This window comes from Tetranychus urticae, chromosome 1 (assembly GCF_039701765.1).
Source record: "Tetranychus urticae isolate SD_2017Ah chromosome 1, NJAU_TeUrti_SD_1.0, whole genome shotgun sequence".
Taxonomy (NCBI): domain Eukaryota; kingdom Metazoa; phylum Arthropoda; class Arachnida; order Trombidiformes; family Tetranychidae; genus Tetranychus; species Tetranychus urticae.
This window is the reverse complement of record NC_142958.1, coordinates 16,147,076-16,352,272: the sequence shown is the minus strand read 5'-3', so window position 1 is coordinate 16,352,272 and position 205,197 is coordinate 16,147,076. Positions and strand designations below refer to the sequence as shown.

General features: G+C 32.5%; 25 protein-coding genes and 6 long non-coding RNA genes across 39 annotated transcripts; 20 read left to right on the top strand and 11 right to left on the bottom strand.

The window, feature by feature from the left end:
- The first annotated feature begins 872 nt into the window (after positions 1-872).
- On the top strand, positions 873-3,737 carry LOC107372224 (uncharacterized). The gene is made up of 4 exons (XM_015940419.3): positions 873-2,650; positions 2,835-2,924; positions 2,984-3,073; positions 3,242-3,737. Exons 1-4 carry the CDS (start codon positions 1,640-1,642, stop codon positions 3,323-3,325), a joined length of 1,275 nt encoding a protein of 424 aa, XP_015795905.3. The 5' UTR covers positions 873-1,639; the 3' UTR covers positions 3,326-3,737.
- Positions 3,738-4,339: 602 nt separating this feature from the next.
- LOC112538525 (uncharacterized) lies at positions 4,340-9,833 on the top strand. Its single transcript, XM_089266086.1, has 7 exons — positions 4,340-5,601; positions 5,681-5,752; positions 5,829-5,925; positions 8,040-9,037; positions 9,117-9,188; positions 9,263-9,352; positions 9,418-9,833. The coding sequence occupies exons 1-7, from the start codon at positions 4,501-4,503 to the stop codon at positions 9,484-9,486; spliced, it is 2,499 nt and encodes an 832-aa protein (XP_089122212.1). The 5' UTR covers positions 4,340-4,500; the 3' UTR covers positions 9,487-9,833.
- A 55,626-nt stretch (positions 9,834-65,459) lies between these two features.
- LOC107359172 (locomotion-related protein Hikaru genki) lies at positions 65,460-101,998 on the top strand. The gene is made up of 10 exons (XM_015925644.3): positions 65,460-65,813; positions 66,001-66,276; positions 67,250-67,386; positions 67,529-67,652; positions 69,405-69,564; positions 81,785-81,933; positions 95,287-95,463; positions 95,882-96,058; positions 100,060-100,230; positions 101,235-101,998. The coding sequence occupies exons 1-10, from the start codon at positions 65,771-65,773 to the stop codon at positions 101,435-101,437; spliced, it is 1,617 nt and encodes a 538-aa protein (XP_015781130.2). The 5' UTR covers positions 65,460-65,770; the 3' UTR covers positions 101,438-101,998.
- Positions 101,513-102,669, bottom strand: LOC107359173 (very long chain fatty acid elongase 7). Its single transcript, XM_015925645.3, has one exon. It carries the CDS (start codon positions 102,505-102,507, stop codon positions 101,689-101,691), a length of 819 nt encoding a protein of 272 aa, XP_015781131.1. The 5' UTR covers positions 102,508-102,669; the 3' UTR covers positions 101,513-101,688.
- A 158-nt stretch (positions 102,670-102,827) lies between these two features.
- LOC149094668 (uncharacterized) lies at positions 102,828-104,427 on the top strand. Its single transcript, XR_016198166.1, has 2 exons — positions 102,828-103,312; positions 103,617-104,427. It is a non-coding gene; the product is annotated as an uncharacterized LOC149094668 (long non-coding RNA).
- Positions 104,428-106,527: 2,100 nt separating this feature from the next.
- On the top strand, positions 106,528-107,946 carry LOC149094667 (glucose dehydrogenase [FAD, quinone]-like). The gene is made up of 4 exons (XM_089266747.1): positions 106,528-106,751; positions 106,887-107,077; positions 107,143-107,721; positions 107,789-107,946. The coding sequence occupies exons 1-4, from the start codon at positions 106,744-106,746 to the stop codon at positions 107,890-107,892; spliced, it is 882 nt and encodes a 293-aa protein (XP_089122873.1). The 5' UTR covers positions 106,528-106,743; the 3' UTR covers positions 107,893-107,946.
- A 3,053-nt stretch (positions 107,947-110,999) lies between these two features.
- On the top strand, positions 111,000-114,019 carry LOC149094666 (uncharacterized). Its single transcript, XR_016198157.1, has 3 exons — positions 111,000-112,779; positions 112,933-113,343; positions 113,407-114,019. It is a non-coding gene; the product is annotated as an uncharacterized LOC149094666 (long non-coding RNA).
- A 4,862-nt stretch (positions 114,020-118,881) lies between these two features.
- On the top strand, positions 118,882-120,351 carry LOC107359167 (uncharacterized). Its single transcript, XM_015925629.2, has one exon. It carries the CDS (start codon positions 119,032-119,034, stop codon positions 119,674-119,676), a length of 645 nt encoding a protein of 214 aa, XP_015781115.2. The 5' UTR covers positions 118,882-119,031; the 3' UTR covers positions 119,677-120,351.
- A 328-nt stretch (positions 120,352-120,679) lies between these two features.
- Positions 120,680-122,586, bottom strand: LOC107359165 (glutathione S-transferase Mu 1). Its single transcript, XM_015925628.3, has 2 exons — positions 122,455-122,586; positions 120,680-121,486 (listed from the first exon to the last, which is right to left on the bottom strand). The coding sequence occupies exons 1-2, from the start codon at positions 122,488-122,490 to the stop codon at positions 120,848-120,850; spliced, it is 675 nt and encodes a 224-aa protein (XP_015781114.2). The 5' UTR covers positions 122,491-122,586; the 3' UTR covers positions 120,680-120,847.
- Positions 122,587-123,435: 849 nt separating this feature from the next.
- On the top strand, positions 123,436-124,732 carry LOC107359207 (uncharacterized). Its single transcript, XR_001568039.3, has 2 exons — positions 123,436-123,521; positions 123,870-124,732. It is a non-coding gene; the product is annotated as an uncharacterized LOC107359207 (long non-coding RNA).
- A 1,017-nt stretch (positions 124,733-125,749) lies between these two features.
- LOC107359206 (bestrophin-1-like) lies at positions 125,750-132,327 on the top strand. Its single transcript, XM_015925679.3, has 4 exons — positions 125,750-126,882; positions 127,244-127,378; positions 127,580-127,901; positions 130,052-132,327. Exons 1-4 carry the CDS (start codon positions 126,704-126,706, stop codon positions 131,738-131,740), a joined length of 2,325 nt encoding a protein of 774 aa, XP_015781165.2. The 5' UTR covers positions 125,750-126,703; the 3' UTR covers positions 131,741-132,327.
- A 432-nt stretch (positions 132,328-132,759) lies between these two features.
- Spec2 (CDC42 small effector protein Spec2) lies at positions 132,760-140,545 on the bottom strand. 4 transcript variants are annotated; one of them, XM_089266722.1, is made up of 5 exons: positions 140,128-140,545; positions 135,624-135,747; positions 135,104-135,499; positions 134,903-134,992; positions 132,760-134,502 (listed from the first exon to the last, which is right to left on the bottom strand). In XM_089266722.1, exons 3-5 carry the CDS (start codon positions 135,158-135,160, stop codon positions 134,431-134,433), a joined length of 219 nt encoding a protein of 72 aa, XP_089122848.1. In that variant the 5' UTR covers positions 135,161-135,499; positions 135,624-135,747; positions 140,128-140,545; the 3' UTR covers positions 132,760-134,430. The 4 variants fall into 4 exon arrangements, with proteins under 4 accessions (XP_089122848.1, XP_089122841.1, XP_015781155.1 ...); XM_089266715.1 differs by having other exon boundaries at positions 134,903-134,995; positions 140,128-140,541; XM_015925669.2 differs by lacking the exon at positions 140,128-140,545 and adding an exon at positions 135,912-136,212 and having other exon boundaries at positions 134,903-134,995.
- Positions 140,546-140,792: 247 nt separating this feature from the next.
- On the bottom strand, positions 140,793-146,560 carry LOC107359344 (uncharacterized). 2 transcript variants are annotated; one of them, XR_003084060.2, is made up of 5 exons: positions 145,846-146,560; positions 143,194-143,392; positions 142,495-142,712; positions 141,602-141,817; positions 140,793-141,512 (listed from the first exon to the last, which is right to left on the bottom strand). It is a non-coding gene; the product is annotated as an uncharacterized LOC107359344 (long non-coding RNA). The 2 variants fall into 2 exon arrangements; XR_001568078.3 differs by lacking the exon at positions 145,846-146,560 and adding an exon at positions 143,492-143,815.
- LOC107359345 (uncharacterized) lies at positions 143,985-145,629 on the top strand. Of its 3 annotated transcripts, XR_016198150.1 has the most exons (4): positions 143,985-144,109; positions 144,174-144,301; positions 145,261-145,329; positions 145,450-145,629. It is a non-coding gene; the product is annotated as an uncharacterized LOC107359345 (long non-coding RNA). The 3 variants fall into 3 exon arrangements; XR_016198148.1 differs by having other exon boundaries at positions 144,089-144,301; XR_001568080.3 differs by lacking the exons at positions 143,985-144,109; positions 145,261-145,329; positions 145,450-145,629 and adding an exon at positions 144,806-144,947 and having other exon boundaries at positions 144,161-144,301.
- A 288-nt stretch (positions 146,561-146,848) lies between the features above and the next one.
- Positions 146,849-155,682, bottom strand: LOC107372091 (uncharacterized). Its single transcript, XM_015940240.3, has 5 exons — positions 155,600-155,682; positions 155,403-155,450; positions 155,168-155,313; positions 147,564-154,652; positions 146,849-147,467 (listed from the first exon to the last, which is right to left on the bottom strand). The coding sequence occupies exons 1-5, from the start codon at positions 155,649-155,651 to the stop codon at positions 147,054-147,056; spliced, it is 7,749 nt and encodes a 2,582-aa protein (XP_015795726.2). The 5' UTR covers positions 155,652-155,682; the 3' UTR covers positions 146,849-147,053.
- A 3,099-nt stretch (positions 155,683-158,781) lies between these two features.
- Positions 158,782-161,015, top strand: LOC107371965 (rho GTPase-activating protein 19). The gene is made up of 3 exons (XM_015940114.3): positions 158,782-159,144; positions 159,316-159,387; positions 159,531-161,015. The coding sequence occupies exons 1-3, from the start codon at positions 158,913-158,915 to the stop codon at positions 160,616-160,618; spliced, it is 1,392 nt and encodes a 463-aa protein (XP_015795600.2). The 5' UTR covers positions 158,782-158,912; the 3' UTR covers positions 160,619-161,015.
- On the bottom strand, positions 160,998-163,715 carry LOC107371962 (glucose dehydrogenase [FAD, quinone]). The gene is made up of 6 exons (XM_015940110.3): positions 163,324-163,715; positions 163,041-163,243; positions 162,719-162,911; positions 162,068-162,646; positions 161,265-162,000; positions 160,998-161,179 (listed from the first exon to the last, which is right to left on the bottom strand). Exons 1-5 carry the CDS (start codon positions 163,469-163,471, stop codon positions 161,267-161,269), a joined length of 1,857 nt encoding a protein of 618 aa, XP_015795596.2. The 5' UTR covers positions 163,472-163,715; the 3' UTR covers positions 160,998-161,179; positions 161,265-161,266.
- A 448-nt stretch (positions 163,716-164,163) lies between these two features.
- LOC107371977 (inosine triphosphate pyrophosphatase) lies at positions 164,164-164,923 on the bottom strand. Its single transcript, XM_015940127.3, has 2 exons — positions 164,797-164,923; positions 164,164-164,702 (listed from the first exon to the last, which is right to left on the bottom strand). The coding sequence occupies exons 1-2, from the start codon at positions 164,890-164,892 to the stop codon at positions 164,220-164,222; spliced, it is 579 nt and encodes a 192-aa protein (XP_015795613.2). The 5' UTR covers positions 164,893-164,923; the 3' UTR covers positions 164,164-164,219.
- A 683-nt stretch (positions 164,924-165,606) lies between these two features.
- nesd (SHC binding and spindle associated nessun dorma) lies at positions 165,607-168,044 on the top strand. Its single transcript, XM_015940113.3, has 3 exons — positions 165,607-165,758; positions 165,886-166,805; positions 166,865-168,044. Exons 1-3 carry the CDS (start codon positions 165,689-165,691, stop codon positions 167,348-167,350), a joined length of 1,476 nt encoding a protein of 491 aa, XP_015795599.2. The 5' UTR covers positions 165,607-165,688; the 3' UTR covers positions 167,351-168,044.
- Positions 167,416-170,235, bottom strand: LOC149094665 (uncharacterized). Its single transcript, XM_089266570.1, has one exon. It carries the CDS (start codon positions 170,097-170,099, stop codon positions 168,228-168,230), a length of 1,872 nt encoding a protein of 623 aa, XP_089122696.1. The 5' UTR covers positions 170,100-170,235; the 3' UTR covers positions 167,416-168,227.
- An 859-nt stretch (positions 170,236-171,094) lies between these two features.
- Ifrd1 (Interferon-related developmental regulator 1) lies at positions 171,095-173,796 on the top strand. Its single transcript, XM_015940117.3, has 3 exons — positions 171,095-171,529; positions 171,643-172,528; positions 173,011-173,796. Exons 1-3 carry the CDS (start codon positions 171,273-171,275, stop codon positions 173,092-173,094), a joined length of 1,227 nt encoding a protein of 408 aa, XP_015795603.2. The 5' UTR covers positions 171,095-171,272; the 3' UTR covers positions 173,095-173,796.
- Positions 173,229-175,707, bottom strand: LOC107371974 (clotting factor G beta subunit-like). Its single transcript, XM_015940124.3, has 2 exons — positions 175,571-175,707; positions 173,229-175,433 (listed from the first exon to the last, which is right to left on the bottom strand). The coding sequence occupies exons 1-2, from the start codon at positions 175,641-175,643 to the stop codon at positions 174,658-174,660; spliced, it is 849 nt and encodes a 282-aa protein (XP_015795610.2). The 5' UTR covers positions 175,644-175,707; the 3' UTR covers positions 173,229-174,657.
- A 167-nt stretch (positions 175,708-175,874) lies between these two features.
- On the top strand, positions 175,875-178,875 carry LOC107371966 (uncharacterized). 2 transcript variants are annotated; one of them, XM_089266623.1, is made up of 4 exons: positions 175,875-176,539; positions 176,615-177,078; positions 177,193-177,484; positions 177,555-178,875. In XM_089266623.1, exons 3-4 carry the CDS (start codon positions 177,325-177,327, stop codon positions 178,634-178,636), a joined length of 1,242 nt encoding a protein of 413 aa, XP_089122749.1. In that variant the 5' UTR covers positions 175,875-176,539; positions 176,615-177,078; positions 177,193-177,324; the 3' UTR covers positions 178,637-178,875. The 2 variants fall into 2 exon arrangements, with proteins under 2 accessions (XP_089122749.1, XP_089122738.1); XM_089266612.1 differs by having other exon boundaries at positions 176,197-177,484.
- Positions 178,876-178,926: 51 nt separating this feature from the next.
- LOC107371975 (methylthioribulose-1-phosphate dehydratase) lies at positions 178,927-180,075 on the top strand. The gene has a single exon (XM_015940125.3). It carries the CDS (start codon positions 179,266-179,268, stop codon positions 179,944-179,946), a length of 681 nt encoding a protein of 226 aa, XP_015795611.1. The 5' UTR covers positions 178,927-179,265; the 3' UTR covers positions 179,947-180,075.
- Positions 180,076-180,179: 104 nt separating this feature from the next.
- mRpL43 (mitochondrial ribosomal protein L43) lies at positions 180,180-181,378 on the bottom strand. Its single transcript, XM_015940126.2, has 2 exons — positions 181,137-181,378; positions 180,180-181,033 (listed from the first exon to the last, which is right to left on the bottom strand). Exons 1-2 carry the CDS (start codon positions 181,262-181,264, stop codon positions 180,547-180,549), a joined length of 615 nt encoding a protein of 204 aa, XP_015795612.2. The 5' UTR covers positions 181,265-181,378; the 3' UTR covers positions 180,180-180,546.
- Positions 181,379-182,104: 726 nt separating this feature from the next.
- Positions 182,105-185,579, bottom strand: LOC112538543 (uncharacterized). Its single transcript, XR_016198153.1, has 6 exons — positions 185,481-185,579; positions 185,094-185,369; positions 184,717-185,022; positions 183,917-184,576; positions 183,696-183,857; positions 182,105-183,624 (listed from the first exon to the last, which is right to left on the bottom strand). It is a non-coding gene; the product is annotated as an uncharacterized LOC112538543 (long non-coding RNA).
- LOC112538542 (uncharacterized) lies at positions 182,313-182,871 on the top strand. Its single transcript, XM_025160205.2, has 2 exons — positions 182,313-182,494; positions 182,577-182,871. Exons 1-2 carry the CDS (start codon positions 182,313-182,315, stop codon positions 182,869-182,871), a joined length of 477 nt encoding a protein of 158 aa, XP_025015973.2.
- On the top strand, positions 183,274-185,157 carry LOC107371972 (protein trapped in endoderm-1-like). The gene is made up of 3 exons (XM_025160204.2): positions 183,274-183,599; positions 183,974-184,390; positions 184,707-185,157. Exons 1-3 carry the CDS (start codon positions 183,274-183,276, stop codon positions 184,882-184,884), a joined length of 921 nt encoding a protein of 306 aa, XP_025015972.2. The 3' UTR covers positions 184,885-185,157.
- Positions 185,580-191,939: 6,360 nt separating the features above from the next.
- On the top strand, positions 191,940-193,941 carry LOC107371973 (alpha/beta hydrolase domain-containing protein 17B). Its single transcript, XM_015940123.3, has 2 exons — positions 191,940-192,733; positions 193,092-193,941. The coding sequence occupies exons 1-2, from the start codon at positions 192,087-192,089 to the stop codon at positions 193,315-193,317; spliced, it is 873 nt and encodes a 290-aa protein (XP_015795609.1). The 5' UTR covers positions 191,940-192,086; the 3' UTR covers positions 193,318-193,941.
- Positions 193,942-195,201: 1,260 nt separating this feature from the next.
- Positions 195,202-196,287, top strand: LOC107371949 (smad nuclear-interacting protein 1-like). The gene has a single exon (XM_015940096.2). It carries the CDS (start codon positions 195,383-195,385, stop codon positions 195,881-195,883), a length of 501 nt encoding a protein of 166 aa, XP_015795582.1. The 5' UTR covers positions 195,202-195,382; the 3' UTR covers positions 195,884-196,287.
- A 146-nt stretch (positions 196,288-196,433) lies between these two features.
- Positions 196,434-198,411, top strand: LOC107371969 (actin 403). Of its 2 annotated transcripts, none has more exons than XM_089266646.1 (2): positions 196,434-196,509; positions 196,770-198,411. In XM_089266646.1, the coding sequence occupies exon 2, from the start codon at positions 196,797-196,799 to the stop codon at positions 197,925-197,927; it is 1,131 nt and encodes a 376-aa protein (XP_089122772.1). In that variant the 5' UTR covers positions 196,434-196,509; positions 196,770-196,796; the 3' UTR covers positions 197,928-198,411. The 2 variants fall into 2 exon arrangements, with proteins under 2 accessions (XP_089122772.1, XP_015795605.1); XM_015940119.2 differs by having other exon boundaries at positions 196,767-198,411.
- Positions 198,412-205,197: the final 6,786 nt, after the last annotated feature.

The window sequence follows — 205,197 nt, the reverse complement described above, 5'->3', positions numbered from 1 at the left end:
TTTCCAATTTTACTTTTTCTTTTTTTCTTTCGTCAACTTCTTCCTTTCCCATGTAATAATGGTAACATACCTTTTTCCCTTTTCACTCTTTTTCCTGTTACAATGGAAACAGAAACTGGTTGGCAAAAATCAGAAAAGTTCAGCAATATTTAAATTCAGATAAACTTTGATTCCTTAAACAAACAAAAGTCTTGCTCTTTTCTTGCCTTTACCAGTTGCCAAGTTGCTCTTTCCCGGTTCAATTACTCTTTATATGCTCAGTGATGAAGGTTTTGCTGTAGACAGAGAAGAGGTTTAGGTTAAGTGATTTTACTTGAGGATTTATAATGTCAAACTTGTCATCAAATTGACGTTTCAACTTGCATTTCCTTGCGATTCCCTTTTCAGCATATCATTCCAACTCTAAATGATGATAATAATATCATTTTTTGCTCCTTCTTCTTATTCAAGATTCTGTGCTATCATTAAACGTTAACAGATTGGTGATTATAAAAAGAGATAGAAAAAGATATTTTGTTCTTTTTCTTCCTCTTCCCTTCCTGTGATTCTCTTCAATTCTGTGAGTTTGCATGTTCATTTGCTACTTTAGTTTTCTCTCAATGTTGAACAACTTTTTTTCTTTCTTTGGTGGAGAAAAAAAAAGTTTCATGATGCTTGGATAATGAATGCTGAATCACTTTGTTTTGTGTTTTTTTCCCTTTACTCTTCAATTAGGAGTTGACTTTATCAACATTAAAATTGATAAATGCTCACAACCGATTCAATATTCAAGTTTGAGTCAATTTTTTTTTGGGTGTTGCATGTGATCAAATGAAGTGATTAGTTGGAGTGTGAAAATGTTGAGTTGATTGGATTGTCTTATCAGCTTCAATGAGCATTCCATGGTAATGATGAGATTCAGCGGAAAAATGATGAACAATTGGATGAGAAAAGTAAAGGTGAAACAATGGATGATAATGGTTTGAGGGAAGAGGAGAAACTCTTTTTTTTTGAATAAAAGTTGTTACTTGTTAACATTATTTGAAAACTGGGATAAGAAGGGAAGAAGGCAGACAAAAGGAATGAAGACGAAAATTGCTCAAAAGCAAATTGAAAATTGATGAACAAAAATGTGATTGACGGATATTGATTGAAGAATGGAATGAGCGAGTTTGATGTTCTCTGACAATACTTCATGAGAAGAGTATTGAAATTCAAAATCGATGATAACCTGAAGAGGAATTTGGAATTTTTTTGTCAAACATTGAAAGGGAAAGAAGGTGAAAAGGCCAAATGGATAATTTATTGAATTTATTTGAGCAAAGGTTTTGTCAAATAATTATAATGAAATTGATATTCAATTGATTGTCTGAACAAGTCTTGATTCATTGTTTAAAATTAAACCAACAAAATTGCAAAATTCTTGGATCGATGAAAAAAGTTAGGAACTGAGTTCATTTTTTGATCTCTTTCAATGGAAGATTTTTCATTTCATCGATTAATTTGGATACGCAGATAAAGTTTTGCCAAACTTTAAATCATTAAAAGTCGAGAGTCTGACGAAGAGGAAAAAGTTTAAACAATATTTATTTTCTAGATCAACTTTGAATTCGAATGAAATGAGTTTATCTGACTGATTGAGATTCACCGAGTTTCCTTGATGAGTAAATTTTGGAAATTGATTGATAACAAGTGTCAACCTGATGACTTGGTCAGGCTTTTCGATAAACTTGAAGAAGTCAGTAAATCGACTTGGATCTGTCTCAATGGTTATTCCCAGTCAAGGAAGGTTGATGGAGTTAAAATTTATGGAAACTTTTTTCTGTGTTTCTACTGCCTTTTGACTTGCCTTCGTTTTCTGACAATCGCACTCGTCCAATATGAAAGTGTTAGAATTGTTTTGGGTGACACTTTTATCGGTCACTCGGAACACATGCTACTCAACATCATGTGCTTTGGAACATCTGCTATTTTAGTGAGCGTCAAAACTGCCATAACTTATGGAGAGTTTCGTTCTCGGCTGCAAATATTGCAATTTTTTTCTCACCTTCGATCAGTTAAGTTTTCAACTTTCCATTCGAAACAAGTGAATGATCAAAAATTCCGTCGACTGATCTTCCTGCTTGGTCGAAGCTTGCACACTTTCATTTACATTGCTTGCAGCAGCATCGCTATAATTCACATACAAGCCATGATCAGGAATCCGCAAATTTCACGAGAAATTTTTCTTTTCCAATTGATTTGGCTTCCTTGGGCTAATGGCACCTTTTATCTTGCGGGCTTGGCAGTTTATTGGTTTTTCATTCACGTTGTCATTTTCATTTCGTTTTCCGTTCAATTGATGGACTCGGCGATTGATGCAACTCGAGAGTTGAATCGTGAAATGATGACAAATGAACATGAAAGGAAAGTTATCGAAAGAAAATTGTACCAACTTTACAAATCTCAAAATGACCACTACAATCAGATTGACTTGTTTCTCGACAACTTTTCATCGTCTACTTTCTTAAGCTTCTTTATGGGCTCTTTTTTCGCCGATTTATCCTTTTTCTGTGGCAATTATGTTGGAACGGGAAATTTTGTCATTGATTTTGTCTTGATGTTTCTCGGCACAATTATAATAGCAAACATATTACAGTATGCGCTCTTTGCTTCTGGTTCATCCAAAAAGGTGAGAGTTAAAGTTTTATTGAAAAGATTCACCGAAGCTTAAAGTCATCTTATACCAGAATGATTTGACTAGAGATGCATGACTTGAAATACAGTAGTTACGCATCGAATTTAAATTTTTCTTGAGTTTCAACTAATTAAATGATTCATTTATTTACTGCTTGTAATTAATGACTTTCTCTTAGATTGAAAACTTTCGCAAGATGATCTATCATATATTACGGACGTCATCCAATTATCACGCAATGTCATTAAGTTTGAAAATTAAAATTAAGGTGATTTATTTCATCGATTTAGCGTACAGAAACTTACTTCAAATTCAATTGTTTTACAGTTGTTGACAACCTTGGAGCGAATGTCGATAAAAAAGATTGGATTCTACGTTGGAACTCTATTTTGTATGGATAAATATTATTGTGTCATTGTAAGTAATGCAAATTGAACAGAAAGTACGAAGGATAATGCCGAGTTTCTGCATGCAAAAGCTAACAATTAAGAAGCAAATAAACCAAAGTATTCCCGACAAGAACCTTTATGTTTACGGGAGCCAATCTCGAATAGTACTCATTTTTCCCTTTTCTTTAATCTCAAGTTTCTATTAGAAAACATCAGTCTATACTTGCTATTTGTGTCTAACATCACCAAAAATCAACCTGCAAACCTTGAAATGGACTGACTCTGTGCATGGATGATGTTTCGTTTGTTTTTTAGTCGGGGATATCAACGACTATCGCGGTATATCTAGAACTTTTGGACAACGCATTTTTATAACATTTGATGAACAAAAAACCATTTTGCAAAACAACGGTATTCATCGATTACAAAGATCATGAAGATTTCACTGTAAACTTGAATTATGCTACTTTTCCTATTCTTTTAAACTTTTCAATTGATGACAATTAAAACAAATAATATTATTACCAATCAGTCTTGAAAATTTGATGAACTAATAGCTTTTCTTGATCATTAATAGAAGTCAATTTTGCTGAAATCAAATTATGATCGTGATGAATCTCATCATTTAATTCATCATAAGATTTAATAGATCGTAAATTTGCCCATTTTGTAGAAATAACTGTTTTTCAATAAAAAGCAAAAATATTTTTGATTTAAGGAAGTAAATAAAATATTATTCTATTTTTTGAAATATAACTTGCTTTCAAATCTCTACCTCAAAGTATCCAAAGGGATAATTGTAACTGAATCTATGATTCGTATAAAATAACATAAAACGCACTAAATTGCTCAATACCAACTTTTAGCTTTTATTTCGTTTTGAAAAATTCATTTACGATGTCTGTCACCAAGTGTGCATTGAGCATCCAATAAAACTATTAAACTAGTGAGTTGTATGATGTTCAATTTCATTGTTATGTCCTTGCAGTGACTTTATGCAACTACGGACAAAAAAACTTGAAACTATCGACATTGATTCCAATTTAAATTGTTTAAATGAAATGAAGTCTGCAATATTTTGCAAGGTTAGTTATTTCAAATGTTAACATTGTATTATAATTGTTTTGATGACTCCTAGATAATCGATTAAGTTTCATCAAAAGCCATTGTTCTTCATTAGCTTAATTACAATTACAATGAGTTTTGATTGATCGCCAAATGATGGAAGTTATAATAATGATTTATTCGAATTTGGATTTGCGTGAATCAAATTTACAATAATCATTACCACTTTTCTTGAGTTTCACTTGTTTTGCATTTCGTTGAGTAACATTTGAAATTCAAAACAATGAGATGATATTGAGCTTAACTTTTAATAACTAAAGATATTGAATTTTGTGCAAGTTGACTTCAAGTTGCGAAAGTCGCTAGAAAGTATCGTTGATTGTACTAAAAATGCGAATGGAATACGAAAATCGAAGGAAATACTTTGTTCCCAAAAAAGTAAATTTTGTCCCACCGTTAAACTCACCGTCATCTTTTCTTGAAAAACTACTCGACTCTATTGATCGACTGTCAGTGCCAAGTAAATTAGTAAAACTGATTGACCATCTTGAAAGGTCAAGTATCGCTTCATGGATCTGCATCAATGGTTATTCTCAGCAGAGCAAACCAGCTCGGTCTAAACTGATTGTCAATATTTGTCTTTGTCTTTGGTGCTATGCAAATGCCCTTCGACATCTAATCATTGCGTTTGTCCAAGATGAGAACTTACGCATTCTATTGGGTGACAGTTTCATTGGTTATCCAGCATACTCACTGCTCAACATAATCTTTTCAGGAGCAGCATTTCTTTTGGGCAGCATTAAAACTGCTCTTGTTTACTCTGAATCTCAATCTCGAATGCAAATTCTGAATGTCTTTGGCTCATTGCGAGACAAGAGTTTTGATCGTTCCATCTGGGGAATGACAAAAAACTGTGATCTCAAATTTCGAAGATTAACCTGTCTAACAAGCTACAGCTTGGATATATTCATAGTAACAGCTGTCGGTTCAACAATCACGATGCAAATTCAAGCAATGGTGTTAAACCCGTCAATAAGCGTACGAACCTTTCTCATCCAACTCGCCTGGCTACCTGTGAGCAATATAGCAGTTTATTTTTCCGGTTTAGCTGCTTATTGGTTTTTTGTTCACACAATCATTTTTGTTTCGCTTTCCATTCAATCGACCAGTTCAGCCATCATTCGAGTTGACAAGCTAATCAAATCTGTGAAAGTCAGCTATTCACATTCTGTGACAATGAATGTTATCCAAAGATTGATTCAAATGCAAAACGCTCACTACAATACGATAGCGATATTAAATGACAACTTTGGTCTCTCAGTTTTCATCTCATTCTTTGTTGGGTCACTTTTTGCCGATTTAGCCTTCTTCTGTGGTACTTATGTTAGCACTAAAAACATTTTACTCGATCTTTTACTCTCTTTTATTGGTTTCATTACTATCGGAACAATAACTCAATACAACCTTTTCGCCTCGGGTTCATTTAAAAAGGTTTGTTGAAACACTTAGTTTCCTGTGTTCATTAATTTGTTCAATTCAAACTTTTTTCCTTTGTTCGCTTTGACTGCAGATTGAAAAGTTTAGAAAAGCAATTTACAGATTATCAGTCAATATTCCATTCGATTTGAAAACGAGATTCAAGGTAAAGAATTCTTATGGTGCATAAACTTTGATATTTCAATCAACACTTTCTTTCTTATCATACTCTTCACATTCAGCTCATTACAACATTGGAACGAATGTCAACGTACAAGATTGGATTCTATATTGGCAATATATTCTGCATCGATGATTATCATTGTTTCATTGTAAGTTGTAAAATGCCTAAAATCTATCAATTAGTTGCATGACAAAATTTTCTCTCCACTTTCAGTTTCTCCTGGAAAATATCAGTTTATATCTTCTTTTAATTGCAAATATTTCCAAAGCAACAAATTGACACGGAAAAAGTTGCTTCAACGAATGTCCAACTCGAGAAAGAAATAAAAGATATTTTGAACGCAAATTTTTAAATTGGTTGGTGAATATTCAATACTGAAAACTCATTTTAGTCTACAGAGATGGATGTCTGCTTAAAATTCAGTTAATAAAATTTTCCTAGAAAGATAGCTTCTTGCCAACATGGTATAACCATGTAATAAACAACGAGATAATGAATAAGATAGAATGATTCATGAAGATAGCGAAAGTGAAAGAATGAAAATATTGCAGGCCTTTACAGTGCATAAGAGTAACATGCCGCTATTCTGCAACTAATTTGAACTCGTTTTGATTTTATTCTTTACGGGGTGTTAAGAAAGTTCGTGTGAGGGTGAAATACATGTACTCATATTATCCCTTAACTCATAACAAAATCAATAGATTGGTCAAAGGATAGTATTTCTAGGCGACACTATTCTCAAAACACCAAGGTTCAAAGTTTTTGGCCAAAATCAAGAGAACTGGCATTAAATTGAAGAAAGCTTCCGATCGTTAATGTTCACCATACATTTATATCGACAAAAATGAGTTGCAAATCTCTAGTCTTTACGGTTGCAGAATGCGCCTGGTTAAACTGAAAGTTAAAGGGATATTTTACAGAAAACAAAAACTTTATTCCACAAAATGAGTGCATTTTCGAGTCCACTAACAGAGGTTACCTCAAGAAAATGATTTTGATGAAAAATCTGGTCACACAACTGTACAAAAGGCGATCCAAGTTCCAACTTTGATTTTCTCCAAAATTGTGGATCGGAGTTTTTTAATAGCAGCAATAGGATTAGTTTTTATGCCCCTACAAACCCACAAAGTAACCCTTAACCCGAAATGTAAACTTTTCGCGCATACTCATTTATCGGTAAAAAAATGAGTTTTAGCTCATTCTCAATTATCCTTGCTAAAATTCAGAAAATCAAGCTCCCTGAAATAAATGCATTTTTATAGTTTACCAGCAAAAGTTACATAAGTAAATTAATTGGTGCGATACTCAAACTCTATGCGTGACAGAGCCTGACTGAGCCGTTGTTCGACTTTGAGTCATGATAAGGATAACTAATTCTATGGTAGCCAGATTATGGTGTTGTTCATTGGGAATGATCAGATTCCATCAGATGATGGCCGAAAGGTCAACGCACCTTTCTGTGGTGAACAGTTTCAACGAGTTGACTAAAAATTACCAGCCATCATGCCAAGAGCGGTCGATAGAGATTTTCATCAAACCCTGTCAAACAAACAAGAATTTGTATTCCATCAATGCCATTTTAAAATTTTCAAAATAAATGGTTCTGCACTTATTAGCGTTCGACGTAAGGAAATTCCTCCATAGAGAACAAGGAAACTCTGTACGAAAGCTTGCAAATAACTCAACCTACAAAATTGATATGCTTAATCGATCAAGAAAAATCACTTTGTGACTCCTGAAATTCAAAATTTCACTGAAGATATCTCTGTGAATACAGAAACAGTGACAATCAATATGAATCTTCAAAATAAAGTAACGAAATTGCTGACAAAAAATGCTCAAATGAGAGTCTTCGACTCTTGGAGGTCATTAGAAGTATGATAATCAATATAATCATTATAATCAATTATATTAAATAGTCCTAAATTACCGATTAAGTTTCATGAAAACCATTGTATCACGCACGAATTTGAATTTGCGTAAATCAAAATTACAATATCTTTCTCACTTATCTTGAGTTGGGTTTCTCTTTGAAACTCTTTGTTGAAAAACTTTGTTTCTCTCTGTTGTTTGAAACAATATAAATTTTAAATAAATGAAATAATCAAAACCGTATGCAAGAAGGTGATGAACAGTTTCGTGAAGTGTACAAAAAAAAGAATGGGACACAAAGGTCGAAGGAAATATTTTTGTTGCAAAAAAGTAAATTTCAATCCAAATTTTGTCTCATCATTAAACTCATCGTCATCTTTTCTTCAAAAAATTCTAGACTCTATTGATCGACTATCTGAACCAAGTAAATTAGTTAAACTGATTGACCATCTTGAAAGGTCAAGTATAGTAAAATGGATCTGCATCAATGGTTATTCTCAAACGAACAAACCAGCTTGGTCTAAATTAATTTTCAATATTTTCCTTTGTCTTTGGTGCTATGCAAATTCCCTTCGACATCTTATCATTGCATTTGTCCAAGACGAGAGCTTACGCATTCTATTAGGTGACAGTTTCATCGGTTATTCAACATACGCACTGCTCAACATAATCTTTGCAGGAGCAGCATTTCTTATGGGCAGCATAAAAACTGCCCTTGTATACTCTGAATCTCAATCCCGAATGAAAATTTTGAATGTCTTTGGTCGTTTGCGAGACAAGAGTTTTGATCGTTCCATTTGGGGAATGACAAAAAACTGTGATCTCAAGTTTCGCCGATTAACCTGTCTAACAAGCTTTAGCTTGGACATATTCATAGTAATAGCTGTCGGCTCAGTAGTTATCATACAAGTTCAAGCAATGATTTTAAGTGCGTCAATAAGTGTACGAACCTTCGTTATCCAACTTGCCTGGTTATCCATAAGCAATATTGCCGTTTACTTTTCCGGTTTAGCTGCTTATTGGTTTTTTGTTCACACAATCATTTTCATCTCTCTCTCCATTCAATCGTCCAGTTCAGCTATCATTCGAGTTGACAAGCTAATCAAATCACTGAAAGTCAACTATTCACACTCTTCGACAATGACTGTTATCCAAAGATTGATTCAAATGCAAAATGCTCACTACAATACGATAGCAATTTTGAATAACAACTTTGGTCTTTCGGTTTTCATCGCATTTTTTGTTGGTTCCCTTTATGCTGATTTACTCTTCTTCTGCGGCACTTATGTCAGAACTAGAAATATTTTACTTGATTTTTTACTCTTTTTCACTGGTTTCATTACTATCGGAACAATAACTCAATACAACCTTTTCGCCTCGGGTTCATTTAAAAAGGTTTGTTGAAACACTTAGTTTCCTGTGTTCATTAATTTGTTCAATTCAAACTTTTTTCCTTTGTTCGCTTTTAATGCAGATTGAAAAGTTTAGAAAAGCAATTTACAGATTATCAGTCAATATTTCATTCGATTTAGAAACCAGATTAAAGGTAAAACAATTTCCCGTTACAATCAACCTCGATATTTTCAATCAACTGTTTCTCATCATACTCTTCACATTCAGCTCATTACAACATTGGAACGAATGTCAACGTACAAGATTGGATTCTATATTGGCAATATATTCTGCATCGATGATTATCATTGTTTCATTGTAAGTTGTAAAATTCCAAAAATCTATCAATTAGTTGCATGACAAAATTTTCTCTCCACTTTCAGTTTCTCCTGGAAAATATCAGTTTATATCTTCTTTTAATTACAACCATTTCCAAAGCGACAACAAATTGACTCTGAAACGATGCTTCAACAAATGATGGATAGCTTATGATGAACAACTTTTGCAAGATGACCCATTATATAACTTGTGTGCTCATCATTTACGCCTTTTCGCAATCATAACTCATGAATGTTGATACTAGGGGCCTAATATTCGAACCATTAGCTTCCGTCGATTGACAATGAATTCAAACATCAACTTCAAGATTCTAGGTTTTACCTGTAAATAACACTTTGAAGAGAAAACCTGAGAGCGCAAACTTTTTTCGATTGGTTGGTGAATATTCAATACTGAAAACTCATTTTGGTCAACACAGATGCTTAAAATTCAGTTAATCAATTTTTCTGACTTCTTGCCAATATGGTATAAACATGTAAAAAACTCCGATTAAACAACCATTAGATAATGAAGATAGAATTCATTCACGGAGATAGATCAAGAAAAATATCGCCTAATAATAAAAAACCTTATGATGTGTTCGAAGAGTATTCATTGTTCAATGAATTAGCTCAGATTTTCTTGAATAAGCAGCATAACCACCATCGCCCATAACAAATTCTATTGATTGGTCAAATAATGATCTTTTCAGGGGGTTTTCCGTTCTCGACATATCGAAATTTAAAGTTTTTAGACTGCTGCACCAATGACTAAATCAAAAGAACTGGCGATAAATTGAAAATAGTTTCCGATTGTTGATGTTCACCATAAATTTTATCGACGAAATGAATTTTATATCTCTAGTTATTACGGTAAAAGAATGTGCCTGGTTTCACTGAAAATCAAAATGATCTGATTGATCATCAAAGTTACATCGAGTTTTAGCTCATTCTCAATTATACTTTCTAAAAGTCAGAAAATTACGCGGTCCGAATTAAATGCACTTTTATTAATAGTTTACCGGCAAAAGTTACACGAGTATTAAATTAATGGGTTTGATACTAAAATCTATGCGTGCAATGACCGAAAATCAGCAGTCATGCCAAGAGCGGTCGATAGAGATATTCATCAAGCAATATCAAACAAAATTTTCTTTCCATAAATCCAAGTTCGAAAACTCTCAAAAAATGGTTCTTGAGTTATTAGCGTTCAAAGTTAGGGAGTTCCTCCATAGAGAACAATGAAACTCGGTACGAAAGCTTGCAAATAACTGAGCCTACAAAAGTGATATGTTTAATCGATCAAACAAAATCACTTTGTGACTCCTGACATTCAAAGTTTCACTTAAGATATCTCTGTGAGCACAGAAACAGTGACAATCAATATGAATCTTCAAAATAAAGTAACGAAATTGCTGACAAAAAATGCTCAAATGAGAGTCTTCGACTCTTGGAGGTCATTAGAGGTATGATAATCAATATAATCATTATAATCAATCAACTTAAATACGCCTAAATCACCGATTAAGTTTTATAAAAAACCATTATATCACGCACAGTATGCTGCAGGTTACAATAATGATTTAACTGAATTTGAATTTGCGTAAATCAAAATAACAATATCTTTCTCACTTATTTTGAGTTGTGCTTGTCTTTGTGTAATTGAAACAATGTGTGGTTTGAGTAAATAAAATAATTAAATCTTATGTAAGCTCACAACAGATGGTGATGAACAGAATCATCAAGTGTAAAAAAATAATAATGGGACACAAAGTTCGGTGGAAATATTTTTTTTGCAAAAAAGTGAATTTCAATTCAAATTTCATCTCATTATTAAATTTACCATCTTTTCTTGAAAAACTACTCGATTCTATTGATCGACTATCTGAGCCGAGTAAATTAGTTAAACTGATTGACCATCTTGAAAGGTCAAGTACCGTAAAATGGATCTGCATCAATGGTTATTCTCAGCAGAACAAACCAGCTCGGTCTAAACTGATTATCAACATTTTCCTTTGTCTTTGGTGCTATGCAAATGCCCTTCGACATCTAATCATTGCGTTTGTCCAAGACGAGAACTTACGCATTCTATTAGGTGACAGTTTCATCGGTTATCCAGCATACTCACTGCTCAACATAATCTTTTCTGGAGCAGCATTTCTTTTGGGCAGCATTAAAACTGCTCTTGTTTACTCTGAGTCCCAATCTCGAATGCAAATTCTGAATGTCTTTGGCTCATTGCGAGACAAGAGTTTTGATCGTTCCATCTGGGGAATGACAAAAAACTGTGATCTAAAATTTCGAAGATTAACTTGTCTAACAAGCTACAGCTTGGACATATTCATAGTAATAGCTGTCGGAGCATCAACTGCTATGCAAATTCAAGCAATGATTCTAAATCCGTCAATAAGCGTACGAACCTTCCTTATCCAACTCGCCTGGCTACCCGTGAGCAATATTGCCGTTTACTTTTCCGGTTTAGCAGCTTATTGGTTTTTTGTTCACACAATCATTTTTATTTCTCTTTCCATTCAATCCTCCAGTTCAGCCATCATTCGAGTTGACAGGCTAATCAAATCTGTGAAAGTCAACTATTCACACTCTTCGACAATGACTGTTATCCAAAGATTGATTCAAATGCAAAACGCTCACTATAATACGATAGCGATATTAAATAACAACTTTGGTCTCTCAGTTTTCATCTCATTTTTTGTTGGGTCACTTTTTGCCGATTTACTCTTCTTCTGTGGTACTTATGTCAGAACTAAAAACATTTTAGTCGATTTTTTACTCTTCTTCATTGGTTTCATGACTATCGGAACAATAACTCAATACAACCTTTTTGCCTCGGGTTCATTTAAAAAGGTTTGTTGAAACACTTAGTTTCATGAGTTTATTGATCATATAATAATACAACCATTAATAATAAATAATTTGTTCAATTAAACTTTTTCCCTCTTTTGGTCGCTTTGACTGAAGATTGAAAAATTTAGAAAAGCCATTTACAGATTATCAGTTAATATTCCATTCGATTTGAAAACTAGACTCAAGGTAAAACATTCTTATGGTGCAATTAACTACAGTATTTTTAATCAAGTCTGTTTCATCATACTCTTCAAATTCAGCTACTTACTACATTGGAACGAATGTCGACGCGCAAGATTGGATTCTTTATTGGCAATATATTTTGCATAGACGATTATTATTGTTTCATTGTGAGTCCAAAAATGCCTAAAATCTATTATTTTCATGACAAAATTTTCTCTCAACTTTCAGTTTCTCCTGGAAAATATCAGTTTATATCTTCTTTTAATTACATTCATTTCCAAAGCGATAACAAATTGACTCTGAAATGATGCTTCAACGAATGTTAAAACTCGAGAAAATAAACTAGAAATATTTTGAACGAAAATTTTTTCAAATTCTCAATTTTATTCATTTCTATCAAATCAAATTACAAATGCAAATCGAAACCAGTTGCAATATGAACTCAAAGAATTCAAAGTTTCCTGGAAACCTTTAGTTTGATTAAACACTTGCAAAGCCATCAACTTTAATAAACTTTCATCTCTTGGTTCATCATGTTATCATGTTTGTCTTGATCATTTAAATTTGTTGAACAAAACAACTTATGACAGAGAAATGAAAGGAAAAAAATAACCATCAATTTACTGAATAATGTTACATGTTGTTAGAAAAGCGTTGTTCATGATCAACTGGGAATCGTTGATATTGGCAACATTATCATTTTCATAATCAGCAGAGAAAAGCTGAGTGTCGAAAAAGAAGAAAAGGAAAAATTCATGATTGTTAATCAGAATGAATCACTTGAATATCAATTGATGATATATCAACCACATAATTTATTTTTGCCTTTTCTTTTCTTCTTTTCTCCATCTTCTCATTATCATCTTTCCTCTCTTCCCTCAACTTGTAAAACTTTACTTTGCGCTTCATGGTTCAATGTTTCATGATATTCATTTTGACAAATTGAAACAAACAGCAAATAATATTCCTTTACAGTCATCAGAAAAGATTTGTAAGTCAACATCATTTATCAAATATTAATTTACTATTTTTACCAATGAAAAGGCGAAGAGAAAATTTTCTTCATGTAAACTTTTCATCTCATTCTGATCTCAATCCATGTTAATCTTTTTCCCAATTATTATCCAACCTTGTTCCGTCTGTTGAATAGCAATTTCATCAACTTGCGCCTCTCGGATTATCTCAACATTTCCTTGTCAGGTTGACCGAAAAATGATGATGAGAGAAAAAAATTCATGATAACTTTTTTTTTCTTCGAAAAAAAGATTCCATTCATGATGGAAATGTCAAATGTTAATACTTTAGTTTCCGGTTGGTAAATGTCGTGTTGAAAGGCAAAAAGCAAAGTTTATTTGCTGGAAAAAAAAGTTGATGGAAAAGGGAATGTTTTGTGTTGAGGAGAAGAAAAAAATTTGTTATTGCATTTTAACTCGACCTTGTTTTTGCACTGTTCAACTTTTCATGTTGCTTTTGACTCGAATCAGATTCTAATGCTTGTTTATTACGATAATAATGGGTTCCGGTTTGGCTGTTTATCAGCATTGTGATTGGGATCTAAACTCATTGGGATATCCACAAGTAAATGTACAAACATGTTGAAAGAAAAGATTAAATGGAAGAAGAGAAGAGAGGAAAATCCATGAAGACTGAAACCCAAATTAATGAACAAGAGATGATGTTGATTAAGTTGTAGATGGTTCGAATGATAATGGAATTGATATGGTAGAAAATGTTTGTCTTTTTCTTTTTTTTCTCTTCTTCTTCTTCTTCTCTTTGATTGCATGATTTAAGAAGATGAAGATAGAGATGAAGATGATGATATTAAAGATGGAAAAATGAAATATTGAAGTTGGATGAAAATGAAAGTTGGAATGAAATGGTGAAAGGAAAAAGTTTGAACTCTTTCTTTTACTGGTTGAAATGAATAGGGAATGTTGAAGTGAAATACCATTGATCCGAGAAATGAATCTGATCAGGAATGAAATTGAAAAAAAGGAAGAGTAAAGATTCGTTGCAATCACAGATAATCACAACTTTCTGTAACCTTTTTTTTCTTCTTCTTTTTCTTCTTCTTCTTCTTTGCTAGTTTAATGATGAAAATTGTTTCATCTTCATCTACTTTTCTCATCATCACCTTGAACCAACTCAATTTTGTTTCTCTTTTACTGCTCATCAAAATAGTTTATTGCATTTTACCTCATTCAACCAGTTTCTAATTGCAATCCATTTCAACCTTTTGACTTACTCTTTGGTCGCTCATCTTTTCTTGTCTCGAAACTTAAACTGAAACATGAGCAACCTTTCATTTTTCATTAACTCAGAGACTTTATCTCATTCAATCAAATAGACGCCCAGAATTTCAAAACTCCTTCGTCATGTCATCACAATTTGACGCCTGAATTCATCAACTCAGTTATTGAGTGAGATTCTTGTCTAGTTTCATCAGACTATTCAATCTCCACTATTTATCCATATTATTTTAAATTGCATTTCATCATTCAGTTTCTTCTCTGATGCAAGATGAAATGGAAAACCGAAAAATTCTAAAAGTTGAATCAGATGCAAGTTCAATTTGACGCATAAGCACTTTTCTGACCAAGAAACTTGACTTATTCGGTTACTGAACAAGATTAAGTTTGGTTCATTGAAAGATCGATTAAGTCTGCCTCAATTATAAAGACAATGCTTCTGAAGACTTAAGCTTAAATTAGTAAATTTCGAGCGTTTTTTATCTGCAAATCTTTTTAAAAACAAGGAATTTACCAATTTTATCGACAATTATCTGTGATTTGTTAGAATTTTGAAATTCTTTTGCTTGATTTCTGGTATCATAATGATATTGAATAAAATATGATTGGTTAACTCCCAGTTAAGTTGGAGTGAAAGTCGCAGAGTGAGAATCAGAATTGATTTTTTAGGTTTCTATTTATATTGCAAACCAAGTAAGTGAAAGTTTAATTATCTTCTTGCAATTTTCTTCTTTACAACATTGATTAGCATGTTTCATTGTAACGAATTTTTGTCGATTATTGGTTGCGATTGCCGAAAATGACCCAGAAAAGAGTTTGGAATTTTCGTTGCTCAGGCTGACATATTCATTTCTCGTGGTTCACTAACAGTGTATTTAAAAGGTTCGAAGTGAAAGGTGCATAAGAGAGATTCGTGATTGTAATAATCTGTCATGAAAAGAAAATTAAACTCGCTCAGAATATTACACCCGAACGTGATCTAATTTCAATTGAATTGAGCTGTTTACTGGTTAAAGCTTATCGAATGTAATCTGGATCTGGAAAGGAAACAAGTCTTCATCGAGTGATGATTGAAATAAACATGGTGATGAATATTGACTTGTGCACAGAAAAAGGTTACATATCGATTTTCAGTGATAAGATAAGCTCGACTTCAATCATTCTTAACAATTTTGGCTTTCAACTGAAAATGTAAAGACTAATAAAATTGAGTTTTTTTTCCTTGTTCTCTTTTGCCCTTTTCTTTTCACTGTTTTCCATCCAATTGTCAATTTGAATTAAAAGGAAAGCGAAAGAAACTTTGGTAACGATTGAATTGGAAACGAGGAATCTGAAGATGAGAAGAAGAGTTTCTCACTCGATTCAGTTTGACAAATAGTAAAATTGTAATGAAACAAACATTGAACAAGATTGAAAGTAGAAAAGAGTTTAAATTTGAAAATCAAATTTTTGATTGCAATAAAGGAAACCAACAATCATTGAACTGTTTTCTTTCTCGGTGCACAAGAGAAGGAAAAAAAGTTCAATTCTTACCTTTTTTACCCTTTTCCTCGTTTCCATTTCCTTTCATAATATTGTTTCAATTTTCAGAGTTTATTTTTTTCTTCTTCTCATTCCCTTCACCTTTCAGCTTTACAATTGATTTAACTTTTATCATGAGTTATCCTTCATCATTCCCTGTTTATATGCACAAGAGTGTTTGTGCTTGCATTGGATTGGAATGAAAATGGAATGAAATTTTTGGTAAAAGCTCAAAAGGTAAATCTTGTTGCAATCTTGTTGACTTTTGTTTCGGCTTGAACTGTTAACATTGGCTTTAAAGTCAACTCGATAATTTTAAAGTAAACAGAAAACATTTCGTTGCAAAAATAAGATGAAAATTCATTTTTCTGTTCAATTTGATTAAACACAAATTAGTTTATCTTATTTGTTTTCACCAGAAAAGTTACTTTTTTTGTGACAACTTTTTTGTTCCCTGTAACTTGCTTGCTCATCACTCCAATAGTTTTTACAAACCAGTGAATTGAAATGTACATCAATTTTTTGCTATCTTTTTGGGTTAACGTTTGTGGTTGCGCATAATTATTGTTATCGTTTGTCAGCATTTTGTTTCGCTTTGTTTGTGTCTTCTGTCAGTTTCATCGGTTGATAAATTGCTGGTTATTGTGAGAAAATTTAATAATCACAAGTGAAAATCGATACATCACTGTTTACTTGCATTATTTGATAACACTTATTGGCTGTCAATCAATTATTCCAACAATCAAATAAGATTTCAATGGAAGAATAAAATTGTTGAAATTTTCATGTTGAATTACTATTGCCATCTATGGTTCTGCAGATGAATCAATGTGAGTTAAAGTATTGCCATCTGTTGAAGGTGATTGGTAATGATTCAGATTATCGATTTAAATGTTGACTGTTTTAACAACAATTCAAATGAACATTTACTTTTTTTTAAGATTGAGTAACTGTCGAGTGAAATGCTTTGATAGATGAAATATCAAACTCGTTCAATCCTGTTGACCAGCTTTGTGATATTGTGATGAACATCAATCATAATCAATTAGCGAAATAGCAAAACTTTTGTTTTACTCGTTCAAACGCAGATACCGTAAGCTGTTGAAGTGCGTCAATTTTCATCAACTTGCAATCGATCAATCAGATTGAAGCTCTTGAACAATTTGATCGAATCTGATTTTGGGAAATGAAAAAAGCTAAGAATGTGAGAAAAAATGTTCTGTTGGTGTGTCACAATATAATAAATAATGAATGAACAATAACAATGAAATAAATCACCAATAAATCAACTGCAATCTCGTTAAACTAGAATAGTGTGAAATCGACTTTTTATTTTCTCAACAATCTCAACAGTCAGGTATAACTCAATTTGAACACATTTTTGAATTGACCACAGTGCCATGGAAAATTCATGGACAAGTTTCAGTTCATTAAACGAACTCAAACTATTTTGCCATCCATTCGAATAATTTTTTTCTAATGATCCAATAAAGATTTTCCTTTTTTTCTATTTTCACATTTTCCTCAGGTGACCTAAACCTTGAATTATAATACATTGTAATATGTTAAACATCGAGAAAATGCTAGCATTTTACATTATATTTAGGAAATGGTCTCAATTCTGAGGTTCAATAAGGGCAAACTATTTACTCACAACTTGATTTAACAAAGTCTTTTCTGGCCTTTTCTTTCCTGCAGTCACTTGAAACGTCAAACATGCTTTTGCTTGATTCTCTTCCTTAATCACTTTTCTATCATCACACCAGGTCGACTCTTTTTGCTTCTCAGTCTTGAATGTGAATTTCCTGAAACCTTTTACTAAAAGCAAAGACCTGTTCAAGTAAACTTCAGAACCTCAATGTTTGATTTAGTTGCTAATTTCATCATTTGGCCTTTTCCTCCTTTCGATTTTCCCTAGCAATTTGATTCTCTTTGATATGTTTGATGAGATGTGATCATCTTTCTGTTTAATCACGAAACGTAAGTATGAAATGTTTATCTAACGTGAGACAAAATCGTTGTTTTGTGATCATTATCATGACAACCTTAATCAAAAAATTAGCAGACGAGTTGAAAGATGTTCAACTGTTGATCAATCATGAAACATTTGCTAACATTAGTTTAACTCTGACTTTTAGACCCTTTCTGGTTGATTAAAGTGTCTCTAAAAGGTAATGGCTGAACCTTAACTAATGAGTCTGATCTCGATTCACATAAAGATTCACTAACATGAGATTGCAGCAATTATCTTCACTGTTTAACAAATTACCTCTTCGATCATCTTCAACGTGATCTTTGTGATCCTGTAATGGACATTGACTAAAATCTCCTGAATATTTAGCTCACCCATAATCGAAGTACCTCAAATTTTGTATTTTCACGGCAGTCATATTGAACAGACTACACCAAAATTTTCAGATACTTTTGAATTGTGTAAGAATTCAGATAATTTCAGAAGTCTTGTTACATGAGAAACTATTGTGGACAACTCGTTGATTCATCTTAAAACAATTAATCAGTTTATTTTCATGTTTCAAATTTTGAAATGGATTTACATACTGGTTTCCGAATCACGCAAACAAAGAGGAATCGCTTTCGTTTTTTGCACTCTACCACGATCCATATGATCGAAGCCACTTACTCACTTAGTATTAATAATAAGAATAGCTTCTATAAACAAAAAAGAATCAAGTAATAATTTTACTTTTCAATAATTCAACTTGAACAGTTGATTGCTACATTGTATGCAATGTTGTAAAATCGGGTTTCTCGTTTAGATTTCATATCAATAATAATTTCTGAATAAAAGATTCTTCAGTAAATATTTACTAATAATGAATTGTATTCAAAAAGTAGATTTCTTACCTTCTTTTGGGTGTTTTACTTTTCTTTTTCGGAGCATGAGTGACCATAATCAATACACAAATCAAAGTTAGGTGAAAAATGAAAGTACTGATTCTAATTAATTGCATCTCTTTTCAGACAGTTAATAAGCTAGTGGCTTGAAACTCTTTTTAACATCAACTATATTATTCTGTCGGATCAGTTCTTTTTTGTTCATCTTCAAATTAATGGGATTATTCATTGTTATTTATTCTTCTGTCCTACTTAAATATCAATATTGACGCTGCATGAAATGTGAGTCACTTGTTATTGAGTTGCAAAGATGTATCCAGCTGCAGGAGGGAAATGAATGTAAAATTTTGAAAGGTTGAAAGAATGTCACAATTTTCAAGTCAACATAAAACTATACGGATCAATTATAACATCGATGCCGAACATTTCGCAAGGAATAATCAATTTTTTGAATAAAACAACTTTAAGGAGTTAGAGAAGAATGTTTTTAGAACGACCGCAACATTGCAACAGCAAAAATAAACACTCGTATTCAAATTTAAAGTTTTTACTGTTTCTGGTTGCACCATTGTCCAGATTTATCATTTTAATATCATTTGTACACAGTTATGATTATGATAATTTAACGAATAACCAAAAAAATTAACAATATAACAAAACAGAAAAAACAGTTTTTGTTTGTTCACCTATTCGGAAGTTGCAAATCGTATGATCAAATGATGAATCTGCGATCTATTATTTTTAACTCTAGCATAAAACGCTTTAAACAGATGCTTTATTCAGATGGAATTGTAAATAAGCTAGTCAAACAAACGACTCATGAAAATCAGTATAAATGAATTTACTTCAATGCAGAATCATTCTTTTAAGCATCAGTTTATTCACTAATTTTAGATAACAATTTGTTGATAGAAACATTACAGTATATTAATTGAAAAATGCAATTCTTCAGTAATTTGTCGTTGGTCTTTTTCATATCTATGATTGCTATGTTCAACATTACGTCAGCACAGTTTGCTGCAAGTGGTTTCAATGCTAGATTCGATTTTAATTTAGGTAGAGGAGGAGCTTCAGCTAACGCTGCAGCTAAAGCTGGTGCAGGTAACGGTGTTCCAATTGGTGGTGCTGACATACGTTTTGTGTTAACATCTACGGTGAGACCTACAATCACCACTACCAGACGCGATGCTAGGTTTGACTGATATGAGTTTGTTGTGGCTCAAACTGGAATTTGTAGCCAATTTATAAAATGATTAGTTGCGCGCTATAAGTTTTTCTTCAAATAAGTTTATATGATGTAATTCATTTATTTGGTTCCGATAAATTTGGAAAATTCGAATTACGAAAGAAATAAATTTTACATGGAATGACTTAAATATTTGAATACTTTATTGAGAAAATAGCGCGATCGTGATGAATGAGTTCTCTGCTGCAAGATCCGATTTCTACAGCTCTCTTCCATGGCCATTCACTTTCGTTACAAAATTCGTTGCCTCGAAATAAACATTAATTTTCAGTTAGGCTGTATGTCAATGGCAAATGAACTTTTAACACTTCGCTTTAACTTCGAGATCGACTTATGGAAAAAGAAAAAAGAAGGGTCGTCAGAATTTTTCAATTTTTATCTTTTCGAGTCAAAATTCTCAAAACATTTTTGCCTTTTATTAATAGTCAAAAATGGAAGCTATTTTTATTGAATGATTTTTATTTTATTTGGGATCATTTTTGATTTAAATATTCTGATAGGGTGAAAGCAAAACGAATATGCTTTGAACATTTATTTTCGTGGAGTAAAGTAAGCAAAGTTCTACATGAATGTTGAGTTTAATAGTATTTTTGCAGTTTCATATGCTCATTTTACATCTTATTTTTCATCTAGTTCAATATCTTCGCAGCTAAGATCCAAAAAAGATACCAATAAACGGATTTCATAATGCATGCAAAATCGGATAATTATATCACTCGAGTTAATGCAAGTTATGATCGATTGAATTGAAAATACATAAAGAAAGCAACAAACAATATTCAAATTCTTGTGCAATACAAATCACGGAATAGAATGAATGGCAGATATGAGAGATGCTACGATTTCAGTGAAAATACATTGTGAGGTGTTGAACAATCACTGAAAATTCTTATTTTATTATTTTTAACACAATAGATGCATATTATTTTCTTTTCTCATCTTTGATATTTCAACTATTAATAAATTGTCATTCTTTAGCTAACACAATGAAACAGTTCTCACTTCAATGCAAAATAAAATAACAAATAACCTTTAAGCAATGATGAAAAAGCACAAAAAACTTCATCAAGGTTATCTTCAGATGAGAAAAACTTCTACTCGGTTTGAAGAGAAAAATGTAAGTTTCACGAATTTATTAGTTCATTGTAAAGGATTCAACATTCATCAGTCATTGGATGTTTGGCGTTACTTTGGCGTCAGAAATAACAAGAAACATAAGACATGAAAAGATTTTAATATTGATAATTGAACGATTTCATTCGAATTTGAATTTATAATATTCAATTGATGAAATTGAATGAAATTTTACTTAGAAACCGAACTGGAAACAATCAGTTATATCGTTTCTCATCGGAACATCAAGCAAAGTTGAATCGAAATGTTGATGCTCTTTAGATGCATGGCTCAAATAAAAAGTCAAGGTTTGGTTAAAACTGCCAGGCTGTAGCATTCATCGCCTTTTTTGATTCTCAATCTTTGATAATTCAACTGATTTACTGAGAAAAAAATCAATTTACACAGAAACTTAAGATGCTGAATTGCAACATTCATTTTTTTCTTCTTTTTATACGATGTCCATTCCAACATTTTAACCAATAAAACTTTATTTTACTTTTCTTTTTTCAATAGTCACATTGGTTTGTTGCTCTCGCTCAATTGATTGTTTCATTTTTTGCAATGATATTTATTTCTTAGAAATATCCATTGCTCAACTGTTTTTTAACCCTCACTTGATGAATAGCCAAAAGGTTCTCATGGCAGACTTGCTGCAAGTTAAAAAAAATGATAAACCAAGCAATGCCAGTCAAAACTTTCTAAACTACCTGTATTTAAGTTGAGATTGATTAAAAGGACATCACTTAAAGTTGCATTTGTGTCCCTTTTAAATTAATAACTCAAAAAAATACTCTAAAATTGTTATGAAACGAAAACTCTACAACTTACTCCGAAAAAAATCTAGAAGAAAAAAGTTGTCGCCTTAAATTGCTTCATGAAAGCATCGAAATAAACTCGAACTCGTTATGCTGCCATTTTGCGAAACATAAAAAGCATGAAGTAACATTTAAGCAACTGTCAATGGAATCAAAATTCAACATTTGCAACAAATAGTAAGTCAGGTCTCTCATTTTTTGCAATTTTTTACCCTTTAGAGTTAAGATCCGATTTAATTAGACGCTAAAGTCCATGTTAAATCCCATAGAAAAAAATTTAAATCCTCATAATGAAATAACTTTTAGCATTCTTATACATTTTTGACAGAATTCAATCAAATTTAGTGATTTTTTAGACGCAATAACCAGCCATGGATTTGGATGCAATAATAACAATGAATTCTGAACAGTCATCAAAGTTTCGAAAAATATTTCCAATTGTAAAAAGTTATTCAAAAATACATCAATTACGATTATCACGAACTTGATTGATATTGAATAAAAAATGAATCATGAAAAGTGTTTCTCTTTGTCGATTTAAGGAAAAGAGTAAAAAAAGTTTGACTGTTTTGATAAACCAAAAAGCAAGAATAACAGCGTGAGGTTGATCGGAATTGAATTGAAATTGATTAAATATCAATTTATGATATAATGGATGTGATGTTCAATTGGGTGAAAAGTAATTGTCAATTCAAAGTATTCTTACACTTGTTTCACCATAATAATTGATTGGTTAGTAAACGTTGACTCCAACTCTAGTCTATTGATTTTATTGTCAAGGTAAATGGCAAACTAGGATTAAGTGACAAAATGAAAAACAAGTAGAGTGCAAGTTATCTGGATAGTGAATGATAAACATGAAGCAAGGAGTGTAAGGAAAAAAAGAGATTGAGCAAAAAGAGGGAAAAGTTGCAAGTGATAAGCAAAGTACAAGAGCACATCAGGACAAAAATGGTACAATGTAAATCACAACAAGAGCAAAGACAAAAAGGTGTAACAGAAAGAAAAGAAGGTCTAAAAAAGAAAAATGTTAGTCAATTTATGTGGATTCAACTCTTTAACTAACTCCTTGTAGATTACAAAATGTGATAAAAATGTCATGAGTAATTATTCTCTGGAATAAAGTCAAACTGATTCAGACAGTTTGGCCATTTGTCGACACCATTCACTGTCTACTTTTAAATCCATAAATAAAACTTTAATCATTTCCTATTTGACCATTTAATATTTACCTTTACAGCAATCATTAGAGTCCTTAAAGAATCGTTAAAGAAGCTTGTTAACTTTGCAACAATTTCAACCAATAGTTAGACATTGTTCTGTGTCTAAATGAACTTGAACATTTTCCCATCAATAATCTATTTTCATCTCAATACTCTCGATTGCTTGTAATAATATTAATGGTGAAAGGTGAAGAGAGGCTGGGAAGGAAAAGCAAGAAAATGAAAACGAAAATATAAACAAAGTATTGCAACGAAGTAAAGATGTCAGTTGAAGAGAAACAAATGAAAAATAGATTTGATGGAAACTCAACTGTTGATTGCAAATCGATATCAACTGTTCGTTGGGCAAAGAGACTTCATTTCTCACCATCTTAAACCCTTCAATACAGTCTACACTCTAGTCTATCAGCCTCCTTTTTTCATCTACTTTTTTTTCCTTCAAACACAACACAATCTTTACTCTACCTTTAATGCGTTAAAATGCCTTTTTTCGTCTCTCATCTTCATGTTTATCTTTTCTCATGTTAACCTTATCTTCATCTTCATCATCATTCCTTCACAGTTAACTTGCTGTTAATAAATCACCTTTACCCAATAGGTGAGCTTTATTTATCTTCTTGCTCAACGTTTCAATGTAATCAACTTTATCATTCCCAGGCACATTCCCCTTGGATTCACAATAATTTTACAGACTTTAAATTTAAACCTGATCCGAGTCCAAGTGTACAAGTGTCAGCTCTTTCTTGCGCTTTTTCCTCACTTTCATTCCCTTTTATCGTTTTTTTGTGTCTTGTCTCATCTTCATTAAGATTCGTGAAGGTAATGTTGGGAAAAGCGAAGCAAGAAAAGGATGAAGAAGACAACGTCTTTCTCTTGCTTTTCTTTTCTCTGTAAACTTTTTTTCTTCCTCTCTCATCTTCTCTAATAACAATACCATGTATCATATATATTTATATATTATAAATACACTTTATAAATGTACTTTTATTTTTCTAGACTTCATGGTGAGACTCGGAGACATGGTGTAACTTGATACACTTTGAGTCTTTTCATTAAAAAACAATAGGAATCTGAGTTGATGAAAAAACAGCGAAAAGTAAAAGGCGAAAAAAGCAAAAACATAATAGGAAAGTAAAAGTAAACAGTAAATGTCATTTTTTATCGTTCTGTGTAATGATATAAGAAGCCAATAAATTGGATTATTTTTACAGGCTTATGAGTTGTTCAATCAATTATCAAAAGTGAAGTTAATCTGCTACTTCGAAGTATAAGACTATTCGGCTAATGTGTAAGATGTTAAATTCGAATTATTTCACAACCATATCGTGAATTGCAGTCGAAAAAAGGCATGAAATGGAGGAACTGTTGTATATTGCAATATATTGAATGTATTATGAAATGGAAATCTTGGTGTCAGATAACTCTGATTTTGTGAGATTAACCGATGTAAATCTATTGGGATATTCAGCGTAAATTTTGTTTAACGTCTAATTAATCCAAAAAGCTTCTTTAAAATCGAGTTTCTTTAAAACCATTTTTATTGGCGGAAAATTTTCGCGGACGATATCTCCATCAATTATTATATTCGCGTTTTTCTTATTTCTCTATTTATTTGCGATCGCAACGAACGGTTAATGCTATAGACCTATGATTTGCAACATGGGCTTCCGCAGATTGAAACATTGTGAGTTCAAACGCTCAAGGTCAATGAAAATCATTCCGTTATTTACCTTCTGAATGACATTTTAAAGTCATTTCTGATAAAGCAAAATTTTCCGTTTGGTTATGTTTGTTTATGTGCGTTTTTTCTCCAAATCGTCTGATTGACATAACGGTGTGGTGAAACTCTTATATCTTTCTTCTATGAGTTATGAGTATAAAAAATTACCTCCTAATGTCATTTAGAGGTCCAAAAATGGAATCACATCCATTGACCTTCAGGGTTTGAACTTGCAATTCTTCAACCTGCGAAAGCTCATGGTTCAAATCCCAAGTATATGATTCACATTGAATGGTCACATGCAAATATGTCAAAAAATGTATTAATCTAGTTAAGAAAATGACATACTAATTTTTTCAGCGATCAACTAATAAATGCTCCTTTGTAATAACATTCGAGTAACTTATAAGGTTTGATAATGAGTGACCAAATTCAGAGTTCTGTTGTACAAATGACAAAAACTAAATACGCAGCATAGTTCAAATACTTTTTTCATACAATGATAAATGAGCTTTTTAATCACTACAGGGCTATTCAGCTATCTTTACCGATGTTAAGCGGCTATATCTTGGCCTGTGATTGACCTAGAGACTACAGAATTTTTACACGCAAATTTCTCCAACATTCATTTGTCATATTTCAAGGTCAAGGTCATCCAAGGTCATTTTTCAAGGAAGATAAAGACAAAAGTGTTATAGGGTGTCAATAATGGATAATGATTTTTCAGAGATTTCAGGTATTCATTTGTTGAATTAATAAGTTTTTTATGATTGTGTATCAGTCATTTATGTGTATTTATGATGTTATTGTGTGCATAGAAATTGAAGGATCCGAAGATGGTCTTGGAAGCGAGGACAATAAAAACGGTAATGGTACATCGTTATACTGATAATGATAATTTACTGTATATTCATTTATGTTATAGAATGTATATCTAATCCGAATAATGTTTGTATTTTTTAGAATTTTTAGATTCTGGTTTTTACGATGGTGTTGAACATACAACGAAAGAAGGTACGTTTTGGTTCTTTTCATTTGATTTAAATTTAATTTAAATATTCTCGTTTTATTTCAGATCTGTCCAAATAGCGGATAAAGATCCACAAGATTTTAATCAACAGAAAATTGAGAATGAAGTAAATCTAGACAAAAAGGTTTAGTATTTTTCATTTATATTTATATATATGCATCATTTTTATTTCAGGTTGATATATTTAGTCGTAGGCAGCAATATTTTGTAAGAAGTTTACATGTTCCCATAAATGTTTCTGAGCTTGACGAGGCTGATAAATATGAAAGCATATGCTTGTTTGGCAAACTAATACAAAATTATGTCTTTCGTGAGGATGGTAAAAAATATAATTACTTTCGTTTAAAGGTTTTTGGGTCTATCAAGTATTTGACTTTATACTTCAAATATTATCAGAAAGTGGAACAAAGATATCTACAAATGTAGGTATGTATGTACAATTTAAGATCTAAATGATTTACTAATATTTATTTATTCTAGATGAAGGATTTGGAACAATTGAAAAACAAAATTATTTTTATTGGTGGCAGTTTGTTCCAAGATAAAGACGTTGAATTTATATATATGGTACCGGATTTTATTGTTAAAGGTATTGAACAATCAGCTTACGAACACTATATTAACCGTTTAAGATTACGTGTGCCTGATTGAATTTAAATGTGAATAAGTATCAAAGAGATATTGACAGAGCAACGAAATTTCACCAACATGCTCATTTGACCTTGAAAATTATGACTTGACCTTAGTTTGACCTCTAAAGTTGCTTGGAGCGATTTCCGAAAAATGACCTTGACCTTGAAATATGACAAATGAATGTCGACGAAATTCGCGTGTAAAAATTCTGTAGTGTCTAGGTTAATCACAGGCCAAGATATAGCCGTTTAACATCGGTAATTCATTAATGCAGGGCTATCCAGCTAGCTGACCGATGTTAAACGGTTATTGTTCTGCTCCTGAGTGTTCTTGAAGCCTGAGATTTTTTACGGGCTTTACGGATATTCGTTTATTATATTTCAAGGTCAAGGTCATTTTTTGCAATTGCTCAGACCGATATTCGAGGTCAAACTAAGGTTGCATCATAATTTCCAATAACTAGTAATTTCAAGTAACACCATCAAAAGATGCGAGGGCTCAAGGTCACGCAGGAGAAAAATAACATGCCATAAACATCAGTGTAGATAGCTAAATGGCATTGTAGTTGATCAATGCAAAATCGATTTTCTTTTGTGAAAGTAAAAGTATTCTCAAAACTGTTTAATCAATTTTCATGGACAAAGGATTTACACTTAACATTGGATTAATTTGATGAATATGTTGCGATATTACCATTGAACAAGAAAATGTTCAGATAGATATGGTTATTATTAACAATACAAGATGAATTGAAATGTGCGAGATAATAAGCTATCTTTGAGAAAATTTCTTTTTCTTTCATTGTAAAAGCTATTCATTGTTAAATAAACATTTGATACGGACGAAAAGTATTCATTTGGCCTAATAGACGTTATTTGCTAGGTCTACGAATACCCTGATGATGATCTCGAGTTTACTATTAATGCGGCTGGTGGCGTCACTAGACACGGAAATTTCTACCCTCCAATATACCCGAATCTATAACAACAGATGATTTAGAGATCACCATACAGATTCCGGTAAGTGATCAGTTTTCAGGCTCTTATCGGAATCAGCTATAGACGTTGAAAGTTGAAAATTTTGAATCTCAAAAGACACCTTGCGCCAAACGCTTCATTTCCACAGTTCATCACGCTCTCCAATCATAGCTACTCTTGGCAAAGATAAAAACTGCTACCATTGAAGATGAACCTTAACAAAAGCGAACCTCTATCTAGAGGTAATTTTTTACCTTCTTTATTATTAGGCATATGGCTGATTTTTTTCTGTCAGAAGAGTCCGTGATGCTGGAATAAACATTTCCATAAAGTCTGGAATCTGCGAATCTGGGCTGCACATATGGCTGCCTTTTTCTTGATGTATGCATTAGAAGATTTAATAAGGCAATCAACTTCACCAGCAAGATCTCTGCTAATTTCTGTGAAGCATATTCTCCCTAAAGCACACAATGCAAGTCCTACCACATATTGAATTTGACTGTTGAGGTCATTTTCCTAGGGAGTTAGCTACTAAAAGGTGAACATTTTGTCTTTCATCTAACAGAAGCATGGCTCCCAAATAACTAATTCGTTTATCAGCGAATAAAGGACAAAAAAATTAAAATATCGTTAATGATTTCGATCGACCATTGAACACTGTAGAAAGCATTCACGAAAAATGACTTGAGCAACCTTTCAATCAAAATCAACTGGTTCTTCTTTTCGAAGAGCTTCTCTGCTTGACTTTCGACTTTCGATAATTAAAAGTTAGTCAGTCATGACAAAAACGGGATTAAAACAATAAAAGACGTCAAAAAGTGATGTTCAAATGTTGTTAATGCAAATTCTCACTTTTATTTCGGAGGCACTTTGTAACTCCACCGGAAATCATGCATATTTACCCTTTGTGCATAACCTAGCATAACCGAATCATCACTTTGAAACTTTATTGTTTACCTGAGTTTACATGCAAAAAATCAAAGTGAAAATAATTAATTTTGTATTACATTTGTGTATGAGGGTGAAAATCGGCATGTTACAATTCCCTTTGTGAAGAAGTAAATTTTGATTCCACACTTTAGAACTGACAATATTATTCTTGTCATTCTTCTCCTCTTATTATTTACTCAAATCCTGACCATTGGGAAATCAAAGAAAGATTAACAGATATTTTTGTTTGACAAAAAAGCATCTAAAATAAAATTACATGTGCTAATATCAATCAGAATTACAATCAATTTTAAGCAACAAATTTACAACTCATGAGAGGAAGAAAAGATTCTGAGTTCTGAAACGAGAAAACTTCTAACTCTCCACAATTGGCAACAGTGGAAATTCATTTTCCCATTTCAATTGAAATATTCATGGAATCATCTGCTCACGGAATAAGAAAAAAATTTGGATTCAAATTTTGTGACATTTTGAGCTTTCATGTCTTTTTGAAGTTCTCATATTTATTATACAAAATCTTTTGAGCCATCATTTTCACCTCTATTCTCCTTTTGACTTTTCATGTGCTCTTTATCATCCATTCAAATCACATGATTCGATTTTACCCTGCATTCTGAAGTAAAAAGTTCAAGTATGAAATAGAAGGTTGAACAAGAGGAATAAAAAAAATCATTTTCAAGACCCTTTCAAAATACTTTATCTATTTTTAAGAGTCTTGTCATTTAACCTGAAGGCTTTTACAATGACAATTCACATGAATGCCATTCACTGGGAGGACAAACAACAAAAAGTGAAATTATTTTTTCCACAAAACTGGACATTTTCTTGACTTTTATCGATTTTGACTAGACAATGTTGTGACCTTTGAGGTTGTCTGAGAAGCGCTAAAGTGATGCAAAAGTTGTTTGTTAGTGTTTCAAGCTTAAACCTAAATCAATCAATAATCCGTGTTTAGGAATGCTCGTTTGATGTTGCAATTTAAGACTGAATTAAGTAGCTTATTCATCAACAGGCAAATGACAGTTAGTGATTATGATAAGTGAAGAGAAAAGCTCAAGATAAAGTTCCCAGTATGAGTGTTTATCATCCAACAAGATTATCATCATTTCAATATTATTAAACAACTCATTTCTTCTTTGATTAATGATTGATATTGACAATCTTGTTGCCAGTTCAGGTGAATATTTCATGTTGGAAATTTTTTGCCTTCTATTGAAGCCTCAGAGTTTTGCTTAAAATACTTGAGAGGAAAATAGTTCTTGAACTTGAAGCACATTATTCGAGAAGAAAACGAAACATTTCAACATTTTCTTTTCACTCAATTCTCTGACTCACTCAGTTGACCAATGGCTAAACTAGACTCTCTAATGAATTGTGGTCATGAATCTGATGCTTAATGCCAACACGATTCAAAATTCTTTGTCTTTTCTTTTCAAGATTATTTCTCTATTCTGTAGGAAAGTTCTGTATTACATGTTAATACATTATTTACTCAATTTGCTCAAGAATTTTTCCACACTTTTCTTGCAATGGAATTGATAGAGATGAAGATATGAACAGAGAATAAAGAAAAAAGAACTTATGAAAAGAATAAGTTCTGTTGATATTCCCTTCCAAGTTGCCTGGAGGAAAATTTTCAAGTCTTGAGGCAATTCTTTTCTCTCAGTCTTTTGTGTTTCCATCTGATGAGCATTTTAAATTCAATTCAATATTCAAAGATAAAAATAATAAAGAACATTTGTCTTGCAGGATTCATTGCTTTACATCATTTTTCGTCAACGAAATTGTCAACTGTGAAAATGAAAACGTGAAAAAAGCTTACGGCTTAAACTCGGCATCCAGAGAAATTCATTTAAATTATTCAATTGAATTGAATTTAATGTAAACATCATTATGATCCAATGAAATAATGTCAACTCTACATGCGCTCAATTTTCATCAAAACTCATTCATTAATGAAGAAAATTCACATTCTTCATGAAATTCACTCATCCATATTGTCCATGGAATTTGATTTTACCTCTCTTCCCTCTTCATCAAACTCTTAATACATATTTGAAACTGTCGAGGGAACAAAAAAGTTGCACACAATTTTTGCCTTGAACTGAATTACAGATAATTAGTTTACTTACCTTTTAACCAACAGAGGAAATGAGCAAATGAATGGAAAAGGTGAAAATCACTGGAAATTGTGTTAGTCAATTATCCTGTTTGTCCTTAGACACTAGGAGCAGTAGTCAATCATGATAACCTTGTCATGATCTTGAATTGTCAAGAAACTTTGGATGGAAAAGTTTTTCGCTTTTTTTCGTGTCGCTGAGGAAAAATGTTTACCAAACTTTTCCTCTCGTCAAATCATTAAATGAACATTGAAATGATTTTGGCACATTTGGTACACTCTTTCAAGTGTACAATTGAATGAAAAGCAAAAGTGTCAACAAGTTGATTCTATCAATGTTGACATGTAAAATGTTGAACATTCGGGTGATTCGAGAAAAAACATTCCTCTCATCAACTGAAAGGATAAAGTAAATGAAACTAAAAAGAGCAATGCAAAGGATAGTAAAGCTATTTAGGTCACAAGGTCAACACGAGTTTATTACCTTTGATTGTAAAGGATATGATAGGTAAAGTGTCATCATTTACTTGGTTAAATGTTTTCCAATCGCGCAACCAAACTCGAACATTTACATTTTCTCTCAATTTTTGCCTCGTCTTTTGAACTGAAACAAAAGACAAAGTTCTCTATGGAATTGACCATGAAACAATTTTCTCTTTACCATCATTTTTCATTAAAGAAAATGAAAAATGCGAAAAAATGGTTTTCTTCCCATGACAAGATTCGGTGATAAATTACCAATATGATGGTTTTATAAAGACGAGTGTTTCGAAATTAATGTTCGATGTTCAGTAATCATGCTGATTAACACTGCCTCGAGCATAGTTGATGAGAAGAACCTTTCTGGATGAAAATCGATTTTTTGGCTTGGAAGCAACATTTCATCTTGATCATGTTATGCAGTTATTAAAATTGTAATGATCATGTTTTGATTCAATTATTTCAATACTATTCACTATGGAAACTTGATTATTCAAAAAGAATGGAATTTTCTCTTTTTTTCTACACTCTATCATTTTCTCTGGCAACAATCTGCACTCTAATTTGCCTTTAGCCATGGTTCGTTCACATTCATTGATTAGGTTGAGCTGTTTTTTTGCTCTTCTCCTCATTCTGCTATTATTAACTTGTAGCTTTCATGTGAATGAAAAACCGTTTACAGTTAACTCTTCAGTTGATCGGTAAGCTTAACTATATTCAACCAATTGCGATACTCCAGGCTATTCTTTGAATCAAATTCACCTTCTGTTTGCTTTTATGATAACATGAAAAGCTCAGGTAACATACTTTTAACAAGAAAACAGTAAAAGTGCTGAATTAAAAGGTGAAAAGTTGAAAGGAAAGAAAGGTAAAGTTGTAAAAAAGAGAAAAATTTTCAAAAGTAAATATTGTCAACAAAGATGTAAAAGGAAAAAGAAAGCGACTCTTGATGATTTTTCATCGAGATAACTAGTTGTGCCTATTGTCGAGTATTATGCCTTTTATGCAAATAAATGTTGATGTAAAGTTTTGAAAATGACATAACAAGAGATGATATTGATTGATATTGACTTTTATTGGATCGTATGAATGAAGAACTGGTAAAGTTGAGGGAATTGCCAACGAAAGTAAAATGTTTATTTCCAATCATCTGAATAAATTTTGATTTGAAATGAAGACCAAGAAAAAAAGAGAAGCCAAAGCAAATTGGAATCCTGTTTATTTTTATAAATAGTTTAATGCCTTTTCAAGTAAACATTTTCCAACATGAAACTTGGACAGATTTGTTTTTATTGAGTAACAATATTCTGAAACATTAATCTCAACTTTCCATCGACTCACAGTCGACTATCAATTGATTCAATTTGTCAATAATACAGGATCAATACATCAACTTTACGCTTGTTGACACGAAGAGTAGAAACGTTTTTCTACTTTTAAACCAAAAACTAAACTCTTTTCAATTTAACATTTGGTTGACTTGCAGAGTCATTTTGCTAACTAAAATGAAATACTTTAGTCAAATGGATGCTTTCAACAGAAGCAAATGAAGAGCAAACTTTTATCTGGAAACCTTGAGCTCAAACCGTTTCAAGTAACTTGCACTTGACAAGTTAATCATATAACTATTAAAGTGAATATAATGATGAGTATTAGCCATTGCCTGAGGTTGAAACATGAGTTGGTCTAAGTGGACAATTTGCAGATAAAATGTAACCTCACTTTTATGTAACACAATAAAAGTTATGAAATTAATGTCAATTTGGTTTCAGGAATAAAGTGGAAAGCAAATGAAACAAAATGTTGATCCCATGTAATTGGATGAGTTGAACAAATGAATGATTAAAAATGTTTATTTTTCTCCAATTCAAATTCACATTTATATCTAATTATCCTGAGCAAAGACTCGTATTGAACCATTAACTGTTTAACCATTGTAACTTTGTGCCTTATTACAAAAGCCAACAACATCATTTAACTGACTTGTAAACTTGAGTGAAACAAATGACTCAGTCTGTATATAAATAATCATGTAACCAATTATCATCAAAATTAATTTAATAAAAAACACTGAAAAAGAACTGAAGGCGAACAAAAAAGCAGAACAAAAAAAAGTGAACACAAAATGGTTAAATGTTTATTCGTGTAATTTTACCAGATTAGGAATAAAGGGAAGAGAAGAGGAGAAGAGAAAATGAATTTTCTGAACAAATAAGGTAATAACAATTAGAACAGAAGCGAGAATTTTCCCTCAAAATTAATCACCACATTTATTGATGCTAATTAGGAGATAAACAGAGGGAATCTTGATTACTCTTGATGGATGAACAGCAATTTCAAATCAATTGGAATGTTGACTCCAACATTAAATTCATTTGTAAAACTCTATCAACTACTTATTTCAGTTGCTTCAGCATTTTGATTCTTCTTGTGAACAATTTATTCTGAAACTATTGTAGTTCATGGAAAATGAGATTTTTCTTGATCATTTTTGTTCATTTCAAATGAAACCTTTGAAGAGATTAACGAAGAAAAATGAAATCTTTGTTCGATATTTTCATGTGTTTACATGGAATTCAATGGGAAAAGTTGATTTGCTGTAACATGAAGTAACAAGCCTAATTTAGGATGAAATTGTGAATGAAAGATTCTTATCGAAATCAAAAGTGTTGAAAAGTTAATGTGAGAAAAGTCATTTTGTAAGCTTGAAATAATTACTTTGACAGGGGAAAAATCGTTAGAATGAAACTTTTTCCTTTTCTTTCAAGTATTAAATGGTTAAATTGTTCAATCTATTTTTATTATTATCACGATGTTAGCCTTAACTTTCCAACTCCATCAAACCTCACAGGGAAAGTTTCTGAAATTAAACTGATAAAGAAAATTATTCTTTTAATAAAAGTAATAATTAAAATCAACGTTCAACATTTGTTTTCTCGGTTCAACTCGATTAAGTGAAGTTGGTCATTAGTGAGCCTTCAACTTTTAAAAGGCAATAATTTAATTTCTTTCATCAACTTTTTAATTCATTTATTCATTCATTTTGTTCAATTTTCCCAAAAAAACTATGTTTTAATTGCATTGGAAGAACTGGAAAAGGTGCAAAAAAAAGTAAATTCACAGAAATACTGAGTAACTGAAAATGAAATTTTGATCTATTTTCCCATGAAAGGCACAAAATTAGAATTTTCGCAATCGAAAGTAAAAATTTAGAAAAGAAAATTTTCTTTTGATTCTTCTGATTGACTCAATACTTCAATAATCATGAAGTGAACAAAGTGGTTGAAACAGATACATTTACATTGGAATGGCACTTAAAAATATTTACTATTCAAGATCAACTCGAGTTGCAAGTCTTGAGTCTTGAGTTGGTAAAGAATGGAAAAAGTTGATCGAGTTGGTGACTTTCAAGGTTTGGACGAAGAGTTTAGTAAAAAATATTTTTCTGGTTAAGTCAAGTGTTAAACTTTTATGCACAATGAAGGTTACGTTACCTTGCAATCTTTTTTACCTTCCCTTCGAGTTTGATCTTAAATGCTAATTTAAACCATTTTAACCTTATAATCAAAATCCAATTGCATAATAGTACCTCATTTAAACTCATCAATCAACTTTTATCTGTAAAAAAGGTTAATGATAATCACAATTTGAACATGATTTTATTATTCAATCAGACTGGGAGGGTAAAATATCTATGGGTTTAACCTTTAATAATGATTATTCTTTTCCAGTTTTTTCTTTCTTCTTTCACTTTTTTCCCGTCAAACTATTCAACATAATAAAATAATTTTCTCTTCATTTCAACTTTTTCTTCTTTTCCATTTTTTTGATGTTCACTCTATCAAACTAAATTATCTCAATTTCAATCCCTGACCTAATAATCTGTAATAATTTCAACTTTATATCAAAAATGGCAACTCTTATGCCAACCATCTTAGCATCTGATTATTCACATTTCAAAATGTTTTGAAATTCAGATCATTTAAAGATCACAGAATCTCTTTTAAACTGAATCAACCCTTTTCCGTCAAACTGATTGATTGCTTTGATTTCTTCAAGAAAAACTTCTTTAACCCAAAGATTCGATAATTTTCCTCATTTTACTTGAAACTTCGCTTCGAATCAAAACTCCGACCCAGCTTTGGAATTTATCAAACATGAAAGTTCTGTATGCAAGTTTAATCGAACTTCTTTGTTTCGAAAGAGAAAAAGTTCTATTAATCTCAATTGTTGTACATAATGAATAGATTGTATGGAAAAGACTCATGAACCTCGCAAGATTCAGTGTAAATAATTGGGTGAAAAAAGAGATTATAATTAGTTTCCATAGTTATTAACATTCTACTCGAGTTTAGTTTCCATATTGTAAGTTAATTGTTTTACGATGTTAATGAAGCTAATCAATGATAATAAATTTAAATGTTGCTCACTAATTGTTCAATTTGCTTCCCTATTCAAAGCCCAGTAAACGATTGATTCAAGTCTAAAAAGTAGAATTTTCAAGTTCTATTCATTGAAACAAAAAAATTTCCTCATTCCATGTTCAATAGTAATCATAAAGTGTCGATTGCATGAATAAATTTCAAGTATTAAACTTTTTTTGTTAACCAAATTGTATTCACTTAGAAAGTGTAAATAACTCGACTGTTAGTTTTTTTCAGGTAAACATTTCTTTCTACTTTGCTCATTATCTTTCACCATTCAACTCGATCTATTCTTAGGTTTTTTATTCAGACCTTCCAGTGATGATTGCTATCTTGAACAACCGTGAGCTGTTTGGAAGGGTAAAAGTGTGCAAAATGAAATTATGAAAGAAATGATGCAGAGTTGGAATAGTTCATTAGTAAATTAACTTGATGCTTTTTTTACTCGTAATCATGTAGATTCATGTGTGTTTTATTCTTATAACCATATTCAATGATTAACAGGGCATCAAATCTAATAGATTTGTTGATGATAATGATTATGATAATGATGGTTATAGTGAAGCGAGAAAAGACATTTTTTGCATGTTCTTTTCTCGCTTCATATTGTGCTCATAAATCAGAAAATAAGTCAAACCATTCATCAATTGAATGAACGTCTGAAAAAAATTGACACACAATTGATTGAATGTCGTTTTTTTCAAGCAACCTCAGTAACATAATGATCTCATTGAGATTATCTTTACATTTACTGAGCCTTTCGAATCAATTAAGTTTCAATATTGCAATGAAAACTGACATGCAAGCCAATATTTATTGATAAAAAGTGGCGGACTTCTTATCGCGTGTTCACCAAACTAGAGTCAGGATCAAATGAAGGTTCATAAAACAAAAACAAGGGCTTCAAAATTAAAGAATGTGAAATGAAAAGAGTATTCTTCATGTATTGTTCGAAAAATCCAATTGTACCATTCAATTGTGAGGAAATTTTGCTCTGAATTTAGGCTGTATTGAAGCGCGAAACTCGGTATGGATAGATAAGAAATGAAGCTAAGAAATGAAAGAGGCATTTCAAGCCATATTTTCTTATACATTAGCAGTCGTCAGTTATATCTACTCTTATGAGTGTTTGTCAAAAGATTAATTTTTAGTTGCTGTATTTTTATTTCTGCCCTAACAAGTTAGCCAAGCTTTATATCCGATTTTGGTGTCTGATGCCTCATCCAGAGCTAAAGGTGCAGAATACTTCACTGACTTTATCAAGGACCTTGAAAATGACCTTAAGAAGTCGTTTGGAGGTCAAATGAATGAATAACCTTAAATGGCCTTGAAACTTAAAGAGTATTGCCCTTGAATGCTAAAAGCCATACAGTCCAAATATAAAAGACCTAACATGGTTGGTTATCACTTATCCATGCTTAATTATTACTTTATTATACTCAAAGGACTTCGAGAAGCAGAGTCGTCAACTCTGTGCCCAGAGCAAACGGACACAGTCTCCAATGGTAAACAAATCAACTTCGTTCCCTATCGTGGTGGCCAAGGTTCTGGAAACTCAATTTCTAGGTTAAATAATGGGAAAAAACCAAAGTCAACATCAGGGAAGTAACGCATGTAACTTTGAAAAACTAAAAATTATCTTGATCCAAAAAACAAGTTGGTTTATTGTTTTCGTTTTTATTTGTAATGAAAAAGATCTTGGTCATACAGTCATAAACGGCCTCAATCAAATGGTTACACTACTCCAGGTTATTCAACTCCTCGATATCAAACTAGCACGAGCTACCCTATTGATGGAGATCATCGAACCACTTCAAATTATTTCTCATCATCTAATCGGGCAACACCAAGTTATTCAACTTCCTTCCGACCAACACAAAATTACATTGACTCACCAGTACGATCAAGTACCGGGCGTTTTTTCATTTTACGCCTGTTTGCAGGCATAACTCAGGAACGGTTGCTGCTAAACACCTCAGATTTCACCATTAGCTTAAGGAGATTGACGAACCATAAGTACGGACACTCAAGGTCATAAAAGCGCAAACCGCTATTTGACCTCTAATTGACATGTAAAGGTCATTTTCTGATAGAGCAAATTTTTTCAGATGGTTTGATGTTAGTTGCAAGATATATCTTCAATCTCCGTAAGCTAATGGTGTAAGTCTGAGGTGTGTAGCAGCAACCGTTCCGGAGCTATGCCTGCAAACAGGCGTAAAATGAAAAAAAACGCCCGGTACATCTCTCTATCAACTGATGGCCAACTATCACACACTGTCCTGTTACGATGCTTCTTTCAACCAATGGCCTTTTTCATCATCGTGACCCTCAGATTTTTTTCACTTTTAACGACATGGCATCGAAGACTAACTTGTCCATCCAATTTTAAATTCTAGCTTGACACAATTGGTAGACGGTGCCTTGAAAGCCAGGTAGTACACGCAATGAAAATTTATAACCATAACATCTACTGTAGCTCAAACCATTTGGAAGAAAATATTCTGATAAGCTATTGAATCGAATCCTAAGCCTGAATTTGATTTTCTTTTTTTCAAGGAAAAATTTCATATTTTCATCAGCATTTTAATTAGCGGGTTAATATTTAAATGGTATTATAACAATCATGCAAGAGTTGAAATTCAATGTTGAAATGGAATTGAATTACTTGCAATCAAGTTTCTGAATGTAAATGTGAATAAGATTTACACGATAAATATCACTCAGAATTTTTGACTACAGTAAATGCAATAACTTTGGTAGTCTTTAAATCAATGAACCTGAAAGTCATCGATAAGATTTATTTTTCCTGTAACTGTTATCGAAATTGAATGTTGATAATGCAATGATTGATTAAAGAATCGAATCGATCAACAAGTCACTTCTTCTTTTTCATTCCTTTTCCACTTTCTCTTATTCAAATGAACTTACATTACAAATTGACGGACAAGTTTGATATTAGCCTCTTATATTGTCATGAAGGCATGTTGCCAGGTTTCTCACTTCATTTCAAGTAGACTGAATTTTTTCTCTCTTCTTTATATTCTTTTCCTCAAATGAAAATAACGAGTAAATTGATAAACATTATGGTTATCATTGGACTCTGACAAGCGTCAACTTGAATATCATGATAGAACACAAATGATTATCAAGTTTTGGTAACACAATTTTTCGGTTGTCATGGTTTGTCAAGTAAATGAGAATCGTTATCATTCATCAAATTTGATATCATTGGAGTTGCTATCCAATTAATATATTAACTAAAGTAAGAGAAAAAGCTATTTCTTTTCAAATTTTTTCTTCATTTTTGTCTCTTCTTCTCTTGTAATTAAAAACTGATAGATTTGGGTTACAAAAATGGCAATTGTTCAGCAATTGCTACAGACTATCCGTGACATGATTGAGAATCCAGTCTGTCAATTAGAAATTAAAGGTAATTATTTTATGACAATAGTTACTCCCACTTTAATTATTATTTTCTTGTTATTATTTTTTCATCTCACAATAATTTGTTCTGTCAATTATACCATTTTCTTTACTTCTATTCAACTGATAGCTTTGACTGAATTTCATTCATTAATTGACTGTCTACAGTTTTGTGTTTCGCATGTGAAAGGGAGGCAACAATATCAACTGGGAGTGAATCATATCAGTTGAGAGCAGTGGATAGCATTTGATGCTAAAAGATTCTCAAGGAATGCTTTATTGACCAAAAGTAACTCTTTATCTTATTTTGTTTTTTCTTTTACTTCTTGCCTCTCTTCCAATTTTGCTCACAAGTTTAGAAATTGAGATGAAAGAATTGAACAAGAAAATGTTGATGAGACAAAATGATACAGATAAACATGGGAAACGTGAAAAATATTTCTAATGTGATGAGAGTAAAGGAAAACAAGACAGAGATAAAATGATACTCTGGTATATTCAGGGAAAATTTGTTGGTCTATCTCATAACCTTGAGTTGGTTCAAACAATGAAAGCCAACATTTACTTTTATGCCTTTCAATCAACAAAACTCATTGTTTTACATTTTCATATTATTCAAGTTTCCTCACAAAATCAAGGACAAGTCAAAAGTTTACTCCAAAAAGAAACAATGTTTATCCATAAAAAAACATTAAGCATTCGTAAGCATGCAAAAGTGTTGCAAAGGAAATTTTTTGTTGGTTTCTTTTTATCGTCTTTTCACTCCACAGCAAATATCCCCAAATATGGTCAGTAATATTTCATCGAAACGCCCAGTGCTTGGAATATTGAAGGACCAATTGAAAATGGAAAAAAGTAAAAAATGAAAGTATTCCAATATTCCTTCTCCAAATGATTTGAATTGAGATTGGGTCAACTCTTTTCTTCGGAATAATGTGTCCAAAACTTTACCCATCACACCTTGAGTATGAAATGCAAATGAATGGTTGACAAAACTGAATGATTGGAAAAAGTTTAGACCCTTCATCAATTGAATATTGAAATGTGAACTTTTGCTTCTCTTGCAAGTAATTCACCCACAGTTCAGACCTGTAGAATCACGCAAAGTATTCATGGATTGAAAAATGGCTCTTATTTGTGTCAGCAAATTCCTATGAGAACTGGCAGACAGTTGAAAGGAATAAATAATAATATGAATAACATGGAAGGAGGAAGCTATTAGAAAGGAAAAGCGAAAAGACTTGGGAAACTAATAACTTGACAATTGTAACTGGAATGGTGTAAAGAATCAATTGTTACAAATGTTTCTCTTTTCCAATGTTTAATTCATTTTTCACTTTCAATCATTCACGTGTTTCCCTTTTACTGACGCCAACATGAATCACTTTACTTTTTTTTATTGAATTTCGCCTGAAAAAAGTACATTTAATTGATTGAAAAATGTTTACTGCAAATTAAAGTGAAAACAAAATTCATTCTTCAACTTTTAACTGTAAAGTAAATTAAATTGTTGAATGAATAAAGAAAAAGGTTTAGATTGAATTTACTTTTGTCGTGAATGAATAAATAATGAAAACTAGCTACATTGAGATGTTAGCATGTTTTTCATCTTCAATTGTCAACAAGTTTAAAGTAGCTGTTGATGAAAGTTTTGAAAGAAAAGCTTTTGTTGAAGGCAAAGAGAAAAGTTTTCTTAATTCATTTGAGAATTTATCAAAGCACATAAATTTTATTTCAACTTATTCTGTTGAATTGAAAAATTTTCTGATTAAATTAGGTCAACTTTGCTGGAGCAAGCCAATGAGCAACAATGAGCAAATAGTAAGTAACTTTAGAGCATTTATCAATTTGAATTCTCAACGGTAAAGTTCATGCATCGAAATGTTGACACGATTCAAGTCCATTTTATGAAACAATTGAATGAACTTTGCTTAAAGTTACTCAAACAAGATTGCATTAGTTTTTCAAAGTAAGATCCAGTCCAAATCACTAAATCTGGACGAGTAGATACAGATTTAGGGTCGAAACAGACTGAAGCAATGAAAACGATTGATATGAATGAGTCTGTAACTTGATTATCGTAGATCCATCCGTTCGCTTGATGAGTTATGAATCACCTCAGGTTATCACACACAAAAAGACAGTTTATTTGAAAACGTTCAAGGCCCTCGATTCTAATTGTTTCATGGCTCATTTATAAAGGTTGCTTGACGTCTTAAATATCCGAATAATCTGGAAGCGTAACTCTTTTCTGTCTGGATTAGCTCCATCGAGAATCGATGGCATACATGCATCACCATCAAACAACCTGAAATAATACTGATTTGTTAAAACATTGAGCAATTCACTCGATATGGGATATGTTAAATTTTGCATTGTACTTGAATATGATATGAATTTTTTTTAAAGTGATTTATTTTAGGTTAAAATTAATTCTTTGCTTCAATTTTATGGAATCAGCACAAAATTCTAGTTTGTGGTTTACTGATATTGTAATTTGATGCGTGAGGATAAGTTACCCTTCAATAAACAAGATCGCCTTTAAATTCTAAGGAATTGGTGTCGCACAAAGGTCTGAATACGAGTTATAAACATGGAAATCATAAACTGAACGCTAAAGGTCATTCAAGGTCACTACGTTATTTGACGCTATCTCTTCTCACCAAACTTAAAAATTCTCAACCAGAAAATTACCTCGAAATGTCATTTAGAGGTTAAATATGAGAGTGAGCTTGCACGAAAAAGAAAATGCATGCGGATCAGATAATGGGAATGTTCATCGACCATTCAACTATTTCGTTGAGACAAGCAGCGGGGTTGGGTCATCACCAATGTCAATATTGAGAACTTTCAAGGTTAAAAATCTTATTCATACAAAGCAAAGACGTCTAAGCAACTATTGTTAATCCATGTTGATGCAAGATTCAGTTTTTGGCAAAGCTACTGCAAATGCTTCGACTGCAGATTTTCGCAATAGACAATATGGTTTTCCGATGAGAAAATTTTTACATAAACTACTCGAATTAATCGACAAAATAATCGAGGTGGTTATCAAGGAAACCTGAGAACCCCAGGCAACGTGTTCTTTTGATATTATGCATTCAATTTTAGTCTACCTGAGATGGCAAAATAGTCAAATCAATCGTAATCCGCTTGATTTCAACAAGACGGGGCAACTTCACACTGTACAAATGAAATACTCGCCTTGTTAAACCGTTATTATGATACTCGCCTTATTAGCCGTCGCAGTGAGCTTAGATTGAACCAAAACATACTCGATCTTAATTTTTAGATTTTTCTTTAATGATACATTGATAATAAGGTGTTATCAGCACAATAAAAACATTGACTCTATTAAGGAGTTTAATTATTCATTAAACAAAAACTATGCCTTCGCAATTTTTGTTGCATAATAATCGTTTTTTTATTTTTCTACCTGTTTGTGTAGATAACGCAGGAACGATTGCTGCTACACACTTAGGACACAAAGTATAAGTATCTTCAGATCGTTCCTTAGTTCGAACTCTCAAGGTTATTAAAGGTCACTCCGTTATTTCACCAATTAATAACCTTTGAAGGTCATCATAAGAGAGTGCCAATTTTTCAGTTTGATTGATGATTGTTATGTGTTAATAACTCATGCCGGCCAAAAGATAAAAATGTTTCTATACCGTTTAGCTAATGAATCGTTTCAAGTTAAAATCTTCCATCTATCTAACAAGTTGGGGTTCCAACTTGTAACCAAACATCAACAAATCAGAAAAATTTCGCACTACCAGCGTATGACCTTCAAATGTCATTTATAGATTAAATAATGGAGTAAGCCTCAATGACCTTGAGTGCGCAAACTTATAGTGCTTGAATCTGTAGAAGCTTATGGTTTTAATCTGAAGTTTTCAGCATAAACTGAGTAAGAAACACAAACAGGTAGGAAAAATAAGGGAAACGCGCAATAAAATTGAAAACTTTAGAAAACGCATCGACGAATATCGATAAGTTAAAGGTGATTACCTTCTTCACCTCTTGTAAATTTATAATCGATTCATCGGTAAAGGTATTGTTTACATTTTGCGTCTTGTTCAGCTACTTTTCTCCTAAGTCACATTCTTATCTTTTTCGTCGTCATCATTGCTGTTATTAAAGAAAGATGATTTAAACCCACCGCGCGTTACACCCATTACTAAATAACCAAGTATATTGAAAAATACTATGAAAAATATTAAAAGAATCAAATTTTTTATTCACTTTAAAGGATAGGTATAATGAAATTTTTCCTCATTCATTAAAAAGGTTGGCAAACTGAAATAAAATTGAATTGCAATGATGTTGTCCTGCATTGTCTTTTCAATTCACTTTTATATTCATTGTTTTTCACTTCCCTTTCTTACTTTCGTCATTCGATTACCAACTAATAATAAATACAATTTAAATTGTAACTATTTTAAACCTTCCAATTATTTCTTCTCAAACCAAACATTTCTTCATTAGTATCATTGAAATTCAATGGATTAAATGCTTAAAACTAAACTCGATTCAATTTCCTTCTATTCCTTCAAAGGAAACAAAAAATGAATCGACTAATTGTACTAATTCAACCATCATTAATGTAATTGAGAAGGTAAAAAGTTTTGATGGAAAAACGAGAAAATTTCAAAGTAAATAGAATCTCTTTTTCATTGCAAGTTTAAATTTTCAGCTGGAATTAGATTAACCATTCAGCATCCAATTTAACTATAAAGTAAAGAAGAGAAAAGATAAAAGGCTCAAAACTCTTTCCATTCAATTCATTTGTGCTGAAACAGTTTTAATTTAATGATATTTTTACTGTTGATAAAACTTTTAAAGATACGATATTTACAATAAATTGTTGACTCACAAGCTTAGTTAATCTGTAACTTGTCATTGTTTTCAATTCAATATGAATGAATGTTTTCAAGTGAACAAAAAGAGCGGTTAAGATGAGCGGAAAGGTAACAAAGTTTGAATGGAGGTAAAAAAAGAAGAGAAAAAGTAAAAGGAAAAAAAAGATAAAGATGAACATGAAAAGAATTAGAACAACAAAGATGGCAATTTTTTCTCGAGCAAACAGTCAGCAAACAATAAAAAAACGAAGAAAAAAAGAAAACTGTTTTTTCTCTATTAACAATGTTCATTTGCTCTTTTCATTTCTCAGGTAAACTTTCCACTTTCACGGGTTGAATCAATGGATTCATTTTGATTCTCTTGAACCTCTTTGACTTGTCAATCGATCGATATCATTGAAAAGTTGAATAAACAGAATGTTTATTTTCTCGAAAAAAGAAATGTTTCAAATCGAATGCTCGGTATAAAATTCATAACTCATGAATGGAACAAGAAAAGGTAAACTTTTTTCTTGCTCTATTTTTCATTCTCTTATTTTCATTTATCCCTTTTCGTTTTCCATCTACTTATTCATTTATACATTAAAAGATGATGTTGAACATTTGAAAATTGAAGAAAATCAAAATGTCTTAAGAATCATGTAAATATGTTTCATCAGGAAAAAGGCGAATTATTTCATGTGAGATTCTCTTGCATCTTTTTTCTTCTATTTATATGCATTATTCAATGAAAAGTAAAAGAGAAAATCAAAATTTTGGTTAAAAAAAGAAAAATTGATTCATTTTCATGGTAAAGAGAAAATCTTTGCCAATCCAAGTTTAATTAACTTAAACGATGTTTATTAATAAAAATATGATTTTCCATGGAAAAGAGAAAATCATCAATTTCGAAGTTTTGCGAAAAAATCAGTTTTGCAAATCAGTTTCAAAAGATGACTCGAGGAAAAAGGAACCTTTCAAAGAGAAACAAAGTTTTTCATTTCATTCTGTTTCATGTTGAAACTAAAAGTATTCACGATAAAGGTTGCGCTCATTTTTCACCCACATTAATGCATCCAGATAATGATAAAGTCTATTGGTTTTCATCATCATTTTGCCTTCAAATGCTCCGATATAATACATCAAAAAATTTGACGATATTAACCATTATTCACATTTTTACTTTTGTTTGTAAAAATATTTTTCTCTCTTCATTCCATATTTTGGAAAATCTTTTTTGTTGAAATATCATTCGATGCACTTGAACTTTATCACTTTACAGTAAATAAGAAATCAAAGTGGAATCTCTCTCTGAATGGAAATCCATTTTAATGTGAGCAAATGTTTTTATTTGCATCGAAAATTTTTCTCCTCAAAATAGAAGTGAATAATATGATTGAAAAAAGTTTTCATTCTTTGCGTATTTTCAGCTATGAGGAGAGATTCATCAATAACTTTTGATTGAAATTTTCATGCAATTTTGTAATTCAATTGAGAAAAGAAAGAGCAACGACTTTAATGCTTTTCCCAGTTTATGTAAACATTCAAATTCATTTAACTTTTTGATTGATTTCAATGGAAGGCTCAAGTTTCTTTTTTTCGCCCATTTTCTTTTCTTTTTTCTTCTCACCTTTTTTTCCCTTCTTTGATCACTTTTCAGCATCATTATCAAAATGGTAAACGGAAACGAGCATTATCATTGCCGGAACATGGGATTGATCAGAGTTGGTGGAATAAATTGATTTGGCAAAGAGAGAGAGGTTAAGGTGAAATTGAGAGTAACAATGAATTAGATATTCATATTGAGCGAATTGAATTGAATGGATGAAACAAAAGAAAAGTCAATGCTTGCCTGTAAATAATTGAAATTGGGTGTTGACCTTGAAACCGGAAATGAGAGAATAACGGAAAGACTTTGATGTGATTACAGATGAAAAGGTGAACAAGAATGGCAAGAGATTGGAAAGGTTAAATGTTTTGCCAGGGAAGACAATTGATGATCATGATCATGATTACTTCTGTGATTTTACTCTTCAACTTTAGGTGAGCCTGAATTTGTCAGCCTTTTGAATAAGAAATGAACATTTTCTTTTTTTTCTTTTTCTTTTTCCTCTTCACCATTTTCCTTCTCATCACAGAGCCAAAAGTTGAACTACAAATTGTTTATTCCAAATGTTTTTTGCTTCTCTCTTTTACCTTTTCCCTCTGAATCTGGAAACAATTTCCATAAGCAAAGAGCTGCCAATTAATGGTAAAACTAATCACGGTAAAGTATTCAACTCACAAAAGTTGGAAAGTGTTGAGTCCAATTGAGGGAGATAATGATGGAGAAGGAGGAGGAAGAAAAAATATCATCTCGAAAACAGAAAAAGAGTGAAATTCTCGAGAGATCAATAAACAGCTAACCGCAATTCATTTTGAATTTACCAGGTTCCACTCATTGAATAACTTTGTTAGACTCTAACCTGGCTAATCAACACTAAAGGAAATTTGGTTTCGAGTTGAGATCGATTCTCAACTGTAACTTCGATACATTAGTTGATGTTGGTTCAAACTGTAAAGTTGAATTTCGATAGACATTATCCACTTGAAAAAAACGATTCATTCATCAGTCGATAAATATGGGAAAATGGTTTGTTGGATGAAGTTCTAGAGTAATTGAGATCGAGTGTGAATCAAGGAGCAGATGAAGAGGCATCTTGGAAGTTGATTCAGATTAAACAACTTCACCAAGAGTTGAGTTTAATGAGGGCAATGAAGTTTAAACTTTAATTTAGATTCATTGGTTGGTTGAGTTAATGAAAATGGATCATATCTATAGTTAATGGAAATGGAGTCGAGAAAAATCCTCAGGTCATTTAGAGAGAAAAAGTCAATTTCAACATGTTTTACTCTTCGAAAGGTCAAACAAGGTTGGTCGAGACATTTTGCTGAAACAATTTCAAGGAATAAGAAACTGTTTGAGTTGAATAGAGTTCAATTGAAGAGGAAAATGGATGAATTTGTAAAGGATGCAGGAATGGAGATTAAGTTGAGGTTAGTTGAGTCGATAAAAAAGTGAGTTCAATTTAAAATTTAAAGTTGAATCGAATGTTCAAAGTGATTTTGTCACAGTTTACTAAATTATTTATACTGAAACATTATCATGAAACTAAACATTCTGCAACAGAATCTGAGACTAAATCAAAAAAGAAAAAAAGTAGAAAAGAAAAATGTTTTGCTGGAAATTGCAATAAAATTTCAATATTTTTATGTGAATACAACTAGAGGTTGGCAAATTTTCATCACAAAACAAGATTATCTCAAGTCATTCTCAAGAATTTTGAGCTTTCTGAGACAAAGAAAATTAAAAACTTTAAAATCTTTTCTGAAGAAATTTTTATCGATTAATTGACTCGATTTACAAGATGTTCAATTGCAAGCGTTATTGCATTAATTGTGGCCTTGGCTCGACTTGCAATAGTTTCTTGAGGCTCAATTTATTTTATTCAACTTTGTATCTTTTGGATTTGCCCGAAAAGCAAAATTCTAGTTCAAAGAAATTGTTCTTTTGATCATATTTCAACTGGAAAAATTCGATTATTCAATTATGCCAAGAGAGTGCAATTATTTTATTGAATAACCAATAGTTGAAGGTTTCAAAAATATTGATCAATGGTGAAAGGAAAAGAAATGTTATTCAAATATTATGAACACTCGAATTATACTTTACGTTATTCAGCAACAACCTTGATTGAACTTTCGTTTCTCTACTCTTTCCATTCAAGAAACTCTTATCTTTATTGAACTTATCAAATTACCAGATCACGATCTGTACTAGTAATAGAAGGAGAAAATCTGTTTTTTTTGCTGTTTTTTGAAACAACGTGAACTTGATTCAGAATCTGAAAAGGAAATTTTCTTTTACAACAAAAGTTGGAAAACGAGAAAACTATCCAAACCAAGGAAGTGAATGCAATTTCATATTCAATTGAGTTAAATTTGCAAAACCTTGAAGTAGAGTAAAACTGAGCAAAACGCAATAATCTGATCCAGTAGAGATCTTAATGAGTTTACTCTTTGATAAACGAGCTAAAAGTTATTGAAATTCATCAGAATCTGAATGCTCTAAAATCCAAAGTTTAATCCATGTCTCGCAGCATTGCTCAAGTATCCGATGAACTTGAAATTTCAGAGAAAAAAAATTCTAATATCGATCAGTCTCAAGTTTTCATACTTGAACTCATTGCATTCCAGTGTTTAATGTAAATAACTTTGAAAAGTTTTTGAAGAGCTCATGTAATAAAAGTTGAATAAAAACATTTTGAATACATTTATCGAATGAGCAGGAATCGATAAAAAAAGTTAACATTCAACTTATTGACAAGAAATGAATGGTTAAAAGAATAGTTAAATGGTAAAAGTCATGAAAAACAAACAAATTCCCTGCTGTCAGGATATTATTCTGTCAATTGGTAAACTAAACAATATCAATGTCAATTGGAAAAGTGATGAGAGAAAAATGACAAAAAATAGAATTCTCTCATCTTGAACATTATTGAACGGTTAAAGAGTAAAATTATAACCACAGAAATGAATAAATTGTTTCCAGGGAAACATGAAAAGATGGAAAATAATTTCGAAGAAAAATTGAAATCACTGTTGGAAATTCATTTGATTTCAAGTTTCATGGGTTGAATTCGTTGCTCTTCTTTACATGATTCGCTTTTCAATTAAAAAATTGTTCAATCTTCTGGAAAATTGTTTGCCTTTTTCACCCAAAAAACTTATTCTCAACTTTTCTGATTCAAATTTTTTTCTCTTTCAATTTTCTTGGTTGCTCAAATCATGGACGTCTCATTGAATGATAATGAAAAAATGATGTGAAACTCAAACTTTCCTCAAGCTGATGAAATTTGGTGGAAAATTTTTCATCAAGAAACTTTGAATTTCTCTCTTTCTTTTCTTCTTTTTCCATGGACGGTTCAGTTGATTTTATTAAGATATGATGAATCTTTTCCACAGTTTATAATGAAAGAATGGAAAAAAGATTTTCATCATTTCGTTAACAAGTTGAGATTTTTTGGTTTAAATCAAAATTCTTGGCTAATACTTGATGTGCTTCATTTGTTGCTTGATAATTGGCTGATAACTATACAGAGTCTGTGAAATTTCCAGAATTTTTCATTCGATTCGATGCAGAACACGGACTCATTTCGCAATTTTACTTTTCACTCTTGGCTTGAATTGATTAATTCAAGATTCGAAGTTACTGAATTAAAGAAGAAAAATGTTTCTATTTACACCATTTATCAATAAAACAAGTATGAACGCATGAACTTGATTAACTCAACTTTTCCCTTTCATATGTAAAACTGTGAATCTCAAGATTAATAGTTTCCATGGTTACTATTTCAATGATGTTCATCAGTGCGTTTAAAGTTTTTATATCTTTATTCATTTTGCTCATCATCTTCATAACCTTTATTATTTGCTGTTTATTTCAACTTATTCACGTTTCAAAACGCTTCTGTATCAGCCTGTGTTGGCTTGTTAATGAATTGGGAATAAAAAGAGTTGCATCGATTCAGATGAAACTGAGAAGGAAGAGGCAACAAATATCGCAAGCTATGAACCTTGACTTGAGAAAATATAAAAATGTCGAGTAATGCTGGCAAGAAACGAAGACTCAATATTTATTTGCATTTTTTAAACAAATTATATTATCAATCACCGCGAAACTAGGGATTCGTCTGCTTATCAGCTCTTCTTAGCTCACTCATGCATTTATTTAAAACTTTGGATTGTTTATCGAATGGTGAAATAGGTAGAAAACTAGATTTCACAAGTAAATTGCTCCTGTAAAGCGAATTCAATGAAAATGAATCAATATATTTCATGATGCGAGTTTTAGTCTGTAATTTTTCCTTATAGAATTTAATATTCAATTTTTCTTTGTTATCTTTGATAAATATATTTTTGTATTTCATTGTGTTTTCTTGTTATTGTTACTTTTCTAGGTCACTCATTTATTCGATCTTCAACTGCATTCCAAAGGTCATTTTTCTTATGCAAGTATCTTTTATACAATAGATGCTCTTTGTTGAACATTGAATGAATTGCATAACGAGGAGTAAATACGTGCTCTAACATTATGAAAAACCCAAACTCTCAAACAACTTGGATGATGCGAGTAGTCGGTTTGAAGTAGTAGCAATCGATTTAGAAACCCATGGATTTGTCGAAATTCAATGTTTGTTATTTAGGTACATTTCAGACAAGTACTTTCGCAACTTCTGCGAAGGGAGTATTTAGCATATTCTGAAGGAATATCTGAGTTTTTCAAGTGAATAGAATCAGTTTTATAGTATCTGAAAAAAATTGACAAAAAGTGAGCTTCGGAAGGCCATTTTCAATACCTCGATCACTTGAATAATTGTGCATTCACCCAATGCCATTGATTTAGCTTCTAATGCTGGTACTGGAGAAGAGGACCACTAAATTATTGAAAGAATGTCACATAATCTGATCGAGCTGTTGAAGTGCAGAAGCTCTGAGAATTTAAACACTGAAACTCACAAGGGAAGTATCCCAAACGCTACGATAGGAATTGAATGAAACTCAGTTATTTCTTTTTGTCTCTTTGAATGTTTATTAACCTGAAATTCTTTGAGGTTGCAAATTATCGGTTGATGAGAAAATTGGGTACAAAGTTAGAGAAGACTATGATAATGGGGAATTACAATGAAATGTTTAAAGCAATAGGGTTGTTTACAATGTGAACAAACGATGAAACATTGATTGTCACAATCATCAATAACACATGGGTCGTTAAAATTAGAGAAATTGATCTCCAATACGCTTTGAAAGCTGGAAACTTGCTCTTCCACTGTGTAACCTGGACGTTGCCAAGCGTAAACAAGCATCGGTCTGTATACCGGAGATGATAGCTGATTATGAGCAATGGCATTCATCTTGATGATGAACTCTCTATCTCTCAATTTTTCTTCAGCTTCGTCATTAGATAATGAACTGCGAGTATAATCAGAGAATCTTCTCATCAGTATTTTATATTGGCGGAAGAAATATACGTCCAAAGGTTGCACGTATTTGGTTGTCTTTGGCGGAATCGTCTTTATTACTAAGTCTTTATCATCAATATTTTCAGTGAAAATGGTTTGATCCGATTGACCAGTGAAAGAGTCTTGTAATAAAAGATTTCGATCAGAGAGTTCAGGGCCAAGAATGTTTTTTGCGAAGTTTATTAAATTTTTCCTTTCCATCTTGCCACTTCTGCTGGCATCTGCAACTATTGCTGGAAACGTTCTGGTTGCTGCATTAACTTTCTGCTGAACCTGTGGCCCAAATTTACCTGTAGGCTCTTGGAGACAGATATAAAGTCTTTTCGATAAGAAGCCAGATTTTCTTATGAAGAGCTGCACTGTGTAAGAGTGAGTTGTTGAAGATTGATTTTGTACTCTTGCAAGAGTTTCTTTCTCACCTCTTACTGACAAAGTTCTGTTACCAGTCATCTCGTACTCAACCTTTGTTTGATCGGTATTGAGAACAACTCAATCTGTGAAGCCATTTTCTGCAGTAAATGCATTAATGTCATTCACAAATTCTTTTGCTCTTTGTAAGATTTCTGCCTCACTAGTAACTTCACGTCTTGTTAAAAACTTTGTTATTTTGCGGCTCACAATATTATTGGCCTTTTTGAATCTATTCAAAAAAGAAGCAGACACTTTGAATCCCTCCAAACCAACAGCAGTTGCTTGTTGTCTAGCCCATCCTGAATATTCCAATAATGAATGATGTTCCCATTGCGTCTGTGCTCGGCAAATTTTGATTGGCAATAATCTTTTACGCTTTGGACTTTAGCTCGTCTTGTACCACCTGACCTTTGTGATTCAATCACATCTTGAATGAAACTCTTTGACTTATTGAATTTTTTAGCAGCTTGTCCATATGAATGATCTTTGGTAAACTCTACTATTTTCTTGATTTTCTCTGCACTAACTACAAGATCAGCAGGCCTTTTATTATGAGAATCATCTGCTGGTTCATCGCGATGTTTCCTCACTAGTTGTAGTTTCTTGAGATGAAGATGATATTTCCATTGGTTCAGCACTTTGTGATGTACTTGCAACAGGTTGAACTAGTGTACACTCATCGTCACTGTCGGCATCATCTCCGTAGTCCAAGCAATACTCCTCTTCGACCAAGAGTCTTTGTTCTGACTTGGCTTTGAGTTGAGCGTACATGGAGTCAGCAAAAAGTGACTCTTCAATTGTTGGTGTGGTTAATTCGAGTTCGGGAGATGCATTTTGAAACTTTTGTTTACACAAAAATAGAACATTGAGTGGATTAAAATCCATATTTGATGAAAAAACAGGTGAAAAAAGATGAAAATTTGACGGTAAAAGTGACTAAATTTTGATAAGTGAAACGCTTTTTTTTCTTGAAAGAAAAATTTGCAACCTTTAAGCGAGCGCCCTCTAGGGTTTTAGGATTAGCCTAATTCAATGGCATATTTTTTACCAAGATCTGATCGTAGCGTTTGGGATACTTCCCTTGTCAGAAAGAAAAATTATTTTCTTTTTCTTTTTCTTCATTTTGATTTTAATCGAGCTTGAGGGGCTCCCTATCCTATCTGAAACTCAGCGAATAAACTTGTGGATCGAATCTGGGATCTGTAGCATGCACCGCTCTTGAGTTATGGCCACAAACAGGGAGAAAAACAAAAACAACGGCCAAACAAAGAATCCTGAGTACTAATACATTTTTCCGAATTGCTAGCTCTCGACTCCGTACTAGCGTAGCAAAATAGCAATTATGTGCCTTGAATAAGTTGCGCAATCGAAAGTTTTCTCGAAACTCGAACGGCACTGAAACACTCGTATCTTTCATCAACATGATGGTAGTTTTAAAGAATGACCTTGAAATGTCATTAGGCTGAATATACCTGTGACCTTCAATCAAATTTACATCACTCTTTGTGGATTGAATGCAATTGTATTAAACTATTATTTTGTTTAACAGAAAATTGAACAACCGCAGATAATATCAACAGTTTACATCAAGAAACTACACAAATCCAAATTACATCTGCTAATTTCTTATCAATCCAGATTAGTTCATTTTTTCATAGATAACTCTTTCTGTTCATACATATCTAAATCATAATTCGGATACTTTATTAATTGATCACGACGTAGATCTTTTAACCAACTGCCGATTCAAAGTTAGTTAAAATATAAGAAAACTTACTTGAAACTCGAACCTTAAGCTTATTCAGTTGACAATAAGAGCTTATAATTCAAACTTTATATCAGTAGCATTAGTTACGACCACAAACAGGCAAAATGAAGAAGACGCGGACGAGATGCAAATGCGTATTGAAATTACTTTCTAACACTTTAAAAGAGATTCTTTAAAAAGGGCATGAAATTCAATTTTTGAACTCATGTCTTTCTTTCATCGCCTGAAGATGCCAGTTTAAGCTGATCAAAGATTTCAGTTTATCAGCTATCTGTCAACAATAATTTACATGATAATGTGAAATTGTAAATTCATAGAATACATGATGAATTTCACGATAATTGGATTATTAATGGTAAAGTTATTATGTTTAGGGTGTGACGATCCTTGTTCTGGTCCTACATCATTACTTATCTACGATGTTTTGCACAGTCAATTGTGCAACACGATAATGATGATAACTGTTAAACATTTCATTTTTATTTCAAGAAACATACTTCACAATTAATTATCTGAGAATGAGAAAGGAGCAAAGAAAAAATCTGTCACTAATGATGTTACTTGAAATGGTTAAGTTTGTTAACTTTTATCCAATAAAAAGATACAAATTTTTCTTTTAAAATTCATGTTCTTGCAACAGAAAAAGCAAGGTGAGAAAAGTTAATCTTTAAAGTAACTAATAACATTTCTGTAAAATTCACAAGTCTTGCTTTTCCTCATTAAACCAATTATCCAACTCTCATCATTACCATTTTCATCTCTCAATCTAACAGCCTTCAATTCATTCCCAGTTCCCGAGAGCTTTAAATCAGCATCTTCATACAATTCCCTTTTTTCATACTTGTTTCAACTAAAACTAAACTCGATTGGAAATGAAACAATGATAAACTTCTGAAGTTAATCAAGTCATTTCAATTTGCTCATTAAATAAGAAAGTTTAAGTAAACCGGCAAACTAACTCTCTTCACTCCCAGCCAAACATGTAAGATAAAGTCTTTAATCAAAGAAGAAAAGATAGATTCAGTTGAACATTCCAAGCAAATGAAATGTTGAATAGAAAAGTAACTTTTAAAATGCTCATCGATTTGAACAAAACTGACTATTCATCGACTTTCCACTTGACATTTCCATTGAACTTGTTGCAGCTCAAATTGAATTATCAACTATGAACGTTAATCTGTTTAAGAAACAAAGAAATCTTTAAAGTTTTAATCTTCCATCATTTGCACAAATTAATCTTCAATCAATCGATTGAATCCATAAATGTTTACAGTCAAACTGTACAAGAGTTTAGTCAACGATTTCCAATAAAATGGTCGAATCAGTTGATGACTCAAATTTTTTGTGCTTCTTCTGTTTTGTTGCAATTCGTCAATATTTATTAATACTTTTATTTTCTTATACTTTAGTTATTCTGAGCATGCAAACAACTGGATTCGAGTCACAATTTGATTTGATTAAAGTTTCAATTTTGCTCAACAAAATACTCAAAGTTGGAAAAGCATTTTGAAATTTTTACTTTAAATGAATTTCAAAGTATTATTAATATACTTTTCACCAACAATTGGTTCTATTTTGAATTGTTCATTTCATTCCATTTAATCTGTCAAGATAAAACATTTAAATTTGAACAAATAAAATGTATAACAAAAAAGGGTTTTTTCCTTGTGAATATAAAGTTTGAATAATTTCATCAATTTTTTACTTTGCATTCCAAACTTTTCTGTTATATTTTTATATCAACATTTTATATGTTCATTGACTTGGTTTAAAGGTAAAAATGGAATTGTGATCAATGAAAAATTTTCCTCTTTTTTTACGATTATCGTTATTGCACTTTCCTTCGTTGGCATTAATATCTTGAACCATTATTATCATTAGCCATTATTATTACCATTATAATGGCACAATATAATTGTACAACCATAATTACCTCAAACAGTATTAATAAATTGAATAAATATAACTATCAATTGAATCCTTGATTCACATTCAAATGCCAATTGGAATACATTTTTGGAAAGATTTTCCCATTCAGAAGTTTATTCACCATGAAATGTAATAAAAAATGGCAACATTCGGGTTGCTTTTTTTCGTGTGAAAAGTCAATCCTTATTGATTGGAATAATTGGTTCGTATGTTTCCAACTTTTAGCGAAACAAGCAATTTAGAAGTTCAGAGATTGAATTTGTTGATTGTTTGAGACAATTTTTTTGTTGTGAAATGAGATTTGGTCATGTTATTCAATGATTGAAATGATTCAGTTTCAATCGGAACATGGCATTTTTCGTTTTCTTTTCTCTGTCGACACTTTCTGTCAAGTTTCAGGCTCATGATTGAATGGGAAAAGGGACACTATTTGATAGGTTCAGATAATTGATGGTAAATTGAAACAATTTGTAGAAGTTTGAAAAAAAAGAAAATCAAAGTTTCCATTGCAATATATCATGTTGAGGTCTTTGCTTGATTATCGGCTTTTATCTTTTCAAAGATAAATGTCTTAAGTAAAGAATGGTGATTCATTGGGAAACTAGACTGAAATGTTCAATTTCACTCGAACTCGGATTAACCTTGAAAGATTCAACAGATTTTTAACAAACAAAATAGTAAACAAAAGGAAAATATTTGAAGCAGAAGAGAAAATTTCAGGATAATAAATTGAGTCAATTTCGTTGAAGAGAAAGTAACTTTTCAAGAGTAAAAAAGCAAAGAAAAAAAGTTTATTTTGTATTCTTTGCATCGAAACCTGAATAATTTTTCACATTCTTTTTGAGCTCATTTCTTTGAAACATGTAGAGAAACAAGTTACAAATAAAATTGTTGCAAAGCATGTGAACAACGAATTTAGAATTTTCACAAACTTTTGAAAAAAAACTAAAAGCAATGCAACGAAATTCATCATCTAAATTGATGTGAAAACATGAGATTCAGGGCATGAAAAGCAATAGGAAAAAATCGAAAAAATCAATTTTCATTGAATCGACAAATTAACTTGCAATGACGCCAATCATTGAATTTTTTACCTCATGATGATCATGTCCAGACTATTGGAATGAGACAGGAAAAAGAATTGCTCATTGGAATATTCACTTTTTCCTTTCTAATGAGGAAAAATGTTCTCCACTCGCCTTTTCTCTATTGACAAGAATACTAATTATATAATTTATATACGATAATCAACTTGTCCAAGGTATATTAGAATAAAGAAAAGGAAAGAGAAACGAACAAAAAAGTCATTATCAACGCCCAAAAAGCAGAACTTTTACCTTCAACTGTTTCATCTCAATCTCTAATCTTTTTCTTCGTCATGAATTATTAGATTGAAGATATTGAAAGTGAGAGCCAAAAAAAGGTTTATAATTAGTCAAGGATTGATCAATGGTGTGCATCGTCAATGAATCCTATTAATAGGATAAAGCATTGAAAAGCAAGACAACATCACAACACTTGTCCTATCAAAAAGCATCACCTTTAGTCTACTCTTACCATAAACAAAAGAATCGAAGTTTTCTGCACAAAATTCCCATTATCTTCATGATCTAATCTTGATTTTTCATTGCACCTTGGTTTCATTGTTAGTTCATCTATCGTTCAACGATCCAACTCTTTGCTCTTCATTTTTTTTCGTCACATTTTTTCACTTTCGCTCAACGTGAAAAAATTTGAATCTTTTGCAAAAAAGAGCAAAATGCTAATAACGATTATCATCTGGCTGATGTGCTCATGCTGAACAAGAGTAAAAAGAACTTGTATTGAAAAAAATTTGCTTCTAATGCTAGTCTTTTTTGCTTTTCTCTTTGAGAAAAAGATTGTCAAAGGGTTGAGACTCTATTCTTGGTTGATGAGTTGAAACTGTAATTTACTCTGATAACCAAAGAAAAGGCTGAACAGATAAAAGTTTGGTTCAAAAGTAATCTCTACTGTAACCTTGTTGTTCCTATCAATCATAGGCATCAAGTTTTTTCCATCTCTTTGAGACTCAACTTTGTGTTCAACAATATTCAGATGAGATTAAAAATAATGTGAACAAAAATCAAGGGAAATTGTTTGTCTCATTCATTCGATTGAAAGTGATCAAGATGAAACTGCTTTTAATATTTAACCTGCTTGCCAGCCATTTTACACAACATTAACCCATTTCATTCAACTTTGTTAACTTCAAGTTACCTTTCAAGAGGTTTTGACAAAAGTTGTGCAAGTTGTTAGTTTGATGAAACTTTAAAAATGATGGAATCTGAATAAAAAGGAAAATGACCCAATTAATTTTCTTTACATTAGTTGAACATTCAATCATGATGGCAGATGCAAGTGTTGTTACCACTTTAAACCTCATCAATTGGTAACACATTTGGACAACTTCATGGTTCAACATTCGATGTGCTATCATTAAAGCGATAATCTTGTGCCATTTTGTTCTCCTTTTCACATGGGATAAATGTTTCTTTTTCATGATTATCTCTCATCATTACCATCAACCCTGTATCGATATTATTATTAATAATGGTGCGTTCATCATTATTATCATTGATGGTATCAGTGACGTTACATTTGTTCCATTTACCTTTAATGATGAATTCATGAGGCGAGAAAAAAGAAGAACCAGAAAAATGTGAGATGAAAAGAGAGGGAATCAGAAGAGGTAAGGTTTAACGTTTTGGACATGAACAAGTTCATCTCAACAAAGTTTCGGTTCAATAACAGAAAACTCTTTCACTTGATGTTTCTCTACAGAAAAAGGCAAAAATTTGTGTTCAAATTACTCATTTAGTGGTAAATGAATGGATAGAGTTTGAAGAAGAAACATTTAGAAGAAAAATGATGAGGATAAAAAAAGATGCTCAACGATTGTAATGATAAGATTGATTTTCCGTTTGTTTGATTGCAAGGTTGGGAGGTAAAACTGGGAGGTAAAAATAGCTCAAGATTAAGATTAGTATGAAGTGATGCAAGGAAATTAGAAGAGAGTAAAAATTATCGAAACTGTTAGAGCAAATTCTGATTCTACCAAGACTGGGATGGAGTGAAAACGTGCTGGGAGTAAGTTTACTTGGAGTGAGCTGGGAATGATTGGGAGTAAAATGCTATGGAGTGAAATAGTTGCAAGATAATGGTGAAATGTATGATGTTATAAATGAATGTAGAAATTGGATATGAAAAGTTGACCAATCATTTCATTGTGGAATAAAAAAGAAAGAGAAGGTGAAAGTAATATCATTACCAAATGGAGGAAGGAAATTGGCGAATGGAAGAGAATGAGAATGATGAAGGAAAAATAAGGGTGAAAAATAAAGCAGATTATAAATGCTAGTCTGACAGATTTACGGATAAATATAAAGTTGACTAACTTTTGAGGGTAAAATTTGCACTGAAAATGAAAAATTTTATCCTTTCACTTTCACCTTCCTGGACACCAAACGATAAAGCGCTTTTGTTCAACAACCTTTCCAGATAAGCATTGGAATAATGAGTAAACATGATAATAATGGTTCACTTTCAAAGTAACAAAATGTAAGCAGATAAAAAGGTCAGTTGAAAGTGATAAATGAGAAGGCTTGGCTTGGAACTTGTTTTGCTTTTCTTTTAAATCTTCAACTCAATACTGTTTATAAAGTTATTCATTTTGAATGAAAGTGAAAAAAAAGTTCAAAAAAATTTTCTCTTTGTGCTTTTTTCTTTTACTTTCAAGACATCGATAGCATTTTAAAATCAGTCTGATTATTTGATGGACTTGCAAGGAAAAGTGGAAAATTTTCCAATTATTTGTTGAAATTGGACTGGGAGTGAAAAATATTTTGATGCTCCAAGAATAACTTTTTATTCCATTATTTTTCTCTATTGAATCAATCATGTTCCCAATGCTCATGGAGAAAAAGGTAAATTTTTGTTCGACTTTTTTCGCATTTGTAGATAAGAATACAAATTGTCTAATTAGTTGGAGTAAAAGATGTTTTTTCTCATTATAATTGATTCTCTGATCAAGAATAATAATCAATTGGCTGATAATTCGCTGATTAATCATAAAATGTTTTTTCATTATTACCTGAACAATCTGTTCATTCCAAGGCATATTTCCACCTTTGCCACTCTGCAAACATTCTGTAGTTTCAATGTACATCATGTTGTGTCTTTATGCTGAAACTCATGATGCTATATCCATGACATCTTTTCCAGTATCAAAGGGAAAAAGTAAATAAGCGTAGAAAATAAAAAAAAGGAACAATAATATTCCATCGACATTGTCAGCATTTCCTTTTCCGAACCTTTTCCAGCTCTGATTCTGTTGCAACTGTTCATTCCCTGTCGAATACAGTTGTTCATTCTCTTGAATTCTTTTCAGGTTTCACTGTTTCTTTCCTCAATAATGATTTGAATAATACTCAACTGACCAAAAGACTGAGTTTAGCGAATAAAAATGGATCAAAATACAAATTCATTGCATGATAAACAAACAAACAACCAATTAGATTGGAAACACACACACATAGAAGGGATCAATATTATATAATCATTCAATTATAGTTAATAATACGATTCCACAGGTTTATTACCAAGAATGGAAGAAATGAAACGTAATGAAACGAAACTAGCAATAATAAATGAGATAACAATAACTATTGTGCAGTAAATGGTAAATATAATTACATAAAAATATTGTTATTCATCAATGAATGGTAATCAAATATTGCATCCAAAAGCAAATGAAATGTATTATCAACCAAAAAGCGCAAATATCCTTCGTTAGGCGATCAAAAAACTGGAAACTCAAAATTCTTTCAAAGTCACAACAAACTGATTTCATTAAAAATCATTTTCAAAACTTTGACTTTTGAAGTTGTAAAATTTTCAAAAGTTCAAATCGATATTTGCACAAACTCATTGAGTTTTTACCAACATTTTCTGAGATTCGTTATACACTAAAAACATAAATTCCCAAAGCTGAGATAGAAGTTCTTGTTCATGCAAAAATCTTTCAAAATGGAAACTTGTTTTTCGAAGTTGCAAATTTCCAAATTATAATGCTCTTCATTCTTGAATTCTTTAATTCTTGCAACCAAAGTCGAGAAAATTTGAGAGAATAAATTATCGAAAAAGTTCATGGATGGAAAATTTCAAAAGTTTAAAATTGCAGTTATACATAAAGAAATGGTGTTTTGCGAAAAGCCATTGAAAAGTCGATTATTTTGTGATGAAACACTTTTTGTTGCAAGAATTGGATCCAATTGAATATACTCATTACCAGTGGATTATGCAAATACCATGTTAAGTTAGACAGGTGAGAATAGAGTTTACATTAATATTATTATCATTATTACTGTTAATGCTAATAAGGATAATAGACTGATGACCTGAATTTTGTTCTTGAGTTATTGAGAAGAGAAAATATTATTCATTTTCTTTGCTTTGCCCTTTTCTTTTGGGTTTTGTTTCAAAAGTGATGATGAATGTTGAAAGGCTGCAAATTGTCATAGAACCAGGAAAAAGGTTTACAATTGTGATTATATTATTATGTTGGAGAAACTACTAGTTAGGAGTATTCCCATGATGATTATAGATGTTCATATATGAATGCGTTTGGTCAGTTTAGCTTTTTTTAATTTACAATAATTGACCAAGATTCGGTTAAAAGTGTAGATTGAAACTTTTGTATTCATGTCGTGACATTCCTTGTTTCATAAGGTTAACATTGTCATTCATCAAGAATTTGAATAAGCTGCAAAAAAGATGATGAACAAGAGCCAGTCAAAGATTACCCTTCTATTACAAATTATTCAATTTATTATTAACATAGAAAAGAAAATTTGTCCCTTTATCTGTGTGCTTTACGATGTTAAATAATAATCAGCTTAATGAGAAGGACAATTTATGAAATTATTTTCTAATCAAATAATGGCATTTCATGACAGTTTGTGAATACATAAACATGAATAGTTAGCATTCTTGCTGGGAGTCGAGTAAAAATGAATTTTTAATTGTCTTTTTTTCACTCTCAATTGGTCAAAGATTTTATTACCATCAGAATGGTAATTGAGTGTGGTTCAACTTCATTGAAACAATTGACTATTAATTTTTGCAGTTTTCTCACCATTTGCAAACAAATTAAACTAATAAAGATGCAGTTTCGAGCATAAAGTTTATCATGGATCACTTTATAAGATGAACCATTCCGCTGGAGAATACAGGAGCGAAAAATTCATTACAATATTAACAAGTTATCTATTTTGTAAGAAATTGCTTCTCAAATATTATTAAAACGCTTGACCGACTTTTGGAAATAATCAAAACTTATTGCTCAAAGCTTCTAGTGATATCTTGAGAACGCAATAAGTAAGTATGCTGAAACTGCGTGCAAGGATATTTCTTCATTGATTCAATTGATTCACAAGAGCGGACTTCTTGAGAGCATCCGAATTGCATATTATGACCATTCAGTCAGTTTGAGAAAATCCATTACTTCATTTTACCAACGGAAAATCATCCATTTAGTGCTGGCAAGTTTTTGATATGTATTGACTGCTTCTGAAATGGTCTTATTTTTTCGGTCAACTCTAGTTTTTAAGTGCAAATTGACGGGAAACTTTCTCTGAATAGCTCAAATCTTACTACAATTTCTTGTGAAAAAAGAGGAAACAGAAAATTTGCAGTGATATAAATCAATTATTGTTTGGTCTAAAAATAAAAATATTTTATCTTTAGAGCACAGTCAGTGCTGAATAAGACAGCTTACTTTTTGGTAAGACTTAACATAATTTGCAGTTAGTTTTGTGATATTGCAGTTCAACGAAAGTGCGTTTTTCATTCCAATCGAAGATTTTTTTCGAAACCCTTTTAATCAAAGTTTTGTCCTTTAGTGTCTTGCTTTTCAAGTTTGTCACCGATTTGGATTAAATTTACTTTGAATTTTTAATTTCAGAGTATTTCAAGATTAAAGTGTATATTTGAATAAACTTTGAATGGCTTTTAACGACAATTTCACATTGAATACAGTGAAATTTTCTTTCGCGTCAAAGAGAAATCTTTAGTGTAGCTCAAACTGTAATTTTTATTTGCTAAGAGTATAACTTGGACGTACCTTGACCCGAAAGTAAAGATGCATGGCCGGTGATGTGACTCCAGAAGAAGTAAATAATTATCCTAATTAGTCACAAAATGCACAAAAACACAATTTAGCACTGAAAGTAATCCATTGAGCTGGCAGTTGAATAAAACTGTAAAAATTAAGTAAATTTAACAAATAAGATCCTCGAATGGAATGCACAATGCAATCGAGTTTTGCTTTTTATTTGGCGCAAAATGAGTTGCCAACACAAACTGTAAACTAGAGTTAAATCACAGAAAATTATTACAAATGCTCGATATTTCGAGCGAAAATTGACTTTTCGAAAATTAAAAGTTCCACTAAGATTGAATGCTAAAACTGTTGCCACCTTGCACTTGTTATCGTCGAAATTTGAATGGTTTTCAAGTAATTATTGTTACCATGAACAAAAATTTGAGTGAATGTGTTGCTGGAAAGTGCGCAGTTTACCGGAATAACTTTTACTTTACAAATGTATCGTCATCTGGTTCATTTCTTGGAAACTATGAATTTCCATGATCATTTCTACATGCTATATTGCTGCTTCTAATCTTCAAATTTTCCTTTTCTCTCTTCTCACAAGATGGAGTCATCCGTTCAAAAGACAATGCAATGAACAATTTTATCAAACTAAATACACGTATAAACTAAAGAAGATTGATGGAGCCCAAAAGATGGACCCGATAGCACTGAAGTTTCGTTCACTCAATGATTTTCTCTGTAATCAGAAAGATTTGAACGCTAACTCTACGCAAATTGATTATTATTTTCGTCTCTTTTTCATGTCACTTTGGTAAACAATACTACTGTAGGATGTTAGTGTGTTACTTTCGACCTTGTGCTGTGAGTCCATAGGTTCCTCTCACTAAATACCTGACTTTTAAGCTAACTTTCACGGTAGTTTACAGTTGTAACTCCCGAACGGTTAATCCTTCAGACCTCAACTTCTGCAGATTGAAAAACTGAAAAAATTTCGACGTTCAAGTTTATTCGTGGCCTTTTCGTTGTTGACCTCTAGCTGACATTTGGAGGCCATTTTTTGAAAGTGCAAAAATTTTCAGATTGGTTCGTTTGTGGGGTGACTATAACTCATACGGGTCAAAAGATGAGTGTTAAAATATCATTCATTTGATCAATTAGTTTCAATAAACATTCATTTATCTTTCCAACTTTGTAAGATTTCTACTTGTAGCAAACAGCAACGAAATCAAAAATTAGAGGTCAAATAACGAAATGACCTTGAATTACCTTATACGCCGACCTGAAATCAATAAGTGCATTTATGCTAAATTTGGTAAATAAAGTTGCAAACTCTACTAATCTTTGTTACAATTCAGAATTTATTTACATCAAAATGCGTCAACAATTACTTTACTAGGTGTCCGAAAAGTCACGCAATAAACTAAACGGCTATAACTTTTGAATGCGTTTAGTTAGCGTTATATTTTTTGTACCAATCGTTTTCTTTTCAATTCGGATTTAATATACTAAATTTTTTAAATTTCGACCCTCAGGACTGATAACGCCTGTAAGAGACCCTGGATCCGTGCAGTGTAAGCGACATTTTTAGGTCAAAAATTTTTTTTCCTAAAAATTTGTGTAAACTAAATCCGACCGTCAGATATGGTCACAGAAAAAATTTGGTGCAAAAATATCGATGAATGGAATAGTTATCGCCGTTTAGTTTATTGCGTGACTTTTCGGACACCTAGTATCTTAGAAGCACAATTAGGATACCTTACACTTGTTAGTTTTATCAATGTATCAATTGTAAACTCTTAGTTAGAATGGACATTAAGCTTGCAGAATATTGTTGAAATAATCGTGACATGTAAATGCTATTCGATGAAAGATTATTTAAATAAATTTGATTTGACTAATTTTTATGAAATGTTACTTTTTTCACAAAAAATGACATGTATTGGGCCAATGGAAATAGTTATGCACAATTTTTCATGACATAAAGTATTAAAATGTCATGTTATCAAGTTAAAAGATCACACGAATTTCGAAAAATTAAGATAAGTTATTTTATACGATTTTGAAAGTTAAAAAAAGTACCAAATGGAAGTTACTTACACCTTTGTATTTCGTTAAAATAAAGAAATAGATTTTACCCACCACCAGGAACATAGAGACAAGTTCGAACAAATGCTTCAAGAAAACATGCAGTCGTTGTTGACCTCTAACTGAAATTTGGACGCCATTTTTTGAAAGTGCAAAAATTTTCGAATGGTTTGTTTGTGGGGTGCTTATGTATTAAATAACCTTCACTCGACGTCTCAAGGTCAAATGTCAAATTCCCGCAATATGACCTTTGCCAAAGGTCCTTTGTTATCTCCGAAAATTTTTATGCATATCTACCCAAGCATAAAATATTTAACATCAAGTTTCAAGTTTTTTATCAAAAGGTTATTGCTACAACTCTTCGTAATGAAATCAAATGGATTTTCAAAAGGGCTAGACTGAAGTATGAATCATCACTTCGTTTCACTACACTTCGATAACAAGATTTGCAAAAAAAGATAAAATAAAAGCTTTTGATGGTCAAGCAATTTTTACTGATTGATTAAGCACATCAAGCCCAATGGTTGGCCCCTTGAGTTCATTTGCAAGTGCTGGTACTGAGAATTCGCTCAATTTGTATTTCCTTATCTCAAGAACTATTTATTGGATAATTTTCATCATATGTTCAAGAAGGTGTTGAACGTTTCACTTTACACTTGTTATTGTCGAAATTTGAATAGTTCTCAAGCAATGATTTTTATTATGAGCTAAAAATTGAGTGAATGTGTTTCGCATAAAATCGAAGCAGCTTTTTCTTTACAAATGTATCGCATCTGGTTCATTTCTTGGAAACTATGAATTTCCATGATCATTTCTGAATGTTTATATTGCTGCTTTTAATCTTCAAATTTTCCTTTTCTCTCTTCTCACAAGATGGAGTTATTCGTTCAAAAGACAATGCAATGAACAATTTTATTAAACTAAAGATAAACTAAAGAAACCCAAAAGATGGAGCCGATAGCTCTGAAGTTTCGTTCACTCAATGATTTTCTCTGTAATCAGAAAGATTTGAACGCAAACTCTACGCAAATTGATTATTATTTTCGTCTCTTTTTCATGTCACTTTGGCAAACAATGCTAGTTAGGATGTTGCTTTCAATCTTGTGCTGTGAGTCCATAGGTTAATTACGTAAAAGTTTATTTACTCTTCCATCTCAGTGGAATGGCAATTTTTTGTGGATTATTGTGATTCTTAATCGATAATATTTCATTATTGATCTTTTTCAATTTTTCCAGATTTTGACTTGAAGACTTTCGCGAAAAGTCAGCAAGAAAAAGAAGTTTTGTGATACTCGAATAATGCATATTCAGATTGAATAATCTTAGTTTTTGATTAAATAAAAAAAACGAAATCCAAAGTAACAATGAACATATCATTTGAAACAATATTAACTCTTTTATTTAAAGGTAAAGTATTCAACATTTTCGTGTTTACTTTTCCAATGATCTTCAACTTCAATTCGGAATCCATTGATAGAAGTTTGTTTGGAAATGTTGAAATTGCGGAAATTAAACTGCATAATTTTCCCTTCAATTTTGACTTTTAATTAAACGATGAAACTTTTCTCTTCCCATTTGCTGTTCTTCCATTCAGTCAAATTAATTATTCTACTGATAGTGTATGTTTCTTGTGATGGTGATAAACCTTTACCAACTGTTGGTACTCCTTGTGCATCACCAGAAGTGTTGGTCAACGGCTCTCCAAGTCCGGATATTCTTGACATGGTAACTGGTGGAAAGTCATCAAGTTTCACTTCAATTGAAGAGATTCTCTTTGTGGGACAATTGAATCCAAGTGATGAAAAGAGAATATGTAAAATTAAATGTATGAAAGGAGTTTGGGTTGGACCAATGTGCAGTTCCAAGCCTGGTAAGAATGAAAAAAGATTTTCCATGTTCTTCATTTACCCCAATTTACAATGCTTTGCCCAAGTTCATATTTTCCCAGTTTTTTCGATTACAAGTCAAACATCGTTGAGAAGATCTGAAGGGTTCTGAATAGTTCATGATTAAACTGTTTTATTGACAAAATAGAGTATCGATTACAATTACGATATTGAGTGAACATTAGATGAAAATTCCCAAAACTCATGAATGGATTTAGATATCACAACGGAATTTCGTATAGGAATTTTGTATTCAGCCTTTAAAATTCCAATTCTTGTATTTACAAATAGCAAAAGTTATCATTATGCATAGACTAATGGCCAGATTTGAATAGTTTTTTTATGAAACTATGAACTCTCAGTTAGCAGAAATGTAGAAAAAATGTAAACTTTGAATCAAAATTCATGTTCAATTCAACCAGTTTACTTGATCAACAGTTATCGAACGAAGTAAAAGTTTTGAAATGGTTTTTTAATAGCATCAATGAATTGATTCCTGATGGATTCTAGTAATTTTCAAATGAATGATTCATTTTTTTGATAAACCCTGATGATTTATTAGTGAAGTTGATTCAAAGTAAAGTACAGAAATCAACAAATCTGAGTTGAAAACATCAATTATCTTGATGATCAGAATGATATCTAACAATTTTTCCTCATTACTTTGCCTTGTTTTTGTTAAGCTTAACGAGTTTTTATTTTCTTGTTACATTCTTAGGCTCAGGTTTATCATCTCATCTTGCCTTTTATACTTCTTTGTTTATCTACAGTCAAGAGTAAAACAAGTTTATTATAAGCATTATTTTTACCAACGGAATTACCTTTCGTTGTTTTTACTCCTTCTTTATCGCTCATTTTAAACATTAATCGAGCAAAAACTAATCGTAAAACTTGGAATTTTCATTATTTTTCCCTTGCTTTCTTTTTCTATCTTTGTCTGTATCTTTACTGAAATAGGAAGCGATGTTTTTGAACATCCAACTTTTAAAGAATGTCAATTGAAACCAAGATCAAATGAACTCGTTATTACTCACAATGTATCTCAAATTGTTTTGGATCAAGTTCAAACCTTTACAGACCAAAGTATCATTAAGGTAAGATTATGAGACCGCACTTAAAGCGAAAAAAAACTTTGTACTGTTTGTGGTCAGAAAATGAATAAAAAATGGTTTTATTGGTAATGAGTATTAAGATTTTATTCGGAAAAATTTAACACATTTCTGTCTGTTTTATCAGGTGCGATGTAATGACGTTGGCCTTTACAAGTTCAACGGTTTTTCCGAGCTTCAATGTATCAAAGGTATCTGGGATCATCCATTGCCAAAATGTGAGGAAACAACAATGCACACAAATTTTTCGCGTAAGTTCAATAGTTTTCTAACGTAAGCATATCTTCTTAGCATTAAAACTTGCTTGCAACCCAAACACATCTTTATCAAAGTCACTCAAATGAAGCTTTCATGCAAGATACGGGTTTTCTTGGTCAGTAATCAATCGATCAAGTTACACAGCTATGCGATTAGGCATTGTGTATCCTTCATAGATAGCTTTAATAGAAAATCTTTTAGTGTGTAACTATCATTCGAGCTCTTGCGTCTCTTCAACAAGACATTTTTACAGGTTTTTCTGATGAAGCTGCGTATTTTGAGATAAAGCCCGTTGTCCAAATTTTTTGCTCCTGATCTAATCATTAAATTCTGACAAATAATCTTAATGATTATGAATTCCTAGTCACATTTGCGTTCATTGAAGTTTGATATTTTCAGCTCAAATAACAATCGCAGTTCCATCAGACTCTTGGAATCCAGTGAAAATGCTGATGCGAAATGTTCTTAGAATAATATTTGAATGATAAGTTGTTTCATCTTTATAGTTTCAAGAAATGTACAGAAATGTCGTTTAGAAAAATCCATTTCTATCAAAAAATGAATCTTTGTAATGAAAAATATCTGAACTCTATTCAGCACAATTATTATGATTATTATTTTTTCTCGCCTTCCTTGTTTCTACACAAATATTTGAGCATTTAAATCTTTTGATAACTTTGAATGTAAACTGAATGAAGCAAGAAAATTTTCTGTTCTTACAAGATTTATATTATAAATATTTAAAGTTTGTTTGTTCAAATAATGTTGACTTGGGAAAAGTGTATTTCAATATTTAAAGTTACAGAATGAAAACGTTTTATTGTCATGAAAACAACATGACATTGAGATAATGGTCTATCAAGTATTGATGCAAGTAGAGATTTGGAGTAGAAAATTTTCTTTTCCTATTTATATACAATTTGATGAATTGAATTGATGATGAACTGGGAATGATAAAATTGATAAATAATTGCAAGTGAACAGTAAACTGTTAGTCTAGATAATTGATGATATTATTTTGCCGAGAAGAAAAAAGCCAATTGTTGAATAACAAAGAATTTCAATGAAGAAGAATCAAGAAAAAAAAGTAATTCTGCCTTTTTTAGATTCAATGTAACTCTGTAAAGATGCACATGCAAGTTGACTTAACAATGTTATTTGATATTAACGAGCAGCAAAAAGGCTTATCTAGATAATACTGATTGGAATGCTAATTTGACTGAAGAAAATGTTCAACATTTTTTCTTCTTAAATCTTTCATTTATAAAATGTTATCAGGATTACTTTTTTTTCTTGTGAACTTTTTTTCTATCATGAAACAGAAAATTATTCTATCAAAGCTTAATTTAATCTTTAATTTGCGTCAACTTTGAAGCTAGGCACAGTCTAATTAAAGTATATTTTGTATCGATGTTAGTCTGTGAAGAAGAAAATTGAATCAAGCTTCAAAGTTGAAAAAGTCAAACACATTTTCGTTGATCACTTTATCTCGTCAGAATTGTTTTTTCTTTTCGAGTTTATATTCGTGAAAATGAACTTTTTGGTAGATTTAACCTCAAGAATTCAATGTGCTTCTTAGGTGTTTGTGAATAAAAACGAATGTTACTTTGAAAATAAAATTTTATTCTCACTTTTTTTTACTTCATCAATGATGATGTTAACCATGTTACTGTTTGTTTTTGTTTAATCTCAATCTGGTTCATGTTCATTCAATCATAAACTTTCTTTTCTGTTTCATCTCTCAGTTGACTCACCTCCATCAATTGTATATAGTGTGACCTCGGGTGATATTGGAATAACAGATTCTGGTGAACTTTTGGTAACCCCAGGAACCGTTCTTCATCTTGATTGTTTATTTTCACGAACAAATGGAGACCCAGAATGGACTTGGACAATGGCTCAAAGGTATTTTATCCATTATTGCTCTATTTTGTGGAACCATTCTTTTCAAATCTTTCTTGGCAAAATTTTTCAACCCCCTTATGAATCAGTCATTTCAAGTTTTTTTTGATTTTTCAAAAGCTGATGCTAGTTAGCTTTCAGTGTCAGAAAATGATGATTCTCATCATTTTGATAAATTGGAGTAATTATTGAAATCCAATTCTCGAGTTTACCTTTTCCATCAAAACATTGAAGGAGTGACAGTCTATTAAGGAAACAGAAATTTTATTTCTAATTCAATATTACAAGAAGATACACGATTATTAATGATCGTAAAGCTCTTTTTGTCGAGTATGCCACAATCAGTTATCATCGAAAAGACCCGATTTTTCGAAAAAAACTATCGTCTGAATAAGAAATTTAAAAACTGAAATCTTTAGCTGTTGGCGAATTTCATTCAAATGTTCGCGTCGTCAAACACTATCTATTGTTCAAAGGAGTTTGTGCTTGGAATGTCCTTTCGAGTTAAGAGAAGAACTTTATAGGTTTTTAGGACCTTAAACGCTGAGTCCATTAGTGCTACACGCAATATATCTGATCCAGAGTATATGAGACAATCGAGGTCAAGTTGGAAACTTCGACCGCCTTTTGTACAGTTTTCTGAGCAGATTTTTTCATCAAGCTCATTTTTCTGATACAACTTTTGACGATCAATCAGAAAATGGACTTATTTCGTGAGATAACATTTTTTCGGTAATGTGACTAGTGACTGTAATCAGTAACTATTGTTAAAATTTATCGCGTTTGCTCAAATCGATATGGTGTTACTGAATTTTCCGATTATAATTAGAAACTTAAACTTAAACGGACTTTTCTCAAATTCTTTATTGGTAACTTATAATGACAAAAGTTAGAAAACTTTTAGTTTGTAACTAATCATAGAATTAACGGGCAATAAATTTGCCATATAAGCTCATGCAGCAAAACCCCAAGCTACAGGCCCGGGATTGGCAACGAAGCTCCAGCTCCAGCTCCACCTTCACCACCACCGCCACCGCCAGCATTAGCATTTAAATTCAATCCAGCTCCAGCTCCAGCTCCAGCTTCAGCTCCAGCTCCAACTGCAGCTCCAATATCACGGTCCTGTGCTGACGCAGGGTTGAACATAGCAATTATAGCCATGAAAAAGACAATCGATACATCACTGAAAAGTTTCATTTTTCTTTATCGAGACACTTTTAATTTTTAATGAACAAATCGTTAACTGAGGTAAATAGATATACTGAAACTGATGCTGAAAATGATGATTTAACATGTTCAAAATTTCTTTCTATACTAATTCTCATTATCAGCTTGTTTGATCAGCTGCATTTTGCGATTTTGTCTGAATAAATAATCTAGTCATAGCATTGAACGCAACAGATGAAACAATATTTATGATGTACCTGACATTTTCTTTTAATTTCACGTGTGTTTGTAGCAAAAACTCACCAGCGGTTAATGATACGAATCTCAGATTAAATCTGTAACTTTCAGAAGATTGAAATAAAAAATGTGAATACTCAAGTTCACTTCATTATTCGACCCATTACTGACATTTTTAGTTAATTTCCTGAGATAGCAAAATTTTTCAGATTTTTCCATTTTACATCATAATGAATATTGACAAAGAATATGAGTATTTCAATATTGCAAAAAGTCTCTTTGATGTTCTGTATAGCCTTTGAAAGCATGTAATAATAAAAATTATACAATTTTTCAGCCTCAAGTTTGCCCAGTTTCTGCTTCACAATAATTCTATTTTTAAATTTTGTTTTTGACCCTTTGATGCTCATTTAAATTGATAAGACTAAAAGTCAATTGTATAAGCAATGGAGATTTCGATTAAAACTAATCTTATCGATTTAAATGCGTATCTTTAACTGATTGATGGGCGAAACTTAATTTTCTAAGCTGTATTATTATGAATGATTTTCAATACGGTCTAGTAATGCTGGGTTTATATTGATATGATAAGCTTTAAATAGCACTAATTGGCTCGTTTCTACAAACGTACAATGTCCTAACCCTTGAATCGAAAGTTGGACTCATTTCGTTAACATTTAAAAGTATATAAACAAAATTCCAAATGAAAACAAATCAAATATCATTTAGATAGCCAGCCGTCAGTCATTTCAGCTGAATTAAAGTTATATAAATTGTAAACAAAAGATCAAAAGATTAGCATTCAAATTTCAAGCTGTTTATTCAGTTGAACCTCAGTTTTACTGAAAACTTTGCTTACAATTTTTTTGTTTTTTTACACCGAGTGATTGGCAGAATAATTTGAGAATGGCACAAATGCCCTACTCATAGAATTTTCAAATAGAAATTTCAGTCTCATTTCAAAAATTAATCAATTTAATTGAAAAGCGTATATAATCATCACATGGTAAAGCATCCGACACAAAACGACAATTGGGTTAGATCCCCACCTATTGATCAGTATTACTTAAATAGAAGCCAAAAATGACTTGAACTTAATTCAATTCTGTAACTAACAAATTCAATGAATAAGGAAGTTTACTATTAAGGTATGAACAGTAATGTTTTGGACTAATTTTTCAAAATTTAATTGCGACAGTTATAGACTTACAGGCACCATGTTATCGTCAAAATAAAGCTAAACTTTTCAACAACGTTGTGAAAAAATTAATTAATTTCGATAAAAAAATGTCAAGTAATGGCCTTAAATAGACAGAGGCGTCAAAATCTGATTTTACCTTTCGTCAAAAACCATATAATATTTCCAATAGAAAAAAGACTTTTCAAAAGCGGACTTAAATTTCGATTATTTCAAGAGATTATTTCCAAATAAAAAAAGCAAAAGGTCACTTTTCTTGTGTTGATGAAGTTCTGATTTGACTTTATTTTGACGATAACATGGTGCCTGTAAGTCTAGTATAACTGTCGCAATTGAATTTGAAAAAATTAGTCCAAAACATTACTGTTCATACTTTATAAGGAAGAAAATTATATTTCAATCTGTTCGTCCAATCAATTTGTTCCGCATTTACCCAACTACCTACAAAGCTGACGAGTCTCTATGAAAAATGAATTAAATGATTTCGATGAGCTCGCAGTGGCATATTTTTTGGATTTTTTCGAAAAACTCGCGAGCATTATGAAGAGTAACGTTGATCATATTTGCATTTTCAAATGATTGTATCTTAAAAGATAAGATAAAAAGTTTTTTCAAAATCACTTTTACTTGAACTCTTGATATTACTCGATGAAGCTGAACCAATGTTTCATTAAAAATAACAGCTTTTATTTTATGCTTATTTTAACATTTGTGTTTATTCAGTTTATAACCTTTGATTACGAATAACTTGAATAAATTATCGATAAAGTCGAGACGTAAACCTTGAACTATCCAATTACTGAGATAAACAGATGAATCATGATACTTATACTGATAATATTCTATACAATAATTTAAAAAAATCTTCATTTTTTCCTGCGTCAGTTTAACCGAAATTGAAAATAAGAAATGTAGTAACGCAATAGAGAGAGAGAGAGTAAAAAGTTCAGAATATTGCCGATTAAACTACTTGAGATAACATATCAAAAGCTTGGTTGTAAGGAGCGTAGCTTTTGAACGAGAAATCCTGTTCAAATCGAACTCATTTGAAGCTTTCAATTTATCAAATTAAACAGAAGGTCTAGAAAGAAGCTTTTGAAAAATCAAAAAATGGAATGCAACATAACAATGTTGCCATATTTGGATACCATAAGTTGAAAAAGCACTTGTCACAAGTTGAATAATGAATGACGATTTGATATATGAGTTTTCCAGACTTGGCTATGATTTAACCTCTAAATCTATCATGAACTATTACCGGATAACCTGGAAAAATGAAGGATGAGTATAACTTGACGGAAAATCCAAGTCACTAGATGATCAGATCAAATCGAAAAATAGTCAAAGTTAATCTTGAAAATATTAGCTGAAATGGCTAATAAAAGGATCTTTCAGATTTGGTTCAACTCAACTTGAAAACATTTGAAGAGTTTTATTTTACAATTGTCATTGTCATGTTTCTGGCTTAACATGTGTAGTTTTGCATAACGCTCTTTTATCACATTTCCAACTGAAACCTTTGCTCACATAATGCTTACTTAATGTTGAATCAAACGCCATTTTGGTATAATTGAACCAATCAGTATGTGATGGAATCAGTTTATTTCAAGATTGAAAATAAAATACGGGCTTAATTATGACTCGGATGCATTGAGCTTGTTTCATTCAATTTTTATTCTTCTGTTAATAGAGACTAGTCATTCATGTTGATTAATTTTTCGTCAAGACTTTCACTTGCAAGTTGACGAAGTTTGAATTTAATTATGTAAGAAAATTTGAATGTTATCTTCTCTGTTCAGGAAAAGACAAAATGGCACCCAAAGAAAATTTTATCTGATCGAGAATGTTTAGAGAAGATCTTGAGTGAAAATATTTTTGTCTCTTCTAAAAATAAGGTTGATTCTTTCAGTGAAAATGCTGGCAAATGATGTAAACAATGTGAGCCTGATAAAAAGGGTGAAGAATAATGAATGTTGAGATTGGTATTTGGTGGTAAAAGGGAATGTTGAATACTCAGATTATTGCGTAGTTGCTATGCAATCGAGTCCAGTATATTTTGTGCTAAAGAAAAGGTGAAAACAGAAAATGCTTATGAATAGAACAAGAAGAAAAAAGTAAGATTTTCTCTCTTATATGCCTTAAATTATTCTATTCTTTTGAGATGAAAGTCTTGAATGATGAAGGCAATGCCAAGTTTCCAAAGATTTTCATTATATACTGAATAAATGTCAGAATATGTATTGAATATAATGTTTGACTAAGAGCATAATAAAATCTCTGGGAATATCAGAAAGTTAAATAACGAATGATCAAGTGAAAACTCGAGTTCATTCTCGAGTGCGCAAGTTTATATAAAAACCTTTTTTTCGGCCTTTTCCATGTGGAAAAGTGGAAAATGCAAAATGTGAATAGAACAGCTTAAATGTTCCAATGAGGCAAGCGAAGATGGTAGCACTTTTTGAATGAAATTTTTCCCACTTTTCTTTTCTGGCTTCTCAGACTAAAAGTGACTAAATTTTTCAATATAATGTTGGATATAAAAAGCACAGAGTTTCCCTTTGATTGAATATGTTTAGACTTTTGCTTTGTTATGAGATTATTTAATCCTCCCTCATTTCCTCATCTTCAACCCCTTTATCCTCTTCTTCTCCCCCTCAATCATTATATATAAAAACATGTATCTTCAGTTGGTCAATTAAGTCATTAAATACATCTATTTTGGTTAAGAACCCTCTTCTCATTTGTTACCTCGTAACAAATCTCGGTACCTCTCGCAATCCTGGATTGATTGTAGTGTCTACTGTGTTTTACTTTTGTGTTAATTTCTTAAGTGTTTCTCAAATTGACTTGGTCAATAGTCTTTAGCCCTGGGCTCAGTGAATTGTTACATCTTTAACATTCGCCAAAATAGCGGGTAAAGGAGAAAAGAAATCTTTAACCAAAGGTACCAGTTCTAGTGTTGAGACAAGGTCTACATCAAAAGGATTTAATTTTGTTCAGTTGGTAACCGAGAAGCGGAAACAAAAAGGTGTTATAATGGAATTAAGTGAAGCAGCTAAAACTGATATGATAAAAATAATGGCTGATCTCATCCAGACAAATAACGCTCAGATGACTAATATCTTCCAGACCAGTATTACTCAAGCTACTAGTCAAATGACTAATTTGATTAATGAGAAGATATCTAGTGCTCCAGGAGCTTCAACAAGTGAACCTTCACCCGTTCAAATAAGTGAACCTCCAGGAGATTCATCAATGTTCAATACTAGTTTCATGCCGAATAACCAGACCCTTGGTCAAAGCAACGGTCGAAAGACCTTCTTCAAAAATGGTCCACCACCGAAATTCTCTGGTAAAGAAAGTGAAGCTTCAGGTTGGCTTCGAAGATATGAGCAAACCTGTACACTTAATGGTTTATCTGGTGATGAATTTCTTCATGGTGTTGGATGGTGTTTTGAAGGCATGGCCTCAGAATGGTTTTGGTCTCGCATTGTTGGAACTAGTCAAGGACTAAACTGGCCTGATTTCAGGAAGAAATTCTGTGCTGTTTTTATTAATGAAGAGGAAAGATCTCGATTGTTACACAATATCAGTGGTAGGTTTCAGAAACCGGAAGAGAGCTTGAAAAGCTATGTATATTCAATGCTGTCTATGATTAAAGAATATGACTCTTCAATGGATGAAACAAAGGTGATTGGTTACATTACTCAAGGTATGAGAGAAATCTATAAGTTAACTGTTCTCTCTTATCTTCGTACTCATGGTCGTACTATGGATAAATTGGAAGAAATTGTACAAGATCTGAGTAGTCAGAAATTTGTTTCACGTTCTAATTTTAAGGGAACCGTTAAGACTAGGACTCCAGGAGTCTCTAATTCTTATTCCCATGGACCTGGTCCATCAACTTCTCAAAGACAAGAGAGTCCCAGGACGCCGTCACATGATCTTATATGTTACAATTGCATGGGTAAAGGTCATGGTGTTAGATCCTGTAAAAGTCCCAAAGATACTAACCGTATCAAGCAAAATGCTGAACAGGTTAAAAGACAGAGGAGTGGCAACATTTCCGCTTCCGCTGTTAGTAACTGTAATATTAACAGTTTTAAACCAAAGGTGACGTTATTGGTCAATGACAAACCAATAACCTTTAAAGTTGATTCAGCTGCTGATGTTAGTGTTCTTAGTGAAAAGATTTGTAAAGACAATCAAATTAAAATTGAACCATGGCTTGGTTCGTCAGTATCTGTCGCTGATAGTAGGACAGTTAAACCAGTTGGCAAGGCCACAGTTCACATTAAAGGTGATGACCTTGATGATACTATTGATATTTGCGTATTACCTGGTAATCAGCAAGCTTTACTTGGTAATGATTTCAATCAGGATCATGGTTTATTATTGGATTATGTTAATAAAACTGCTGTTTATCGCATCGCATCCAAACCGAGCTCCAGGAGCAGAATTGAAGTATCTTCAGTTGAAATACTGAAAGATTATCCAGAAGCTTTTGCTAATGATCAAAGTGATGTTGGGTTAATTGAGAATGTTTATCACAAGGTGAATACTGGAGATCATCCTCCAATTTACCAAAAACCCTATCAAGTATCTGTTAAGAACAGAAATATTGTTCAAGAGCATCTTGATTCGATGCTTAATGCTGGTATTGTTGTTCCCTCGGAAAGTCCTTGGGCTTGTCCTATTACTTTAGTTGATAAGAAGGACGGTGGTAAAAGATTTTGTGTGGATTACCGGAAGTTAAATGATATTACTGTTTCCGACAAGTATCCGATTCCTCGGATTGAAGATGGCCTCGACCTATTGGAAGGAAGTAAAGTATTCTCAACACTTGATATTGCTGCTATGTATTGGCACATCAGGATGGATCCTAGTGACCAATGTAAGACCGCTTTCATCGTACCCCAGGGGTTGTACGAGTTCGTAAGAATGCCTTTTGGATTGAAGAATGCACCTGCGACTGCTGTTCGTGCTATCAATGCTATCCTTGGTGGTTTAAACTATGTTGATTGCTATGTTTATTTTGATGATATCATTGTGTTTGGGAAATCACAAGCTGAACACGATACGAGACTTCGTTTGGTCCTGGACCGCTTGAAAGAACATAATGTTAAACTTCGTCGACACAAATGTACTTTCTCTACCAATCGTATTGCTTATTTAGGACATCAGATTGATGATACTGGTATCAGACCAGACCCTAATAAAACCGCTTCTATCTCATTGATGAAGCCTCCTTCAAATGTTCATGAGATTAGACAATTTTTGGGCCTGGCCACAACTTACCGTAGATTTATCAATGGTTTTTCAAAGAGAGCTTACCCTCTCAATCATCTTTTGAAAAAGGATGTTCCATTTGTTTGGAGTCAAGAACAACAAGAGTCATTCGATGACCTCAAAAATGCTTTGACTTCACCTCCAGTTTTATCCTCTATCATGGATGAAGGTGAATTGGAATTGAGGACTGATGCCTCTCAAAAAGGTCTTGGTGCTTGTTTGCTTCAGAAGCAAGATGGTGTTTTGAAACCATTAATCTTCATAAGCAGGACACTGAACCCAGCTGAAAAGAATTATGGTGTCACAGAACAGGAATGCTTAGCAATAGTTTGGGCTATTACTAAGTTACGTCATTACCTGTATGGTCGAAAGTTCGTTGTTGTTACGGATCATTGTGGACTTTGTTGGTTTAAAAGTATAAAGCATCCTACTGCTCGTTTAGCTAGGTGGGCATTGAAACTTCAATCGTTTGATTTCGATGTCAAGTATAAGAGTGGTCAATTACATAAGGATGCTGATTGCTTATCCAGAAATCCATTGGAAACCGTTGAGTCTGACTCTGATGATTTGGATCAGATCCAAATATGTTCTATTGATGAATCTGATGATTCATTACTTTCAAGTAATCAAAAAGAAGATGAATTTTGTAAAAGAATCGTTTCACTTCTTAATTCAGAACAATTATCAAGAAGAGCCATGAAAAGAACGTCGAAGAAATTTACTCTGGTTGACAATATTTTGTATCGTAATTGTCAAAGTAAATTATTGCCTGTTTTACCAAAATCCATGGTAGCTAAAATACTTGAAGAATCTCATGATCTTCCTTCTGGTGGACATTTGGGTTATGCGAAAACTCTATCCCGTCTTAAAGCAAGAGTTTGGTGGTCTAAAATGGACGAGGAAGTCAAGAAATATTGTGTATCGTGTCATTCATGTCAAATGCGTAAACCATATTTGAGCCAGGCTCGTGGTAAAATGCAACTCCAGGAGATTGCCAGTAATCCCTTCGAAACTGTTTCAATGGATCTCTTGAGTTTACCTAAATCCGAATCTGGTTACAATTATTTGGTAGTGGTTAATGACCAATTGACTAAATTTGCAATGGCAATACCAATAACTGATGCTACAAGTACAAATGTAAAAGAAGCTTTTCATCATGGCATGGTATTACGGTTTGGAACACCTAAGAAGCTAATAACTGATCGTGGTAAAAATTTGATGTCAGAGGAATTCCAGGAATACCTCAAAAGTATGAACATTACTCATACTCCTACCTCTGCTTATCATCCAAGAGCCGATGGCCAAACAGAACGCTTCAATTCCGTATTAGGTGTTGGTCTATCTATATTTGCTGAAAATAATCCGGAAAGTTGGGAAAAATATGTTGATGAACTTTTGTTTGCATACAATACTTCTACGCATGCGACAACTGGCTTCCCGCCATTTTATCTTGTTCATGGTTTCGAACCAAGTCTCCCGTTAGAACGTCGAGTTGGTGCTGCACCTATATTGAGAGGGACTATTGAGTCCAGTCCATTCAATCGACTCAGAGTCGCTCGTAATTGGGCTCGTGAGCAAATTATTAGAGCTCAAGGCAAAGCTAAACAACGTTTCGATCGATCTAGAGTAGACGATAACTTCAAAGTTGGCGATTTAGTAAGTCTAGCACAACCTCGATTGAAGAAAGGTAGTTCGAAGAAGTGGAATAAACCATTCAAAGGACCATATCGGATTATCAAACGCAAAGGACCAGTGAATGTTGAGTTGATTAACTTAAAAGGTCCGGCAAGAACTCAAGTTGTACATGTTGAACGTTTAAAACCTTATAATAGTCGTAACATTTGACAATTACTGCAAAGATTATTGTCTAACACAATAATCATTCGTTTGAGTTTGGCGCCTCAGAGGCTAACTATTTGGTCAACGACCCCTATCAGATTACATAATCTTGATGGTCATTTGTTAATTAACTCTCAAAGTGAACACATTAATCTTTTTCAAATTGTTCAATTTAAAAAAAAAGCCAAATTTATTTTTGTGAAAATGGAGTTTCCACGCCTCATAGAACAAGAGTTCGTTTACAGTGAACAAAATTTCGTGGAACGAGATCGAGCTATCGAGTTCAAGTGCCTTCTATGCCTCGATATACCCTTCGAACCCGTCAAACATGGCGAGTATACAGGATCGATTAGGCCCAGGGCCAACTATCAATCCTGTTCTGCTGTTTTTTGTAACAATTGTTATGATAAATATTATACATTGAATGAAACAGATTGGTACGGGTTCTTACGTTGCCCTCAAAATTGTGGAAGGTCGATGACCAATCAAGACGGCCTGGCCGATAAAGTCCCTCTCCGAACAGTTGATATTCTCCATAGACTTGTGGTTAAATGTTCATTCGAAGCCTGTGATGAACAAATGGCTTTTTCAAGCGTCTTGGATCACCAAAGAAACTGTAGGTTCAACCCAAGAATTTGGTGTTCTACATGTGCCATAGAGAAAACTGAAGACCATAATTGCCGCCAATACATAGAGTCATTAAAAGAACGAATTCGAGAGCTCGAAAGTTCGCAGCAAGTTCGTGGTCCAGGACCAATTCCACAACCAGCGCCATCTAGCAGCGAAGGCCAGATAACTGGGTTATCAAATTCTGTTCAAGTTCTTCATCGATATGGAACTGGTGCAGACGTGGTTGTTCATTTTGGTGGTCAAACCAAAGTATATAAAAGAGTCCCACTTGAAGTTTTTGGTAGGGAGCTAAGAGCTCGAGTTGAGCGTGATTTTGGTCAGCAAGTCGGTCAAATCATACATGTCAATCATAGAGAGGTGTTGAATAACATAGCACTTCGACAAGCTGATGTCCGGCATAGACCAACACATCTCATTGCCTTACCTGTCGATACGACATTGACTTTGGGTCAGACCCTCAACATAACCATTCAAGGTCCTGGACAAGTCATTTAAAGAAATCGAGACGATTTCACTCGGACGGGAGATTTGTTATGAGATTATTTAATCCTCCCTCATTTCCTCATCTTCAACCCCTTTATCCTCTTCTTCTCCCCCTCAATCATTATATATAAAAACATGTATCTTCAGTTGGTCAATTAAGTCATTAAATACATCTATTTTGGTTAAGAACCCTCTTCTCATTTGTTACCTCGTAACAGCTTGCAGAGTTGTTCATTATTTATCAAGGTATGGTGATTTGTTTCTATTTTCACATGGAGATAACAGGATTACAAGTGGAAAATGCATATTGACTAAGCATGTTAGTTGGTTCATTTTTGCTTGTTCAATTTGCTTCTCTAGGATGAAGTGATGATAAGACAACAAAAAGCTGAAAAAGGCTGCAAAAGGCTATAAAAGGCTCCCAGCTAATAAGGAGTGGGTGAAAGGCATCAAAAGATTAATAAAAGGTGACAATCAACTCTAGTAAAAGATGAGAGTTTCTATCAGCATGCAAAATTCAAGCGAATCGGTGAAGAGGCAAAATCTCAATGGAATCGGCTCTCATCCTTTGCTTTTTATGCATGCATAAAGATAATGATTTTGTGAAGCCGTTTTAATGGCGCATATTTGAAAACATTTCGGCGACAAAACTTTTTAGCAAAATGGTTTAGCCTTGGCATAGCAGTCAATGAGAGATGTAATATGAAAGCGATGACATGCGGATCTTTGCAGACTCTGTCTTAATGAAGAGCTCATAATGCATTAAAAATAGTGGAGACTAGCAAAATTTTGCAGTTAAACTTGATTTTACACACTTATGGTTGCACGCAATGAAAATTTTTGAAATCGTTGCGAAAACATTGCGAAAATTTAAACTCGCAACTTGCTTTTAATGCAAAATGAACAGTTTAGTGAAAAATCATGGAAAATTCAAGTTTAATAATTTAACAAAAGCTTGCACGATTTCATTCACTGTTATTCAAATGCGAAATCACATATTAACGATTGAAGATAGATGGCAAGTATTGAAATGACATTATTAACCAGAATCGTAGAATATTGAAATTTCTTGCATTAAAAGTTCGTTTTTCCATAAACGCAATCGTAAAAAATATTCAAAATAAAAGTTGATTCCAATCGAGTAAAGTATGCTAGAAAAAGGTAAAAATGAGTTTTTGTGTCACGATATCTTTACGCTCGCAAAGCATAGACATTTAAATAGCAAATATCAGTAAATCATCATTAATCTGCAACTTTTGGTACTTTTCGAAGAGAGTTTCACAGTGAATTTTCCGAGTTGAGAGATTCGAAAGAAAATGGTTTCAGTGATTGCAAACAAGATGAGTTTCTGTTCAATTAATTTCTATTTTATTCTTGCAGACAATATCCAACTGGATGGGCTGTAAGTGAAGACTCGCGAAACTGGAAATATCGTTTATCTGTATATTACACAAATGAAAAAGACTCTGGCCAATTCAAATGTACCACACCCAAAGGACATTTTAATAGCATTTCCATTAAAGTAAAAGGTAAGCCATGAACTAACACTTTGATTTCATAATTTATTAAATCATCAACATTTCACTCGTCTCATTGCGACTCAAAAGGTGCAATCTTTCCATTGACATAACAAGCTTTCAATACAAGACTCTTTTCAAAATGGTTTACACTTTTAAACTTTATTTTACTCTCGAGAGTTTGTCAACAATGTTACCTTCAACTTCAACTTGTAACACAATTGCAATCATTTTTTTCTCGTTTCCCGATAAATGTTTAAACAAGAGGTGAAAACACGAATGAATCCAAGATTCGAAACTTGTTTTCTCTCCTTCCTGATAGCGATATGATTTATTAATACATTGATTAGCAATTATAAAAATAGTAAGTTGACGATGGCAAAGCAAGTTAACAACCATTGATTATACTAATAATGGTTACCTGGAATCGTGAGAGAGTAAAATGTCAATAACACATTTCATCTTCTCGCCTAATCACCATCATGTAAGTGGTTAGAGTTGGAAAAGGACAAGAAAATTGTATTATGAATACTTGTTTGAATGATGAAATGGAGGAGGAAGAAGAAGAGAGGGAAGAAAAATGTTGTAAATGGTTCCATGAATGAGCAAAGGAAATGTTGGAATATCATCGATCACAATTCTTTAACCAACAAAATTTTGTTTTTTTTCTTTCTCTTCTTTTCTCTACTTTTCTATTCATCATTATTTTCACCCAACATTTGAGCATTCTCAAGGTAGTGCAACCAATTTCAAGCAGAAACCCAAAAGTGTTTATTATTATCATTATCAATGTTTATGCTCGTCTAACATGGAAATAATGTTTACTACAAGACAACATGAATTGAATCACATGATTATTTGCCAACTTTTCAGTTCTATAGTTTTTATCTCTTTTCTCTTCATTCTATTATCTCGATTGTTATTATCATGTTACAGAGTAAAATGTTCAATATTCACTTTTACTCAATCATTATTGAATTTTGTTTCTCAAAAAGAAAATGTTTTTGAAGGAAGAGAAAAAAACAAGAAAATTATTGAAGTAATAAGAAGAAAAAAAAACTATTTCTTTTTGTTGGGAAAAAACAAAGGAATATATTATTCCTTCAGATTCCAAGAATTTTTGTGTAAACATGAGTCGACAGTTTTATCCAGTTTCTGTATTCAATTTTTATTCCAATTCCGAGTTCAAGTGGTTTCCCATCATGAAATGGTCTTTTTATCTTTTGCACTTCAACTGTTATACGATTCACATTTTCTTTGGGTTTACCTTTTTTTACCCTTTAGTTGGAATCAGCTTATTGGCTTGATTTTAGCTTCTTAATGATACGGGATAATAAGAAATTGTGATTATCTTGGGTCATCATGAGAATCATCTGAAGATGCCAATTATATTTGCAAGTCTTGCGAGGATTCATCAACATTTGCTGCTTTATAACTTGCAGATTTATTATCATCATCATTATCATCCGAACTCATTAATGTGATCAACAGAAATGATGGAAACTCGTGAAAAGTCAACTTTTCTTGTCATCATTTTAATCAAGCTAAATGTTGAAGGAAAAATTATCCTTCAAGTTAATGAGAAGCTTAACATAATGAACTTGGTAACAGCCAAAATCACTTTCAAAGTAAACTAAATGCTTTTCCTATTAGCAAATCTTGTCCAATATTTGTATCGATATCAAATGAATTGCCATAAAATTGGATAAACCTGACAAATTAATTGTCTCTTCATTGATATTGTGAAAGTGAAAATAAAACGTTTCCAATGAAAACACAAAACTCGACGTCTTTCAATGTTATTACAATATTAAATGTCAATAATCTTTACCAAAGATTTTATTGAACATTAAATTTTTGCTCTTTTTTCATTTAAAGCATTTGAACTTTGATGAGTTGACAAAATGGAATAAATTGTTGAGGAAATATTTTTTCTATTGAATAATATTCTTTTCTCCTTTTTTACGCTTGAAACTGTCAGGTTGATTTGTTGGGATGGATTTGCAAATTGATAAAATTGATTCTTTGCTTTTAAACTTATTTTCCAATAAATGACCAGTCAGTTGTAAAAATGCATTACAATATGTTTAACAACATTTTCACTCCCAGTTAGCCATTTTATTGATAGCGTCCATCTTTGTTGGATAAACATTTACTTGTATTAATGTAAACATTGATTTTGACATTTTCACTTGAAAACTTTGTTGCTTTAAAAATGATGATAAATGCTCTTCTTTGAATAGCTTTGGAAGAAGAAGAGCAAAAAAGGTGAAAAAACAAATAAAAGAAATTGATATTTATTAAAGTTTATATTAAAAAATGGGAAATAATAATAATGTTAGGAAACTCGTTTCCATTAGAGTTTATCTTGTCAAAATGAAACACAAAGTGTTGTGGTTAAGGTAGAGTTGAAGCTGAAATGTTGATACATTTTGACTGTTTGTTGAACACCATTGACCAAATAATGTTGCAGCAAATAATAGTGATGATGAGATGGAAAGAAGAATAAGAGTTTTTTTTCTCATCATTTCAAGTAAAACTGGGAATGAAATGAGATTTACAAGATGTGAAACAAGTACTGATGCTATCCAGACAAGGGAAAGATAAAGAATGATGGAAGTGAAGGTGAAATGGGAAAGTCAATGGGAACAAGAGCGATCATTGTTGAACACAGTTCATCTTGAAAATGAGCAGCCCAAAGAATAGGTTAGACTGTCAGATATGGTTTTGGTATAAACTAGAGAAGGTGAAATAAGAGTTTATATTTGTTTGGTTGTAAAACAAAAAATTGAGGCTCTTGGGAGGTGAAACAAGGTTGATAGCAATTGTAGCTGGGAATTTATACCTTCAAGGTATTGTGTACATTTTTGTTTAACAAGAATTCAGTTGAATAAAGAAGCAATTTTACCATTGAAAAATTGTGACCAGAGGAACCTGCTTTACTAATTTATTTTGTTTCATCTTTCATTGTCCTTTACTTTTACCTTTACTGGCATTGCTGTACTTGATGCTTGCTTTTTATTTACTACTTGTATCAAAAGTTATCACGGGAAATGAGCAAAGAAACTAGTAAAATTATTCTGCCAATAATGAGGTGGAAAAGATCAAGAAGAATGGTCATAAATTTATCTGTAAAATTGAGGTTTCAATGGATAAACAGCTTGCTATGGAAATTTGTATCGAGTTAATGAATGTTTCATTAACGCGAAAAAAGGAAGCAAAATTTTATTGCTATTGTAACTTCGTCAAAAATTATCTCCTTTAAAGTTGATCAAATTTTAATACAAATGAAAGTCAGGTCAGTCAATGACAACTGCATTTCATTTTGGTAAACATTATTTTGAAAAACCACAGCTTTTCATTTTTTCTCATTTTTCATCAACAATAGTTTGGAATTGGTCATTTCTTTTTGACAGCTTTCAGTACTCTTCTTGTCCTGATGAGTCCATCATTTCTGAGTTATCAGAGTTGAAGAGCTGCATTGACATAACATTTAATTATAATCATCATCATCATTCTTTAACCAGATAATGTTCATCTACCATGAGAAGATGACAAGAGAATGAGAATGCGAGAAAATAATCTCAACTGAATAAACTTTCTTTTACCACGCAATAAATCTTTTCTTTACATTTTCTTTGTCCTTCAAACCCTTCATGCTATTTACCTGTTCTTGTTTGCTTTAAATCATGATTCTCTGATGATGATGATGTTCTTTGCTTGAAATATGATTCACCTTTATCTACCAGAACCGCTAATTTAGTTACAATTACCACGTGAAACTTGAGTTAATAACTTTTCTTTTCGATTCGCATCTTCAAAAATTACAGTTTATTCAGAAAAGGATTATTCAATCTGATCTGATATTGCTCCTTGTAAAAAGGTAATCAATGATTTTGCAGGACTAAAAGGCAAAAGAGAAAAAAGACATTTCTATTCATCATGCCAGATGAATTTGATAGTGTTTCAAATGAAGAGAATCACTTGAATTAGAAAGAATTAAGACGAATGTTTCAGCAAATCTCTTTAACAACATTTATTAGGCTTTTAATTCAAGAAATTTGAATGGATTTGATTGGAAAAAGCACTAAATGAATTGATTTTCCAACAAAACGAAGTCCTAATTTTGTTCACATTGGAAAAGTTATAAATAAAATTTCTATTCAAATAAGTTAGTTAAGAGGGCATCTTAGTTAAAAGTTAACTGTGAAGTAATGTCCTTTAAGCATCTACAAATATGGGTTCAGAGTCAAAACCAAGAAGGAAATAGAAAGCAAACTAGAAAGATTGAAACTCGAGAAAGTTGATTTTCGGTGAACTGTGCCTTTGTCTCAAGAATATTAAACCTTTCAATCGTCATTCTCTATCAACCAAGTTATTTTATTGTATAATAAAGCTGAATGCCGGAAAGATTCACATGCACCTCAAGTACCAAAAAACCATCTATCCAAATCTAACTCGAAAGTCGATATTTCTGTATCCTATCCATTCATTCGAGCTTCTTTACTTTGCGTTTCTAAATCAGGAACATCTATGTTTTGTCTTTCTCTAGATTGCTTTCACTATTCGGGCGCATTACTTAATATATGGGCACGCTTTATTGTTTAAAGCTAAAGCTATTGATTCAGACGTTTCCGAATATTTTGTCCTTTTTATTACACCAGCAAAATACTCGTGTTTAACATTTCCAAGTCTATCCTGTTGGGAAATTGATGTAAAGTGTTAATAAAAGTTGATGAGAAAAACGAAGTAAAATGGTGAAAATAGGAATAAATAATTATCGCTGAGAATATCGAGTTTGTTGCTTGGTTGAGTCTTAACTTTTGATGAAAAACGAAATTGGTGAAGAGAATAGAGAATGAATTAATTCTTCCATTTCAATGAAAATTAATTAGTTTGGTAAAATTTAATCAAATTGACTCTATTATTATTTACATATTATTTGACTCTGTGAGCAGGAAAATTGTGCTCGATCAACATTATTTTCAACATTATTTTACGACGAAAAAAAACAATCGCAAACAAAAAAAGATTGTATTCAATTCAATTACAATAATAAAAATTTGATCAGAATTTTGTTCAAAATTTTATTCAAAACTTGATAAAGAATCTCAAATGTAATAAATTCATCTCTAACCATTGAATATTTATCGAGCTTCGAATAAAATATTCAGAAAAGAAACTTTTGGTCAATTTTCTGTTGCTCACTTTTCTTCTGTTCAGATAAAGTTTCAATGTTTTAAACTGCAAAATCGATGTTAAATGGTAAATGTTTTCTGTTCATTTCATGAATTTACCTTTTTCATCGTTTCTGTTGTCTCTTGAAATTAAATGGCATTCTAATAATAATAATATCATTATGATTGTTAAACAAATGACAGAGAAAAACTCATTAAATATTATATTTAACTTTCATGTTGAACTGAGCAATAATTGAATAATGTTAACTTGTTCAGGGGAAAGAAGGGAAACAGGCGAAGAGGAGAAAAAAAAGAGTTGAACATGAAAATTCGTCAAATCACATTTGGCTTTAAGTGATGAGAAGACGATGACAATGATGATAAAGAGATGATGAGCTTTGTTCATTTCTATCTCAACAAGTTAAACTTCATCAAAACAATTCTCATTATGAACCTTTTCTCCATCAACTCTAATTAACAACAGCCAATCCTCATTCCCAGTTATCAATATTTTTACTCCCTTTATCTTATTCTCATATTGATCCAGGGATTGTCGAGATTCAACTTAAAGTGATTATCATTTGTTTTCACTCAAATTAAATTGACATAAATGAGCAAATTCATCGTTCGAGTTTTACTTTTATTGGATCAATTGTTCATCATCTTGAGGATGAAATTTTCTTTTTCTTTTCAATTCTTTTCTTTCAAAGTCTTTTGTTTCGTTGAGATGATGGACAAAAAAGGATTGGGAAAAGATTAAGTTTTCAAGTTTTATCCATTTTCATGATTCTTTGCAATTGAGAACAATTTTATTGTAATTATCTGAACATCATTTTCATCAAACTTTAGTTTCAATGGACTTTACATTTGTAAATGTCAGATTGGTAAAGATTTGGATGGGAAAAGGTTCGAGTTATAGAGTCAAATGTTCACTGTTTGTGTTTCGATTGCGTTTCAACTTTTGATTAACTCAGCAATCAAGGTTAACAAATTGAATTTTTTCTTCTTCTTCTTCGTTTTTGAATTTTGATGAAAAATGAATTGAACAAGGTTGACTCAAGATGTTAGAAAAATTGATCAATTTTTGTTATTGTTAACTTTTGTGTTAGTTTGGCCTTTTTAATTATTATGCTTGGCTGAACTGGGAGTTGATTTTTGACTTGAAATTATGATAATCATAATGTTAATAGCAATGGTAATAAATAATAATGTTGAGCATCACCATAATCAACTTAAAGTGATCATGAGGAGAAAAGTTCTTTTTCCGAATCTTTCTTTCTTCTTTTATTTTGGGTAAAAGTTTTTTCTCTTCTTTCCAATTTTGTAATGCTCAAGTACAGGGATGCTTAGAAGAAATTAAATGAACTTCTTGAGACATTGAGTGATGGAAGGAATGAATGGAATTAAGAGAGAGAGAGGGAAAAGAAAATGAAGAAAAGGAGAAGAGAAAAGAGGTGAAAATAAGTAATAAGGTATAATAGACAAAGACAAGGAAAAGGAGGATGAAAATGATGATGATGACAGAAGATACGAATGAGAATAAAGGGTGAGAAAAGAATTGAACAAATCAATATTTATCATGTTGGCAAGTCTTTTCATGTTTTTCCCGTTCAAAATGAGGTTAACTAAAGTCTCCATTTATGATGTCTAACCATTAATATCTGTTTATTTAATGATAAAATGAATGAAACTTGATCAATCTGAATATTTTGCACATTTCCAGTGGCTAACGATTTTCCATTTTTCTTTGTGATTTTGGAAAATTTTGATTCCGGTTTCCACGCTTTTCATTTTCATTTTGTCCAAAAATTTTGATAAAAGTAGTAAATACAAAAATTGCTTTCGAGTTAAGAGTTGGGATTTTCTAGGTTTGAAGGAGCATGAAAACTTAGCCCAAAAGTGTGGGCTAAGTACTTAGCCCAAAGCCCACTTCAACAATTTTTACGAGCAATAAGTTGCAGCTTTTCAACTCTTACAGTCGCTCGAAGCGCCAGGTTTGTCCGAGTGATTAATTGACAGAAACAGTAAATTCCATTCAAATCGCATTTTCTGGTTGATTATCAAAATTTACACGAGGAAATGATGCAAAATTCGTCCGCGAAACCTTACAAAAGACGGTGTGAGTTTTCAACTTCGATTTTCTTGAAAACAGTGGATCAGAGTAAATTTTAAGTTTTAATTTCCTCAGTTCGTATGCCCCTAAAAACCCGCAAAGTCCTTTCTCTAAATGAGAAAGTAAATTTTTGGATTTACTTTGATGTTGGTTTGTTTATGTCTCTTTTTGCGTTTCATTGCATATTTGATGAAAAAGATTTCTTGTAATCTCGTGACTTAATCGAGATTACTTTGATTCGATTGTTGATTCAGGAAAAAGTTTGATTGAAAAAAAGGAATAGAAATTATTCGGTTAATCCTGAATCGTTTTGAGCTTTTATTAAACAATTAACCACTTGAATGTTAATAATCTCTTGAAAGGGTGAAATCTCTTGATACTCATCATCATCAACTTCAATTGTAACACATTCAAGGTTTAATTGAAAATAAGCTGTTCAGAAAACCAAAAATTGTATAATCAAAGCGAACCTTCATTTCGAACGAAGAAAAAAAATAAACATTTTCACGAATCCTTAGTATTTATTGATTGTAGCTGTTGGCTTACATTTGAAGTCGTTTCATGAGCATGGAAAACCATTTTCAACACTTTTTGATTCGTTGTTTTTCTTTGAGAAAAGACCAATTTGACTGTCGAATCTTTGAGTCTGGCTTTGTTATTATATTTTAATATTAGAAAATTGTTCATTTTCAAATCATTTTCAATCTTGATCAAGTCTTCTTTGCTTTGCAATAATTTAATGAATTAAACTAACAAGTTAGTCCTGGAATTGCTTCGAGCAATGAACTGAATAAGTACTAATCTTTTCCAATACTTTTTTTCTGTCTTTCAGCTTAACTTTCAGTAAAGTTTATTTAATTCACTAAAGAGCTTTGAAACAAAGTAACTGAAAAGCCATGTGTTGGATGGAGAAGAAAAGAATTTAGAAGAAAAATTCTGTTAGAATAACCTTGAAGCCAATTTAAACACTTGAAGTGTTTTTTCTTCTTCCCTGTTTTGTGATGGAAAATATTAGAAGAAAGTTCATTTACTTTAGTTTCTCGAACCATTTCTGGCTCATTTGATGTTTTAAATTGTGAAAATGAAACTATATGAAACTCCAGTTTCAGGCAATTAGAGTTATTAAATTAGACTAACAGGCAAAGTCAAACGCCTTTATAATCGTATCTCAATTTAATGATTCAATTTGCAGAGAAAAGGACATCAAAAGAATCGAAAAGCCATTAGAAAAAATCAAAGTTATTTGTTGCATCAATCTTGACAGAATTTCAGATTTCTTTCGTTTCAAAGTCTCAGTGTTTATCAATAGATAACACTTCTATCCATAAATTCATTAAACTTCAAAAACAAAGAGGCGCCTTCGAAGAGAAAGTTTAACTTAGTAAAATCGGGACGAAAAAGAGTCAATAAAGATTCATGTAGAAAGTGTTGAAGCATTTTAGATTTTTAACAGAATGTTTTCATGAAAAATTAACCAGAAAACTTTTACTGTGCATTTAACCAAACAAAATTTGCCGTTTCAAATGACGTTGAACTACTAACATTCAAAACTCTGAAACAATTTATCAAACCAAATGGAAAAGATGTTGATCTGGAAATCAAGTCGTTTGTTTGAGCATCCAACCAATAGTTAGATAAACTTTAAAATCAGTGACAAAAATGTTCTTTTCAGGTTTAATTAGTTTTTTCTTGTTCTCACTCTTATTCAAGTTAGGATTTACTTTTAAGCAAAACCTTTTCGAGATGTAATTCACCGGTGAAAACTTTAAACCTTGCTTCTGTCATTTCTGACAGAACAGTTTCTTGATGAAAAGCTTCATCCTCATCTTATATTTTTAATCTCTGCAGCCTATCAAAGCTCACTCCCAGTACAGGTTTGAGAAAAATGCAAATTCAGATTTTTCACGCAAATCTTCTCTCAATGAACAATTAGCATAATTTTGATAAAACAAGACTCAAAGGCTGAGAACTTCGAATTTCTCGTTTGTTTAAACAAATTCCAGCAATTCCTCTCAGCATGGAATGATGGAAAAGCTCATCTTGAAAATTTACTTTATAACAGAATTTTCCACATCAATCTAGTGAAATAAACTTCTATGAAACCTGAACTTAAGTTCTGAAAAGTTGACCATCTAAAGTGTAATAAACTAAAATTATTGTTCCATGAAAGAGAAGATGAAAAACTAGCCATTAGCTAATTTCATCAGTTTATTTTCTTGAAACTTCATTAGCATTAATTTATTGATATTTGCACATGAAATTCATTGATAATAATGAAACTTTTAACTTGAACAAAAGGCTCGTAAAAACAGAAGAAGGCAAAAAAGTGTAAAAATTATTGTTCCCAATGTACTGTTTATGCATTATAATTTAGTTTTATTTCAATAAAGAAAGCAAAATATAAATAAATAAGTGTAAAAGTGCCTAAAAGCAAGTTGAATATTTGATCAAAAGTTGTTAGCATAAAAAAACACTAATGATTCTGTAAAGTTGTTTCGAGTTGAACTTTATTTTTCGATGAAAGTCAAGAAATTTGTGGCAAAACTTTTCTCTTGTTGATTCTCTTAACCAAGTGAACATTATTATCATTATTATTTCTTATTATTACCATTACCATTATTATTATCTGGTTGAGTGGATATTCACATTTTGTGTGAACATTGATATGAACGTTAACAAAGTTACCAATAATGTAAAGCCTCCAGGGAATCGTGAATAACCAAAAAATCCTTTTAAAGAGTTACCTTTTCTTTTCCCTTTTCCTTCTCATTTTATCATTGCAACAGTTTTATTCATTATCCATTGGAGTAAAACCTACTGAATAATGGTGAGAGAAGCTACTTTTGTTTTCCACTCCAGAAAAGATCATGTCAATAATGATATTATCGCCCATCAAACTGCATCAACTAAAAAAGACTTGTTAGGAACTTCGAAGACTATTTGACGGAAACGGAAAAAAAGGTAAAACTGATTGTTGAGAGAAGAGTGAACAAGAAGGAAACGAAAGAAAAGGTTATTCTCATCTTCATTTGTTACCTTTATCAAGGTAAAGTCTAATAAGGTTACAATTGAATATTTTTTGTGATAACTCAATTTGAAGGGAATGTTCAGTTGCGAGGTAAATTGGTTTATCACAGCTTAATAAAGATCAAGAGTACAAGAGTTTCTGATGCAAACAAAAGGTAAAAAGATGAAGAATGGAGGAAAAATTGGATTAAAAGTTCAATACTTTTTTTCCAAGTTGAAGAATATTTATTTGGCCAAATTTCTGTGGTCAGTTTCGTGTTGGACTCTGGTCTTCTTTCATCTTGTTTTCCATTTTTGACAATGCTCTCAGATTGAAATGAATGTTTGACATGAACTTGTGATGATGTTTCTGATGAGGCTTGATGTTGATTTATTTATGGTTCAATGTCAATGTTTATTAACCTTTACTTTGCTCATTATTTATTTTATTCAGTCTCTTGTCCACCTTTATCATCATCTTTACTGGGCCTATTTTCAATCATTATTTAACCACATCATTGATCCTCTATTTTTTTGCTTATCACTGTCATCTGAATCATTGAGAATGTCCATCAATTGATTAGGCAGAAAGAATGAAACTTTTTTTTTCTTCTTCTCTTTTCCTTCTTTTTACATCATGATTATTATTAATCAATGAAAAACTCTTCTCAATGAAGGATAAATAATGAATTACTTTTCTTCTCAAACAAATGTAATATCATCAAATTTCGGGTTATCAATCATGATAATTCAATGAGATGATCTACTGAATAGGTTTCAGCTATTAATAATAGTGCTATTAATAAAGAGCTTCTTGGCGAAGGTAAACTATTTTCAGGGTAAAATTGAAATATTGATCAAATTCAAATTGAGACTGCTTTTAAATAAGTTTATTGTTTGCTTCCTTGGAACAGAGACAATTTTATTCAAATTTTATTCTCAACTGCAATTTTCAAAGCTCATCCAAAAACAGATTGAAATTAGCTTTTGAATTTCTGATTTTCTTTCAATATTGTGATTGCTTGTGAATAAGTTTCAAATAAAGTCAGACTAAATTTTGATTCGAATGTTGATCAACTGAATAAACGATAATTTTCTAATTGGTAAACTCGAACCCGAGTTTGCTAACTGATAAATACTGACAGTATTGAAAGGAATCGTGTGTTTACCCTCCTTCTGAGGCTGATCAATGGCGTTACAGCGCTTATTTTTCTGCTAATGCTCCATCTCTTGAAAGTGAATAGGATTGCCGAAAAATAGAATTTTTGAGGAAGTGAAAGTTGATTTAGACGACATCGAGCAGGTAACGTTAAGAAAAGACAAGACCAGTTTTATCAAAGAGGAACGTCAACTGAATGCTCTCGATGCATACTTAGTTCAGACTTTGAATTTTGGGCTTCTCTGCAGGAAGTGTTTGCGACTTGACGAGATTGAATAGTTTTGTAACTTGTAACTTGTGCGAGCAAATTGCTGTCGCACCAAAGAAATGTTTCTGCTTTAGTAAGCTGTATTAGATGCATTGTATGGTTAGAATCAGTTCTTGGAACTGCCGAAGATTACTTCGTGCTTGAACTTCTTTTGTTTCAACCAACCTTGCATACTTAAGGCTGAATCTTCTGGCTATCCAAGTTTTGATCGCTTGTCTTTACAATCATTCTCAAGAATCGCTGTCTTTAGTACCGTTGTTCAGTTGAATTTTAATTTGAGCTTCTTCAAACATCTTCGATACTTGAGCTGTATCAATTAAAGTGATTTGATGATCAAAACTTTGATATGAATGCAATTCAAACTCATAAACTTTCAATTTTTGCAATAAAATCAAGTGAAATACAGAAGAAAGTACAAAATTTCCAGACATATTTGGAAAGGAAAGGAACTCAGGTATAAGATGAATGGTTTGTGAAATTGAATTTTGAATTATTCCAGACTCATGAGGATATCACTTGAATTGAGTGACCTTTTTTAGTTAACTTATTCTAAGAAATTCAATCGAAACTATTTCAAAAGAAATGATTTCTGAAATGATGCAACTCGATCAAGAAATGATCTTGAACTTTGCACTGTTTTTGCTGTTTAATATCAATATTAATATTATTTGTGAATTGACTTTGGTTCATTAGATGGCGGTTGAATCGCCTTATTCAACTTGAAGTTTTACCGATTTGAGTTTAAGCCCAAAAATATCAATAGTGAGAGAGTCAAGTTCAAATGTAATCAATAGATTTGGACTACTTTTGTGCTCGAAAACAGGTTCTACCTTTACAAGCATAACTTTAAAGTCCTTTTCATTGCTGCCCATTTGACCATTCCATTCTTGATTCATTTGCCATCAACAATAGCAGTAACTCGATAAAGCTCAATATTAACTTAATAACACAATTCAAATACCAATTTAATCATCTTTCACCAATCTTCATCCCAATCGAAAAGAGATGTTCAAATGTTGAAAACATGAAAACTCGCAACTCGCAAATGAACATCAATAAGTCGCACAATCCCATCTAATTATATTGTTAACCTTTTAAATTGTCTTAACCACTTTCGATCTCTTCAATCAACTTGAAACTTATTTTTTTAACTGATCTACAAACTCAATATTCAATCCTGAAAATATTAAACTAAAAGTATAACAATTTTACCATCAATTTTTGACCAACTCTGACCAACAACCGAGTCCAATATAACAAGTTTTACATTTAATTACGATTTATTGAGAAATTTGAACAAAAATAGGTTTTACCAATCAATAAATAGCAATAAGTTTGCAGTTGAAGAAAAAATAGTTGAAAATAAAACGGTAAACCATTTGATGATTGCTTGTTAAGTATTTGGCCTAATGACCTAGAGACGGTTTGTTTTTTGGCACCTTTTTTTGTCACAAGAAGAAGCAAGAAATGAGAGTTAATACTATTAATAAGTGGTCAACTGAGAAGGTTGAAACTGCACGGTTTTCAATTTGCATAATGAATGGCAAGTGGATAATGTTGACCAACCTTGATATGAAACTCTTTATTGTTTGACTTAAGACTTTTTCTATTCACAAAACAATCTTTTCTTACTCTTTAGACATTGAATGTCCACCAATCGATTCAAGTGATCCAAATAGGATAATGATTGTCGATGGAAGGAAGATGCACAGTCAAGCTCGATTCTCGTGTGTCGAAGGCTATTTTCTGGTTGGATTTGATGATATCGTTTGCACTCCAAACGGTTATTGGTCTCATCCTTTACCCAATTGCCAAGGTAATTACAGTAAACTTGAGTTTGTCAGTTTTTTACCATTTAAAGGTTCAACTTGCAAATTGAGCAATTTTTTGCTTTCAAATTGAAAATAAACTTTACTAAATTAAACTTAAATTGAATGCTCAATTGAGCTGATAATGGATGGGAAAAGGAATTTTATTGTTGTTTTCTGCTCAATTAGGTGAACAATTGTTTTCGGAACAACAATTAATGGAATCAATTTCATTTTTATTAGTTTGTTTTGTTGCTGTGAATCTCAAAGTTTTATTAGCAGCCAATTATTTGGATAAATTGAATATTTTTAGCTTGGTTATTGTTGACAATAAAAGAAGGATTGTAAAATTAAAATACTTTTACAATTGTTGCTTGTCAACCATTTACATTTAATTTGAAAATTTTTCTCTTCTTCTTTCAACAGCAATTGAATGTCCACCTTTATCAACTGAAGATCCTTACCTGAAAATGTCAACCTACAATCGAACCTTTGGATCTCGAGTTTACTTTTCTTGTCCCAATGGGTACAGATTGAATGGTTTATCATCCATTTCGTGTTTCAAAAACAATACTTGGAGCAATGAGATTCCTCAATGTGAAGGTAAATCAATCAATAAAAAAAACTTTTCATTGTTTCTTTTTCAATAGATGCATGAGTCTTGTTTCATCAGCCAGTCAGTTGAGTCGAGAAAAGGTGAAAACAAAAACATGATCAACAGCAATTGCACTTTTCCAACAAATCAATATCAACCAGTGTTTACCATCAATAATGAGTGGAAAAATTTCAACACTTGAAATGATGATTTTCCAATGAATGATTGATCTAATTCAAATAATGATATTATAATGTTGATTAAGCTACAAAGTTTCAAAAGTTGGATAATTTCAATTACCGTTATCGCATAATCTCATCATCTCATTAAAACCTCAAAAAACTTAGATTCGAAAGAAAGTATCGATTTCAGGCAATTCAAGACTCACTTCGTTGTTGCTCCATTAAAGGTGAAAAATGAGCAAAATGCAGTCACTTTACATTGACTAAACTTGGGCTTGAAGAGCTTTCACATTGAATATGAAGTTTCGACGATTAAAATATAACTTTGCTCGTCGCTTCTTCTCATGACAAGACTGACAAGTTGACTGGTTGAAGTTGATTAGGTGACAAGTGACTAGTTTTCTGGTTGAAAAGATTAACCAGATTCTAAAGCTAACATGTAAAGTCTTGGGTTAACTGTTCGTGAAAAGATTTTATGTTTTTCTAACGATAGAAAACTGACAAAAAGATATTTCTTCGATCACTGAACAATGGGATTGAAACAAGAGAAGATTCTGGTTGAAAAAATGCAGCAAAGTTCTGAAGCTAAAACTTGAAAAGAATTTCCTGTGTTCGAAATCATCAAATTGATTCTAAAATTAAGAGATTAATCTCTCGAAGTAATGACTTATTGTTTCATTTCCAACTGGTAATGTACGGAGTTTTAGAGCAGTTTGTTTCAAATTCAAGTTCAACTTTTCAATCAAGTTATCGGTTGAATCAGTTGAGAAAAGGGAAATTATTTTTTCGCCCGAAAAAAAGAGTTTCACCAAACAGAAGCAAATTTTCATTCTCACATTGTTATCCAATTGGTATCGTTGTGTTATCATGGCATGATCAAGTTTCAGTCTTCAGTTCCATTTCCGTTTCACTATTCTGTTCGGATGTTTTCTTCTTTTTCTTTTCACCTTAAAAGTTGGACTACAATTTCCGGTAAATCTTAGTTTTCATCAGTTTCTTTATTGTTGTTCATTTCCTCGTGAAATGATTACAGAGTAAAGTCTACTCAAGAAACAACAAGATGAGAGAAGAGGGAAAAAAGCAAATTTCATTTTCAATTTGAAATTGAATTTTAAACCACAAAACATTAGACAACAATTTATAATTCAAATTCATTTTCCCATTAATTTGTTAAACTTGTTAATTCAAATGTCTTAAAAGGTTCACATGAAAAGCGCGTAAAGAATCAACTTTTCATTGAAATATCATTATTCATGTTCTTGTCATGTATTTTAAGCAGAAATTGGAAAACAAATTTCATTCTCATTTGTTATTCAAGTTGTCATTTCATGATTAAATTGTTGCCAGTTTTGAATCGTTGGACATTTAGCTTTTGTCCATCAAAAGCGATCATCAAAACTGTCATTAAATCTTTTAATCTTTCATGTTGTTCCAATGATGATGATTAAAGATGCTCAAAGTAGCTTAACAAAAGTGATGTTAAATGAGAGTAAAATGGAAAAGCTGTTCATTTTGTCAGAATGAAATGAATGGTCAAAACTCGAACAGAATAACTGATAATGTTTCCAGTCTTTCATGTTGCAACGTTCATTGTTTCTTGTCAATTGTTCAGATAAGTTCATTACAATTCATCTCCATTACCAATGAAAATGACGCTCTTTTCCTGAGCCTTGTCAATGGACAGCCAATGAAAATCAAATGAAATGCTTGAAACATTTACTCGAGTCTTTATCCAATTCACAGATAAACTAATGAAAACCATTCAACTGTTTAACACTAAAAATCAACAATGACGCGAATCGCCGAATGAAATGAAAAAAATAAGCTCTTAAAAGGAAATTTTGTTTTTCTCTCAAAATCTAATAGCTTACCTGTTGATTGAGATTCAAGGAAAAAAGAAGAAAAATTGAAAAATGAATTTCCATGTTAGACATTGAACCTTTTGCTTTGCTCAAACGAGATTAATCAGATCATTCTGACGTTGATGAGCGAATGAGAAAAAGTTGATCAAAATTTTCCAACGAAATGCGCTTTTTTCAGACTTTTGATTAGCAATTTTTTCCGGAACTTTTACAGGAAAGTAATGACGGGATAATGAAACTTTTAATCAGTTTTCGAAAATTTTAATTCTTTCATATCAATTGAAACATCATGTGAATCGAATTTTGCAGAAACTATTCTTTTCTCTAAACGCCTTTTTCTCTCAGTTGATTACAACTGATTCAAAGCTAATTTAAAATTCATTTCACATTCTTGACCCATGTTGACTGTTCAGTTGATTAGATAAGATCATCAAGATGAAGAACTGTAAAGCTTGAAGACAATGACGTTTTAAACTTTTTTTATTCTCGACTCTTCAATGGACGTTAAACTAGATTTCAATGTTTTTTTAATTGTACCTTTAACTTTCCATTCGATTGATCGAAATCAGTTGAACTTTTTCTTCATTTTACAGCCGTTTTCCTTTGAATTTTCATTTGGCTCTTTGTTTGCTTCAAGCTTAACTCGCTGCCCAGCAAACATTGCAGTTGCAACTTTACCTTGTTGACACTTTGATTTGACCTGATAATTGTAACGTTATCAGATGCAACAAGTTTTAGATTCAATTAAGTCACAAAATGTTGCGCCTTTTCGCAGCAGAAAAGTTTTCCTCTCCATTAGGCCATTCTGGCCATTAGACCATTTTTGTTCAACAATTAAAGAACAAAGTTTTCCATCATTTTGTACCAATTTTGATTTGTCAGCTTCTTCAAAGTAAACATTGAATGTCCATATCTTTACGCAATTGGAACCTTTAGGCTAGTCTCATCATGCCGTTTTGTTTGCGCTCTAAGGTAACTTTCAACTTTCCAATCGGCACAATCTTGATAAGATACTTTTACTGTGCTTGGAATGGCTAATGTTAACGGTCAATCATTGGGAATCTAAGGTCAGGAATAAGATCTTTTTTTGTGTCTCTCATAGGGAAACGTCCAAATGTAAAGGAAAATTTGGATGCTTTTCTTCATGTGAAACATGATGAGGATGGTGAGTGTGATGAGGATGAAGAATTGAAAGAAAAATAAATTTTCTTTTTTCTTTCCTTTTTGTCATTTCACTTTTTTTCAATTTGTTACTTTTCATCATCTGGAGCAACCGAGATAATGAAAACTGTTATTATAAATACATGATACTGAATAAGGTAACATGTAAAGTGTGCTTTGGAACCGGATAGATTCATTTTGCTTACTGGTCAAGGCCACATTTAAATTGGATTCACCTGAATTAAGGTCAGCTTTGTTCAGTTTACAAGTTAATCGATAAATTTTCTTCTTTCACTTCTCAATTGTTGTTAACATTTGTTAACATCAATCATCGCTAAATCATCATTCAAATATTGGCTGAATCAGGATAACAACATTTTAATTATTTACTGAACATCTTTTTCAAGCATTCACTTTGCCTTTTTGGAGCAATGGAAAAAGTGAAAAGAAAACATTTCAAGTCGAATCGCAACGATCATCAAAAACGATTGAAAAGTGATCGAAAAAGCAAAAAAATGAGAAAAATCGAACTCGACTTTGTGCATTTCCATCTCGCCCTTTAATTCATTCCAAAGTCTACTTTTGAAATTAAGTTTTCTTTGAATTCGAAAAGTGGACTTTGAATTGGAAATATTAATCGAAATGGAATGAGAAATGACCGAAAAACAAAAAAAAGAGAAAATTCGAACTTGACTTTTTTAAATTTTCGCGCTGCAATTTATTCTACTTTTGGAATTGAATTTTCGATAAATTTGGAAAAATGAAATTCTAATTGAAACTTTTCTCTGTTCTTTTCTTTCTTAGAAAATACTTGTCCAATTCCATCGACACCATCGAATGGACGATTACTGGATATTGGCCATTATCGAACCGGTGATTATGTTCAATACTTTTGTAATTCAGGTTACATCATGATTGGTGATGGTCTATCAATTTGCCTTGAAAACGGAACTTGGTCCAAACCAACGCCCATTTGTAAGCATTTCTCTTGGTCAATACCTTGAACCCAATATTTACCTTTATTGTTAGCAACTAATTACCGTTACTTTTTGCCTGAACCCAAAGTGAGGCTTGAAGCAAATTGAAACTCTTTACTCTTTGTTGCTCTTTAAATTGCTTTTTACATTTTGTTACAAAAACTGAAAGGCTTAAAATTATCAAAAATTAAATTATCATTCAAGTTAAGAGAATACAAAATGAAACATTAAAAATATGAATGTTTGCAGGGTTAAAGGTTTCAGGTAAACTGATTAATCTTATTGATGAAAGTAAAAGTAAAGAAAGATGAACCATTTTTGACTTGATTTTCATCATTTACTGATGTCCTCAATTTGATAATCTGAAAGTGAACAAAATGTTTCCTTTCATTTTATCTTGATCCATCATCTCAATTTCAATAATCACACAATCAGGGTCATTTTGAATGACGCTTGGATGGACAGTGATCATGATTGATACAATGGTCAATCACTTTCTCACAAATGGTTAAAACAATTAAACCATTTTTATTCAATTGTCACCGAAGTACCCAAAAATACTGGTTAATCAAGTTTTCGGTTTACAGCTTTCATTGTTATCTGTTTACTATTTTTTGCCATCATTTCTGGCAATTGTTTAAATTGATCATTTTTCATCATCATCATCAAGGTAACATATTGACTTATCAAAGATGGTTAATATTGAGATGAAAAAGGAGTAAAGTCATGTAATCATCTTATCATCAATAAAAGCTATTTTTCTGGTTCAAAAGAAGACTATTGTTAAGCCAAGACAAATAGGGTTAATCGGTGAATCGGACTTGAAGAGCAAAAGAAAAGAGTTTCTATTCTCATTTCTTCATGTTTTTTTTATATTTTTTTGTATTCTTTTTATTTTCTTCTTCTCCATCAAATTATTATTATATTAATCATTTTTATCTCTCCATTATTGATCAATTTTTACCATTATTTGCTATTTTCAACTTTCATCTTTTAAACCAGGTAAAGCTTCATGTGAATTTCCTGGTGAACCAACAAATGGCTATTTAATACCAACCAAATTTCATTACAATATTGGTGAAACCATTTCAATTGTATGTAAACCTGATTATCGTCTTCAAGGGTCAACAATACTTACCTGTAACTCGGATGGTCATTGGTCAGTTCCATTGCCCTTCTGTAAACCTGCTTATCCAGTCATTTAATTTGTAAATACAACGGTTAACCCAAAATAAAGTACATATCACAAAGGAAGAAGAGAGACACTTTTAATTTCAGTGTTCAAGTTTCAATTAATTTAGTCAATTTAATTTTTTCTCTTTTTCAGTTAATCTATTACCAAATTAACAAGCAAACAAGTGTGACATGGAATACAAAAAATTTTTAACAAGAGAGTAGCAAAAAGGGAAAGGATTGAAAAAAAAGGTTGAAAGATTAGGGTGGCAATTTGATTAACCTAGGATGATTTGTCTTTAACCTTTTTGGTTAAATAGGTATGGATATAAAAGTCGGAAAACATTTTAAGAAAGGTAATGGCTTCAGCACCTTCAGCAATTGCCATGGCTCGGGGCCATTCACAGGATGGATTTAACAAGGAGTAAAGGGAATGTGATAGAACCAGGGTAAATTGTATCAATTGAACTTCGGTTATATGGCGTTTAAGATGAATATACTTTTCCTTGGGTATATCGAGAGCAGCACAAAGGTAATAGGTGTACATGACTGCATGTACAAACGAGTTTACCAATGGAGTCATGGCTGAGTTACCGCCGGGGAAGAATTTACAACCGGCCCATGCAGTGAGAGGCATAATGGCATGATGGAAAACGTGGAGTCCAGAAATGTGGGAATTTTTCTTGCGAAGCACAAAGAAAAGAGTGTCGAGAAAGTCCATAAATTTGGTTATAAAATAAAGGTAACCCAAAGCAATGGTTAAACGGGTTTTTAGGGAAACGTCACTGGTATCCAGAGATTTACAGGACCAAGCTTCGGCTCCAAATGAGGTTACCACAAGGCCAAAGACGAAACCTATTAAATTGAGCACAATTAACACCGAGTTGTGGATAATCATGGCTTTACGACATTCCCATGCAGCCGAGTTTTTCATCATTTTGGGTCCCCAGTATTTGGCAAAGAAGATGTATAAACCAACAATGGTCAACACTTTCCAGGGTCCACCATGGAGCAAGGGGTACGAGTCTACTCGAGGGTCACCTTTTTCTTGCCACACTTCATAATATACATAATTTATAGTGTTCATTAAATTTGTCAACATTTTGGCTTCTCTTGTAACTTGATGGTGTCTTTATCCAGTAAGGCGATACACAAAAATCAATTGGGAAAAACTGAGGGAAAAGGTGAAAGAACAAAAAAAGTTCGATGTATAAGAATTAATGATGGAAGAAGAACTGAAAAAATTAAATTAAATTAAATAAAAGAAAGAGAATGAAGGGAAAGGGCAAAATAAACTTTGTATTTAAACCGATTTAAAAACAACTGAAGCTCAAAGGATAAAGGGTAAAGAAAAGTGATTGGACTAATTTAGATTGAAAATGTTCATCTATTATTTCAACTAATAGATGGCAATCTAGTCAATGTATTTTTTCCTCGAGTAAAAACTATTGATATCTAATCATATGGTTTGGTGATTGAAATAAATTAATTTACTTGTTAAGACTGTTTTTAAATTGTGTTTGACCACGAATTAAAAAAAATTGGAAAACTCAACAATCTACAATTAACGTGAAAACGTCTCTTTCTCCCATCATTATCATCATCTTTCTCCTTCTTGGTTTACCTTGATAACAGTCAAAGTCTCGTTTTCATTGCTGCTTTTTTTGTCTTCATTTTTTTCTTCTTCTCTCTCTCTTTCTCTCTTTTTCTCATCATCACCTCTCATTTTTGGGCTGGATATTAAAGGTAAAGTCGAGGCTTTAAATGAAGGAGGAATCAATCGGAAAGAGGTTTGATTAAACTGTGATTAGATTCAAGTGTTGGTGTCCTTTTTTGGGTTCATCTTGCTCTAAATGATTTACGTACAAATGGACTTTTGATTTTCTTAGTTCCTTTTACTCAATCAAGTAAGATTAAATTGTCTAGTAATCAACTAATCATCTTTTCAACTTAGTGTTTCCTCATCAATATGATTACAATCACTTCAAAAATTATTTAAGTCCATCTCATTACTTGGTTTGCTAACATTTCGAGTAGAAATGGTTTTCCTTGAGGAAACATTTTCTCCAACACAAGCAAATTCAAAGATTAACAGTTTCTAGTCAATATTAACGTTATTAACCGATATTAACCTTAACAAGGCCTTTTTTTAAAAATGACAACTAATCAATGATCATTCACAATAGTAATTACATCTTTGTCAGCTAACAGATCTTCAAATTAATGCGGCAACAACACAAGTACTGTCGAGTAACGTCCAAAAGTAATGGTCACTAGGAGATATGAAAATCACTACATCGAGTTGTATCTCCTGAGATTCACCGTTATCCTAATAGTAAAAGGCACAAATCACTAATCACTTGGTCAACAATCAAGGAACGGACGACGCAAATTGACGTTTTCAATCATTTTAATCACACTTTGACGGTAACTGATGTTAATTCAGGTGATTTCAGATCGAATGTTCAAGGGAAATTCGTAGTCATGTTTTGGTTCATTTTGGGTTAGATTTTTGGGTTAATTTTGGGGCTAAATTGTGAATGAGAGTTTACATGGATATCAAGAGGAAATGTAATTAAACTTACTAGACAATTTAGTTGATGGTAATTGTTTGGTTAATGGTGAAGTCAATAAAGATGAGCTCAATTTGGGCTCGCAACTCCTGAAGCCAAAACAACGAGTATGAGCATGTTCAAGGAATAGGTTAGTACGGCCAAAGAACCAAGAAAGTCGCCACAATCGATTCTCTCTTTTCTTTCTTTTAGACCAACCTTTTGTCTGAATTTATCATTTTATTGACTGGACAATTGAATTCATCATAAGCTGCGGTTTGACAATCTGAGATGTTGAAAGAAACAATTGAAACAGAGGAATGATCATGAAATGACAAAAAATGTATAAGATTATAATATTAACTGTAAGCCGATCGAGTTTCAACTCTAACCCTTTTGAGCAACTAAAATGAATGAAAAAGTCTCAAATTGATTGTTATAATTACATTAGAACTCAATCTTTTAAGATTCTTATCGAATTGGATGATTCAACCTCTCGAAGTAATTGGATAATGGTGAAAATTGAAACAAATTGAACAATCGAGTTTTAATTGTGAATGAAAATTGCAACTTTCAAACTCAATTTTCTGTTTTGATGGCGATTTAAAGTTGTCATCGAAATCAAATGTTATGAAATTAAGTCAATCTGAATTGATATTTTGAGGCTCATGTTATTCATGGTTGATAAACAATTGAATACAGACTTGCAAGAATCCAGATAAGTTGAAATAGTTTGAATTTTTCGCATTTCGTTAGTTTCATGTTAACTTTTACCATTCACTATTTGACTTTACAGTTTTCAACGTTTTCCCGTTTAAACATGTTTGCCCAAAATAACCAATTTCAATTGATGGTAAGGTTTATTTGGTTCCTTCGGTAACAACTATTGACCTGAATGCAATTTGACAGAATAAGAAGAATGAGAAGAAAAGGAAGAGAACACAAGAAGAAGAAGAAGATGAAGATAAAGTTGAAGGAGGCAAGAAAAGGAAGAGATGTTATTTGAAGTGGAAAAGTGAGATTGAAAAGCGAATGGACAAAGCATGAGGTTTACGATTTTTCACACTTTTTCTGGTCTAAATTGATAATTTCAGGTTGATACAATTTATCCCCATCAAGACTATCATAATCATCATTTACATGGTCAACAGTTGACTTTAATTTTGACCCAAATTGAGTTTCACTCCAGTTTCTTGTTCAACACCCAGAGAGATGTAAGGATAAAAATCTGGTTGAAAAGGATGAGAGTTTATTGATTTTTATTTTTTCTTGTGCTTTTCTGGGTTTTACTTTTAATGTTTACCTTTGGTTAATCAGTTGAATGTTTGGATGATTTAATGATCATGTCTGTTAATTGAATTGGTTGGTGATTGAAAGATGAACAGAAAAGAGGATAAAAGAAAATGGATAAACAATTGATTGAATGAAAAAGAATTGAACTTAACAAGTATATAAATACAAGATTTAACCTGATTTATTGATGAAGCAAATGATGAAGTAAATGATGGCAATGATGATGATGATCAAGTTGATGATGACTAAACTAGCAAGAAGAGCAAGATGATAATGAAGTAGGTAATGAGACGAGGGAAAGTTGGCAAAATATTGCAAACTTGACAATAAGACGTCAAATCAATTGGATTGTTCACCATTAAACGTCATTATCATCTTCATCCATTTTCATCCCATTTTTTGTGTGTTGGCTTTTTTACTTTCACACTAACACCATCATCTTCATCTTCATCTTTCTTCTTCTTCTTCTTCTTCTCACTCATTTTTTTATTTTTAAACTGTTCTTACCTTTGTTTGTTCAGTTTACCTGGTTTTACTTGGTCTTCCTCATCATGCTAGTCAACTATTCAGTTTCACTTTAACGTTGAAATGTTTCTCATTGTTGCTCGCTTGCGGACTTTTTTCATTCCCATTTCATTTTTTGGTTAAAATGCCAATAAATCTTTTGGTTCAGGTTAAATCTTTATTATTGATTATTACCATTCAATCAAATATTTATTTTCTCGGGTTGTACTTGTTTGACTAATTGTCACCCACGGTCAATCTTTTAACCAAATTTGGTGTTCGTTTGTTTGATCGGTTTCTTGTCATTCTTGAACTTCGCCAGTTTCTTGTTTAAATATCAATTTTTTGTTTCTTCTTTTCTAGGAAACTAAACATAATTGGCCCAAAAGAGTCTTGTTTTTGTTGCTACCTTTTCTCATCATTACTTTAATAACAATCATAAAGTTGATAGTTTCTTGAGCAATTTATTTGTAAGTCATTTGACATATTTGACTTGTTGATTGTCAAGTTGACATTTGTTTTTGGTCAATAAGTATTACATGGTTATCTGTTAATTCATCTATTTATTGAGATTGCTTGGTGAAATTAAAATCATTTTATATGTCAACAGCATTTCAATTCAACTTTCAATCAAACTGATCATTTGATTAGTCAACTAGTTAAGCCATCTAACGGTGTCTATTTAAACCTTTTCATGTTTAGTTTTCAAATGACTTAAAAGTTATTCATTTTTCTTGGCTATTTGGCAAAGTTTTTCACTATCAATTCTAATTACTTGAACGCTCATTGACTAGTTGGGGCTTCAGCTGCGGGATGTGTGCTGGCTAATCGCTTATCAGAGGACCCAAACAAAAAGGTTTTGCTGCTCGAAGCCGGTGGACCAACTCCTAGTTTAAGTGAGATTCCAGCTTTGTCAAACATCTTTCAAGGGTCGGTTTACTCATGGAATTTCAAAACGGTTCAACTGGAGAAATCTTGTTTCAGTATGCATGATCGAGTAAGTACAGTTAAACAAAAATTCTGGACAGTTTTTACGATTTGATGTTTAAATTTGGGTTACGCTTTTGAGTTTTGAGAACTTGTAGCAAATGTCCCTAGCAAGAGCACCAATAATAATGTTTTGATTATTTAGAAATGCCGATTTATTCGGAAAAGGCCTGGGAGGAACTACTATGTTTGATTCTATGATTTACTTAAGAGGTAATCCAGATGAATACAATTCTTGGAGCACACTAGGGTTACGTGAATGGCGTTGGGAGAAAAATTTTCCATATTTCATCAAAGTAGAACAAAAGAGAGATGCTAATTTGTATGACACTAATCGTAAGTATTTTTTTTCGAAACACAGTATGTACCTTTAATTAACAATTTACTTTTTATCTCGCTAGGAGATTATGGGACTAATGGATACCTTCCTGTAAATTTGGATCCATTTGAAAACATTGTTACTAAATCAATTAGAACTGCTGCTGCAGAATTGGGTTTACCCTATGGTGATCCGAATGCTGTGTCTAATGTGATTAATGCGCGACCACAATTCACTCATTTTAATGGAACTCGATTTTCAGCATCTAAAACTTATTTAGAGCCAGCTATGCATCGACCAAACTTGAAAATTCTAACTTTTTCTCGAGTTAATCGAGTTATATTTGATGGCAAGCGAGCGATTGGGGTTGAATTTAATCGCCATGGTTTAAATCATTTTGTCGCTACTCATAGAGAAGTAATATTGTCGGCTGGTCCGATTAACAGTCCAAAAATATTGATGCTTTCTGGGATTGGACCGAGGCAATTGATTGAAGAGCATCGTATGGAAGTTATTGCTGACTTGAAAGGTGTCGGTAAAAATTTGGTAAGTCCTTTGTGTGCTTTTTCACTTAACTACAAATTAGACAATGTCCCAAGGAGCATATTAAAAGATCAATATGATTATGATACAATCAATGAGTATGTTGAATATGGAAAAGGTAAGAGTTGAAAATGAGCTTACTATTGAATCTATTTCGTCTTAATATCTTTTTTTGACTTTTACAGGTCGATTAGCAACTACAGGATATGATTCAATCACAATGCTCAATCCACTGTCTATGGGCTTAATGACACTGAACCTTATTTGGCTTGTTCTGCTCAGTCATTAACGGTTCCGTCCGAGTATATATCTGGGACCTGTCGTATAGGCGATACAAAAGATCCATTTGCTATTGTATTAATAGATAAAAATCTAAAAGTTTGTTCAGTTTAGTTAAGTGAAGGTTAGCAATCCGATTTCAAGTTGATTAATGTGACTTTTACCAGAGAATAATTCCATTTTCAAACTTTGGCCGAGATTTTAAAACCTGAAAACAATTGACAGGTTAAATTTTTTATTAACTATTTTTGAAGACGAAGAGCTGACTTCTGTATTGCTTAGCAACAAATTCAAGCATTGTTTAAAATCTATTTCCAACACTTTTTCTGTGGAAATGTCTCCTCCTGAACAAATACTAAACCATGTATTCCGACTTTTTCGGTCCATTAGCTTCTTCAGTACAATTTTCTTAGGACTTTTCAATAATCTTTCAACAGTCTGAGTATGAACATTTTGATCGAGAGGATTGATAAAATTAATACTGTGATTAACACTTCTGTGGAAATAGCTAATTTGTTCAAGATTATTATAAACTTACCACTGGTCAGTAAAGATTGTAGTTCATGCGATTCATCAATTTCTAGATGTAGGCCTGCACCATCGATAATTTAGTCAAATTCACTCAATGCTTCTAGAGCAACTTCTCTAAAGAACTGAAAATATTCAACTATCGTAATTTTGTTTCCTTCATCCAAACCTACTTGAATAGCACTTCGAAGAACTCGATACAGTGGAGAATCCCATAAAGTTGTGAAAATTTTGATAGTCTCCCTCTACTGGTTAGAACCTTAACTCATTAAATTTGTCTAATTTATTAGTCATCAAAACTAGAACCTATGGCAAAGGTTTGAAGCACTTGAAGCAAAGGTTTAATCAAAAGAGGGAGCCATTCAATTTTTACAACCTTATCGGACCCTTCACTGTAATTGATATTCTTGTTTTTCAAAACATCTTCCATTAATTGACTAGTTCTAGGTGCTCAGCAAAACCAAGTCCTGAAATATCTCAATTATCAAAAGCCGTAATTTTGGACACTAAATGGCAGTTATTTGAATTACTAAAAAATTTGAATCTACTATGATTAAATTATGTGAAAAATTAACCCGCCAATGTGCCATTTTATTTAATAGGTTTACCAGAATACTGAAAAACTCACCAGGAAATCAACCTTCATTGAAATGATGAAATGTATTAAAAATCACTAAACCCCTTTCCTTAAACTTGAATCTGCAACTGATAAACTATTGGAAAAACTAGACTTTTTCATGATAACATATCCGGAATAGAAATGGAATGGACTTTGAATTTGATTTTCTCGGAAACTAGTAATCCGATCAGGTCAAAATTCTCAGTATGGACAGACGGTATATTTGCGTGTATGAAACCAGAATTGAAATTAGAATGATAGCACCAATAGTTTTCAACATGAGCAAATTAAAGCAACATGAAGTTTTTAAAATTTTTGCGAAACTCTGAAGATAAAAGTGATCGAAAAGCGGTAGTCGCTCGATTCATTAGTGCTGGTATTCCTTCAACAGCATATCGTGAATATGCCAAACTCATTCTTGGAGGAACTGTGCGTAATAGAGATGTTCCGATATGATTGATCAATCGAAAAGATCGATAATCGGAGGAAAAAAATTGATAGTGATCAATTTTAAAGGAGATGAATCATATTGACACATCCTCTGCTCGATGGCAGAAGTTTATTTTGATTAAAATTGTCTTTTAAAGTGTTTTTTGTGTAAAAAATAGCGAAAAGAAGTTTAAATATCGAAAAATTTCATATCGATATTTATCGCTAGTTTAAGAGATCGATCGACTTAGAGAAAAGACGGATCGTAAAGATCGATCACCCTTATGATCGAAAATCTCTAGTGCGTGCGCCTGGAAGTGGATTAGTGCGCTCAAAATTCGATAATTCAACTCGAACTATAATTCGAATGGTTAAAAATAAAGTTTTTTATGGTTATGCTGCTGTTGGAAGGAAAATTGGGGTTGATGAAAATCTTACATCGAGAGACTTGGAATAAATGTTCGGGCTAGAAAAAAATTTCCTAAAGTTACCCCTGAACAGGCTCAACGGCAAAATAATCGACTTCGTCGATTGAGAGAAACCATAGGAAATAAGCAATTGATACTCGATGACGAGAGTTATTTTGACCTTGAAGGGTTCAACTTTTATGGTTCTGATTAATTTGCTTTTAAAAGCATTGAAAATGTCCCTCAAGATGTGCAATTTCGCCGATGCTCAAAATTTGATGGTTTGGATTGCGATTGGTACTGAGGGTTACTGCAAACCGTGCTCAACTGCAAAACTGACAATCGGTGCTCTCAATGCTGATTTATATTCTAAAGAAGGCTTATCAAAATTGCTTGATTGATACCGTGGATCAAAAAGGAATATAAACACTCAAACACTCTTTTGACCTGACCTTGCAATTTGTAACTACGCTCAAAAATCACTCGATACACTAGAGGGCGCTAGTATCGCCTATGTAAAAGACAAAAATCCGCCTAATTGCCCATAATTAAGGCCAATTGAGGATTTTTGGGCAAATTTGAAATGCAAAGTGTACTCAGATGGTTGGTTGCCTAGAAACAAGTTACATCTTATTCGTAGGATCGAAGATGAATTGCGTACATTCGATCATTTTTTTCAACAATTTGATTAGAAACATTAAATATAAAATAATCAAAGCAGATCGAGGCGGAATTAACACTCTTATCGAGCGCTAAAAGCATGATAAATCATTATGGTAATAAAAATCTCTATCTTAAGTAGTTTTTGCGGTAAATCAGGCGAAAGGTCCATAAAGTCTATTTTCCGAGCAAAGCCACTTACTCTGGTTCAGCTTAGTACTGGTGGCAGCTGCTTTACTTTAGTTTATAAATTTTAATTTTAAACAATCAACTTGATTTAAAGTCAAATTCAATTCAATTTAGTTTAAAACAGAAGCGTTTAAGCACGATAATCAGAAAAATCGAGTGAATCTAGCAATTCTGGACATTCTGTAAAGATGATTAAACCAACGGAAAGAATTGATGAATTTAGTATGAAAAATTATCGAAAAAATCGATCAAGCATTTATACACTCATCGACCATTAAATTTAAATCAAAACAAACCAATTTTTCTGATTATGGTGCTTAAACTGCTTCTGTTTTAAAGTAAATTTAATTGAATTTGTCTTCAAATCAAGTTAATTGTTTAAAATTAAAATTTATAAACTAAGTTAAAGCAGCTGCCACCAGTCCTAAGCTTAACCAGAGTAAGTGGCTTTGCTCGGAAAATAGACTTTACGGACCTTTCGCCTGACTTATCGTTTTTGCTAGAGAAGCATTCAAAGTTCATTTCCATTTCTATTCCGGATATGTTACGCAGATGTCTAATTTGTAACGAATAAGCACGATTAAAATTAAACTTGAATAAACAAAAAACACTTTTTTCATAATGCTGAATCCCCTTTCTTTTCCTCTTTCATTTTTCTTTTTGCTCTCGACTGTTGCCATCTCCATCAACCGTCACAAATTATTAAATAAAAATTGTCAGTGAATCCTCAATTCATATCATGATAACGCATAAGTCACCTCAAAATTAAATATTTTATTCAACTGAATTTACATGTTAATTGGCTCAAAAGTTTGTTTAATAATGTTTATATTGACATTTACATGACATTTACGTTGTCTTCAAACACCATTTAACCTTTTACAGGACTGTGTTTGATCATGAGATTATCAGCTTGCGAAAAAATTGTGCTGGCAACAATTGTTTTTTCCGTGTACAGAGCTAATTATGCTGATTAATTGACCTTGAAGTCACGTTTGACTTTAGAAAAGTCATTTAATACTCTTTTAATCTCGTGAATCACCTTTGAATTCAGTAAACAATGAGAAAAATAGTAAATAAAAAATAAAAACATTGTAAATTACTTTTTATTTGTTCATTTTTACAGAAATACTATAAATACTCAGAAATTTAGTTTTTACTCATCATATTAAAACTCGTGTTAACTGAATCAGTTATTTTCTACCAGTTTCAACCAATCAAATCAAAATGAATTCCCATATTGTTGAATTAATTTTCATAATTCTTATTCTCTCAATTTTAGCATCCACTTCATTTGCGGACGAGGACGACACTGTGGGTGATGCTGTTCAGATAGTCTTAGGTAAAAATAATCGCTAAAATAACCAAGAATGACCTTGTAAAAGACCAATATAGCCCATGAATAAATAATATTCCATTTGATATGCCAATGTTTTTGTTTTTTACTATAAATTCGGTCTAATGATTTATTTCGTTAACTTATCGACTCAGTACTAAACTAAAGCGTAAGTCATGCTAACTATTAATAATGATTAACAATAATCTCATTTATCATGACATGATGATATGACATCATCTTCTCTTTAGACAGAAATAGTTATAGTTATAATTTGATTTCGAGTTAATAGTTGGAATTTTGTGGGTTTTTAGAGGCATAAAAATATGTCTCATTGACGTTGCGAGTCCGAAAATTTTTACTGTCTGTGCCACCATTGATATTGTATAGAACTGTATTGTACGGTATTGTACTTTTATGGAAACCGGATAGTATTGTATCATTAAATCCTCACATTATTACATTGAGGTGATGTTAGTCATTCTTAGTGAACCTGAAATTGAATAAACCAAAAAGGCAAGAGATGGCGCCTATTGCAATGTAACAATATCTTTATTTTTACTTTAAGTTCATTATTTTATTGTAATTATCAAGTAATCTTTGACTTTTTTCATTAAAATTCAGTTTTATTTAGAGTGTCGCAAGACGAAACAGAGAAGGACAAAAGCAAAATAGAACGGTTCAAATCTGATTTTCGATGAATGGTTTTAAGATTGCGACTCGAGAATGGTAAGTCTTAAAATAATCATTCACCCATTATGGTATCTTAATATAAAATTTAGCTGATTCGAGATGCGCACTCATCTCGTGTATCAAAATACCGATCAAGTATACAATTCTATAACGAAAGTCTATATTTCTGTACTCTATCCTTTCAATCAGCTTAACCATTTGAGCTTTGACTATCTATGCTTTAACTATTCTATCTGCCTCTGGATTGCTTTTGCTATTTTGACCCTTTAACTTGATTGTAATTACAACGCGGACAAATTTAGCTCAAATTTGTCTCTTCAAGCTGTCGAGTTACTACTGACAAGTCTAGAGAACTTCCAAAAGGAAATCAAATAAATTTTAAAGAAAGGAATTGAATAATTCCATTGGATGCTGTGTGAAGAAACAAGTACGGTTTGAGTATCAATAAGTAAATTGGATAAAACATAAGATCAATCAACAAAATAACTTTGCTTGGATACTTCATGGAACTTTATCGTGATCAGTAACCGAAAAGTTGAAAAGAGTTATAACCAATTCATTGGAAACAAAAAAAAGTTTTTATTAGAGAAATGCTAAAGGGTTAGACATTTATTATCTTTGAGCTTGTTTTTTCTCTAAAATATATTTTCTCTCATTTTAAAGCATATCAATCACCCAGGTGACCAGAAGAGGTTCTCTCATGGAAAATGGATAAATATTGTATCATAAGAAACAATAAGGAAAGTTCAATCACAATTTGATGAAAGTTGCCTTTCGAGACAAGGAACCGATTTTTTATACCAAATCTAACCAAGAATTTTCAGTACAAGTTCGCTCTCTTTTATTGGTTCAGTCGAAAACACTTTTCTAAATTAACTTCTTTGAGGATTTTTCAGATAATTCCTTCAATTAGACTGACAAATTCATGAACATGACTTAAATTGGACCACTTAAGTAAAAGCCCTAAATTTGATGATCTACAATGTACAATCTGTAGATCTGATGGTGAAGAGTCTTGAGTTTATCTGTTTTGTTTTTCATTTTTCAAATAAATGTGATTGTCAGGTACACCTGAACTTAATATCGAGGTTCATCAGAGTTTTCATTTCATCGTTTGATATCTTGCAATAAATGAGTTAAATCATATCCAATTTCACAAAGCTTTGGTCCATTCCAATTGCAATATCTTACAATCTATCCAAATCATACTTTGCTAAATTTTCTGTAAAACAATTCAACAATTTTGTTTAAATAAAGTTCTAAGCAATCAGTCTTCGAGTTAAATCTAAATTTCTCTTAATTTTATCGTAAAATTTGATTGCGAAATTCATTGATTAACTGCAATAAAAGATCGATTTGTGGAAATCGTATTTAAAACTGAATCATCCGTCTTTCACCATTTTTACCCTGAAATACGATAAAAGTTAATAAGAGCAATAAAATAGTGGTTAACAGATCAACTCGCGTCAAACCATTAAGTAAAAGTATAAAATAAAAGACTAACTTTACAAATAAAATCTTGTCAAACCAAATGAAATAATAATGCTTGTAATAGCAACTGGCAATAAAAAGCATTTTACACGCAAATCAAAATGAATACAAAAAGGTAACAGACAAAAATGATGAAAAGTAAAGGGTAAATGATGGAGTGAACCAGAAAAGAAAAGAGAAACAAATAAAAAGAGTAATGTAGAAGAGTCAGCATTCAAAAAGTTAAATACTCATTGGAGGGCGACAATAAGTAAATTATTAAAATTAATAATACAAAATTGGAGCAAAAAAAACTAAAAAGTTCTGAGAAAAAAGTCAAGATTAAAAATTTTTCCAATGTAAAAGAGTCAAAGTCATCCAGTATAGCCTGAAACTCTGCCTTTTTGAATGCTGTCTCTTTTACCTTACTCTTTGAACAGATGTAAAGATGACAAAAATAAATTAACCAGAAAAAACCAGGAAAACCAGAAAATAGAAAGAGAAACTTGATGAATAAATAAACAGTTGACTATACAACTTTGATGACAGCAATTGAATGGGTTAAATAAATTAATTTAATTTAATGATGATAATGTAAAAGATTGTAACTGATCACGATAAGTTGAAGGAAAAATGATGAAAATGTTCAACTCCAAGGCAAAACTGGGAGTTGAACCAAAAAAAGGCTTCACTTTACTCTAAATTATGATTAAAAGTTTCACTGGAATCATCTTTCACAGTTTATTATTAGTTATATTATTAGCATTTGGACTGATAAGTAAATATAATAACAGAAATAAAGTATTGAGATAAGGTTATAAGGTGGGTTAACTTGTGCTATTAAAGTGGCTGTTAAACATGAGGCAAAGAGTTTATCCATTGGTTTGGAATCATTGAGAAGTTGAAGTTTGCCTGAAAGTAAACATGACTTGAATTGGGTTCACAGGCTAACCACTTATGTAGACGATCAACATGATATGAAATTAAGGTTTTTGATAATGGCTGATGACGATCATCATGGTCATTCTCATCAGAGCTTTTTACTGGTTTTACCAATGATAAGGGAAGAAGATGAAAAGGGAAATGCAATAAAATTAAAAGAGGCAACATCATTGTGATCAACAACACAAAATGAATGTCCATGGTCTTTATCAACATTGATCATTCCTTTACCATCTTTACTTTCATCTTTATTTTCATCAACACAATCTACATCATCACTCTCATCATCTTCATTATCTTTGCCGTCAATTTCATCTTGGATGACAGTAAGCTTTTCCTCCTTCTTTTTTAGATATGTTTATTGGTAATTTCATTCAACTTATGGCATTTATTATTGCCTCTTGTTGATCAGATCAAACATTCATCATTTCACAAGGATAACTCATCCTCATCAACCTTGTTTTTCCCATCTTTATAACATATTAAACATAACTCCAGTCTTGTCTTTATCATCTTTTCATCTTATATTAAGTTTACCCTGTTTTATTGTTAGGCCTTCTCAACATTTCAAGCCAGCAAATTGTACGTCATTTATACACATTCATGTAAACTTATTGTCAAAAATGGACAATATTTTGATGATTTTAATTCAACTGCAAAATTAACTCAAACACTTTTCATTTCATCACAAAAGCTTTTATTGAAACATACGATTGAAATGTCAATGAGACAATGTTTAAAGATCAAAATGATTGTTATTTGCATCTTGGTTTAGATGCATAAATAATGGCTTAATAGTTGACAGATTATGATACAATTGAACTAAAATTATTGTAATGATATTTTAGGTGATAGAAATCAAATCATTTCAGTTTTAATTGTTATGCCTAAGGAATATCTAACTGGATAAATAAAGGTTAAATGCATTTCAAAATAAACCATTTTCTTGGTTTATGCTTTTATGTTTTGCCATTTTTATTGGTGAAGGTTTCAAAGGATGGTTTGTAATGTTTCCAATTTTTTAATAATCAATCAGTTAATTAGAAATTATTTCATGTTTTTAAATACGATTTAAATCTACTGGTTTGAAAATTGTGGTTGACATGAGAGACAGATCAGCTTGTGATTTTATGCAACTGTAACTGAATCGATCAACATTTGTTTCGTTTTTGAGCTTTAAATTTGTTAGTCTTGATTATTGTTATTGTTGATGAAATTTATAAATTAACTTTCAATTTTTGATTCCATTTCTTTGACTTATTAGCTAAGTGGTTGTTGAATGATTGATTTGTTGTTCATCATTTAGTTGATAATTCAGTTTATACAGTTAATCAAAAGCATTAGTTTGATTTGATCGAGTAAACTGAAGCGTTTTCAGTGAATTTTTCTTTTTCAATCTTCTCCTCATCACATTTTCAAATTGAACTTTTCATTTTTTTTTTACTTCTTCGCCTTTATCTTGCCATTCATAACTTTGATTCAATATTATGTTCAAGTTTTAAGAAGAAAACCAGAAAAGATGAAATAAAAGTGACAACTAAAGTTGATCCAGTAAAAGTTATCATCAGATGAGTTCAGGATGATGAAGCATGAGGAGTAAAAAATGATAAAGATGAGTGAATAGGAAATGATGATGCAGAGAAACTGAAAAGGCTGATATCAAATGGTTTTTATTCTTCTTCTTCTTCTTCTTGATTTCTCATGATTCTGTTGAATCGTTTGTCTAGGTAAAAATGATAAAAAAATAAATATATTCAATGGTAAAAAAGATATGCTTGGATCGGGACAAGTTTAGTTTGTTGAGGTTGAAAGGTTATAATATAATGTATAATGATGATTATGATGATAATGATGGTGATGTTGATCATATTAAAATGAGTAATGAAAGCAACTTGATACAATTTATGGGTTCATCATCAAAATCTATCATGGATTTAGTGATGTAACGAATTTTTTTTTCTCTGAAGCAAAAAAAGAAGCGATAATGATGAAAATGAATTGAATTGAGTGAGAAAATGAGGATCAAAGTAAAAAGGTGGAAAGTTGATTCAAATTCAAGTTGAAAGGGATCTCCATAATGGTAATGGCATCATCATGATTATTATATTATTGCTCTTGTTGATATTCTGGAAATTATTGTTCCTTGAGATAAGAAGGAACGTTGAATAGACGAAAAGGGGATTGGACAGGTATTTGAGACATTTAATTAAAGATGTCTTCTTGTATCCTAAATTTGAGGTAAACTTGCTTAATAATAAATGATTTCTCGGTAAGTTGACATCAAATTTTGACTTTAGATCTTGTTTAAAGATCAAGTTTTTTTTGTACACAAATGGTTATGACATGAAAAATTGAAAACTATCAAAGTCAAGGAGGAAGAATTACAGTGATTGTGGAGAAGACAATGAATTGGAATATGAAAGGTATGAAGGAATAAAAAGTTTGACTAATTAACAATAGACTATTTCAGTTGATTGAAAGTGGATGATGAAAGGGGAACCAGTGACAGAGAGTTTGGTCAGGAAGAATTAATTCATGATAATGGTTTGAATGGGCCCATTGTTTAGTGACTTGAAATGAAGTGAATTATCAAAGGTAAATTAATGCTGAATGATGATTGTGGGTTAGTGAAAGGACTAGTTAGTAGAGAGCCTTTGAAAGGGAAATGAGAATGGATGAGAGAAGAGAATTGATAAAATAACAGGAGAATGGTGATGGTGATGGTGGTGGCGATGTTGATGATAATGATGATCAAGATGATAGTAATGATGATAAAAACATGAAGCATGAGCTGAAGATAGTCAGGAGAATAGATGATATTCTGAAACTCTGTTAGACTCTTTAAAGATGCTCATGTGGCTGTTGCTTCAATAAAAGTAAACCTTTTCTTCATCTCACCAATTTCTTCCTTTCCTTTTCTTCTTTATCATCATTACTTCTTCTTTTTACAATAAACATCCCAATAGATTTTGTTCCATTTACCATATTTCGTTTATAAATATATATATATATGTATCTAATGAATATATATATGTATTTTTTCACTTTGCTTTCCTAATCATCAGGTTTTTGATTCATCTTAGGTTTGAGCTTATTTTTCATCCGCAACTTTTTTTTTCTCCTCGATTTTCATCCTGATCTTCATCTTCCATTTCTTATCCTCCTCCTTCTTTTCCTTTTATGATTTCCTCTTGATAGCTTATTGTTTTCCTCCTTTTCCTTTGGTTTTTCTTCTTCTCCATTTTGGTACTTCTCTTTGCTTCTAGTTCACAGTTAAAGTAAAATCAATCCATCAGGAACAATGTTATTTTGTGATTACCCAGAATGTTGATTTTCTGATTGACTTAATGGAAGAGTTGAGCAGAAATCAATGATTAAACAAGTGAATAACAACGTCAAATCAATTAATTACACTTTCTGACTTCCATCATCATCTTTTCAGTCTTGTTACCATTGTTGTCCGTTGAATCCCAAACACATGTTTCAACATGTTGACTAGTACAGAGAAATAACAAAAAAAAACAAGGAAAGAGTTAAAAACAGTGTAAAAAGTGATATTTTAATGTTAAAGTAATAAAATCAACTTACAATCAATTAAGAGGAAAGTTGTAACAATCGGTGAAACATGATTGTTTACACTATTTAATTACCCGCATTATGTTGAACACTTAAATCCACATTAACCAGAGAAACCAAAAGATCAACACCAGAACACAAATAGGAATACATTAACCAACAGCCAGACAGCAATCAATTGATCATCTAAAATCTTCTGTCTGTTCACCACTTCGTCGGGATTCCATTAAAATAAATTTTACCACTAATTAATAAATTACCACTTAATAGTTAAACAGATACCAGAAAAAAAACATCAAAATGATTTCAGCAATGCCAGCTGTTGCTGTCCGTCGTGAGCGGGAAAAAAACCGGCAAGGAAAATTAGTTGGTGATCCTTTTGGTAGAGGTCTCACTTACCTTTCTACAGCTCATCATTCGTATCTTCCATCTTCATATTATCATCATCCTCATCACCATCATCAACAACAACATCAACATAATCAAAATTCATCTAATCAACAAGCAGGATCATCAACAACCTCATCAAACCGTCTCAACTCATCTAATAACATTGCCAATGAAGAGAAACATCATCTTCGTTTCCTCATCTATACTTCAGTTGGATGCCTTGTTATTGGATTAATCTCACTACTCATCGGAATTGTTACCTTTAAATTGGCAACCCAGATAATTGGGATAGTTTTTATTGGACTGGGTGGTTTATTTTGTATCATTAAAATTATACTCAATGGTAAATCAAATTCATCTCCGGCAACAACCTTGGAATCAAACAATAACCATTTAAATTTAGCCAAAACGTCTTTAACTCAACCCTTGGTTGGTTCAAAGCAACCCAATAAACAAAGTTCAATCTCTAGTCATACAAAGTCAACGGTTGAATCTGCTGATTGTTCAAACCCAATGTTATCATCAACAACTGAACAATGTCTGGAGGCAAGTTGAAGCTGATTTTTTTTGTTTATATTTTAAATAACCATCGTAAATTCATCAAGTGTTCACTTCACATCATCTTTTTGCCTCGATCGTCACTGTTCAACAATTAACCAAAAATGTTTAATACTAAGCCTATCACGTAACTAAATTTCACCCTTTCAGCAACTTTCTGTTCAATGTTTTCTTTCCCTGTTATTGTTTACTTTCATCTTTAAGTTTTTCATATGGAAATTATGTAAACAATTCTGTATTATTAACTTTATTGTTCAAATTGTTTTGACCAAAATTTAAACAAACTTGCACTTGGTTTGTTTAATATGGAGCCAAAAATGTTGATCATTTTGATCAACACTAAACTAATGGAGCTACTGATAATGCTGCAAAGATGGTTGGATTAAGTTTATCACGTTGGATCCTTCTTTTCATTTTGTCGGTTAATTCAGTTGCAAATCTTGGTTAATTAATTACGACTCAATTTTCCATTAACAAAAGTGTATTATAAACTCAAGACTTGACTTTCTCTGTGCAATTTGGAGAGACCAATTAGGAGGTAATTAGGTTGATTGGTAGTTAAAGCTGCTCTAATTTAATGTGAATCTTCCAATTTATAAACATCTGCAGTTAATACACCTTTGGAAATCTTTGAAAAATTTATATTATAGTTTAATCATGTTGAAACTTTTTTACGATAAGTCTGTAATTATGTTGCAAAAAAAATCGCGTTTTTATTTCGCGTTGTATTGTTGTCTGAATCACAACTACAAATTGTCACTCTTCAAGATAATGATGGTCGATAATTATACATTACGTGTTGTCTTGGATTAATTTGATGATAGCAATGTGTTTCCCATTAATGAAAAACAATCCAGTTGGAAGACATAATTAAATCGTTTTATACGTGATAATGCGAAAAATACTGAAATAACCCTTTCAAACCATCATTTTTCACACGATCTTATATTATGGATTATTAGTATTATGGATATTAACCGATTATCTATAACGATAGCAATTTTTTTCAAAGAGAGCATTTAATGAAAGGGAAGAAGCCGATAGTAATTATTGGCAGAGATTTCGATTGAAAATAATTTCTCTCAATATTATGAGCATTTCGACAAATTTGTAGAAACTCTTTTAGCGTCATGGGAAGAGATTCAAATTGAGAGATTGGTCAGTTTCCTTACTCCTCAGGAGGGTTGTGTCGACTACCAAATTTGGCTCTATCTCCATTGAGAGGCCATTTGATATATTGGTCACTTTTCAAATATTTCTCGATGGTTGGAATAGCTTTGAATGAAGAATGGAAATCTTTCAGATTAGGGAATTCATTAAGGCAATTTGGTAAAAGGTAGAGTTGTTGATCAATAAACTCGAAAAGAAGAAAGTCAACGAAAGAGATATTTTCGCCGGTAACAAACTTGTTTTCGCCAAGAAATTGAGCCAATGATTTCAATTTTTCAGGGAGTCCTTTGATGTAATCGGGTTTGAGTTTCTCGAAATCAGGATTGTAACACATTGAGGAAAAGGAGCTCATCAAATCGGTTAGTTGATAACACAACTGGTCAATTCGTTGTTTCTCACTTTCCGTTTGACCATCCAATTCATATTTTCTGGCAAGATGTCTGAGAATTGCCTTACTCTGAGTTAATTTAGTGTCTCCGTCAATGTAGTATGGTAAGTTGGGAAATGATAATCCAAGAGAATATTTCTCTTTGTTCCATTCTTCTCTACTAAAATCCGGAGCTGGTCCATAGTTGTATCGTTTATCTTCATAAACAGCCTCCTTGTAATTCAAAAGAAGTCGAATGGGTTGGGCCAACTAAAATAGCAACACAAAGAATGAGTAAATGATTGAGTGAGAAGGTCTAATTAAACCAGGTTAAGGAAATGTACAATCGTTTCTCAGGTTAAGTCATGCAAGGTCATTTGGCTATGCTCAAATAAATAAAAGAGTCTATTAACCCGAGCAAAGAAGAAAATGTTTTCGTTGGAAACAGAACAGTGATTAATGGAATAGCAAATAGCAAAGGTACCGACATAAAAATCAAATCACAGAAACGAGCAAAATTTTCTAACTTGATACTAAATCTCATCTTGATTTTGAAGTTAATTCATCTTCTGAGATAATTATCATGAGAAAACTCACCAATACATAACGTCTCAGCTATCAGTTTATCATAACAACACTTTTGAGCTAGCAATTGTAACGTCATTTAAGTCTATTGACTCAAAAATGTACATCTTTAATGCAACTAGCATAATGAAGAATAAAAAAGGCATTTTATTCTTTTCTTTCTCCTTTTTTAAGCCCATGGCAACAAGGAGTTGATACGCTTAAAGAAAGCTTCAACTGTATAAACGTTGGGTTTAAAAGGTATAAGCTGTTCACAAAGAAATCATCTAACAAAGAAAAGTATCATTATCAATAAATTAAATAATTTAATAAAGTTACCTAAACAACTGATTTCAAATTTTCTTTGTCACATGGGTTTTATAATAAAAAGAAAAATAAATGGCAATCTATCGTTGGATGGAAAAAGTTAACTACTAAAGGCTTGCCAATTTAAGGTAATCAATCAGGTTAATAAAATTAGGATAGTGAATACTCAATCAAGATAATAAATGAAAAAAAGACAGGGTAATTCAGGTGACAAAAAGAAGAAAAAGAAAGAAAAAGCATGAAAAAAAACTGATGCTGAGAAACAATTTTATAACAAAGTGATTAGAATGGAAGAAGAAAAGGAAAAGAAATCAAAAAAGACAGTTAATTAATGAAAGATTACTTACGCCTCGAATGTTCCAATAGCCAAGAACAGGAGCCATTTCAAATGTTTAATTATAAAACAAATTAGTTGAATACAAGATTATAACAATTGAATAAATTAATAAATTTAATAAACTGAAGTTCAACTGGTTGAAGTTAACTTTACAATTTGCAGTTTCCGTCAATGCCGTAGACTACAACGGGTGGTTACTAATGGTATAGATAGATGGCGCATGAGATCGCCATTTTAGCTTGTGGCGCCGTGAAGGCTGACATAATTCCCAAATCTCAATAAACAAAAAACGTTCGTACTAAAAGTAGATGAGTCCACTCTGATTAATGAAAGTTTTCATCTTTAATCAGTGACATTTATCTAAAGATAGTAACTCTTTGTATTCAAAAAGGTCTATCAGTCAAGAATCGCTCACCAAAGAAATAGCACTTCTCTAAAAATCAAATACTATGTACAATGTGAGTGGAATCGGTGCGACTGATTATATTCAAATAATCTGCCCGTCAATTGTGTTTCCATACAAATAGATCAAGTTGCATCTCTTCCTAATAATGATGTACAATGCAAGTTAAAGTCATCGGAATCAACGTCAGCTTATGTCCTTTTCTTGGTGTTTAACTCATTTAGTTGAGCTCTCAGAAATTGGATGCACAACCGGAAAAATTTCAATGATTGTAATCTTTTAAATATTTAAATCGTATTTCTGTTAGATTGTCAATTGATCATGATTTTAGTGCGCTGTGAGTGTCATTCCGATGCACTGAGATCTGAGTTAGGTTTGCTTTATCAAGATTGCTCAGAAATAAATCTAAATGGCATGCGAAATTATTTAACTTCAGCCTTTTTCATGGCATTTGTTTATTATTTTGTAACAGCTTTTAATTCGCGGCTTCAATCTTTTCAAATCATCAAGTTTGCTCCATCTATCGTTTATTTTAGAAATTGATTGAATCGTCTGGCTTTCGAAATTTGTTTCTTTTTAAGTAAAGTTGTTTAGTGTAACAAAAGCTAATCATTTTTATACATGTACATTGTATTTTAATACCTGTGATGTTCAATTGTTATCTTTTTCTTTGGGTGAGTTTACGTTTTTATTTACTCAAGGTTATTATTGAATTTGTCATTGCTCAGAAGATATTATAGCAAATCAAAAAATCATTGTTGTGATCCATGTTGTTGTTGTGGAAAGAGTTGAGTGGAATCATCAAAAAAAGATGTTTAGTAGCGAAACATCATTTCTATTTCTTCTTTTTACTGGAGCAATTCAAAGAGTTTACTGTGTAGCTGTGTGAGTGTTTATGTTTGTGATATTATACAATACACTTCTCAATTCTCCTTTACTTTGGAAAGCAATTAAATCTAATGGTTTTTACTCCATTTTTTTCTCATACGTTTTTTTTCTCCCTTCTTTGTTTCGCCTTTCAGGTTGTCAACATTGTTTGATCTTTTCACCATCTCAAGGATTCACCTTTTGAACAGTTGAAGACGTAACAACCTCTCTTTTAAAACTATCTTCATCATCAGTAGTAGCTGTTAAACAGCTTAAATCTCCTTGATTTTTGATCTTTATCCTCTCCTGTATCTTTACAATCGTAATATCTCACTTTTATATCCTGTGTCTGATATAATTTATTGCCTTCAACATGCCTGGTAAACGAAAGTTGAGCCAATTTGAAAGTGAGTTACCCTTGAAGGAATTTGATGTCCACCAGGAGTCAATCATGGATTTTGTGTCCATCATGTTGAATCAAGTTGAAAATGTGGTTAGCGGTGCTGTTACATCAAGTGATATCACAAGTAGCTTGGCAACAACACCACATGGACCTTCTGGGGAAATTCAATTGCCTACAACTGAAACTCCTAGCTGATTGAATTCATAAATGGTGTTAAAATCAAGACGAATCAGACAAATCGGACAAACCGGACAAATTACGAGCTTTCATTGACATATTTAACCTATTCTTTATTCATCTACTATACAATATATTTATCCCCATCTAAATTTAATGTCAAACACAATACGATGACAAATATGAATGAAAAATTGTGTCAACCTAATAATTTTGATCGATTTGTTCATATCGATCTAGCTGAAATACCATGTGATACACGACAAATGAGTGAGATAAGAAAAACAATTCCATTCAACATGTCAGCATTATTTTCTTTTTGTCATTGACTTGGAAAATTCTGATTAATACATGCATTTTGTACTTTAACTGCATTAGGTATTGACCATGGAATCACATTGTAATCAATAAATATTAATTTCCTAGCAAATGAAAAAACCACCAAAGCTGCTGACAGTTTGTGACGCTCATTCAATTATCAACTTTCGCTGTAACTAACGCTCGTGATAAAAATTGAAAGTTTAAGTCAAAAAAATTACTAATACAAATTACGGATAATATGAACTGATTCCCAAGTTTTTCTTCCGTAATGATTGTGACAAGGAAAAGTTTCAATTAAGCCTGAGGTTTGAATCTATCTAAAATGAATAATGCTAATGTATCTCAAAGCTATTTGAATTTTAATTTAGAATCATTTGTCCCATCTTGAAAGTGAAAGCAAAACTAAATTTACTAAATCAATCTTTTCTCAAATAAATTTGCGCTGAAAATATATTGCTACAAACAATTGGGAGCAACTTAAAAACATTACTGATTAACCTGATTTTTCTCGGTCAATCCTGTTTAAAAAGCATTAACAATTAATTGTAATGCAATCCAAATCAAGGTTAATCGAGAATTGATTTAGTACAAATCAACACCAGTGACTATTCAAAAAAAATCCATTCATTAAACTAGATTGATAGTTGATTGATTTGAACGGATCAAGGTACATTTTAGTAAGCACAGTTTATGTTACATTATTAAATAAGTTATGGTCTCCAAAAATCTACTTTTTATATTTATTGATTAAGGACTCATTTTTTGGAAATATATTCAACTATGAGGACAATTTTGTTTAAGTATTAGGTTGCTCGAAAAAGTTAGCTTATGAAGTGACCTCTTATACAGAAACAGAAAATTTCACTCCTTGAAAAAGGGTATTTTCTGGTTGCCATTGAAAGTTAAACCAGAAAAATAAGTTTGATGAAAAAATCTGGTTCAAATTATGAAAGGTGTATAGTTAGTGGAGGAAGTCGGACCTTCATAGAAAACTGTCCCGACTATAATTTATTATCGATATGTGCAGAGGAAAGAAATCTAAAATTAATACTGAAACTGGAATCCATTTTATTGCATATGGTTACAGAATAATCGGCATTTAAAATCACTAAATCACTTTAATTAAACCGTTAGATGAGTCCCATCATGAAAGATTAACTGTGTCTGTAGTTATAGTTTAATATTACTCCACTAGATGTCACTTTCTGTTGTGAAATAAAATAAAATTGTTTATCATTAAAAAAATTACTCCAAGCATTGGACATGGAAAATGTGGTGAAATTGGAAAGATGTTAAATCCAAAGTATATATAAATCTTTTTCTTTATCAATGAAAAAAGTCTCTCAGCTGTAATATCCTTCAACATCTTATTCCCATTGAAAAGAAGCGTCACATTTGATTCACCTTTGCTCTCAAATTCATCTCAATTTCCATCAATATCGTCCTTTGATGATGAGATCTTAATCCTTTTTTATTCTTACCCTTTCACCTTTTAACCACAACCTCCTAGTCTAGGCTTTTATTCAAGTTATATAATTAATCTGAAGTCGTTCCTTCTATTTATCAAAACCAATGGAAGTAAAATGAATTGACCAAAAACAACAAAACTTCAAGCCAAGTGATAATGTTAACCTCAATGTGAACATGAAAACCAGAAAAGTGCTTTTATAGTCTAACCATTTGGTTTTTGTTTAATATTCCAGTTGTTTATATTTCTATTGGTCTACTTATTATCGACTTGATGATTACCAACTGACTCAATCTCATCATTTTTGTGCTACAAAACCAACTCTCATTGTTATTAATCTGGAAAAGGGAATTTTGGGTTAAAAGGGAATAAAAAGTGTCTTTACAATGTCAATCTATTTTCATATTGGGACACTTTTCACTTCTCTTATTTAATCCAATTTTTCCCTTCAGTATACACAAATTTATTGATTACAATTTTGTCTTTATTCAATCTTCCCATCTAATATTACCGTAACAAACAAATCAATTTATAAGTTTACAAGGAAAGAGTCCATCAAGTGAACACATAAAGTAATAACATCAAAAATCTCATCTCTAATTGAATGAGCAATACTAATCATGACTATAACCTATTCACTATCCGTTGCAAATGCTCGTCTTACTGGTTTCAGTCGATTACTGTTGAGATGGAAAGGTTCAATTTATAAGCTTCTCTATCGTGAAATAGCAATATTTTGTGCTGCCTACTATGGACTCAGCGGTACTTATCGATATCTACTTTCTGATTCCCAGCGAACGTAAGTTTAAAATGATTTTACACAATCAATATTTCCCACCATTTTTCATTTCACTCTTTAGCTTTCAGTTTCAATTGCATTTTCTGGAAAACTTATTCAACAATCATTCTCTATCAAAAACAATTCTTCATGTGATTTCTATTCCTCAATAATTCCTTTAGATACATTGGATACCTTAAAATATGAAACTGTTAGTTTAGCAACACATATTGATTTTTTTACGAGACTTTGTTTTGGTTTTTCAAATCATGTGTCTCAAGGGCTGTATCGTATTTCCTTAAATGGCGTTGAATGACTTTTAATTATGTGTTTACTATTTTATTTCCACTATTTAATAAATTGTTTTTGCTTTTTTCTACAGACTTTTTGAAAAATTATCTTTATATTGTGAAGCTTTTACACATTACATTCCACTTTCATTTGTCCTGGGTTTTTATGTTACTTTGGTTGTTGGACGCTGGTGGCAGCAATATATGCAAATACCCTGGCCTGATAAGTGAGTTAACTTAGTTTCTGTAATTAAACGTAATTCAAGCATTCCGATTCAATCTTCACCCCTGCCTGATGAATGTTTGATGAAACTCCATAAATATTGCACAAACTTAGATGTAACCTGATCCTGTTTGCTTCATCAAAGTCTTAATATTTTTCGTTTTATTGTACAAATTTCTAACATTCATTTATTATCTCTCCTTAGAAGCTTGATGCTGATCGCAGGCCACATCCATGGGACAGATGAAAGAGGTCGAATGATAAGACGAACCTTAGCTCGCTACTTATTACTAATGCAAGTGTTTACCTGTCAGGCTGTTTCGATTGCCATTTTCAAGCGATTCCCAACTCTTGATCACATTGAAGATGCTGGATTTATTACACCAGAAGAGCGTGAAGCTTACGAACGAGTTCCAAGTGATCATGGTAAATGGTGGGTTCCAGCTCAATGGTTTTCAACATTGGCCATTAAAGCACGTAAAGAGGGTCGCATAAAACATGACATTTTCCTGTATCAAATATTAGAGGTGAGCTAAATACTTTCACCTTCCAATCATTATCCTATTACCTTTCATCCTAAACCTTTTACCTTAACCATATTGCCAGTCTTATCAATTACGTTAATCAATGTAGACACTCAAATGGTTTTTATAATAAAATTACTAATGATGCTGATCAAAATACAATTTCCTAAGATCACATGTACATAAATATATTATCTATGAAATTATGTAGGGAAACATTATCTCAACCTTTTCTTTTTGTTCCCTAACTTTCTTGCTTTCCCTCTCTTTCTCTCTTCCATCTCTAATATCACATTTCCTTTGCCTACTACCATGATATATTGATCACTTCATTCTGAGCCATTCTTGTTTCAACCAGTAAAATTCAGTTGATACCAAGCCTACAATTTGTTTTGCTTTTCAATTTTCTAGTCTTTCATTACACCACCAAAGCCACCAAGTTTTTAATAAAATGTTACCAACTTTACATCGTTTATGTTTACATTGAGCCAACAATGAAAACTGATTTATCTTAATTGTTGTTTACAATCACTAAACCATTAAATCATTTCCTATTGAATTTTATTCACCTTATGACCAAACCATTTTTCCTGGCGCTTTTTTAATCATTCTTAATGTTTCCAAACCTTTTCAAGTTGAATCCATCTACCAGAATCATTATAACATCTAACCTGAAATGATTATTTATAGAGATTTCAGGTTAACTCCCATGATAGTTTACTGATTCTAATACTTTGTTAGTTTCAACATTTACAGATCAGCTGACATTTAAGTAGATAATCAATAGAAATATGTTGTAAATGTTAGAAAGTGTTAATAATAGATTGACCTGGACAATAATATCAAGTTGCTTTTTTTCAGCATGATAAACTAACATCTTGCGTTTACCTTTGTTCAATTGAAATTAATCACAATGGGAAGTTTTACTCAAGTAATGCATTTGATTTTTTGTTCAACATTTTTTGATAGAATCAAGCTTTCTATTATTATTGAATTCAATCGAGATTGCCTTTGATGCATTGCTTTGATTTAGAAACAAATAATCCAATGGTTTGTTATTGATGATTTTATTTAGTTGATTTAGTCCTCAAATAGGCTTTTATTAGTTTATCATTCAACTTTGACATTTAGTTCATATTTGAACAGGTTAAAGATGAACTTTCCCTTGTCTCTTACTGATGAAACAATCAGATTTTTATTGAAAATTGTCGGTTTAATGAAAATTTCATTATACTTTCATCAACGATAAGATTAATACAATTATTATGATTTATTTTGTTGCTATTTAAATGTCACTCATTTTCAACAATTTAAAGTAAACTGTAAAGATCAGATTAAATGCTGTTATTGAATAAAATATTGTAATATTGTTAAACTTTCATGTTATTTTCATGAGCTTAATCAATCAGTTGAATGATTTATTTACTATTAATAGGTTCTTATTTTTCGTGATCATCTTTTCTTCATCATTATTCAATAAAACTTAGGTTGTTATTTACCGGTGTTATCAACGTGACTTGATTTGTATTTATTAGATTTTTGCTTTCTGATTTAATATAATCTCTGATTTGTTGAGTTTGTGCATACTCAAAATCAAGAATTAGTGATTTATCGTTAAATAATTTGAAATAAGTGTCAATTTATGCAACAAACTGTTTGGTTAAATGTATTTTGATGACAATCTAAAGCTATCCAAAACGATTAAGGATTTAGTGTTAAATGTTAAAAGGCTATAATATTAACTTGACCAAAATAGTGTTGGCAGTTTGACTTCAATCACCTAGAAAGCCAATTATTATGTAAATAGTAAGTTATAATAGTTAAAATGAAACTATTATCTAATATCTCTGAAAGCCAATTTTAGATATTTTTGAATTTACTGAATTTTCATGATAAAATTAAAATTTTACCTGAAAAATTTCGATTTGATCAAAAGAGTATTCTTGTTTAGTTGCAATTCTGAACCAACACACCTCTTAATTTTCTGGCTCATTAAATTGTGAGCTTGGTAGGACTCCGAGACTGACAAACAGTCAGAATCCATTCATTTTAGTTTAGCCCACGTAATATTGATCAACAATTTGTTTTTTCTATTACATTTTTTTTGCATAAATCTAATTTAAATTTATTTATCTTCTTTTATTGATGAATAGGAACTTCATATTCAAAGAGGCTATTGTGGAATGATGTTTGCTTACGATTGGATCTCAATCCCTTTGGTTTACACACAGACAGTGACCATAGCAACTTACACTTATTTTCTGGCTACTTTAATGGGTCGTCAATATCTTGATCCATCAAAAGGTTACCAAGGTCATGAGGTTGACCTTTACGTTCCTGTTTTCACAGTTCTCGAATTTTTCTTTTTCATGGGTTGGTTAAAGGTTGCTGAACAGCTGATTAATGGTTACGGAGAGGATGACGATGATTTTGATCTTCATTGGTGCCTTGAAAGAAACACGGTTCTCTCTTATCATATTGTTGACAATATGTATTCAAATAATCCAAGATTGACAAGAGACAAATTCTGGGATGATCCAAAGCCTGTCTTACCTCACACTAAATCATCATTATACTTTAGAAGAGCACCTTTCCTGGGTTCAGCAATGAATTTAAATCTTGACCCTGAAGAGGTTGAAATTGTGACAATGCCTCCAATCGACGAGGAAGAGGTCGACCAAATGTATACCTCGACTCCAGCTTCACCCAACTTGGTTGAGGCTGAAGGCAATGAAGGTAATACTGGACGTACAAATGAACAGGGGAAAAATGAAAAGGACAACAAAGAAGAAGTTTCATCAAGGCATCGATTTCTTCCCAGTTTACGTCCACCTGGCATGAGAATTGGTCAATCGTGTGATAACGTCTCTAAAGGTCCATTTAATAGACCTGCGCATAGTGAGAAAGGTGGCTTTTTTTCCATTTTTCCTCCCTTTTTACTGGAAACACCGCCACAGAAACGTAATCGAACCATTTCGCTAGCTGAATCTATGAATCGTAATTGTATTAATATGCATGAAATGGCTGGACGAACTGGTCGAACTGGAGGAGGAACCGATACTCCAGTTAATAATTACCATTCAGCTCGAGTTGGTCTTCCAGTTGTACATAGTGATATTGGTGTTCGAATGGGCGTTTTAGGTTCAACTGGATTATCGTATCCTGGTAATAATGAACTAAATGGACCGTCAAGTGCCAGTGGTTTAATGTTTCGTCCTTCGCCCACAATCGATGCCATTTCACGTAAAGACTCAGGTTCAATTGATATTAGGTCTATGAATGATGAAGACTTTAATGGTTCCAGTAATGCAATTTCAGCGTCTTCATCACGTTATCGTTTAGCTTCAATTGAGGCAAAAGAAAACGCTCGTTTTAATCAAAGTTTCCTCAATGGACCGAAAACACCAGTCAATGCATATTTTCCAAGCCATTTAAGTTTACCCATTCAACCTGATTCGCCTGAACTTGAGCAAGTGGTCAATAAATTGTCTGAAATAACTTCAGCATTGCCAAATATTGAACCAGGTTCACCTACATCAGTCAATGAAATTTCCCGACGCAATTCAAAAGTTCACTCTGTTGCTGAAGAAACTGAGCTTGATGAAGATGAAAAGGATATCGATGATGAAACTACCATTCGAGCTAAAATAATTGACAAGGAATCGGCAAAAAATAATGATAATTCTGGAAACAATCGATTAACAATTGATTCAGGTTCATCATCTGATTCTACTTCGTCTCAAGACAGTTTCTCTCCATTTGCATCCAATGAAGGAACAGTAACAAGTATGACGGAATTGCTTGCTGTAGAGAAAAAGATGGAACAGAAGGAAAAATATTGATTAATTTATTAATTGTAAATAGTTTTGTTGAATTTCCAAAGAGTCATAATGATTTACAATTTTTCTTCAATTGTATGGTTAAAATCCTTGAGAAATTAGGATTTTCAAAGTGATAAATTGCCTCTAAAGCCATTTAACTTTTTTAATGAATTAACCTAAAGCTATTCACCAAATTTAACATTTAATTCCACCGCCGTCATCATCATGTTTTCATTGTTATATGATCACATTCACTGCAATTACTTTGGGCTCGTCTGTTAGATCAATTTTAATCAACAAACGGGAACATGCGATCGAATTTTGTTTTGTTTTTTGGATCTTCTTCAAAAGAAACTCTCAATCCAAGAAACATCTTGTAAATTCATCAAATCAAATATTATTCCCATCATTGTACATAAATTTGTCATTCATCATCATTGTTTAAATCATTAATCAATTTTTAACTCAATTGCCAATCGAACTTTATTCGAGTCATTAAATCTTGAAAATGCTACTCAAAACGTCCAAGCATTCCAATCATTGCAATATTGTTGGCAATAAAAATAGTCATTTATCTTCCATTAATAAAAGAGTCTAATTTGCTTAAATTTTTCATGTTAACCGCGAGAATTCATTAAACTATATCTGATATTAATCAAATTACAGAAGATTTTTTGCTAAAAGTCGATCTCAAATATCTAGAAATAGGTTTAAAATAAGCTTTATACCAATATTTATACAAAGTTATGATGATAGTGAATCCAATCAATGAGCGGAAATGATTTGCAATAATTTTAATCAAGTTGAGTGTTTCAGCTCAGCTGATTATTGATTTTTCCAACAATTTCATCAGAGTTTAAACGAGTACATCATAAGCATTGTTGTCTAATTTGAGATTCAGGTATTGGTGATTGGTTTCGTCTTAGAAAATTTTTCCAATTTCATGATGAATACGGAAGCAAATCAGTTGATTGAACTATCTATTTAATCAAATAGTTATCCGATTGTGGTCAGAGTTAGATTAATGACACTTTTTACAATTAGTTGCAATTTATTTATTCATATCATTATATTTATAAAAATGTTTTCAGAGGCTAACTCTTTCGTTAGTGAACAATTTGATTAGTAATAATCAGTATTAACACTATAGTAATAACATATTTAAATATTCATGAATGAAATCGAGAATCAAATTTAATTAGTATAATATAGCTATTTATAATAGTGATAGTAAGATGATGGAGTTTTAATGAGAAAGAAACTTAAGATGATTATGATGGTAAGAGTGATTGGAAAGGATATCAAGGAGGTATGAAGTTGAAATATTTTTCTCAACATCAACAAAACCGTATCATTTGATTTACAAACATTAGGCTTTTATAATTCCAGTTCTAGTTAATTATATTGGTTTTGAGAATCAGCTTTTTTCATTGGGAGTTAAAACATTAAGATGTTGAAACTTCTACACTGAAACATATTACTCTAATGAACTATACTCATACACTCTAATTGAGTGCTAATATCAAGTTGCATGTTGTGAGTAAAAGATGAAATGAATGTAGCGCTATCGAAGGAAGATTTTGATTTGACTATCGCTAGAGAAATTGGCCAATCCTCTCTCAATCACAATAATATGGCTTGGTTTTAATGATTATCAATTTTTCATCTTTTTAGTCTTTTTCACGTTATCCACCAAGCACCGTATTTGAGACTAGAGCTTTATGGACTCATGATGAGGAAAGATACTTTTGTTTGCAGAGTTTAATTGTAGTTGAGATAAATGTTTTGATGGATGAGTGGTCCGGAGAAACGAGACAGGAAAAGATGGAAGATTAACCTAGCAGAGGCACATAAAGTTAGATTGTGCTAGGCTTTTCCATATCTGGATAATTTCCGGGGATAATCCTCACTGACCATGATGAAAGTAACAAAAACATGGCTTTTGTTTTTTTGGTGAGAAAAAAATGGATTCTATAGACCCGCTTTGCAGAAAGAATAACAAAACCATGGAAAAGTTGTCGATGCATGAAACCATGTTTTCTTGAAAGATGTGTTATGTGATTCGATGTCAATTTATGATCAGTTGTTGAAGGATTGATGAAATCAGGGTAAGAGTATAATTATTCTTTTCCATTTTCAACCGATGACTTTGATAAATTCAAATGGTTAATCCACAGGATGGTAATAAGATGATATTAGCTGAAGGATTTTTCTCTTCTAACAAATCGAGAGTGAGTCTTTGAATAAACACAGCTGAATAGGCAATTTGAGACTGGGTATTGAAACGAAGTAAATGTAAATTATCAGGTAGGAATAACATTTTTCTAAATTTCTTAAAAATGTCAAATGCCATTTTTAAAACAACAGCTATTTCAACCGCAGCTTTTCATCCACGCCAGTATACTTAAGTTTAACTGGTTTAGGATGTTGTTTAACGATTTAGATTTATGGCATCACGGTTTATCAGGCTAGAAGATGATTCATTAAGAAATATTCTATGTAAGAATTTAAGTATTGATGGTTTAGGTATCAGTTTGCTAAAATGAAGTTTAAAGGATGATCGGTGGAGATTGTCCTGACCGAAAATTGGTGATGATTTGGTTTTTGACTTATTCTTGAGGGATTGAATTTTCTTCTTTCGATGTTGAGAGACAATCATCAGACATAATTTTAATTTAATTAATTGTAATTATATATATATAAGCTAAATACTATTTTACACTGACTGGTATTGCATATTCATATCCTCCTTTAGAGGCCAGTTGATTCTGGAGATCATCAATCTAAAAGAAACAGAAGAAAGCAGGAATTAGTAAAAAAAATAAAATATTTCAAATCGATCACATTGGTGCTGATAATTATTGTTACGTATGTTAAAAATTAATGAATAAATTATAATGTTCAATGAAAAGTGACAATTCATAAGGTTAAATCAAATATAAGGAAGTGAACAAGTATCATAAGAAATCAAAGCAGAAAAATAATTCAAGATGAGGGTGGCAACGAGATTAATAGGGTTTCTTAATGTTGGATGCAAACATGCGGGTTAAATATCCGGATGAAAGTGACTTAGATTCGTTCTAATGAATGCATTGATACCACTAAAGATTAAAATAAGATTTCTTTTGAATTAACCATTATATCTAAATAAGCACCAATATGAGTAACGTAGGATGAACATACATGAGAAGACATCTCGCCGAAACCAACATGTGCTGTGTGCTTGAAGTTCGTTGGACTTCCAATCATAGATCTATCAATTCTTCTACGCCTCTTCTGGGATTGATGGTTGAACCAATGGAAGGAATACATAAAATAGATGGAAAAGATAAAAATTAGATTAGCAAAAGAGTCAGATTTCGTTACCACTGATTAGTCACTCACCGAGCGAGTTTGCTGGGTAACACAGCAAGTGAAACATTGAACAAGCATATCACTCATCTTGGTTGTCTTTGATAGGTTGATTTAGAATGGAATAGAAAATAGTAAACAAATATAGTTTTATAGCAGTAATAACGATGTTAAAGTCAATTTAACTGGAAAATTAAAATGTTGGAAGTTAATGATGAATTAAAACACATTATTCCACAAAATCGTGGTTCAAATTAGAGGTTAAATGGAGTTCAGTAGTTCAGATGATTGGTGATGATGAGCCTTGCTTTTGGGTTTGTTGATGAACTGGGGAATCACACCAGTGTTGCGAATAATTAATACAAGTATGCTGTAAAGTTGGTATTTAGCATCAATCAATCAGATAAATATAGTAGAAAGTGAAAACACCTATAAAAAAAGGTAAAATCGGATGAATAAATATTAGTTGGCACGTTATTACAGTAGACAATGGGAAACTGAGGTTCATCAAATAGTGACACTAATTTGAGGAATAAACCAGCGAAACTTGTACCTCTTGGCTTTTTTTGTTATCAAACAGGCACAAAAAATCTTTTGATCTTGGCACTCGTTTTAATTTACTGTTTCTTGGTTAATCGATTGAAAATTTTGATACTCGATGAAGCGTAGAATCCAGTCTGATTGAAGAAAATAAGAGGGGAAGAAAAACATGAATAAAAACATTAGAAACAAAAAAGTGAATCGAGATGCAGCAGTATAAAAAATAAACTTAAATAGGATCAATCATGATATGGTTCAATGGTAAGAGGGTGCTAATGAAGCTCTTATAATAACCACGTACTTTCAATAATTTCTTCAGACCATTTGAAGTGAAAATATTATTGTGGCTGAGGATAAAAATGTCCAAAAAACATCACAATGATTAAACTAAAATGTGTAGTAACCCTTCTTTGCTTTGTAATTAACAGGTAACATATAATAAAGCGAATGGACTTGAGATGATTGAACAAATGGTAGAAAAAGAAAGACTAGTCTTGTGTTTTGTTGAATGTTGAAGATAAATGTGTTGGTTAAAGTTGAAGATAAAGAAAGAAGGCGACAATCTTTTCACTAGTAAAGAAGAGAAAGATGTGCTATATAGACAAAGAGTAAAGGAAGAAGAGAGAGCAATTCAATACTAACTCTGATCCAAAATTTTTTTTTGGTGTCAGAAGATGGCGCGAGAAAGAGACTCTTTCTTTTTACTTTCTTTACAAATTTTTTACTCTCTTTTTCTCTTTCATTTCTCTTTCTTTTCACCATTAAAAATTAAGTTAACACAATTAATACCAACATTAGAAAAGGCTTTTTTGACTACTTTTCAATCATTTTAAGATTATTTTAATTGATTTTGATGATTTTGATGCTATGATTTCTTATTTAATGATAAATTTGTAATGATTTAACCGACAAATTTCACTTTAATTAACAAAATCTGGCCTAATCAAGCAAAAGTCTATCAAAAAGTTTTTTCATCATTCTATTACAGTTTTGGGACTATTTTGATTATTCTGTTAAGGAATTCTGTATTGATTTTAGGGAATCTACCTCCATATAAAGCAAATGGTGAATAACTTGTCGTTAGTATAATGTTGGGTAGATCTATCGGTTAAAAAATTTACCATTGAATTATGAATCTAAGCACTAAAAGAATGAATACCAGTCCTAACAGTCCCAAAACTGTAATAGAATGATGAAAAAAACTTTTTGATAGACTTTTGCTTGATTAGGCCAGATTTTGTTAATTAAAGTGAAATTTGTCGGTTAAATCATTACAAATTTATCATTAAATAAGAAATCATAGCATCAAAATCATCAAAATCAATTAAAATAATCTTAAAATGATTGAAAAGTAGTCAAAAAAGCCTTTTCTAATGTTGGTATTAATTGTGTTAACTTAATTTTTAATGGTGAAAAGAAAGAGAAATGAAAGAGAAAAAGAGAGTAAAAAATTTGTAAAGAAAGTAAAAAGAAAGAGTCTCTTTCTCGCGCCATCTTCTGACACCAAAAAAAAATTTTGGTTTAGATTCACCATTGAATTGCACACTCTTCTTCCTTTACTCTTTGTATATAGATGATCAAAATGACTTTCAAAATTTGGTGAGGTTTAAAAATCAATCCAACAAGATGAACATAGATATAACTAGAAGATTTGAGAACAGTGAGTAGACCTTAAAGAAAAAGAGAAATAGAAATGTAAGAAAAAATATATCAAAATTAGAGATGATTTAGTGGCTTAAACAAGTCAATTTTTTCTTCTCATCCCTCACTTTTTCTCCTACCTTGCAAGATGACTGAAGCTGTGATCACTGGTATATGGAAAACAGTAGCTCATTCCCAATCAAAGAATCAAATAGATATAACGTCACTTAATGGAAGACGTTGATTACTTATAAAATTGACTGTAAGTTAATTAACAAAAACCAATTCAATTAAAAATAAAGCAACATTTTAAAGCAACAAAAACACAAAAACAGTTGTTTATTGCGCACAGCATAATTGGTAAAAGCTCAATTGATGAAATGAAAGATAAAGTGAGACAGTCAAAGAGAGAAAGAGAGAGAGAGAGAGATAAAGAGGGAGGAAAAATTAGAGGGGGTAAGAAAAAAAGAGGGAGGTTCAAAAAGCGATTTGAGTCTCTGTATTTAAAACTAACAAGCTGAGGCACGATCATGACTGATCGTAAATTTCTTTTAACCACCCGTGCTAACCGTCTTTTCACGGTATTGTCCATTGCCCAATCCAACACATCTACCAAATCAACAAAATCAACAAAACCAAACAACATCACTTTTTAAAATAACTTTTCTCAACAAAATTGTCCACTAAATTGTCCATCACTTTAGAGTGGCTTTTTTCACACGCATTTTCAAACAATTTTTATATAAGATCATCCACTACCCAAATCCACCAAATTTTTGACCACTTTGGTGATTAATAGTGGATGTGTTAGATGGTGTAAAAGTGGTCAACAAATAAATTAATTAAGGTGGTTAATTAAAAAAAATAAAAATGAAAATAATTTTCTCAAGAATCTGAGTTCTGGGTGGTAGATAATCTTATAAAAATTTGTTTGAAAATGTGGCGGAAAAAAGTGGTGGAAAAAGCCACTCTAAAGTGGACAATTTTGTTGAGAAAAGTTTCTTTAAAAAGTGATGTTGTTTGATTTTGTTGATTTGGTAGATGTGTTGGATTGAGTGGTGGACAATATGGTAAACAATACGGTGAAAAACCGGTAAAAAAACTGGTGAAAAAAGCCGGTCACCTCTTTACTCTTTACTCAAATGACAAAGTTTTACATAAAATCCTGGTCCAACAATCAACCATCAACCTGAATAACAAAAAAGTTTTTCCCCCTCTCTCAATGTTATTGGATACGGATTCTACATTTTTTCCCCCATTCTCTATTTTTATGAATTTCTCAGAGGTCATGAGATTCTGAGGTTAGGTTTTCTATTTTTCGGCGTTGTAGTTGAATCAGGGCTTTCAGACTGTGTAATTTTTTTTCTTGGAACCCGCTCAGTTTAGCCACAATTTTGACGCAAAAATTTGATACTTTGACTTTATATATTGTATAGATGTATAGATTGAAGCAATTTATCTTTCATTTTGTTTCACCTTCACAGTTTTTAATGTATGATAACAGAAATGATGAATTAAGATCAAGCAGTTTATAAATTGTCGTAAGTTATTAATAATAATTTCAACTTTTCAAGTTATCCAATATCAACTAATGATAATGATATAAGATAATAATTTGAGAGAGAGACTTTAAATATAATGTATAATTGACTGACAAAAAATTATCCCATTAAACGTTAACCAAGTTAGATAACCTTATCATACTTTAATTGTAGGTGGTTATAATTGTGTCTACTATGAATTACAATTAGTAACTAAGTTTAAAGGAAAGCCTTGGACCAACAATTTAGAGACGGATATTCATTTGAATGGTGAAATATGGTTAAAATTAATGATACCGATTGGTGCAGTTGCCATTACTTATTTGATTAACAATATATAAAAGGTCATTTATGGGTGATTCAAATGAAAATTGTTATCAACCTGATCAATATGAAGTCAATATGGTTAACCTTGTCCATTGTAATTATATAATGGATTCAGATGAATTGCCTTCTGGTTAATCATTAAGCTGGAAGATTATCATTTTTAAAAAGTGATTTTATATCAATTATTATGGTTGAAACGATAATCGGTGTTGGTTGATGGTGATGATTGAGGCCTAAATAACCCAAAACAAGTGATTGATGAACCAGTAATTGTTTCAATGTGTATCTAAATTGTTAACAACAGCAATACAATTGCAATTGTAACCCAAAGGAAATGTCAGTAGAGAAAAAAAGTGATCGATTTGGGTGTGAAAAAGATTTCTTTTTTTCCCTATTTTATGATGTTTTTGTTGCTTTTTTGTGTAACATCATCATGAATGTTATAATGGGTTAACAAGAGTTACAATTTGCTATCTGATTGTACAAAATTTTGACGCAAAAAGACTAAAATGTGTCACAATAAACACTAATAATACATATTACTAATCATAATATCGAGCAATATTCAGTTGAATCGGTTATATCAGATAAATGTAACTTTTTATGCATGAGAAATGGTATTGTGGACATTAATGTAAAGTAAATGAATAAATTAATCAAAAATAACGCATTGATATTCAACAAAAACAAAAACTATCGACTAATAATTATCTGACATTTTTTTACAGTTACGAGTGAAAAATGAATAAACCCTTTTTTGATATGGATTTGATAGCTTACAAATCAATAGCTTTTATATGCAAACAAAATAGCAACATACAGATGAGACAAAAATGCAGAAAGATGAAACATAATAACAGTTAATTGGTGATTAAATTATAACTTATCATCAATTTAAAGCTAAAAATTGTTGCACATTTGAGCTTGATCATGATTATCATGATTGTGATGGTTTTTTTGGTGAGTTAATTGAAAGGTAAAAATTGAAAAAAGCAGAACTTGACTTACCCTTAAAACATTTATCTATAGAGATGATCCGAGGTCGACTTGTGATGTCGGAACATTTAGATTAACCTTTATTTAAATGTGTGTTTCAGTTGATGTTGTTATGAAGTTATAAACAGACACTCAGTAATTAATAAGCATGATTAATTGGAAACATAATTGAATAAAAAAAACTGATGATTAAACAGTTTGGTTAATTTGTTGGCAAGTAAAAGTGAGGTGAGTAAAAGCTGGAAAAACATTGACATAGACTGGCAAAGGAAAGAGGTGAGTTAATGGAGGTTGATTTGAGCGACTCTAAATTTTCACAGTCAATTGTTCATTAACCTCACCTTTTCCTCTCTTCATTGATTCATTTACCAATGTTCGATATCAATATGATGAACAATTAATGAAATCAAGATTGTTCAATCATTGAAAGTAATTATCTAAACAGACAGAAAAGGTTGATATTTTATAAATTGCTTGGTTATTTCATTTGAAGGGGCAAACTCTGAGTGATGGATAAAAGCAAATACAATTTTCAGATCACAGATTTGATTCTAGTTTTAGATTAATCACAATTTAAAATCTATTGGTTAAGTTGAATGATTTAATTGCAATTTAATTTCACCATTTTTGTATCGATAAACGGTACTTCAGCTCGCAAATAGCAATGTCTGTCAATATTTTATCGATTGAAAGATATTTCCATTATTATTCATCATTTCTAGTTTACAATTTAACATGGTATCAACAATGTAATTGTCCAATTAATTAACCAAGAGGTACAATTATGAGAAATGATTTCATCTATCAAGGAATACATTGGTCTGTATTGAATTTAAACATTAACATTTAGGTAACTTCCTTATTTTTTCAATTACAAGACACAAAATTATAATATCAACAATAATTGTAATGTAATTGTAAAGATGTTAACTTGGGCTGTTTTGTTTTTCAATTCAATTTAAACAGGGTTGGTTATATCTACAAGTGAATGAATCATTTTAAACCAATAACATTATCATTGTAATAGTTTGCCAAAATAATGAGATACCAGAAACAGAGGAGAGTAAGCTCAAGTGTTAATCACTCTGATGATGATGGTGGATTTTAATTGAACAGTTTCACTGGTATTTTCTGCTGGTGATGGTGTGTATGTAACGATAATGATAATGCTTTGTGATCCAACTCGTGTTGTTGAAACTGAATATTTTGGGTTGAATTAATTAAACTTCCGGGATTGCATTGACACTGACACAGCTATCAAAGCAAACTTTAAAATCAAACATCAATGGATTTGAATCAAGATTTTGTGCAAGACTGTAATCTCTCTTCATCTGTGTTCCTTTACCCCTCCTTATGCATCCTTAGACTTGCTTGGTTTTTGTTTTCTTTCCTGGTTTCTATCAAATAAATAAATACCAAGAATGATTTACATTTAATTACAATTAAAGACCAATTAAAATTTACATGAAGATCAGTTGAAACATACCTGAAAAAAGTAAATAATAGTCCAACATTGCATTGGATTATCATCTAAAAATGGTCTAGATGTTGAATGTGTATAAAATGTAAAGCCAAAATCCAATTCTATTAAACTTAATGTCAAAGTTGTAAATAAAATCGTCAATTCATTTTAACTGCTTCCTGATTTTTCCTTGAAAGTCTTGTAGATGTAACAACCATGAGCCAGGAAAGTCTGAAGAGTCTGAAAAAAAAGTAAGAAAAATTTCTGTGATTAAATTTTATTATGATTAGTTGGAATAGTAGAAGAGGCGACTTTTAGATAAAGATAATAATGGCAGTGATAATGATGCTAGACATTTGGGTTGACTGGATGAAAACGCAATTTCGGTGAGAATAGGCAAAATAATCTAATTGTAACTTTAACCAGGCCAAAACAAAGTCAAACAATCAGCTAATGTGAACTAAATAAACATACGAGGTGTCAACTCTGGCCGGTTAATGATTTTTGCCAAGGGTGGCCTGATAGCTCTTTGTTGTTGTGGATGATGATAATTATAATGATTGTAATGATGATGATGATGATGATGACGATGATTAATGAATCTGGGTGTGACTGGAAAACATGAAAATTTAGGTACACCAGAAGTGGTGTATAAACGGAAGGTCATCTTAATTAAGACTACAATGAAAATTATCTCAACAGGTACTAAACCGTGTAAGAAAAGGGAATACAATAACAATGATCAAACCTTAAAAGTAAACATGGCCTCACTTGACCAAACGAGGCAAATCAATGGAACAACTTGACTTATAAAAGTTAACAAGAGTAAATTTCCGATCAATTAACTTTTAACATTAACATGCCTTGAATGATCGTTTCTTTATAAAACACACATAAAAACAAAATATACACTTTACCTGAAACACTTAATCTACAAAGGTGGTGAATTTACTTTAGTTTCTATTGTTCATTAACTCATCGCTTGTATTGTATTTAGAATTATCTTCATCATCTTCGTTGCTCCTTCTTCTTCCGCTTTCTCATCCTCTTCAACTTTATCCTTCCCTCTTGTTGATTTCATCTTTAGCTCTTTATTTTATTCACAGCACTGAATCATCTTCATCTTAATCATCTACTGAAATGAGAGAAGAGAGAAAAAAAAGAGAAAAAATTAAACAAGATTATCAATCAGGGTCAAGGTTAAAATATAAAAACCAATGTGTATCTGATTATTCTGATTTTGGTCCTCAACAGTTACCGGTACAAGATTAGGAGAGGTTAGGCAAGTTTGGCTTTAGCTGGTTTAAAACTTGCAACAGGTAAAGGGTAGGCTTAGAAACTAGGTGATGATTTAGTTATTTTTCCTGTACTAATTTGATTCTTCCTTGCTCTCACTAATTTGCTCACTCTAAAATCTTGATACAAACCTGGGAAGTTGGATGATTAATATAAGAAAGTAGTCTTCATAATCATCTATAGCTGTGGTTGAACAGTTATTCCTTTTTTTTCTCCTCTCAAGTTACGCCTAACATTCTCTCATGTTGATATTGCTGTTGTTACTTTTATGCATACAATTACTGAGTAATAATTATTGAAAATATTAACTTGAAACTTACCTTGTCAAATCCATCAAGATCGATCAGAAAACGTTATTTAAAAAAACAATGGCCATCGTCATTGAATCAGGTTGCTCCAAACCTCATTCATAGAAGCAAAGAATTATTGATTAAATTGTTGGCCAGCTTAAACAGGTAACCTTTTTAATCAGGCTTTGTCTTGATATTCATGGGTACAATTGATGAAAATATTAATAATCTAATAATAAGGTAGAGAAGAAAGAGAGAAAAATTAGGCGAGGAAAACCTTTTTAGTGATCAATGAGGAAAGCAACCAGAAAACCCAAAAAAACTGTACCAGGCAATGAAAATGGTTTCCATACGATTGAGATCAACATGAGAAAGCTGTTGATAAGTTGATGATAGGTGTAAAGGTTATTCAAATTAACAAATAAAAAATGGTAAAAATTCTAATATTTATTAGTTGATCAATGCTGAAACTCTTCACCTAATCATTAATCAAAGTTATAACTAAAAAAAGAACATTTCTCTCCAACTGTTAACTGTCAACATGTTTAAATCAGCTAACCTTTTCTTTCTTTCTCATTCAATATAATGATGAATAAGTGCAAAAGTTGAGACAAAAGAGATAAAAAACAAGACTAAACCAGTTCTTCTTTACTCTTTGACTAGCCTTGCTAAAAGTTATATTTCACCCGATTACGAATTTTGTTCACTTTGTGTTATCTTAACGGACTTTTTTGAAACCAATATCAACCTGTTATTTTTGAACAAAGTAAACTCTGTTTACAGTAATTAGATATTTGCGATTTTTGTTCAACAGCTTCTTAAAATTTTCACTCTACTTTATTAGCCATTTGATTTATTATTTAATATCTTTTTACTATCAACCTTGCATTCAAAAAATGGTGTTGAAAGCAAGGTGAAGTGCTTATTTCGCTGGTCCATTCCAAAGGTGTGCCTATATGTTTTTTTTGCTTCATTTCTTGAGTTTTCAATAATTTGTTTTTCGATTTAAGTTGATTTCATGTGATTTTAATTTCCACCACTACCTGATTAACTCATTATAACATGCTATTTCATGACAAATGATGATAGATGTGTTCAAATAATTTACATCCACAAGGTCATCGGACAAGTATTCAGTGTAAGTACTGTGTTAACTTTCATTTTTATAACAAACAAATTTTAATAAACTAGTTTCTCCTCTAACTCTCTCCTTCTCACCCTTTAATTCAAACCAATCATCATTACCATGTTTACCTGAAGGTTAGAATGAAAGTTTCAGTCTTATACTTTATTTGAAGAGAATGAGAAAAATATTCCAGTAAAATCATTTGTTTTGCTTCTTCTTGAGTGAAGTACACTAATCAGTTACTAAAATTAACAAAGAAAAATCACTTCACTTAGAATCGAATTAGATTTGAATTAAATTGAAATTGCCAAAAGGTTATCTCATCAAACGTGTACATCAGTGGTAACTCTGTTTAACAATAAACTCTTTAACTTTATGCATGAGATTATTATTAGTAACTCTTTCCCTACAGGGTTTGTTAACTCTTTTCCTTTAATTTTTGTAAACATTTTCATATTGTTTCTCTTTCTTTTTTGATGTATTTCCAACTTAACCCTTTACCTTAACATGATTTAGGCCCCTCTTTGTTGTGACTAGAAAATGGACGATCTGGTCGGTAACCTTCACAAGTAAACAATTAATTTGGGAGTCTCCGTGTTGAACGCAATCCTCAGAGCTCACAATGAACAGCGTTGATCGACCTTCCACTTTACCACTGCTTATTACCAATTAAAGGCCTGGTTTTCAAAGCAACTCTACCCTTTATGTTTCAATGTGAACAGGATAGAAGTAGAAAGGCAATCTCTATGAATATCTAAAAACGAACCTCGAAATTAACTTATAATTAAGATGTAAGATAGTTTTTTCGGTTCCGAAAAATTGAACCTTCAATGCTTCTTCTTGCTTTACCTATTATTATCTGTTCAACAATGTTGTTATTGTTACAAGTTACATTTCTAGTTTACGTGTGTTGTTCATGTTTATTGTAAATACAAATAAGCACTACAATTTGATAATTTCAATTGTTTAAGGTGAAAATCTGCTCACGATTTACAATTAAAACTCATCCAAGATCCATGAACCATTATTTAACTCCACAGGTAAACATTGTTACATTATATTTAAGTCTTTGTTGTAAAACTGATGATGTTAAATACATTTAATTGTCATAATTACTAAAATGCCATTTCACCTTAACTCTTTCTTTTTCATGTAATCAGACTTTGCTACACAATAGAGACCACATTATGCAATGATTTCAAGGACAGTTTCAAGGTTAATATCTGGTTCTGCCATCATTCAAAAGGTTAAATATCCTTCATGTGAAAGAAATGAATTTGGTGGTAATTAAAACGCAATCAATCAACAAAAATATGAATGAATTATCATCAGGCAAGAAATCAATGTTAATGATCCTTTGGATGAAAGCTGTTCTTTAATTTCTTATGCTCAACATCATCTTACATGGTTAATAAACATCACTCAGTTTGCGTTTGAAAACTTTCTGTAAACCTGATAAATGTTGCCTTTATCCATCTTTCATTATGAATCTAAATAGTCAACTATTCAAAATAAGACTTATCTTCAAGTTTGCATGAAGGAATTTTTTTGCTTACCTGATTAATCGAAAGCTTTCAGAGTGTTTATGAACCATTGATGTCCTAAAAAGTTGAAAAATTCCTTGTCAAAGTCGAGAAAAACCTCAGGAATTGTGTAGTAAAGTAGAACTCAAAGTGGAATTCAAATTGTGTTGTAATTCGTTTGTAAACATGAAGTCGATAGTGAAGAAAATGATCAATCTATGAATTTTGGGTTTCTCGGTTTAAGTATTCCTAAAGCTTGTCAGCCATTTGTATCAACTTGTGACCAGCTTCATACTGATGTATTATTAGATGGAAATTGTAATGAAATCCAGGAATCCACGAGGAGAGAAAAAAGAAGCAGAAATATCAAGAAAGATCGAGCCTCGGCTACAAGTCCTGATGAATGCAATTGGATAGAAGCTGTCAGTTGGGTGAACTTCATGAATATCACCAGCTAGCTTCATAACTTTTCCAGTCTAACAATGTTGTCCCTGAGTTAAATTTTCCAGTAATGAACCTACCATTTCCATTAAATGTCATATAACGGGCAAACGAGAGTTTTAATTTAATCTAAACCAGTTTCCTTTTCCTTATTTGACTTTAATAGTTGAATCCATGAAAGGCAAAAATGATGAGACACATATGACAGTGTGACAAATACATCATTTGTTAGTCAGAGGAAAGTGCAAAAATGTTCTTGTAGGAAGACGAAGGAGATGTTCATTAAATGAATCAATAGTTATTGACTTAGCCTCTTTACCTAACAAATTTTGAACCAGATTTCTATTAATATTTGTCTATGGTTTGCCTTTAAATGTCAACTAACATGCCTTGTAAGTTAAAAGGAATACAATTTTGCTTTTCCTCAATTACCCTACCTTGACATCTTGCTTTAAGCATTTGACAGTGAAATTTAAACTGACTTCATTTCAATTTGATTATTCGCGATCAAAATTAGTTTTTGACGGTTCAAACATTATCATATAAATGCCATAACTCAAAATAAAGTTTAGCAATTAAAATAGAAGACGTGAGATTTTGGCTTGAAATGTTATAATTTATTCGATAGGATAACAATCATTTTTTTAGACATGAGTTCCACTTTTGTTACAATCAACAAAAATATGGAGATTTTTTTAAGGAAAAAGGGGCGCGAGATAAAGATTTGAAGCAAATTAAAAGAGAAAAAATTCGAGAAATTTGGTTGAGTTTTTTTTGCTATATATAATTCAAGTCCTAATTTAAATTAATCCAATCATTGAATTTTTAAGAAGTAATTTGTAGAGGAATAGAGGAACCTTTTCAGCCTCAACATTTCGGAAGATGACTTCGATGATACCATTTTCAAGATCGTAGTTTCTCCAGTCGTAGGTCATCTCGGAACTAAGATCAACATTACGTCTTTTAATTGGTGTAATGGTGGCTCGTCGAGTTCGGGTAACTTTTGTGAGCATCTTGCTGATCATTTCAGTTTCAGGTTTCATTTCAGTGGTAATTTCATCAAGTTCTCGGTTAAGGTGTTTCTTGGCCTTTCCAATTCTGTCACCAATAGATGATCGAATGTATTCCATTTTAGCTTTAAGTTCACTATCTCTTTCCTTAATGATGGCATTTCGCTCGTTTGTTGCTCGTTCAAGGAGGTCGACGGCTTGGTACTGTAATCAGAAAGAATGAAAATAAAATAATTAGTAACGAAATAAATGTTTGATGTGAGTTAAAATAGTGGTGTCAATCTTAGCCATAGTACTTACGGTAGCTTGAGCCATACTGTTGGTATCCCAGGTCATTCGGACAAGGTAGTCATTGACATAATCCTTCATTCGTCTGATTGAGAAGTCAACCTTTCGTTCGCCTTCAGTCATGGAAACTTGGTTAGCAAAAGTGAAGATTTCGAAAAGGAAAACTGATTTTTCTGATCGAGCTTTAAGGTTTAAACAGGTTCGAAGACCGTATTTCTCTGCAGCATTGTTGGCTTCAAAGAGGGTCAATTCAACACACTTTTCTGGCTTGGTGGCATCCATCTTGGCTTGGAGCTTGTATCGTGAACCGTCATTGAATCCAAAATCAATGGTGGCATCTTTAATGGCATCAAAGAAGTGGAAGGTTCCGTTGTAGAAGTATGATCCGAGTGGGTGTTTGATGTTGTCATGGAAAGTGATTCGAGGTAATCCTTGGTTCAAAGTGATGAGGTCGTGCATGTTGAATTTTTGTTCTCTCTTGAATTCTTTACGTTCACCGTTTCGGTTAACCCAATGGCAGTTGCAGTCTCTCAAGGTTTGTAAGTCTTTGGCTTTCAAGCTTCCACTTGAGCTGAAGACACCTTTGCATCCAAAGTCGATTTTTTCTTCCTTTTCCCAGATTCTCCAGTTGTAGTTCATCTTGTCTGAAGCCTTTTCCATGTAGAAAGCACTGTTTAAGTCGTGGTTCTCTTCACCGTTAACATTCAATCCCATTTTAACATCAGCGGATTTAATACCCCAGATATTGTATTTAGGAACATCAGATTTAAGTAAGTTTACAGAGGAAATGAATTTGATGGGCTTAGCGAGAGTTTTGTGCTCGAATGAGATGACATGGTCAGCCTTCAAGTTGTTAGATGATCGCTTGATGGATCGGTCTAAGGTGATCTTGAGAGCATCAGCGTTTTCCTTTGGTCGGATAACGAGACTCCATTCGCCTTGGTATCGGTCTTGAGAAGATGATTTCTCATCTTTGGTAGCGGTAAGGGTAACAATTCTCTTTGGGAGGGTGATTCTTGATTCATAGACAGCGTTTCTGGCGTTCTTGACCATTCGAGACATTTCATAACCGTATTGTCGTCCACTAGTTGCAACAAGAACTGAACCGTATTCCTTTCCTTGTTCTTGGTTCCATTTCAAAGATACATCATATCGTTGTTTGTCGCTGTTTGGTCCTTCAATGTTCATTTGGATCAAACCTTTTTGTCCGAGGATCAACTTAGCGTTCATCTTGGAGCATTTGGTATCCCAACAGTATTTACCGAAGATCTCGGGGTTTTCCAACAAAGTCAAAGCTTGGTTAACTTTGAAGAGGTTGGGTGATTCAGTTTTCAAGGAAATAAGGTTGTCAGAAATCAAAAGATGGTGGAAGAAGATGGGTTTACCCTTGAAGTAAAGTTCATTGAGGATGGCGATTGGGTTTTCCAATTTGTTGTTGACCTTTTCTAAACCAAAGAATTGAACGGATGAACCATCATTAATGGCCAAAGTGTATTGGAACCATTGTTTTCCTTGGATCTTCAAGTTGGTTAAACCAGTGACTGAGGTCTTTGATGGAGCTTGAAGCTTGAAAGAAGCCTCAGAGTCAAGGGACTTGGATCGAAGGTAGAAAGAAGCTTCATTACCGATGAATTCAGCAAGTCTGACTAGAGGAAGGGAGACACTGAATTCAGAGTCAACCTTGGACATTTCGTAAAGCTTAGCAGAGAAGTCAATCTTGTTAAGTCGGGTATAGTCGATGGCGAGTTTTCGTTGTTTACCAGAGGCAGTTCGGCCAGCCATTTCAGCGTTAACCTTGGCACCTTCTCGAGCGATTTCAGCAGAAACTTTCAAGTTCATTGGGTTTGATCCCTTCTTTTCAACTTCCATATCAACTTTACGTCCATCTCGGTTGTATTTGACTTCGTAAGCGGTTTTTCGGAGAGCTTCGTACTTTTCTGAGGTAAGTTCTAGTTTACCGTTGACGTTGAAAACTCGACCACGTTGGAATTTGTCACCGTTGAAGTTGGCGGCAATAAGCTTTTGACCATTGTCATTAGCACCGAAAGTGATTTCAAGTTTGTCGTTGACAAGTTTGTAAGTCATTGAGACGTCTTGGTTGAAGTTCTTGATGACAATTCGGTGTGGACCAGCAATCAAAGTCTTGGCGAAAGTACCTTCAATTTGACCATCGATTTTCTTGTCACCCTTGACGATGAGCTTGGATTGAGCAATAGCCTTCCATTGAGATGACTCTTGTTCTAAGCCTAGGTTGAATTTGATGTCAGCACCGTAACCTTCTACGCTGACTTCGACTGATTTCTTGGATTCTCGGGGAATGACAACAATGTTCCATTTAAGTTGATCAACGTGACCAACAACAGCCCATTTGTCGGATTCGATTTTACTGTCAACGACTAATGGAACTCCGGATCGGTTTCGGTGTTGGAGGTGAATCTTGGTGAATTGATCGTTGCTGATGAGCAATGATGATTCTTTGCCTTCATACTTGAGGTTAGCCTTGATGTCAACAGTGGGCATCTCGGTTTTACCGAATCGGGATCGTTTCATGGGTAAAGCAATCTTGGAGTTGATTTTAGCTTCGAGGTCTCCTTTGTTGGCAGTCATGTCGATCTTGGACAATCGTTTTTCTGAGTTGTAGACATGTTGGATTCGGCTTTCGAATTCGTCTCCAACCTTCAAGACAAGTTTGTGAACGAGTTCATTCTTGTTCTCTGATCGAAGTTCAAATGAGTAGATTGGTTTTTGGTTTTGTTCATGGGTAGAAATCAACATCTTGTGCTTGTCAGACCATTTGAGGTGGGTTGAGTGTTTTTCACCGTGTTCATTGCATTGTAATTCAAACTTGAAGTCCTTATCAGCAAGAGAAGCCTTCAATTCGGCAAGAACATTAACCTTTCTGGTTTGTAAATTGAATTCATAGTGTTGTTTGGTTGTGTCCATTTTAGCTTCAAAGCTAGGCATGATTTTAGGTCCTGAAAGGGTTGTTGATTTAATGCTCTTAACATCTCGTGCGTTGATGGCAGAAAGTTCGTGAGTCAAATCCTTTGAGTCCTTGGTGATGAGTTTGAAAGATTTGGCTTTCAAGTCAACCATGCTATCAATTGAACCAGCAGGTACAGAAACTTTGCTCTTGATTTGGTGAGCATTTCGGTCGTATTCAGCGTTAAGGAGATTTCTTTCTTGGACTGAAACCTTGAGGTTAGCAGCAGCCTTGGATCGTTCTCGGCTCAAGTCAGCATCAATCTTGGCAATTTGTCGGTTATCTGGGTGAGAAAGGATCTCGAAGTTAACTTGTTGCTTGCCAGAGGCTCGGTTGAGAGCGGCTGAAACATGGTAACCACGAACTGGTCGTCCTTTAGGCTCAACCTTGTAGATGGTGTTCATTTTGGGTGATGAGGTGAAAGCGTATGAAGTCTTAACGCTTCGTGATTCTTGGGCAGATGAGAGGACAAGGTTAAGAGTACCCTCAGACAATGCGGTGGTCTTGTGATCGATGATCATTTTGTGGTTGTTTTCAGGTCGGTTCAAGTCAGAGTGAGTCATTTCAACTTTAAGTACTTCCAATCGTGGGGCAAAAGTGACTCGGCCTTCAACCTTGTGGTTGAATTGTCTAGCTCGGTGTTCAGCGATCAAAGTGTTCTTAACTTCAACGGTGTTTTTGGCACCAGTCTTCATTGATGAAACTTGTCGGAGGACGATTCGGTTAAGGGTAGATTCTTCATTGAAGTCTCGACCGTATTTAAGGTCAATTTCATTCTCTAAGTGTTCAGATTGTTTGAAGAACATCTTGTGAGCAAGTTTACCGTTGATTTGTGGCCATTGGCTAGTCTTGATCTCCAAGTTGTTGGTGACAGCCTTAGCTGCTCCAGTGGTGTCGATCTTGTAGTTACCAGTGAGAGTGATCTCTTCCATTTTACCTACTGTTCGTCTGTATTCAACTCTACCAGAGTAATGAAGACCAGTGAACACTGGGTAAGATCCTCGGATTGAACCATCAAGCATGAGGTGCATGATTTTTTCAGCCTTTTCGTTGTTCAATTCAAATTCAACCTTGTATTGTTCTTGCTTGTTTCGGTTCATCTTGATGAGACCAAGTCGGTTTCGCTTGTTGCCCATGTTGGAGTGAATTTGAGCCATCATTTCATTACCTTCCTTGACTGAAAGTGGAGCAGTGAAAGTAAGATCGTAGTCAAGCTTTTCTCGTAAAAGAGGTGAGGTTGCCATCATGTTAATGATGTATTGTCGGTTTGATCGTGGTTCCATAGCAAGTCGAGCTGAGTGAACTCGTCGGTCAACTTGGGTATCAACGGAAACAATCCATTGGTTTTCAGATGGAAGAGCGGCAGAAACATTGAAATCAAAAGATTTGACTGGAGAGTCAACGAGGACCCAGAATTTACCAGCAAAGTTCTTCATGGTCTTGAAGTCACCGGATTTTCCGACAACGATTTCAACCTTTCGGTTAACTTTGGTGTTGGGGGTATCGAAAGTAATTGCTTTCTCACCTTGACCCATTCTGACAACCAATTCGTAAGTGTTAAGACTCTTGTCGGTTTTTTTGGCGAAGAATCGTCGAACAACTTGAGCGTTTTTCTTTTCCATAACAGCATTAACTTCTTCTTGACCACCGAAACATAAGGCGAATCCGAAGATTTTGTCAGTGTATTCAGTTGAACACCATTCACTGTTGTAACCAGGGAATGATCGTTCCTTGATTTCATTACCATTGTTGTCTCGGGTAATCTTGGAGATGTCTAATCGAAGAAGATCCATCTCATCCTTGGTGTTAAGGACAAAGGTGTGAACCTCTGAGAGACCAGATCGAGTAAGAGAATGGAGACCATCCATAACAACATCAGAGTTGACAATCATTTTAGTGAGTTGACTAGCGACAGGCTTGGCGAGAACCAATTCGTAACCGTAAACGAATGCAAAAGCAAAGTTGGGAGAAAGATCAAGAACACGTTTTGATGAGGTAGCAGCGGCTGCTTGAGATTTGAGTGAAGCTTTGATGCCAGGAATGAATGATCCTTCGTGTTTGTATCGGAGGGTAAGACCAGAAGCTAAAGGTTTGTTCAATTGGTAATCAACAAACATCCAGCTAAGAGAAGCTTCAATAGCCTTTCGGGTTTCGGTATTCTCAATGACGATTCGTCTAAGAGATTCTCGTGTTTCGATTGAGCTTGGGACACCATTCCAGTAGAAGAGGGTGATACCATTGATCTTGATGTAAGCAGAGAATTGGGCTGAGTTAACAGCTGATCGTTGGATTTCTTCAATGATCTTAGTCAATTCCCGAACAAGTGGCTCAAAGTCTCGCTTTTCTCTAACTTCTTCAATGATCTTCTCCAAGTCCTTCATCTTGATTTGGTTAATCTTGTCGAACAATTGGACGGCAAGTTTATCCATACCTTCTTGACGAAGACCTAATTCGAAGTTGAGTTGGTTAGCTTGTTGGAGGGCAATAGATGAGTTCAAAACAGCCCAGGTTGGCATTTCTTTTCCATTGTCAACAATTGAATCAATTTCGTAGTTGAAACCAATTTTACCTAAGATGGCTCTTTGGGAGAATTCAATGTTTCGTGAAACAGTCATCTTTGGCTCTTTCCATTGACTTTGTCCTAATTGGGCGTTTTGTCGGATGACTTGCTTGTCTACATTCATGGTTCGCATGGCATTTCGTAAGTAGGAGTCAGCATAGCTGATGAAGTGTTTGTCTTCAGGGTGTGATTCAATGTAGGATTTGATTTGAGAAATAGCTTCCTCATCACCACATCGAAGAACAACTTTAAGAGCTCGAGTTCGGACTTCATTTGGTTGACTGGTTGACATAACCATTCGTCGGAGTTTACCGTAAACTAGATCATTGCAAGCGTCAAGTAACTCAAGAGTTTCAATAGCAGCAACTCGAAGTTCAGGCTTTCCTGATTCAATGTATTTCTCTAAGGCCTTGAGTAAGATGTTAGCCTCGAATCGAATGTTGGATAAGGCTCGGACGTAAATGACCTTTTCGTTTTCTGAAGCTCGGTTGAAACGGGCTAAGATCAATTCAAGAGCAATGATAGCTTGCTTCTTGTCACCGGTAGTTTCGTAGTATTTTTGTACAGCAGCAGTGACTCCAAAAAGAGTTTGAAGAACTGGTCGCTCACTTCGGAGGAACTCGTGGATGGCTTCCATGGTTTCAGAACAGGGCTCGGGTTTGTAGACAAGTGAGTAAATAGCAGCCTTCAATTTCATCTCTGAAACATTTTCGTTCTTGGAGAGATCTTTAACCAAGAATTTAAGAGCTGGGCCGGTTCGGATTTGGAGGAGAGCATCGACAAACATAGACTTGACTCGGTCAGAAGAGCATCGTTGATCAAGTTTGTTGTTAACCATTGATTCCCATGTTTGCTTGATTTCATTGTAGTTCAAAGTTTCCAAGGCATGAGCCAATTCAAGGAAAGCTGAGGGTGAGTTGGATTTGATTTGACTGTCAACAGCTTTGCAAAGGTGGTTCAAAGTTTCAGTAACTTCATTGATTGACTTCTTTGGTCGCTGAACTCGGGAAGCGTAAAGTTGGCTTCTTCGGAATGATTCAAGAGACTTGGTTGAAGTTCTTGATTCGGTCTTAACAAGTTCCATGGTAAGGTTGGCCATAACATTGGTTTGGGTTAAAGCGACATGACCGCAGCTAACTGACTTAAGAATGTACTTGGAGGTCCAAGTTTGTTTACATTGGTATTCAGCCTTTTGGGGTGTCTCCAAGACAGATGAAATGACAGCAGCAATTTTATCACCATGATGGTATTGACAGGTGGCAATATCCTTAACTTTGTGCATGACAATTCGGTCATTGGACAATTCACCTTGTTGGTAGGTGGTTGAACAATCACCAAGAATGTCTCGTTCAGTCTTCTTGACATAACCGCTGGTACCAACAACTTGGAAAGAAGAGACGATAGCCTTCTTGACGTTGATTGCCCATTCATGATCTTCTGGATGTTGGCAAGTCTCAGTAACTTCACCATCAGTCCATGCGAACCTCAAAGGATGAGCTGCCAATTGTTCTTCCCGTGCGCGAGCATCAGGAACACCATTGATGGCTACATTTCGAAGCTATTGAATTATAAAACAATCAAGAAAATAAAAGAAAAAAGAGAGAAAATTAGTAAAAGGAAAAATTGAGATTATCTTTGAACCCGATGAATCATCGTAAATCCCATTGGTTGTCAAGAACAAAGGAAATATTAAACTGTTTACATCCAGGGTTTCACTAACAGCAGCACTTTTGCGAATTAATTAAACCATTTTGTTAAAACTATATCCAACTTAAATACAAAAATAGTCCATCAATTAGCACGGAATAAGGCAAATGTGTTAATGATGACACTTTGAACACCATCTTTGAATTAATAGTTATAACCCTCGTTTCAAATTGGTTCACATTGATGACAAACTTTGTCTTATCCAGGGTTAAACACTATCTTTCCAATGGTTTGATGATCAAAGCATGGTGAAAATTAAGATGGAGTTATTGGATCGGATAGGAATAAAAGTGATGTGAACAACCAATGGATACATTCAATTACAGTTGATCCTAAAGCCTAACTTAAGTCAATAATTTAACTTACCTCAACAGAGTAATCACAAGTAGACAACCGGGTGAAAAGGACTTCTCCCTTAAGATCAATAGCGGCATTCCATGAGTTTACCAAAGTTCGTGTTGAGTATTTGTATACATGAGTTTGACCAGTTGGGTATTCGTTCAATTCGGAAGCTGTTCAGGTAAGGAAAAAAAAGAATAGAATAAAAAATCATTAATTTCACATCAATCTTTTGCAAGTCTTTACTTGAACGAATGCTTACATTTACATTGTGAGGCACATTGTCCAGAAACGATTTCCGATTGTGGGACTGAAGAAACACAGAGAATAAGAAAAATGTTAAAATTAATGTTGAACAATCCAAGGAAATTAAACAAGAAGATTCAATCATGGTCCATCACCGTAAAGACTGAGGAAACGATCAAAACTTCTAAGACACAATAAAATTGATTAACTTACCGGCTCGGGTGGCGGCGAGAGCGCACAAAACGATAATTAGCCTGAGATCCATTTTTTTAGATGAAGCTCAAGACTTATGATCTCACGAAGCATTGATTCAACTCCTTATATATGTTGATCAAGATCGAGGGCGGCCTATTAATTTAATATACACTCCCCGAATCAATTAATTTTTGTTAGGAATCTTTCAATTATTATCAATTATTATTATTATTTTTCAATCATTTTTACTTTATTAAGATACTTCATAATATTATCTTCAAGAATGTTATGAAGTATCTTATTTATCTTGTAAATCATTCCTAGGCTCTTACAGTGATTAATGATTTAGTTTACTATTTCGTTTTTTTTGATGATAAAACAGAACGAAAATAAAAGTTGTTTGAACTTTGATCAATTGCTGTTCAATTCAATTTTTGATTGAACTTGACTTAATTTCTTACCTTTTTTTCTGATCACTTTGATCCATCATTTCAAAGGTTGATACTCATTAGGTGACAGTAAATCAAATGTGATTAGGTAAATTCATTTCAATTACCCAATAATGCCAACTTATTGATTTAGTCAAGATCGGGTAACATTGTAAGCAAAGGTTAATGATAATTCACTAATAAGGAACTAGAAATTTATCAATTCTTATCAATTACTCTCATGACCAGTACAAAACTGTTTAATGTCTTTATCATTGTTTAAATAGGTCCATAGATATTATGTGAGCTTAACCCAAACCAGAAATTGGTACCTATTTAGGTTCTGACCTGGATCAACTTAAATTGCCAGATAATCTTTCACCAAAAGACTAATTTTAATGGGTTTACGTGATTTAACATTAAATTGATTGGTTTTACATTGACTTAGATTGCTGAATATGATGATGTCAGTTGATCTTGACAGTTGTTAATGCATGACAATTTACAGTGATAATAAGCGTTCCCTTCAAAAAGAGGTAAAAGTGGTTTTTCTTGATCAGCAATTTTAAGACTAAATTGTCCTGAAATTGATTAAAGAGTTAAGATGACTTTTCTTGATGACAGTTGAAGTGATCAATTGTATTTATAATCTTTCCCCTGATTCCAGCACATTGATCAACTAATCATTTAAAAGTCAATGTTTCTTTATCCAAGTGGGTTTCAAATGTTAATCGTTTCCATTGCAATTGTCCGCTTCATTTTATAATATCACTTTTTTTTAACTTGATTATTTAACTTCTCCTTAGGATAATCTTTAGCTATCAATGAAAGTCAAAATGTAGTCAACAATCTTTGTGTCAACTTTTGTCCGATCCAAGACAATCTACTAATCAAGGTGAATAATTTTAAGAGGACAACCTTTGAACCAATTGTTGTTGATTCTTTCATTTTTTTTCTTGATCATCCTCATCATCATTTCTTCCTCCTTTCATGACCATTCAATCAAGCTGAGCTTTTCAAAAAGACGTCATTGATCACTTAAACTTCATTTTCAAGAGCCTTCAATCCTAATCAACCGATAGAATCAGCTGAAAACATGGAAATTTTATTGCTTCTTGTTGCTTTTTACATCACTATGAGCCCTAATCAACATTCTTATGATTAATACAAACCAATCTGAAAAGTAATCATTATTGTAATCAGCTGTTAACACGAATAGAACATTTATTTTGAACTTTACTTTCAACTTGCACCTCGCAGTCAATTTATACTTGCTTAATGAATGATTACTTTGATTTTGTATATTTTTTACCAGCTTAATTGTCCAGAAAAGGACACTAATTGCAAGTTAATTATTCACGTTTAATCCTTGCTTCACCCATGTTTCCCATGGCAAGTTGTTGCTGCAAAGCTGTTAATCATTTTATTTGTTATCTTGAAGTTTCTTTTCCTCTCAATTTACCAATATCTATATGTCAATCTAACTGTATGATTTAATTCACTATCATTTGATTGATAATTGGCATCAGTTGTCATTTTGATCAACTGTGAAAGGGTTTACGGTCAACATTCGCATTTCAACAAAGAACCTTTCAAATTTTCTGTAATTCACTGACAATATTTCCCTTTTTTTCTGGTTCGCATTGAATCTTTAGCAGATCAATTTGATTGTTACTTTTCAATTCAAACGTTTTTCCTATTCACCAATGGTTACAAAAGATGTGTCCTTAACTATTTATAACATTGGTTATATTGGTATAATTGGTAAACATGGATGTTGATGTTATTGTTGTTAAGGCTCATTTTTTATATTTACCTAACAAAGTACTTCTATTTGAAGATAATCAACTCAAGAAATTTTTTTTTCATCAGATTGGAGCCTTACTGAAGGCAAATAAATGAAATCAGGACATTTTGGATTTCCTTTGTTGATTTTTGTCATCTAATCTAAGCCATTTTCACCCTAGTTGAAAGATTAATACAACTGAAGATCAAAAATGAAATACTAAGAATCCATCAATTTCGCCCTTCAATTACTCAGGTGAATTGTTCAGCTTTCAACAGTTAGCTATAGGATAACACTTGAGATAGACTTTAAAGACCTTGAAGTCGTAACTACTTTGTTAATTGATAATTTTAGCCAGATAGTTGAGTAATAAACGTGAGATTTGCATGTTTCTGGTAAACATGCACCATCAAGTGACTTCAATACGATCATCTGAACGACTTTCAACAAAATAAAACAACAACATTAAAAAACCGGTAACAGCAAACAATCAACCAGAGCAATAACATTTAAATATACCAGATAGAGATTAAGGTTTCCAGTGAGAAAAAAATACAATCAATTGAAAATATGACCTTTTGAAATCATTCAACTTTTACATAAATGGGAAGTCGTAATTAGTATTCATTATCGACTTCATCATTGCTTCAAAATAATAAAGACGACACAGAACTAAAAAATATAATAAAAAAGAGAGGGCGAAATATAAGATTGCCACTAGCATAAGTCAAAATAAAATTTAAATAATAATTGTTTCGCAAAAAAGCTAAATACAATTTAATTCAAGAGATGTATTAATAATTTTCAAAAGTAATCAAAGAGTAACTTTTCTGATAATAAAACAGTATTGAACCAGAAAATCTGAACCAGAAAAGTTAAATCGATATGTTACCGATTAATCGATGTTGATATGAGTTTTTATCCAATAGGAGACGGTGCGCTTGCTGCTGCTAAGCCAATCATATTTGAAATAACATTTTTCAAAAAAATGGTTCGGTTGTTATCAATGACAACTTTTTTTCCGATCTAGTTTAGTTTTGTGATTAATTGTTTTAATTCTTGTGCTTATCTTTCTTATCTTGCTTCTGTTTGTTTATTGCTTCAAAGAAGGGTGACGATGAGTACACCAATAAAAACATCTTCATCTACAACCTCAACCTCAACCGGTTCACCGAGAACCGTTTCTTGTTCAAGTGGTTCCCTGAATGGTGAAGATATTATTGAAAAATTGCGTTCAACTCGTGAAGATGTTTTCATCAAATTGGCGAGGATGCATTTGTTGTTTAACATTGACGCGGTTGGAGATACACTAGCTTCCTTGTTTGACGAGAAAACAAAAGATTGTGATGGTAACTTTTTCCGTTTAACAGTCCAATCAGTTACTTTTTAAAAAGCATCTGTCATCGTCTTTCTCAGCAAGCACAAAAATAAACAACTTATTTTTTTGCATTTGACCCTTTCAAGTTAAACAATGCTTATTCAAGTTGATTTTTTTCTCTCTTCTTTTCGCCGATTCTCAGGTCCGAAACAAATTTGTGATGAGTCAATCAGACGGATGAACCAACTGATTAATTTTATTTCTCAAGACTCAAGTAAGTTTTTATTTTGATCTTTTATATTTCGTCATTTTCTTTTTTGTTTTATGTTGGTCAATCTTCAGCTCTGTTTCATTGAATTTGTCTTACCAACTGACTTGTTTTCTTTAATTTAATCTTGGTTTATTTATTTCTATTAGATATTGTGCAAGAGGGAATATTCCGGCGATGTGGTAGTCTAGTCAGACAGCAAGAATTGAAATCTAAGTTGAATCAAGGATTAAGTGTTGATCTTGCAAACGGACAATATAATGTTCACGATTGTGCCAATGTGCTCAAGACATTCCTATCTGAGCTCTCTCAGCCTCTTCTTACAGACATTTTTTATAAGATCAACTGTGAAATTCCTGGTATAACTGAGCAAAAAATCAATTCGGCTTTGTTGTCTCCGTCTAAAAAGAACAAGAAACTCAAGAAACTTCAATTACTCCTGTTACTTTTACCAGCAAATGTGCGCAAATTTGTCCATGATTTACTAACCCTTTTGAACAAAACAGCAGCTCAGAGTGAACTCAATAAGATGGATTCTCGTAATTTATCAACACTTTTCGCGCCACACCTGTTATTTCCAAAAGAAGCTAGTGCCAGCGAGATTCAACAGCATTTGATTATTCTCACAGATGAACTGAAATTTATGATTGATAATGTAAATGTAATATTCGAACCGCCTAGAGAGTTGGTTATCGACGCTAAAAGAGAAACCCAAAAACTTGAGAATGGCGATTCTGGAGATGATGTTGTCGATACCGTTTTAACATTTTGTAGTCGAGATAATTTACCCAAACAGCCTGAGACTGCCAAACATCTTGCTGAACTTTATGCTTACATAAGCAGTATGCCCGAGACTCCTAGAAAGCGTACTTTAATCAAGCAGTTTAATCGACAGAATGGTGGTATTACTCCACTATCCGTTAAAAAAGATGATAGTGTTAAACATAAAGCATCTAACATGATGAAAGCTTTTGGTAAAGGAATAAGAAAAGGACTGAATCTCTTTCCAGGAGGTACACCAAAGACTCCCAAACTAAGCAAAAGTTGTGATCAATTGTCAGAAAAGTCAACCCCTTGTGCAGGAAATACTCGACCAAGCTGGAGTTCTGAAACAAATCTCGCCGAGAATGACAAATTTGAAGAAAATTTTGATAACGATGATTCAATTGAAATGTGTTCGACTGAAGATGTCCAAACTCCACAGAGAACTCCAAAAAAAATCAAGATCACTCAATGAGTTTTCAAGCCTGATATTTAAATTCTTTTAATTTTTTATCATAATTATTATCATTTTAAAATTGAATTTTTAGAAGCAACCAAGCAAATCAACTCTCAAGCTGTGAACGATTTGTTTTTAACCAATACAACTGTCTTCAAATTGTTCTCAAACGTTAGCTTGTTTCATATTATAATATTACAATCGACGCAATTTGATCGTAAAATTAATTTTAAGATACGTGATGTAAATTGATTTATGTTAATCTATGAATTGACACAAAAAAGTGGGAAGTCGGAAATTTATGATTATGGTGGTGAAAGGAAATGGTTGAAGCTTTTTTTAAAAATCATGATTTTTATGAGTTATTTCGACTGGTTAAAAATGTGAATAAAGGAGCTCGAATTTTAAACGTTTATATATTTGACAATGTATTTCGTTCTTTCAATTTTTACAGTTGACCAATAGTTAAGCTAAGAGTAATTGTATCAATTTTTTCCATAGGTCCAGATCGTCAAGAAATTTCGCGCGAAGTAAGAATATAATTACAACGTTCGGATGATAAACAAATGACAATTAAATCTTAACCACAAGAATAATTGTAATACAAAAAGTAAAATTCATTTTAGAAAATGGACAAGATTTGGGACATTTTTTCTATGCTTACTCTTAAGTATAAATTGGATTCGTATAAGGATGAATTGGTGGTCTTCTGCTTCGGATTATATCAGCTAATCTTTCACCCAACATATACTCAGGTCCACTTGATAATCCAGGAGGTGAAGGGAAAACCGACGCATCAGCAACTCTCAATCCAATTATTCCTCCTAAAACTTTCAGATTTTGATCTACAACTGCAAATGGATCTTTTGGATCGCCCATACGACAGGTTCCAGATATATACTCGGAAGGAACCGTTAATGACTGAGCAGAACAAGCCAAATAAGGTTCAGTGTAAAGAGCAAATTCACGACATGTTGGTAATTTATCTGAATATGGAACCGCACCAAGGTCTCTAAACACTCGTGTTTTGCCTAAATTTTTTGCTAACTTAAGGGCGTTCGTTAAAGATTGTAAATCTGATGGATGTTCATTGTATTTTGGATCAATATCAGGATCATCGTCAGGATCTGCTGAGATAATATTGACTGTTCCTCTTGACCGAGGTCGTGCTAAACAAGCAGCTAAAGTGAACGAAGGTGTTTTAATGTTTGGTTCAAATACTTTTGCCCACACATCAGAATTGAGACCAATGTTTTTGCGAAAAAAGAGACCATCATCAGCCACTAATCCCCCTGAGTAAAGAAGAAGCGCAATATCAGGCCAATGTCCAGTGTCATTATGTCCATAGACATTGGATTGAGCAATTGTGATTGAATCATATCCTGTAGTTGATAAACGGCCTGTAAAAGTCAAAAAAAGATATTAAGACGAAATAGATTCAATAGTAAGCTCATTTTTAACTCTTACCTTTTCCATATTCAACATACTCATTGATTGTATCATAATCATATTGATCTTTTAATATGCTCCTTGGGACATTGTCTAATTTGTAGTTAAGTGAAAAAGCACACAAAGGACTTACCAAATTTTTACCGACACCTTTCAAGTCAGCAATAACTTCCATACGATGCTCTTCAATCAATTGCCTCGGTCCAATCCCAGAAAGCATCAATATTTTTGGACTGTTAATCGGACCAGCCGACAATATTACTTCTCTATGAGTAGCGACAAAATGATTTAAACCATGGCGATTAAATTCAACCCCAATTGCTCGCTTGCCATCAAATATAACACGATTAACTCGAGAAAAGGTTAAGATTTTCAAGTTTGGTCGATGCATAATTGGCTCTAAATAAGCTTTAGATGCTGAAAATCTAGTTCCGTTAAAATGAGTGAATTGTGGTCGCGCATTAATCACATTAGACACAGCATTTGGATCACCATAGGGCAAACCCAATTCTGCAGCAGCAGTTCTAATTGATTTAGTGACAATGTTTTCAAATGGATCCAAATTTACAGGAAGGTATCCATTAGTCCCATAATTTCCTAGCGAGACAAAAAATAAATTATCAAAATTGTTGATTAAAAGTACATACTGTGCTTCAAAAAAATACTAACGATTAGTGTCATACAAATTAGCATCTCTCTTTTGTTCTACTTTGATGAAATAGGGAAAATTTTTCTCCCAACGCCATTCACGTAACCCTAGCGTGCTCCAAGAATTGTATTCATCGGGATGACCTCTTAAGTAAATCATAGAATCAAACATAGTAGTTCCTCCCAAGCCTTTTCCACGAATAAATCGGCATTTCTAAATAATCAAAAAATTATTATTGGTGCTCTTATAAAGAAATTTTTGCTACAATTTCTCAAAACCCAAACAATTTTGAACATCAAATGGTAAAAACTGTCCAGAATTTTCGTCAATTATAATACTTACTCGATCATGCATACTGAAACAAGATTTCTCCTGTTGAACCGTTTTGAAATTCCATGAGTAAACCGACCCTTGAAAGATGTTGGACAAAGCTGGAATCTCACTTAAACTAGGAGTTGGTCCACCGGCTTCGAGCAGCAAAACCTTTTTGTTTGGGTCCTCGGATAAGCGATTAGCCAGCACACATCCTGCAGCTGATGCCCCAACTAGTCAATGAGCGTTCAAGTAATTAGAGTTGATAGTGAAAAGTAAATGGTATTTGGACATGAGAACAAGAAACACTCACCTATTATATAGTCGTACGATTTTTCCCAATAGTCATTGTTAAATGTTTTGGATAGTTTCTCTTCGGCCAAGAAGAACGTTTTTATGGCAAGAGGAATTAATCCGGCAAGAAGTGGATATGCCAATAGGAAAAGTATACTTTTTTCCATCTTTGGTAATGAACTGATCAACTGATGAGATTCACCTCAGAAGATTCACCCCGAATTATTCACGAACTATTAATTTTTAGTTAATCACTGGTCTTAGCACTGTAATTAATTAAACCAAGGCATCAAGTAGCTTTATCAATTAAATTTATCACACGATTTAATGAATAAAACTCGCATTTCAGATGGACAAATCATTTGATAATAGAGTTTTAATTTGTCTTCCAAACTTCCGCCTTGGTTCTGAAATGCAGAATAGTTTTGTTCTTTCAAAATAAGCTTTTTATTGTGCATTCAGTTTTCCCTTTTAGCACTTCCAATCATCAATTCATCAATCATTATTGGAGGACGTAGCACTACCATGACCTTTCATTGAGTGAAATTTGAAACCAAAGTGTCGATAAAGCTTGCAATGGTAATCATTAAATTGATAACCATTATAGCGCCATATTAATATTCATTTAAAAAATCGCCAAAGAAAATTATTCGAAGCTCAGTTCAAAAAACATGAATGTATTCGTTAATCAAAATGCAATGTCCAATCTGTATATAACAACACAAATGTAAAGTTTAACAAGATGTAATCAAATGAAGAAATAGATTTTTTACCGCTTTTCTTTTTGATTGATTGAATAGCTGACTCTGGATTTGAATTTCAGTTATCAATAAAGTTACCAACATTGATATTTGAAAAATTCTTGTGTTTGATTTATGTTTAATGATACTTTGAGAGGTTCAGAATTTTGAGTAACTATTGATCTTTTTCCTTTTGGAAAAATACTTTCATAGCTTGAACTGCTAAATACCGATGGGATAATTTATTTTTTGATTCCATTTCCATTTGAGCAAATGTTAAAGATAGACCTTCTGGTTGGAAGCAGTAATCAAATCCAAATCCAGTTGATCCTCTAGGTTCTACAATTGATCCTTTAACGATTCCTTTGAAAATAATCGGAACAGATGAAGGTGATTCACAGAATCCAATCCGACAAGCAGCCGAAGCATTTTTATTTTCCCATCCCATCAACATTTTGTGCAATCCTTCAGGACCAATTGAGTCAAGAAAATACTTTACATAAGGACCAGGCAGGCCACCGAATGCATCGAAGCCCAAACTAGTGTCCTCCACCATAACAGGACCATTAACGAGTTTAGCTGCTTCAAGACATTTTTTCTTCACAATAAAGTCTTCGTCTCCTTGATACTCATTGAGCTCAACCTTTTTAGATTCTAACTGAAAAGGTAAATAAAAACATGTGAAAATTAAAACAGCTCCCTTTCAGGCAAACAATTTCATTTCATGAATAGAACAAGTGAGAAATATTTACCTTGTATGGAAAATCATGGCCCAATAAAGCAATCACTTCAGCAAGCTTGTCTTTGTTGCTTGTAATAAAATAGAGCGTACCTCGAGACATTTTCATTTATGAAAACAAAACAGTTACCTTAAGATCTAAAAACATATGAACATGTTATTAAACAACAACTTAACTAGTCAGCCGTGAGCCGGCGTAGTCTGAGAGAGCGTCTAAAATTCAAATAAAATTAAGAGATTTGAATTGAAACACGCAAAAACGGCATTTTTCTCTCAGAGCGTGTGGTTGGTGGTTGTGTGGTTTAACCGCAATTGTGGAAAATAATGTTTTTTTCAGAGCTTAATCTTCGCCTTGCTCAGACTAACAGAACAGATGATTCTGAGTGGCGCTAAAATCATAGCATCATGTAAACTTTAAGAGATCAGCAATTATTTTTAAAAAGTGGAATCAATTACAATGACTAAATTCACAATAAATTTACCAATTAATTTTTCATTTTTAAAAGAGGACTTTTATAAAAAAAATCATATGATCTTCATTGAACGCTAACCTATCCTACAATATTATATTTATGGTTAAAAAAATAATGGATTGGCAAGATTTTAAATCGGCTTAAGTTTCAATTAACTAAAATGTTATGGAAAAATTAAATGTTTCAAATAATTTATTAATTCTTCGAGTTAGTTATGATAAATAACAGTTGTTTAAATCAAACAAAGTGTGTGATTTTTGATTGGCTGAGCAAGCATGTCATGTGCTTCTTTGTCGCCAATCAGAACATGTTAATCTCTTGGAAGGCTAGCGCTTGGTTTGAATATTTTGCGCCTAAAAAGTTGTTTTCTAGATTTTACTGTTCTTAGCTACGTACATCTCTGCCAATTTTAATTACCAAACGATATTCAAAATGATGAGAAAACGTACATCTTTTACACCACAAACATTGTGTTATCCTCCAATCTACAAAATTAAACTAGGTAAGTCCATATTTAATACTTCTGCAAAAACATGTTAACGCCTTGAATATTGTTGCACATATTTTTCATTGTCTTATATGAGGTTCCTTTCTTTTACTATTTAATGATCTTTCCTTCTTTTTTATAGTTAAGTTATCTGAACTTGAGAATCTTTTCGCTAATGATATATTGGGTTCAGCTCCAACTGGCAAAGTGCATGAATGCATGATAAGATATGTCACTTCATTCATTGAACCAAGAGATTGGCGGGCTATTTGGCGAACATCTAAAATTGGTATCAACTCGACTGGGATCGTTTGTGACTTTATAGTTGAAGTTTTGGATGTTGCTCACAATGCTTTGGAAGCTTCTGTATCGATTGACAAACTACTCTATCCATCATTGGCAGGGGGTGACTGTAACGAGGAGGAAAGAGTTGAAATTGAAAAGCTTATGAAGCAGAAAATTGTCAATGTACCTTTGACCGAGCTCTACGTTATCAATGAAAATGATGATGAATATTCCGTAACTGCAGTTGTTATTGAACATGTTAGATTCTTCTATCGCCATATTTGGAGACCATGGGATGATATTATAACTCGACCTTCCGTTGAGTCGTTTGCTGAAAATTTCTTATCCGAAAGATTGAGATTATACTTTGAGATCAGTTGTGGCTCTATTAATCAACCTATTGTTGATAGGATTAACTATTTACTCGAGGAAGGTGCACGGTTAAAGGCTCGTTTCGAAGAAGTTAATACAAGAATGGAAGCTGTCAACCAAGGCTTGGAAGGTGGTGATTGGGGAACCAACGAAGAAATTGCTATAAATGACTTTGATTTATATGAATCTTTACGTCTTCAAATGAAATTGGAAGATTTCGATTTGGAGATGACACGGCTGGAAGATCCTCTTCTTCGAAGAATTGTTATGGTTGTAGATGCTCCTACAGAATCAAATGATCAAGAAAAAATCCATGTTGTTGCAGTAAAATATAATTTGACGGTACTTGAGAAGATAATGTCTTTTTTGAAAGCGAATCCAAGAATAGCAAGCAACAATCTCGAAGTAAGTTTGAAATATTTCATATGTACATGCAGATCAAAACTAATCGATTCTCTTTTTAGTCTCCTCATAGAAACGCCTCTCCTTTGGTTTTCCACCAAGATTTGCCTTCTGCATTTGCTTCGACAAAATCTGGAGATAAAGTTCTAATCATGCCAGGAAATTATGCCTGCGTTACGACACTTTGGATCACTAAAGATATTAGCATTTTGGGTGTTTCAGCAAAAAAGGAAGATGTAGTTCTTGAATCGAATGACCCGACTGGTGAGATATTCCTACACTGTGCTTCCGATGAGGTTTATATCTCCAATATTACTCTTCGTACGACTGATCCATCTCATGGTATCCTTCAAGTTCATTTCGGCCAGACTCACCTTAAAGACTGTATTCTTGACGGTGGTCAGTGTCGAACAACCTTATCTGGTCAACTTTATCTCACAGAATGCAACATACCGCATCCCTTCACTTTGAACGAATCTGAAAGTTCAATCAAAATCACATCATCCAATCTCAGCGATTCATTGGTGTGTTCAAGTCATTCATCTTAAAAAGTTTTTATGAATTTTAAATTGCGTATGTTTTAAAGAATTGCAAATGTAGCTTTTAAAGGATGTTACAATGTTAAATGACTATATTAAGTCTAGTTTATTTCACTCAATCGTTTAAATCATATTTCATTATTAAAAATGATTACAATATTATTGAACAAATGAGAATACAAGCTTTCAACTGTTAGTCCTGTTTGATCAAAGCTTTATTGATACAAATTTCGTCACTTTTTCATGAAAAACTAAGAATAGAATGAAACTTTCCAATTTATTACATCATTTTATAAATTCATATCTGATCGGCATCATTTATTTATTTCAATCACCTTCTGTAAGTGAACCGTATTTAACATTTCTATTTACATTGATTAGATGTTATCTAAAATTAGTGGATTTTCAATTTACCCTTTAATTGTTGTATTTCTTGCTTCCGATTACCCCTTCGATCATCGAGATGATTACCAAAAATAAATATTTCAATATTTACAAGCAACTAGTGATGAAATTTGTTTAAATATTGCGTTTTTCAAATTTCTTAACGGTGGCTTAAACTACATCCTGATATGTCCTGATTAAAAAATTATGACTGTAATACATTGTGATATTTTTCACCTAACATTGCATCGATTGGTGTATGCCTAATATTCAAGACTTACATGCTAGCCATATTGATTAAATCTTTTCATTATCAATATCAATCTTTATTCTTGAATTCTTTATCTAATTCCTACAATATTTGGTCATCAATTGATATCAATCGAATTTTATACATTAACGAATGCAATATTCTGCCTTTTCGAGTTTCTATTGTAATTTTTCTTTTTAATCGTCAATATTTTGCGTTATATGCTTAAATCATTGAAGCTGCTCTAGATTACTAAATGTTACGAGATTTAGGCTTAACTCTTCGTTTTTTGTGCTTGATTTTTGTTTTCACGTAACATAATAACCTGTACAGTCTAATTGTATTCTTCTTCAACTGATCATAAAAGGTGAGGACAGTTATCCCTAACCAAAAACCGAGTAAACTGCAAAAATTGGAAAAGTATTGTTCAAATTCTAGCTGATACTTTTGTTTATAAAAAACATCAGGCTTCAACTTTCTGGTAACATGAATCTCAATTAAACCTGATTGATTAATGGACCCGCTTATTTTTAAAACTTCTTCAGGAGAAATATCAGAAGTAGTTACGCTATAATCAAACGCTTCCTCGATACAAGCAGAAGTACATCTAGATCTACAAGCTTTAGGATCAAGACCTTGAAGCATTCGTTTACAAGAGCGCAAAAAACTACCATCCAATTGAGGACAAATCCTAGCCGATAAAGGGACTGTTTCTAATCGTAATGGTGGTTTAAACATTAGACATCGACAGTATAGATAAGTGTGCTCGGTTGAGCATCTATTGACACAATCTATCTGTGATTGTGGATATAGTATTGAAGACTGATATTCTCGACAATAAAGCGGAGGTAATCGCTCGGAAACAGTTCTCCAGTAAAAGACATTATATTTCTTGTTGGACTCCAAGGCAAAGCCATTTGATTTAGCCATAATTTCATTTGAAGAGTGGATGTAGAGAAGACTGGGCAGGGAAACGTCATAATTATCATCAAAGTCAACATTTAGTCTTAAAACAACAGAAATTTGTGCTGTAGCAGCTGATCCATCTTCGTCAAATGAAATAACATCATCAATTGATTCTATCTGTTTGTTTGTGACACCAAAATAAGTAAAACACTTTTCATTTGACGTGAAAGTCACTGTTGGCCTGGAAAAATTTCTACACGGTAACCTGATCTCAGCATCAGATGAATTAAGAACTGATAGGTAACACGAGTCAACAAATTTGTTTTCTTGGACAGACAATTCATCGTAAGTTGACAAATTGACGGTCACTCGACTTAAATAGCTAGATTGTAGGTAACGGCGCAAATATTCAATTTTTTTCGCCTGCTTTTCCTTTGTTTTCATTTTTTCGTCTGAATCAAAACGACTTAAAACTCGACGAACCTCCGGTCTGTCAGAAAACATCTTTTCCAGATTACTGGGCATTATTTGCATGGGTGTACAAATGGTTATTGAAGGGACAATCACTTTATCATTTTGTTCAACAATAACATCAACAATTGTTGGATAGCGAAAGTATGTTTCAGACAACTCCAGAGTTTGGTAAACCAATCCAATGACACTTAAAATTAATAAAACAGTTTTTAAACGGAAAACAAATTTAAAAATTAACTGTAATCTGTTGTGGTTTTCATGTTCAAAAATTGAAAGATCAAGGGAATCATCATCATGGTGATCACTTAGAGACCAGCGTACTTTAGATGAGCCACTTTTGAGCCGCTGAGGTTTTAATGTTTGTATTGTTTTCGGCTGATCTGGCTGTTTAATTGGTTCTTGGGTCGTTTTGTCATCCTTCTTTTCCTCTTTTTTAACATCTTTCTTCTCGTCTTCAGCTCCTTTGGTTCCTGGTAATTTTAAATTTTCCTGTTTATCAATATAAATTGGATCCTTATAGTTGAGTGGTTCAATTGGCGATGATGGCTGTAGATAACCGTTTCCTGGTGGATTCAAAATATTTTCCCAATTCACTTTGTATTCATTGTTTAATGTGTTGTAAAGGTGAAACTTATTGGTGTCTGTTGGTTTTATGAACTGATTTGATTTCTGTTGGAAGTGATTTAAAATATCAAACTCGTTTGACTCGAATTCCAGAAGTTTTTCATTAAATCGTGATAACATTTTGATTAAATATGACTATCGATGTTTTTACATGGCCTTTGGATATAATCTGGTGTAGTGAAGTTACTTTGGTTCAAAATATGATTACAATCGAGCATTTATTATTCGGACTTGTACAATAATTTTCAAGTTACATTATCGGGATTATTGTAATCAATTTTTGTACACCTGTAATTAGAATGGTCATCACGAAAGCTAACAAAAATAGCCTCGTTCGATCTTATTAAACAAATGTTGCTTCTTTGTCGTTTTTGTTATCAAAAAATTCAGCTTTTCTCCCTCCAAACCTCAAACATTATTATATCTCAAATCAATTTCAAACACAATAGATATAATTGTAGGCTATCAAATAATGGCAAATTTCAATGTGTTAATGAAAGTTCATTCATGGGCAATTGGTTCAGAAGAGATCAATTTGCGTTTTATATCTCACAATTGTCAGTCTTATACAGTCTTATTGTAAGATATTGATATTTCAATAAGTCGAAGTTCATTTTTGTCAGCCAAACTGTATTTAGAGAAGTCATTGAAATATGTATGACTTAAAAATAATAAGATGATTAATGGTTTAAAAGAAAATCTAATGAAAATTTATTTTCTGTTCAATAAATGTTAAATTGGACTGCAATTCCAGTTGACACAATAATAAGACAAAAATAAGAATTTTCAAAGACAAGGAACTGTTTAAACTGACTAGAATACTTTAATTCTTGGTCATTTGATTGAATGGTAACATTTCATAAAAAATAATAATCCGATTACAGATATTCAAATCATCAAATTAATGCTTGAAAAATTGGTCAATCGATTCAATTCATGCTTCGATTACCGAAAAGGCTGAAATTTGCATGCATTAATCACACTAATAGATGGCAGCACTCAAATAGTGATGTCAAAACAGATTTCATTTTTTGATCACATTTTCATCTCATGGTCGTAATCTTCATCTACATTTTAATATAAATGAAAAATTATAATCAATTGTGCTCATTTGTTATTTATTTTAATATAGCTAACTATTAATTGAAGTTTTGATTCTCTCTACTCACTTGATTTGTTGAAAACAAGAGAGCGAAATTATTAGTAATCTTATTAATTTCAAATATTTATATTGAAATATTTTTTTTCTGTGCATCCTTCCTTACTTGATTTTGTTTATAAACCAATTTCATCATGGCTCCAAGTACAGATTCTAAAGATGAGTGTTGTTCTTTATACTCTATGTCATCTTCTCGTTTTGAAGAAGATGAAGAAGGTATTGGTTACGATGGTACTAACGAGGAACCTGAGACAGAGGATGATTTTAAAGATAAATTGGTGGCTGCAATGGACGCAACCTATTTGAAAGCTGCCAAGGCTCGTGTAACTGCTCTTGCTGCTATACGTAAGGCCTTTGTATCTCGATACGCCCTTGAATTCGTTTCAGAAAGGTAAGATTTTTTACTCTCTGTGAAACTTGTTTGATTATGCATTTAAACTATCAATATTTATGCTTATATTTTTTATATTCGTTTATTAACTTAAATCTTTAATTCTTATTTAGACGATCAACCATTTGTGATATAGTCGAAAGATGCATCAAAAAAGGTAAAGGAGAAGAACAAGGTTCTGCCGCCCTTTTAGCGGCCATCGTTTGTGTATCCTTGGGATCTGGCGATGATACTGATGCTATTTTCAATGAGTTAAAATCTACTATGATGACCATTCTAATGGACAAGAGCGTTGGAGCTAGTGTTAGATCTCATATTGCCACCTCTTTAGGTCTTTGTTGTTTCATCGCTGGATCTGGTTCTGAAAGCTGTGACGAGATTCTTGAATCTCTCCACACATTATTCAGTGCATCATACTTCAAAGGTAACGGTGTAGCTCCCAATCTTGGCCCAGAAACAACAGCGCTTCATGCAGCTGCTCTTTATGCTTGGAGTCTTCTGTGCACCATTCAACCAGCCAGTTACGTTTCTCGATTCGCTGATAAATACTTATCTAAATTGATAGAGCTATTAGATAGTAGTGATGTTGAACTAAGAATAGCAGCTGGTGAAACAATCGCTGTCATCTTTGAGATTTGCCGTGAAGCTCGGATGGATATATCACCTAGCGCTGTTCTAACTGACAAACTACGACAATTAGCCACTGATAGTCAAAAGTTTAGAGCTAAGAAAGATAGAAAGAAGCAACGTTCAAGCTTTCGAGATGTTCTCAAGTTCATTGAAGATGACGAATTACCTTCAGAGACTGTTAAATTTGGTCGCGAAAGATTATTTATTGACTCTTGGTGTCGTAGAAGACAGTACGATGCCTTCTGTCATGTTCTTGGATCTGGAATGAATCTTCATCTCAAAGAAAACGATCTTTTACGAGATGTTTTTGAATTAGGACCTCCTTTACCAATAGATGAACCAGTTCAAAAAATCAGTAAATTTCAAAGGGTAAGTTCTCTATCATGTTGTTTTTCAATAGCTGAGCATGTGTCGTGTTTACTTATCGAAGTCAGTCATCAAACCAGTTTTTAATTTCGTTTTTTAGTTCAGTTAACTTGAACATAATTATACAGTTATTATGATTGCAGTGAAAAACAAAGCAGTGTATTATAAAGCAGAAATTGCTTTTCCCGATTCAATCACTTTTAAGCTCTAAAAATCTAAAAGCTACAATTCAAGTTCTATTTATTAGAATTGCAATAAGCTCGTCAGAATGCTCTATATGTTTAGTTATGATTTTTTCCGCTATTTCATCATTTTCCCTTTCATCATCACTATCGTTAAGAAAACCTCTTGAATTTTTTCTGCCGATTTCGTTTTATTCCTTAACTATGGATCTTTGTCGATTTTTGTTTTTAACATGAGTGATTTCACTGTTGGACTATTCAATTGATTAAAATGTTTTTCTTTTTCTTTCTATCAATCTCAAGAAAATGGAAAACATAGCTTCATTTAAAGCACGAACCAAATCACGAGGAAAACAGCGGGATAAAAAAGTTGATGTACTTTGGTAGTAATTTAGCGTGAATACGAATTTTATTAAAGTGCCAATTTGAACTGCCATAAAATGGAAGCTGTACAATAATTATATTTTCAGGAGTTAAATCGAGATGTCTATTAAATTAAGAGTTTAATTTTTCGATGCTGCTCTCGTGATCTCAACGAATCAAGAAATGGATCATCAATAAAAGCCAAGACATCTTTTCGAAAGCGAAATCAATTAGAGACTCAATTTAGACTTGAAATTGATGTGCTTGCTGTTTTTGACTTACATCAAAGAGAAAATTTTTGAGAAAAATTTTTGTCCTGAGTTGAAACTTATTTTTTCCTAAACTGAATCTTCAAGTTTTAACCATGATATTTTTTTACTCAAAGCTTGAAAAAAATTTTGAGCCTACAACTTTGTTGTGCATTTTCTGGCCTCTTTAGGTATTTATTTTTTTTTTATTTGTATTGTGTGACAGTTTCAAATTGTTTTCGCTGATTATATTTGGTCATGTGTAATTAATCTATATTACACATCTGAAATGAAAAGCCACGAGACAAATCCTTTGAAAGTAACATCATCATTCACTAGAATCAATGTTTTCATCTCTTTCTGTCTCTATTGTAATTTTCGTTTATTTGCTTTGTCACTTATTGATATCTCTTTGATTTTCTTATCGGTTGCGTTTTCTGGTTTAAAAATATAATAAATGAAAAAATAAACTATTCAACTTTGTTCATTTCATTTCAGTTCTTTTCAATTCAAAGTTGATATTTAACCGAGTGTTTAATTTTCTGTTTAAATCATGCTCTTTAATGTTTACATTTGATCACGTTTTATTAAGTTAGCTGAGTAATTCATGATGTAAAGTTTCCATAAGAACTTAAATCACATCGGTTTCTTCCCATCAAGTTCAAGGTGACATTAATAAACTCGGAGCAAAGCCAAATTTAACATGATTAATACTGTTAATCATGCAACACAGAAGTAACCAGAGTCGACATAACATTAGAAGCAACATTTCATCAGCTAATCAGCGTTATATCAGCGTTTAATTGAACACTTTTCTTGATTGGTTTCTGGTTCACCAGGAAAAAAACCTGCTTCAACCTTCAATGAAAGGTTTCTATTGTTGATTAAGTAATTGTTTGACGTATCCAGAATCTTCCAACCTATTGAATCAGATTCTAAAATCAACCTTGAATTGGTTATCAATCTTTTGAAGTTGTAAACATTCATTGATAACCCTGAAAGTAAAACGAAATAAAAAGACATGTTTAAATGACAATAAAATCAGTGAAAACTGTATCATCTGAATAGCAACAGATTATTGACAACATTTCCTCTATCATGAACAAGAAAACAAACAAACATAATAGAGTAACATTTAAGTTATTCACATCACGATCTAATCAATCATTAAACTGTTTTCCTTCAACATTGACAATCTAAATACATCAAATTTAGATGATGAGAATGCATAAAGGAAACTATTGAGTAGCCAATACAATTAATAAATAATTATTGGTCGTTTACATAAAATATATAACAATCAGATCTTGCCTCACATTTCTGATGCAATATTTGATTGTCAACCGGAGGACTTGTTGTGAAATGCTTGATTGTTACAATAAAGAGCTTCTCTCGAGTTTTGATAGATCCACATTCCGTACGAAGATACTCTGGTGTAAACTCCTGGATAGCTTTTATGGCCACATTCAACGCCCCACGAAACCAAACCAACAATGTAAACTCTTCCTCTAATTTTGCTCATCAAAGGTCCACCCGAATCTCCTGAACAAGAATCATACGTGGAATCACCAGCACAGATGTGATCAATTGTTATCCTTGAATCAGTAAGAAGCTTTTGGCAAACATTCAATGGCCTTTCTCTAACAATTACTTCCATTAATCGAGTTGATGTTTCTTTACCTTCACCCAATGAACCCCAACCAATTACCTTAAATGAACCAAAGCTTCGTTTCATGTTTCTTGGAGGTAAACACACTGGTCCAATGTTATTTGTAAAGGTAACATTCCTGTTCAACCGTATCAAAGCAATGTCATACCTTTGATGAGAAGAATTGGGTTCATACTTTTCATGGACAATAATCTTATCAGCTGTGTATATTGAAGCATTTTGTAATTTGGTTAAATCATGAGCTCCTAGGATAATGCGTACATTTGCTGGATCAACGTCGGTAAAACAGTGGCCAGCGGTTAAGATATATCGATTGTTTATTAGTGTTCCACCACAGAAGACATTCTGTAAATTACGATCAGAAATTCCAGCCATCCATCGGTTATTATTGGGAGTAGCTTCAGTTCCATTGACGATCTTTGAGTCAACACTTTCAATCCCACAATCTAAAAAAGTACACAGAGGAAAACACAAAGATTAATTGTTGCAAAGACGATAAGTGAATCGTATTTATTTTCAGCTTATTAACCTAAAAGATTAAGAAGTAGAGACATTTATCAATAAGAGTTATTATTGTACTTACCACAGTTCAATTTTTCATAGCTCAGAGATGAATACACTTTAGTGAATAAAAGTATCAAAGTTATTGCCAACATGGTACAAAAAATGAAACTTATCAAGAGCCAATTTATAAATCTAATGTAACATTGAAACTGGTTGAGTAGTTATTTAACAATTATTGGAGGCCAAGCTTTCATGATATTGTGAAATTATGTTGGCTTTAATTAAAACAGTTCTGAGAGCTTAATTAATTTGCAGACTGATAAATCAGTTGACTCGTTATGGCTGATTATCAGTAAATTGTTTGTAAAATACATTAACATTAAATAACTGTTTCTACTTTTAGCGTGAAAGTTTCTTCAATGAATAACTTTACAAGCAAAATGAACTAAAAGTTGCTTTTTAAAGCCTACTTGCATAAAGATTTTTAATTGTCTCATTGGATTTGGTAACAATATGATAACCATTTTTATCAAACTTAAAATTCAACCAACTATTAATATGCCATTAGAATGTATAAATCTTATTCAAAGTCATCTGTGATGAATTAATTTATACTCAATGGACTTAACACGTTACCTCTATCATGCGACTGCCCTAATCAAATTACCTTTCAGTTTGCGCTTTTAATTTCTTTCTTTCAAACAGTTAATTTAATATTAGATTACATCTCATCCTAAGAGCTGAATGCCGATTGTAGTCAAAACCTAGGATTGTGACAAAAGATAAAGACGACAAGTTTGGCAAAGAAACGAGTTACACTCTGGACCAATCCTCTCTTCGATTATCACTAATCACTAATTGGGATAATTGATGTTATATTAAATCGATCAAGTTTACACACCAATTGGAAAAGTATTTACAATTTAAATGGTAGCCTTGATCAGGATCAAGTCAGGGTAAACAAGTGGAAAACCCTTTTGTGTTTTCAGGTTTTATATGAAAGCCAACTGAATCTACCTTCGATGGGATAAAATTTGGAATGATTTGTGTAAGATGTTTCGATAATAATTTACGGTTCAACTGTTCTCATATTGTTTCATTGAAATGGTTAATATTTCTCTAGAGAAATATCTGACAAATAATCACCACTCGGTCAATATGGTGAACCTGGTTGATACTCTTCAATCCCTTCTGATGACCATGTTAATAATAATGATTGTAATGAAGGTAATAATAATAATGGTGATAGTGAAGCTATTCATTGTGAATATTATATTCTGGAAATGGAAAGACAAGAAGCAAGAAGAAAAAATGAATTAAGCCTAATAACATGTAGTGTTTCCTTCTCACTGCTGTTTCCAGTTAATGGAAGGTGGAGTCTCGTTTTGTTTTGAAACTGATCGTATTATTTCCAAGGGGATTGATGAAAATCCAATTGCTACGAAGAAGCGTGTTGCTAGACTATTAAAGATGATTAACTTGTGAGAAGGTAATCATCAAACAAAGAGAGAGTCAACAGAACCAGAAAACGAATTCACCTATTTCTTGGTTCACCTTAGCCTTTCTCTTCATCTTATCACTTGTCTGGTCAGTTTCTTATTAGAAAATACTTGTCGCTAGTTCATTTGCTCAATTAACCAGCCAACCTAACCATTTTGAACTTAATTCAGTTGATTTTGCATCTCTCAAACTCATCCTTAGGTGTTAAATACTACAACTATTTCTTGGCTCTCCTTTGAAGGCGATGAATAGTGGACTTGATTGTTGGTTAGCCTTTTCATCATCATTCTCATCATTTTCACACTTTTGTAACATTTTAATTGATCCAATATCATGGGCTGTCGTTTAAGTAAATCTTACCTAACAATCATTGAATCTTCCCAAAACAACGTAATGAACACTCAAACTATTGAATTGATTAAAGACGCTCATGAGTTGCTCTATTTTCTCAGGGATGATAATCATTCCGATTACAAATGTATCTTCGTTTTTGGTAAGTAACAATATTCAATGTACCAATTGAGTTATTAATTTTAGCTTTTTTCATTTCTCTATCTTTTAAGGTGGTTATGGTTCCAACAAAGGTGAATTTATATTTGATTTACTCAACGATGATTTAAAGCGAGGAGAAAGAGTTAAAGATCAATTTGGTTGGCATTATGTTTACCTGGATGTCGAGGAGTTGATCATTAAAAATATTAAAACTCGCGTCAGACAATTGACAGGATCTCTGGACCAGGAGAACGAGGAAAGGGAAGAGATGAAACAAAATGCTGATGAAAACACTGAAAGTGATACAAAGCAAATAGTCGAAGATGTTGACAGTGAGAAAAAAGACGATCAAGAGGAACCACCTTCAGTCCAGACTGAGGTTGAAAGTATCAATGATACATCCATGTCATTAATTGATTTACCAGAAGAGGTTAATAACAATCCTTCAAGGAAATCATCGAAAGAGTTATTAGCTGAAGCTGATGATGGTCGTTGGGAAGATACTGGATTCTTGAAGAAATATTTCAGTGAATTAGCAAATGTGATTACCAACAATTGGGTTCGACAGTTGATTGAGAAGGAAATTGTTTGTTTTGATGTTAACGATTCAAAATCAAAATACATCATCAACTTGGTGCCCAATCGGATAAACCTATTCCGTGATTGCCTTTACCTGAAACAAGGACCAAATTTTGTTAACTTTGATTACGAGTATGTTGCTGTTAACCTAATCAGAGCTGATCAAACACGAAAAGATTTGGATCTTATTCTTGATTTTCACAGTTACGAGGATATAAGTGACTACTTTGTTGAATATTTTAGATCAATCAATAAACTGATTGAGGTTAAAATTGAAACTAAAAAGATGGAACCAAAGTTAAAAATAACTCGCCACTCAACAGCAGTTAAAATTAAAAATTGTCAACAACTAAAAGAGCTGATTAAAAATCAACCTAAAAATGAAACAATTGAGGTTGACATCAGTGAGTTTACAGATATCTTGGATCGTAAAGGTTCACTGGTTTTTTTGCTCGATAATCAAATTGATACTGGCCGAGAAATTATTGCAATTGATTCAAGTGAAACTGATGTTAAAGCAATTCGTAATTTTGTCCATTTTTATTGCCAAATAAAGGATAGTTTAGATCATTAATTGATATCAAAACTAGGTTACGGCATTAATTTTGACCTTTTATAGTCATTAAATTTATTGGATCATCCATTTCATCTTGTTTTCAGCTTTTGTTAATTTTGTTTTCAATCATTGTAAATTGTTATGACCAAAATAAATTGCATAGAATCTGAAACTTACTAAATTTATCTGTGATGGATTGATCTTTGAGTAATAATCATTGGACATAATTTATTTCATAATAAAACGTTTGATTAATATGCATGATTGGTGTTCATTTGAGTATGATTTACACAATTCATTTTGTAACAGCAATCAAATTAAGTAGTCACTTTTAATGTTCGTTCGTATTAATGTGCAATTAGTATCTGTTGAGCAAATTAATCTGATATTTGAATATCTTTATCGTTAAGTGTTATTATTAATTAACAATTAAACCATCTGATTGGGAAAATAAATTATCAATATTACCGCCAAACTAACAATTAGATTGTCACATTGTATCATGTGAATAACCAATGGCTGTATCTCTTAGAGAGAGTGAGCGAAGACTTTGCTCTTTATTAGTAACTATATAAATCTTTCTGTGATTTAATAAATTGAATTATTTTTCCAGTTTTGCTCCGTTTTTCAACATTTGTGAATAAATCATGGATTTAACAAAAGCCACTATTAGCTCCAAAGAGGCTCCAATCGAAACTGACCCAAAGAGATTAATTCCTTACCTATGTAATAATTTCTATCGCCTTGGCTGGGTCTCTGGTACCGGTGGAGGTATGAGTATCAAAATAAGCAATAAGATTTACATTGCTCCATCAGGTGTTCAAAAGGAAATGATGCGACCAGAGGATATATTTGTGATTGACGCTGTAGGTGAAATTATTGAAAAGCCGCTAAACTGTAATTTGTCAATGAGTGAGTGTACACCATTATTTCTTAACGCTTATCGAATGCGAAATGCCGGAGCCGTTATACATTCTCATTCAATTAACTCCAATCTGGTTACTGTGATAACACCTGGAACGGAGTTCAGAATCACCAGACAAGAAATGATTAAAGGGATAAGAAAAGGATCCGCCTTAGTGTCTCATAGAAACGATGAAACCTTAATCGTACCTATAATTGAAAATACTTGCTATGAGCGTGAGTTAACTGAAAAGATGGCTGATGCAATTAGGAAATATCCTGATACAAATGCAGTTCTTGTTCGGAGACATGGTGTCTATGTTTGGGGCCCGTCTTGGCAAGGAGCGAAAACTATGGCTGAATGCTATGAATATTTGTTTGAAATCGCCGTAGAAATGAGAAAGTTAAATATGCGTTATGATTAAATGATTTTATCTCACTTCACCTTTTTATGTCTTAATCTGATCCAGCAATAGCGTATACAAATCACTATGACCTATGTCCTGTCATCTATGTGTACATGTTTTTCAATAAACGAAAATTTTATTTTAGGATATCAGATTTTATTTTTTTTTAAATGATAAATAAAAAGAAATCTTCAATCCAAAATTCTAAGACGTTGTGGATGAAAAATTTAAATGAACATTTGATAATCAAATTAGACATAAATTGAATTTATTTAACAAGTCATCAGAAAATTGCAAGGCAAAATAGAAGTTTCGAGCATCAGTTGGCGAAAAAATTCCCAAATTCCTTCAGCAATGATTGTGGGTTGGATTTTAGTTCAATTGTTGACAAAAGCTGAGTGAGGAAATGACGGATATGAAATTGAGATGCTTCGATAGCTACAACGACAATGACATAGCTACGTTGACTAGCCTCAAGCCCTTTAATATCAAATTGATAAAAAATGAATTCCAAACAATTCTTTCATCGTTCATTTGAACTAAGTGTACCCGTCCGTTCTTTTAACTACTAAGGATGAATGATTTAAAAACTGTATCAGCTTATCAGTTACTAGCTAATCATTCTTCATTTCCAAACAAAATATTTTGGAGTTTACCCTCAGCTTGCATTCGCAGCAACTGTTCAGTAGCTGATATTTTCAATGGTATATGTTTGCCTCTTTCTTCATTGGGTAACGGTGTGACATTTATTTCACTAGGTGTGTTCAAAAATGGATTCCATGCACCTTGAATAGATGGCCAAGCAGTTCTAACATCTTTAACAAATTTACGAATAGGTTCTCCAGAGCGTTTAGTATGAAAATCAACCCATAACTTAATATGTTCAGAAGACATTCCATGTAAAGCCATCCAATGATAACTTCCGTTTAGATATTCACAAACCATAACAGGAGCTTTATGTCTTCTTGGTTTAAGATAAACAACCACACCAGGGTTGGTTCGACAATAATCGACCAGTTCCGTTTCAATATAATCCCGAGTACCTTTACTACCTATTCCCCATTTGCAAAACTTCAGAGTTACTCGTTGCAATTGACAAACATACCTGAAATGAGAGAAGATTGAATGAGTAAAACATAAATTAGAACCAACAAATGCTAATCAAATTTGACAATCAAAGTTAAGTAAATTGTATAAGACGCTCTCACCTTCCAAAGCCCTGGTAAGGAGCATTTTCTATATGCCCATTCAATTGAACACTTTCGTTACCAAAGCTCCATAGGTCACAATATTTAGGATGAATATAATGATTTGGAAGCTTATACTTCCCTCTCATGGTGTAGATTATCTGAAAATGCTATTTAGACAAATTTAATAGAAATTAAGTTAGAAATTAAATCTAAAACATTTTAAAGATGCATTTTAACACACATGTTTTACTATCTTCATTACTATTGGTTACTGGTAACCGCTCACTTGGTTAGAGGATAGAGAGAAAAAGCAAATCTGGTTACTCTAACAGTTACTTTTCATGGCTAAAAATAACCGGTTACTTTTTGGTTGCAACTTGCAACCAAACGAAACAAAATTGAACCCAATTTATTGACTCATCAGAATTTTATTGAAAATATACATTTTGTTGAACGGATACAATTTTGATAGAACACCTTATTTTACGGTTACCTTGTATGTTACTTAACGCAGGAATTTTGATTATCTTATAACCATTAAGAGTCCACTTGTTGAAAGATTAAGAGTTGGTTTTAAGATCGTTACAATTTTTCATAAAGGTATGATAAAAGGGAAATATTGTCATAAGCTTTGGCAGCGAAACGTAATAAACTCAATTAACTTGAACATTTCTATAAAAATTGAGTAACAGTATTAAAGTTCGAACACATCGTCTTGATTCAAGACTATTGAGAGATATTTATTAATTTTCGAGTACCGTTTGTCTGATTTAAAAAATAAAAAATGAAAGGTTTTTCTTTTAGGTAATTGATAACTCAATTAAGGTAAATCTATCAATATTCATTTTAATGAAATTTCTAATTGGAACATAATTATTTAAATTTCCTTGTTGCCTTATTACATCCAGTCAATTTTTGCTAAGCAATTTGTTGTATTATTTAAATTGTTATTTGTCTCTCAAAACAAAATAATCTAATGTATAATATAAACTTCCTTTTGCATTTGTTTAATTTGATCGGAAGAAAAATTGTTACAAATCATCATTAACCTATCAAAGTAGTCCAATGTCCTTTAACTAATAATTACAGCTAATCAAATATACAAGATGTTCAATGGGCTATATATAAAGCCATCAAAAATGAAATGGCATAAACCCAGAACCGTTTAATCAAAGTTTAAGAGCGATTTAAAAGATGAATCGGTTACTTCTTGTCCCCAGTACTATTGTGCTTCAAACCCTTTTAGCTCATTGTTATCTTACAGTTTCACCAGAAGTTAATCATGATTCCTTAATTTACTCCAAATATCAATTGGTGTCATTAACAGTTGGACAGCTTGACAAGAGTCTCAACCCACAGGTAATGGACAGTAAATTGTAAGTATAAACTTTCCCAACATATGTAATAATAATGCTCAAATAATAATTATCAATCATTTGTAAATCATTACTCAATTAGAGGTGAGACAAGAGGTGAGATCCCATTCATTGAATATGATTTCAGAAGCGAACCACGGAGGAAGTGGAAAGATCTGCGGAGATTGAGGAAAAGCCAAAGAGGGCTGCGAGTACGAATCAATTCAAGGAGACGTGAAGACGAAAATGCTAAAAGATATGAAAATTATTATTATGATGGTCATCGAGATGAGAAACATCGTGAATATAATTCAAAACCATATGTTATAACAAGTGAGGACAATGCATCTAATGATCAGAGATCCGAAGATATGAGAAACATGGAAACTCTGAAATAATCTGTCAACCAAAATTTACTCTAGTTTCTGCGTTTCGACTTTTATCAAAGTCAGTTCAAAAGTGGTTCTGACTGCATTTTAATCATAAAATAGCCAAAATCTGAATTTTGTGTCAACCCAGATTAATTCACTGAAAAAAGCTCTTTTAACAAGTAACTCCACCATCAGTTTCCGCTTCCTTGACATCATATTTATAATTTCATCTCACTTTCATATTTTTTATCTCGATATTGCTCTCATTGTTAGTCTTCCTTGATTGAAACTTGTTAAGCAATCAGTGAAGTGTATTCCAATCGTTATTAACTTTTCCATGAATAAAGTTCATTCCATTTAACCAATAACATGTAAAATTGTGATTTTTCAAGTCAACTAACTTGACCAGTCAAGCTACACTAGTTCATAATGATTATATCCAATCAAACGGAAGCCATTGTAACCTTTTCGATTGCCTTGTTGATTGGAATTATTGGATCCATCGGTAACTTTCTGGTCATTTTGTGTTTGACCAAATATTCGGCAAGTTTGATTAAACAACCAACAACTAAACTGGTGATCAATTTAAGTACTTCGGATCTTATATTTTGCCTTTTCAATGTACCATTAACAGCGACTCCATTTCTTACTCGCAATTGGCCTTTCGGTCAATTGATTTGCCATTTATATCCATACTTTTACTATGGAAATATTGCAGTTTCTCTTCTATCAATTACTTTCATTGCAATCAACAGGTAACCAATTTTTCCCAATTCATCCCTATAAAATTAAACCAAAGAAACAGTTTGATTAATACAAAACCAAAACAACTTTCAAATATTTTATCTTACCAATCTTTTCACATTCATTTCCTGCAAATTGTGCTTTTCATATCCAAAAGAAAGCAAACGTTTAAACGGATATAAACTGAATTGCAGCTATCACTAGACATATTTCCAGTACATTAATGTTAGGATAATCATCAAATTGTTGTCTCTAGTTGCGAGTCATTCCTTGGAATAGAAGATAAAAAATTAGGTTTTGAAATCACCATGAAATTGTTTCTTTTTACAATATTCAAGATTGATTGAATCTTGTCCAACTTTGATATTTTATTTTGACTTCACAGATTGGTCATTATTATTGTCAATGCTCAGTCCAACAGTTTCTATTCCAATCGAAATCTGTGCATTATGGTGATAATTACTTGGGTATTACCATTTGCTATACTTTGTCTACCTTTGACCCATACTTGGGGATACTTTGGATATCAAGCCAGCCTTTTAACCTGTACAATCATGGGGAGTGAAGCATTGAAAGATTTCCTTTTTTTGATTAGCTTTGTAATACCCTGTTTAACGATCATCATCTGCTATGGGATCATTTGGTTTAAGGTTCGTTCTCATACTCGAAACTTAGCTGACAAGGGAATCAATCGTAGCCAGAGAGAAATGAGATTAACTAAATTAATGTTCACCATTTTCGCGGTTTTCGTCATTTGCTATGCACCTTCAGTTGTATTGCAAATAACATCAGCTCCAGTAAGGTAAGAGACCATTCCAATCATTATGAAGTATAAGTTACATTTATTTTCCTTGTTTGACATGGGAACAAATCTTTTCCTTTTTTTCGATTATTTAATTAAATCAAGCTTCACGATAATCCAAAAGGTAAACATAGTATATTTAGCATCCCTCCACGTTAAGAAGTAATACTTTGATCAGTTGGTAATCTGTTGATTCAGGAAAAAAACAAAACTATTAATATGCATTTCAAGTAGAAAATTTCTATGAGTACAAACTATATAAATCTGCTAATTTTTCATTCTATGTATTAAATCATTTTTTTGTATTTGCTTTTAGGCATCCTTACGTTTACATTTTATCTTTATGGCTGGTTTTATTCAGTGCGTCGGTGAACCCATTAATTTACTTCATCATGAACCCACAGTATCGTAATGCTTTCCATCGACTGATATCAAAATCGGTAGAACCAACAGGAATGACCTCAGAACACTCGACCAATTCGCAGAGGAAATGATGGAAATTTGGTATTGATGATTCCACATTTGCGATAACATTGTACAATCATGGTTTACTTTCATTCTTGTTTGATGGACTTAACTTCATGTCTTATTATCAAATTATGCTTTCACATTCCCATGATTTGAGGCGGCAGCTACACGAATGATTGATAAATATTAATCTGATCAAATTATAATTTGTCTGAATTGTTCTAATTGTCCTTACCTTTGTGTACTAGTATAACAACTAGTTTAATAAAACATGTCGCAAACACATTTCAACAAGTCAATTGAACCTCATCTTTTGTTATAATTTTCATACACATGGTGAAATAATTGAGTAAGGGATGTTTTTTGGTAGCGTCAAGATAATAAATTCACGAACAAAAATATTATCTGTAAATTCATCACAAAATTTACAATTGATGAGCAATCACATAAAATAAAATGTACAATGAATAATCAGATAGATAGCAACTTCCAAATCTATACCAATCGAAAACTAGAAAAACAGATTAAGAAATCAAAGTTCGATCGATAAGTCAACATAAATTACTAAATGAATAGAATTGTTAGGAGTTTAATGGTTAATCTTCGATAAGATTTAACTTACAAATTAGGAATTGAATTTAATACAATAGAAGACTTCAATCTGAACTTCAGATTCTTATGAATTTATTTTTTTAAATCGATACTTGCTCCATCTGTTAGCATTAGAAAACAGGAAAAAAACTGCAATTGAGAGACAATTGCATCTTGAGTGGCAGCAAAATTTATCCTCCTGGAAATTTAATTTAATTAATGTGTTTTTAATTAAATTTTAATCTGAATTTGTGCTTATATTGTTCGTCATACCACCCCGAAGTGTGTGCTATCTGGTGTTAAGATTCTATCGACTAAAAGTGATTAAAAGCGTGTTCATCTGGAAATCCAACTGTCCCAACACAAAATGGCCTTACCAAACCTAACTTCTCTGGTAAGTAAAAACGTTTTGAACGTTATACAAAAAAGCGTAAATGTACTCATACTCAGTTATCTAACTTCAAGTTTGTTATCTTTTTCTCATTTTAATCAAAAACAAAAACTAAAAGAACAATACCACTGTATCCGATGAGATTAAATTCGCAATTTGCCTTGACTTTGTTAAACTGAACAAAATAACCGATAGCAACAGGGACAAAATTGTTAAGAAAATTAGAAATTATCCGTTTTCTCAAATTCTTGATAAAATGCTGACTAGCAACAGTTGGTTAGATAGATCTTCTGCTGAAGATATAGCCCAATGCACAACATTTAGAGAGGAATTGAACTATGCGATAGAAGAAGACAGCTCAACAATTAATGGTACAATCTCAATTAGCCCAGGTGAACTGTCTAATAATGCACAAAAAAAGAAAATTTGTCAAAGCTTTTCTAGACTGAGTAATCCTAAATCATGGTTTGATGTTAATGATATAAAAATATGGCCTCTGATAGTTCTAAAGAATGACAAAATCAAAACAAGACTTAACAATCTTAGTATTCCTCAGCAAATGAAAAACATACTAGACAGCATTTTAGAGAAAACTGATTCTGACGTAGGAGGTATAATAGAAGTAGAATTGGGATATAAAAGCCTAAAAGTCAAATGCGTTGATATTCCCAGTAGGTCAAGATTGTTCAAATTTCTCAAAACTGTACTAAAGGAATGGGATATTGTTATACCTGAATTACGTAATCCAATGATTAAATTAAATGGTATTAAAACCAACCCTGAAAATGTTAAAGATTTTGAGCAATGGCTGAACCTTTTGCATACACGAAATGGATGGACTGAAAAAACGGCTAGCCTGGATTATTACTACAAAAGAAATGGTGCCTTTGACATCATACTCTCTATCTCTCCTGATATCAGAGAGAAGATACAACGGAAACATGGTTTAGTTAATATTGGCACTAGTCTAATTCAGACTACTGACTTTTTTAACATTAAATTCTGTACTCGTTGTTGTTCTTTTGGTCACGCCAATGGTAAATGTAAATTGGTCACAAGATGTGGGTACTGTGGAACCAATCACTTTGGCGACTGTGAGGCCAAATTTAAGCCGGAAAAACAATACTGCCACAACTGTATGCAAAAGGGGACAAACGTTTGGGATAAACAATGTCCAGTGTATCGCATAAAACTCAGACATGAGCTTGAAAAAACAAACTATAACTATACCATGATAATGAATTAAAATTAATCCAACTTCTTTTCCAATTTACACATAACTACGAAAATTTCCAAAATCTCACACTCTAACAATATACAGACTAATCCTATTTTCTTTTGACCTTTCTAATACTTAACCCTATGTCTCAAAACTACTATTTCTCAGACAATAAAACTTAAGCCACAACAAGCTAATTCAATTAACGAGTAATCCTAACCCTTTCTCAGTTCCTTATAAGTAAGACAATAAACCTACTGCTGTTGAAACAATAATTAAGTCGACATTTTCACATCTGGAAAAGAAAACTTAGCCTGTCTCTTTATCCGATTACTAATGAAAAATTCAAGAAAGACTCAAATTTCAAAAGCTCCTCACTCACACATTGAACCTCTTCCTAACAAGTTCAAAACTGAAAATCTTACTTTTTGTGAAAACTTTATCATGTTTATGCCTGCCAGTGTTTCAAACATCCAAAGTAAAATTCACCGAGAGCTACAAGCTCGAAGACTTGGTTGGGTCTCCATCAAATCAGTTACTCCGAATATTGGTATCTCGATTGAAATTCTTGATTCAGAAAATAAACCTATCACAAGATCTTCACAAATTAAACGTCTCATCTCTCAAGTCCTCAGCAACGTTGGTGAACCTCAGCAAAAAATACGTAATATCAAGAAATTCGGTTCAACAGTTATAATCTTTGTCAACAGTGAAGACTTCATCGAGCCGTACTCGAATTGTATTCAACAGCTCTTTCCTCACTGGAAAGTCAATAGACGCCGTATCCTGCCATCACAGGTTAAATTTAGTGTCAAAACAACTTTAAACAATCCTTCTAAACAGAACATTGAGAGAATTATTAAATCTCAAAACAACTGGATTGACGACGACACTACTAAAGTGAAAAGCATCTTAAGACCAACTCAATCAGAGGTGACATTGATTCTTGAAATAAGTAATCAAAACAGGAATAAACTATTAGACAACGACGGTTGGTTGAACTTTCTTCAATTCACGGTGAAGTGTTACGACCATATTGGGATCATCGTTTGTGAAAATTGTTGGTGCTTTGAGCACTATTACACAACCTGTAACCAATCTGCTCGCTGTAGATTGTGCTGTCAACTACACGACTCTCAAATCTGTCAAACACCTCCGTCTGAGCGCGAGTTTACCTGTGCTAGCTGTTTTCCTGCAAAAGTTAAACACTCAACATTATCTTCAAAGTGCCCCAAACTCTTTCAAAAGATAAGAAATGCAGCAGCCAATTACGACATCAAATCAGACTGGTTACATCTATCGCCAAGCTTCCCCCTGGAATATGCGACTATTCCATTGCAACGTTGGTAAAAGGTACAAAGAAACGGTTGATATGATGAACATCATTCTAAAAACAGACGACTCAATTGGATCCATGGTAGAAGCTAACAGACGAACCATTGTCAAGAAAGCATCACAGCAAAACATCATCGCAAATGATCAGACCGCTCTGATTGTTGCAAATAACCTTAGAATCTATGGTTACAACACATCTGTCCCCAACATCATCTTAGCTTTGGTTGGAAATGGTAAAGATGCTATACTAGTATGCTCCGTTTACATCAATCCATCTGAACTCGAACCTCAAATAGTGCGCTTTATAACATTCATCGAAAAATACCTTCATCATCCAATAATAATCGCTGGTGACTTTAACTGCCAACATCACCTATGGTCCAGCAAGTGTTCTTACCAGAATTCCAAATTGGAAGCAGCCAAACGCCTAAGTGATTTAATTTGGAAGCATTCTCTCTTGATTTATAACTTTCCTCCCAATGCAAACAATTATACTTACAAAAGACAAGACAAGGTTTCCTGGATAGATTTAATCTTTGGTAACATTGAGGGTAAGGATTTTGATTTGTCAGAGGATTTTGTCACTGATCATAGAATGCTTAAAGTTAGTTTCTATTTGAGTGTAGCTTTCAATGACAAATTACAGTACCAAAAGTATAAATCATATTTCACTCCAGTAAAAGACTTTAATATGAACATGAAAATAGATATGACCAATAATTACGAAATAGATCAAACATTTAGGAGAATTCTTAGTGCAAATTTTGATAATGATAAAAAATGTCTAATTAAGTATAAGAAATACAATCACAAAATTAGAAAACTAAGGAAAAGAATAAAATTACTGAAGAGGAAGAATAAACATGACTTCTCAGAAGAAATTAATGAAATGGTTAGGGACCTCAAAGAACAGGAAATGATAGAAAGAGAGAAAACTAGAAAAAACACACTTCTTTTCCTAATAAAAAATCTAAAAGATCCAACAACAATATGGCCCATCATAAACAAACTAATGAAACCCACTGACACCCTGTCAGCTCTAATGTCTGATGACGATAGCAGACTAAGGGAGTTATGGGGTTTCATTTACAAGTACCCGCATCTGACTTATACGACAGGCACTGAAGCAAATTGTCTTGCAAATGAGGAGGAGGTTATGATCAGAGAAATGCGTTTCAAAAAAGGCTCTGGCTATGCTGATAACTTCACTGCTAAAACATGGCAAACATTTTGGTCAAAGAACAAGGAACAACTTATTCAACTCATCAAAATAACCTTTCAAAAAGGTTATATTCCTCAATCTCTCAAAATATTTGGGGCACACTTCATACCCAAACCAAATGGTACATTCCGTGTAATTAGAATCTCAAACTACCTATTGAAGATTTATGACAAAATCCTATCAAAAAGGATCAAAAAAGTTTTAAGCAGTGTACTGATTAAGCAAACCCAATTTGCGTACCAACATGGCATTAATATCATGGACTTGCATGTAATTCTATCGGAGAAATGGAAAAAGGATAAAATCTTAATTTGTGCGGATGTCTCCAAAGCCTTCGACATGGTAAACATTGATTATGCCACTGATGAGTTATCTCGTGTACTTCCAAAAACAGACGTTGAACTGATCAAACAATTTGTCCATGGAAGATGGCTTAGAACGAAAGTTGACAACGCTTTCAAATTCAAGCCTGATCCTTATGGTGTTCCACAAGGCTCCAGTGTTGGCCCTCTTCTTTTTATAGTTGCACTCAATAAGGTAATTCGTCTAATAAAGATGCGAAACATCGACATCATGGCTTTCGCAGATGACTTGTTTGTCTTAACAACTGATAGTAGAAAAGAAGAAGTGTTCAATGCTCTTCAAATTGAACTAAAAAAAGCGAACTTGTCACTGAATAAGGACAAATCTCAGATCATCAATGGTGCATCTATAACCTCTACCAAAATTGTTGGTGTAAACTTCAATCTAAAACCAACTATATCCAACATAGATGAACAACTGGAAAGTAATGGTATTATTCTGACAAGGAACAAGGAGACAATTTACACCCTACCATTGATCCTGAAAAAATACATTGTAAATGCCTACACCTCTTCCCTACTTGGCTCACTATCTCCACAAATTCTAATAGATAATCATGATTATCTATCAATGTTCTCAAAAATTATCCATCGTCTCAACGTGTTCATGAAAAAAATAATTCGTACTCCTCTACACATCTCAGCATGGACTCCAATTGCAATATTGCGCTTCAACAATCCCTTACAGTGCTGGATAAAAAATGTAACAATTGCTGTACTGAGGTCTTCAAGGGACATCAAAAGATGGCCTTTCATCAAGTACTTTGAACCCTTACCACTATTTATTACTCGGCCCAATATGGAAGCCTTTTACAAGAAGAAAACTCCAATGCCATTGAAACATTTCCCTCAGATTGGGTACAAACTGAAAAGTGGAATCATCCAAATCACGGCCCACAATGGAACTCACTTCTACCGCATCATGGAAACAAATGGTGATCGTGAAAACCACTTTATGGCAGTTTATATCATGGTTAAACTTACCGAAAACATTAACTGCACATACATCATACCAAAACTACTAGTAGACCATCCTCAATCCTACTCAGCCTCCTTTGTTGCAAACATATGCAATATGAATCAAAGAAAATTCCTATGGATGGCCTGTGATAAATTCAACAACCTGGACAAACCGAAAGGGATCATCAAAACAATCAACAACAAAATTATCTCCTGGAATTACTTCCTAAAACAAGTTGACAACAAATTAAATGCGTTCTTTGAAGACAACTTCAACAAGGACGATGGTTCAGTTTGTAACTTTTTTAGTTTCAACCTGAATGTAATTGATTACGGTATGATTGGCGATATGTTTGCTGAGGAAGTAATTAGACTGATTTCGAACATTAATATAAAAATCAGAATCTTAAACTTCTACAAAAGAAAGAACCATACGATAAGTCATTACCTGGTTGACTGTAAAACAACCAAACAAGCAAGAGAAAGTATTGAAGAATGGAAATTCCAAGGAATACGGAGGATCGATTCAAGGATCACCCTGGGTCTGAGGAAACTCTTTACAAAATTGGAAAACAAACTGGCTGACTGTGAATCAAGAATTAACCCTGAAGTAGACAAAACAACGTTATTTTATAAACGCAAATATCTCATAGCAAAACGTACTAAAACAAATCAAGAAACCATAACAAAATAAACCTCAAAACCCTAATCACTCCCATTATGAAAAACAAAAACAGACTAACTAACCCAAAAACATAAAAAACTTTTCAACTAACAAACTAAATTTCAGACCCAACCATTAAAATGTACAAGATAAATTAAAATGTAAAAGAAACACAATGTAAAACCCTTCCCCAACTGGGTCTTGAACTCAGACCGCTGTTTTAAAACCTAAAACAAGTGGACCGCAGAAGTCAACTGTGGTGGGCATGTGTAAAACATGAACAAATACAACGTATCTGTTTAAAATAAAATCTTTGTGGAGCTATTTCTTGTCTTATTTTTTGTTTAGGGTGAATGAAAATTTAATTGTGTCCAATTGTTTTTGTTTACCTTATTGGATTTTTATCTATTAACTTGGTGATTTGGATTGTGGTTTAATTAAGGATTATCCTGTGTGTCATCAGAAAATATTCCATGGATCAAGCATGAACGGATTCTCATTTAGTGGATTTTGCTGCCTTTTCTGCTGCCCTCCGTGTCCAGGTAGAATAGCAGCCAAGTTGGCATTTCTCCCACCTGAACCAACTTACAATTTTGTTTTGGATGAGAAAAATAATAAATTTACACTTGATTTAAGCCAACGAGCCGAATGGCAATATCTTCCAAGGGAATTAGATCAAATTGAGGTCTTTTTTGCCCGTTCCTCCCGAGGTAATCGTATTGCTTGTATGTATGTTCGTGCCTGCCCCAATCCAAAGTTCACCATCCTTTTTAGCCATGGTAATGCTGTTGATCTGGGTCAGATGAGCAGTTTCTATCTAGGACTTGGTTCTGAAATCAATTGTAATATATTCAGTTATGATTATTCTGGTTATGGTGTCTCCAGTGGTAAACCTTCAGAAAAGAACCTATATGCAGACATTGATGCCGCCTGGCAGGCCCTGAGGTCTCATTACGGTATTAGCCCAGAGAAAATTATACTCTATGGTCAATCAATAGGTACTGTGCCTACAGTTGACCTTGCCTCTCGTTATGAGGTTGGTGCTGTGATACTACACTCGCCACTTACGTCCGGTATGAGAGTTGCTTTCTCAAACATTAAACGAACCTGGTTCTTTGACGCATTCCCAAGGTGATTGACTCCTTTTTTTTCATTTTATACTTTTTTCTCTATTTTCTTCTTCTTCCACTTCTTCCCTCGCCCCTTTTCTTCAACAAACTTCTCTTTTTACTCCATATGACAAAGCACTAATTCATTTTCTCTCTACCTTTATTTTTCCAATATGATATACCAACACCTATTCGTTGATGTTTATAACTGTGCATATCAATTTTCCTGGATCATTTGGCTGTAAACTATGGTTGTAATCAATACATCTTTACTCAACTATTGGTCTTTACAATTGAATCAATTGATTTTGACCCTAACCTTTTATTGACCTTTTGTCCATCTCCAATTCAATGTTTTACTTGAAATTTTATTATTACAGCATTGAAAAAGCACCAAGAATAACATCACCCGTTTTAGTTATCCATGGAACTGAAGATGAAATAATTGACTTTTCACACGGTTTAGCTATGTACGAAAAATGCCCCCGTGCTGTTGAACCTCTATGGTTGGAAGGAGCTGGCCATAACGATGTCGAATCTTATGGCCAATACTCTGATAGATTGAATCAGTTTATTAATGTTGATTTAAATCAAAGCAACACTTGATCCTTCAAATAATCGTCTATCATCAAGCATGTATCCCCCTCTTCATCAAACGCTCTCAATTTCTTTTGTCCTCTCTTCAATTTCTTTCTAATATCTTTATATCTGTCTTTTTTTTCCTTCAACCAAAACATCATTTCTTTCTACGTCCCTTTACTTATTTACAATGTATACCTGAAACTTGTTTTACCAAGTATTTCTATGAATCTTAGCTTCAAACATACCAATTCAGCCTATCCCCATATCATCATTTTGAGATGCATTCTCGTTTTTCTCACTTTCTCTTTTTTGATCAGGTATCCATCAAAGCGTGTTTTTTTACCTGTTAAAACTCACTTTATTTAAGAAAACAAAACTTCTTTATCAACCTATCTATACATATTTATAAATATAAACTCTATCTCTTCTCTTTCCTCCTATTCTCATGTCTCTCTATCTCTTCCTTCTTATTATTCCTCTCTTAATCCTTCTTCTTTCACTTTTCTATGTCTTTCTAATCTATTTCTTTTTCTTTTCCTTGCGCCTTATCCATGAAATAATTTGGCTGCACAACACAAAAAACACAAACACACACACACAAGCAAACTTAAAAAACATACACGTATTAAAATCATTTCTTGAGTAAAATTTGATAAAATCATCAATGGTTCATTTTTTTCAACAATTACTGAACATGAATTGTTTTTATCATTCAATTTTTAACGTTCGACCAATGACAATCCATTCACCTTTATTTAATTATATCATTTTGTTTTTATTTATATTAAAACTGATTATTTAAAACAAACAATTATTAGTAGATCACTTGACTATCATATTTACAAAGAAAGCTTGAACAAATTCAAGCTGCAATAGATTGCCTCAAATTACTTATAGTTACAATATTGCTGCCAAAAATACTGTTACCATTTAACATGAAAATTTTTATTCACAAAATCAAGATTCCATACTTGGCCTGGAATCGGATCCATCTCAAGTTTGCTTTGAAAATTAATTTGATTTACAGATTATCACTAAAATGTTAACAATTGATTCATGAACCTAAATAAATGAAGATTCAAGGTATTTTGACTAATCAATAAACGACAATCTAATTTATTCTTTTCCAATTGAATCTTTGGCTAATGTTTAATCATGCCTTTTACCAGCCAAAAATGATGAATAATAAATCATTTTTAAACAATCTTCAAATGATGCCTTTTAAGCCTTAATTTACTTCGTTAAATATTTAATAAACGGTAAAAGCAACCTTAAGTCTACTTGTAGTTTCAACAGTTTGACTATAATTGTTTTCAACAAGATATCAATTAACAACTTTTTTATCATCTGAGTATTTTTTTCCAGCAATTAGTTCAATCATCTCCTTAATTTAATCTCAATACTAACAATAACCATAAAGAGTCTTTAGATTTGAAGTATTTTTCAGATCACTTTGTTTTATTCAATTTTATGATGAATTTGTTTTCTTATTAAATTGTCAGCTACATCATAGCTATTCTTGAAGTCAATTGTAGTTGAAAGAAATTAAATTGATTCAGATAATTTGAAAGTAAATTCATGTGAATAAGAAATTAAAGATTCAGCTGGCAATAAATGTTGAAGGTTTGATAAACAATCTACTCTCAGTGAATTTCCTTTTCTGGTTATAAGTTGAAACTTATTTCACTCATAATCAGGGTATTTCTTAATATATTCTTTGGTGATTGATGACTGGTAAAAATTAGAACTTATATGATCCACTGAGGTTTAAATCAGATTATTTATTTAATAACGATTCGAGTTTTCTTGGCTTGAGAACAAAGAGAACAATAAATTTGAAAGGAGCGCTTTTAATACTTTGGAAACTGTGTAGAGGGCCTTTCAGCAACTGGACCAGTTGGTTTAAATTGTAAACAAAATTGAAATATTTTCGCGATTACAATTTAGACAAGTTCAATTTTTATTGATACTAATCAACTGTCACATTTAAATATAAATTATTTTTGTTGTTTAAGACTTTTTTGTAATTAACATTTGGCCTTACCTTTATTTTTTGTAAGTTTTTTACTGTATATTACTTTTAAGTACAATGGTTACTCCGAATTACTCGTTAAGTGGTAAATTAGCCGAGGATACTAACACTTTTAATGGTGTCGTTGTTAAATACTCTGAACCTGCGGAGGCCAAAATTCCTAAAAAAAATTGGAGATTGTATCCTTTTAAAGGGGTTGAAGCTTTACCGCATATAACGTTGAAAAATCAAAGTGCATATCTTTTGGGTCGTGATAGACGGGTTGCTGATTTACCTATTGACCATCCTTCGTGTTCGAAGCAGCATGCAGTGATTCAATTTCGTCAAGTAACTTATAAAAGAGATGACGATTCAACTGGCAAAAGAGTTCGTCCCTACCTGATTGATTTGGAATCCGCGAATGGTACATTTATAAATAACAAACCAATTGAACCAAGGAGGTATTATGAACTGTTTGAGAAAGATGTTATCAAATTTGGTTTTAGCTCGAGAGAATATGTTCTTCTTCATGAAGACTCCAAAGAGGATACACAGGAGGTGGAAAAGGAATCTTCCTAAAATTGGTTTCGTCTATACTTTTGAATCACATCCATAGTCGCTCGTTATTTTTAGTCTCTTCATCATAGACTAATCTTAACCCGGACCTCCTTAACCATTCTTTTTCTTTACTTTCACTTTTTCCTCTCTCTTTTTATCTTTCCCTTGTCCTCCATCTTCCTTTCATCATGATGTTGTTTCTCTTTCCATTCGCTACTTTTTTTCTTGTCTTTATCTTCCTAAAATTGGTTTAATCTAAGCAATGAATCCCCATTCGTAGTAACACGTTATTTTTTCCTAAGTTTAACCAACTTTTTTGACTATATTTGGCCCTCCTTGTAGTTTCTGCTCTTTCTTTCATTTTTCCTTCCCTTTCCCCAACTCAAAAAGAAGATGAGTAAATTTTCTGTGATCAACCCCCTTAACTGTTCATCATCACTATTTCGCGCATATATTCGTATAACTGCTACATGATCAATTGTCGACGCAAGCTCATGTCTTAAATTCATCTAGGACCAGACCCATCGTTAGTATTTAAACTCACCCCGAGTCTTGAGAGTTAATCAGTTTGCTTCCCAACCTCGTCTTGGTACTTTGGAATACCTCTAACCCTAGCCGGTCGAATACACTTTTATTTCAACTTAACTGTAAGTTTTCGTTATCTACTAATTTTTATTTTAAGTGTTTTTTTAAAAAATTTAACTAACTTAATTATGAAGAAAAAAGTTTAAAAAGTTCCAAACTTGTGCCCAAAAAATGGATTTTTTACTTCATCTTACTAACTTCTTTACTCGATAAGTTTTTTTTATTCATCATATCTGATTATTGTTTTCTTTCTTTTTTTTCTTTTTTTATCCTCGATGTGTCCATACACGATGAATTACTATTCTGCAATTGTTCACAGCAGCCCACTTAACCAAACAAATCTATCAAAATGTGTGACGACGAAGTAGCAGCCCTTGTTGTTGACAATGGATCAGGTATGTGCAAAGCCGGTTTCGCTGGTGATGACGCTCCTCGAGCCGTTTTCCCCTCAATTGTCGGTCGACCCCGTCATCAGGGTGTCATGGTCGGTATGGGTCAAAAAGATTCATATGTCGGTGATGAAGCCCAATCAAAGAGAGGTATCCTCACTCTTAAGTACCCAATTGAACACGGTATCATCACCAACTGGGATGATATGGAAAAGATCTGGCATCACTCTTTCTACAACGAATTGAGAGTTGCCCCTGAAGAACACCCAGTTCTCCTTACTGAAGCTCCATTGAATCCAAAAGCTAACCGTGAAAAGATGACCCAAATCATGTTCGAAACCTTCAACACCCCAGCCATGTATGTTGCCATCCAAGCTGTTCTTTCCCTTTACGCTTCCGGTCGTACCACTGGTATTGTCCTCGACTCTGGTGATGGTGTTTCTCACACTGTACCCATCTATGAAGGTTACGCCTTACCTCATGCCATCCTTCGTTTGGATTTGGCTGGTCGTGATTTAACCGACTACTTGATGAAAATCCTTACTGAACGAGGTTACTCATTTGTCACCACTGCTGAGCGAGAAATTGTCCGAGATATCAAGGAAAAACTTTGCTATGTTGCCCTTGACTTTGAGCAAGAAATGATCACCGCTGCATCTTCTTCCTCTCTCGAAAAATCCTACGAACTTCCTGACGGTCAAGTAATTACCATTGGTAACGAAAGATTCCGATGTCCCGAAGCTCTTTTCCAACCATCCTTCTTGGGTATGGAATCCTGTGGTATCCATGAGACAACCTACAATTCAATCATGAAATGTGACATTGATATCAGGAAAGACTTGTACGCCAACATCGTTCTTTCTGGTGGTACCACCATGTACCCTGGTATTGCTGACAGAATGCAAAAGGAGATCACCGCTTTGGCCCCATCCACCCTCAAGATCAAGATCATCGCTCCACCTGAAAGAAAATACTCAGTCTGGATTGGAGGTTCCATCTTGGCTTCCCTTTCTACTTTCCAACAAATGTGGATCTCAAAGCAAGAGTACGACGAATCAGGACCCGCAATTGTCCACAGAAAGTGTTTCTAAATTATTTGGAAGCAAAATCAATCACAAAACAAAGAAACATCAGAAACAACGACAAACAACCAAATGGTCAAAACTTTTATGTCAACTGCAGCATCAACAGCATTACATCAACACCAGATCAATGGATACTATATATATATTTCTCTCTTCTCGATCTACCTGTCCATTTCTTTCTTTCTTCTCTTTTCTTCTCTATCTCTCTTTCTCTCTCATACACTCAAAATACATTTCAATATGTATGAGTTTCTCTCTCTATCTCTCTCTCTCCTATCCTTTTAAGAAAATCTGAAAAAGGCAGAGAAAATTGGAATTGCAAGCTGTGCTATTACTATTATTATATTATTACTTTTACTTTTGTGTCCAAGATCAAAACACACAAAAACTCACCATCGACAACACCTAAGATCTTGAATGTTCTTTAATTATATTATTATAAATTAAAAACGATAAGCGGAAACGGAAATGTAAACAACAAGAAAATTAATTAATTATTTGTCCCACAATTATTTAACAATCGGTATAAAAACACTTCGTGAACATATAAACATTCGGTATCAAACAATCAAAAAAAAATACTCTACCAATACTTTAAAAATGACAGCATTTTATCAACAAAGCCAAACAAAAATCAAAACATGTAAACAATTTGTATTGCTTGAACCATTGAACAGATTAAATCTGTTTAAATCTGAAAACAAAACGTGAAAAAAATGATATATTGATTATAATGATTATATCAACAAGATCAATGTAAACCAATAATATGCCTAACTATACCTGTTGCCCAAATCTTATTAAAGCATTGATTCCCTTGCAATTGCCATCACCATGATCCAAGTTTGTTACTCTTCATCTTCCTACTTTTACCCTTATCACTATCAACATCATCAACATCTTCATCCTCATCCTCATAACCATCTATGGTTACAGTCTAAATTTAGTTAAAGAATTGCTATGTTCAAAATTGCTAAGCATCTTCTTGAGCTTATCCAGATATGGGAAACACTCATTGCATCGTTAGTTTCTAAAAATGAACTGCCAACTTCATTCCAACTCACAGTTCTCCATCATCTTAATCATCTTTATCATCCTCATCCTCATCTTTCCATCTTTTCCTTGTTTCCCAACTTTTTTGCCTTTTTCCTCCATTTCTTCACCTCCTTACATTTACACCGCTCTGTCAATTTTTGGGTCTTCATCTTCATTTTGGTTCATTTTTTTCCATCCATCCTCTTTTTACATTTTATCATCATCCTTTTCCTCCTCATCATCCTCACCATAATCTCGCCTTTCTTGTACGATCTCTCTCTCTTTGCCAATAATTTTTATCCTCACCAAACCTGGCCTGTTAACATCAACTTTGATCCTTGAATTGCAATCATTTAATAATAATACTCAAATTGTTTCCAAAATATTTCCAAATTATCCTCAATTCGTCAGATATACTGAGCCATTTAAACAGCAGTCCATTTATCTAAAGGTTGGCCAATTATTGCTGAGAAAATTAAAAGTTATTTTAAGATCTCGTTATTGTTATCCAACTAAAGCCTTCATCATCAAATTAACAGCTTATTTCCTCTAATTGTCTGTAGCTAAATTGCTCAACATTTAGTGATTGTTGAACCAGAATCATAAATGTCATAAGTTGGTTTAAGTTTGATTTTGTATCATACGGTTTGGCCACTCTGAAAAGTTCAATTGTTACTTTTGTTTTGATTGCAATCTTTTTTTGTTGTAATTAACAGTTTAACAAATCAATCGTCGCACAATAAGAGAGTCGAAGTAACGTTCTCGATTCCTAGCAGGAAACCAAATTAGTTCTTGCTATTTAAACTTGGCTCATTACTAGCAGAAGAAAAAAAACAAATTCTTTAACTTCATAAACCAAAAATAGAATTAAAAATCAAAGCTCTTTTGCTCTGTTTCCATTGATATAACTTTACTCTCCGCTTTTAATTCATCCTTCTTTTGGTGACAATTTAACTTGAATAATAATTTTATTTACTAAGATTCTTTGTTGTTAGTTGTGTGGTTAAAGATTATAAATAACCAGTTACGAGATATTATCATGATAATGACTAAAAATCCATGTTTCTGTCAATCAGTCCAATCTCATAGATTTGGTTGAGTTTACCAAAGATGTATGTAATTTGAACATCTTGTATGAATAACACTCATTTCGACTCATTTAATTGAGAAACGAGTGAATTTTTTGTGAAGAATAACCAAAATGTTGCATTTTCGGCCCAATCTCAGAATTCAATGATCCATTCATGATATACCAGATAATGGTCCCTATTGAGGAAGGGTTAAGAATATAAAAAACCACTACATTGAGAAGTTGTGAGATTTGAACTCGAGGGTGAAGCCCGAGTGTTTTATCTCATAGCTTCGAGATATTGTGGTTCAAATTATTTAGACCCATTTGCAATTTCAACACTTATTTTAATTGCCAAAACAAAATTTTGTTTCGACTTTCAATAGCTTTTCTGTACTCATTTCATGTTTCTTTGCATCTTCATCATTCTGGTCTTATCACTCTCTATATAAATGTTTTTTTTTTGAATAAACTGTTATTAGTTAACTATTGAGTTTTAACCGATTTAGAAGCAATTAAGTTAACCATTTGATTATATACTGGTTACCTTCAACATACTGCTTTAAATCTGATCTCAATTTCATCAAATTTTTTAGTTTTTTTACGATTTTGTTAGCTATTAATGAACTTAATTTTACTTTCTTTCGTAAAATATTAATTATTCTAGCTACCAATGATAATTGCAAGCGAAATCGATATACTAAGTCAAGTTTTATTGTTTTAAAGTTAAATAAAAAGCGAAATGCTCGAGTTCGAAAGCTAACGTTAAATGCAACCAACAAAATTTTAGATTAAGAATAAATTCTTTAACTATTCAATTGTATTATAATAATACAACGTATAACAATGCAAACGTCTAACGAGCAGTTTTGTTAGAGTGAAAATTGATAAAAATCAAAGATCATTTTATTATAATATTGTTAATATTGTCCGCGTTAATATTTTTGCAGTAGAATACTTTTACCCAGAAAATAACAGTTTCAAGCAACCGGTTATTTTCTGGTTAAAATGGGTAAAAGCAGTTTTTTAATCTCTTATCACTGCCATCTATCAATATGTTTAGAAAACATTTGCCCCTTTTTTTCTCTTTTTGAATTTGCCTCTCAATGTAACCACTTTGTAACCAGGAAAATAACTGGTTAATTTTTCCCCCTGGTTTACCAGTAACCAGTCACCTCAACAAATAACAAGTTTATTCGGAAAAGTTTAGAGAGCAAGCAAGATAATCGAGTTTGATTAGCTAAATTAGGTTTGGAGTTGTTTAATTTAGTCCATACTAGACTGAGATTTGATTAAAATGCCGTAGATAATGTCAGCTCTTATGTTATTAATAATAGAACCGTTATAATAATAATGTCGCTTATCGATCGTTCGCTTCTATTCAAAAGACCGCGAACTATATTGTTAGTTAGTTCTTATCCCGCATTCGAATCGAGCCTAACATTTTACTGAGACCTTAATACATTGAATCAGGAAAGCCTGAACTTCGAGTTGTTGCTATTGAAACTCTTGAGTTACTTGACGCTTGCAATGATCTAGTTTACGGTAAACTCCGAAGAATGGTTATGTAAACCAGTCAACCAAATGAAGTCCGAACTCGAGCTCTTAAAGTTGTTCTTCGATGTGGTGATGAGGAAGCTATTTCTCAACTTAAATCCTACATTGAATCACACCCTGAAGACAAACACTTCATCAGCTATGCTGACTCCTACTTACGAAATGCCATGCGAACCATGAATGTAGACAAGCAAGTCATCAGACAAAATGCCCAATTGGGACAAAGTCAATGGAAAGAACCAAAGATGACTGTTTCACGAAACATTGAGTTCTTTCAAAGAGCCATCTTAGGTAAAATTGGTTTCAACTACGAAATTGATTCAATTGTTGACAATGGAAAAGAAATGCCAACCTGGGCTGTTTTGAACTCATCTATTGCCCTACAACAAGCTAACCAACTCAACTTCGAATTAGGTCTTCGTCAAGAAGGTATGGATAAACTTGCCGTCCAATTGTTCGACAAGATTAACCAAATCAAGATGAAGGACTTGGAGAAGATCGTTGAAGAAGTTAGAGAAAAGCGAGACTTTGAGTCAATTGTTCGGGCATTGACTAACAAGATAAGACTGTTAGATTATTGAAGAAATTCAACGATCAGCCCAGTTCTCTGCTTACATCCAGATCAATGGTATCACTCTCTTCAGCTAGAATGGTGTCCAAAGCACAATCGAAACAAGAGAATCTTTTAGACGATTCTTCATTGAGAATATCATACCGAAAGGCTATTGAAGCTTCTCTTTTTATTCCTGGAATCAAAGCTTGACTCAGATCTCAAGCAGTCGCTGCTACCTCATCAAAACGCGCTCTTGATCTTCCTCCCAACTTTGCTTTTGCATTCGTTTAAGGTTACGAATTGGTACTCGCTAAGACTATTGCTAGTTAACTCACTAAAATGATTGTTTCTAAAAAGGCACAACTAACACAGTTATAACATTTATGCTCAAATTGACACAAATACTGAGAGAAAAGTGGACAAAAACGGGTTAAAATGAATTCCTTTCAAATTTAGATGCTGTAGGTTTGTAAAGGGATGAAAACTGAGTCCATTTGCGTGATTTAAAAGTTTGTCCGATCTGCAATTGTCGAGAAAATCGCGCTTGAAGTTGAAACTTCGATTGCCTTTTGTACGATTATGGAAGCTAATTTTTTCATGAAACTTATTTTCATTGATGTAACTTTCAATAAACAACCAGAAAATTGACTTATTTTGATAAATAAAGTTTTATATTTTCTGTAAACACATCAGTTCGATTTTTATTCAAACCGACTTCTTTTAATGACCCTAATAGTAAGAGAACCGAAACTTCCTGTTAGTCCATAAAAATTGTTGACCCACACTATGGCTGAAATCATTTTTTCAATTTCTCATTAGTTTTCGCTATCTTGGCCATTGGTTCGAAAACTTTGGAACTCAATATCTCGAGAATGGAATCACTTACAATGATCATTCTTTGGCCAAACCTTAGATTTTATTATGGAATATAATTTATAAGAATATTTAATTTTTCAATTCCCTACAAAAAATGTTATAACATTGTTTTAGTTATGTTACAAGATTTGAGCCAGATTTATAAAGATAAAAGGTTACTCAGCCACAAATCTGATGTTAGAAGGATATTCATTATTAGATGAATGAGCTCATATTTTCTGTAGAATAAAGTCTTATCAGATTATAGTCCATGGTGTAATCTAATGTTTAATCGCTTAATGATCATTGTAAGTGATGCGATTCTAGAAATATTGAGTTTCAAAGTTTTAGGGCCAATGGGCAAGATAACGAGAACTGATGAAAAATTGAAAAAATGATTCAATCCATGGTGCGTATAAACAATTTTTATGAGCTTACGATAGGTTTCAGGTCTTTAACTATTATTGTCACAGAAAGAAGTCGGTTTAAGTGCAAATCGAACTAATCAATTTGTTTAGCGATAGAAAATTTTATTTATCAAAACAAGTCAATTTTCTGGTTGTTTATTGAAAGTTACATCAATAAAAATAAGTTTCATGAAAAAATTAGCTTCCATAATCGTACAAAAGGCAATCGAAGTTTCAACTTCAAGCGCGATTTTCTCGACAATTGCAGATCGGACAAACTTTGAAATCACGTAACTGGACTCAGTTTTCATCCCTTTACAAACCTACAGCATCTAAATTTGAAAGAAATTCATTTTAAGACCAGATAGAGTCAGAGAATGAAGTCCATCTATAACAACATTGAAGTTGACAATCATTTTAGTGAATTGTTTCTAAAAAGACACAACTAACACAATTATAACATTTATGCACAAATTGACACAAATACTGAGAGAAAAATGGGCAAAAACGGGTTAAAACGAATTCCTTTCAAATTTAGATGCTGTAGGCTTGTAAGGGGATGAAAACTGAGTCCAGTTACGTGATTTAAAAGTTTTGCCGGTCTGCAATTGTAGAGAAAATTGAGAAAGTTCGATTTGCACTTAAACCGACTTCTTTCTGTGACAATAATAGTTAAAGACCTGAAACCTATCGTAAGCTCATAAAAATTGTTTATACGCACCATGGATTGAATCATTTTTTCAATTTTTCATCAGTTCTCGTTATCTTGCCCATTGGCCCTAAAACTTTGAAACTCAATATTTCTAGAATCGCATCACTTACAATGATCATTAAGCGATTAAACATTAGATTACACCATGGACTATAATCTGATAAGACTTTATTCTACAGAAAATATGAGCTCATTCATCTAATAATGAATATCCTTCTAACATCAGATTTGTGGCTGAGTAACCTTTTATCTTTATAAATCTGGCTCAAATCTTGTAACATAACTAAAACAATGTTATAACATTTTTTGTAGGGAATTGAAAAATTAAATATTCTTATAAATTATATTCCATAATAAAATCTAAGGTTTGGCCAAAGAATGATCATTGTAAGTGATTCCATTCTCGAGATATTGAGTTCCAAAGTTTTCGAACCAATGGCCAAGATAGCGAAAACTAATGAGAAATTGAAAAAATGATTTCAGCCATAGTGTGGGTCAACAATTTTTATGGACTAACAGGAAGTTTCGGTTCTCTTACTATTAGGGTCATTAAAAGAAGTCGGTTTGAATAAAAATCGAACTGATGTGTTTACAGAAAATATAAAACTTTATTTATCAAAATAAGTCAATTTTCTGATTGCTTATCAAAAGTTACATAGATAAAAATAAGTTTCTTGAAGAAATTGGCTTCCATAATCGTACAAAAGGCAATCGAAGTTTCAGCTTCAAACTCGATTTTCTCGACAATTGCAGATCGGACAAACTTTGAAATCACGTAACTGGACTCAGTTTTCATCCCTTTACAAACCTACAGCATCTAAATTTGAAAGAAATTCATTTTAAGACCAGATAGAGTCAGAGAATGAAGTCCATCTATAACAACATTGAAGTTGACAATCATTTTAGTGAATTGTTTCTAAAAAGACACAACTAACACAATTATAACATTTATGCACAAATTGACACAAATACTGAGAGAAAAATGGGCAAAAACGGGTTAAAACGAATTCCTTTCAAATTTAGATGCTGTAGGCTTGTAAGGGGATGAAAACTGAGTCCAGTTACGTGATTTAAAAGTTTTGCCGGTC

Coding starts and splice junctions, on each gene's coding strand:
- LOC107372224 (XM_015940419.3), top strand. CDS start 1,640: ATGAGTAAATTTTGGAAATTGATTGATAACAAGTGTCAACCTGATGAC. Junction 2,925..2,983: donor GTTTGAAAATTAAAATTAAG/GTGATTTATTTC, acceptor ATTGTTTTACAG/TTGTTGACAACCTTGGAGCG. Junction 3,074..3,241: donor ATAAATATTATTGTGTCATT/GTAAGTAATGCA, acceptor TTTAATCTCAAG/TTTCTATTAGAAAACATCAG.
- LOC112538525 (XM_089266086.1), top strand. CDS start 4,501: ATGCGAATGGAATACGAAAATCGAAGGAAATACTTTGTTCCCAAAAAA. Junction 5,753..5,828: donor ATTTGAAAACGAGATTCAAG/GTAAAGAATTCT, acceptor CTTCACATTCAG/CTCATTACAACATTGGAACG. Junction 9,353..9,417: donor ATGATTATCATTGTTTCATT/GTAAGTTGTAAA, acceptor CTCCACTTTCAG/TTTCTCCTGGAAAATATCAG.
- LOC107359172 (XM_015925644.3), top strand. CDS start 65,771: ATGAACATATCATTTGAAACAATATTAACTCTTTTATTTAAAG. Junction 81,934..95,286: donor CATTTCCATTAAAGTAAAAG/GTAAGCCATGAA, acceptor CTTACTCTTTAG/ACATTGAATGTCCACCAATC. Junction 100,231..101,234: donor GTCCAAACCAACGCCCATTT/GTAAGCATTTCT, acceptor CTTTTAAACCAG/GTAAAGCTTCATGTGAATTT.
- LOC107359173 (XM_015925645.3), bottom strand. CDS start 102,507: ATGTTGACAAATTTAATGAACACTATAAATTATGTATATTATGAAGTG.
- LOC149094667 (XM_089266747.1), top strand. Junction 107,078..107,142: donor TAATTTGTATGACACTAATC/GTAAGTATTTTT, acceptor TTATCTCGCTAG/GAGATTATGGGACTAATGGA. Junction 107,722..107,788: donor GTATGTTGAATATGGAAAAG/GTAAGAGTTGAA, acceptor TGACTTTTACAG/GTCGATTAGCAACTACAGGA.
- LOC107359167 (XM_015925629.2), top strand. CDS start 119,032: ATGATTTCAGCAATGCCAGCTGTTGCTGTCCGTCGTGAGCGGGAAAAA.
- LOC107359165 (XM_015925628.3), bottom strand. CDS start 122,490: ATGGCTCCTGTTCTTGGCTATTGGAACATTCGAGGC. Junction 121,487..122,454: donor GCTATTGGAACATTCGAGGC/GTAAGTAATCTT, acceptor TTGCTATTTTAG/TTGGCCCAACCCATTCGACT.
- LOC107359206 (XM_015925679.3), top strand. CDS start 126,704: ATGACTATAACCTATTCACTATCCGTTGCAAATGCTCGTCTTACTGGT. Junction 126,883..127,243: donor CTTTCTGATTCCCAGCGAAC/GTAAGTTTAAAA, acceptor TTTTTTCTACAG/ACTTTTTGAAAAATTATCTT. Junction 127,902..130,051: donor TCCTGTATCAAATATTAGAG/GTGAGCTAAATA, acceptor ATTGATGAATAG/GAACTTCATATTCAAAGAGG.
- Spec2 (XM_089266715.1), bottom strand. CDS start 135,160: ATGAGTGATATGCTTGTTCAATGTTTCACTTGCTGTGTTACCCAGCAA. Junction 134,996..135,103: donor TTACCCAGCAAACTCGCTCG/GTGAGTGACTAA, acceptor CATCAATCCCAG/AAGAGGCGTAGAAGAATTGA. Junction 134,503..134,902: donor TCGGCGAGATGTCTTCTCAT/GTATGTTCATCC, acceptor TGTTTCTTTTAG/ATTGATGATCTCCAGAATCA.
- LOC107372091 (XM_015940240.3), bottom strand. CDS start 155,651: ATGGATCTCAGGCTAATTATCGTTTTGTGCGCTCTCGCCGCCACCCGA. Junction 155,451..155,599: donor TCTCGCCGCCACCCGAGCCG/GTAAGTTAATCA, acceptor GTGTTTCTTCAG/TCCCACAATCGGAAATCGTT. Junction 154,653..155,167: donor CTTGTGATTACTCTGTTGAG/GTAAGTTAAATT, acceptor ATAATTCAATAG/CTTCGAAATGTAGCCATCAA.
- LOC107371965 (XM_015940114.3), top strand. CDS start 158,913: ATGAGTACACCAATAAAAACATCTTCATCTACAACCTCAACCTCAACC. Junction 159,145..159,315: donor GAAAACAAAAGATTGTGATG/GTAACTTTTTCC, acceptor GCCGATTCTCAG/GTCCGAAACAAATTTGTGAT. Junction 159,388..159,530: donor TTTTATTTCTCAAGACTCAA/GTAAGTTTTTAT, acceptor TATTTCTATTAG/ATATTGTGCAAGAGGGAATA.
- LOC107371962 (XM_015940110.3), bottom strand. CDS start 163,471: ATGGAAAAAAGTATACTTTTCCTATTGGCATATCCACTTCTTGCCGGA. Junction 162,912..163,040: donor GTTTCAGTATGCATGATCGA/GTAAGTATTATA, acceptor TTGATTATTTAG/AAATGCCGATTTATTCGTGG. Junction 162,647..162,718: donor TAATTTGTATGACACTAATC/GTTAGTATTTTT, acceptor TTGTCTCGCTAG/GAAATTATGGGACTAATGGA.
- LOC107371977 (XM_015940127.3), bottom strand. CDS start 164,892: ATGAAAATGTCTCGAGGTACGCTCTATTTTATTACAAGCAACAAAGAC. Junction 164,703..164,796: donor GCCATGATTTTCCATACAAG/GTAAATATTTCT, acceptor TTACCTTTTCAG/TTAGAATCTAAAAAGGTTGA.
- nesd (XM_015940113.3), top strand. CDS start 165,689: ATGATGAGAAAACGTACATCTTTTACACCACAAACATTGTGTTATCCT. Junction 165,759..165,885: donor AATCTACAAAATTAAACTAG/GTAAGTCCATAT, acceptor TCTTTTTTATAG/TTAAGTTATCTGAACTTGAG. Junction 166,806..166,864: donor TAGCAAGCAACAATCTCGAA/GTAAGTTTGAAA, acceptor TTCTCTTTTTAG/TCTCCTCATAGAAACGCCTC.
- LOC149094665 (XM_089266570.1), bottom strand. CDS start 170,099: ATGTTATCACGATTTAATGAAAAACTTCTGGAATTCGAGTCAAACGAG.
- Ifrd1 (XM_015940117.3), top strand. CDS start 171,273: ATGGCTCCAAGTACAGATTCTAAAGATGAGTGTTGTTCTTTATACTCT. Junction 171,530..171,642: donor CTTGAATTCGTTTCAGAAAG/GTAAGATTTTTT, acceptor ATTCTTATTTAG/ACGATCAACCATTTGTGATA. Junction 172,529..173,010: donor AAATCAGTAAATTTCAAAGG/GTAAGTTCTCTA, acceptor ATCAATCTCAAG/AAAATGGAAAACATAGCTTC.
- LOC107371974 (XM_015940124.3), bottom strand. CDS start 175,643: ATGTTGGCAATAACTTTGATACTTTTATTCACTAAAGTGTATTCATCT. Junction 175,434..175,570: donor CTATGAAAAATTGAACTGTG/GTAAGTACAATA, acceptor GTACTTTTTTAG/ATTGTGGGATTGAAAGTGTT.
- LOC107371966 (XM_089266623.1), top strand. CDS start 177,325: ATGGGCTGTCGTTTAAGTAAATCTTACCTAACAATCATTGAATCTTCC. Junction 177,485..177,554: donor CAAATGTATCTTCGTTTTTG/GTAAGTAACAAT, acceptor CTATCTTTTAAG/GTGGTTATGGTTCCAACAAA.
- LOC107371975 (XM_015940125.3), top strand. CDS start 179,266: ATGGATTTAACAAAAGCCACTATTAGCTCCAAAGAGGCTCCAATCGAA.
- mRpL43 (XM_015940126.2), bottom strand. CDS start 181,264: ATGAGAGGGAAGTATAAGCTTCCAAATCATTATATTCATCCTAAATAT. Junction 181,034..181,136: donor CCTTACCAGGGCTTTGGAAG/GTGAGAGCGTCT, acceptor CTCTCATTTCAG/GTATGTTTGTCAATTGCAAC.
- LOC112538542 (XM_025160205.2), top strand. CDS start 182,313: ATGAATCGGTTACTTCTTGTCCCCAGTACTATTGTGCTTCAAACCCTT. Junction 182,495..182,576: donor CAGGTAATGGACAGTAAATT/GTAAGTATAAAC, acceptor TTACTCAATTAG/AGGTGAGACAAGAGGTGAGA.
- LOC107371972 (XM_025160204.2), top strand. CDS start 183,274: ATGATTATATCCAATCAAACGGAAGCCATTGTAACCTTTTCGATTGCC. Junction 183,600..183,973: donor ACTTTCATTGCAATCAACAG/GTAACCAATTTT, acceptor TTGACTTCACAG/ATTGGTCATTATTATTGTCA. Junction 184,391..184,706: donor ATAACATCAGCTCCAGTAAG/GTAAGAGACCAT, acceptor ATTTGCTTTTAG/GCATCCTTACGTTTACATTT.
- LOC107371973 (XM_015940123.3), top strand. CDS start 192,087: ATGAACGGATTCTCATTTAGTGGATTTTGCTGCCTTTTCTGCTGCCCT. Junction 192,734..193,091: donor TTCTTTGACGCATTCCCAAG/GTGATTGACTCC, acceptor TTATTATTACAG/CATTGAAAAAGCACCAAGAA.
- LOC107371949 (XM_015940096.2), top strand. CDS start 195,383: ATGGTTACTCCGAATTACTCGTTAAGTGGTAAATTAGCCGAGGATACT.
- LOC107371969 (XM_089266646.1), top strand. CDS start 196,797: ATGTGTGACGACGAAGTAGCAGCCCTTGTTGTTGACAATGGATCAGGT.